Raw genomic sequence first — 288,358 nt, 5'->3', positions numbered from 1 at the left:
GCCACATCTCCACCCTGAATTCTTGCATCGCTGGGACCTGAACCTTTAAAAATTTGCCATTAACGGAAAAATGTGCCCACCATTTCTAATGTCTTTAACGATTAAAAAGGATTTTGAAAAGTTAGAGTTTTTCACAGCTATAGACATTTGCTCAGGTTAATCCTTCTTTAATTAATAAAACTCTATTTAGTTGCAAAACAATTATAAAAGAAACACTGATATCCTTGAGATGTTTTCCCAAATGTACTCTGAAGTTGTTCATGTTCAGGACTATTAAGAGAATTTCTGTTGTATATATTATACTTTTTAACACGCCAGCTCTTTATTTGCCTCTCGATATCAAGGGTGATGATGCCCAATTCTTCCTCCTATGCTAATAACGGATTGATTTGTGGCCAAGATAAATTGCAATTACTTTTGTTGATACGTTGTTACTGCTGTGCAAACTTCCCTCTTATTTATTTTTGGGTAGCGACAATTGCCTGGACAACATGGATGGGATAATATTGTTGCCACTTACCAGTATCACATAAGGTTAAAAATATGTCTTATAAAGTCAGCAGAGTAACCTCCACACAGTTTTCCAGAGTGGCTGCACCATTTCACATTCCCACCAACAGTGCAAGAGAGTTCCCTTTTCTCCGCATCCTCTCCAACATTTGTGGTTTCCTGCCTTGTTAATTTTCCCCATTCTCACTGGTGTGAGGTGGTATACAATGGAATATTACTCTGCCATTAGAAATGACAAATACCCACCATTTGCTTCAACGTGGATGGAACTGGAGGGTATTATGCTGAGTGAAATAAGTCAATCGGAGAAGGACAAACATAATATGGTCTCATTCATTTGGGGAATATAAATAATAGTGAAAGGGAATAGAAGGGAAGGGAGAAGAAATGGGTAGGAAATATCAGAAAGGGAGACAGAACATGAAGACTCCTAACTCTGGGAAAGGAACTAGGGGTGGTGGAAGGGGAGGAGGGCGGGGGGTGGGGGTGAATGGGTGACGGGCACTGAGGGGGCACTTGATGGGATGAGCACTGGGTGTTATTCTGTATGTTGGTAAATTGGACACCAATAAAAAATAAATTTATTATTAAAAAAAAGAAAACATAAAAAAATAAAGTCAGCAGAACACTGAAAATAAAAATTAAGAAGGCCTTACTGAAAAACAGAAATTCAACATTAAGTTCTTTGTGAAAAATGAAAGCTAGTCCCCAGTGAAAGTGATTAGACACGTTGGAGGCAGATCAGCAACAGCTTGTGCCCTGAGAATGTGCCCCCGGTGTTCTGTGACAGCCACGCAAATAGGCAGGGATTGAGTTGTGTGCACTCTGAAGGGTCAGACAGCTACAGAAGGAGCATAAACATACTGATATTTATGTTGAATCATTTGGCTTCTCCTCCTCTCTGCTTTGATTGCCTTGAAAGATACACATTTGTGGTGGTTCCAGGCCTCCCACCGTGGAGTTACAGAAATCCCACCTTGGGATCCAGAGATGCTTCTCAAATGTGTGCGTAGGGGAAATCACAGATAATTGAGTTCATGTTGGGTTAGCCAACACTTAGAGAACCTTGGCTTTGTGACTGCTTTGCAATATCATCGATAATTTGGAGTCCTAGCTGTCAATGGATACTGATATTCTTGCTATTTACAATTATTATTTTATTTTTATTTTATTGACATGTAACAAACACTTTGGGATAAAGGCACCTAGATCTATAATGACTATAAAATAAGCTCTTAGATTTTTAAATCAATTTTCATATTATCTTAGAGAAATATAATTTGTTTTTTAAATTTAAAAAAATTCCTTAGCTATTTAGGCCCCTACTAAGAAAAATCAATCCCAGGATTTTGTAGTACCTTTAACTTTTGTATATGTAAGTACAATTTAGTCTAAGAAATAAAGTATCATTGTTTAATTTGTTTGCCAAATACATAAAAAGAGAAAGTACAATTAGTACATTATCAGGACAAAGTAAGAACGAAGGCGATCTTTTTGATGAATATAAATAAAAGCATAAGTACCCCGCTTTTGGACAGATTCCATTTTTATAAGCAGATAAAACCCATAGGAATTTGCATGCTATCAGATGCTCCTCAAGACATCATAGTACAATTCCAGAATGCTTTAGGAAATTGGGGATTTTGATTATCAAAGCTTTTTCCTATCCAATGTTAGATAGACAGATGATGATGATGATAGATAGATAGATAGGTAGGTAGATAGATAGATAGATAGATAGATAGATAGATAGATGATAGATAGATAGAATAGATAGAAAAGGGGGGAGTGAGATGGCAGACTGCCGAAAGGAGAGAGAAGAAAGAAAAAGAAAGAAAGAAAGAAAGAAAGAAAGAAAGAAAGAAAGAAAGAAAGAAAGAAAGAAAGAAAAAAGAAAGAAAGAAAGAAAGAAAGAAAGAAAGAAAGAAAGAAAACGGGATGCTTGGGGCGGGTCAGTTGGTTAAGCATCTGCCTTTGGCTCAGGTCATGATCCTGGAGTCTTGGGATAGAGCCCCTTGCATGGGACTCCTTGCTCAGTGGGGAGCCTGCTTCTCCCTCTCCCTCTGCCTGCCACTCTCCCTGCTTGCATGCTCTCTCTCTCTCTTTCTCTCTGTCAAATAAATAAATAAAATCTTTAAAAAAAATTTTTTTTTGAAAAAGACAAAAGAAAGAGGGAGAAAGAGAGGAAGGAAGAAAGGAAGGAAGATAGATGTGCATATGTATTTGTGTGTGACATATATATGTGTATATATAATATATATTTTCTATCTCAGCAAGTTGAGAAGAGCTGCATGGAGGGGGAAAGAAATAGTTGCAAAACAATTGGCTCAATGAATATTTCGTGATTACATTTGAATGATGGCTCCTTCGAGTGATTTCCATGTATTCCAATCCACAATCCTTCCGTCCTCTTTCAGAAAGCAATCCAGTAATAAAGTAAAGAGTAAAGAGTAAAGAAAGCCTCTCTATATTTATTGTTAATACCCTTTACTCTCCTGGTTCTGGGCTTCACTATCTTCAGTAAGAAGTCAGGATCTCATGATCTCATCGATTCCAAGACGGTACATAGGTGTGAAGCCATACATGGGGAGAAGTGAAAACTTGGCTCCCATGTTTAAGCTTGCCTGTGCTTCACGTGACCCAGAATACCTTGGCCTCTCAGTGTTCAGTGCTCTGGTGGGAGGGTGAGAAGACGTGCCCTTGACACTCTCCGATGAGCTCCCAGCCTGAGATAGGTAAGGGTGGAGAGCAGTTTTCAGGCACTGGCATCTTGATATAAGACATTATGAAATATTTATTGCATTTTGATGTTGTTGTTCTGGGTCTTCAGGGAGCAACCTCCAGGAGTACACAATCCAAGGAGGGACACACATAAAATATTTAACTTTTTTTTTTTTTTTTTTTAGCAACTGAGATCTTAACTATAAAAAATTTTTTTTCAGGAAACTTTTCTCATGCCAGTCACAGGTCCTTTATTTCTTTTGGTTGATTCCAGATTACATGTACAGCTAGTGCTTCTTAAATGCCTATACCTGCAACAACCCCTCGAGGCTCCAGGGGTCTGTGAGCCAACAGGAGCCACAGATTTCTTCCTTGGAGTCAAAGGGATCTCTCCAAAGCTCCATCCTCATCAAATCATCTCCTGCTTAAGTCTTCATGGCTCCCTTCTGGCGGCAGGATAAAAATCTGAACTCTGTTATCAGCCTGGCCTAGAAGAATCTAGGTGACGGACACAAGTCACCTCTTAAAACACCATTCCCACCCTGAATTCTCTACTTTGAGCCATGAGAAGCTTTGTGGAGGTCTCCCAAACCCCAAAGTCTCTGCACTGTGTCCTGAGCCCTCCTGTCTACTAGGAGGCTTGCTTCCCCACCAATCGCCAATCTTCATAGTCTTAGGCCACACCACCCCTCACTTACAACACTCAGGAGTAGCACCTGTCACCTGACCTAACAGCCCTTTTGGTGGCCTGTCCCCTTGCACCTGGGGACTCCTAGGGGCAAGGCTTGCGGTCTCTCTGATGTACAGCTCCCCACCCCCCACGCCCCAGCATAGAATCAGCACTGGGTCTTCATTTGGCAAGTGCTTACTGAGTTGAAGCAAGGAGGTCTCACGTACTTTCCCACTTGATGGCAGATGAGCTCGTGTAGTGGTAAACGGTGCTGGGTCTGGAGTCAGGAGACCCAGGCTTGATCTTGTCCTGAGTATATGCCCGTGATTCACTCGTGTGTGTCAACCTCCCTGAGTCCCATTTGCCCCCAGACTTTAACACACGGATGGCAACAGTGAAGCGAAGAAAGAGGGAAAGCACTTTAGATCTGTAACAGAAAACAAGTGAGTTCCACAGAGACAGCCCCATCAGACCTAAGGCTGTGCTCTGCTTTCTCTTCGGGCCTGATGTACACCCAGAGGGCTGTGTTTAGAGCTGCTGGCCCCTGCTGCCTAAAACTATTAAGAAGCATGGCACACTTACCCCTCTCTGATCCCCTGTGGGATATATAAAAATAGAAGGAGAAACAGTTGTGGCTTATTTAGAAGGGGCAAGATAGCATTTGCTGTCTGGAAGACTAACACCCAGAACATCAAGTCCTACTCATCCCAACCACCACATACCTTTTAGGCCAGCAAGCTCAGAGCTCTGGAGTCAGGAGGTATTGTGAGTCTGCTCCAGCCTAGGCATTAATTATTTGGTGGATTATTTCCTTTTTCAGCCAGAAGTCATATAGGCCTAGAATAAAGATTTACAATGAAGGTTTTTGATCCCCTTATGCATTTGAATGGGACTGGAAAAACAATGAGAATGGGATCGAGAGATATCTTACCTGGAGTTCATTTTGAGGTCTAGGTTTGGGGGAGTACAGGCCAAGATGGTGGTCATGCTATAAATCCTCAGGGAGTAAAAATAAAACAGCGAATCCTCACATCCACGGAAGAGTAACAAGGAAAAGTAAGAAACCATCGAGCTTCGGGTGAAAATCGGGAGAACAGCCAGCGTCTTTCTGCTTTGAATGAGCCCATATCATAATTAGCACAATCAATGCACATTACTTTACAAGACTGGAACTGACATTTTTGGCTGCAAAGTATATCAGGCAGTTTGCGGACTAAATCTGCTCTTCGCTAAGCCAATCTGGGTCTTAGAGGAGCTTGTCTGCTTGGGTGAGTCCCAGTGGGAAAGGAGTCTTGTTAAATAGAAAGTGGTCAGGGCATCATATAACTGCATCCTCAATTCCTTGAGTACCCTGGCAGCTCATACCAAGGAAGCTGCACTGGACAGCGAGAATGCCCACGTTTGGATGGCCATGACAGTCCTGTAAATCTCCCTTGGAACAGAGCTGACTCCAGAAGCACCCATCAGCCCAGGCTTGCTGGCGGAAAACCCTACATTTCGTTTTGATCACACTTCCACTTACGCAAATCTTGGCAATCACTGTCACTCTCTCCCCTGATCTCACATCTCCCAGAGCCTCAGAATTAGTGTTTTGTATGATCAAGTCTTCACAAACTCCATGTTGCCAAATATGTTGATCTGCTTTTTTTGCAAATGGGCTATGTTTGTGAGCCCCCAGATTGTCCAATGATACCCCCTTTCTAGCCTCTTCAGGGGTGAGGTGGCCCTGGGTCCCGCAGAGGCTCAAGGCCCCAAGGCTGGTGCGGGGAGGGCCCCGCGACGGACTGCATGGTGCTCCATGACCCCATCACTGCTCCTCTGAGACAGCCCAGAGCCTCCACAGGTCCGGGGGGAAAGCCCAGAAGCTCCACTGGGAAGAGATTCCTCCCCCAGTGAAGAACTCGGTACTGTGCAGCTGGCGACAAAGCCTCCATAATCCCCAGATCTAGTCTGGGCCTGAACCCACTCAAGGCCTCTAGGATGAGGACTCTTCATCACCCCCAACCCAAAGAGGTATCATCCACGCCCGACCCCGAGGCGGAAATGAGGGCAATTGATCTGAAAGGAGTGAGAGAAAACTTTCTTTTCCTTTTAAAATTGGTCTCCCTTCTCTTTTCCTTTTTTTCTCTTCTCTTTTCCATTTCTCCTCCCTGCCTCCCCTCATGCCTTCTCACCTTCCCTTCCTCCTTTCCTTCCTTCATTTCTCTTCCTTCTCATTTTGTTCTTCCTTTAAGCAGCAGAGCTGTTGATTCAAATAAAATTGCAGTTTTCAAGTAGATATGGAAAATAATCCAACGTAACAGCTCTGATAAACACGGTGAGTGGCACCTGCTCACGTTCCTTCCCTTCTGGTGCCCCCCACTGCAGGGCACTCACCACACCTGTATGCACATGTGGGAATGCACACTTGTGCACACACCCGCACTGACACACACCGGTACGCACATGTGGGCATGCACTCATTGCACATACCTGTACATGTGCACACCTCCACGCTGACACTCACATATGCACATACTTGTATGCACGTGCACAGACCCACCTGGACACATAGCTGTACATGCACATAGACACACACACATATTCACACATACAAACGTGAACACACACCTGCACACACATGCATGAACATACACACACACACACACATTCACACTGCATTGTGGGCCTTGCAGCTTCTGAAGGCCTGTGGGTTCCTTGACGTCTACTCTGGAAGCCACTGTTTCAGTACATTTCGGAAGCACCATGCAGGGTCATACCCACTGGAGTTTTGGAATAAAAATTGTGAATGAACTTGCTGCGAGCCAGAGAACCTACCCTCCATTCATGAAATCCACTCCCCCCTTAAACTTGAAAAGCAAAACCCCCAGGCTTGGGGAATAGCTGGAGCTATAGGCCCCGCTTCCAGACTCCACAGGACGGTTGGCCCTGCACAAAAGCACACAGCCCTGTGATCACCGGCAAGGACTCACCCTTGTGTTGGTTTTCAGGAGTTACCAGTTAGACCGGGAGTGGGGGGGTGGGGGGAGGACACCTGGTGGGTTCCAGCAGCGTGCCCTTTCTCCCCCAACCCTGTCCTCTCAGACCTGCCCTTGGTGGCCCTGAGCTGGGCAAGGTGGCCGTTGCGGCAGCTCAACTCCGTACCAGGCCCAGAAGCACTGCTGCACACCTGCTGCACAGGCAAACTGAGTCTCCTTGTTGGTGTTCCAAAGCTCCATCTCTAGCCTGAGACAGTTTGTGTAGCATCAAAAATGCCGCATGCAACACACAGTGAAGCTCGGTTCCCTGGAAAAGCTTATAATGTTGCGTTTGGCTCCTTTCCTTCCTCCGCCGCAGAGAGAGCTCTGCAAGGACCATCTCTTACACTCTGGCTCAACTGCAGGCAACAGGTAGCCCGATGCCAAAAGGCAAGTTGTATCCTTGTCCAGTTGGCTGTGCTTGAAGACAATTTGCAGAATTTGCAGAAAGGTGACTTAAGGTCTTATTTTCATTTCACAAGAGTAGAGGGCTCTGGACCTGACCTAGCTGCATGAGCAACCATCATAAAGCAAAGATAAAATTTATGAGGATGACTGAGACGGAGGCAGCAGAGTGGGTCACCCCAAGGGTATCCAGCCCAACTGACATCACTAATAGCTCCCGCATGACTGTTACCTGAATCTCCACACTTCCAAAACACAGTAGCAACCACCCATCTCTTTGGCTTCCCTCACTCTCGACTATAGACTACCTATTTCCCTAGTTCACCAACAGACACATCCCTCTGCCCAACTCTGATTCCAGACCTCAGATGGCACAAGCTGGTGATAGGGAAAGTGGGTTGGAGCATGGCTGGGGGCAGACTGGAGCCAAAATGCAAGGACACTCCTGGAAGAATCTGCAGGATGTACTTGCTGATGTTTATTCCGGAGGTGAGAGAGGGCCTGGGGGAAAGATGGGCTTGGGAAGAAGGGGAGAAGGCAGAGAATAAATAGACATATACAGGTTTCTCTCTGCAAAGCCAACATTAAGATAAAGAGAATAATCGGGATATTCTGACGGGTTCTCTGCAAGCACATTTAAGAGATAAAATGTAAGAAATAATCAGGGATTATTTCTTGATCGTGGCAAGCATTTTCTGAAGGCTTGTGATGTATAGTGTGGTATACGTATATTTTTTTAAATATGCAAGAACCACGAGAGAGGTGCAGGCCAGCACTTAGAGTTGTGACTGCGCCCTGCAGGGGCTTAGGCCTTTGGCCTTGGTTTTGAAGAATGGATTCATCAGGGAAGCCAGTGAGTGGGGAGGTCTGTGCATGAAAGAACACCAGAAATCTGGGGAATGTGTTTAGGATATGCAGAGCACAGCATTCAGGGAGGAGGGTAGTGGCAGAAAATATAACTACAATGGTAAAAAAGCTTCTATAATCCTGCTGAGGAATTTGAACTCATCATGAATGAAGTAGGTCTAATGACCCAGTGTACAGTTTAGAAATATAATCCTTAATAACTACAGAGTAAACATATGAGTAGGAGCAGCCAGTGGGAAGAAGACCATGGAAGAGGCAGCTGGGGAAGGTCATGTGAGGGATGACAAGGGCACAAGTCTAAGGCAATGGCAAGGTGAAGAGGCAGGGTTGTGTCTAAAAGTATCTTGGGAGGGAGAACTGAAAGCCTGTAGGACTTGGTGAGTGGGGGGCTTATGGTGGAGGGGAAGTCAGGGGTGATGAGAAGGCATGTGACTCCTAGGCCCAAGGAAAGGGAACCTGAGGGAGCCCGGTCCCCACTCCAAGATTTTTGAAAGTGATCATGGCAGGTCGCTCCTCTTGCTCACCCTTCCAGAGAGGGAGACATAAACTCTTTCCAGAACTCTCGAGAGATTCATTATCTTATTCATCCATGATCTTATTTCTAAGTGAGAGACCAATTTAGGCTGAGGAATTAGCTTTAGTTCTATCAGATGAGGATGGCTACCTAGCAAAATATATGTTACGGGCTCAGCCTCCTTCAGCCTATCATTTCATTTATGAGATGAGGGAAATGAACCAGAATCTTTTTCTGCTTGAAATAGGTGCAAGCTCTTCTCTTGGAAAGAGCTGATCAATAAACATTTAAAGATCAAGACTTTGTTCCCATCAATGTTACACCACCGATAAAGTTGGCACTCAGAAGGGACAGGGCCCTTCCTTCTCTGGGAGGCAGGGAGACCACATTTTCCAGTAATGTAGCCCTGTGCAGTGGAATGTGTCCCTTTTTTTGTTTAATTGTATTCTTTGGCCAAGAAATCCCACATTGCTTGGTATAGTCCTGGCTCATCACCAATTACTAATGGATAGTCCTGTGGCTGGGAGCCCATCACTGGCTGGTATGACTGGTCAAATTTTTTAGAGTTGACTTGCAAATAGGTAGAGGGGGATGTTGGGACTTGGGGTATGGACCAAATCAAGCATTATGAGCTATTTCTGTAACAGCACAAATATCTTTTTGGGTGGTTTTGAAAGTCTTTAAATCATTGGTTTGTAAAAATTCTATTAGTCCCTCAACTGTTCCATTTACCACAAACTTCTACATCTAATAAAACCATCTTTCCCATTTAAAAATCACTCTATCGTCTTTCTAGTTCATTATGCAACTCTGGGCTAATAGAACAGAAACATCTGTCTTCAGTAGTTGTGCTCAGAGTTACTCCACAAGTGTAGATTTTCCATAAAAATAAGAGGAAATAGAATCTAGACCAATTTTTTCAAGTCTGTTACCTGATTTTTGTTGCACTTAGTCTGGATGTTTTTTAGTGCTGGGGGCATATTTATTTTTATCCATTGCACTGTAATTCTCAGTTATTTGGGAGGAAAAAAGAGCTTTTATATTTAAATTGATCCAGAAGTCATGGCCTGCTACAGTTTTGTGTTTCAATCAGTAAAGCATAGTTTAGATGGCCGTACATGTTTGCAAAAGTCTCTTAGATAATAAATCCTCTTCTCTTAAGAGTTCTGATGTTTTCAAAATGGAACAATCCTACCATGTACTTTTATACAGCCTACTTAGGATTGCCAGATTTAGCAAGTAAAAACAGGATGTCTTGGGCAGCCCAGGGTGGGGTTCAGTCGTTTAGCACCACCTTCAGCCCAGGGTGTGGTCCTGGAGCCCCGAGATCGAGTCCCTGCTTCTCCCTCTACCTGTGTCTGTGCCTGTGTGTGTGTGTGTGTGTGTGATGAATAAATAAATCAAATCTTTAAAATAAATTAAAAATTAAATAAATAAGTAAATAAAAACAGGATGTCCAATTAAATTTGAATTTCAGGTAAATAACATTTTTTAGTGTAACTATGTTCTATGGACTCTTTGGGATACTCTTACACTAAAAAATAACTCATTATTCATCTGATATTCTCACTGGGTGTCCCTCTTCTAATCTGGGAAGCCAAAACCTTTTATAAACTGAGAGTTAACATACAAACCGAATAACCCTGGCTTCCTTGATATTTCGTGTCTCTGCAGAAGACTATAACCACTGGAATATTTTATTTTGAACAATAGCCCCTCTCTATGTGTATTTACAGAGTGCTTTTGACAGGAAACTGTCATGCTAGATTCTTAGTAAATGAGCATATAGTCTGTCTTTAAGGGATAAAGTCTTTTTTAAAAAGGCAAAAAATGGTGAGGGAAAATAGGAATTTCTGGGGACATGTGGAAAGATGGTTCTCTCTGCATTTCACTCACAACATGTGAAACGGGATGGAGAGCCAATATTCTGGGTCAGGAGGGAGGTTAGATTTAGGTTTTTACAATCATTCAAATGTTCAGGCATTATTTCACACAATTCTGAAGTGAGGAAGATGCTAGCTGAGTCTGCACCTAGGACTGTTATATGCTCGAAATGCGGTCTTTTTGTAGCCATTTCCCTAAATTGCATTTGACAGAGACAAAGGATTCCACTTATATTCCAATGAAAATTGCTTTACTATTAGACAGACCCTCTTAAGCATGTGTCACTTCACAAGGGGAAGCTAAGGAGAGCACTTAGCATTCTTTTCATAGGTTTCCACATAGAAAAAAGCCTCCTATTTTTTCACTTCTAAATTCCTTTGGAAAGCTCCCAACCTTAATTTCCCCTTCTCTTCCAGGATGAGAAGACTAAGGAAAAACCCCACATGTGCACAAGGCCATTTAAAGATCAAGGACAGCTCAATTAATAAAGATATTATATGGCAACCATGTAAATCCAACCCTTAATTTGCTTCAAGCCCACAATACCTTCCCAGTGGCGGTGAGGATCACTTGCAGGCCTTGGAGATGGAGGACAACCCTGTGCCTTCATAGGTGAGGAAACAAAGACCCAAAGATGGACACATTTTGCCCAAAGTTACACAAATACAAGATACTATTGTATCTCACACTCATGTTTCCTGAATCTTTTCAATCTGCAGTTATTTCTATCTTATCAATTGATATGTACAGGTGAAAAATCATTCCAGTATATTATTGTTTAAAAACAAAGGCCAGTCTACCTACCTTCAGAGCAGCTTTATTCACAATAGCTAAGAGGTGGAAGCAACCCACAAACCCATAGACAGATGAACGGATAAACAAAATAGGGTCTGTACACCAACAATGGAATACTATTCAGCCTTCAAAAGGAGTGAATTTCTGGAATGCCTGGGTTCTCAGCGGTTGAGCATCTGCCTTTGGCTCAGGACGTGATCCCAGGGTCCTGAGATCGAGTCCCACATCGAGCTCCATGAACGGAGCCTACTTCCCTCTCTGCCTCTCTCTCTGTGTGTCTCTCATGAATAAATAAATAAAATCTTTTTTAAAAACTTAAAAGGAGTGAATTTCCAATACATGCTGCAACATGTAGCTAAGTGCTCGAACTAAGTGAAATGGTCAGTCAGGAAAGGACAAACACTTTATGATTCCACTTCCACAAGGAACCTCCAGGAGTGAAATCCATAGAGACAGAAAGTAGAATGAAGGTTGCCAGAGGTGGGAGGAGGGGGAACAGGAAGTTCTTGTTTAATGGGTACAGAGTTTCAGTTTTCCACCAGATGGAAAGCATTCTGGAGACTGGTTGTCAACAATGTGCATGTACTAAACAAAGAAACAAAAAAACCAATGTGCATGTCCGTACACTACTGAGCTGTGCACTTAAAATGGTTAATATGGTCAATTCTATGTTATGTATTATTTTACCACAATAAAAAAGAAGCCTCATCAAAAAAAGAAATCTGATTCTGTGAGATTCTACAGTGCTGGCTACAACTGCTTTGCCAGTAACAACTGAAAATAGACCTTAAGTATTCAACTATGTAAAGGATACACAAGTGGTAAAAACAAAACAAAACAAACAAAACAAAACAAAACAAAAAACACCTAGGTCCAGAGCAGACTTTGGTGACCTTTAGAAGGGAGGAGGCAATGCTTCTCAGGTGGCTAGAGGCGGGTAGGGTAGAAAGCTGTGGGCAAGCTCACAGAGAACACTGCCCTTCCTAGAGTACCTCCCGGCACTCTGTCATTCCACTCAGGAGATTCACCTTAAATATGCAGATAGCTCGAAAAGAGTTATATTCCAAAACCCTTAACACAACACATTGGCCTTCTCTTCTGGGCTTCCCAACCGGTGTTCACTCTCCAGTGCATTCTCTACACTGGACACCGCCCTGCTTTTGACTTTCTTAGCACCCCAAACTCTCCCCCCAAAGCACTTAGCTAAGGATATGATTTAAGTGCTCTAGGTATTTGCTTAATATCTGTTTACCCCAGCTCCCTGAAGGCAGGTGTGATTTCTCTGTTTCTCTTATGTTCATCTAGCAGAGCGTTTAGTACAAAGCAGGCTCACAATAGATAATTTTAAGTGTCTGGTCAATCAATAACCAGCCTAGGGATCCCTGGGTGGCGCAGCGGTTTGGCGCCTGCCTTTGGCCCAGGGCGCGATCCTGGAGACCTGGGATCAAATCCCATGTCGGGCTCCCAGTGCATGGAGCCTGATTCTCCCTCTGCCTGTGTCTCTGCCTCTCTCTCTCTCACTGTGTGCCTATCATAAATGAATAAAAAAATAAATAAAAAAAATCAATAACCAGCCTAGAAGACCAAGTGGCCTGTGAGGTTCACCTAAGCAGTGGCTAGGTAAGGTTGCATAAGCCATCACTGAAGCCCTCCCTTCCATCTGCTCAGCAGTTATAAAAAGGACAGTTCCACCCAGACTCCCAGTATGAAGTATAATGTGAAGGAAGCACCAAAGATGTAAAATAAACCTAAGGATTAAATTTCCAATTTTTAAGATGGAAAACGGCAAAAAAAAAAACCAACAAAAATATCTTTTAATCATTCGTTGTTCAATTCTAACTATTTGATAACGGCAATTAAAACACTGTAAATGTTTTCTCTTTGAAGCTTAGTGAGAATTAGCATTAATTACACAAAACAGAAACCAGTACACCTTTCTTTTGGTAATTTAGCTGAATCTAACCAGTATATGTACAAATATGCATATTACAAAACACTCTTTGCCAATACCCTTAGTACTTGGCCTATTAGATATTCTGTTTGCATCTCTGAGCATTAAAATGTCAAATAAAAATCCTTTGTGAAATCTCTCTCTGTGACCACTAATGTCCTGTAGATCTTCTCTGCAGAAAAGACACTGCCAGGAGGAGAGATGATGGGACTGTGTAAGATCTCAGGTCTGAGTTTTGAGATTCTGCATCAATGTTGTAAGTAATGGTATTATAGATCTGGTGAGCCACTAAAAACTGAATGTAGGCCCACATTGCAACCAAAATTTATTCACTAATGTCTTCCCCTATCCAAAAACAAAACAAGCTAATGGTTTATTGTATCACAAGTGATTTTAACAGAAACATTTTCCATTTGGTCATTTTTCTCCTATGAGAAATCAATTCTAAAGGTCTTCGTCTAAGGGCAAAGTGTTACAAAGTCATTCGAAAAGTCATTAGGTTGTTTTGGAAGTTAGAAGTTGAGATTTTTAAAATAAATATTCACCAGAAACTGAAAAATGTTTCATCCTCTACTTTCTTCTTTTCTGCAGAATAAAATATCCAAGGAGTTAACAAATATTAATACGAACCTAAAATTCCCCTGTAGGTATAGGAAACCGCTAATTCCCCTATAGGTATAGGAATACCTATAATGTAGGTCTAGGAAACCTAAAATTCCCCTGTAGGTATAGGAAACCGCTAACCGCTAATACTGCCTTTCATAGGCCATACCTTACTTCAACACTATGATGAAATTTCAGATCAATTTCTGCTTGGAAAAAATAAAATGGTGGGGTTTCATTATCAATTGGCTTCATCCCTGATGGACATTTGATATTTTCCCCAAGAATTCAAAAATACTTCCTGTCTATGGACTTTCTGTTTCTGCTCCTTCTCATTACTACATACTTCCCATTTAGGCTATATGTCACCATGAGACCCCAGGTGGTAGAGCTTCCACTTGGAATTACTCTTGAGAACAAAGTTGGCAGTGCCTTGCCTGGAATATCAAAATTTGATAGCACAATACAAAACTTTCCAGTCTGGTATTTAAGAAATGAAAGCTAACATCTGCTCTCCTTGGGGTCTAAGCTAATTACTCTTTACTCAGCAAAACTACCTTTTCATTCCTTCTCCCAGATAGCTAGTTTTTATAACTAACAAGGAATACTCATAGCAATATTTGTAAGGCAACAATTTCTTGATTGATGCTAATGATTTCCAGATGTCCTAGTGGCTCCTCTCTTCTTGATGCAGCATTTTAATATTTCCTTCAGCATATTTAGGTTTTTACAACCAAAAGTCTTCCATCGTGAAGTGACACAAAAATTAAAATTAAAATTAAGGTGGAGCTCAAGTATTGGCATCTAAGCTGGAATCTGGATGGTAGAAACGCAATATGCAATTATATAACTCATTATCAAAGTGAAAAATGGAATAAAATAACACAAAAATAACTTTTATGAAAAAAGTTTTCCCTCAAATACAGTATGGCAGTTTTCCAAAAAGTTAAAAGCGGAATTACCATATGATTCAGCAAGCCTACTTCTGGATATATACCCAAAAGAATTAAAAGCAGGGTCTTGAAGAAATATATGTACACCCATGCCCATAAAAGCATTATTCACAATAGTCAAGAGGTAAAGGCAACCTAAGTGTCCATCAACAGAAGAATGGATAAACAAAATGCAGCACATACATACAATGGAATATTATTCAGCCTTAAAAAAGGAGAGTTAGGAGAAATCCTAACACATGGTATAGCAGGGATGAGCCTTGGAGACATTATGCTAAGAGAAATGAGCCAGTCACATAAGGAAAAAATGCTGTATGACTCCACTTATACGGAGATCTAGGGTAATCAAATTCATAGACAGAAAGTAGAACAGTCATTACCAGGGGCTGGGGGAAGGGGAGGAGCAAGGAGTTTCAGTTTTGCAAAATGAAAAGAGTCTGGAGTTGGGCGGTGATGTTGCTTATGCAACAATGCGAATGCATATAATGCCACTGAACTGTATGTCGAAAAATGGTCAAGATGGTATATTGCCTTATTTTGATGGATATAATTGTACTGTTCCAAGGGAACATGACTGCAGGATGTACTGGGATGGAAGTAGAAGGATGGTAGAGGAAGATGCAGGGCTGGTTTAGGTTGGATCAGGGGAGGATATATCTGTGTGTCCTTGGCCATGGAGGTCAGCACCATCCAAATTGCAAAGTTCAAACTGGTATAGTACACTTAACATTGACACAGCTGTCAACATATAAGGGGATTGGGAGGAGAGAGTGGGACACAGTAGCAGAATTTTGAGATAACAGACAGCCTCAAAGACTGTGTAAGTACTGTGGCTCTGGGGTCTCCAGGTAGTGGCTGGGGCAGGGTTGAGCCCCTAGGAAAGGACTAGGATACAGGAGTATGATTATCAGAACCACTCCTAGCTTGCTGGCGTTGAGAGCTATAGTCCCCCAACAGGAGCTGCATGGAAATCAGGACCCACAACAGAAGTTCATGCAGTTAACATTTCAAATGTTCACTGTCTGCTTTATATTCCTTGATGTTGTACTTAGCATGTGCCATACATAGTTAATGGTTTTCCACAGACTGGCTCATTTAATACTCATATGATCTGAGAGATAAATCCTATTAATACCATTTTACAAATAAGGAACCTAAAGCATAGGATGGCCATAATTCTGTAGATAGGGAATAGGAACTATGCTTATCTGCATCACAGTTAGAGAAACTGAGTGCTGAAGAGGTTGAGTACATTGAGTACATTGCTCAGGTCACAGTGTAACAAGAAGAGTTGAGCTTTAAAGCTAGAATTCTGATTCCAGGAGCTGGATCGTAATCACTGGGTTATCCTGACTCTTGGGCAAACTCCAAGGAGACTCAGAAAATAGCCACAGCTCAATGCCCACAGAGTCACCCCAGGGATGCCCCAGCATCGTGCTGATAGCTCCAGAACAAATTCAAGACTTGCCATTGCCATCCTCCCCTCTTTACCCACCCAGTCCCCCGGTGGCTTAGAAAGAGTCCATCTGATTGTGCCAGGACTGGCTCAGCATCTGGACATACTGAGCACACCAAGTGGAGCTGGAGAGATGGAAACTCACCATCACTGCTAGCACACAGAAAGAAAGCTGTGCACCTGTTCTCAGTAGATAACAGCATTAACTAGCTGTAGCAACAACATGAACTATCAATCTTACTTTATTCTGATTCCCTTTTCCATCTAGCATTGTATTCTTTCTGGTCTAGAATGGGTTCTTATTCCAGAAAGCAGATGCCTTGAAACTGGCAGTGTTATCCACTTTACTCCATTCATAAATTTTCCAACTTTAAGCACATACCCATCCAGTTGACCTCAGAGCATGAATCAGATGATAGAATATGCTAAATCTTGCTATGAAATCATTTTTAACACTACGTCACGTCCTTCTGAGCCTTAATGAAATAAGTCTCTGCATCTGGATTTTTGGCTAATCCCATATGATGATGCCTGACTCAGATTATTGCCATAGAATGTAAGTCAATGGAAAGTGTTAATGATAAGCAGATAATGCATGGTCAATGTAGAAATGACAAGGTGTTCCTCATTTCCCTTATCTAACAACATTCTAAGGGCTATGAGATCAAATCCCTGAGAACTTGTGACCTGAGCCCCTCTAACACTGTGACTGAAATTCAGTTTAAACAGAATAAGCTCAATACAGAGAATGTTAGCCGTGTTTAACATTTAGAAGGAATATCTTCTTTTAGTGGACAACAGATAGCAGTTAAAAATATTTTGTTCTGCCTCCCTATATGTCATGAGTACTGATTTAAAATTAGAAATGCCTCACAAATATCATATTAACATTGTTAATGTCATTTTGATTATGAAGGACAATAATATCTTGTATTTTGTCATAGATGTTGTCTACAGAGGACTATTAACTATTGTGCCATTAGAATAAAACTCATGGCCTTAAAGACATTAATTCAGCTTCACAAGGTTGTATGCAGATTTTGATAGAAGTTTATATAATATCTTCCAGTATTAGTACTCTACTTCCCCTGATAACAAATTTACCAGACACTCTTAACACTGGGAAATGTAAGGTTGCTGGGGAAAAGATACAGGCTGAGAAAAAAAACATAAGGTAAGATTTTTTCTATATTATAAAATATTTGAAAGCTGTATCATTCTACACTTATGAAGTTTATGGGAATTATTTGTGTTTCTGATCTTTTCAGTAATCTTAGCTTTAGAGAATTTTCCAAATACACTACACTGAAAAGTTAATTCATCCATTTCTCAAGCACTGAATGAATATAAGAGATATTAGTCTTTGATGTCATTGGGCAAGAGCTTTGTCAGGCACGATCATTTGCATTGATGACTTTGCTATGGCACTCTATTATAATGAGAGCGACAGAAATTAAAATTTTTGAATATGAGGGCATCATTACTGCCGCCAAGAACATTACCCTTCTTTGTTCCTTGCTTTGCACTTGACTATCTACAACGGAGCCAGCAACTAAATGCACCAACTCATGTAGCTGGCTCTTATATTCAAAAAACTTCACAAAGAGTGCTATCCTACAAATGTTTAAACTAAAAATGAGATGCAGGCTCCAGACGAAGAAGATATATGGGAAATAGGTCAAGAGTTGGTGTTCATCGTCATTTTTCACAAGGATTTTTTTCTACCTCTATGACTTTTGTCTGACTGTGATTCAGTTCTTAAGAAGTCTATTTTAGAATCTACCATCATGGCAAGAGCTCTTTCAATAAGCAGAACAAGAACAGCTACAATGGTGACATGATTTCAACCAGAAACTAGATTTGCCTCCAGGGAGTGAAGGCAGCTCTGTGCATATTAAATTCTGTATGTGGTTGAAATCTGCTTCCCATTTATTGGATCTGAAAGGGAATAAAATGCATGTTTGGATTTTTAAGTCCTTTATCTGTCATTAGAAGAAAATTGTAATGCATCTTATGTAATTCTTTAAAGATGACACCAAGAATAACCCATAAAACTTATACTCTTAGATTTGCTCTATTTCATTAAATCCAGCATATAGCCTCACTGCATCTATCTTTTATGCCCTGAAATATTCCAAATTTGACTTCAGTGAAACAGTGAACATTCTTCTTTCTTTGGTTTTCTTACTTGTGAGTAACTATTTATTATTGGGTTTGTATTGGCAGACTTTTCTTTGAATCCCTGAGAGACCTCTAAAAATACAGTTGGTGCTCACATATAAATATATAGTGATATGGTCTCTATCTATCTATCATCTATCTAGTGAAATGATTTTTGACAAAGAAGCAAAGGCAAAACAATGGAGCAAAGGCAATCTTTTCAATAAATGATGCTGAAGCAATTGGACATCTACATGCAAAAAAAGAAGAAAGAAAGAAAGAAAGAAAGAAAGAAAGAAAGAAAGAAAGAAAGAAAAAGAAAAAGAAAAACAGACAAGACCAGTCTAGACAAGACCCTCCACCCTTCACAAAAATTAGCTCAAAATGGATCACAGCCATTTTGAATGTAATTCAGCATTTCTGAATGTAAAATGCAAAACTATAAAATTCTTGCAGGACAACATAGGAGAATGCCTAGATGACCTTTGCTGTGGCAATGACTTTTGACATAGAATATTAAAAGCACAGCCCATGAAAGAGAGAATTGACAAACTGAACTTAATAGAAATTTAAAAATTCTGCTCCCTCAAAGACAAAGTTAAGAGAATGAGAAAACAAATCAGCAACTGGGAGGAAATATTTGTAAAATACACAGCTGATAAAGAACCATTCCCCAAAATATACATAGAACTTTAAAATCTCAACAGTGGGACAAACAACCCAGTTTTTTAAAAGATGGGCCAAAGACCTTAATAGACACCTCACCAAAGAATATACAGAGAAGACAAACAAGCATATGAAAAGATGTGCCACATCATATGTCATGAGGGAATTGCAAATTAAAACAATAATGAGACCCCACTACACACCTATTAGAATGGCCAAGATCCAGAACATCAACACATTAATGCTGGCAAAGATGTGGAACAAGAGAAACTCTCATCTGTTGCTGGTTGGAATGTAAAATGGTATAATCCACTTTGGGTGACAGTTTGGCAGCTTCTTAAAAAAACAGACATATTCTTAGCATATGATCTAGCAACCTCTCTCCTTGGTATTTGTCCAAAAAAAATTGAAAACCATGTCCACACGTGGATGTTTCTAGCTGCTTTATTCATAATTGCCAACACTTGGGATCAACCAACATGTGCTTCAGAAGGTGAGTGGATAAATAAACCAATATATCTAGACAATGGAATAATTTTCAGTATTCAGAATAAATATTAAGCCATGAAGAAGACAAAGAAGAGCCTTAAATGTATATTATTAGGTGAAAGAAACCAAACCAAACTAAAAGGCTACATAATGTGTGATTCCAACTATAGACATTCTGGACAAGCAAAACTATGGAGACAGTCAAAAAATCAGTGGTTGCCAGATGGAGGGTGGGGTGTAGATGATAAGAATGAATAGATGGAACATAGATGATTTTTAGGGCAGTGAAAATACTCTTTATGACACCAGAATGATGGATACATGCCATTATACACTTGTTCAAATCCATAGAATGCACAACACCAAGAGTGAACCCAAATATAACTATGGACTTTGGGTGATTACAACATGTCAGTGTAGGTTCATTAATTATAACAAATGTATCATTCTGGTGGAATATGTTAACAAGGGAACAGGCTGTGCATGTGGGGGTAGGGAGTAAATGGGAAATCTCTGCACCATCCCCTCAATTTTTCTGTGAACCTAAAACCACTCTAAAAAAGTAGTCAATTTAAAAATATCTGAAAATGCATTAGAATGCAACAGATGCCCAAATCCCTCCTTGAGTTCTACAGAATCAGCATCCCTTTAAGTGGAGTTCAGGCCTGTATATTTGAAAAAGGACCCAACATAATTCTGATGAACATCTTGGTTGAAATCATTGGCATCTATAAATACCTGCTAATTAGAGTGCATTTAATAATGAGATTTTTTTTAAACCTTAATATGGGTATTAAATGATGGAGATGATGGAAAAATTATAAGATTTTATTTCACCTCTTTCACATAAACCATGCTTCTTCTGCTGGCATGTGAAAATAAACAACAATGTGAGAATTCTATTGCAATCACATATCTGCTTCCTTAAGGTTCTAGTTTGAGATGTGATGCCATTTTTAAAAGCCCAAAACTGCTTTTCAGTATGACTAAATGAACTCTTTTTCACTTGTATCTCCAATGTCTATTTTCCAATTTCTGATTCTGTTTGCAGTTTGAACATACACAATATATTCTTAAAATCTCCTTAAAAACTGTTTCCAGACTCTGAATCAGACCCTGGAGAAATGCTACAAAATGTGAATCACAAGTTCTATACAATATAGATTTTCTTTTTAATTCCATATTAGATCACTGGTTTTTGAAGCAGTTGTCTTAAAAGAAATACTTTTTCCTTCTCTCATTTCAAATAAACAATGCTTGGAAACTGTCAAAGATGCTCAGAGATCTGGGGAAAAAGGAATCATAGGAGCCTTAAGACCCCCAACAGTGTAGACTTTCTTAAAAGTAGAGTAGATAATTCAATTTTTAGAGATATTTAGGCATTGCAGATCACCCCAGTCACCTGTGCACCCCACCACACACACATAAAATAGTTAGCTTAGAGTACCACAATGAGGGTAAAAAGTATAAAGTGACCTTAACATATGTACATAATAATTGGAAATTATAAAGTATTTATTGTCTATGTCATACTAAAGGATTAGTAAACTAAGAAAATATTTGCCAGAATTCCCAGTCCTTACAGCATTAAAATGAATTGAAATGAACAATCTTTATGTAAGATAAGGAAATTCTTTATTAAATCTAGTATTTTACAGACTCTGAGTTCTAGCTTCCTTTAATGGTGAAGTAGCTTGATCAGACTTAGCTTCTCCAAGATAACAATTATAAATCAGCACAAATAGAAAAGAAAATAACTATTTGAACTATTTGAAATGACCAAAAGCAGGCAGAAACCAGAAGGGAATCTATCCTTGAGAGAGCAACTACAGTGGTGGTATTTATAAGTTTGTGATTCTTTTGCTTGAATACACTTCTCAATTTCTGTGTACTTAGGCAGCAGAAATCTGCAACGTCACTAACTTATGGTGCTAGAGAGCAGACTTAGAGGCTCACGGAGAAGCCAGCAAGTTTCCAATTCCTGGAAGAAAGGGAATCTCAGAAGGTAAGCACAAAAATTTGTGTTCAAAAATCTGATGAAATTCTTGGCAAAATTATAAATTAAACATATACGGAGGAGATCACAGGAAGGCCCAAGCAAAAAGAAGTAGAAATTGAAAGGACTGAGCAGTGGTTTCATCTTCTACCCATCAAAGGGAGGTCTTTTTGGAATTCAGATCCAGCCACGTCAATTGCCAACTAAAACATTGACACTCTTAGAAGAACGCTATAGATTCCAGAGTTTCTACAATGTCATTCATAATGTCCACAGAAGAATGGACAGAATGCCACAGAAGCTACTCTTTAGAAGAATGCCACAGAATCCAGTTTCTACAATATCATTCACAATGTCCATTATCTAATCAAAACTCATCAGTCCTCAGATATACAGGAAAATGTGACACACATTTTTAAAAAGTAATCAATAGAAACAGACACTCACTAAAGTGACCTAGAGATTTCAATTAATAGAGAAGGATGTTAGAGTAGCAAGTACAAATATGTTCTGTCTTCAAGTGGGATTTATCCCTGGGATGCAAGGATGGTTCAACACTTGTAAAGCAATCAATGTGATTGATCATATCAGCAAGAGAAAAAACAAAAAACAAGAACCATATGATCCTCTCAATAGATGCAGAGAAAGCATTTGACAAAATACAGCATCCATTCCTGATCAAAACTCTTCAGAGTTTAGGGATAGAGGGAACCTTCCTCAGCATCTTAAAAGCCACCTACAAAAAGCCCACAGCAAATATCATTCTCAATGGGGAAACACTGGGAGCCTTTCCCCTAGGATCAGGAACAAGACAGCAATATCCACTCTCACCACTGCTAACAACATAGTATTAGAAGTCCTAGCCTCAGCAATCAGGCAACAAAAAGAAATCAAAGGCATTCAAATTGGCAAAGAAGAAGTCAAACTCTCCCTCTTCACAGATGACATGATGCTGTACATAGAAAACCCAAAGACTCCACCCCAAGATTTCTAGAACTCATATAGCAATTCGGCAGTGTGGCAGGATACAAAATCAATGCCCAGAAATCAGTGGCATTTCTCTACACTATCAATGAGACTGAAGAAAGAGAAATTAAGGAGTCAATCCCATTTACAATTGCACCCAAAAGTATGAGATACCTAGGAATAAACCTAGCCAAAGAGGTAAAGGATGTATACCCTAAAAACCACAGAACACTTCTGAAAGAAATTGAGGAAGACACAAAGAGATGGAAAAATATTCCATGCTCATGGATTGGCAGAATTAATATTGTGAAAATGTCAATGTTACCCAGGGCAATTTACACATTTGATCAAAATACCATGGACTTTCTTCAAAGAGTTGGAACAAATCATCTTAAGATTTGTGTGGAATTAGGAAAGACCCCGAATAGCCAGGGGAGTATTAAAAAAGAAAACCATAGCTGGGGGCATCACAATATCAGATTTCAGGTTGTACTACAAAGCTGTGATCATCAAGACAGTGTGGTACTGGCACAAAAACAGACACATAGATCAGTGGAACAGAATAGAGAACCCAGAAATGGGCCCTCAACTCTATGGTTTACTAATATTCAACAAAGCAGGAAAGACTATCCACTGGAAAAAAGACATTCTCTTCAATAAATGGTGCTGGGAAAATTGGACATCCACATGCAGAAGAATGAAACTAGACCACTCTCTTGCACCATACACAAAGATAAACTCAAAATGGATGAAAGATCTAAATGTGAGACAAGAATCCATCAAAATCCTAGAGGAGAACACAGGCAACACCCTTTTTGAACTTGGCCATAGCAACTTCTTGCAAGATACATCCATGAAGGCAAGAGAAACAAAAGCAAAAATGAATTATTGGGACTCCATCAAAATAAAAAGCTTCTGCACAGCAAAAGAACAGTCAACAAAACTACAAGACAACCTACAGAATGGGAGAAGATATTTGCAAATGACCCATCAGATAAAGGGCTAGTATCTAAGATCTATAAAGAACTTATTAAACTCAACAGCAAAGAAACAAACAATCCAATCATGAAATGGGCAAAGACATGAGCAGAAATTTCACAGAGGAAGACACAGACATGGCCAACGAGCACATGAGAAAATGCTCTGCATCACTTGCCATCAGGGAAATACAAATCAAAACCACAATAAGATACCACCTCACACCAGTGAGAATGGGGAAAATTAACAAGGCAGGAAACCACAGATGTTGGAGAGGATGTGGAGAAAGGGGAACCCTCTTGCACTGTTGGTGGGAATGTGAACTGGTGCAGCCACTCTGGAAAACTGTGTGGAGGTTCCTCAAAGAGTTAGAAATAGATCTGCCCTATGACCCAGCAATTGCATTGCTGGGGATTTACCCCAAAGATACAGATGCAGTGAAACGCCGGGACACCTGCACCCCGATGTTTCTAGCAGCAATGTCCACAATTGCCAAACTGTGGAAGGAGCCTCGGTGTCCATCGAAAGATGAATGGATAAAGAAGATGTGGTCTATGTATACAAGGGAATATTACTCAGCCATTAGAAATGACAAATACCCACCATTTGCTTCGACATGGATGGAACTGGAGGGTATTTGCTGAGTGAAATAAGTCAATCGGAGAAGGACAAATATTTTATGGTCTCATTCATTTGGGGAATATAAAAATTAATGAAAGGGAATAAAGGGAAAGGAGAGAAAATGAGTGAAAATATCAGTGAGGGTGACAAAACATGAGAGACACCTAACTCTGGGAAACGAACAAGGGGTAGTGGAAAGGGGGGTGGGCGGGGGGTTGGGGTGAGGGGGTGATGGGCACTGAGGGGGGCACTTGGTGGGACGAGCACTGGGTGTTATGCTATATGTTGGCAAATTGAACTCCAATAAAAAAAACAAAACAAAAGAACCAAATATGTTCAGTCTTAAAGGAAGATATATGAGGGGCACCTGGGTAGCTCAGTTGATTGGATGGAGCCTGCGTAAGATTCTCTTTCTCCTTTTCCTTCTGCACCCCCCACTTGTGCACATTCTCACTCTCTCTCTAAAAAAAAAAAAAAAAGAAAGAAAGAAAAGTAGAGAAAAGAAAAGAAAAGGAAGATATGTGAATAATGAATAAACAGATGTGGAATCCTAGTAAAGAAATAGAAAGAATATAAAGGAATGAAATGGAAATTCTAGAGATGCAATTAATAACTTAGAAAATTCATTGAATGGACATAATGACAATAAAAGAGCTAATGATTTTGAAAAAGAAATATTCATCATAAGCAACAGAAAGAAAAAGGTTAAAGAATAATGAACAGAATTGCAGAGACCAGTGGGATAATCAAGCACTAGAGAAGGAGAAGACAGAGAGTGATAGTGGAAAAAAAAATGTGAGAATATAATGGCCAAAAAATATTCTAAATTTTATAACTGTGTTAAATGACAAATCTAAGAATTTCCACAAACCCTAAACAGGATAAGTACAAAGAAAACTATATTCAGCACATGATCAAACAGCTAACATTCAAACATGAGGAAAAAAACCTTGAGAGTGGGAGGAGAAAAATGACAATGAGGGAACAATGATAGAGATCATAGTGATTTACTGTCAGCAACAATGGAGGTCAGAAATGATGGAAGGAGATCTTTGAGGTATTGAAAGCAAAAAAAAAAGTAAACTCGTAATTCCATATACAGCAAAACTATCCATCAAAAATGACTATGCGGTAGATATCTTTATATAAAAACTGATAATTCATTACAGCAGACACTATTACAAAACATAGTGAAGAAACTTCTTCAGGCTAGAGAAAAATGATACCAGATGGTGATGGAGATTTAAGGAAGGAATAAGGATCATTGTAAATAATCTATATGTGGGTCATAGTAAAATACCATATCTCTGTATATCTGTAGCTAAACACACTCCTATTTTTTGTTTCTTTAAAATACATATAAATATGTGCAGCAAGATTTGTGACATGATTTGTTATTTTCTCAATTGGCTAGATCCAAAGGCTCTTTTCAGAAAGTTTTACAGCATATTAAATGGATGCCATGAAGTTTCTACCTCTAGGTGAGCATTTTGTACTTTGAAATTTGCCATTCATTTGTTGTCCATATATATAGTATAGTCTCTGAGAGCTAATTCAATTTTTAGTATAAAGAAATGAAAATAAATATTGTGGGTTCTACTTGGGAATTGTTAAAATTGTCAGAAAAATTCCTTATGTTTCCAGTCTTAATAGAGAATTGGATGTTCCACATAAATAAGTTTTAAGTAACTGAAACTTTAATTGCATGACAGCAATGTTTCTAAAATATTTTTCTCACCATCCAGATAAGAACATAATGAATACATCTTCATCTTTCCATTACTTACGTTCATCTTTAAGGACATCATGCCAACAGGTATGTATGGTTTTTGATCCCTTCAAGTAATGCCATCAGGCTCCTGTGCTTTTTAAGTTCACATATTTCATTCATTTATTCATCCCTCTAATCTACTAATTCATTCACTGAACAAAAATCATTCACTCTGCTAGTTGTTAAAGATAAAATAATGGATAAGATTTTCCTTGCCTTCGAAAAGCTCACAGTGGAATGAGGAAGATGAACAAGTGAAAACACAGTTTAACTAGACTTTGCATGATCTTCACATTTAAAAGTTGTGCTATTTTAAAATATGGTTTGTCTCTTCTTAGCTGTGTGGTCTTGTGTAAGTTACATATCCTTTCTGAATCCAAGTTTCTTCATCTTTGGAAATGGGAACAGGTAGCTCCTTGTAGAATTCTTAGGGCAAAGGTTGGAGCCTGTAACATATTAGACATTTAAAAATGTAGATATTGTTATCAAGTATGATAATAACACAGCATACTATAAGAGTACTCAGGATAAACAGAAAATTTCTTAGAGATTGTGAAATTATGTGTTTCTTTGTAACATGTCTGTCCCTCTCTTGGTCAATGGGCAATTCTTATTGCTGTCAATACACTCACCTCTAAAAGCTCATTCTGGCCCTGTCCTTAGGACACCAGTGATATGAGGTACATGAGATTATCAGCATTAACACAGGAGAAAGGAAGCTAGAATCTGTTCTTTCCACTAACACAGGGTGTCTGGTAGTGGCAGGTGTTTTCTTGGCCTGCTATAGTTCCAAGAGGCAGAAGAAGCAAAGCTCGTAAGAAATCACACCGATGGGTCATGTTTGCAGGTATCATTATCTTCATAAGACTGGAGGAGAATATATTTTCTTTTTTTTAAAAGATTTTATTTATTTATTTATGAGAGACACAGAGAGAGAGAGACAGAGGCAGAGACAGAGGCAGAGGGAGAAGCAGGCTCTGTGCAGGGAGCCCAATGTGGGACTTGATCCTGGGTCCCCAGGATCACGTCCTGGGCCAAAGGCAGGTGCTAAACTGCTGAGCCACCCAGGGATCCCCGAGGAGATATTTTCTGCATTATCTTTGGGGCTGCCTACCTCTATGAGCTTGAGATAAATACAGGCTGAATGAATATCTCATACAAACAGACACACAACCATGGCCTGGATTCCTCCCCTACACAAACCCAGGGCATATATATGGGTACATACAGTGGTTGAGGATCCTAAGAATCAACCAACCATGGAGAAGCCTCTCCATCTTTAAGTGGAAAAATTGGATTTCATGCTACAGGCAAGTTATAGACACTAGAAGTTTGTGAACAGATCAAAATAATGTTTGAGGAATATTTCTCCCATGGTGGATGATGGAACAACTTAGGAAACTATAAATTGCTGCTGTAATCTTTTAAAAAAGGAGTAGTAAAATGCTCAAGGAAGCAGTATGGCGTCACCACATTTCAAGTCAGCTCAGGTGCCAACAAGAGATGTCAACCTTTGGATGATAATACTGGTGTTAACGATAGTTAAAAGTTACTGAGTACTAAATATATCCTCACATATATTGTCAAATTATTTTCAACAAGAATGCCAAGACCATTCAAATGGGAAAGGACAATCTTTTCAAAAAATGGTGTTGAGAAAAGTAGATATCCACGCAAAAGGCTGAAGTTAAAACTTTATCTTAAAACATATACTCTAATTAACTTAAAATGGAACGAAGACCTAAATGTAAGATATATATATCTATATCTATAAAACTACTAAAACAAAACACAAGAGGAAAGCTTTATGAAATCATTTGGTAATGACTTCTTGGATATGACACCAAAAGTACAGGCACCAAAAGGAAAAATAGATAAAGGGGACTACATAAAAACTTAAAACTTCTGTGCATCAAAAGATACAGTTAATAGAGTTTAAAGTCAGCCCTTTTCATCCTGAAATGGGAGAAAATATTTGCAAATCACATATCTCACAATGTGTTAATATCCAGAATATATAAAGAACTCTTACAATTCAACCACAAAACCTCCCAAATCATGCTATTTTTAAAATGGTCAAAAAACTTGAATAGAAAATTATCCAAATAAAACATACAAATGGCCAAGAAGCATGTGAAAAGATGCTCAACATCACAAATGATTAGAGAAATGCCAATCAAAATCACAAAGAGATACCACCTCACAGCTGTTAGGATGGTTACTATAAAAAAAAGAAAGAAAGAAAGAAAAAAAAACAGAAAATAGGAAGTGTTGGTAAGGATGTGGAGAAATTAGGATCTTTGCGCATCGTTGATGGGAATATAAATGGCTCAGATGCTAAAGAAAACAGTATAGCAATTTCCAAAAAATTGAAAAATAGAATTACCATATAATTCAGCAATTCTGTGTCTGAGGTGTCAATACTACATGCCACAACATGACCTTTGGAGACATTATGCTTAGTGAAATAAACAAGTCACACACACACACACACACACACACACAAGTACTGTAAATTCCACCTATAGGAGATATTTGGAATAGTGAAACTCCTAGAGGCAGAAAGGAGGGTAGTAGCTGCCAGGGACTGAGGAAGGAAGGAATAAGGAATTATAGTTTAATCGGTATAGAGTTTCAGTTGGGGAAAATGCATAAGTTCTGGAAATTGGCTGCACAAAATGAATATATTTAACATTACTGAACTGTACACTTAAAATGGTTATGATGGTAAATTTCATATTCTGTGCATTATACCACAATTTAAAAAAAATTAAATAAAGATTAAAGATTGCATGTTTTAGCATAAGCTTGGACTTGCAAACAAAATCTCCATCGGAACACATTTTTTGTTTGACCCAAGTACATGAGTTACAGCCAGTGCCAAGGGAATCCTGTCATTAAATCTCATTACAGAGGGGTGCCTGGGTGGCTCAGATGGTTAAGTGTCTGCCTTTGGCTTAGGTCATGATCTCAGGGTCCTGGAATTGAGCCTCCCATTGGGCTCCCAGCTCAGTGGGGAGTCTGCTTCTTCTTCTCCCTCTGCTTGTGCTCGTCTCTCTCTCAAAAGAATAAATAAAAAAAATTTAAAAAATAAGTCCATCGAAAGGTGAATGGATAAAGAAGATGTGGTTTATGTATACAATGGAATATTAGCCATGAGAAATGACAAATACCCACCATTTGCTTCAACGTGGATGGAACTGGAGGGTATTGTGCTGAGTGAAATAAGTCAATCGGAGAAGGACAAACATTATATGTTCTCATTCATTTGGGGAGTATAAATAATAGTGAAAGGGAATAGAAGGGAAGGGAGAAGAAATGTGTGGGAAATATCAGAAAGGGAGACAGAACATAAAGACTCCTAACTCTGGGAAACGAACTAGGGGTGGTGGAAGGGGAGGAAGGTGGGGGGTGGGGGTGAATGGGTGACAGGCACTGAGGGGGGCACTTGACGGGATGAGCACTGGGTGTTATTCTGTATGTTGGCAAATTGAACACCAATAAAAATAAATTTATTATCAAAAAATAAAAAATAATCTCATTACAGAAACATCCAATCACCCACACTAAAGGATTTAGGAAGAGAGGGGCTGGGGGCATTTTGACTCTCTATATGGCACAGAGAAAAACTCTAAGATGAATTTCTAATGAAAGAACAAAGCTTTATTGTATCTCTCTGAAGATGCAAAATCTATATGCATTTCTGTCTTTTTTTCTTTCTTACGTGTAAGAAACAGCAGCCAAACTAAGACAAGGAAATAAAAACAATACAGCATAGTCCCATCCCCATGCCACACTACCACCACCAACTGGTCTTCAGCTGATAGAATGAGGAAGTTACTGCAGGGCCAGGGATCCAAACCTAGGGTGGACCTGGGAAGTAAACTTTGAGATTCTATTTTCTTTAAAAAGCTGTGGTTTTCAAGGAGGTGATCCAGACCAACAACATTGGCATCACCTAGGATCTGATCAGAAAATCTGAGTGGGACTCTGCAATCTATGTTTTAATAAGCTCTGCTCAAGTTCGAGACCCTGGTAAATATGAATGCCATTACGACTCATGGAATATGAGTTAATGGAGGAAGTGGGGAGAGGGGTGGAATTTTCATACAAGAAAGCAGAGTGAAAATTAAATGTTTACTTTTAGTGGCATGAAATGCTAAGTACAAATAAATCCAGGAAACAAAAAACCAGAGCAATAGAAAATTCTTATCTATATATTTTTCTTCAAAGTTCATTTTCAAAGAGCATCTAATCTAATATTTTCTTACTGTTTCAATTAAATTGAATTTTTATCAATTTTTTTAAAAAACTTGCTGCGTTCTATCTTTAGTCCTTTGCAAAAAAAAAAAAACACTAAGTACATTATCCTATTCAGGCCTCACAATAACCCACCACTATGGGGATTATAAAACCCCATTTTACAGATGAGAACACAGATTAAAGAAACGAAGGTATCTTGCCTTTGGCCACAACTAGAGTAAATAACAAAGCTTTAATATAAATTTAGTCTATCTAACCCAGAGTCAGAACTTACTCAGCATTTATTCTTCTCTGTTGGGTAGAAGGTCCTGACTAATGAATTTGAGGACAATCTCAGTCCCTCCCCCTGTGCCTCACCTTGTTCCATTTAAATACAATCTGCTTTCACTTTCTGTGGTATTTTGACTGAAAATCCCTACCCCGTGCCTCCCTCTGTTCAGCCCAGGCTTCACTCAGGCTGGCAAGTGAGCTTTCTTCAGACAGGACTTTCAACCTGTCAGAGGGCAGGTCAGAAACTCCTAAGCATCAAATCTCTTGTCTTTATGTCCTCTGCCCCTCCCGTCTCCCCCTGCAATAATGGATTTGGATGCCTACCCATGCTCACTCTGGCGACAAACTTTGGTCTGTTATTCACTCTATTCTTACGTGCATTCCCTTCTCCCTAGACAGATCAGGGTCCTTCCAGCCTCAGAAAGGATCTGTGGTCGCCCCAGCTCCATTCTTCAGCTCCTGTTGTCTTCTGGACTGGAATATTCTCTCTTCTCTCTTATACCGAATCAAGTTCCACCCTTCATCACCTCTTGGCCTGAGCCTACATTGACCCTCTCGCTCCTCCCTGTCCTCCTTCAGCTTTCACTGCCTGCTGGAGTGGTCTCTCAACCTTATAGAACAAGGTCCCTCTCAGTCAAATATCTATGCACATAGATTTATGCACTATGTAAATGTACTTCTTTATAGATATTGTAAATGTGCAGTTTAAATCTTCACAAAGGGGTGCCTGGGTGGTTCAGTCAGTTAAGCCGCTGCCTATGGCTCAGGTCATGATCCCAGAGTCCTGGGATGGAGCTCCACATCCAGCTCCCTGCTCAGTGGGGAGTCTTCTTCTCACTCTCCCTCTGCCACTCCCCTGACTCATACTCTCTGACTCTATCTCTCTGTCAAATCAATCAATCTTTAAAAAAAAGGAGAAAGCTTCACAAAAATAGAAATTAAAACATTCTGGTATTTTCTCCTCTCACTTCAAAGATCACCCTGAGGCCATAAGACACAAACCCTCCTCCACTATGAAGTCTCTGTGCCCTCACTCATGTGGCCACTTCATCTAATGCTGCCAGCTTTCCATGTCAGTTTGTTGTGTCCCTCTAATAGGTCTTCTTAAAAAAATATATTGTATGTTTTTTTAAAGGATTTTATTTATTTATTCATGAGAGACACAGAGGGAGAGGGAGAGATGTAGGGAGAGGGAGAAGCAGGATCCCTATGAGAAGCCCAATGCGGGACTCGATCCCAGGACCCCAGGGTAATGACCTGAGCCAAAGGCAGATAATCAACCACTGAGCCACCCAGGTGCTCATATTGCATATTCTTAAGGGGAACAAACTCTGCTCTCACTGACTAAAATGGAATACCACATGGTGGGTGCCCAATTCATTACTGATACAAGTTCATTGATGTTCACTGCACTCAGCTGACATGCTAAGCTTTCAAGACTGCTGGTTATTGTTGGATCATAGCTCCTGGTCATTGTGTAAAACAAGATCCTAGTGGCTTAGGTTTCTCTGACTTCAAAGGAAAGCCAAGCAGTTAATGGGTCTGGTGTCACTTGGCCAGTTCCTGTGAAACAGGAGATTTCCAAAAGAATAGTCCAACTTGCAACCCAAGAGAGAATAAAATATTTCACCAAGTCTTGGCAGGTAGACAGTGGTGTGATTTTTTTTGCTTACTTCCTATCTTCCGTGCTTTTCTTCTTTTTCGAGTCTTTTTCTCCCAGCTCTTACTGAGATATAATTGACATATAACATCATGTAAGTTTAAGATGTAATGTATGTGATACAGTATTAAAAGCTATAATCACCATGCTGTACATCAGATCCTCACGTCTTGTTAATCTTATAACTAATATTTTGTACCTTTGGACCAACATCTCCCCATTGCCTCCATCCTGCAGCTCCTGGTAACTACCACTCTACTCTGTTTCTCTGAGCTCAGCTTTTTTAGATTCCATATATATGTAATATTGTATAATAATAATTTTATCTTCTTCTGTCTGTCTTAGTTCACTTAGTATAATGCCCTCAAGATCCATCCAAGTTGTTGCAAAGGGCAGGATTTTACCCTCTCATGGCTGAATAATATTCCATTATGTATATATCACATCTTTATGCATGCATCCATCCATGGATACTTATGTTGTTTCCACGTATCGACTATTGTGACTAATGCTGCAATGAGCATGGGAATGCAATTATCTCTAGAAAACTCTGATTTCAAGTCCTTTGGATACATACTCAGGAGTAAGGTTGTTGAATGATCATATGGTAGTTTATTTTCAGGTTTTTGAGGAACCTCCATCCAGTCTTCCAATGGTGGCCACACTAACTTACATTCCCACCAGTAGTGCATAAGTGCACTTTTTCTTCCACTTCCTCACCAACACTTATCTTTTTAAAGATTTAATTTATTTATTCATGAGAGACACACACAGAGAGAGAGAGAGAGGCAGAGACACCAGCAGAGGGAGAAGCAGGTTCCATTCAGGAAGCCGGACGTGGGACTCAATCCCAGGACTCCAAGATCATGCTGTGGGCCAAAGGTGGCACTAAACCGCTGAGCCATCCAGGCATCCCCCTCACCAACTCTTATTATTTCTTCCCTGCCTTCTTTCGAATCCTGCATATATGACCCCGGGGTCCCAGGCAGCATTCCCTGAAGTACCTAGCGAAGTGAAAGGTGACATCATGCACCATGACCAACATTTAAAGAACAACGCAATGTTTTAAAATCATTCTTTCTCTCTACTAAAACTTTCCATCTATCACTATTCAGAATAAAAACCATGGTTGGGAAGGGTGGAGCATCCCATTACTAAAGTGTGTGTGTGTGTGTGTGTGTGTGTGTGTGTGTTTTAAATCTTAAACTATCTTTTTCACAACTTTAAATGTAGTCTTATGTTATTAAAAACTTCTGAAACATGTTTCATTTCTTTCTGTTTTCCCCTCATCTTTTACACCTTTGTTAATTATATGAGAGATGGAGAAAATAGCACATAAGTGAAATTTGCCAGTGCTGACAGATTAGATAGTTGCAAAGGGTTCAAAGAGAGGGAGGGCAGTTGGGTAGGACATAAAGAGTCACACCATTCTTCATAAGTAATGAGAAAATGTCTAGCCATTGCCATGAGTGATTCATCTGGAGCATTAACACTCTAACTTACACGTGCAATAATACTGGCAGGGAAGACAAAACTCACCAGCCAGACCTATTTCCCATATTCCTTAGGATAGAATGCCAGTAGAATTGCCATGTTTCACTTTCAGTGGAAGGCGTTGGATGCTTTTATTGACCTTTGATGAAAGAAATTTCCCAACCAACACTGCGATCTTGCATATGATGTTGGAAGGCAGAGTCTGGCCAGGAAAGAACCACTTGACTGGCCCCTGCAGAGGTGGTCTTGGAGCGATTCCACAGTGTGAGCCCTCCCTGATGATACTCCAGGCCGATGTCATTCTAAGCACGGAGCTCAGCTGCACTTGCAGGATCTCAGGCGGTCAAGGCCAAATTGGGAGACCTGGGTGGCAGTGAAGTTGGTGATGCTTCCCTTTCCTTAGACCTTTGGGGGTCTGTGCAGCATAGAGTGTACAATCATCCTCATTGTAGTTACGGCGATGTGGCTTTTCATTTCCTAACAATCTTCTCTGCAATCACTTATTAATCAATGAAATGTGCAGAAACTAAGGCACATCCTCATGATCACCTGGTGAAGCAGGTACTAGAAAACTATTCCCCAGATGGGGAAATACATTCAGAGAAATGAAGTCATTTGCCCAGATTCCCACAATTAGTAGTAAGTAGACATCAAGACAGCCTGGCTTCGAAACCCAGCCGTTTCCATTTCACTGGGCTATGTCTTGCCTGCATTGCAGGGTGACTACTAATTATATGCTCACTGTGTATAAACATAGGTCTATGCACACATCTCCCTACATGCTAGCCCGACCCTTCTCATTCCTAAATCACGACCTTTCCTTTCAGTTTTGTTTTTATTGCTGTGACATTTCAGTCTTTTCTGGCTCCCTGTGGCTTCCCCTTCAATCTCTAGCAGCAAGTAGCTTTGATAGCATTTTCCCGAAACACCATCAATGTTCCCCACCCCCACCCTCAATCCCCATTCCTTGCAGAATGAGCGTCCAAGGGAAATAATTTTTTTTTCCTTATTTTGACTGGATCTCAAACACAGGGCTCAAAATGCTACAAAGTCTGTCAACTGGACTTCAACACAGAGGTAGAAAGAAGCTTAGTTTTATGCATTTTTATGTATTTCTATACTACAATTCTTTAACTATAACTGAAGATTCTAGTCCTGACAGAAGACTAACTTTGCGAGATGTAGGAGGTGGGGAAAAATAGACTTAATCTAACTATGAAGAAAGTATCTTCGAGTAAAAAAAAAAAAATCTTTTTTTCCAAGCACCTTTCCCACCTACATTCCAAGTCAAGAAGAATGCTACCAAATATCTTTTCCTAAAATACACCCTTTAGATTCTGTGTAATAGTAATGTTTTAAAAAGTATGAAGATCTTCTTTAAAAAAGATTTATTCTAGGAGAAGAGTTCTCAAAGTGTGATCCTGGGAGCCCTGAGTAGTATGTGAAATCATTGCAGGGGTGCTGCAAAGTTAAAACTCTTTTCACAACAAAATTAAGACATTATGCCTTTTTTACTCTTACTCTGTCATGAGAATACAGTGGGGTTTTCCAGAGGCTATGTGGCAATGGTAATGATACCATTGCTTTGACAACTTTTATTCTGATATTTTAAAAGTCTCCCATTTTTACTTTCTAATACAATAAAGATTAATATAATCTATTTGAGCAAAAGCTCTATGAGGTCCCCAATAACTTTTAAGACCGTAAAAAAGGATCATGAAACCAAAAAGTCTGAAGGCTATTCCAAGAAATACTTGGTCCTCTGAAATTAGTATCACATGAAATATGCAGAAAGAAGGCACCACATTACCAGGATAGTGATGGAAATGGAAGAGGTAACAGGAGGAAAAGAAATGAGTTCCAGTATTCCCAAAGACTGCTCTGAGGACATCAGGCTGGGACCCACACCTGCAAGCTCTGCATGTACAGCAGCAAAACGAAGGTGTAAGAGCAATGACCTCGCTAGCCATGATCTGAGCACTCGTTCAGAATTAACACAGCAGGGGATCCCTGGGTGGCCCAGCGGTTTAGCGCCGCCTTCCGCCCAGGGCGTGATCCTGGAGTCCCGGGATCAAGTCCCACGTCGGGTTCCCTGCATGGAGCCTGCGTCTCCCTCTGCCCGCATCTCTGCCTCTGTGTGTGTGTGTGTGTGTGTGTGTGTGTGTGATGAATAAATAAATAAAATATTTAAAAAAAAAGATTTAACACAGCAAAAATGAGTGGATCTAGATGAGGAGTTCAACAGAAAAATTCAAGTCAAGATTGGTGTTCCCATGTTGGGTCAACTGCCTGGGTTCATCTGACCAAGCACAAATACATGGACAGCAATTTCAGCCGTGCTGGTCTAATCTACAGTGTCTGCCTGCACCCTTTGAGGAGTACAGAGAGGAAAGCTGAGGTAAGTGCCAGTCTGCTTAGCATGGACTCTCCTTGGATCCAAATGACAGATGCCATTTGGAGGAATGCTGGCTTTACAGAGAGCCCACCTGTTCAGTCTTGTCAAGGATGGCAGTCCCAAACAAGTGATCGGGTGCAGTCTCAAAGCTGCCTCATTGTGGGCCTTGCAAAAGCAGTCTGATTAGTTATTCTTTGTGTAATCAAACCCCACAAATGCTATGTTTTGTGGGTTTTCTCTGCACCCAAGTTTGCAATTATCTGATCACATAAGAAGAAGTAGCACTGATAGCCTTCAGAACTTTGGGAAGTTGAGAGGAATGAAGTGTCCACTTTTTGAAGGCCAAGTTCTGCGAAAGTTATGTCCTGGTTTTGATTGATGTACTTAATACTGGCAGATTTCTACAAAGCTCTATGCTTGTAAGCAATAGCTTTAAAACTCAGAATTATTCTAAACAGTCATTCAAGACAATATCAGGAAGTACTTTACGTAGAATAAAATTTCAAGTATCCACATCCCAGGTACTTCTGATTACTATATGTTCTCATCAGTCACTGCTGAACAGAGAAATGCATCCAAAGAAAAGTATAGTCCATCTTGCTGCTTAACTCAAAAGAGCTCAAGCAATGGATGTACAACAATGTGAATGTACTTAATGCCACTGAACTATATGTTTAAATACAGTTAAGACGGTCACTTTAATGTTATGTTCAGGCATACTTTGGAGATATTGTGGGTTCTGTTCCAGGCTACAGTAAAAAAGTAAATATCCCAATAAAGCGAGTCAAATGAATTGTTTGGTTTCCCACTGCATATAGAAGTTATGTTTACACTATACTGTATTCTACTAAGTATGCAATAGTATTATGTCTAAAAAATGTACATCTTAATCTAAAAAATTATGTTATTGCTAAAAAATGCTAGCCATCATCTGAACTTTGGATGAGTTGTAATCTTTCTGCTGGGGGAGGGTCTTGCTTCATGATGGCTGCTGAAGGTTGGGGTGGCTGTGGCAATTTCCTAAAAGATGACAACAATGAAGTTTGCCGCATCCATTGACTCTTCCTTTCAAGAATGATTTCCCGGTAGCATGAATGCCATCTGATAGTATTTTGTGCACAGTAGAACTTCTTTCAGTACTGGAGTCAATCCTCTCAAACCCTGCTGCTGCTTTCTCAACCACGTTTAGCTAATATTCTAAATACTTTGCTGTCATTTCAACAATCTCCATAGCATTTTCAGCTGGAGTGGTTTCCATCTCAAGAAACCACTTTGTTTGCTCATCCATAAGAAGTGACTCCTTGACTGTGAAAGTTTTATCATGAAATTGCTGTAATGAGTCACAACTTCAGCCTCCACTTGGAATTCTAGTTTTTTTGCTATTTCCACCACATCTGTAGAGACTTCTTCCGCTGAAGTCCTGAACCCCTCAAAGTCAACTGTGAGGGTGGGAATTAGCTTCTTCCAAACTCCTGTTAATGTTGATATTTTGACCTCTTCCCATGAAACATGAATGTTCCTCATGGCACTTAGAATGGCAAATTCTTTCTGGAAGATTTCCTTTTCTTTTCTTTTCTTTTCTTTAAAGATGTACTTATTCGGGGGTGCCTGGGTGGCAAGGTTGTTTAAGCCTCTGACTCCTGGTTTCTGCTCAGGTCATGATCTCAGGATCCTGAGATGGAGCCCCGCATTGGGCTCAGGGCTCAGTGCAGCATCTACTGGAGATTTTCTCCTCTCTCTTTCTCTCTCTCTCTCTGCCCCTCCTGCTCCTGCTCTCTCTCTCACTCTCTCTCTCAAATAAAATAAATGACAGAGAGAGAGAATAGAATCATCCTGAATTATCCTAGTTATATCTGTTTAACTTGTTGCATTCATTTGCTGCTTGACCTTGCACTTTAATGTCATGGAGAGGCTTTCTTTCCTTAAACCTCATGAGCCTTCACAGAGCTGAAGAGAGTTAGGGTCTTGCTCTGTATTAGGCTTTGGCTCAAGGGCATGTTGTGGCTGGTTTGATCTCATATTCAAACCACTAAACTTTCTCCATACAGCAATGGGGCTGTTTTGCTTTCTTATCATTCATGTATTCACTGGAGTAGCCCTTTTCATTTCTTTTAAGAACTTTCCCTTTGCATTCACAACCTGGCTGTTTGGTGCAAGAGGCCTAGTTTTCAGCCTCTCTTGGCTTTTGACATGCCTTCCTCGCTAAGCTTAATCATCTCTAGCTTTTGATTTAAAGTGAGAGACATGTGACTTCTCCTTTCACTTGAACACTTAGAGGCCATTGTAAGGTTATTAAATGGCCTGATTTCAATAGTGTCTCAAGAGGTAAGGAGGCCTGTGGAGAAGAGACATGAGAACAGGTGACTGCTTGGTAGATAGAACACAAAGGTTTACCCATTGAGTTTGCTGTCTCATATGAGCACAGTTTGCAGTGTCACAAAATAATTACAGTAGTAACATCCAAGATCACCGATCACAGATGACTTTAGCCGATGTAATAATGGAAACATTTCAAATGTTCTAAGAACTGCCTGGTGTGACCCAGAGACATGAAGTGAGCAAATGTGGTTGGAAATATGGCACCTATAAACTTGCTCAATGCAGAGTTGCCACAAACCTTCAATTTGTTAACACACACACACACACACACACCACACAATCTGTGAAGCACAATAAAACGAGAATGCCTGTATATAATATCACAATAAAAAAGTGGGTTTGAGAGGGTGTTCGAGCTGCTGTAAGGAAAACCACTCCAACCTTGCTCTGAGTTGTCTAAATCGAGACAATTTCCAGGGTTAGGCGGATAGAATGTGCCAAACTACATTTGATATAGCCTGATCTCAGCAAGTGGGAATCTATACTTGGGCAGTAAAATGGATATACATCTGCACTTTGGACATGAAGATTATTTTAATCGCTGCATGTGTAGGTGTTATAAAACTGATCAAATTATGAACAACAGACTTTTGCACCCTGGACTGTCCTTGGCTACTGGGGAGCTATTTGCAAAACCTAACGCTTCGCAGAACTAATACTTAGTCTCCATGTTTGACTGCAACATTTGTGCAGTTGTTTGAACTGTTTGGACTCATACCTAGATATTGATTTGCAGAGTCAGTATTTTAGCACTTGAGTCTTTGAGAAATATGACCTCAGAAACAGGGCTATGGTTTTAAAAAATAAGTAAAAATTGTACTTACTGAGTGGCAAGATTTTCACAATACTTATTAAGTGAAAAGAATCAGGCTAACAAGCAATATCTGCAATAGGATTCTATTTTTATATTTTATATATATATATATACACAAGCACAAGCTTGTTAGAAATTTAAAACAGTGGGGGTGCCTGGATGGCTCAATCTATTAAGCTTTCCCTTCGGCTTAGGTCATGATACCAGGGCTCTGGGATCTAGCCCCATATCCGGCTCTCTGCACAGCAGGGAGCCTGCTTCTCCACCTGCCTTTCCCTGCTTGTGCTCTCAATCTCTCTCTCTCTCTGTCAAAGAAATAAATAAAATCTCTTTTAAAAATTTTTAAACAGTGAATTAAATAGTAAAATAATCTATTTTTATTAGGATTTTTAATCTATTTTTATTATCTATTAGGGGGAATGGGGAATGGGAAGCTGTAGAAAGATATACAGGCTTATTTTATTTTATTTTATTTTATTTTATTTTTAAGATTTTATTTATTTGAGAGAGAGAATGAGAACACAGGTGGGGGGAGGGGCAGAGGGAGAGGGAGAAGCAGACTCCCCGATGAGTAGGGAGCCCAATGTGGGGCTTGATCCCAGGACCCTGAGATCATGACCTGAGATGAGGGCAGACATTTAACCAACTGAGCCACCCAGGTGCACCCAAGATATGCTGGCTTATTTGAAATAAGAAATGGAACTTATTGAATAGCAAAGAAACTGGCCTTTAATATAAAATGATTCTATGCATCTAAATTTAGTCTGCCAAGGATAAACCAGCCAACAACTCACGACATTAATTATGTTCCAATCTTCTAACCAAAATAGGTGTGGGTTTGATTCACTAAATTAAGGTGTAATTTTATGTACAAAAGCCTTTTTAAAACTCAGTAAAGCAGGCAACTAACTCATGCCCTGAGAGAATCTGTAAACTATTTGCATTCTAAACAAGAGGATATTTTTCTTCAATATTCAGTGCAAAGTCTACACATACTTATATATGCTTTTTATAAAACAATAAGAAGAATCTATCGAAGATATGGTATGCGATACTGGCACTTACAAAATTCTCTGTTATTTTGCCCAATTCCAAGGTAATAATTACATATCCAAATGATGGCTCAGTATATTATTAGAAAAGCCATTCTAACAAAATAGGCTACATTAGCATCAGGGTCACACTTATTTTTTTCTAAACTTTACGGAGCGCAAGATGATAAATCTGTTGTATTGAATGATGGGCTAGTATGGAAAATAATCATAAAGATGCAGTGAGCTTAGAAAGAGGCATTACAACCACAGAGAGCTAAGGTTTGAGCAGAAACAAACATTATTTTGCCACTGTTTTTTTTAAAGCTTTTATTTATTCACTCATAAGAGACACAGAGAGAAAGAGAGACAGAGAGAGAGAGAGAGAGACAGAGACACAGGCAGAAGGAGAAACAGGCTCCATGCAGGAAGCTAGACCTGGGACTCGATCCTGGGTCTCCAGGATCACACTCTGGGCTGAAGGTGGCACTAAACCGCTTAGCCACCCGGACTGCCCTGTCACTGTTCTTTCAATTCATGTAATGAGTATATTCATTTAAAGAAGAAAGGAAGACCAAACATATAGGTAGCTAATATTACTTGAGGCCAATTTTCCTGATATCGGTCAAGAAGTTGGCAACTCTTACATTTTCTCTATGGTAATATCCCTAATAAATACATCATGATTTTAGTAAAAATTACTGAAAAATAGAACAAAATATCTCATTTTTATTTATTTGTTCATGAGAGACACACACACAGAGAGGCAGAGACATGGGCGGAGGAAGAAGCAGGCTCCCTGCAATGAGCCCCATGTGAAACTCAATCCCAGGGCCTGGGAGCATGCCCTGAGCCAAAGACATGTTCAACCGCTGAGCCACCCAGGGGTCCCAAACATCTCATTTTTATTAACACAGATGTTCTGGACCTTTGTTCTATTGTTCCATCAAAAGAAGTGCCAAATTTGGTTTACTGATTTCAAACTTCATTATAAATCTATAATAATCAAAACAGCATGGTTACTCTCATAAAAACAGACAGACCAGTGGGACAAAATTGAGAACTCAGAAATAAACCCATGCATACATGGCCAACTAATATTTGACAAGAAATACAAGAATACTCAACGGAAAAAGTAGTCTCATTAATGAATGGTGGGAAAACTGGATGTCCACATGCAAGAGTGATACTATACCCCTATCTTAGATCACTTACAAAAATTAATTTGGAATAGATTAAGGATATGAATGTAAGACCTGACACCAGAAAACCTCTAGGATAAAATAAAAGAAAAAATCTTCTTGATATCAGTCTTGGCAATTATTTTTTTAGATTATTACATTAAAAGCAAAGACAACAAGCAACAATTAATAAATGAGACCACATCAAACTAAAAAGCTGCTGCAAAGGAAAAAAATCAAAAATTAGAAAGCAGACTATGGAATGAGAGAAAGTATTTGTAAAGCATACATCTGATAAGGGGTTGATATTCAAAATATATAAAGAGCTCATAAAACTCAAAAGCAAAATTAAACAACTCAGATTAAAATATGGGCAGAGGGCTTGAATTGACATTTCTCCAAAGAAGGCATATAAATGGCCAATGAGTATATGAAGAGGTGCTAAACATGACTCATCATCAGGGAAATACAAATCAAAACCACAACATTACCTCACACCTGTTAGAATGATCAAAAAGATGAAAGATGACAAATGTTGGCCAAGAATATGGAGAAAAAGGAGCCCTTGTGCACTGCTGAGGAGGATGTAAATTGGTGCAGCCACTGTGGAAAACAGTATGGAGGCTTCCTAAAAACTTTCAAATAAAACTACCATACTATCCAGCAATCTTACTTTGAGGTATGATTCAAAGGTATATATTCAAAGAAAATGAAATTATTATCTTGAAGAGATATCTGCCCTCCTGTGTTCATGGCAACATTATTCACAATAGCCAAAACATAGAAACAACCTAAGTGACCATTGGCAGATGAATGGATAAATATATAGAATATCATATATATATATCTCATAATATAAATATATATATATATTTCATTGTATTCTTATTTGTGACAACATGGACAGACTATGAAGGTATTATGCCAAGTAAGGTAAATGAGACAGAAAGATAAATACGATATGATCTCACTTATATGTGGAATCTAAAAGATTGAACTAATAGAAACAGAGACTAGAATGAGGGTTGCCAGGAGCTGAGGGGTGGGGAAATGGGGTGATGTTGATCAAAGGGTACAAACTTTCAGTTATAAGATGAATAAGTTTTGGGGATCTAAGGCACAGCATGGTGACTATAGTTAGCAATACTGTGTTGTATACTTAAAGTTGCTATGAGAGTAGAGCTTTAATGTTCTCACCATGACAACAACAAATGGTAATTTTGTGAGGTGGAGGATATGTTAACTAATCTTATTGTGGTAAATATTTCACAGCATGTACGGTATCACACCATCATATTATACACTCTAAATTTACACAATGTTATATGTCAATTATATTTTGATAAAGCTTGGGAGAGAAGAAAAAAAGTGCCAAATTTGGGATCCTGTATGAGTCATCATTATGGGCCTGGACTGTGAAGGAAAGGCAAAGAAAGTATCAAAAAATATCCATTTCAACTTATGAATATGCTTATGTTGCAGATTTGGCACTTTCAATATTGTTTGTGATAGCCTTCTTGATGAAGGGACAGTTGTCATTCTTAATTACGTCAAGCGAGATAATTTTATTTTCTCTCTATTGTTTTATATCATTTAAATCAAGGAAGAATTATTCAAAGTGAGGAGGAAATCTGTGACCAAATCTTTATGAATGAATTAATTCTATCAAAAATATTGAGTGCTTGCTAAAATAACTAACACTGTTTATCATAGAATTTTTCTAGGACTTTACACATATAAACTAAGTAAAGCCTCACAATTTCCCACAATGGTGGGGCATCTGGGTGGCTCAGTGGTGGAGAGTCTGCCCTTGGCTCAGGCCATGATCCTGGGGTCCTGGGATCAAGTCCCCCAACCAGTTCCCTGCAGGGAGCCTGCTTCTTCCTCTGCCTATGTCTCTGCCTCTCACTGTGTGTCTCTCATGAATAAATAAATCTTTAAAAAAAATTCCCACAATGGAAAAAAACCTATCAGAATTCCCATTTACAGGGAACGAAATCAATGGAGTAAGTATTTCAGTGGCTCCTTTTTGCTGACGAGGAGGTTGACAAAAAAGGCTGTCGGGTCACTTATCCCAAGTCAGAAGGACAGAACTAGAATTTACCCCAGGCAATGTGATTCCAGATCTGGGTAATAGAACCACACAGAATAGCTTCTTTCTAGGTTGTACATAGAGACAAGAAAACCCTCCCTGTCCTTTTCTCCAGGGAACTTACAATCTTAGCAGGAAAGCACATCAGATCAATCAAACCTGAATGATAAGTGCCCAGGTGGAGGGGAGAGGCAGTGTCCAGAAGGTTGTGTGGAATCTAATTTAAAAGGAAAGACACAAAGGAAGGCAAGTCTTCTCAGAGAAAGTACATCTTACATTGGAGCTTGCATGATGAATAAGCCTTAACAAGATAACGGACTGGGAACAGAGGGGTCTCTGAAGTAAAACAGCTTGTGGGGGAGGTCCAGAGAGAGAGCTTAGGCAATCCTGAATCCCAAAGCGAGCCCACCATGGGGGCAAAGCAAAGTGGGAGGCGGTGCAGTTGCTGGGTAGGCAGTGGCAATCCCAGATAAGGTTCCCTGAGGCTTTTCAAAATTTTATCTGAGGTGAATGGAAGGTCATTGAAAAATTTTAAGCAAAGGAGAGATTCTTCTGGTTGGTATGAGAGGAATGTGCTAGAAGGCAGGAGGGCTGGAAACAAAGCAGAACAGCATTTAGGAGGGCTCTGAAAGCCCAGGCAAGGGCAGATGTAGGTTTGGAAACGAGAAGTGATGGAAGAGGTGGATGCATTCAAGGTGCATCTGGAGGTAGATCTGGTCACACTTGGCAGGTGTCCAGGTGACTCAAGACCCCAGAGGACTCTTTGCCATGTGTGCATAAACATAAGTTTACAAGTTGAAACACTGGAAACAATGCCATTTTTGTACACATTTTAAATCCTGGGTTATGCTTTAAAATATGTATTGTTCTTTTTATGGGTCAGTGACATGTGAAACAAGAGAACACTACCAGGTTTGCTTAAAAACTGATGATGGAGCAATTCTCTGGAGCAAATCCTTCCCTTTGAAGTGTCACTTGTACAGTATCTCCTTAGGAACTACTCATAGCCTAGGTCCAAAGAAACCCTTCACAGGTCAGAGATGTCTGAGCCACACCTCTACCAAATCCCTTCTTGAGACATCTTGGGTCTAGCAAAGTTCTGTGTGAGCTCATACCCCAAGGCATGACCTCATGACCTAAACAACTTGAGTACTAGATCACCAAAGTGAGACCTAGGCCAGAGACAGAGACTAGCAAGGTCCTGGAGCCACATGATCAAGCTTATAGAAATTTGTACTATCAACACTGGTCAGCCATTTGCCTTGACCTGAACTGACCCCAATGGATTTCATGAGAGTATCCTAGAGATGCACTGAATGGGTACTAATTCCACTCATAGAATTTCTGCTTTTGATTTACACAAAATCTATCCAACCACAAAGCCCTTGCCTCGGCCATTCTGTTTTGCCGAGCATTTCCTCTTCTCTTCCCCAGACACAACTGGAGGCAGAGGAAGCTCCAGCTGCTGCTTTAAGATAAACTTGGGGGTCCATTAGCCAGGATGGAGTTCCTGAAGACAATCAAAGCAGAGACATGTTCATCATAACTCGCAACTCACTTCTTTTAGATTTCAGTAGGACGAGAACATACAGATACTAACCTTTCAAGCTCTGAGCAGCACAAGGTGGCCAGCAACGGCTGGGATTCCGCCAACTTCTTGCTCTGGTGCAAGATAGCTGTGTGCTTGCAGGGGTGTGTTCTCCTGGAAGGGATGTCTTTTCCTAGACTTTAAGAAAGGCAGTCTTTGGGTTAGCAGTGGTCTTGCACTCGAACCTCAAACACAATAGATGATAAGATCATTAGCCATCACCTTAACAAAAATGTAGCCCATAGACTCCAAGTTAATTGAAGAAAGTGGTCGCTTTCTTTTGAAACTGGGATTCTGTTCTTAGGGTTCAGCTAACTGAAAGACATTTAGTGATCTCTTATAGTAAAAATAAAAATTCCCTAAATCTCAGTTAATGAAAATAAATATCCCTACTCATCTCTAATATGTGCATCTTCATGGCCAAGAAGATGGCTCTGATTTTAAGAGGAAAAATAGAAATCAGATTAATATTTGTTACCAGCATTGGCTTAAGGTGATAAAGATGTTAACAGCCAGCTTTACATCAGTCTTATACTGTTTTCTGAAAGCTTCGTGCTTTGTAAGATTTGGCAAAGAATTCACTTTTCAGATAATTAACTTCTGCTTATTGCTGAATTTGCATGCTTTGCCCCAGATCAGAAAATAACCTAAACAGTTTCTTCATCTAGAATGTTCTTTTTCATGAGCTGGCACGCATCAAGCAAAGAACAAGGAAACGTCAAGCCCTAAATCTTTACGATGAGTTTATGATCTGCAGTTATGTGGAAGGTTTATTGATCAGTCATTCTTGTTTGATATTTTGCTGCAAAGGGCAGAGCTTACTCTGGAACTCTCTGCTCTCAGCAACTTCGTTAAACTTTTATTATAATTTAGAGATGTTTTTAAAAAAGAAAAAGAAAGAAAAATCATTCTGGGGTTGGTTCATGCCATGGCAAACCCTAATGAGTTCTGGAGTACAGAGGAATCACTGAAGACTCAATAATTTTAAGAATTAGAACAGGGCTTCTCTTAAGAGAAAGCTGGTTAAAATTAGAGCAGTATCTGAATGTTAAAAAAAAAGAAGAAGAAAGAAAGAAAATAAAAGAAAAGAAGGAAAGAAAAGAAAAGGACAGGCTTCACGTCAACACCATTTTTAAATTTCTGCCATCATGCCATGTAAATAGCTTGATGAAGAGAAGGATGGTGGCATTGTCATTCTGATGGATTTTTGTGGCTCTTAAAGCCCTTCTGTCAAATTATTTCATTTAATCCTACCTATTCAATGCCATTCCCAATTTATATAAGGAAATGGAGATTCAGAGAGGTTAATACTGAGATCACATAGCCAGTAAAGGAACAGCACTGAAGAGGAACTTGGAAGGCATTTCAAGAAATCATAACTTTATTTGACTTTTTGCTTAACATTTTGAAATTTCAGCAGCAGAACAGCAGCAGGAGGAAGAAAAGATTTATGATTGAGAAGAGAAGTCTCCAGGTCGTGCATCAGTAGGCATGGGATGCCAGCAATGGGTTTTGCCAGCCATTGTGTTAGCAATGATGACTCCTTTGAGAAAACATGCAAAGGTCTTCCTTTCAAAAGAAACTTAATGCATAAACCGGATAGCTATTTTTGCAGAGTCCAAAAATTCATTTTGAAGGCTACACACTAATGAGATAAATTTAAGAGAAATAACTCTCTTTCCAACTATCTCATTTTTCTTCCATTCTGGATGAGCTAAAAACTTTTAAAAGTTAGGAAACCTAACATTTCTATTAGAGTTATAGATTTCATTCAACTCACTGAGTTTTATGGAAATATCTACCTAGAAATTTGTTTTTTTTTAACTACCTAGAAATTTGGGGGAAATTTATGGAAAGTGGAAACAATTATTTCTGCAACTCCAACTATAAATCACTATATCTTATGTGCTGTCTCCAAGCTCAGTCATTAAATAATTGTAGGATGGGCCTCAGTGAAACTTGCTTTCTAAACAGTTCACAAATGTGCAGAACTGTTTCTAAAGCATGCAGAATAAGATGCATTAAAAATATGATGACCAATAGATGCTGAAAGTGTGTCCCATGTGTATGGCTTTCCATGTCATTTTACATAAACATTTTCTAAAGCTTATAAAGGACCAAGCTGGACACAGGGTTTCAATAATACAAGAAGGGGATTTATTTCCCTTGTGAGCCAAATTGCTACTGTAAAAAAAAAAAGTGCTAAATTTGAACTATTGTGGGCTCCTTTAATTAGTTCTTTTTGTTCTGAGAGGCTTCTCTTTCACAAAAAGTGTCCAAAATCATTTTTTTTAATTTTTAATTTTTTAATTATTTTTTAAAGATTTTATTTATGCATTCATCAGAGACACACAGAGAGAGGCAAAGACACAGGCAGAGGGAGAAGCAGGCTCCATACAGGAAACCTGATATGGGACTGGATCCCAGGTCTCCAGGAGCACACCCTGGGCTGAAGGCGGCGCTAAACCGCTGAGCCACCCTGGCTGCCCCCAAAATCCTTTTAATAGACTACATGATTTTAAAGAATATGTTTGGAAATATTTGCAGAACTTTTCATTTTAAGGCCTAGTGATATGTAATCTAGTCATTTGCTCAACAAATGGTCAATTGAAACCTAACAACACTTTTTTTCCAATTTGCCTACTCTACTTCATAATCATCAAACACAGAGCCTTTTCTCTGTCTTAGTTTTGATAACCCCTCGCTATACTCTGCCTTTATGCCTGTGAAACCTTTTAAGTTAAGCTATTTGGTTTCAATCTTTTCAGTTGTATTGGCAACCACTTAGCATGTGAAGATATCTGTTGTAAATGTATTTATATGTCTTCATCATTTCACCCATTCATTTAAAGAATATTTGTTGAGGGTCTATTGTATACCAGGCTCTGATAGAGGTACTGGAGATGTAGCAGTAAACAAAAGAGGCACAAATGCGCCTCTCCATGGAGCTTATAGTCAAAGGGGAGACTACATATAAATAAAGACAACACATTTATGTTGGATTGTAGTACATGCCATAGAGAAAAAACAAATAGGGAGAGACAGAAGGTGGGTGGGAAGAAGGAAGTGTGATTTTAAATATGGTATCCTAGGAAGTCTTCATGGAGGAAGACACATTTTTGCAAAGACCTAGAGGTGGTGAGACTTACAGGGATACCTGAGGAAGAGTGTTTCAGGTAGAGGGAAGAGGATGCCTGGCATGCTCCAGGTGCAGCATGGAAGCCAGTGTGCCTGGGGTGGAGGCTGAAGGTGGTGAACGGCAGGAGATGTGAAAAGGGAGATATTGAGGTCAAGGGGTCAGATCTGTTAGGATTTGGGCTTTTTATTTCAACAAGGTAGAAGCCACTGAGCAAGGAAGCAAAATACTACTTATATTTTTGAAAGTTATTATTTTGGCTGCTGGGCTGACAGTAGTCTTTAGGAAAGCCAGGACCAACACAGGAGAACCAGTTAGGGATTATTACAATAATTAAGACAGAGACCATGTTGACCTGAGCAGAGTAGTAGTGAAGAGACAGTGACAAAGAGTTAGATTTTGGACCTCATGAAGGTAGAACAAATAGAATTTACTACAGATTAGATATAGGATGTGAGAGAAAGGGTATTATTAAGGCTGACTTCAGGGTTTGACCTGAACAAGTGCAAGGAGAGAAATGTCATTGTACTGGTGAGTTATGGTCAGGAGCTGACAGCAGCACTAGACACCCAGGAGGCTGAGAGAGAAGAGGCTGCAGTGGATCTGAGGGCCCAGGAGGCCGCAAGTGCAGTGGGCAGCAGCTAGGGCAGGAGGGTGGAGGTGGCTGATGTGGTCAGAAGAATGTTACATAAGGCAAGCCGGAGCAAATAAGTGAATATGCTGAGGGTAATGGGAGTCAAGTTTCTCTCTATCAGAGAAGAGATTTATAAATATAGAAAGGACAAAGGCTATAAAGAATCCTGATGTGTTGGGTTAGAATTGGAGGTATTGGTGTGAACTCATGATATATATATAATATATATATATATATATATATATGTATAATATACAGATAAAAATACAGATATAGAGATAGAGGTATGTCTCTATATATTTAGATGGATATATATTCATAGATGGATCCATGGAGAAAAAGATGTATAGATGTACACATAGAAATAGACATAAGTGTGTGTGTGTTTGTGTGTGAACATGTATTATTTATTTCCTTGTTCTATCCACTGAGAGAGCCTAGAGGCTATGACAGGCTGGTAACAGTGAGCATGTTGGGTGCCCAGGTCTTGTTTCTAAATGTCATCATGACTCCACCAAAAGGAGCTAGGGCTCCTTGGGGAGCTGGATGATTCCAGGACTGGGGCAGGAAAAGTACAAACTGAGCCTGGAACATTTTGATGTGCCAGCAAGTAAGAAGGTACCCAAGAATAATGGAGACAGAGGGAACCTAAGAGCCAGGCTGAATTTACCCTCTGGCTAAATCTGAGACCCTTTGAGCATCAAAATAAATAATGAAAGTAGCAGAATACAACTCACTGAATAAGATAGGAATCGATGAGTCTACACTGACACAACTAAATAAATGCAGGGAAGGGAAAGATTTCTGCAGAAGAATGCCAATTCACAATTGCAAACGGAATGATGCAAATGGAAGATTATCATTGACAATCATCATAGTGGAAGTTGATTCAAGTGGGAGTCATCAATGTCTCCTCAGACAGTTCAGTGAAGATTCAACAAGGAACAGAATACAGGTGTAGCCTCAGAATATATTCCTACAAAATGCCAAGGGGATTGATTACTAAGGCGAAAATGGTGACTCAAAAAAGGAGCATTCCAGAGCCCACCAATCCAGGTGATCAAGGTTAACATCTCAATGGTGGGATGGTTTAACACCATTTGCCTTTTATCGAAAATGTAATATGAGCACGGCATCATCGTTTCGTTGATATTCCTGACAAGAATGCATGGCCTGATTTGGACTTGAAGGAACATTAGGTGGATCCAGCTTGAGATCCACGAAATCTATAGAATGAAGGTCATATGGTTTTCAAAGCTGTCAGGGGCAAGAAAGACAGGGAAAGACTGCAGAACTGTAGCAGGTTAAAGGAGAGTAAGGACACATGCCAACTAAATGTATTGTGCCATCTTGGATTGGATTCTGAACCAGAAATGAAAAAGAAACATCTTGGGAAAAGTTGGTGAACTTTGAATGGATCCTATAGATTGGTTGCACACATTGTGCTTATGTTGGGAGAGAATCTTGGTTTAGCAGGAATATATACACTGAAGTATTCAAGGATGATGGGAGTCATGTCTACACTTGCTCCTAAATGGCTTAATAAAAGAATATAGATCATGAGTATCTCTCTGTCTTTCAAATGAAGTTGAGAGAGAGGGATCAAATACAAAATGATGACAGTCGGGGAAAATAGGAGAGAAAGACATGGGAGTCCTTTGTACCATTTTCCCATATTTTTGTAGGTTTGGAATTATTTCAAGATAAATCATTAAGAAGTCACTTCACTGGTCGTTGAGTTGAATCCTATCCTAATGGAAGAAGTGAATGACAACATTATGACCCCCAAAGTTCTGAGCAAATAGTAACATCTGAAAAAAGATTTATGAGTTTTAGTTAATGGGCAACTCAGTAGGTCTCAAAAGTTAATCGCCCATTCGAAACATGTACAAAAGTGCAGGCTATACTACCAGCAGTGCATTGAAAAAAGGGTGCTGATTTTGTGGTTGTTGTTGTTGTTTTCCCCCTGGAAAGACTGGGCTGGAGAGCTGTTCTTATTTTAAAGAGGTCAGAGGCAATTCGGAGAATAAGAGGGTGAAAAATTGTGAAACCCCAGTACTGAGTGGAGAGGCAGAAGGGGAGGGACATGTTTAGCTCAGACAAAAGAAGTCACACAGGGGATCTATTCTTTGTCTTAAGCAATCTGGAGGGCTCTTGTGAAATAGATTTTAGACATTTGTATGACAACCATGGATAAAAACAGAACCAATCAGTGAAAAGAAATGTAATGTCACTCATCTCATTTTCAAACAAGGAAAATGAAATGAACTTGGTGTGAGTGAGGTTTTTATCACAGGGAATGCACAAGCAGGAGGAGTGCTTGATAGAAATATTCTATCAAGGGACACCTGGGTGCCTCAGCAAGTGAGCATCTGCCTTTGGTTTAGGGCGTAATCCTGGGGTCCTGGGATTGAGTCCCACATGGGGCTTCTCACAGGGACCCTGCTTCTCCCTCTGCCTATGTCTCTGCCTCTCTCTCTCTGTGTGTATATATCTCTCATGAATAAATAAAATCTTTTAAAAAAAAAAGAAATATTTATCAGAACCAAATATCAAAAGTGTTAGGGGATCCTTGAGGTCTTTTTAAACACCGCTTACAATAATATCTACTATTTATTGAAAGCTTAGGGAGTTGCAAAACATTGTGCCAAGCATTACAGATGCATGATCTCAGTTCATCCTCTCCAGGTCTCTATCAGGTAGGCACCTTTACCCCTGTTCATGGTCACACAGGAAGAAAATGAAGCTCAAAGCATGTGTCCCACATGCAAGTCCTGGGAGCAGGGTTCAGCCCTCTGCCTCCTGAAACCGGAAGCTACTGCAGGATCCTCAGCTTCCACACTTACTGCCTGGCAGTCTCAGCAATTCTCTGTTGTCTCCTCCTTCAGAATCTTGAGCCATTGTTATGTCCAATGGACCAGTGCCCATTGATTTCTCTCACTGTCCATAGACTCTCCAATTTTCTCTTTCAATTCTTTCTCATTCCTCTCCTCTTTCCATAATGCTTTCTCATTCACTTGAGTCATAGCTCCTTCCCTACTATTAGGAAAATGCATCTCGTCCAGTTGTTTGTGCTGTACCTGGCTGTCAACCCATCAGATGGATATCTGGGTTAAGGACCACTACCTTCCACCCCCCTCAAATCACCACCCCACCCCAATCTTGATCAGATACGCCTCCAGTTATTGAGTCAACCTGCACTCAAATCTGAGCAAGCCACGCCTCCATTCTACTCCTTGTTTCACCCAGTCCAGGTCAAAGGGCAACTCATTAAGAAAGCACTTAATCTGGAGTATTGAAATATCTCTGTGAATGCTTTGCCTCTGAACTGTGCTACTTGGCCACGGTGGTGGGGGATGGGGGGGTGGGGGGTGGTTTGCTATTAGTCTCCAAAGTGGACGCCAGATGTTTGGATCTGGACAGGTGCTATAAAGCCGCATCCCAACTTCCTTAGCAACAGTTGACAGGGAATGGCTTCTTTACTGGTCACAACTGTGCCGGATATGCCCTGTGAAAGAGCCACCTTCCGACTTCCTGTAGTAAAGCCCCTTTCCTCCTGCCTCACCCTGCTGAGGATTCTGCAGGGCACTGTTAGACATGAGATTACATCTGCGTGCTTTGTCACATTTAACGGTGCCACCCTTGCACTCACAAAACAGAGATGTTTCCCTAATGGGCTATAAAATGTGCTATTTGGGAAGCTAATTTTGAAATGTTGTCAAGCTAATAGGCACTTGGCAATGTACCCCTTTCACATAGATTCACCAGGAGTGAGACGTCACTGGTTGATTGGATGACTTTCCAGACTGGTACTTTTCATATTTTTATAGTTTTTCTCCTCTGGAAGGCTTTGCCAAATCATCTTTCCGGAAGGAGACTCTGTCTCTCATGAGTAAATAAATAAGATCTAAAAAAAAAAAAAAAAAAAAAAAAAGGCCCGAGAGTTGTTTAAAACAGTGGCTTCATATATGCCTCGGCGTGAGTTTTCATCGCGGGTCCTCGCAGCCCCAGGATCAAGCAAGCGCGTGCGGGGCACCCCGGCCCCTGGCCCCTCGGGGACTACAGGCCACAGCAGGAGCAGGTGGCTTCTCAGCTGCTGGAACCCGACGGGATTCCAGGACTTACCTTCCCACTGTAAGGCTTTGAGCGGACTTTGTGTGCCGCTTGAGCGAAACAATCCCCAAATCACTTTCTAACTCACATCCCCGCGCACGCATTGCCGCTGTGAGGTTACTGTTCTCAGAGATTGCACCAACTTCATACCAGCGAAAAAAACAAAACCAAAGACCCACATCAGAAACAAACCAGCGAGGAACCAGGTCCCCTTCAGGCACACGAAGGGCATTTCTCATCTCCGCTCTCTTTCCTGCAATCCCCAACCTACACAAAACTGTGTGTGTGTGTGTGTGTGTGTGTGTTCGAGCGTGCGACGGATTCTTCCTCGGTTTGCAAAGCCTGAGCAGCTCCCCAAAGGCGGGGGCTCTGGAGCCCAGGCAGGCCTGCGAGGAGACCCACCGGGCGGAGCGGCCGCGCGGCTGCGGGGAGCGGGCGGGGCCGAGCGGGGGCACCGCCCAGGCGCGGGGCGCAGCCAACCAGCGGGCGGGGGGGGGGCGGGCCGGCGCGGGCAGAGCGGCGCGGGCTGTCACAGGCGCCCGACGCGCGCTGCAGGTGGCAACTTGGAGGTGCCGCCGCCGCCTTCGCTGCGGGAGGAGCCCGGGTCTGGCGGCCCCCTCCAGCCTCTGACAGCCCTTTCCCGCCGCCGAACCCGGGCCCGGGCCCGGGAGAACCCGGAGGCAAAAGCCGCTGCGCGAGGACCTGCGCCGCCCTACCCGTCTTCTGCCCTTGCGCTACTTTTTTTCTTCGAGGAAGGTTGTGCCTGGGGGCTGCGGCCGGGCCCCGGAAGGGGCTGGCGAGGAAGGCTTCGGGTGACCCAGGTGAGCGCCTCTCCTTTCCTGTGCCCCGAGCCTTTTCGCAGCCGCGCGCAGGCCGGGACAGCGGCTCGCCGGGCGGGCAGGGGCCGGGGCGCGGGCGCCTGCCCTTGGCTCGAGGTCGACGGGGGAGAAAGCGAGGAAGGGGCGAGGCTGGCCCGGCCGGGGGCTGCCTTCCGCGTGCCGCCTCGAATCGGCAGGGACTCTTGGGCGGGCCCCCCGAGGCGAGGGGCAGGCGAAGAGGTGCTCTGAGATGGCCGGAGGGCTGTGCACCCCGGTTCGAGCCGGCGGGGGTCGCCCGGGCGCGCGCCGTTCGGGAGCCGCAGCGGAGCGGAGCGGGGCGCGGCGCCTCTGCGAAGCCCGGGAGAGCGCGCGTTGGGCCGGTCGAGAGCAGGAATCTTCGGTCCCCGGAGCCCAAGGCGCTGGAGGACGTCATCCCTCTCGGCCCGGCAACTCCTCCTCCGCCCCTCGCGCCTCCACCCCTCCGCGCCGGCGGCTCAGCCTCTTCGGAGATTCGGTGCCTCTGCCAACGCGCCAAGTGGCTGCTCTTGTCACTACCCTCCCTGCTCTCACTGGAGTTGGGGCGCCCCGGGGTCCGGCCGCCTACTAGTGCTCCGGGGGCGAGCGAGGCTGGCCGGCTCTCCGCGCGGAGGGCGGAGGGCGGAGGTGAGCGCGGGCTCGCTTTCCAGTGCTCCCGCTATCCACCCCCCCGCCCCCCCCCCCCCCCCCCCGCAGCTTGAACCGCTAGCTCAGGGAGCGGAATCGCAGAAAGCCAGACCTCGTTTGCTCCGGGAAATTGGGGGGTGCTGGTGGTGGCGGTGCACGGGGAGCCCCTAGGATGGTGCAGGCTTGGAGGAGGCGCGAGAGCCTCTGCCTCCATCTGGGCGTTTCAGCCCCTGCCTTAAAGTGGCCAGTGGCTCCGACCTCCGCGTCCCGGCTCGCGGGGTGAGTGTGCTGGAGGGAGAGAGAGAGAGAGAGAGAGAGAGAGAGAGAGAGAGAGAGAGAGAGAGTGTGTGTGTGTGTGTGTGTGTGCGCGCGCGCGTGCGGGTCAGCGTGTGCGATGCTCCGCGAGGCAGAGGCGCCCGAGCCCGCTCCCGCCGCGCAGCCGAGCCGCAGGGCCCTTCAGCCCCCGCACGAGCGGCGCGCAGCTGCATCCCGGCGACTCCGCGCGGCTGCCTCCTCTCCCCCCGCCCCAGAGCCCAGGCCCCTCCACCCGGGCGCGTCCCAGGGTGAAAATCATCTGGCCAGAGGCTGCGGCTGGAGGATCGAGGGGCTCCCGAGGCGGAAGAAGTGTCTTTTCAAAATCCAGGGGAGCGCCCCTTGCAGGGCGTTTCATTTTCCCGCGGCTGGGCTGCAGGACTCGGGGTGGAGGCCGGCGGAGGCTGCGCGCGCCCGAGGGAGGGCGTCGTGTCACTTGGGAAGCCGAAGTTGAGGCTGCCGAGCAGCCGAACTCCCCTGGGCTCCTCTTGCTCCGAGGAGCGGAGCTCGGCCCGCGGGCCCGGGAGGGAGGCGCGCCGCGCGGAGGTGGGGTGGCCGGGGGCCCGCTGCGGGAGGGCGCGGCGGGGCCGCGGGGCGGGGGGCAGCCGGCTGGCTCGGAAAGTTGAGGACGGGGTCCTCGCTGCGCGTGGGCAGCCCTCGCGGCCACCGCGGACTGGGGAGCCGCAGCCACGCGGCGCCTTCGGCCGCCCCCTCGGCCCGCTGCGCGGCTTTCGCTTTTCCTTCCGCCTCTGCGCGGGGAAAGCCTGGGGGCTGGTGGCGAAATCGCCTCGGGAGCGACGGGCGGTGTCCACTACTCGCGAGGAGGGGCCACGCCGCGGTCCCGCGGCCAGTGCAGAAGCTGTAGGTGGCGGCGAGCGCCCACGATGCCGAGGAAAGTCAGGACTGACCTAGTCTGGAGGTTTGCGGAGGGGCCCGGGCACTAGAGCTACTAGCGCCCCTCGGAGCCCCCGCCCCGGGCTCATGGACAACTCCTGCCTAATTCCTTCCCAAGCGCACTGGATTAAAACTAGGCCGAGAGAGGGCTGAAATCCACGAGATGAATGAAAGTAGAAATGACTGTAAATCCCAAATCTAATTCCGGTTTAAACCTAAATTCCATTTGATTGGAAACAGACTCTAATCTGGTAGAAAAGGGTCTGAGTGGAAGCCCCTATATTGCATTTCTCGAAATGACAGTTACTAAGGGGCCAAGCAAGATGTGCCCTTCCTGCCCCGAATGGTGCTGCTTGTGGAGGTGGGGGTGGGGTGGGGGTGGGGTGAAGGTGTATAGAAGTCTACACTTAGTTTATAGCAAGGAAGGGCTCACGTTCAGGTTGGTTTTGAAGTGACCTTGCAGGCCTCCTTCTTCCCCTTCCTTTATCTGCCATTGGCATTTCCTAGCTGGATCGATTACAGTAGTGAGGAGTGACATCAGAGGGTTAAAGATCCTCTCTCCTAACATTAGTTTCCAGAGAGGACTTTTACATAGGCTTCTTAGAACCAGTCTTAACCCCAGGAAAACATTCTCTGTTCTGAGTGGCACACATAAAAAGTGAAATTCTATAACTAGACTGTGACCCCTCAGTCCCAATAAAGGAGACATTCACTTCACTAGAATGGAAACTATTGAGGCAAGGCTCTGTATTTCTCATCCTTTTATCCCTAGGGTCTGGCATAAGGTAGGTGTTCAGTTAACATTTATAGACTGATACTTATAATTGAAAACAATGGCCTGAAGACATTTACTAATTTCTGGGGTCAATCATTATTAAAATTAGAATATTAAGCTAATTGTAATAGCCATTTGAAGACTGGTATGCATAATTCAGTTACATGCATTTTTAAACGGTTTGGGATTGGTTTAATCACTTTAAACAAGAATGTCCTTAAAATATTAGGACATTTAGAAATAACAGAATGACAGCTGCATGGCTGCAGTCTCTCTATAATAGTCTGGTTACGTATGTCTAGAAACAGAGGTCTCACTACTTTGACAAGTATTCTATCTATTTTAGATACATTCATTATTCAAATGTTGGGACCATAAAAGTGTACATGATATGGCCTCTGCCTACATATTCTAGTTGGTGGGCCAAAACACGATTTTGTTGCTGTTGTATAGGGAGGTGAGAAAGGTAAAAGGTGTCAGCAGAGTGAACCCCAGCTTTGAGCAGCAACAGCAAAAGATACTTCACTAAAGAGGGGTCCTATGGTTTGGATTTGAAGGAGAAGTTCTCCCCCAGGACTATATATAAACAGACTAATAGGAAGTTCCCTGAAGGACAGCCTGCCTAGCTACTCATCCCTTCCAGCTCCATCTCTTGAGTTATACAACACTCATCTCCCACATGCCCACCATTCTTCTTTAAGAAGTCTCCATGTCTCCCTGTTATTCTCGAGGCCAGGGTGGTTGGCTGAGAATGGTTCATTAAAAAGATCCAGGGAGCCGAATGAGTCACAGTCCAACCTGGGCAGCCACTTCCTCCTCTGGAAGGAGAATAATAATTTTCACCTGCCACACTGTGAGAATTCATTTATGACTTCAGAGTTATCAGAGGTACTGGGAAGGAAAGTGTGAGACCTAGCACATGGAGCATACAGAATTTTCTGATTCAGAACTAGTTAACCAAGAATTGCAAGACACACAACTAATTAGAAAGTATAACTTTCAGTGGAGAGCTAGAGGCTAGAAATGTAACAGCCGCTTTAGCATGATCTCCATAGTAAAGATGGAGAAAGATAGACAGCTGTTAGAAAGCTTATGATTTGTCTTTTTACCAGGGAATCAGAGAAATTGCAATCTAGAAATCACCAAATTGCTGAAGAGAAGAAAATTACTTTTAGTTGACTATCATGTGAGGCTTTTGGGGGGAGCATTTGGTGCCATCATGGCATGTTCCATTTAAAAAATCAGTTTTTCCAAATGTCCAGCATGTGTTCTGAAGTGCTAGGGATCACATAGCCCAAAATTTACCCAAAGGATCATACCCTGGTGGAACTGTGGACAAGACTCAAGACACGGGAGCTGAAGAGTACACTATCTTAGAATCTCTATGATGAGCGAGTTAAGTAGCTAACTAGGTTAAGTTAGTAGCTAACAAGGTTATTCCTCATCCAGTGATGGGATGTGGAATAGCACTGAATATAATTGGGACTAAGCAGGAGAGATGACAGTCAAACAGAATGAATGATCAGAAGAGGAGAATAGATATTAATGGACAAAGGAATGCATGGTAGTACTTATATGGGGAGCCCTGAAATAAAAGGAGGGAAAGAGCTATCACTTCTTAGTGTGGACATGAAACATGCTAACATGGATTCACAAGGATGTGAATCAGAGCTTGGCCACCCCACTGCTGAATCTAGCACATTATATAATGTATGAGCTACAGCATCCCTACCAGTAAAATGGGAATGGGAATGCTTCCTGGGGAGGGGTCAGGAACAGGTAAAACTCTTAGCACCTAGCCTGGCTTTTAGGTTAGCAACAAGCCTCTGTTTTCTAGAAGTGGGAGTGGAGGTTGGCTGGATGGAGTAGGACCAGATCTTAACTTTTCAGCATCCGTTAGAAATCTTGTCTTGCATTACCACCTGCCAAGTGGATATCTTTACCTAGCTGTTCCATTCAATCTGGATGTGTCTAAAATTCACTCATCAGTTTCATACTTTCCTCCCTCATCTCAGGGCAACATATCCTGAGTCAGTGGCGGGGCGGGGGGGGGGGGGCGGCGGGGGCTGGGTCATCATTCCTTGGATTTTCCTTTTCTCATGTTGCTCCTCCACAGACACACGCCACAGAAATGTTAGTGGCCATGTTGTGGTGACTCCCACTGTCACTTCCCACCCTTCTGATTGCTACCCATTCTGCCCCAGGCCCTTGTTACCTCCTGCTTGGACTGTTGTGCTAATCAGCCGAACCCTCTCTCCTCCCACCTCCCCTAACTTCTGCTTGCACTTCAGTCCCTTCATAGTACAGCTTTGATTATATCACTCCCCAGCTCCAAACCTCCTCTTTCCTATTTCCTAAAATCCTTAGGTCTGTATTCAAAACCCTACATTCTCTCTCCTCACTCTGTACGTTCAGTGTTATAGCCCACTGGCCCCAATAGGAAACCCATCACACCTGTCATCATGTCTGATGCATCTCTTTAGGCTTTATTTTTTGTGTTCTTTACTCACCCAATTCCTCCAACTAAAATGCCCCTCCTCACCCTAGACCTTGAAATCCTACCGGTTTTTCAAGGCCCAGCTCAAAGACCAACTTGCTCAGGAGGTTTTTTTTGGTCATGCTCAGGTCTTTCTCCCTCATCCTTGTTTCTGCAGCTCTTTGCTTTTTCCTCTCAATGGCAAATCCCATGTATTTATTCTTCAGTGTATTCCTATTGGTTGAGAGCTTATTCAGCTTTGTATTTGCTGCTAAGGGGTGCCCAAAGTGGGGGCTCAATGACTTTTCATTGAGTGAACCATCACATAGGGATGCCTGAGAAGGGAATAGATGTTCTAAACCCAAGTCAAGGCAGTATAAGGAGGAAGTAGCCAACCCTTGACCAGGTTGGCTGAGAGGCAAAGAGGAGAAGAGGCAGTTGTCTGGAAACTTCATGAACCACCCTCTACCTCATTTTTGTTTTATTACACAAATAATTTAAGCCTTGGCAGGTGGAAGGGTCCATGTAATTCTTAATATTCTTCATGGTAGAGATGAGAGAATGATGAGAAAAAGCAGACTTGCATGTGGAGAGCCAAGCTCATAGTAATTGGGCTGAAAGGAAAATGAGGCTTGCTGGGCAAGATGCTCATCAAGTGCTGAGGCATCCAGAAATATGTGGGAGAATTCTTAGTTCTGGGCTTATGAATTTGTCGGATCTAGAATCTCTTGTAGGAAGCTTTTCATCTGATTCCTATCATGGCTCCTTGATTCATAAAATATAATCATGCCTTGTTAATTAGCCTGGGTAGTTGTTCCAATTCTTCTGATCCAGAAGAATGAAAAGACAGGCCATTCCTCTTGTGTATACGACATGTTTGAGGACAGGTGGAGAAACAAATTATTATAAAAAGCTTGCCAGCTTCCATATTCCAGGAACAGAAATGCTTCCAAACAGTCTTTAAATATACAACCTTCAAACTTGAGGGTATAAATCCAACCTCATCAAATAGTTATAAAGTGCCCATGGCCCATGAGGAATGAACCAGGGCATGATGAGGTGCTTTGGGGTTTTGAATAGTTGGGAATTACAAACTTTATTATGATGTGTTAGGATTATATACTCAGATCTCTTCTGGAATATGAGAAATCGGATGGTTCTAAGTGAACAAGGGCTTTTGGGTCTATGTTATATAGATTTTGACACATCATGTTTAAAATGTTTACATAAACATGTTTCAAACTGGAAAAGACATTGGTCATCCACTTTGTGAAAACATTTGGCCACAAATGGCCAAATGTGATTCCTTATCAGGGTGGTGTTCCAAACCCAGCTCCTCTGACAGCTTGTTCAGCCTTTCTCAGCCATAGCTTCCTCCCTGGAAAGTGTATATAATAGAAGATAACTATCTCTACATTACACAGAGGATAAAAAAACTAAATAATATCATAAAGCGAGACACAATATTTTCATTACTTGTCTGATAGGGTTTTTTTTTAATCGGCAAATCTCTCCATCTCTTTAAACTTTTCAATATAAAAGTACATCGTGAAAGATTCATGAGAACAAATTCAAATACATTCAAATATTTAACCAGAGACTTATATCCACCTTTACCAAGAGAACTTATTCCCCTCCCTCCCCATGGCCACAAAAATTCTGCAGAGCTAAGTCATCAAGCCAGGAGTCCGTGTGGGCAAAGACCACTTGGATAAGCTAGAGGTCTGATTTAAAACAGATTAAGACACATTTGCATTCCACCTAAAATAGTTGTTTCTTTGGATGCTGGTGCCCTTTTTCATTTGCATTGTAAATAAGAAAATATCTGTACATCATGAGAATGTTTAAAAAGATGTAGCCTGCAAACCCTGAAGAGCAGAACAAACGGTGATAGGATACAATGAGCACAGTAACCTGTAATATGTTCAGTACCCATCCCAGTGTGTAAGGAGTCCAAGGGAAGTATCTTTTGGAAGAAAGAGGAAAATGTTCATATGTGGGTAGATGCAGGGGAGGGAACAAATAAAAAGGTTCCATATTTTGCCTATTTTGTTCCTCCATCTCTCCGTGTTTTGCTTTCATGCCAATTTCACAAATTCCCTTTCATCTTGGTCTTAACAATGACTTTTAACCTGGGTCCTTAAAAATTGTTGAAATATTGTCATTTTGGCAGTGCTGTCCCTGCCTTCACCTACCTTTACTCTCCTCTGAGCTAAGCTTCTGTCTCCCAGCCATACGCACACGTCAGTGTCTGTGTTGTTTTAGTCTGGATTCTCTTGGAAACAGATCCTGAGATAGGATTTGGGTGCAAGTGGGAGGCATTCAAGCTGCCACAGTCACCCAGCTGCACTCCAGTACCAGTGAGATCTAGCTGAGTGTTTGGGGACAAATCACCTAAGTTTTCTAAGTCTTAATTTCTTCTTCTGTAAAACTAGCTTAGTAATACAACCCAGCCAGGATTGTTATAAGAAGTGGAAATAACATTTATAAAATGTCTGGCACATTGTAAGTGCTCAAACAAACACACTCATTCCTTTGTGTTTTGTGATGTGTATTTTTTAACAATTCAGTGTGAAAATTTATATTTAACCAATTGACTTTTACCATTAATATTTATCTTTCAAGCTTTTGGTCCTGACTGTATTTGTTTATTTTTTTTAGGTTTAACTTATATAATAATATATAATAATAATAATTTTTAGTAATTAAAAAAATAAACCTTAATCCTGAGGGTATTTCAATGTAATTTTCTCTTAGCCACTTTTCAAGTTTTTTTTTTTTTAATAGTAACCAAAGCAAAATGCAATTAGGAAGATAAACCTGATAATCCTACTGCAAAATGTTTCTACATTTCAAAATCAAATAGAAATTATTATTTTGTTAGACTATCCCCTCTATAGCTGTATCATTCATGTTGGAAAAATAATGAGTATCATGAACATTCATTTCTGTCTACACTAAAATAATCTGTGGCGAATTCATTTAGGCTCCTTGATCTTGAAGTGATCTACACTGATCATTTAATTACCAAGATAATTAGGTAAAACTGCTACACTTCATTTTTTTCAAATGGACAGAGCTGATCTGTTTTTTTCTTTTAATTTAAAGAGCACTTTAATTAATAGTGTATACAAGAGTAACCCATGTTTCCAAGGCCAAATAGCTTAATAACTGTAGTACAACTGTATTTCTTTGACTTTGTTACCACCTGCAACAATACTAATTCTGACCATGGTCAGGTTTATCCTTACCAGCCTTTAGAAACCCTGGGGAATCCCCTGCTTGCAAAACCAAGCCTCCTCTGTGCTGCCTGAACCCTACTATTTTTACTTGCTCTCATTCTGGCCACCATACTGACATTAAAGATTCCAAAGGCACCAATGGATGCTGCTGAATTTGCTGTGGCCCGAACCTAATATGATGTCACCAGAATTACCAGCGAGTAAGTGATATGTTCCTTGGCCTTCCTGAAGTCTGGACTAGGTGCAAGTTGTGTGGGTCACTGCTCAGTGCACTGTTATCCCTTCGGCCTCATGAGGTCCAGCATTCACCCCCGCCTTAGCGACACCACCACGCAATGATGCCACTCAGTGGATTTTGTGATTGAAGAGAAGCAGCTCTTTCACCCAGGACTCAGACACAAGCATGTAGGTGCTAGGATGGAGGATGGAGTATTCCATATCACATTCCAAGTCTGCTACAGCTTCTGTGCTTTCATATAAAATGCTTGCTGCATAGTAAATGCTTGAATAAGTATACCCAACTTGTATGCATGTGAAATTTTGGAAGTTATAAGGTAGGCATTGGGGAAGCAAGGAAGGATTTTATGCAGAAATCCTTGGGGATTTAGATATACAAAGATTACCAGGGCTGCAAGTGGACAAAGTTTAATGGCACAAGAGGCAGGAAGTTAGATGAGCACCTAGAAGGCTTTTGTACTTAACCAGTACAGCCACACTGACCTTGCACCGTGGTTTGTACCTTGATTCTTTCCTCCCTTGAACTCAATCATTTCTCAGGAGACTCTACTTTTTCTCTTATGGTTAGATATTGGAAAAACAGAAGATCCTATTTTTAAAAGGTTGGATGATTTAGATACTTTTCTGTCACAAAATTTATGAATCCCGGGTAATATTATCATGTTACAACATCATCTGCATTGTATTTATAAAGGATGAGTAATTTGTGCTATTCTGAGCTATTTGAAAAACGTATTAAGATGAAAATGAATTAGGTAATGCAACAATGAGTAATGCTGTATGTGTGACCCAGTTGTCAGACCTTTTCACTAAGTAAAAAAGTAACATATTTTGTTTTGTCTTTTGTTTTATGTCCAGTATATTTAACATAAGAATATACTCTTTTTTATTGCATTTATTTTTATTTTTTTAAGATTTATTTATTTATTCATGAGAGACACAGAGAGAGGCAGAGACACAGGCAGAGGGAGAAGCAGGCTCCTCACAGGGAGCATGATGTGGGACTCGATCCGGATCCCAGGATCACACCCTGAGCCAAAGACAGATGCTCAACCACTGAGCCACCTGGGTGTCCTTGAATATACGCTTTTTTAAAAAAAAGATTTTATTTATTTGAGAGAGAGAGAGCATGGGCAGGATGGGGGGGGGGTGAAGTGCAGAAGGAGAGGGAGACTCAGACACCCCACTGAGCAAGAAGCCCAACACTGGGCTCAATCCCAAGACCCCAGGATCATGACCTGAGCCAAAGGCAGACCTTTAACCAACTGAACCACCCAGGAGCCCCCCATATGAATACACTCATATGTTTCAGGTTACTTTATGGCCTAATTTTGTCTTCATTTTATTTAATCAAATATATGCTTTTTTTAAGTAAGAGAGAGCATGCACACATTGGAGGCATAGGGAGGGGGAAAGAGAGAATCTTAAGCAGACTCAATGCTCAGCACAGAGCCCTAATGCACAGGGTTCAATGCAGGGCTTGATCTCATGACCCTGAGATCATGACCTGAGCCAAATCAAGAGTTGACTGAGCCACCCAGGTGCCCTGATGTCCTTTTTTGTCTTACAAGTAGCTTTGCTGTCCCTAAGATACAGTTAGGAGATAACCAGATGTGTTTCAGGAAAAATAAGCACTGGTGTACTTTTCCAGATTGTGGGTTGATCATCACTTAATTTCCCTGGATGACAGTTTACCCATCTTTATGATGGAGTTACAGCTGCTTCAGCTTTCAAATCTCCAACCCTAAACCATTATGATAGATTAAAAACCCTTTGTTTTTTAAACCTGATAGATAACACAGCATAAGCACCAGGAATAGTTCCTACAGGTCAGTGTTATTGAAACACAATTTGACCCAAGGGAATGAAAATAGCACTTTGCTATATAAAAATCCTAAAGAATCCTTTAACAAGAATGATTCATTATTATTAGCATCAAGTAATGTAATTTTCATTCTCTAGATAATTGATAAAGTAACCTGATGACAGTTAACCTGTTTTTCTGAACTGGCTCAGCACTTTGCCTATTTGACTGTGTTACCTAGAATTTCATTTTATTTTCCTCTTTTCCTCTTCTTTTACTTCTCCTCACAAATTTGGGTGATTTTAAAGATATTCTCAGTAGGTCTTTGTCCCACTCTGTCAGAAAAATCCCAGGGCTGGGAACATGAGGCCTCGGAGTTGTAAGGTGGCCTGGAGGGCCCAGGGGGCTATAATTTGGGTACTCAAGAGAGGGCTGTGGGGAGTAGCAGCAGCCAAGGAATCAGCCAAGAAATCAAACCCTCCTTTTGTTTTTCCCCTCTGAACGTTAGCCTCTGCCATTTGCCTGACAACATCTTTCAGATTGCTGGCTGTTAGCAGACAGAGCATGTGCAGAAGAAAGAGGTAGAGCCACTTAAGGGGAAGCACTCCAGGGCCTGGGGCTCAACTCCAGGCACAGGTGGGGAAGGACAGGTGGTTTTTAAATGAATAAATAAATGAATATTTTAAAAAATAAAGTTACTCTGAATAAACTTTATAAAGCCTAGCAAGATGCTTTATCTATGTAATTTCCATTAAAGTCTATTGATAAGATAAATATAGGCTAACAGCACATTTTTCCAAATGCTTTCTTTCTCCTGGCCTCCATTTGGCATAGGGAAAGGGAGTGTTGGTTATATCTGACTAGCTGTTAGTCTAGTGGAAGATAAAATCCTCCAGGCAGGCCTGGAATGTAGCAAGTGGCTTTCACTGTGAGCTGCTTATATGATGCTGCAGAGAACAGCTGGCCTGAACCACCAGTGGCTTTCCATGGGAATGCAGCTAACTTACTACTTTGGAAATGAGTTGATTTGAGAAAAAGTGTCTGACCCATAAAATTACTGCTCTGACCAAAAGTATAATTTCAGCACAATTGAGGAAAAGAGTTGAGAATCTAAAAACAAATGCGAAAGGGAAAAGCATCAGTTCCTCCCATGACATTTCTCGGCGCTGAGTGTAGATGAAAGTGAATGCCGTGTATCATGGGCCTAAGAGAGAGCAAGTTGCATTGTGTTCCCAGAAAATTAATCAGAGTCAAATAAATGTGCTGTTCCTCTTTTTCTACCCATTGCTTCTGAACATCATTCTAGCACCAACCCCCCAAACCCCAAGCCCTCTGAATAGCCAAGAGCTGGATTTTGTGACATAGTAGGTGTTCAGCAAATAAAAATAGTTACAGTGGCTTAGCGTTATGAACTAGGATGGAAATTAAAACACATCTGTTCGTGGGTTTTCAAACACAGTTTAAGTGTCAGCATTAATTAGAGTAATATTTTAAAGACTTCTGTTTCTATTAAACCTTTCCCTGTAACCTCCAAACAGAGTGCTGTGAGCATGTGTGTTCTAGCAGGGCTGAAAACACAGAATTCTGTTCCAAATGCACTCTCTTTATGACGGTTGGGTGGTTTTGTTGTTGTAGAGACAAGCTGAATTTGCCCATGTGGGGTTGCTTGCTTGAGATTTATGGTGTACTTCTTACCCACTTTTTGTTGACTCTTCTCCATTCACTGAATTCAGGATGTTGTTTTTAGGTATTGACCTACTAAAGTATCAGTCTGCACGTGGTCTGAAAGACAGCATCAAAGATGCGGACAGGACCAGGTCAATGACCTCTGAATACTTTGAAGCCTTTTATTTTCAACTGTATTCACATGGGGTTTTCAGGAGTATCTTGTGCCCTTTAGACACAGGTTGAGCAACACTGCTGACATAGCCTTCCTCTTTTTTGAGCCAGTCGTCTTCTTTTAAGCTTCTTACATTTGCCCCACAAGGAATGTATGCCTATCTCATCCTTTGGGAGGTTTGGGCACTCCTTTTCTGAGTTATTTTTCAAAGCAGAAGACAATGATCAAAGAGTAGTTTAATGGATGTTGTGCATTTTGTTTTTAACAGCATGGAAATGCTTCTTTTCTTTAGCCTCTGGCTTTTTCAGCCCTAGGGGTGAAAAGATGGGCGTGATAAAAGGCAGAGACCTACTTTCTGAACACAGGTATTCCCCATTTTACAGCTGAGTCATTTCTCCAAGAGTGTATTTGTCAGTAGTTGTTCAGAATTTTGAGTTCTTTCTCCTGAGAGAAAATGTTAAAAATTATGGTTAGATTTCCACACTAGCCCAGACAACTATACTTAATCTATATCATAAAAAAAAAAAATGAAACTATTAGCATCAGTTGTGAGACTTTGGTACGGAAAGCCACATAGAGAGCCTAAGGTGAAGATCTTTGGATGAGTATAAAGTGCTTTGTGATTCCCTTCCCAAATCTCTTATTTATCTTCTAGTGCCCATTTCTCTGGGCTCTAGTGTCCACATCCTGAGTCACACTTCTTTGCTTATAGTCAAGCTTTCTCCTCTCCTTTCAAATTTATTACCTTCTCAAATGAAACTATAATTTTCTTAGTTCTGCTAATTTAATAGGAAAGCAATCTGATTGAATTAATCATTTTTGTGCAAAGGATTGATAACACCGTAATCCTTCCATGCTATTTTCATTAAAAGGCAGAAAGTCTAGTAACTCAAATCAAATACAGGTTGTTGTGTTCATTTCAGTTTGGTATTCATTTATCATTTTTATAAGCATTTTTAAATAACTGATGTAGGCCATGGGAATAAACAGGTGAATAAAATATGATGGTTATAATCTTACCAAGAGATGAGTATTTAAATAGCAATAAAGATGGTATAAAGTGTGATAATGATGAGTTTCAAAAGAGAACTTTATGAAAATGCTAAATCTTATACATTGGAGGAAGTTGGGTAAGCTGATACAACAATATTGAAAAACAATTATGCATTATCTTATAAAGGTATATATTGTACTTCTACATATCATTAAGTATGATATTAATTTAATATTAAATTGATATGATATGAAATATCTCAATAAACCATGGAAAAATTGTCACACATATGCATTGTGAAATGTTTCAAAAATATCCATAATAGCAAGATTGGAAATAACATAAATGTCTATGGACAGGAGACTGGATAAATAAATCATGGCATATTCACAAAATAAGATATTATGCAGTGACAGAAATGAATAAACTACAGGTGCCAAGCAACCACATGGATGGATCTTTAACACAGTTGATTTTAAAAATGTTACAGGAGATTGAATGATATTATGCCATTTTTTTTTTATTTATTTATGATAGTCACACAGAGAGAGAGAGAGAGAGAGAGAGGCAGAGACACAGGCAGAGGGAGAAGCAGGCTCCATGCACCGGGAGCCCGATGTGGGACTCGATCCGGGGTCTCCAGGATTGCGCCCTGGGCCAAAGGCAGGCGCCAAACCGCTGCGCCACCCAGGGATCCCCTATGCCATTTTTTAAAGTCTCAAAATCATGCAAAATTTAACAGTATTCTTTAGGAAAACCTAGGCGGAGGAGCCAGGAGGACCAAATAATAGATGCAATGATATTGGTAATATTCTTGTTATGAATATAGGTGACGGGTTCACAGATATGCATTTTATTATTATGCTTCATAGCTGACCCTGTGTATAACATTATTACATGATGAAACATTTTATGCACATTTTAAAAATGACCACCCCAGTTTCGGGGAAACAGTTAATTCTGACAGGGAGGAGCCGTTAATTCTGACAAGGAGACTAGGGAGGCTTCACAGGGGAGTTTGTGTTTACCCTGGATTTGAAGGAATAGTAAGGCTTCAGGGATCAGAAAAATGTTGAGTGGTGGAAAGTGATGAGGAAGAGAGAAAGAGGGAGAGGTACGCACATACACAGTGGGCTCGAGCCAGAGCCACGTGGGTGGACTGTGTGGGCACCGCAGGTATAAAGGCTAACTTTAGGAGAAGATGGGGTGAAGAAAGGGAGATGTCACAGTATTTCTATGCAAGGCAAGCAGGTGACCATGATGCCTATCACCCTCCTCAAAAACCTACAAGATTACCCATGCCTGGAATGAAAAAAGAAGCCACAGCTAGAACAGAGGGTTGGGGAGGCTGCTGGGGGAGGGCAGGAAACCCAGGTAAAGAAAACCAGGAAGACCCCTCGAAGGAAGGTTTGAGATACTGGAGGAGAACCAGAGGGCACAGAACCAGGACATCCTGGGCAGAAGGGTTGATTCTGACCGACAGAGGGTAGGATTCCATAGCACAGAAAAGAGGTTGTCTTCTAGCAAAAAGGAAGTAAGGAAAAGCCATCAGAAGAGGAGGGTAAATGAAATCTCAGAAAGATTCTAGACAAACATGAAGATGTCTGTAGAATATATACCTATCCAGTTACCACATCCAGTATCAGACGTCAATGGAGACGGGATTCTATTTTTAATATATTCATTAACCACAGGCATCCATCTTCTCCACTATATACATTTGCTCTCTTTCTGTGTTTCTGTTTGTTAGAAAATATCTTTGTGAATACACAGACATCATTGTTATCTTGGATGCCAGCTGAGATAGAAAGAAGAAAAGGGAAGAGATGGGGAAAAAGAGCTGCCATTTACTGAGCACCTACTGTGTGCCAGGTGTTCTGCTCTAAGGGCTGGCAGTGTCTATATCAGGCTTTCACCACTCGTCTGCAGTGTGCAGTGTTAAGACAGCAAAATCCAGGTTTACGCAGGGCCAGTGACCCACCCAAACCAAAATCGATTCAAAGGAGACAGACTATCTCTGTGAAATCATAGTTTCCCTCCTTCTTCACAAACCACCCCCCCCCACCAAAAAAGAAAAGGGAAGGAAAAAAAAAAGGGAGAGAGAGAAACAAAGGAAACAAAAAAAAAAAAAGAAGCACCTTTAAAAATTTGTTTGCAATTACATACACTGCAAAGTATAATCCCACGCATTCTTTGCTCAGGTGGCTAGCATTTTTAAAGACCTGCCCCCATGTCTTGATGCTTTCCTGTCCCCCGAGTCTTGATGGAAGTCCAACACCTTATCAGCTGCTTCCTTCAAGGTACAGGCTGTCCCCTCAGTCATGCTGTTCTACCAGAAGTCCCTGGAGAATGTACTTTGACAAAATTTTTTGCTGTAACTAGCCTTGTCCCCTGGCTACATTCCACAGTCCCTCTTCACACACATCCCCTTACCTTGACATGGCTCAGATCTGTCTCTTCTCACTGATTTTACTCATATACAATTATTTTCTTGTTATTAAAAATCATAATCACGCCTTCCGTTGCTATTTATTCCTGGAAACTGCATATTAAGATAATTATTTTTATCTTGCCGACACTAAAGTTACAACTCATAAATTTTATAGTCATGGTGCGTGGATATTTAACTCCATGGCTTCCTGCCTGTAGCTTCTCAGCGAAGAGAGAAGTGAGGTTGTTTCCTAAGGGTGAATGGAATGCAGAAGGGACTTGACGATGGATAAAGTTCACAAAAACCTCTGAGGGGGGAGAAGCAAAAGATCCCTCGAGGCAGAGCAGAGAGGGTTGCAAGCAGCACAGGGGGGCCTCACCATGTTAAAAAGGCCGCCTACCCCCACCCCACAGAGCATCCCCAGAATATGAGCTCTGCCTCTGATTCTGGCTCCACTGGAATGTGGGCCACCTACCAGTATTGAGAGATAAAAGTACCTCATCTATTAGCATTTCCCACTTCTAGATGAATCATAGCCTTGGTTTTAAGTGGTTAAGTGCAGTGCAGACACTGCATCTGACCATGTAGGAAAAATAGTTATTCTTTCAGAAAGCAAACTAGAGATTTGTTATAGGGTGATGAAGTTTTCTGATGGAGCTTTATGAATTCATTTTTTTACAGAGAATCATGATAGGGTGGAAAAATAATTTGAACAATGAGTAATTCTGTACAACTATCCCAGAGAGAGAAAGGGATGTTAACCACAGCCTCCAATATGTATGGAAGAGCCTGGCATTGCCCTCAGATAAAGACCAGAATCCTGCACATCACCACTGGGCTCTGTTCCTGCTCCTTGGTCTGTTCCTACAGCCTTCTGCAGCCTGCTTCATATCATTTGCCCTCCTGCTATGTACTCCAGACACAAAGATGCTCAAATAGTTACATCTCAGCACCTCTGTAAACTCTTTAAAATGACTGAAGAATGCAAAGAACTTCTGTTTATGCATGTTATACCTACTGACATGTATTACATTAGAAATGACAGCTGCGGCACTTTTAAATACTTATTTTAATTCACCTAAAAAGAACAATAAAATTAGTCCATTCCATGTTAACATAAGCATGTTTATGAAAGTTAACTGTATTTCCCAAAACAAAAATAATTTAGAGTAAGGGGACCTGGGTGACTCAGTCAGCTAAGCATCTGACTATTAGTTTTGGCTCCAGTCATGATCTCATGGGTTGTGAGATCAAGCCCCATGTGGGGCTCAGCTGGGAGTCTGAGATTCTCTCTTCCTCTTCCCCTTCCTCTCCTCCCAAGTGTGTGTGCACACATGCATGTGCTCTCTCTCTAAAATAAATAAATCTTTTTTTAAAAAAATGAAAAAATAATTTAGGGTAAAGAGTACCACTGCAAACCTGTTTAATGTCTGGCTTAAGACAGGAAAGTAGATTCTTATGTCTGCTTCCGTATGAAAAACTGAGGCTAAAAAAAAAAAGAAAAAAAAAGAAAGAAAAACTGAGGCTGTGTGATATACGTCATGTAGCTTCTGGAAACTTCTACCATTCACTCCTGAGAGAATGAGAATGAAAAGGCCAATAATGTCTTGGTATGATTAGGAAAAAGGTTTTGACCTCATTAGCCTCCTTTAAGAGTCTTAGAGGCCTCCCAGAGATCCTGGGCTACACCTTAAGAACTACAACTCCAGACTCATGGACCTTCATTTGGTTGGAAATAAGTCAGTAGGGTGACTGCCAGATAACAGAAAATAACTGGCAGCCCGGGGGGCTCAGCGGTATAGTGCCTGCCTTCAGCCCAGGGCGTGATCCTGGAGGCCCGGGATCGAGTCCCATGTCGGGCTCCCTGCATGGAACCTGCTTCTCCCTTTGCCTGTGTCTCTGCCTCTCTCTCTCTCTCTCTTTCTCTCTGTTTCTCTCATGAATAAATAAACAAAATCTTAAAAAAAAAAAAAGGGTGAAGAATTAAGTTGAGGTGAAAGCATATCCTACCTTATTTGGACATTCCCTATCTCCTAGGAAGGAACTAAGCATTCCTGCCCCAGAAGCAGACAACAGTTAGGGACATCCCAAAATTACACACACACACACACACACACACACACACACACACACACACACACCAATTTACACAGCCTTGTATTTTTCAAAGGTCTTTTTCAAGCCCCATTTTGTTTGATCTCTACCGTAACTCTGAGGAAACAAACACAACTGCTAATCTCCTTTTCCACTCAAGTAAAGAGATGTTTAGAGGCTTTCTCAAGGTCACTCAGTTCCTTCAATGACCACTGAACTCATTCTTTGATTCCCTAAGGCCTTCCCTATGTAAGTTGTCTTCCTTCATTGTGAGGTCAACCCGTGTACACAGGGGACCAGTGATAGAAATCATGGATAGAAAGTGATTGAAAGCAAATATTTAAGCTTCCATCTATTATAGTGACTCACAGATGTACCAGTGTATTCTCTTTTCTGATTCTTTAGCAAAGAAAAATAGTTAATGTATGCAGAAGGATCAAGTAGATCCTTGGGTTGGTACTATTAAAGTGTGCATGTCTACAATGAGAAGAAAATTCACGATTCATTACCAGGACCAGTGGCAGCAGATGAAACAAATGTTATCCACAAGCCAAGTCACTAAACTTTTAAAATACCCAAAGAACATTAGGAAGACCTTGCATGGATTCTTTTCAAAGTGTTCTGGTGCTACGAAAGGGCACTGTGGATTGAGTGCTGACAGGCTGGCTTATCTCTGGTCTTTACTGGACTATCTCATGATTTCTACCATAACTGTGAGAAAACCAGCATCCTTTAAGTAGCTACTCTCATCCTACCATCTGCTAAGAGAAAGACCACATTTCTTCAGGTAAAATTGCTTCAGCAGGCTAGGCTGATTTTGTTCTATTACAGATTGCAATCTTTTTAACATTCTACACCGAGTGTTGACTTATATCCTTGTATTCATTCTTTCCTTTGAAAATTGGGCCTGTCATTAGAAACTACAAATACCCACCATTTGCTTCAACGTGGATGGAACTGGAGGGTATTATGCTGAGTGAAATAAGTCAATCGGAGAAGGACAAACATTATATGGTCTCATTCATTTGGGGAATATAAAAAATAGTGAAAGGGAATAAAGGGGAAAGGAGAAAAAATGAGTGGGAAATATCAGAAAGGGAGACAGAACATGAGAGACTCCTAACTCTGGGAAACAAACTAGGGGTGGTGGAAGGGGAGGTGGGTGGGGGGTGGGGGTGACTGGGTGGCAGGCACTGAGGTGGACACTTGACGGGATGAGCACTGGGTGTTATTCTGTATGTTGGCAAATTGAACACCAATAAAAAAATAAATTTATTAAAGAAAAAAAAAGAAGAAAAAAAAAAGAAAATTGGGCCTGCACGGTGTGGCCACGTAGTTTCAAAGAACCATTCTGACACTAGCTTTTTTGTTTTGAATTGTAGTAAAGTGCACATCACCTAAAATGTACCATCTTAACAATATTTAAGTAGGCAGTCCAGTAGTGTTGCACACATTCACATTGTGGTGCAACCAACCTCCAGAACTCTTTTCATATTCTCCCTAAACAACAACCCTTAATTTCTCCATCACCCCCAATGCCTGGCAACTACCTTTATACTTTCTGTCTCTATGAATTTCACTACTTTAAGTACCTCATATAAGTGGAATCATACAATATTTGTTATCTTGTGCCTGGTCTGGTTTTTTAGCATGATGCCCTCAAGGTTCATCTATGTTGTGGCACGTGTCAGAATTTTATTATTTTTAAAGGCTGAATAGTATTCCACTGTATGGATAGATCACATTTTGTTTATCCATTCATGCATCTGTGTACATTTGGGTTGCTTCCACTTCTTGGCTATTGTGTATAGTACTGCTATGAACATGGGGTCTACAAATAACTCTTTGAGACCTTGTTTTCAATTCTTTTGACTCAACAGTAGCTTTTGATGGAATGGATTAGTAGTGTAAGGCAGAGGCCCAGGAGGCCCCAAAATACCCAAGGATCACACAATTCCTCTAGCATGACCTTGGCACAGCCTGGTTTTCCAAGGTGACTGCTCATGTGGAAAGTCTGTGACAGATGAGCTGTTTTAAATGAAGGCTCAGTTTGGGGAGTTCCATCTACTTGAAAATATGTTCTGTGTGATTTTATACTGTGAAATTTCTTCCCAAATAAAGCAACCGTCATGGGCATATAGGATTGAAAAACATGTATGCTAGAATTTTTATGCCATGTAAAAATTTTTCCTGTGCCTTTATAGAAAGAAATAATTTATTTCCTTGTTCCTTTCTTTGAAGAATTTAAATTCTGTTCCATGGCTCCAACCTGTAACACATCTAAAATGGGTTATAATTGATATTCTTTGAGAATGTGTAATCAGAATGATTTCAGTCAAATGCTTTTTGGGATGTGTAAATAATTTTACTGGGTTTTCTGATTATGATTTTGAGTCAGCTAAGTCTTTACCTCTCAGCAATCCTCCCCATCCCCCATGCTAATTCAGACTTGCTTTAATTATTTTTGTGTCCCTATATGTTCATACAACTCTTTCTTAGTCTCTTTCTGAAAACATCTATTACATATTCAAAAGTGGCTTGCATGTGTTTTCTCTTATTTGCAACTGCTAAATGAAAATGTTAATGAGAGATCCCTTTGGCTCTCTCATGAATTATCTACCTTGTTTTTCTACAGCAACTTTCTCCTTAATCCTCAGCATCTTGGCAGCGGGGCAGTTTTAGGAAAGGAGGGAACTCTAATTATCATGCTTGGTATGGGGATAAGTTACCAGCGGTTTTTGAATTATTCCTAAACAATTTTTCTTCTTTTTCCTGCCCACCCTTCCTGTCTCACTGCCTCTCGGAACGCGGAACGTGGATCTGCCCATCCATCTGGAAAAATGTTATCTCGGCACCATGGGACATTGATGATGTGGGTGAGTCCTGAAATAATGTTTAAGTTGTTGGTTTCTCTCTTTGTGGAAGAAGAAAACTGCCAAATGAAATTATTTGATGGGGAAATACCTTCAGCATCCCACTGCCCATTTGCATGTACCCTGTGTGTGCCTTTAGTTAGAGTTAGTCTTCCTGCATTAAAGAGGGAGAAAACATGATGTGTATTATGAGGAGCACCCAAATTCAAATGAAACAAGGATGAATCATATTCAATGACAAAAGTTGATATTTACATTTTTGCTGTTGCTATTCTTTTTGGAGGGGGTTAATATAATCTTGAAAAATAGCTCTTTATAACAAAGCAATTCAAAAATATCATACATGGTTTGAAGTGGAGTTTTCTAAGGCTCCTGCCCAGTTGTCTCTATGAATCACACACCTCAAGTATTCATTGGTACCAATTGTGTCAGATACAAACATATTTATTTTTGTGGTGCTGACATTTCTAATATAAACGCATTGGAAAACAACCCAGTGGAAATTGTTCATTGTTGATGTATTTACATTAAATGATTGATGAATCTTGATGTGAAAACTTCCCACTTCAGTTGGTCCTTAGTAGACGGACAAAAACAAGGTAGAAAAACTGTTAAATATCGAACTCGTTCTAAAACTGGATGGTAAGGATATAACAGGCACTCAGCTATGCTGTATGCAGGACCAGGGTTGAGAGAGAGGGTTTAAGTCTGTTGGTGGATTTCTTGCTATGGAATGGAGAGTAAAAAGCAGGCAGATTTTAAATACAAAAATTGGATTTTTAAATACTTTTTTTTTCTAGTTCTCAAGCACGTGGGAAGCTGGATTCCGAGAAGAGTCTTTAATTAGCATGATATTATAGAAGTGGCTGGCCCAATAGCTTCTATATATTTCTTAAAGTACTTAGCATGGCTGATTCTTGGGAAAAATAAATTAGTTGAGGTTCACCTTCATTGGAAAATCATTGTCTTGGTTATCAATTCCACTTTCATACTGAGTCTCCCACTAAGCAGATTTCAAACTGCCATGTCATTGTCGTAGTCAGTTGAAGTAGCAGGATTTCACTTGCTGGGAGCAAACACATTTGTTGTTGCAATCTGTTATTTCTGAAATTTCTAAAATTATATTGAGTGTTAGCATGAAATTTGGCATCCAGGTTTGTAAGATTTTCTATTCTGGTGTAAGTAATTTCTGAATCTTTATCTTAGATGATTTACTTGCCCATAAATATCCTTAGGAATATGTGTCATTTGAGTTTAATCTGTGAGCTGTGAGTAGTTGATTTGACACAATTACCACCTAATCATCTGTTTTGCCTATTGGGTTATGTTATGATTCTTTGCTCCATATTAAAACCTCCTTCCAGGGATGGCTCCTGGGTGGCTCAGTTGGTTAAGCATCCAACTCTTGGTTTTGGTTCAGGTCATGATCTCATAGGTCATAAGATCAAGCCCCACATGAGGCTCTGTGCTCAGCAGGGAGTCTGCTTGATATTCTTTACCTCTGCCCCTTCTCTCTCTCTCTCTCTCTCTCTCAAATACATTAAAAAAAAAAAACTCCTTCCAGAATTCACATTGTATGTTTTCCTCTTTGTATCTCTCTAGGTTTTTTGTCTCCCTCCTTCTCAGAAACAATAACCAGATAGACCATCATCCTTAAAATCTCATTTTCCCTTCCAGTAGTGAATGATCAGTAGCCAGAACCTACTTATTTTAAATTTATCATGGGATAAATCTTGTGAAATCTTTTGTCTGGGACCTTGAAAGCCTTCTGAAGATAAGGCTTTATTTGTGAGAGGCTCTGAAAATCTTCAGAAATCTTTGATCCTAAAAGTAGCGAAGTGCAAACAAGGCTGTTTTACTATAATTTTTCACCTGACTCTAGCAGTACACGTGTGTTCTTCACACCAGCCTCTCCCTCTCCTTGTTCTAAGGCCTCCTTCTACTGAGGGACTCTTGACTTGGGGGTCATTCGGATTTTTTGTTGTTGTTGTTGTTCAACTTGGAGGGAGGGAGGGAGATAAGCTGGCTCTGCAGCATAAAGAGTTACTGGTTTGATTAATTAAGGACCATTTTCTAAAAAAAAACAAAACAAAACAAAAACGCATACAAAATAGCTGGCAGCCTTGCACACTGACAGTTCACTCTCCGTGATATGCACAATTACACAATCATCATCTTCTTCATATTAAGCAGCACATTCTGACTTCCTTGTCCCCAAGAACTGGTTTATGGACTTTACATGGGTCCCATTTAACTCTCCAAACAGCCTTATGATACAGGAACAATCTGTCATCTAATTTTATGGGTTGAGCAGACTGAGGTAAAATTTAACCTGCCAAAAGCCACCAAGGTCATCGATTCATAAAATGTTTTCTCTGGACACCTTGTCTCTTACTCAGTTTAATATACTTTTTGACTCTTCTGTGCCCCCAAAGATGGAATTTTGGTGCATCTCAGACAATAATTTGTCATGTACAACTAAATATGTCTTTTATCTGGCAGTTATATAAAGCTCTTTCATGAGTCAAAAATGACAATTCTGTGGTGGCAGGATCCTGGGGGCAAGAGTGATTATAGTAAAAGACATCTTAGTGGGGTGATTTGCCCTGTGGAAGTGATTTCCGTTTCTAGAGAAGTTGATATCTCTGACAGTATAATCGTATTTTAATAGAACTAAAAGTAGTTTTGAAGGAAAATAAGAGGCTACCTTTTTTCCAAATTCACATAAACCTTGTACCTGCAAACTCCATTTGGATTTCCAACTCTTGTTTTCGAGTGTTATTGAACACCTTAATCTAATCATGAGTACATCTCTAATAGCTAATTTTCTGCTTTATTAGTCGGGGTAATAAGGCCTTCTCAAAATCAGAGAGACATGAAATGCAAAACATTATCTTGGTCAGCTAATTCACCTTGCTTGAATCTTTCAAGGTACTCCGTTGACAATATGGGAGTTAATGGAGCCAAGTATGGAAGGGTTTGGCCAGAATGCTGATGTTTCCAGTTGCTGAAGGTGTGCAGATCCCCATCCTATTGTATTGGAGTTGTGCAACTGCTTGCTAAGCTCTTTTCATCTTTATTCTATCCTCCATCTGGCTTCTGAGAGACATATCCAAACTACAAATCCCTTGCTTGAAGCACCCTGTGGTTCCATATTGCTTCTCATGGTGTTTTTCCATAGGATTGCCGCACCCTGCTGAATATTGATCACTTGTGTGGGTGACACAGTTAGGGTGTTACTCATAAATCAAGTACTAAAGTTTAAAAGGTATGTTTTCAAGATTTAATTTAAATTCCAGTTAGTTAATGTATAGTGTATTATTAGTTTCAGGGGTAGAATTCAGTGACTCAGTGCTTGCATGCAACACCCAGTGCTCATTACAAGTACCCTCCTTAATGCCCATTCCCCTTTTAGTCCATCTGCCACCCATATCCCCTCCAGCTACTCCCTGTTTGTTCCTTAGAGTTAAGAGCCTCTTATGATTTGCCTCCCTCTCTGTTTTTATTTTATTTTCCTTTCCCTTTGTTCATCTGTTTTTTTCTTAAATTCCGCATATGAGTGAGATCATATGATAATCATCTTTCTCTGATTGACATATTTCCTTTAGCATAATACCCTCTAGCTCCATCCACATCATTCCAAGTGGCAAAATTTCATTCTTTTTGTTGGTTGAGTAATATTCCAGTGTGTGTGTGTGTGTGTGTGTGTGTGTGTGTGTGTGTGTGTACATCTGTTTTATCCATTCATCAGTTGATGGACATCTGGTCTCTTTCCATATTTTGACTATTGTAGATATTGCTGCTATAAATATTGGGGTGCAGGTGCCCCCAAAATTACTGTTTGCATTCTTTTGATAAATATCTAGTAGTGCAATTTCTAGATCATAGGGTAGTTCTATTTATAACTTTTTGAAGAACCACCATACTGTTTTCCAGAGTGGCTGCACCAGTGTGCATTCCTACTAGCAGAGTAGGAGGGTTCCCATGTTTCCACATGCTCTCCAACATCTGTTGTTTCCTCACTTGTTAATTTTAGTCATTCTGCCTGGTGTGAGGTGGTATCTCATCATGATTTTGACTTGTATTTCCCTGATGATGAGTGATGTTGAGCATTTTTTCACGTGTCTGTTGGTCATTTGTATGCCTTCTTTGGATAAATGTCTGTTCATGTCTTCTGCGTATATCTTAAATGAATATTTTGTGTCTGGGGTGTTGAGTCTGATTAGTTCTTTATAGACTTTAGATACCAGTCCTTTATCTGAGAAGACATTTGCAAATATCTTCTCTCATTCTGCCAGTTGTCTTTTGGTTTTTGACTCTTTCCTCTGCTGAGCAGAAGCTTTTTATCTTGATGAAGTTCCAATGGTTCATTTCTGCTTTTGTTTCCCTTGCCTCCAGAGATGTGTCTAGTGAGAAGCTCATGCAGCAAGGATCAAAGAGGTTGCTACCTGTGTTCTCCTCTAGGGTTTTGATGGATTCCTGTCTCACATTTAGGTCTTTTTATCTATTTTGAGTTTGTGTATGGTGTAAGAAAATAGACCAGTTTCATTCTCCTACATTGGCTGTCCAATTTCCCCAACACCATTTCCTGAAGAGAATGTCTTTTTTCCAGAGAATATTCGTTCCTGCTTTGTCGAAGATTAGATGCCCATAGAGTTGAGGGTCCATTTGGGGGTTTTCTATTCTGTTTTTGTGCCAATACCATACTGTCTTGATGATTACAGCTTTGTAATACAGCTTAAAGTTTGGAATTGTGATGCCTCCAGCTTTGGTTTTCTATTTCAACATTACTTTGACTATTCAGTCTTTTCTGGTTCCACACAAATTTTAGAATTGTGTGTTTTAGCTCTGTGAAAAATGCTGGTGCTATTTTGATAGGGATTACATTGAGTGTGTAGATTACTTTGGATAATGTAGACATTTTAACAATATTTGTTCTCCCAATCCATGAGCATGGGATGTTTTTCCATTTCTTTGTGTCATCTCCAATTTCTTTCATAAGTATTCTATAGCTTTCAGAGTAGAGATCATTTGGTTAGGTTTATTCCTAGTTATTTTATGGTTTGTGCATCATAAATGAGATAGATTCCTTGATTTCTCCTTCTGCTGCTTCATTATTGGTGTATAGAAATGCACAAAAGGTATATATTTTTAAAAGTAAAATAGACTGGTTTCAGGTTTACCTCTAAGGCAACATTGTTTTCACCTGCTCTTATTCTGTATTATTTTTTGTGGGTAGGAGCAGGGTGAGGAGGAAGGATGCCATGGCTGATTAGGTACTGGTGGTTGTGTAAAATCATCAGCCTTGCTTATCGAGTCCATCACCTAACAGTTCCTGGTGTACAGCTAATAATTCTGTTTATCAAGAGTTTCTGTAGCACTTGTGAGTTGTGATTTGTAATTATTAACTTTGTCTATGTAATTTTACTTATGGATAAGTTCTAGGTAAGACAGAAGACAAGGATAGATGAAGAAAGCTCCAACACTTGTATTATATGTAATGATATTGTGAATATCCTTTCCCATAATGACAATAGTTTATGATTACAAAATAAACAGCAAAATGATGATAAATGTAAAACTTGCAATAGGATAAGTCATATAAATAAAAGGTTAAAATATGTATAGTTCATTTGTTTCAATAACAATAAATAACATTTATTCTTCAATAGTCCATATTTATTTGCCTTTTTAATATTACCCATATAATGAAGGTCTGGAAAAAAGCCTTTTTCAAAATAAAGCAAAATATTTTGAAACATTTTATGTGTTGAAGATTTTTCTTATGCAATGACTGATGTAGTGTATAATAGATAATGTCATTACTTTTGGCATGACATAAAGTGTTACCAGTATTGTGCTTGTTCTCCCAAAATGTCTGTGCTGCTCTTTGCTTTAGATCCTCAACAATTTTGGTAGAGGTGAGGAGTTGGAAAAATCTACAAGTGTAGCTTGCATGGAAAAGTCATCTGTCTTATCTCTCAGTCTGAAGAGGAAACTTCAAAACTGAAGTTATGATTATGATCATATTGCGATTATGATCGCAAATTCTTCCCGGATCTGATTACTACTGCATTTGCTATTTCACTTGTGACGCCATCCTTGTCACTCCTGCTGTGTTCACTGGTGTGGCCTGCCTTCAGCATCCCAGAAACTCTCATGCATCTGTGATTTTTCTATCTTCTTTCTGACTCCAACTTCTTACCTCATTTTTTATCTAGCACCTCCTGCTTCTCTTTTACACACAGCTCTACAAGAAATCTATCCTGATAACTTACCTCTCCCCTTACCCTGCTGGATGTAAGAACCCTTCAGACTTGTACCGTGCCCTTCATGTGTCTCCCTCACATCTTTGTTTATTGTGAAGGAGTGATGTGATGGATATGGATTTACCTGCATATCTCTCCTAATGTTTTCTAAAACCAGAAAGAGCTGGGACTTCATTCTCAACAATTTCTTTATGCCTAACACCTAAATTTTGTAGGCCGTCACAGGTTGTATTTCTTGAGAAGTAGACTGTGAAATAGTTGCCCAACGTGCTTATTCACAAGTACTCCTGAGACCAACTCCAAGCAAAAAAGCAGGACTGGGCAGAGGGAGAAGTTGGGCTTGCCTGTGATCCCCACAGAGGCATCAGCCTACCCTATGGGGAGCTCTGGAATGGGGGTAAACTTCAGGTTGTTTTTAGTTAGAGCAAGAAGACACGAGCATTTTTATCCCCACATAGACCGGACATTTGGGACTTTGGCTGCTCCTGGTAGAAGGGGTGACATGAGCAAGGCAATTGTCTTCAGTAGAGACAGTCCCCAAAGAGAACTAAAAGCTGAGGGCTGTCCTCTGGCAGTACTTTGAGTGGCTAGAGGATTATTGATTCTTCTCCCTGGAAGGGGATCTAGGCAGCTTACCATAGTGTCCACCATATGATAAAAATTTATCCTAATATTAGATCCTAAGAATAGGACGCCATGACTATTTTTGTGAAATTAACCGAAGAGCAGAATGCCTGTGAATTAGGGGAACTGGGGATGAGAGAAGGAAATTAAACAGTGGACAACTTCTATCTGCTCTATTAATAGAAATGGTTTTAATAAAATGGATTTCTCTCTGGACTGTAGCTAATAACAATGTATCATCATTGGTTCATTAATTATAATGATCTACATAATAATATGAGATGGTATTAAGATTGGAAAATGATCTGGTTTACTTGTGAAATCCTATATCATCTTTGCAAATTTTCTAAAAATCTGAAACTATTTCAAAATAAAAATATATGAAACCACACTTTTTTTATTTATTACTATTGAGTTCCCTGCCACCTAGTTCCATTTATTTCTTTTGTGAAGATAGGATTTATGACACAGAGATGTAAATAACCCAGGATAATACATAATTTCCAATAACACCTATTTTATATATTTCATATAAAATTAATGCACACATATTTATTTATTATATATTATATCATTTGAGTGTATTTTTTAGTTGTTGTCATTTTATTGATATGGCTATGACCTGGGTTCATTTTCTAAAAACCTCATTACTGTAGATATAGGTCAAGATTTAGACCTTAGTGAGTCTAATATTTCATCTTATGGGTAAATATATTCAAAAGATGGGTTTGTAAAAAAAATAATTAAAAGACTACTGATTTTTAAAAATGGACTTCTTTCTGAATAAGGAGATATGATTTTTAAAGACCCCTTAAACTTTATGCCTTCCAACCTTAAAGCAGCAAATGCATTGTTTGTGACTATTCCAAGTATTTCAACTTCTGCTACTCTTTCTGTAAACACTTATTGCCTCTCCAAAGGGCACATAGCACTGTGGTAGTTGGTGTGGGACCAGAAACAATTTTTAAAAGTCAGATATCAAGATTTCAAACCATTGGTAGATGAGGACATTAAGACAATTGATCATAATACAAAGTAGAAGAAAACTTTGGAATGAAATGTCATATGAGCTGAGCTTTGAAACCTCTGGAGACTTGAGTCCAACTCATCCAGGAAATGTTAGCTTTTACTTTTCTGCCTGAAATAATATCTCATTCAACTTTTATAGCTCTGCAACCACTGACCTTTATGTAGTGGAAGGAGGAGCACTTTTATCCAAACCTACCATAGCCACTGAAATCAGAATTAGGGCTGTTTCTTTCAGTTTCACTCCTAAAATCCAAATAAAATGATCCCCATGTCTTTTAGGTTTGGTTTCTGTAGGGGAACAATGTCCCCAAACATGGGATGGTATTTCAGTTCCAGGGTTGGGCTCAGAGCCTCTCATAGATCTTGCCTTCTGACATCATGTAATCACTTCCCCAGGCTCACTACAGGCCTCTGTCTTCCATGTGATTCTGAGCCCTGTGCAGGTCGGAGGTGCTCATTTCCACTGAATCTGTAAGAAAGCACCTTTGTTCACTTCTCTCTCTCTCTCTCTCTCTCAAGGAGGGCTCCTCCTTCCTTTTAGTGGCTTCTGCATATATGGAGTTCCTTTGTTTTCTCTACCTTATCTTTAATTGCCAGGATGATGTCAGCACTGATGAATAAGACATTCTGTCTCTCTCAAGGGTTTAGTAAAAAGCGGGGGGGGGGGGGGGGGGGATGAAGCATACTGAATTACAATAGCAAAGTTCTAAATTATGCTTATGAGGCAATGTTGTTGATAAGGAAGTGGTTAAACATTACTTTGCTTAGAGAGAAATTGTTCTCAGGACCAATACTGAGTGTCAGCAAAATGAAAAACAATTGATTCATCAAGTTCTTTTCTCCCTGCCATACAGAGAATGAGATTATTAGCTAAACAAAGTTATTCTAAAAATCTATTTTAGTCTGTAGTTTTCTTTATCAACCATTTTTTTCCTATCAGTCCCAAGGTACGATTTTTAAAAATTTTAAAACATTACTTACCCATTCTCCTCTTCTGACTCTTCTGAAGTCATTAACTCTGGAGATAAAGAGGGGAGGGCAGAAGGACTGTGAATTTCATGGATCTGTACCAAACCTTCCCTCTAGATTTGACATCCCCTCTCTTGCATCACTCCAGCAGCAGTAGATATGTGGTACCTGGCTCCTCTTTATCTTTTAGACAACAATTTGAATATAAGCTTTACTTTGGAAGACTCTATTACCACATTATCGATGCTGGCTACAAGGGTGGCAGGAGAGATGGAGAAAGTACAGTACTGAGGGGAAAGTGTATAAGTGCATATATTCTATGCTGCAGGACAGGGGCCAGCCCCAACCACACTCCCCCACCCCATTTGAAAAACTAATTGGAAAACTCCTATATTGCAGCAGAAGGGCAACTGCTTTACCATCAATATGAGAAGCTGGTATGAAAATATGTCAAGTTTAATGACTAATTTTACATGAAAACTTCTATCAGTTTTAAAGGTATTGACCAAGGCTATCCTGTCCAATATAATTTGTCCAATTCGCTTAGTCCTTATTTCAGCCAAATGGCTTGAGAACCCAAAGCTCCATTTCTTTTCTTTTTAAAAATTTACCCCTGTCATCAAAAAAGATTATCCACTCCGAAGTATTATTCTTCTTTACCTCCCCCCCAATTTTGTTCCTAGAAACCATTTATGGCAGCAGACCAGTAATTTGAATCTAATGCAAAGCTCAAAAAGGGAAAAACAAATCAGCTTGCTAATGGAATATATGAGGCAAACATCAGAGAATATTTGTTTTTCATAATTGTTTTGGTTAAACAGGTGTAAATCCTACTATGTTAGCACTGGATTCCTGTGATATAGCGTTAACTGCCTTCATGCCTATGTGACCCTGATTCAGCCAGTTTCTTGGACTTTCTGGGGAAGAATTTATGTGAGGTCAATGATTTGTACTTGTTCAAAGGTTACTCTGCCACATAATTCAGCTGTCAGCAGAACTATGTCTTGCCTGGTCCAAGATTTTGTATAAATCTGAAGGGGAAAAAAACAAAAAGAGTCCACAAATTTATTGCCCAGGAAACCAACAGATCCCTGTCAGCTATGTCAGCACAAGTATTTGGGAATTAGGCAAGGGTTCTCCTTGCTGCTGATCTGAACTTTGCATTTGAAGCATTTTTGGATTGGAAGGACAACCCTGAGATAGCACAGAGAGAGCCAAACTAGCAACAGTGGAGGGAGATAGTTGTAGGGAGATAGTGGTGTGTTTATCTGCAGCAAAGAGTGATCACTGAGTTTGGCGGGTTATTTCACAAGGCTTATCTCCTGTAGCTCGAGTCCACTGTGAGGCTCAAGAGTACAGTTAGAGACTATTTTTAACTGCAAGTCCTATGAACCCATAATTAAACATGTGGTTTGTTCAGTTCAGAAGCCCCTCCCTCTGCAGACACCCTGAAATATCTGATTAGGGCTTCCTGTATTTCTGCATCATGGAAAACTTTAAGGTTTGAATGTATTTTGGATGTTTTGTCTTTTGCTAGAGTTCTGGTGCTTTTAAGTCTTTTGTTTGCTTTTTAATAAGTGTATCTCTAATTGGAATGTCATGAAGTATTTCAGACACAGGAGGACATTAACCTTGTTAAAATATCTTTACAAGTATCCAGAAAAGATTTGATTCTTTGGGGCACTGGGTAGCTCAGTGGTTGAGTGTCTGCCTTCTGCTCAGGGCATGATCCCAGTGGCCTGGGATCGAGTCCTACATTGGACTTTGTGCAGGGAGCCTGCTTCTCTCTCTATGTCTCTGCTTCTCTCTCTCTCTCTCTCATGAATAAATAATGTATTTTTTTTAAAAAAAGAAACAAATATTTGATTCTTCATACTCACTATACCTTCTTTCCAAATGAAATTACTATTTGCATTGAATTCAGAAACTTATGGCTGTTGACTCTGTAGCAGCAGCAGCATTGCAACTAGTGCTTCTCTGTAGCAAATGTTAATGGTCCTATCCATTGTCAAGGTTTTAATTATTAGAAAGAAAAATTCTTTTCTAGTGGTACTGTAGATTTTGAGGATACATTTTAAAAATGAAAGAAGGGGGGGATCCCTGGGTGGCTCAGCGGTTTAGCACCTGCATTCAGCCCAGGGCGTGATCCTGGGGACCCGGGATCCAGTCCCACATCAGGCTCCCTGCATGGGGCCTGCTTCTCCCTCTGCCTGTGTCTCTGCCTCTCTCTCTCTCTCTCTCTCTCTCTGTGTGTGTCTGTCATGAATAAATAAATAAAATCTTTAAAAAATAAATAAATAAAAATAAAAGAAGGGATGCTTGGGTGACTTAGTTAAGCATTGGACTCTTGATTCAGCTCAGGTCATGATCTCAGGATCATCAGATTGAGCCTAGCGTCAGGCTCTGAGCTCAGCACAGAGTCTGCTTGCAATTCTCTGTCTCTGCCTCTCACCCTGCTCACGCACTTGCTCTATCTCTCAAATAAATAAAATCTTTTTAAAAAAATGAAAGGATGAAAATGCCTTTTTGGTTTTGCTTTCAATTGGTAATTTTTTCCTTTCCTTTTTCAAAAATCACTCCAAACCTTGGACAAGGGGCTCCACCTAGTGTAAGTTTTAGGTTAAAAAAAATAGGAGAGAGCTAAAGAAAGGGCAAAAAGCTCCTCCTTTTAAAAAGAATATACTCCTTTATGATAAGAATGCAAGACAAAAGAGTGATATTTCATAAAACACTTTTGTGGTTCAGATGCTTCATGTAACTTAGGTAAATAGAGACATTCTTTCTCATTCCCTCATTGTCCACAAGTTCTTGCTTTTATACCTATTTTTAAAAGGCAAAATTACATTACAGATGTGTGTAAATACAGTTTTAGATCACAAACATTTTCTCAGCCTATGGTAAATGGATTTAGATCCAATTATCTGGTGGTGTAACAAAATAAGAATCTTAAATGAAATAGTTGGGGATATCTTCACAGTTAGTAAACCTAGAGCTACTGCTTGAAATTATACACTCTTTTTGTTTCTTTTGCCTTTTTGCTTTGCTAAACAGGGGCTTCAGTTTTAGATTGACATTTTTATCTAATACTAGTCACATTTTTTAACGTGTTTGTATTGCATCCAACTTTAAGGTTCAGATTTTCTACTCAGCAACCACTAAGTGGAGTTGTGCTACTGTTGATAATGTAATTGTTTACAACTTTGAAAATATGACTGTGGTGTGATTGATATTCAGTTTATTTTTTTTCCTCATAGAAGGGTATTTCCAGTGCTTATATCTCTTGCCAGTGAGTTCTAAGAACAGAATGTATGTGTATCTCTAAAGGACTAAATGCTAGACTGAAGTGACACATACAGGAAAATGAGCAAACTGAATGATGAACGTTAGTAGCCAGAAGATACAGAGAGTTGAGAAATTCACTTGAGAAAAGTGTCCCCTCAAGCATTTGGATTTGGGGATGTGTAGCCTTTGCCCTGGAACCGACCCATCATCCAGCTGGGGTAATATTTCTTGTGTGTCTTGTTACTGAGTAACAACAGTTGTACATACATGATATATTTACTCCTCTTAACACCCTGTGAGCTAGGGACTCTGAGATAAGAAAACAGGCTCATAGAAATCCAGTAGCTTATCAGAATTGTGTCTGGATTTGAACTGAATCTGTTTCCCCACCGTACGTGCTTTTTTCCCCTCTGCATCATATTACTAACCTACATATAAGGTCCTCAAATAAACACTTATGAAGCCAATGTAATGTCAGGGATAAAATGCTGCTCTTCTATTGGTCTTGGATGGTGTGAAGGCCAGAGTCAGAAAATGAAGTCACATCCAACTTGAGGGTGTCTAGGAGTCAAACTGTTAAGGCAGGAGTCATCTCCTTCCTAGGTTATATGGCTTCCATCAGGTGTTCCATCCTTCTCATCCAGAATGAAGCTGATTTGCAGGGTTTGTACCACCTTCTTCGATTGTGATTATACTGCACTAGAGAACCAACTATGGTAGTTATTATTGGAAGACATGTGATAGATATGGGGTTTTATAGTTTATATTTATATTTAATATGAAATTTGTTGTTTGAAGTATAATTAACAGTGGCAATCTTTCATTAAGAAAAAGTAGAAAATTATTTCCATATTGGAAAAAAGTAAAAAAACACAAATTCTGGGAAGTCTTTATAAATGCTTTTAAGTAGTTTAATGCACTGTGATGTTGAGTAAAGGACATGTTATTTATAACATGTGTTGTGCTCACCTTTCCTTTTTTTAAAGATTTTTTATTTATTCATTTGAAAGAGGGGGGAGAACAAGCAGGGGGAACAGGGGCAGAAGGAAATGGAGAAGCAGACTCCCCTCTGAGCAGGGAGCCCCATGCAGGTCTCTATTAATCCCAGGACCCGGGGATCATGACCTGAGCCAAAGGCAGACTCTAAACCATCTGAGCCACCCAAGTGCTCCCTGTGCTCACCTTTTCTGTAACACTTTGGTAAGTGTTATGTCAGTCTGACATGTGACACGAAAGGGTTGTCGTCAGGATGAAGTACAGAGCCAAGTCATAATTACAGGGTGATGAATTTTCATATTCTGAGTCAGAAAGGAGGTTATGAGACAGGTCTAGAATATGGGTCAGAGATCTGCGGAGAGTTTGATGCTGTTGGAGGAGAGATCGGGAACAGACCACAGACAGGAGACTGAAGCTAGACCCCTAGCCATCTGGGATGGGGCCAGGCAAGAGTATGAAAGGCTTTGGTGGAGGCCAAATCTTGCAGACCATGCTTTTCTCTAGGGTCTTGCTTACTTGTAGAGCTAGCTGGGAGAGAGATTCCAAAAATGCTAGAAAATACACTCTTTCAAAATAAGATTTAAAAACGTATTCAAAATGTTTATGAAAAAAACTCTGTCATTATTAGAACACTGTGGACATGACCCAATGAAAAGAATCTTATTGCATTGTCAGAAGGATGACATAATGTTTTTGTTTCAAAAGAACATTTTAGCCACAACAATAAAATTGCCACAAGAGATTTATCATTTAGACAAAGGAGAAAGGAAAAAAACAAAAACAAAAACGTCTTTCTCAACTCTGCTTGGGATGAGCAGAATGAGTGATTCCTTTCTCTCATTATCAGGTATCAGGTAAAACCAGTATTGCCAAGTAGTTTGAATGTCACCAGCTGAGACACATTTTGGGGTCTGTGGTGGTCCTCTACACATTTCAGAGACACAAATGTGACCCGTTGGAGAGGATCCTGCTGATCAGAGTGTAGTTAGAACCCAGGGCTCTAACTCAGCTGTGTTACTTTGGGTAGGCCTCACCCAGGCTTCTGAAGTCTCAGTCTACTCATTTATTACATGAGGAAATAATATCAGAGCAGTGGTTCTCAAAGTGTAGTCCATGGACTAGCAACATCAATGTGGAATTGCTTAGGAATATGTACCTGGGCCTCATCCCAGACATACTGAAGCATGAACGGTAGGAGTGGAACCCCGCAGTGGGTGTCCTGCTATGACCTCCACGTGATTCTGAGAGCCACTGGACTAGATGATCTCTGATCACCTTCTGGTTTAAATGCTTTCATATTCTAAGAGTCATGTGGCTCATTCTGGCTCTCAGGCAAGTCTAGAGCAGTCAGAACGAGAATTGCTGTTCTTTTGTAAATATCTAGAGGATAGAGACTGCCTTAGGTGGCTCATTTCATTGTTTAACCATTTCAAGAAGTTCTTATGCCTTATTGTTTGTACAAAAATATATTCAAAGCAATGACTTTTTCAAATTGAGTTTTAGATTATAGTTACCGTAAAGACTTGAAAAGAGCTATAAAGATTCTCCAGGGTCTATAGTTGGCGGGGGTGGGGGGGGTGGGCAGGGACATAGTTTAAATGTATATACTATTTTAAGAGGTTCATAGATTTTGTAATGGTCCTCATGGACTTGGTTAAGAAGAACTAAGAAATTTGTTAGTAAATTGTTGAAGAATGTAAGTAAGCACATTTCCAGGGGTTCTAAAGCATCCTATACATTTTTCCCGGTTTCCATTTGTTCACCACTCACTGTTGGGGAAGGTGCTCTTTTAGGTCCCAGGGTGGGCTATATCCTACTTTCTGTCAGCTTTCACACAATTATTTGTGAAAGTGGAAGACTAAGTACCAAATGATTCAGAAGATTTCTTTTGCCAGAAAATATTTTGGGGAAAATTCTCAAGTTGGTCTTTTGGGGATCAGCTAGGGGAGCATTTGTAAGCTAAGAGGATGGTGTGAAGCAAGGCTGGAAGTGAAAAGCTGCTCAGGAGGCCCAAGTGATGGAGTTGCCGCCCATCAGGAACCTGTATCTTCCTCCAGGCTTTCTTCAAGAGCCACACAGAAGCCTTTAGAAGGATGTGAGGTGGATTCCTTTCTTCCCACACTTATGCTAACATGCAAAGTTCTCAGATGCCTGCTTTATCTCTGAGGATTCTCTTGGAAAGGAAAAATTTCTTCCAACTAAGGGTATTTAATCTTAAACAATTAGGCTGTTCTTACAGAACAAGTCATAACTTTTTGCCCACAAGAAGTTTCCTAGTGTTCAACTCTACAGAATCCAAAGATCAGTCATTTTAGAGAGCTAGTAATGAGGTTTCTTGCTCTCAATGTGCCTAGTGTGAATTGATTAATTCTGTAGTCTTAATAGGTGATCACAAGACATTGTCTTTTAGTGTTTTAACAAGATTTTAATTAATTCTTATAAGAGATAATTTTCTACTTATTTTCTAGACCTTTCCAATTATAATTACAATAGTTCTGTCTTTACTTCATGTAGCCTGACATTTTTCCTTGGTTATTTAATTTCAGAAGAAAGAAACCTGTGTAACAGCGTTTTCTGATCCAATAGAATCTTTTCCTTGTATTCATCACTAGACTGTATCTGGACGTCACTACCGACAGAGGCTGCTTCCATTCACTGTTAGGGGAACCAGCAATTCACAAGCTGCTTTTTGAGGCTAACTTCTAAAAAAGTTGGGTGAAGGCAAATGAGGCTATTGCTGAGTCTGAAGGTAGAAGATACACAATCCATGATCAGAATTCAGGATGACGTAATTAAGAGTTAAATAGCCCACGTTAAAATCACCTAGTAAGGGCAGCCCAGGTGGCTCAGCAGTTTAGCGCCGCCTTCAGCCCAGGGCCTGATCCTGGAGGCCCGGGATGGAGTCCTGCGTTGGGCTCCCTGCATGGAGCCTGCTTCTCCCTCTGCCTGTGTCTCTGCCTCTCTCTCTCTCTCTCTCTCTCTCTCTCTCTCTCTCCATCTCTCATGAATAAATAAATAAAATCTTTTTAAAAGAATCACCTAGTAAGTGAACTTTTATGAAAAACACAAATTATACATTTTTGTACATTTTATGACAGTATAAAGCCTTAAGGGAAAGTGTTTTCCTCTCGGCTTGATAGTACTGGTTCAGAAGAACCACGCAGGAAGTCTAATCTTATTTTGTGTGCATTGAAAGTCATCAAAAGGCCTTCCCTAGTGAAGAATTAGCACCAGCTAGGAGAAGTAGGTAACAGATGTTTAAAATGCAACGGGGGTAAATTACGCATTGAAACCGCATCTATACAATGCTGAAATGTCAGCAAAACAGTAGAAGGTCTGTGGTGTTGTCAGTGTTTCCTATCATTGATAGTCACCAGGAGAATTAGAAATATTGCTGCTGGACCCCCTCAATGAAGTCCATATCTCCGGAGAATGGGCCCTAGCTAGCGCTGGTTTTTGAAGGCTCCCAGGTGATTCTCAAGTGTGATTAGAATTGAGGTGTCCTGGCCTCCACGACACCTGCATCGTGATGACATTTGGCAGTGACGTGATTAATGAAAAGATGCCAACAGATACAGCTTGAAGATATAGATGTATATCTTTCCAGAGACATGACTTTCAAGGCCCTGAAAGTCCCCCATGGTGATTTACAGCCGTGGTTGATTAAGCCTGTGTGGAGGGAGGATCTCCTGGGGGCAGGGGACATCACTGGCCTCTAACTCTGTCTGTGCTCCTGCCTCCTCCCTCTGCCTGTGTTCCAGGGAGCCTCATTACTTACTTGTTTGCCACTCAGAGGGTGCAAGTAGCCTGTGTGACTCCCCACCACCACCACCACCCCCACAACATTCCAGAGTATGTACTGAAGGATTGAGGGAGGAACTCCTGGAGGCATCCCTCAGCCAGTCCAGGCAGGATCTCCAACCTTCTAAGGACTATTCCTACAAAGGCCAATTAGCAGTTTCTCTAACTTCTATTTTAAGGATTGGGATAATTTTTCTAATTAGTTTTTTTGTGGCATAAGTTTTTAGCTAAGTTATTTATCATAATCATTGATCAGCTCATTGTTTTTTCCTGTTTTTCAAAGATGAGAGATGCTAAGAAAATTCACCATTGTCTAAAGCATTTTTGTCTAGGTCCAGAGTATGCTTAGCTTAGTGTTATTTCATAGGAAGGAAATCTAGAGTGGCCTTCAAACAGCAGTGGGTCTGGCAGTTACTTGACAACTGTTTTCTCTTTCTGGGAAGGGTGTGGCTGTAAAGGGTTACATCACACATCTATTCCATGATAGTCTCACTTTCCTGAATACCGTATATTGAAATCTTTGAAAGTTTTTTATCTCTCTTATCATTCACTCCTGACATTTCTTTCTCACCCTATACTTAGGGGTCAGAATAAAGGTGAGTTCCCACACAAGTTTTACAAAAGAAAAATGACACACCTAAAATTTTAGCCATCATTGCAATGCTGTTGGAAATTTTATTTTCCTAATATTTCTTTTCTCTTCCCCCACTGCCCCCCCCCCGCAAATGATATTTTCCCCTCCCAAGCCTGAAAAGTAAGATATTAGAATGTAGAGATTCCATGAATGTTTATGGAATGGAAAGGAGAGGGAAAATGATGGGTGGATATTGTTTTCATTTTTTATTTTTTTTAATTGATTCCAGGCTTGGGTTCTCATTCTCTCTCTCTCTCTCTCTCTCTCTCTCTCTCTTCCTCTATCTCTCTCTGTCTTTAAAGCTCCTTTTATTTTTTATTTTACTTTTTAAATTATCATACAATACATTTGAATTTTTACATGTACTCTTTGAGTATGTATAGATTCATGTAACCAACCGCCACAACCAGGATATGTAATGGTTCCATCACCATAAAAAACTCCCTTGTGCTTTCCCTTTGTAGTCACATTCTTCTCACACCCATAGCCCTGGCAACCTCTGATCTTTTCTCCATCACTATATTTTCATGTTTTCTAGAATGTCATATAAATGGAGACATTTATATGACATCATACATAACCATATGTGAGTGGCTCCTTTCACTTAGCATAATGTCCTTGAAATTCATCCAAGTTGTGGGATGTTGTTGGATGTTGTTTTTTGTTGCTGAGTATTGTTTCAGTGTATGGATACAATTCATACAATACAATTTCATTTTGTGTTTATCCATTTTTCCCTGGAAGGATATTTAAATTGTTTCTAGCTTTTGGTAATTATGAATAGAGCTGCTATAAATATTCCTGTATAATTTTTTGTGTGTGTGAACATAAATTTTCACTTCTGAGGGTAAATGCCCAGGAGTATAAGATTGCTGGGTCAGGGCAGCCCTGGTGCCTTAGCGGTTTAGTGCCGCCTTCAGCCCAGGGGGTGATCCTGGAGACCTGGGATCGAGTCCCGCGTCGGGCTCCCTGCGTGGACCCTGCTTCTCCCTCTGCCTCTCTCTCTCTCTCTCTCTCTCTCTGTCTAATAAATAAATAAAATCTAAAAAAAAATTTTTTTTAAATAGGATTGCCGGGTCATATGGTAAGAACCCCATAAGAAACTGTCAAACTTCCAGAGAGGGTCTATTATGTTGCTTCTCCACCAGCAATGTATGAGAGTTTCAGTTGCTCCACATCTTTGTCAGCCTTGGTATGGTCAGGCACTTTTGATTTAGCCATTGCAATAGACATGAGGTGGCCCAGCTGAGGGTCTTATGGGAGGAAAGGAGTGGGCCCTTGGTACTACCTGGGCTCTGCATCACTCTGCAGAGTCAGAGATGAATTGGGGCCTCAAATAATGTCCTCGGAGACTGCTCTCCCTCCATCAAGGATGCCTACCCTCACCTCTCCCTGGCCAAGCTTTGCAATCCCAAGAAGAATTAGGAAGAGAACAGGAGGGATATTGTGAGAAGCAGCTTCAAAGGGATGGAGCAGTTTGTATTAGGCCTCCTCCTCTATACTTCCGTGCCTTCTTTCTGCTACTCCCCCACCTCCTTTCTCCACAGTGGAAAATAAATGGGTCTTGCAAGTTGCTCCTTTTAATTCAAATTGATGCCCACCCTGAGGAAAACAAAACACATTTTACTTCAGTGAAGAGTGATGGAAGAAAAAAATTCTAGCAAAAATAAGTTGAAATAATCAAAGGATCTCTGTATTTTTATCCAGATCACTGTGCCATCAGCTGTGAATCTGATTAATGTCCTTGAAACATCAAAGAGTCACTCACCTGGCAGGAATCCTCATTTAGAATAGCAGCAGGCCACCCCCCACCTCCCCCATCCCCCCACCCCATCCCACCCCAAGCCCCCAACCAAGCAAAGTGTACATAGACTTGAGAGCTATACTTATATTGGAAAACTTTTTTTTTCCAAAACATTGGAAGAGGGTGCCTTGGTGGTTGAGCATCTGCCTTCAGCTCAGGTCATGATCCTGGGGTCCTGGGATCCAGCCCAGCCTGGCTTCTTCTGGCTCCCTGCTCAGCGGGGAGCCTGCTTCTCCCTCTCCCCCTCCCCTGCCGCTTGTGCTCTCTCGTTCTTACTCTCAAATAAATAAATAAATAAATAAATAAATAAATAAATAAATATTCTTTCTTCCCTTTTTTTTTTTTTAAAAAAAGGCCAAAACATTGACAAAAAACATTGGCAAAATTTAGGATTTGGGAAACTGATCATTAAAACACGGAGAAAACTGGGGAATATACTAACTATAGAAAGGTCTTTGTTGCTGCTGTTCAAATACATTTTCTTTTTATAACAACTTCAGATGAGACTACACAGAGCCAAAGAGTTATCTAAGCATAATAAAATGTGTCTAATGGAGCTCCAAAGCTTTATATATTTTAGAACCACATGATCAAAAAAGATGTATTACATTGCTTGCTGTATAGCTATATTTTATATTGTCAAGTCATGATTACCTTGAATAAGAGATAAATAACATTATTATAAACCAAACATCATCCTTATTAGTCTTCTACAAGAGACTCAAGTATGTTTATAGTGAGTATTTTTATGGGTGGGGTAGACTGAGAGGGTTTGGCAGGGAAGGAAGTCTGATATGAATTGCTGAATGTTTTAATGGTTTCCTAGAATCATTAGCATTTATAAGAGTACACTGTAATGAGTTGACACTATAAAGACAGCTTTGAATTCTCCTCAGTGGATAAAGGAAATTATGATCCATTCTTTTTATGTCTTTATCTACAGTAAATGCATAGAATCAGCTGTCTACTCATTTAATTATTTATGGGAACATAGTGTGCCTATGTCCCTCTAAGTGCGATACAGCACAGGTATTTAAATACCCATCACTTAAATTAAATACACTTTCTTACTCTGTAGTAATACATATTTTATTGAATGAAGCAGCCATAAATACTTGGGTGTCTAGAAGTGCATCTTGTGATGACTTTCCTACTCTTCATTTTCGTTCAAAAAGTAAAGTCACATTTGTTAATGAATTCTACTTTGCAAGTCTCAAGGTTTTATTTGGGCAAATTGATTTTTTTCCAACTCATCACAAAGCCCCTGGAAATAGGAACCTATTGCTTTAATTCTAGCAGAGACAATATTTTGATGTTAGAGGCTTAATATCAGTAACAGACGCCTGACATTTGCTCACCAGTAAAACCTTTGTGACCTTGGCCAATGTCCTTATCTTGGAAATGTTCATGACAAAGGAACATGGGATGAGTACTTACATCTCGGGGATGTGAGAAAGTACTTAGCAATGTAACAGCCACTTATTGAATAAGTGAATAGATCTATTTTATTTCTACTTTTTTCACTCAAGACTGCTTTATAGATAACTTTTCCAGCATGTGCATACTTTGTGTGTTTCAAATGTCAAAGTATTTTATTTGATCATAATACCATATCATTTTTAGCTTACTCATTTATAACTGGAAAAAGGACATTTCCACATTATTGAAGGCATGTTAAGCAACATACGTACAATTTGCATATCCAACTTCCTTTTCCTTTTGAGTTGCATCTAAGGGTGCCTATTCTAAAGTTGGAATTCTTACGTGCCAGGCTATGATCAGTGTTTTGTGTCTTGCTGACTGTTGTGTGGTTGTTCTTCACATTCATTGCATTCATTTACAGGAATTTGTATGAACCCTGGTAACTCCTGCCAACATTAGATTTATTATTTTCATTTGTGTTTCCTAGGTCAGTGAGTGCAAGATGGTACTTTATATTTATTTAAATGTGTGTTCCATTCATTGTAGAGCTGAGTATTGTTTCAAAGTGTGTCATTTCAGTGCTCGTTTGTGGCAACTGCATTTTACTCTTGGCGGGTAGAAGGGGCTGTTTTCTTATGGTATTTCTTATAGGCAGGTATTTCTAATAGGCTTTTTTGCATTTAGAATATGAGGGAAATTATTGTGATAATTGTAGCTGTTTTTATTTTCAGCCTTGTTCTCATTTTCGTGTTATATGGAAGTTTATTTCAGAGATTTATTTCATTACATTAAGGGGATTAATAGATTATAAGCACCGAAAAAACTCTAGGTCTCTCCAGAATTAAAATTCCTCTCTCATTTCCCCTCTCTCGCTCATCCTTTGAAGCTTTTTTTGGTTGCCTTTACATCATATGGAAATTTCTGTGGATGTCATAAGGAAGCAGAAGCAGGAAGGGAAAGGAATAGAATACTGTGGCTGTTCCAGTTCCATGTTACCAGTGTTTTTTGTCCAGGATGGCCTTTTTCCAATTATAAGGCCCAGGTTTGTGCAATTAATTTCTACCCTTCCCTGCTTCTTCCTGGTCACTGCTATTTCCTCAAAGTTGCATGAAATTATTCTCCTTACTAATTAATTTCTGACAGGGATCATGACTTCAATGGGTTAATTTCATTCCAAGGTATATATCGAAACCTCTTTTAATGAATTTTTTAAGTGTCCTAAACCAAAATATGTAATATACTCATATCCACTCAAGATATTTTAATGAATCAAGGTCTTACTGCTGCTTCTTATGCAGGTAAAGAACAAAATAATTATAAGGGTTCTGGATAGATTACAAAATGATGGCTATAACTACCTGTGACACCAACAATTCGAATATCAGCTCTGTTTTTCTAACACCTGCCTGTAAACGTGTCATGTTGTCAGGCTCCGTGGAGCACGCTGAATAACCAATGTGCCAAATCATTATCTTTGGAAATAACTTAAATTACCGTATACAACTTCCTGTTTATCTGAAACAGTACCATACGTAGAAAAACAATGCAATAAAATTCACTGATATTTTTTAAAAATGTAGATGACTTACCCACACTATATGATCCCCTTCAATCTTTCCACTTCTCTCTCTAGTGTGGCTTGGTCAAATAAATGGATTTAAAAAAAAAACAGCATATGCTAAAATACAAAATTTTGCTATCACTGAATTACTGGAAGTGAGGAACAAATTTTGGTATTTATTAGCTTATTTGTGGACCTATCAATCAGGATCATCCCAGGAAGCAGGAGGCATGTTCAGCTGTGAGTTTTGGAAAATGTAAGGCAAGAAATTTTACAGAAGCCAACAAGGAATGTTGAGTCACTTGGACCAGAATAGCAGGAAGACATTACCACCCCCAGGCTGAGATGTTAAGGGGAGGAAACTGTTAACAGAGCCCACTGTGAACTAAAATAGTAGGAGGGAGACCATCCAACAAGAATTGTCCTGGAGATAGATGCGGCCACTGGCAGACAGTAAAGTAGGGAGGAAGCCTGGGGAATATCTCTGCCTCCCTCTTTCCTCTACTGCTACCTTCCTGATGGCCAAAGCCAACCCAAGTAAGATGGTCAGGCAGCCTGAATGATGCAGTCCATAGGGGTAGACCCTCCCGTCCAACTCCATAGTACCGAGCAGAGCAAAGCAAAGTGGAAAATGGATCTGGGTTCCATTGGACGAGAGTTAGCTTAATAGATAGCATAATAGAATCTTGAGGTTCCCTTTGAGGATAAACAGAAGAGAGTGCACAACCCATTTATATTTTAAATAGATCAGTATGTGCGTTACTTGTTTCAAAGACACATACTCAATCTTCCTGTATTCAATCTTTCTGTATAATTTCAGTGGCAGGAACAAGGAGAGAGATGATCACACGGTGGCAATACTTGTTCACCACAACCAACAGACAGATTCTATTTTCTGTAACTGACAACCACAGGCACCAATCAGGCGAAATTATTAAGAACCTAAAAAGAAAGAGCCTAAAAACCTAAAATGTAACTGCCGCATCTAGCATATGTATTTATTTTCTGCTTTTAATTTCCGTTGTTGAGTCTTGTTTCTTGAGAAGTTATACACAATTCCTGAAGGCATGAAAGGGTCATTCTATTAATTTGGGGAAATCTCACCCTTCCCTACACAAGGCAACCATTGACTGGTACAGTAAGAGTCACTCTGTAGTGGAGTCCAGTTTTCTGAGTCATCGTCTCATGCTGGACCCAGCATTATATTCATTTTTTTTCCATTCAAGTCAGCCTTCTCTTTAAAGCTATGCACCTTTTGTTTCAACTCGCTACAGATTTTCACTTCAGCTTTTGAAGCAGATTAAATACTTTGGTATTTTGAAGTGTCTCACCATTGGTGGTTGCAAGTTATTTTCATATATTTATTGATTAGAATGGTGAGATTCTCCTTTTTATGATAGGAAGAAGCATAAAATATTACTCAGGGAAGGTAACTAACATTTATTGAATTTATTGAACATCTATTACATGCCACAATATTTTTACTTTTCATTTTATTTCACAAAGAAGTTTGGAATAATTTTTATTAAGAGGCAACAGTCTTTATAGTAGCTATATGTTGTTGGTGCTATTAACTCCTCCTTATAGATGAGGAAACGAAGATCCAGAGAGCTTAATTTTGTAAAACTGTGAAATGAACTGTGAAATATTTAAGTTAAACATTGATGTCTCCCTAGTGAAGATTAGATTATCTACTAGTCTTAAACTCAGTGCCATGACGACAATGTATGCCTTGCACCCCATATTGGATGCCTTGGATTGCACCTGTATCAAATGCAATGACATTCTGTTGCGGCCGAGCCATTCAAGGAAATTTGAATCTGCCACAGATAGGCCCAAGATGATCCTTAGTGACCGAATCGAGGAAATAAAGATCCCAGATATTCACCACCTTTTGCTGTATGTATACTTTTGTTTCCAGTTGTATTGTAGAGAAGGCATGGTTCAGGTCAGAAATGTGGTAGGTAAGCATTTAAGAATTACTTTCTAGGATCACACCTCTTACAATGGTTCATCTGAGATTTTCAAAGGCATTTATCCCCTAAAAATAAGTAAGATAGCTCTTCGATTCTCAGATGCTGTACAGCTACTCCACCAACTTAATAATAGCTTTTCAGGGGGAGAAAACACGATCACATTGAATATAGGAATCAGTTCCACATCCCGATTCCAGAAATGTTGAAATGTTCAGAGAAAAGCATGGGTGAGAAATGAGGAAACAGGAGTTACTTGGGACATAATTTTCTTGAAATAACCTTTATCTCCTATGTCAGCTGTATCCAGATGATATTCTGAAAACAAGGAGGAAGGAAAATGCCTGTTGATTTTGAATTATGCTATTCTGGATGACCCATTTAGATGGTGATTTGGGAAAATGGGTCATGATGGGGGCAGTGACTCTCCTGGGGTGGCTCCCAAGTTAGTAGACCCGGAATAAAACTATAACTCTGACACAGATATCAGAACTTCTTCAGGTTTCTCTAATGCAGTGGGTAGATGAAGGCCTATCAGGTGAAGCTGGAGAAAGTTGCGAAGAGCTAGCATATGCCGGCTGCCTGGCTCAGTGTTGGGCATGTAGTCAGGACTATTGCCAGGTGTTTGCCACAATGGTTTTATGACCTGTTGTCCCAGCCATCCTGCCTGGGAGTTAAACCATGTGCTAAAAATAGAAAATACTACTTCCCTGACTCTTCTCTCTGGCTGAATCCCAAGAATTCCAGAATTCTTTCAGGTTCTCCTCCATTCACTCTTTGTCTCTGGAGTACGCCAGGGGCATCGCATTGGCGTAGTGTTCTTCGTTACCTTATGGTGTCTGCACCTTCATTTCTGCTGCTCTAATTCCCTGCCAGGATGTCCACAGTGGTCCCCATTTCTGGGAGAGGCCAGCGACTTCCCCAGGCAGCCCTTTACTTGCCCTGCTAAAATTCCAGCATCAGTGCTACCCAGGCTCATGTACCTCAGAGATCCCCTGGAAATGCTTTTAGTTCACACTTAGACTTTCTTAAAGGCTCCTGGAATTCCATGGGAGATTGAAGTTTTTATGAGGTTAACATAGCTAAAGTGAAAATCACCATTTAGGTCCTGCTTCCAGCTCAGTTGCAGACTATTTATGTTGAATCAATAAGTCACTTAACTGTCTGGGACTCAGTTTCTTCCTTCCTAAAAAGGAGGGCTACAGGATATTATCTCTTTGGTCCTTTCAGGCACTAATATTCTCTGTTAGAACCATTTTGGCCATTGTAAAAACAAAACAAAACAAAAAAAAAAAACAAAAACAAGTTGCATTTGTTGTATTTATAAAATGTTAGTTTTAGAATATATTTAAATACACACTGTTCAGCATCTAAAAAGTAAGCATCTGTTCAGCATTGGGAGAAATTAAATGGTGGGCTCCAGATGCGATTCAGTTCTCTGTGGAAATATATATCTGAATCATAGATCTAATAGCTGCCTTGAGGCAGCTGCCAAGACTCCTGTCCTCCCCACCTGTTTCTCTCTACCTGCTTTCTACTCTTTGTGGGATGAAGATTTGTGAAGTTGTTCTAGCTCTGTTGGCTTCTCTGTCTCTTTTGTGTTTAGCACTTTTTCTAGCCTGGTATCACATTACAGCCTCCCACTGCCATTTCCTCTCTGATGTATGAGCAAAATCGAGTGACTCTGGAGCCCCACTGCCTTGGGATTCAATATGAGAGCCAACTCTGATGGCCCTTGGATTTGAAATCACAGTGGGAGGCGGGGTTTTTTTCCACCGAGACACCAAAAAGCAGATTTTTCTATTTTGACTTAAAACTTCAGTATTCTAAATTTTTATTCTGTTTTTCTTTTCCTTTACTCATTTTTATCCGAAAGGTATAGGTAAAACCACAATGTCTTAGTCTCTTAAAAATTGAGCTTTTTTGTGCTTGGAGGACCTGAGTGGTGTTTGATGAAATGTGGCAGAAATAAACCATGGAGTGTGTGTCTGAGTGGGGGCATGGGGGAGTGGGTCCTGTTCACGTTTCCCCTAGTAATAAATATACCTAGGTCCCATGTATTTTAGGGGTTCAGTAGGTTCTGCATCCCACTTCCAACTCTTATACCCATCCCGCTTATTTATATCAACAGAACATGCTGAAAATTACAGCCTATTTACTGTTTCATCATTCTCCAGGGTCCCTAGCCTCTTAAAATCCAATTTGAGAGAGTGTTCTTGTAACAGAACCTAAACTCACTGGAGAACTTCATATTTAGACACCAAAAAGCCCCAGAATTAAGATAACGAAAGCCAAATTTAGGAAAACTTGAATCTTTGTAAGTAACGATAGTGAGTCTTACTTTTTATAATAGAAATTGCTACCATTCATCAAACACTGGTTACGCCCCATACTCCATCCACTATATATCAGTCTAAATAAAACTAGATTTTGGTTCATCGGGTTGTGTCACACCAAGAAGGCTTGATGGATTTTTCTAAATTTAGAGAGATCTGACTATAAATATTGACAAGTTAGCCCCTACCTAGTTTACTCTGTGAGGCCAGTCTCTGATGTGGGCGTTTTTCTCCAGAGCGGCAGGAAGGGAGGTCCGCCTAGAGGCTCCTGTGCCTGCTAATGTGGAGGGACAGGCCACGCTGGGAAGCATATGCTGAAAAAGCGAACGATGGCTATACCTAGGAGACCCTGGATGAACGTCACGGGGCAAGGTCTCCAGGGGCAATACATCTGTTTTAGGTCGAGTTGCTTCTCACACGCAACTGTTTGGGATGGGTGCTGGAGGGAGAAGGAACAGGAAGTTTTTAACAATAGTTCCTGAATCTCTCAAGCAGTGCTGGAAAAGCCAGGCAATATTTGCTGTGGGTGTGTTTGGATGTGTGTGTGTGTGTGTGTATCTATATATTATGTGTCCATCCATATGTGTATCTGTATCTGTGTGTTGGAGTATGTATATCTGTATGGAGATGTCTGTGTGTCTATACTTACATGTAATGAATATGTGTATGCCTACATGCATAAATGTACTATATACATGTATGTCTATACAAATGTCTATAAACCTAAGCATATTTATTCATGTGCACATTTTGTGTTCATAGATATGTGGTGTCTATATGTATGTGTATGTGTGTGTATCTTAGCTGATAAGAGCTTGGGTGACTAAGCAGGAAGAGCTGCATTCAGTACTCACCTATCCCAGTTTGACAACCCTGGAGAAGTTTTTGTTGTTGTTGTTAATTGAGATATAATATAATATATCTCAATATAATTGAGATACAATATAATATATCTCAATATAATTGAGATACAATATGAGAGATATATATATATATAAAGAAGTTTCTTAACTTCTTTTTCTTTCAATCACTTCATCTTTAAGCTGGGAATAATAACAATTCATGCTTTATAGTCTATAGTAAAGTTCATGTTAAATGATGTTGGTAAAACTACAGCTTATAAGTAACTAAAAGTATCAGTTCCTATGATTGTCACCTTTGCTGTCATCCCCAGTCTTCATACGCTGAGGACTCTGAGGCCAAGAGGATGGAACACTTTCCTCCAGACACAGTGGCATTATTATAGAGTAGGTCCAGGGGTCCAGCCTAGGTCAGTTGGTGTATTGCCCAGAAGAATCTTTGAGGTGGGTAATATCTTTCTTGTCTTTCCACACTATCTGGAAGAAATAATTTGATCAGTTCTTGTTATAACCCTTCGACAACCTCATTCCATCACTGTGGGCAAACAGGAGAAACTCACTCTTGTTTTTGTGCCTCCAGTTGGGAAAGAAAGAGTAGCCCCTTCCCTGGTGGCAGCACAGGCTTTGGAGTCTGGCAGACCTGAATTGGAACCTTTAATGCACCACTAATGATCTGGGCCTGGTTTGAGTTTATTTGTTGTTGTTTTTCTTAGTTCTGTGGGTGCTTTCAGGAAGTCGGGTGTATAAAGCTGGACTACGGATCCTTAGATAAGGAGATACTCTCATTGGTCTTTCTTGCTTGTTTGCTTGTTTGCTTTCTTTCTTTTGTCATTAGTCTGACATTTTAAGTAATGCAGTAAGCACCTATGAGACCACCTCCCAAACAAAAGCTAGTATTTTGACATGTAACCATTTACCATTTGCCCCCCCCCACCACCACCATTTTGTCCCATCTCCACCTACAATGACCTCATCACCTCATCTGAGTCTCATGTTTGTTATTCCTTTACTTTTCTCTATATGTAACCTTATTCCATTATTTAATATTATGAAAAGGAAACTTTTGATTATAGTGGTTTTTAACTTTCTAAAATAACCTAATATTGTGTGTAATCCTTTGAGACTGTTTATTGAGAAGATTCATCTATGTTGAGATATTCTGTACTACATCTCTTCTGTTCTATTTAATATTCTATTGTGTAAAATATTCTATATTTACATCCTATCTTTCTGATGGGCATTTGGGTGTTTTCAGGATTTTACTGTTGTGAAAAGAGCTGTTCAGCATTATTGAACATAACTCTTCACGCACATGTGCAAGAATCTCTCTTGAGTAGGAGTTGAATTTGTGGATCATAGGGTGTATCAATGTTCAATATTAGGAGATAGTTGCAAATTGTTCTCCAAAGTTGGGTGCCCCAATTTTAACTCTCATTGGAATGTGGATCCACCATCTTTCAACTCTTGGAACTGTTAGATATTTCATGTTTCCTAGTTGAATGTGTGTAACATGATTATTTCATTGGGGTTTTAATTTACCTCGTTCTGACTACTAATGATGCTGAATGCCAGTTCTCATGCTTATTGGCACATGCGTTTGTTCAGCCATGAAATGTGTATTCATATCTTTTGATCGCTTTTATGTTAGGTTGCTTGTGATTTGCTTATTTGTTTGCAGAAGATGTCAAGCAAATTACATGATCATTTTGGGACCATTCTTGCATCTGTAAAGTGGGGATGATAATACAGCATTCATAGTGTTGATTTTAGGATTGAATTAATGTTTATGTATGGTACTGTGAATATTGGCACATAACATAATAGATAGTAAAAAAAATGTTAGTTCTTACTCCCTACTCAGCCTCGCTTGCTCTGAAGCTATCATTTGGTGGAGTAGTTTGTCAGATTTTGCCCCATTTACTTAGTGGAGAATCATTGCTTATTGGTATGACCAGTGTGGTCCTGCTAATGTTGTACCTTAGGGAATAAAGCTAGTTAGATGAACTCATACTGTTCGGGAGGAAACATAGAAAAAGAACATGAAAAGGAAGAGCTTCAGTGGGGGTGCTTGGCAAAATGAAGGGAAAAATATCAGTATAATTATTATGTTGGTCTCAACAGCTGTCTGTAGATATTTGAACTGTGTATTAGTATGGCAATCAGGAAAACTAAGGATTAATGAAATATCCATATCCATCATGAAACTGAAAATTCTAGCAAGCCGAAGATTCTCTGATGATGCTTGGGAGCCAGTGGTCAAGAAGCCCTATGCCACTTTAGGCTTTCTGCCTGCCTGCTGCTGGAAGCTACTTCCACAGCACTTTTGAGACTGCTGTGCAGTCACGCGGAAAAGCTACACTGGGGACCAGGGAAAATATTAGAGGAAGAATCTGAAGGGCACCACTAGAGGCCATGCAGTTACTGCTTCCTGTTCCTGCCTTGTCTTTTTGAGTGTTGAATTCAAGGAGAGAACCTGGATATGATAGTAAAAACAATCGCCTCTACCACTCTGGATCTTTGTGTGTCTCACTGAGAATATTCCTGGAGGAATGGAAGCCGGAATGTCAGTGCTCCAGTACTTCTGAAATTGCTGCACTGCAGCATGCCATCTTTCATCTGTCTCTATCTGTGTTCAAAGTCCCTCTTAGGATTTGGAGGTAACGTTTTTGTATTCCTACCATTAAGTATACCTATGACAAGTGACCATTTTTAGTGATGATAACTCTGAATTTGATAAATACTGAAGCAATAGTTTGTGTAAATTCAACCAGGGAAATGTGGAAATAATTCTTTGTGCAGGATGCTTCTTAAAATGTTTGTTCATTCAATGCTATGCTAATGGTTCTTTGGGTTTTTGTTTGTTTTTGTTTTTTTCTGGTTTGAATGCTCTCCTTTGCAGTTTTTAGGAGGATGATGTGGAATTAAGAACAGATGCAGGTTAGCTACAATGTCATCTCAGCTTTCCCTCTGTCCTTAGTACACAACAGTCTGACAGACGATTCGTCTGAAATTCTTTGCTCTAAGGACACATGCTTAAGAGTTTGGAAACACCTTTTAGCTGTGATGGCAGCTTCAATTTAAGGAAGTGGTTAAGAGAAAAGTCTGAATGCTCTCCAAAGACAAGAATGCCCTGCACTTATGCTTAGCCTTTGCAATTCACAAATGATCATGTGTTTTCTTTTGTGCCAAGAATTACACAGAAGAATAGTGAAACATAACTGGAATATATTTTGTAAGCAATTGTAAAAACAGCTTCATGAAAACATGAATATGGATGAGAGTGACTGGAGCTGCCCATCAGTCAACCTGGGACCCTATTTCAGGCTCAAGATTCTTAAGCATGGCTCCCCCAGTGGCTTTGGTAGGCCTTTTGTTGATCATTGGGAAATGAATTTCAATCATTGGAAGTGAGTAATGAGCAAAGTGTGTATACAGACACAGCAGTAAATTCAGAGAGATTTTTCAGTGGGCTTTGAAACTTTCTGATCATGATGTTGTTTTACAAAGGGAGTCCCTTGATGTTTGAGAAGGGGCTATTACCTATCTATGTCAGCTGTCTCATTATGAGGGACATGGGGCCCTGGCTGAACAGAAATTCAGCCCCTTTCCAGCCAACTCCTGGGTTGTTAATTTCTCTTCATTCTTTTCTTTTCTGACAGCAACTTTCAAAAATAATACCATTACCCAGGCGATTTTGGTGTGATAGTTTGAGCATTATTCCTATTTTTGTAGTATATTTTCCTTTAAATCTCTAATTCTGAAACATTTCTCACATATTTTCCCCAGTGAATCCAGAAATTTTTGCAAAAAAAAAATAGTGCAAAAATTTTTCACTATACAAAAAGAACTTTTCATAGTGGACGGTACAGAGAAAATAAGGATGCCTTAAAAGAGCAGTTTTGCATTACAATGAACCTTGATACAATGTACCTTTTAGTTGCAAATTGGTAAGAAATTATTTGTACAGAAAGCCAAAATCTTGCGCCGGGATATTGCGTTATCTGTAGTTTTATTCACATTTTATGTGTAAGGACGTTAAAACCTAGAGAGGTTGTGGATTGCTCTAAATTAAATAGGGAATGGCAGATCTAAGAACAGAAACCAGGTGTCTTCACACCAGGCCAAGAGCTTCCCCTACAAACTGCCATCGCTCCTGTGCCGGCAGTGATCTGTCAGAATCAGTGGGTCCACTTTGGAATCCAGTGGAAGCGCCTAGAGAAGTAATGGTAAAGGCAGGTTCTGAAGTGCTTTTACAAGGTGGACCGAGGAGGATAGAAATGATGTAACAGGCCATACGAGTTGTGTCACCGGTGCTAGATTTGGTGGTTTGCTAAGAGGACTCATGGGATTCCGCATATAGTTGTGCTCCCAGCTAAGATGTATTGCAGTGAAATGACACAAGGCAAACTCAGTAACGGGAGAAGGTGAATGGGGCAATGTCCTGGAAACCCAGCAGGAGCTTCCAAGAGTCTTTTCCCAGGGTAGTCACATAGGATATGCTTCATTCCAACAGCAACAGACTGTGACAACACATGTAAAATGCTCTCTACCTTGGCAGCTTGTTACAGACTCTGCCCAGGATGTTTACTGGGGGCTGGTCAGAGATAGCCTCTACCTCGCACCTAGAAAAACTCCAGGCTTCCAGAAGAAAAGCACATGTGTGGCATGGACCATATTGTTTTGTAGTAAGAGTTTGGGTACAGTGAGCTGCCCTCCTCAGTTGAGAAGCATGGGACTCTGCCCCAATCCAGGTTTCCAGACACCAGCCAAGGGTCAACCTTGCAAGGAGGACTTTCTGAGGACACCATCTCAGGACTGCTACAGTAACTCTGTTGCACAGGAGCTAGGGTCATTATGGAACAGCTACAGCAACACTGAAAACAGTTGTTTCAAAGATGGTATCAGATTCCAACAGAGAGAACTCACAGCAAGAATAAACAGGTGGGGGATCCCTGGGTGGCGCAGCAGTTTGGCGCCTGCCTTTGGCCCAGGGCGCGATCCTGGAGACCCGAATCCCACGTCGGGCTCCCGGTGCATGGAGCCTGCTTCTCCCTCTGCCTGTGTCTCTGCCTCTCTCTCTCTCTCTCTCTCTCTATCATAAATAAATAACAATTTAAAAAATTTTTTTAAAAAAGAATAAACAGATGGGAGGTAAGGAATGAGGGAATAGGAAGATAATTTCAAGTCTGGGAGATGAAATACATGGGACAGGTGTGTGTGTGTGTGTGTGTGTGTGTGTGTGTGTGTGTTTCTCCACCCTCCCCCCGCCCAAAAGTTTGATTTAGGACTGTGAATGCAGATAGAATCCAAAAAGTCCAATGCAAACTAAATAGATTTTGGGAGGAAAAGCATTAAAAAACAATTGGCAGATAGCCCACTGAGAAAGCTTATTTAGAGGAGCAAACCCCTTTGGGAAGAAAGGTATAAGAAGTAATAGGAGAAAGTTATGGGGAATCACTGCTACCTACTGCAGAAACACACTGGAAGACAAACATGGTCCAAAGAAAAAACCCTACTAAAAAAAAATGTCAAAAGTGGATTGTAATACTAGTGCCCCATCCTAAGGTTTATTTAGGATTATTTAGGAAGAGTGGCTGGATAGGAAGGGGAAACATTCTACATTCTGGGTATATTAAATATGAGATGACAAAGGAATCGAGTTAGAATTTTCTTTTTACCACAAATGAAATACATTCAAAATACTGGTAGATTGCATTAAAAAACCTGATTCTAATATGACATTCACATCTGTGGTACATTCTTTGGTCATGCTTATGGAATTAGAGCAAATCACATAATTAAAGAATTAGTGTTAACAGGGAATTTTGACTTTGTATTAGCTGTGAAGGACACGCTGTTAAAAGACATAATTTTAACATGAAAATACTATTAATGTTATTAAAAAGTATATACATTAGCAATTTTTTCAAAGGACCTGAACTAGTTTCTACTTACTACTCATTGAAATTAAGTGATTCGTTTTTTTTTTTTAAGATTCTATTTATCTATTCATGAGAGACACACAGAGAGAGACAGAGACATAAAGGAAGAAGCAGGCTCCCTCCAGGGAGGCCGATGTGGGACTCGATCCCAGGATCCCAGGATGACGCCCTGAGCCAAAGGCAGATGCTCAGCCACTGAGCCACCCAGGTGACCAAAATTGAGTAATTCTTCACCCAGTTGTCTAATCTAGTCTTGATTAAAAAAAAACACAAAAAAATAAGTAACTAATTTTTCCTTATTTGTTTTGTAAGAATTACGTGAATAATAAGAATTATAGTAAGAATTCCCTAGAGTTCCCTCCCCCTATAGGAGAAAGGTCCTGATGGGTATAGATTAAGCACAAGAACATTGGAAATGATGTCTTTGAGGGTAATGTGAAATGCTGTGGAGGCTGTTAGTCTTTGCACCAAACCAGTGAAACAATGTGTATGTGAGCTTCTAAACATTCTAACATAAAACCTCTTTCTCACTGATTATCTTTTTTTTTAAGATTTATTCATGAGAGAGAGAGAGAGAGAGAGGCAGAGACACAGGCAGAGGAAGAAGCAGGCTCCATGCAGGGAGCCCGACGTGGGACTTGATCCCGGGACCCCAGGATCATGCCCTGGGCCGAAGGCAGGTGTTAAACCACTGAGCCACCCAGGCGTCCCTCTCACTGATTACCCACATAATCTGGGCAAATTTCAGCCATGTAGGAATATCCGTGACATATCACTAGCCCCACAGTGGCTTCTGAGAATCCACAGTTATATTTCCTTCCTGTAGTTATTAAATTAATTATTCAAATGCTGATTTTTGCTTTTGATCAGAACTGGGACCATTTTATTTAGCCAAAGCAACTTCTCTATGTTTCTCATGTGTGTGTGTTTTTTAAAAAGAAGCTTCTCTCTTTGTGGGGGTAGACAATCAAGTAACAGGTTTGGGGTAATTTTTTTTTTAAGTGGGCTCCACACAAGATGGAGCCCAACACAGGGCTTGAACTCATGTGTCTGAGATCAAGACCTGAGCTGAGATCAGGAGTCGGACGCCTAACTGACTGAGCACCCAGGCACTCCTGGGTCAATTTTTAAAATTGCATTATGTGTGTGGGACAAATGGTTGTACAGAAATACGAACACAACTACTTCATAAATATGTATTGTGGAGATTACATTCTTGTCACACAAATTGGATGCATCAGGATTTTAAATGTCACCTTTGGATTTAATGCAAGTTCCTGACTGGCATTTCCCTGATCTTCCTTAGAAGGCCTGTAGCCACAGAAACTTGCTTGCAGTCCCTTGCTATCAGAGAGTGAGGTTTCTCTCCTGCCCTCATCTGTGCCCTCCAGCTCCCGCCTGCTCCCTTGAGCTCGTGCTATCCCCTCTAGATGCCAGGACTCACAGCTGCAACAAGTGGGGGAATGGCACGGGGGAACCCTTCATTCCATGTAGAGTCACAAAATGGAAAATCAAAAATCAAGGACATGGTAAGAGGATTATCTTCTTTATCTTCCATTGCCTCTCTTGTTTGTTGTTGATTTTTAAAACTCAGATCCTAGGGCTCCTGGGTGGCTCAGTGGTGTCACTCAGCTGAGTGTCTGCCTTTGGCTCAGGTCATAATCCCAGGGTCCTGGGATCAAGTCCCACATGGGGCTCCCTGCAGGGAGCCTTATTCTCCCTCTGCCTGTGTCTCTGCCTCTCTCTCAATGTCTCTCATGAATAAATAAGTAAAATCTTTAAAAAAATAAAAATAAATAAAAATCATATCCTGCATTGCTGTAAAGCACACTTGAGGTAGGCATCCCAGTTATTAAAATAGAATAAATAGTGGAGAAAGTCAGGCCAATACGGGAGAGAAAAATAAAGCCAGGATAAGCTGAGTGGGACAAATGAAGACGTCAGGGCCCTGTGCAGTGAAGAGAGGTAGGCTGCAGATTTGGCTCTTCGGTTCCTAGCAATGAAAGTGAAGAGGGAAGCATGGTTGGTGACAGATTTGAAACACCTGTAAGATAAAAACCCAAGTTTTTCTAATATTAAAACCTAAGAGGAGTGCCTTCCCTGGATGCTCTTACAGTGTAATGTAAAGGACAATGATCTCACCAGCTCCCTACAACAAAGGTAGTGAGACTCCCATGGCTATGTTAATGACCTCATCAATACGTACTTATTTACATACCGCACAAGCCTAATTGAGGAGCTGCAGTTCTAAAATACAGTGATTCCGGGATCCCTGGGTGGCGCAGCGGTTTGGCGCCTGTTTGGCCCAGGGCGCGATCCTGGAGACCCTGGATCGAATCCCACATCGGGCTCCCGGTGCATGGAGCCTGCTTCTCCCTCTGCCTATGTCTCTGCCTCTCTCTCTCTCTCTCTGTGACTATCATAAATAAATAAAAATTAAAAAAAAATACAGTGATTCCAAATACACAGCTCTGTCCAAAGGAAATTTAGAAGACTAGGCAATCCCCATATCCTTCAGGCAATTATATGCATGGATGTATATCTCCCCACGGGGCTTTTCATAAGAATTATTCAACATAGACCTTTGGTTTGTAATCTCTGACTAAAACAGAGAGTGCAGTGTGGACAAAGTATTTGGGACTCCATCAAGGAAGGAGTTCATTTTCTCTAATGAAATTCAGGATGCATCCCTGAATGGATGGCCACCGTGGCTTTGCTCAGAGATGAGGGACGACCCACTGGCAGGGATAAAGATCTTCCTCCAGAAATAATTCTGGATCCACTTCAAACCAACATAGACTGTGATTCTAATTCAGGTTACCTTACCTGTATAACAGTAATTTGGGGAAATTAAAAATTGGGGTTAGGAGTCATGGAACAACTACATTGCCTAGAAATGAAATATCATTAAAGGCATATGTGTTATGCCCACTGGAAAAGAAATCTTAAAATGCATCAGGCTGAAATGTAATTAACTATCCATGAGCTACGAATCCTTAGGGGGCCGAGCATTTGGTACACAACTGACTGAAAGAAATAAATCCCAGAGATGCTTAAATTTTGATCACGTTCCTTCTCATTTCAGAATAGAGACAAACAAACCTATAGAACACTTTGCATTCTTTTCTCTAAAGAGTAATTTTTTTTTAATAAGCAGGCTAGTTGAAAACGGAATTTTATTCAACATTAACTAGTGGTTCAAAGTCAGGAAGTGTAGAGCCAATGTGTATTTCTGATACATCTTGGAATGCTTCCAAACATGTCCATGAGCACTTTCTGCCCAGTACATGACTTCAGAATGCCAGAAAATCTTCACTTTAACCTTTAGGGTGAGCTAGCGTGATAGAGAAGCCCATTATAAAGCAGTGTACATATTAAAATTCTCCCTGGTACTGGACTTATATTCAGAAAGAAGAGTCTCTAAAAAACTTGCATTTGATAAGAAACAAAATACAGACTATTCAATACAATGAAACCTATTTTATTTCAAGGATTACAAAGTTAGATGGAAAATGCTGATAAGGCTCGCTTTCCATAATAACTCTAGTCTGCTCCTTAACCTCTGACATCTCTCGCCACATCTCTGTTGCCAGGCAACAGTGGAGCAATAAAACCTGTGTGAGTGAAAAAAGTTCCCAACATAAGAATGAGCTGTATTCTAGAAACTGGTGAGCCACTTATTTAGATTTTAAATACATTTGTTCATGTTAAAAATATTATAAATGGTAGTTCCATACCCACACTGGCCACTGTAAACCTACTCGTAATGCTCTTGAAGTACTGAAAGGCGGCACCTTTGCTATCCAGATCACTTCATGGTTCTCTTCTCCAAAATGCCAGATTCCAGAATATGAGAAAAGGCCACTGAATGGTCAAAATAGATGTTGCAGAGTCCTTGTATGAGAGCGTATTCTTAGAGGAACAGTAAAATGAATCTACAGCCACATACAAGAATACCATGTACTCTTTTTTTAAAAATATAATTTTAAAAGATCTTGCTATTTGGTTTGAAGAGTGAGAAAGGATGATTGATATAAGGAGGAACAGGGACAAAATTCAGAAGCGATTGCTGACAACCTGAATGCAGAGGTAGATACAGAAAACTTGAGACAGCTCAAAATACAACAACGTACTAAGCTCCATCTACCATTAGACGTCTTGCACTGTTTTCTACCTTCTTATAAGAATTATGATAACCATCCTATAACAACTAACCTGTGCATTTTAGAAAGTTTGAATTGTAAATAACATTTGGAAGAAAACAGCACTGACTGTAAGTTTTGAAGGGGTACATCTTCAGCTCTAAACGAAGCTCGTGTAAAGTTAACAAAAACCTGAGATTTCTGTGTAGCTCACTTTTTTATAGAAATGTAGCAATTTGGGGGCACTTGAGTAGCTCAGTCGGTTAAGTGCCTGCCTTTGGCTTAGGTCTTAATCCAGGGGTCCTGGGATCAAACCCTGCATCCGGCTCCTTGCAGGGTGCCTGCTTCGCCCTCTTCCTCTGGTGCTTGCTCTTTCTTTCTCAAATAAACAAATAAAATCTTTTTTTTTAAAGAGAAATGAAGCAATTTAATTAGACATATGATTTATGAGATGTTGCCATGGGGAAATGTATTAGGAATTTCAACTAGGGACACCAGTTAAACATCCCCCACTCAGAGGCATTGAAATTTAGCAATCTGCTCTTGGGAAACATACAGAAAAGAGAAGAAATGTTTCCACCTTTATGTAAGAGAAATACACGTCTCTAAGTTAATCACCAAGGTGTGAATTGTCTAGAAAACCCATTTGCCCCTAAAGAGGCCAAAAGCATGCTTCCCTTCTTCTCACCCTTAAGGTGGGCTGCTCATTCACAATGGGACTATCCCCAATCTGAGGACTAATTTATATATTACACTTCAGCAACATTTTAATCTAATTGTTCACGAGCCCTGCTGATTCTTAATTGCTGTTTTGGTCATGCACACAGCAGTGACAGTAATTCCAAATTAAAAGGTGAGTGATTGGTATTAAGTGTTGGGTTAACTTTACTCGGTAATTGCCAATACTTGCTAAAAATATCTGGAGGCAGCCACCACCTCTTTAAGATGCAACCATCTAACTAAACATGTTCTGCTTACCCTAACTGAGCCTGCTGTCACTGTTCCGTGGCATTATTTCTTCCTCTGGCGTGCTTCTATATCCGCAGGACGCGTTTTGAGTATTCCCATCCCAGATTACTGAAAATTGTTCCAAAATGCTATGCAGTCTTTTTGAAAGGAAATGTTGCCCAATCAAATCTACAGATTATAATCAAGATACATTTTGTAAAACTGTATTTATGGAAATGTGCCTTAGGAGATTCCATAAGCCAGCACTGAACTTAATCTTCTACACAGTTCCTCAAGTCTTAATAACTGGAAATTTTGATATCCTTTCCTAATTTTTCAGTTTGAGTTTCTTAGAGAATTCCTTAAGTCCAAAGCCTGTTGGGGCTAATGCCACGGCTCTTGGAAGAATCTGATAAGATGTGGTTAGCACGCAACATATTCAGTAACAACTTCTTAATTTGGGATTCAGGGGTGAAAATATGGACTTTAAGAGCGAAATGTTTAATGATTATTTATTTGTGAGAGACAGCATGAGCACAGAGGGAGAGGGAGAAGCAGACTCCCTGATGAGCAGAGAGCCCAACTCAGGGCTCGATCCCCGATCCCTGGACCCTGGGATTATGACCTGAGCCAAAGGCAGACGCATAACCGACTCAGCCACCCAGGTGCCCCAAGAATAAAATATTTAACATGTTTCTCCCATTGTGGAGCGTGGGAACGATTTGAATATATACTGCTGGAAGATGCCTTGGGGAAAGTTTGCAACTTCGTTAGTCTCTCCTGTTGACAAACAATCTGTATCACCCACAGATGTTGTGCATTTAATCAAGGCTTGAGTATGGGGGCAGCTAGCAAATGTGGCTTTACTCCTGGGAAATCTGGATCCATATTTCACGTTTAATGTTTCGAAACCTTCTTTGATATGTCAACAAAGCTTTTCTTTCCTCGTACCTGATTTTTTAAAAAACTATTCAGAGGACTTGGTAGAAGCCAGAGTGGAGAGAAAAGGGAAGCTCTTGGGTTTGGATGGGATGGTACTCCATTAAGGACCAATGGTCCTTGAGCTTTTTGCTTCTGTACCATTTCTTAAAAAGTTTGAGAACTATGTAAACTAATGTATCCCTTACACATTTTCAAGCTCACATCTAAAATATTTAACTTGAATTTAAATGGTTTCAGATATAATTTCAGATATCATGCATATATTGTGCTTTTTTATAATCAAATAAATACATCACTTTTTTATATGTTCCTTTTAAATACCACAGCAATTGGGTGTCCATCATCATCTATTTCACAAGTACAGGAACAAACTTTTCTTTTACAGATATTTTGCATCATTTCTTTTCCTCCTTAAACTTTTATTTCCATTCTACTTCCTACACAGAATCCTACCCTAATGTATTATTTTCATGCTTTGAAATATTTTATTGATTACCTATCAAAATTCTCTGCAATAAAATGGGTGCGTAAATTGAAATTTGAGCTTCATTTTTCATTTTATGTGGCCATAATGTTCTAAGTCTCACAACTATTTTTTGGACTAGGTGATCAGTATAATTATTACCAGTAAACACAAGTGTAAACAACACATTTTACAAACTATGATAAATACTAAACATAAAAAGTAATCTGTTACTGGAAATTAACCTCTTAGTAAGACAAAGAGAGCATTTTTTCCCACTAGTTCTTGAATTTGTGGGTAAATATTATGTATTGCTAAAATGAGACATGACTCAGTAACATCCTCCTTCCTTCCTCCCCATCTTCCTTCCTCCCTCCAACTTCTTTCTTTCTTTTCTTTTCTTTTCTTTTCTTTTCTTTTCTTTTCTTTTCTTTTCTTTCTTTCTATCTAATTTCTTAGATAATCACAGGCAAAATTATTTAGGTACAGAAGTGGATGCAAATGGAAGAAGTTCCGTACTATGGCAAATATCCCCCAATTGTTGGAACTAATGTAATAGCTACTTCATTCTGTCTTCAACAATTTGGTTGAAAGGAAAAAATTAGAATTTACCTGAGTTGCAGAATAGTTGTTAATCAGTTACCAAAGCAATTCCAATCACTGAAGAAATTTCCTTTGTGCATCTTTTAGTATTCCCCCTTTTTTTCCTCTGCAAAGGATTGCTATCCTGGGAAAATGCACTGTGGAGATGGTTTGCCTTTGCACTGTCTAATGGGAGGAAGGGGTTGCTAAATGAGAAGTAAGAAAGGAGAATCTCAGATGGCTGTTGCTTTCTCGGGCAGATCAGTTTTAGGATCTAGAAGTTGCAAATTGAGTCCCTTAAAACTAATGCCAGCATATATACCTTAAGAAAAATTGCGTGCTCCCAGAGGTATCCATATTCTAGTTTAAAGACCATTATTGCAGAAAATGAATATTTTGCTATGTGATTGTTTGTTTGAGGGAAAAGTTCAGATTATCACAGTTGCCCTATAGATGTCACCATTATTTGGGGGGAAAAAGCCCCATTAGGTAGAGTTCTGATGTTTGTGTCCCACCCCACACTGTCTGATCTCTCCCCTCTTCCCTTATTACACAAGCCTTGATAGAGGCTGTGGGTGGCTGCAGGGGGTTGAGGTGCCACCGGTGGCAGGAAATTCAGTAGGGGTAAAGCAGCTGGGGAAAGGAGGAGAATTTTTATTTCCTTGGGAACTTAGATGCAAAACTGAGGTGATAAAAGTGAGCTATCTCCACTTTCTGACGCATTATATATATCAAACAAAAAAAAATATATATATATATATAACAAACCCATTACTTCCAAACTTATTGTTATATTTTATATATATATATATATATATATCAGAGGAAGAGAGAGAATCTTAAACAGGTTTCATGCCCAGCATGGAGCCCACTCGGGGCTGGATCTCACAAACCTGAGATCATGACCTGAGCTGAAATGAAGAGTTGACTGAGAAACCCAGGTGCCCTCAAACTGATTTGTAACTAAACTCATCTTCCTGTCCTTCCTTCTCATTTCTGAACATGAGGTCCTTCATAGTTCACTGGTGTTCACAATCCCACCCTTCCAGAACTTTGCCCAGAGACCCACCATCTGTTCCACATTCCAACCTCCCCTTTCGTATGACTTTTTCCTCTTTAAGTATGATCATAATCAAGCCTATTTCTTCCTTTGTTAGCAAAAGCTTTTCCCTTATCCATTTCTTGCTAGCATTTTGTCTCTCTCCTTCCCTCATCTATTCCCTCATCTCTAAAATGGCAGTAATAATAGTAGCTACATTACAGAGTTCCTGAGAGAAGTAGATGAATTAATACGTGCAAGATACAGGGACGCCTCGGTGGCTCAGTGGTTGAGCATCTGCCTTCGGCTCAGGGCATGATCCTGGGGTCCCGGATAGAGTCCCACATGGGGCTTCTTTTGGGGAGCCTGCTTCTCCCTCTGCCTGTGTCTCTGCCTCTCTCTCTCTCTCTCTGGCTCTCATGAATACATAAATAAAATCTCTTTCAAAAAATACATGCAAGATACAGAGCCCTATTTCCCCCTGCAAGATGGCAATAAGTTAGTTATTATTATCATTGGCTATGTTTATTGATATCTCAATGTCTCCATTTTTTTTTTACCTCTCTTCAATTAATTGACTTGTTTATCCCCCAAACTCAACTGAAATTGCTCTGGCAAGGCCAATTGTGATGGTTATATTCTCAGTCTAGCAGACTCTTCTCAGTCTTGTTTTCTGGATGATTTGGCTAGCTCTACCCAGGCTTTCTCCCTGACAATTCCTTTCTGATTTTCCTCTTGGCAACCATCTCTGTACCCAACCCTAACCAACGGCTCCATCTTTGGTCCAAGTCCTTATTTTTATCCATGTTGCCTCTGGATGGGGATTTTCTACAGACTGTGGTCTTAACTTCTCTATAATTCCAGTCTCCCCTGAGCTTCAAGCAAATATTCAAGCAAATATAAAAAAAAAAACTAATTCTTAGAAATATGAACTAAATTGCCCCCTACACCAAAGTCCACATGTACACAACAGAATCTATCATTTCTCTATCACTCTTTCTTGTTTTCCCTCACAACATATTTCTTTGCCCCCTGTCTCCTTGATAGGCACCACTACTCAGTTACCTAAGCTAGACATCTAGATCCATTACAGACCCTTCCTTTCATAGCGAGTCAACTCAGTCAAACTTTGTGCATTGAGTGGGAAATGTGTCAGGAAATGGGATATTAGGTTCTGCCAGGGTTTTTTCTGTATATTTCTAAATCCCTCTCATTTTTTTCAGCCCCACTATTAGTGCCCTGCTAATAATTTCAGAATAATAATTGACTTATTTGTATCAGTAGTTATTGTTTCTTGTTTAAAGGATAGCAAAACTCTTCCATTTGGCGGCCCTGACATAATCTACCCTCTATCTCTTTAATCCTTTCTCCCAAATGTCATCAGAACAATCGCTCTAAAATACAAATCTAACCATCTTGCTCCCCTCACTACAAACCATCACCCACAGGTTAAAATTCAAGGACTTACCTTGATATACATAGTCATTAATGACTTACGCCTTACTTGCCTCTGTTCAATTTTTTCCCATCTTCTCTTTTAGCACAGTTCCCCATACTCCTGGCTATTTCAAGGATCCTTTGCCTTTTCTAATTCAATTGTTCCTTCTGCCTGTAATCCTTATCTCATTCTTCCCCAACCCTCCCTTCCCCATCCTCATCTCATCCTTCTTTGCTGTGTAAACTCCCGTTCATCCAGAAACACTCAGCTCAGGCTGTGTTAGGTGGTCTTGTAGTATTACCTTGGCCTATCTCCAGCAGAACATTCCCTGTATTAAGTGAATTGATTTATTCATGTCTGTTCTCCCATTAGACAAGCAACAGTCTATTTTTCCTTCCAAAGCCAGAGGCCAGATCTCTTTTATCTGTTTTTGCTACCCTAATGAAAGTACTGAGTCATATAGTGAGTGCTCAATAAACCTTTGAACAGAACTGGGTAGGAACAGGGCCAGGAAGGTATCTGGAGGTCTCTGAAAGAATCCAGATTGGTGGTACGTAGGCCAGAGCTTTGATGATTTCTGTGGGCTTATGGAGGAAAAAGATTTGTGCAAGTGGCCAGTGTGTTCATCATCATCATTTCTAGTGTTGTTTCCATCATCACTGTCAGTACGGTTAACACTGGCTGGGTTCATATAATATGCCAGGCGTGTTACTCTCCTCCTATGTTTTATTTCACTTAGTCATTCCCTCTAACTCCATGAGGTAGGTATCCTGCCTTGTCCCTTACTTACTGATAAAGAAACTGAGCTTTAGAGAAACTGAGTAACTTGCCCAAGGTCACACAGCTCATGATTGGTTGAGTGAGAAATGGAACCAGGTTATACGATTCATCCTTCTTCTGTCTAAATTGGTGTTGTTCCTCATTTTTGTTACTGAATCCTAAATTCAACTGCCTGTCACTGGAAAGTCCAATATTCAAGAGATGCCTATTGACTGGAAAGGAATATGAGCTCTATTCAGGAGCCTGGCCACCTGGGGGCAAGGCTGACTCTTATCCGAAAGGCAACTCTCTGGTTCTGCCTTGCCAAGAGGGCTTTAAAGGGTCAGGGAGTCATTGAGCAGTAAAGGGGCACAGTGGCCTCTAAAATTTCCTGATTCTCTATTGATTTAGTGATGCCTCTTTTCATCTTTCAGTGCTTGAGGGTTGTGCAAGCAGTCTAATTCCTGCTCTGTGAGGTGCAGGCCTTTCTATTCTCCTCCTAGAAAGGAATGTAAGATTTCTAGACACACAAGGAGGATTAGCAAGTCAATGAACTTAAGAACACCTATTACAGATCACCAAGCTGGTTAGGAAGTGAAGGCGGCCTCATTTTCATCATTTAACTTCTGTTCGTCCTTCTAGATACAACTCAGTTTGGATACAGATCAAGCAGCTAAACAATTTTTCAGTCACTTATTTAGTTTTTTTTTTTATTTGAGATGCTTTACGACTGAACAGAGGATTTGTAATAATGGAGAGTATAGCCCCCACCCAGCTACTACTCCTCACATTAACAACTTACATAGACATAAGACAATGATCAAAACTGAAGAAATTGACAGTGGCACAATCCTATAAACTACAGACTTAGTTTATATTCAGCAATTTTTCCACCAATGTCCTTTTTTTGTTCTAAGATCCATTCTGAGATCCCCCTTGCATGTTAGTTGATTTGCTGGGATCTCCTTAGTGTCTTCTAATTTTGTGTTCATGGCGCTGACAATTTTAAAAAGTAATGTGTCAGGTGTTGTGTAGAATGTCCTCTGATTTGGGCTGGTCCCCTGTTTCCCTATTATTGGATTGAGGTTATTTGTTTTGGGGGAGGATCCGTGTAGGTTATGTGCCCTCTCCAAGCGTGCTCACAGCTATGTGACTTGTTATTGATGATGTTAACTTTCTTCACTTGGTTAAGGTGGTTTCTGCTGGGTTTCTCTGCTGGAGGCTTAACTTTTACTTTTTTTTTTTGTAATTAAGAAACATTTGGGGGGAGATATTTTGAAACTATGCTACTTCAACTTTCACCCACTAACTTGAACATTCTCCAGGACTCTTGGCTGTAGCAGCTATTCCTGTGGTTTTGTAATGGTGAGTTTTCTCTTTCCTCCATTCATCATCATTAGTTGGAATTCCTCTGTAAAGCACAGTTGTTCCTTTTCCTCCTTTTATTTATTTATCCAGTCATTTATTTATAGCAATACGGTTCCATGGATATTTACTTTATTCTTTCGGTTATAATCCAATACAATCCTTATTTAATTTTTTGCCCAAATTGTTTCAGCCGTGGCCATTGGAAGCTCTTTCAGATTGGCTCCTGTGATCTTTCTACATGCCCCTCCCTTCTCTTTCGTGCTTTCTTGATTTATGGCACTACAGGATGCTCCAGCCTAGCCAAATGAAACAAGTTTTTTTTTAAAGTTATTTACAACTAAGTATCATATTTGAAAGACAAAACTTCTCATTGCACATCTCATTCAGTCTACCACTGACCTTTCAGAAGCCTAGCCCTTCTTATGAAGGATTTGCCTGCTATGGCCATAAGAAAACCACAGAAGATAGTAAGAGCTTTGTTTTCTTTCCCCCCAATATAGTCTTGGGAATTACTATGTAAAGTATGGAATGTAACATTCAAGTCACATAACAACGCCTGCCATTTAATTTCCTTTCAGTAAATGTGCAAATGTTCCTTTTCCTGATCAGTGTACCCGAACAAATGTAGATTTTTGGAATGGTGCAGCAGGGCATCCTGCAGTGTTCTCTAAAACTTTTAGGATCTGTGTGCTTAATTCCTCCATTTAGATGAACCTGTACTTTACCTGAGGCTTTGAGTTAGTTTAGTAACTGGCTGTCTCTTCCTCCAGAGTGAATTAAGTTTGAAAAAGTTAAAATTACGGAGTTACTCTTATCAGGTAGATCATGCTGCCAGAATTGTTTAGTCTTTCTCAATGTTTCCTGGGGGAGCTTTTTCTGAAAAATTTAATTTTAAGGTAGGGATGAGAATTCTTCACTCTCAGAGCTCTGGAATCTAGATTAGTGTGAATTGGGATGTTCTCAACCTATCACTCATCACTGTTGCTATGCCATTAATCAAGGGAACCCATCTAATTTTAAACTTAGCTTTAATCAGCTCTTGTGCTATTTCCATTTTTATATCACCCATTTATACAAACACCTTAGATTACTTTCAGCATCTCTGTAACTCAGAGTTCCAGAGAAACCTAAACCAGTGCACAGATTCTGGGAGGATTTGTAGAGAGGAGCATTTTGGGGAAGGTCAATGGAAGTACATACATTTTCACATTGGGATGGTATCATAGTGTTTGAGCTAAAGATTAAAATAAGAGGAAAAGAAAAATTGATGTAAAGTTAGGCTAAATAACATATTTATGCTTTAAAGTGCATAAAAGCAAAATTATATATATAATAACCATTGTCATAATGTAGGTGTGGTGTAATGAATTTTCTTCGGTCTAACTAGAAAAGCTGTCAGTTGTGTGGTAGATGAAAAATATTTTATTTAGTCACATCTAAAGAATCTGAGATAGGAATAAAACCGTCAGTAATTCTATTTAGTCTTCATAGGTTTTCCGGAGAGGTAACCAAGTAAATGTTGCATGATTGGCATGAACTGCAAGGTTTCAAGTTAAACCAAATAACCATGAATTTATAAACAGTTACATCCATAAGTTCCTTTCCAGATTGATTATTTGGAACTCAGCAGGCATCTTCCCACGGAAAGACAACTTTAGTGGTTGTCTTCCCAGGTAATTGGACAAAAGCCTATTTCATCCACAATACATTTAATGTCTGGATAAACTGTAGTATGTTAATTATACCAAATTGCCTTTTTTTTTTTTTTTTTTTTGCATTGGTGCTATGAAGTTCTGCCTTCGGGGTCCTACCTCTGGTGGCTGTTGAGTTAGCTCAGGATTTACAAAAAGTCCCAATGTAACATTCTCTGACTTAATTCTCATTTTAAGATAGGGGCAAAGGCAGGACTCTGGGGGCCAAAGCAGAGGCTTCCTATTGTTGGTACATACTCCAGGGTACCCATAAATTTGTCTCTCTCGTTTTGCGTAAAATCAGCATCCTAAATTAGGAAACCAGGGAAAATTTCCCTCTCCATAGTTTATAAATAGGGCTGTTAATAAGTCCAGATTTAATGATATGAGAACATTCCATGGTAGAAAACATTGTCATCTCTTCTGTTGAACTGTGAATTTAGACTGTGGCTGCCTCAGCATCATAAAAATAAAACTGTAGGCAAATATTTTGAAGATCACAAAGTTCTCTACAGGAAAAAAAAGTGTTTATTCATCTTCATAAGGAGTATATGCCAAATTATTCTTTTTTTGAGGGATTATACAGAAATGATCCTGGAAACTTTCCACTTTAGCAACTATCATTTAATTAATGTTGGCAAGGAAAATCCTCTTAAAGCTCCAAAAACTCCTACCTGATGTAGTCTAATTGAATTAAAGCACCACTGTCAAAGACTAAGTAACACTTGTAGAATACAAATGTTTGTCCTGTTGTGCACTCTCCCACATAATGATCCTTAGAAAATTAATGTATTTTTACATACATATTAATAGTAAGAGCTAACATTTATAATGTGCCTACTATATGCTGGGCACAACTAGAATAGCTTAACATATTTATTTGATTCTTGTGTGATCCCACGAAGAGGGTGATATGATTATCCCCACTCTGCAACCAAGAAACTGAGGCCCTGAATGATAACGTACTACACAGCCTGCAATTCCAGAACCAGGTTTTAACTGAGCTCTTAAACACCTATGCTGGGCAGTTTTTATAGAATTAAATATAATGCATAATTGTTTTATGTATCACCACCTTAAGTTCTCTACATAAGCATAATGGTATCCGGATATGAATGCCATTATCTGTTGCTCATTTCCAGGTTCTTATTAGACTCATTTCTGCTTCCTATTTGAAAGGGTCTCATAATGATTCCCTTGGGCATTGGGAATTTTTGTACATTTGCAAAACCCTGTTCCTAGTGGTGTAGGCCCCAGGTTGCCGTATCTGTTGCAGTGTTCTGTTTTCGTGTCGATTAAAAGAAGCTTGAGTATTATATGATAAATTTTTTAAAAATCCAAATATATCAGAGTGTATTCAAAGGAAGGCTGACTTTTTGGTGAGGAGAGATATTCAAGTAAAATCCTCTCTGTAGATGAGTACAGTTCTGTTGTTCACCTGGTTATGACCAAGGGCAGTTACCTAACCTCTCATCTGTGACATGGGTATAATAGACTTAAGCGTGTTTTGAATCTAGAATGATAGAATGTGTGTCAAGTACTGAAGAAAGCCTGGCAGATAGTAAGCACTCAATAAATGATAGTTATTTTTGTGGGTGGAGATGGTTCTGTTGCTCAAGATCTATTTGGAAGTCTTTTTTGAATTTCCTTCCAAATTAGCACATGAAACTATTCTAAGAATTCTGTTGAGTGTGTTTATAGTTAAAACTCAGGGAACCGTTTTGGTTTGTTTTGGTTTGTTTTTGACATCCGATGACTCTGACTCCAGTAGACCCCCCTCTTCATTAGCCTGTGCCGAATCATTTTGTTTCCTTCAAAAATACCCAATACATCCTCAACAACATGAGTACTTGCAGTTTTTGAAGTGATTCCCAAATAATGAAGCATATGCTCTTCAAAGAACTTCTCATATAAGTGCCTTAAAATTGCTTCTAGCAATGGCTACAAGATTGGAAAGAAAAAACAACATACGAGGACTAGGCCACATGGTCATATAGAAGTTTTTTTATTTAAAAATATGAGGTCGGGATGCCTGGATGGCTCAATGGTTGAGCATCTGTCTTTGGCTCAGGTCATGATCCTGGGGTCCTGGGATCAAGTCCCGCATCTGGCTCCCTGCAGGGAGCCTGCTCCTTCCTCTGCCTGTGTCTCTGCCTCTATGTATTTCTCATGAATAAATCAATAAAATCTTTAAAAAAAAACAATTTTTGAGGTCTGTTACCTTGGAGCAGATGCAATTTCTTGCACTTGCCCCCTCTCCAGCGAGCAGGGTAACCAAGTCAGCAGCTCCAGCAGATTAGCTCTTATGGGCTCCTGGCTGTTTCTTTCCCAGCTCATCTGTGAAGCATGTTTGGAAGTTCACCCCGCACCCACCCTCCCACCTCCTTCACTTTGGCGAACCGGCTGGCTCTCCAAGGGCACCCCTGCTCAGCTTAGGCATCCTGGAGTCCCCTGAGGTGAGATGGAAGGAGGAGGCCTCAGGGCCCTGCTGCAGCTGCCAGTATTATTGGTGAGCTGCTCTCATAACTGCAACAGCCTCCTATGACACTTATGCTCACTAAGTGCTTTTTAAATCAATTATTTCGTTTAATCCTCTCAATAGTCCTTGAAGCAGTCATTCAGTTTAGGGATGAGAAAGCAGATAAATGGAGATGAAGCCACGTGGCCCAAGCCAAGGTGACGGTGCTGGCGTACCAAGAGCCAGCAGGCTGACTCCAGACCTATGTTCTGTCCCCCATGTGGGGCTATGGGCCAACAAAGAGACTCCCAGTCAGGCCTGGCTTTCCCTCGGCCCCACCCTGATCTCTGATGTCTAAATGTCTCATATTTCTGCCCTTCGATTTCTCTAACAAGATTTATCACTGTCATCCAGAGAGCAAATGGGACTCAGTAGTGAAGTACAGATGCTGATGCTCTGGTCCGAGAGACAGCTGGGTCATTCCCCCTCCTCTGCTGGCAGCACTTCTGCTGTCAGATATTCCTGCTCTAGCCACACCGCTAGAAAAATGACAAGGTTTTTGTTTTTCCTGAGTCCCCGTTCACAAATGATCCAGATCGATATTTGGATGCCTCTGTGAACCTTACTTAAGTGTCCAAGATCAGAAAAACCTTGTTGATTTGGGGTCAATGCATTACTTTTTCCTTTGTGTCCAGCAGAAGTAGAGAGCCCCTCACTACCATGTGTACGAGCAGACACCTAAGAGTTATGGATCATACTATTTCCTATAATGACAGTCCACAGATGTTTATTTTTCACAGATGTTCACTGAGTGTCCCCTACGTGCCAGTCAGTGTGCTATCTGGGGACACACTGGTGAGCAGAAGCAACCCTTGTCCTCAATCTCATGAAGGGAGTCAGGGGTTCATCCACTAAGCACATAGGCACAGTATGGAGTGGCAGTGGTGGTGCTGCTGGGAAACGGAGGCCCTATTGAGGACAGGGGACCTAGTTAGGGAATGGAAAGGAGACCAGTCTGCCCAATGCAGGGGGAAGGGGTATGGTTTAGGATCTTGGAGAGAACTTGGGGACCTTGAAGCTGCATTAGAAGGTGGTGTCCTTGCCCTGGGAACAGTGAGAAGGGAATGTGCTAAGTAGGGGGCCACAGCATTTTACATCTCTGAGAGTTTACACAGGTCCTGAGTCCAGGGCAGGAGGAGAGAGGTGGGGCAGGGGAAGCTGGATAAGAGTTCTGATAGGAGCGATGCCTGGGTGGCTCAGTGGTTTAGCACCACCTTCAGCCCAGGGCCTGATCCTGGAGTCCCACATCGGGCTCCCTGCACGGAGCCTTCTTCTCCCTCTGCCTGTCTCTCTCTCTCTCTCTCTCTCTCTCTCTCTCATAATTAATAAGTAAGTAAGAGATCTGATAGGAGTTTGTTATAGAATGGAGGGAAAGGAGGGAGCCGTGTGGACAGATCCAGGAAATTAATGTAAGATGAAGGAGTTGGTAATAGATCTAATAAAGGGGTTGAAGGAGAGGAAGGTACCCCAGGAAGAGACCAGGGTTCCTAACTTCTATGACTGAGGATTGGTGGTGTCATTCACTAAGTTCTCTAGTACCTAGTACTAGGAAGTTTTACTTTTTTTCTTTTCTCTCTCTCTTTTTTTTTTTTTTTTTTTTTTAAGGATTAATGTGCCATGCTACTCATTCTGGAACATTAAAATACGAGTAAGAGATACTCGCTGCCCTCATAGAGCTTGCAATCTAGCAGTGGGGGGTGGAGGGGATGGTTAAGATATTCCATCTCCTAAAATTTGTTTAAATTACGGCCATTGCATAAAGTTGGCAACAGTAATACAGAGATATTCCTTCTAGGGGATGGAAAGGGTTTAGTACTTGGGTGCTCTGGCAGAGGAAGAGGCTGGGGATGAGGAGACATTTTTGGCAGATGAGGGAATGGCCTAGTGACCTTGGAAAGGCACCATGAATCACAGAATAAAACCTTAAGGCAGACCAAATGGAAAAATACAGTACTGGCTTCATGCTTGAAATTACAGAATCAAAAACTCATCTTTCATGGGTATGCCAAGTGTAATCAAAAGAAGTGAGCCATTTATTGAGCACAAGTGGGATGAGCGTGATTTGTGAAGACAGAGGGTACGTTGCAACTTCTTTTCCTCCAGGCGCCTCTTAAAAGTATTCACTTCCTGATTGTTGCTAAATCTTTATAAGTATCACCACGGCAACCATTGATATGAAAAATATTAGCTTGGACACTTCTGCTTCGGTTGATCTGACATTTTCTGCCACAGTGGTCAATTTCATTGTTTGTGCAGATGAATAAAGAGGGTCCTGCTTGGATCCTGTCATATTTTCTTTGGTCGTGAGAAGATGAGTGCTGGTTAAATCCACCCTGATGTTAAGAAATGACCCAGTGGCATTTTGGGAGGGGTGGCTTTACCATTTTTTCATCTTTGAGGATGTGGTGGGAGATGCACCCAGCTGGCTTCATCTGTGTTGGTTCAGGGGTGAGGATGGGGAGTCCTTTCAGGTGGTTGGGGGATTTTGCCCAAATCAGTTCCACCAGTGGGTGTGGAGGAGGTATACTGCATAGAACAGTGTACAGCATCGTTGTGTATCATCGGCCCACCGTTCTTATAATGTCTTCCTTCCAAATCTCTTCCTTCTGGTGTCTCATCCCAATCCTGGGCACCTAACTCCTCAATTCTGTATTTTTGATTCCTCTAATCTCTCTCCTCCCTCAGAGTCTCACATTTTATAAACCCTGCTGTTTTCTTCATTCTTTCATCCAGCAAATGTACAATGAGTGCCTTCCCTCTGCCAGGCACTATTCTAGGTAGCTGGGTCACCAGTGAATAGGAGCCCAGAACCCCTGTCTTTGTGGGACCTAAGCTGAAAGGCAGAAGACAGACCATAAACATGATAAATAAAGAATTAACAGGTATAGTAGGTGAAAAAGGGGAAACAAGTGACAGGGGTAGGAGTTCTGGGGTAGCCCGGTCACAGGTTTAATCAGGTTATCAAGGTAGGCCCCTTTGAGAAGGTGACACGTAAGCAGATATGAAGGGGATGAGGATGTTAGCATGAGAGAAGCCTGGCTTATCTGAGGACCTGCAAGCCCAGAGTGAGTGACTCAGGGAGTATGGCTGGGAAATGTGCCCGAATGGTGAGGTCATATGGCATGAGGCCTGATGATGCAGGTCCGGAGGCCTTTGGGGGCTTTGAACATATTTGACTGATGTGATCTGGCCAGTTCTACTAGGATCACAATACCTGTTTGGAGAATGACTAGAAAGGACCCATGGTGGCAGAAGAGAGAAATGTGATGAAGCTGTTGTGGGAACCAGGTGGGGGATGGTGATGGCTTACACCAGAGTGCTAGAGGCGGTTGTGAAGAGAACTGGTCAGATTGTGGATATATTTTGAAAGTAGGGCACGTAGGATTTACCAACAGATTGGAGCATTCCCCTTTGGTCTTCTTCTCAAACTGTAAATAGTAGTGGAATGCTTTTCATAGTAAAATAGATACATATTTATATAAGGATTCCACTCATGCTACCACTTTTTAAACGTGATATTTCCTTTCCTGTAGAGGAAATTCCAACTGAACATCTGGAATTCTGTAGGAACAACCTAGCACCATGGTTAAAAGCACAGGTTGCAGAGTAAAATTGACTGGTCCCAGGTATGTGACCAGGGACTAGTTACTGGCTGCTCAGTGGCCTCAGTTTTATCCTAAGATACAGATCATGAGTTCCTGCCTCATAAGATGTGAGGAAAAAGAGAAAATACATACATGAAGCACTTAAAAATTTGTGGCACATAGTGTATTAAATAAAAATTAATAATAATGATCATTTGATTAGCATTTGCCTTAAGTTCTTTTAGGAGCTTCTTAAACTATTAATGACCTTAGTATTTTTCTTTAGTATTCTTTTTTTAAAGATTTTTATTTATTTGAGAGAGAGAGAGAGAGAGAGAGCGAGCACATGCGCACAAGCAGAGAGAGTACCAGAGGGAGAAGGAGAAGTAGGCTCTCCACTGAGCCGGAGCTCTAGCCCAGGACCTTGGGATCGTGACTTGAGCTGAAGGCAGAGGCTTAACTGACTGAGCCACCCAGGTGTCCCTCTATATTAGTATTCTTAGAGATGTTTTAGTTCTCTAAAATGCCCATTGTAGTAGAAAGTCATTTCCTAACTCAGGGCCTCTGCATTCATAGCTGATGAAATGTTTCCTCATTGGTGTGCACTATTGTACTGTAAAATTACCATTCTTGAAAGCCAAAAAAACAACTGAATACTGGCGATTTCATGAAATTTAACCAAATACATATGTGTGTGTATTTGGCTCTCTAGTGAGAGACCTTCCATGTCCAGCTGAGGAGTCACATCACCCCAGACCATCCTGGCTCTACCAGCCATCATGTCACTTGGACACATTGGTGAACCTGCTTCTGCCTCATTTCCCCATTCTGTAAAATAGTGATGATCATAGATAGAATCTATCTCACGAAGTTCTTGTGATGGTGAAATGAGGTAGCCTCATAGAACAAAAGCTCATAAAACAGCTCCTCAAACAAAGCAAATGATCGATACATTTTGACTCTGAGTATAAATAATGACCCCTGGGCTGGGCCCCATGATAGAGTATCCCAATGCCTGAACACCCCTATGGAAAATCGCTGGCTCCTATTCATAAAGCATTAAGATTATATTTTTTAGATGTGATTCCCTATAGACCTCTCCAATGTTTTCAAGTATGTTTATCTGTTTCATCAAAAAGTACATGCAGGAACCTTCTACTACTTATCACCGGAGAGAAACATGCATGCTTATGTGTATTTTCTCTATTTCACACAAGAACTTGGAATAAAACCATGATGATATTTTTTTCTTTGGAGTGTTTGAAGAGTTGTTGAAAACCTAGTCATGATATTTAGTGTGTTATGAGTTCTTTATGCCTGTTGTTAAATATGCCATCACTTTATTGACACATTACCAGGAAGTGGGCATCCAGCTACACTAATAGGTTCCCCCTAAAGTGTGTGAGTACCAACAAATCTGATGGTGGGTACTGCCCAGGAAACCAAACGTGTGTTCAAACACCAGCTAGCTTTATAAAGGATAGAGGGTATGTGCATGTTGAATCCAATGGCTGATATCAAATACTTGAGGTAATTTTTTTAAGGATATAGCTAGGTAGTCAAAATCTATTAATTAGTTAATTTTTATTAAGAATTTATATTCATGCTATTAACATTTACGTTTTGGCGTCTTGCTTTTAAGGAATTATTAATGTTCAGTTTTGTGATTTGTACTCCTGTTCTTCCACTCTACCTACACATAAAAACCACTTGGAAAAGGTTATAAAATACTGATACCTGGGCCTCACTTTCTAAAGGTTGTGATCTAATTGGGTTGGGGTAGATCTCAAGGATCAATATTTTAAAATTATATTTTGATGTAAAATGTCAAATGTACACAGAGTAAAAAAAATTATAATAATAAGCCCATATATATCTATCACCCAGGCATGATACTCCCCTTAAGTTTTGTCTTTCAAGTGTTCCCTTAAGTAATGCCATGGTTGAGAACAATCACATTATTCTAAAATAAAAAAGCCATTAAAACAGAAAATGGAAGGAATCTCTCAATAGATATTGATAACAAGAAAGGCTGAAGTTTGCCCAAGGCCACATAAAGATTTTAAGGTATCATCTAGTACTCTGTTCGTTGAGCCCTAATGGCATTCATGAGCATATATGTAATACGGTAGGTATATGCCTGCTTGTTTTTGTTGAATAGTGGAATAATTTGGGAATGGGCACTGGAACACCTGGAAAAAAATTAGGAAAAGGCTTAAAAATAGAGTGGTTATACCTTGACTCAACACCTCAGCCACCTAAGGCCACTCAGTAAAACCTGGCTCAGAGATAAGAAAGGTCTGATGAGTAAGGGTCGGACGAGTAGATTTGATTGATAGTCCAGGGAAAACACGTGGGAGGGGAACAGGTGGTAGATATTGTCATCATATTTTATGGAGAAAAAGCACTAAGCCAGTGACAAATCAATCTCAATCTGTAATGAAGAAATTTTGTAGGCTATAACATAACATGTAAATATACATCTATCACTGTATCTTAATGAAGTCAATGTTTGAGTTTCTACCTCAACAGTGAAGAATTGTGGACAATTCCTGGTTCCTGAGTAGCAAACCCTTGGAAAGCAATTTGATCTCAGAGTTGGATGCAACTTTAAATATGATGTTGCATAAGTGCCCACCTGAATCCAATGGGACCATACTGGCATTATGGTATCTCTTTAAGCATTCTAGGTAGAGAGCCTACTGCCCATAAAACAACCTGGTCCATATTACAATATCAGTCCTTTTATTGAGCTGAAATCACATTCTTTAACATTCTTTTAACAAAAGAAAATATTTCTGATGCCCCCAAGTTGTCTTGCTACTTATAAATATATGTAGACCTAATGCTAGAATAACATTCTTCGTGCTAATAGATCTCATCAATTATAAAATTAAAAGAACCTTACAAATCCATATGAAAAATATAAGACCTTATAATAAAATTATCATTAATTGAATGGGATTAATGGTACCCTTTTTCTGAAACAAAATTCCTCATATTGTGTCTAAGTGTAGAAAGATACAGCCTCTGGTCAATTCTTTATTTAATTTTGTTCATTAGTTTTCACTAATCAGTGCAAGGGGTGTCTCTTTGCATATGTATGTTTTACCAAAAGATATTAATAATTAAAGTCTCTCTATGTGCAGGGTTTGAGATCGTCAAATCTCACACTTAACCAAAACTGCCAGCAATTAGTTCTCCATTTCCTGTTTTAATGAGACATCCCTTGGCAACTCTGTAAAGATGTTTTGTGCACTTGGAAATTAAGGTCAGAGTCGTAGTTTTACTACAATCTTCAGTAAATGGGCATCTAATCCAATTATTGCTGGAATTGGGTACAGAACAATCTTTCATTGTTATTTATTACTATACTTACTGCTAATGAACTGCTGTTGCAAATTGATGCATACGACAGGATCCAAGCAATAACTCTTCTTGCATAATGTGGGCTGACTTGTAGTGTCGACTCCCTATAGTTCTGCTCACCTATATGGCCGAATGAGGCTAACCTCCCACCGCTTGTCTCTGTTCCAACTTCTAGGAAACATCTGAGTACAACATTAACTCTGTCACCTGTAGGATTATTGTATACTGGTCTCCTAGGTCCTGGGGACCTTGTTAAAAGTGCCTGCTCCCTGGACCCCAGGGGTTCTGATTTGCTTAGTCTAGGGCTGGACCAAGAATGGGTTGTATTAACAAGCACTCTGAGTGATTCTGATATAATTGCTGTGAATACTTTTATCATTTTCCAAGATTATTATTGACATGTAAGTATAAAATTTAAGCTTTTTTGCAAACAACCTGGATTGAGAAACTGTGGCATCCTTCTCAGATTTGTATCATCTGTAAATAAGCCCACCTTGCATGTTCTAAGTTCCTGATAAACATCTTGGACAGGAAAGAGTCAATAAAGGAAGCTTTTTAAAAAATGGCTTTGACTTATTAATTGCCAGATTCATTTCAAGAGACAGATATTCTAGATGATATTTTCATTGATTCCCAGAACATTCTGGAAGCTCCAAGCTAGAGTGGAATCACATTTGCCGGTTGTACTGTTGAAAGATGCAAGTATAGTGATGTAATTGGAAAGAGGGAAAAGAAACTGCTGGAAAGCAGAAATCAGATTAAGAAGCAAAGCTGACTTTTTTTTGGGGGGGAGTGTAGTTACAGCTGTACATTTCTTAGTTCATAAAGTTAACTATGGCATGTTTGCTTGAAGAGGGGAACAAAAACCGGGAGACAGAGTTAAAAAGTTAATAAACCAGGCATCTGAATGTGTCTGATTACCTGGTTTTTACTTCTTCAGCTAATTCTTTTTTTTCCCCTTCAGCTAATTCTTGTTGATTGCTGTTAGAACAAAATATAATAGCTGGTTAGGATTATTTACAATTTTATAGGAGACTTGAGAGGCTTGCTGGCGTTTTTTTTATATCTTTTGGGGGAAAGTGATTGAAATGTTAAGTGTCCCAGTATAACCCAATACTGATCATGTTTGAGATATCACTGTGGTCTCAGATGGTGAATAGTTTGGGAGTTGAATTTGGTAATTTTATAGATTACCGACTTCCATTCTTTGTATTTTGCCATTATAAATAAACTGACCAAATATAAAAGTCTTAATGGATTTTGATTTTTACTCAGGGGAAGAAGAGAATAGAACATTTAAATTTTATAAAGAACTGATTGGAATGACTTTTGTTGTTGTTGTTGTTGTCAAAACTATTCTGTTTAAGAGTGCTGAGATTTCTGGGTGCCTGGGTGGCTCAGTAGGTTAAGCGTCTGCCTTTAGCTCAGGTCACGATCCCAGAGTCCTGGGATCCAGTGCCGCATCAGGCTTCCTGCTTTGGGGGGTGGGTGGGCTAGGGGCATCTACTTCTCCCTCTACCCTTCCCCCCCCCCACTCGTGATCCCTCTCTCTCTCTCTGTCAATATCTCTCAAATAAATAAAATCTTTTAAAAAATAAAAGTGCTGAGATTTCTAAAAATTTACTTGAAATGGAAAAAGTTAAAAAACCCATTAAGTGTATATTTGAATACAGTGAAATTTATACAATATGTATTGGCCCCACATTTATGACCAGTATTTTTACAAGAGCTTAACAGAGAGAGAAAGGAAGCAAGTATGAAGTTCTGATGGATAGGAATGATTTTATTAAATGAATGTAGGAATGTCTAAACTTGCTGCCTCTCATGTGTACATATTTTTGTACATTTTATGCTGCATTTATAATTATTGGTGGTTTTTTACTTCGTTTTGCATCTGTGTTCTGCATGTGTACAGACCCCTGAAATGATGTATACAAACCCTGAATGAAGAGAGCATCTGGAAGCCTTAATGAGCTATAAAGTTGACAGTATTCTCAAACCCTAGAAACTCTTAAACATTTTTATCTCATAAGAATAAGCTTGTTGCTTTTGAATTAGGCATTCATCACCATATTTCTCTTATTTATGGTCCCTGGTAACGATTTCCTGATTTCAAGGACTTGATATGCAATTGAGGTGCCTGACATTATCCTGAGCATACAATATGCCTCGACTAGTTAACTGCAACTGATGTTAACATCTCACTAAGGCATCTTAGGCTGAAAAACAGTCAACTTAAAGTACTGGAGAATATGGAAATGTTTAAAATATCACAATGCTTTCCGTGACAGTAGTCTGAGATTGCCAAAGAGGGCAGACAAGTGCTGCAGGCCTTTTAGGGTTTGGATAGACTTCCATATTCTTCCAGTCTTCATGCTGGAGGGCAAGTTTCTGATGTATTCATTGGACGGATACTCTACCATTTCTTTCTGGAGCTTGGCGATGAAGCTGACAATATGGTGATACAATCTGCAAATTCTGCTTTTGCCTTGGCTATCAGGTTGGAGTTACACCGCTCTAAGATAACAGAGTACCAGTATCAGTGAGTCAGTGTGCTGTGGACCCTTGGGGTTAGGTGGAGGTTTGGGGGACAATCCTGTCTCTATGGTTTGGGATGAAGTTCCACACACGCATTATCTTACCGGAAGTTAGCTATGCCTCTTTTCTCTGTACTATGGCTAGAATTCTAGATGGCTTGTTGGCCTTCAGTAATATATTTTGTATACAACAGAATATTTCAGGAAGCCCATAAATAAGATTAGTATTGTAGCGTAAGCCTTAGTACCATGGTTGAAACCAGAATGGACATCCTGAGACTTAGGCTGGAGTCATGGAATCCTTCCCCATATTTCATGGATTATTTCAGTATTTGCCATGTAGATATAGTAAACTAGAAATCTGATGAACTGAGTTCTCAGCACAAATCTCACTAACTGGGCAGCCCGGGTGGCTCAGCGGTTTAGCGCCGGCCTTCAGCCCAGGGCGTGATCCTGGAGACCCGGGATCGAGTCCCACATCGGGCTCCCTGCATCCCTGCATGAAGCCTGCTTCTCCCTCTGCCTGTGTCTCTCATGAATAAATAAATAAGATCTTAAAAGAAAACAACAACAACAAACAAATCTCACTAACTCTGGTACTGTGTGAAAAGCATTCCCCCGAACCAAGGATTACTTTTCTGTAACTTACTGAAAAAAGCACCAGAAGGGATTTCATACTGGTAAGAATAAAGAATTCTCTGGGGCCTTAGGTGGCTTCATTTTTGGTAGTGAGGGGAATGCAGGGAGAAGTCAGCCTTTATGAAAGAAAGCAAATCTAACTATAATGGGATCATCATCTTGCCTTGTACTTAATTTTGTTACTTTCCTTCTCTTTTCCATGTAGAAAAGCTCATGACTTAATTTCCTGATAAGAGTTAAAAGGATTTTTCATTATTGCTTTTACTCAGTAGGTATTGAGATGTGATAATATCTTTTTATTTTATAGACCCCTAGCATATTTGAAGCATAAGGAATTTTGGAAATAATCTCTTATTTTATACAGGAGGAAACTCAACTCTCAAATATAGTGACAAACTTAATTAGTTGACATTCATTCATTTATTTAGCAAAAAATGTTCAGTGCTTGGCTTGCAGTGTACTCAGTGAGGCACTGTGGGGAGACAGAGAGGACTCTGAGGTGCTCCTGCATGGTATTAATCAAGTAGAATGAAAAGGATTTATTACAGAGATGCGGGCAGGTTACTGGTAGAGCTCTGTGCTGCTTCTGAGTTTTTGTTTGGCATTTCTTTTTCTCCATATCTGTGCTAGGAAAATCAAAAAAGAAGAGCTGAGAGCTTTGGTTAAGCCCAAAGATTTTCATAGTGACTGCTCCCCAGATTTACTATTAAACTACGAAGCAAAAAACAAAACAAAACTATGAAGCAGTTTGGTTTTTACTACTTCAAATTTTGAATTCATGGAATATTCAGATAATTAGTGAGGTACTTCTAAAAAAATAATATTTAGTATTCTAACATTTTCTCACAAGAAAATAGACATCTGTACATTTTTAATTTTTTTCCGTCACCAGAAAGATTAAGATTCGTGAATCAGGGAGAAAAGAGTTTGCTTTCAATTAAAAAAAATAGCAAAAATATGGCAACAAAATGAATGAAAATATGAAGCCATCTGTGTCTGAAATGATAATGCCAACTTCATGTTTGTTGTAAACAAGATAAATTTTTCAAGTTCACTTTTAAAGGAGAGTGTTTAAGTGTGCACACAAACAAGGAAAAAAACCACTTTCTTCATTCACAGATCTTGTACACCTCCCACATAGCCATATAAATACAAAAGTGACGTGCGTAGATATGTCTGTAATACTCCTGTGGCCCTCATAGAAAATACAGGCAATGCCCAAATTTTTCTTCTAGTATTTGAACTATCACCATTATCTGTCACATGACAGCTTAGGTCCTTGTTACCTGTAGTACTTGGAACAATGCTAAGATCTCTTGCTATCTGCTCCTCTATTTGCCCATCCATTCCCCCACGTCACCAGATTCCCCCCCCCCAACAAAACTTAAACCACATTTTCTTGCTTAAAATTTCCCAAAGATGCACATCTTCTACAGAATACAGGTTCATAAATTCCAAAGCACCACAGTAACCATGATTTTCCTATCTTCTCTCCCACGCAACCAGAAAAATGCCCCTCCCGTTTTCTACTGCCTATGCCCTGTCCTAAAAGCAGGCCAGGTCTCCCCAGCCAGGGCCTTTACTGGCAGTCCCAACCTACTCATCTGTGCCACAGGCTTTTATTCTGCACCACATCTTTGGCACCCAATAGAAAATGCAGTATTTTTTTTTAAAGATTTTATTTATTTATTCATGAGAGAGAGAGAGAGAGGTGCAGAGACACAGGCAGAGGGAGAAGCAGGCTCCACGCAGGGGGCCTGATGGAGGAATCTATCCCCGGTTTCCAGGATCACCCCCCGCCCCCCGCCCCGGGGCCAAAGGCAGGTGCTAAACCCCTCGGCCAAGCAGGGATCCCCCAAATGCAGTATTTCTGTGAATCTGCCAGCACACCTTAAGTGAGTGGGTGAGCTCCTGAAAGGGTGACCCTGAATATTTAAAGCGGGCCTTAAACATTTTAACAAATATGACTTGGTTACTTGATTATAGAGTTAGGTTGTGAGAGGACCTGGAATAATTTCTTTCACCTGTCCATCAGAGCGTGAGCCCCCCCCCCCCATTTCAGCCGAAAGCCTGATCAATAATGAAGGACTTACTTCCTGATACACCGGGAAGCTTGGGAGACCACCTGTAACTTGGGATCTTTATGGTGGGAAGGGGGGGCTGCCGAAGGACAGGAAAGCGCGCCCTTCAACCTTTAACTCAGGTGTTCCCCATTAGTATTTCTTGGGCACCCACCCTGTGCAAGACGCCAATGTGAAATGGCTTCTTTCAAAAAGATTTAAAAAACAAAAAAAAAAACAAAAAAAAAAAAAAAGCAAGGACACACTGCAGTCCCTGAGCGCGTACATTATGCACCTGAGGGCCAGGGGCCCCCTCCCCCCGTTGCAGGGGGTGTCGGGAGGCCTGAGGACGGGGATCGGAAAGCCCGGGCTGTCACCCCGAGTGGAGACCGCAGGCTGACGCTCTCGGCCGCCGTCTCCAGGCGGTGTCCCCAAGCCTGACCCCGCGCCAGGACGGAGACGCCGGTCACAACCCAAGTGTCCCGAAGTGCCGCGGCCCCCCGCCCCCCACCCCCCCCACCCCCCCCCCCGCGGCCGCAGGACGGGCTCGGCTGCCTCTGCGCCGGCTCGGGGCGTGGGCCCCGCCGCAGCTCCGCGGAGCCTCCGAGCCGCCTGCGGGGGGGCGGGGGGCGGGGGGCGGGGAGCGGCGGCGAGCAGCCCGCGTCGGCGAGCAGCCCGCGGCGCCGGCTCCCTCCCCACGCCCGAGCCTCCTGCGCAGCGCCCGAGGACGCCGGCCCAGCCCCGGCCCCACGCCGCGGCGCGCGGGCTGCCCGCCCGGCCGAGGTAACTTTCCGGGCAGCCGGGGCGGGGGGATCCGAGGGGGGCCCCAGGGGGTCTCCGGGGGGCGAGGCGCGGGCGGTGCGCGGCTGACGCGTGGCCCCGGCGCCGCCCGAGCCCGAGCCCGAGCCCGGAGCCCGCCGCCCGCCGCCCTCCCGCACGCCCGCCGGGACCCCCGCGGGCCCGCACCGCGCCGCGCCGCGCCGGGGACGAGTCCGCCCGGGGACGAGTCCGCCCGCCGCGCTGCCGCATCGGCGGGGCCGGCGCGCGGAGGCTGAGCGCCGGCCTCCGGCCTGGGGGCCTCCCCCGGCGCCGTCCCCGCCTGCCTTCCCTGCCAATTCGCCCCAATCAATCCCCCGTTCGGGGCGCCATGTTTTAAGTTGCCCCGGGGCCGGGGGCGAGGGCGAGGCGGGCTGCGCGGGGGCGGGCGGGGGACCGGGGCGACACCGCGGCGCCGCCCGGGGCGGGGGGCGGGGGGGGCGGGCGCGCCGCGGGGCGCCCCCGGGGGCTCGGCACAAAGCATCCCAGCCCGGGCGCGGGCCGGCCGCTTTATGTAACTTGTCTCCTTCCCGGGACGGCGGCGGGGGCTGCAGCCCGGCGGCGCGGGGGGGGGGACGAGGAGGGGGACGAGCGGGGGAGGAGGGGGAGGGCGCGTCCCGCAGCCGGCGCTCGCGGCCCGGCACCTGCGGCGCCCCTGGGCCCCCCCTGCGACCCCGCGGCCGCGGCGCTGCTCACCTGGCGCCGCCTCGGGAGGGGGCGGGGGCCGGGGCCGGGGCTGCGGCGGCGGGGCTCGTCCTCGGCCCCCCCCGCGTCTCGCCCCGCTTCTTCCCCGCCCCCGCCCGCCCCCGCCAAGTTCGCGGCTTCTGCAATGCGGTGGGTGTGGTTACCTCGTAAATCGTAACGGGTCCCGCGCCGTGGGAGCAGCCTTGCCTTTGGGGTTTTCGATCCACGGACCCAAAGTTTTCTAGGGTTTTCCCCTCCAGCTGCAGGCAGGGTTAAAGCTGGAAAGAGATTGCCGGAGCACACACAGAATGATACAGAAAACATGTGGCCTTAATTAGGTGTGGAGGCTGGGCTGGGCTGGGCTGGGCTGGGCAATCCTGGGCAATCCTGGCCGGGCCGGCAGTCCTGCCCGTGCAGTGCTTCCACTACGCGGTCAAGGTGCCGTTGCCGTGTTTTCACATTAGCCTCGCAGCCCTGCGCAACTGCTTCCGCAGAGATCCTGCTCGACCCTTTTGGGGGCCCTTTCTGGGCTCCCTGAGGCGCCCAGGTGTACCGGAGTTTCGCTGGGCGGCACGAACGTCCCTAGTAGAAGAGTCCTCACTCTGAGTGCTACACACATTCTTTTTTGGGTTTTACTCTGATGCTAAAGCCTCAAGGAATCCGAAATTATAAAATTCGACTTCTGTCTGGGAGCCCTGAACCCAGCACCAAAGACTGCAAATTAAGCAGAGAAGCCCCATTAAGAAAGGGGAACAACACATCAAGCCTGAGTAAACTCTGGGGAGTGGGAGGTGATTTAGATCTGGGCCCTGCAGGGTTTTTTGAAAACGCATCTTAATTTTGGTTTCAAACTTTTCGAACTTTAGTTCGGGTAACCCAAGTTGTGAGAGGAAAGGAATTCTAGGTTGAGAAACAGGGACTTTAACTTGTTAATTTCTCGAGGCACCGATGAAAAGAAAAATCTCTGAATACTGCCTGATTTGCATTATAATTTCCTGGTGATTTAGACAAGCAAAATATATCAGATGCGCAAGGTACTGAATAAAAGTGCATCTAGTGAATCCACTTCAGGCAAAAAAAATTTTTTTTTTTTTTTTTTTTTGCAAAAAGAACATGTTTTGTGAGTGATTTATCAGTAATGAAGAGGGTAGCTACATTATTTAATTCATAAACCCCTTTTAGGTGAAGGATTGAGAAGATACAGGTCAAAGGTCAGGGTCTGCAAAATATTTACATTGAATTTTCAAGTCATTTCTTTTGCATGAAAGTGATTTTTGGTTAAAGGCAGTTTTGTCAGCTTTTGTACTGGGCGTGGACTTTGGCCAACTTTGAATTGTGTTGAAATAGGAGACCAGGGATTTTTTTTTTTTTTTTTTTTTGATCAGAAGCTATTTTACATATACGTTAGTTTTTTAAGAAACTGGTCAGATGCATTAAGGGGCTGCCCAGATGGAAGACAGGCAACCCTTCATGCATTGGGAAATGTGATAGCGTCATCCTCTGGGGAATCTTTTTTTTTTTTTTTTTTTTTTTTTTTTTTTTTTTAATTTTTATTTATTTATGATAGGCACACAGTGAGAGAGAGAGAGGCAGAGACACAGGCAGAGGGAGAAGCAGGCTCCATGCACCGGGAGCCTGACGTGGGATTCGATCCCGGGTCTCCAGGATCGCGCCCTGGGCCAAAGGCAGGCGCCAAACCGCTGCGCCACCCAGGGATCCCCCTCTGGGGAATCTTTTTTGGATTCACTCTATGTTAGATTAAACATGGCAGGAACTTTTAGTCCAGGGTAGAGTCTTACATACTATAATATACATATTCATCTTTTAAGTCAGTGCGTTAAAAAAAAAAAAAAGTCTTAAAATTCACAAATATGATTCACGTCCTCTCCGGTGAAGTAGAACTTAAGGAGAAAGCTGAAAAATATCCATTTCTCTGCTGTGAGAATTTGGCTGTAATGAAGAGAGAGATTTCTTATTTACTTGACTGCCCTGGCCATATTTGGTTCCCATATTGTCTTCCAAATATCCAGCCGCAGTCCCCCCCCCCCCCCCCCCCCCGCCACCCCCACCTGAGTGTCAGCTTTATTATGGGATATAGACTTACTATTGAAAACCATGAATCAAATTAATCTTTAGCACCACTTCTTCATTAAGAGAGATCTTTAGCGATGCAATTGCTGCATCTATTTCTTCCCAAAGGCTTGCTCACAGCTAATTTGTTGGGAATCCGTCAGACACTCTTGGAGGGTTCTGTTGTCATTTGATTTGCCTTGACAGCTAAGAATTATGTGCTCAGAAGCAAGGACCAGTGGACTGGACCAGTGAAGTCATTGCCCTGCCTGGTGTTGTGACATCACTATGGTTCAGAGGAAACAAGGGTGGGGCAGGCAAAACCAGCCGGTCTGAAGCATCTTGCTGCCTTTAACTTTGCCTGATAAATGAATGAGACTCTCCTTTCTCAAGTTGAACGGCACCATAAGGTATTGTTTGGAGAATGGGAAGGTGGAGGTGAATTCAAGGCTGCGTAGGAAAATGTGTTTCATAGATCATAGGTTTTTTGTGAAATGGTAGAAATCATTGAATTTTCCTTTTATTGGGGAAAATACTGTATCTTTAAAAAGGACCGTTTTAAAAATCATCCAGAGCACAAGAATAATGAGTCTATATTTTTACTTATGCACAGAGCCAGTATGTTTTTTTTAACTATTCTTTGTTCTAAAATAGCATTCTTGCTACTAGATAATTAGTATTGTCTTTTAAAAGTATGTGTTGTCTGTAAAAATAGTGCATTTTCTGGATAGGCAGTATTCTTTCTGATTTATTTTTGAGTGATGTGATTGCAATTTGGCAATTGGCAACGATGAAAAAAGCTAGAGATCTCACAAGTTTACAAGATATCTTCAGTGATTTGGAGTAATTGATTACCATTTAAATTTTTGTTTAACAAATTATTTTGTGATTTAACATTTTAACCCTAACTTAGATTTCTACTGCAGAGATGATCATAGACATGTTTCACCCAAATTAGTACTGAACAAATTACAAAAGGAAGTCTGAACTTCTGAAATGGTAAAGTACATTTCATGTTTTGATTTCTGCATATAATGTGATATGAGCATGAAAAAGTAAAGACCCATAGAATAGCTGCAGATCTTCATTGTCTTTTGTATACCTCCTTGGTTAAGATGACTGTCAGTTTTTTCATGTGAGTATATTATGCATGTAGAGGCACTGGGCAGTTCTTAACTGTGTAGTAATTCCAGAACAATTTCCAAAGCAAGGGGGAAAAATGGGAAGAATGACACAAGTAGAGAAGTTGAAATTAGATACCAGCATTGCAGATCACTTGGTGGAAATGTCTTCAGGATTACATTTTTAGACCTTGCGGTGATTGGTTAAATTGCACGCTTTAGAATTATAAGCTTCCATTAGCACCAAACCTCTAATTCTTTTGTAATTTGCAGTATAGAGAAAAAGCTGACAACTTAATTTTTAGATGGGTGACGTTTTGATACATTGTTCTTATAGCCCTTCCTTACAAACTTAGAAGGAAAAAAAAAAAGCAGAAAGATCTGTACTGGACCTAGGAAACAAAATGTAGTATTTAACCTGCTTCAAATGTTCAGTTTTCTCTCCAATTTTACTGAGTGAGTGCATGAAGTGAGTAGGAACTTATTTTTCTTGGAGTTTCAACCCCAAACGAAGTACAGGTCTAAACACTTATAGCATTGAGTAAATATTTATGGACTTGAATGAAAAATGAGGCCATTTGTGACTTATGCTTCACTACCAAAAATTTGAAAAGGCTTCAGAAGCACTGCTGCTGCTTCATTTAAAAATGAGAATTACGGGATCCCTGGGTGGCGCAGTGGTTTGGCGCCTGCCTTTGGCCCAGGGCGCGATCCTGGAGACCCGGGATCGAATCCCACGTCAGGCTCCCGGTGCATGGAGCCTGCTTCTCCCTCTGCCTGTGTCTCTGCCTCTCTCTCTCTCTCTATGACTATCGTAAATAAATTAAAAAAAAATAAAAATAAAATAAAAATGAGAATTACTGGACCCATGTCTGCAGTCATTATTTTTCATGATGTGATCCTCTTCATAACAAGCTTGCTGTTCTGCCCATAGCATGAAGGAGGTAGGTAGGTTCTGGAGGTTTTGCCGAATCAGAGAAGAGAATACTGCAGGTACCTAGAGAAACAAGAATGGCTCCTTTAAGGGAAGATCGGCAGGTGGCCTGCTTCCTTTCCTGCAGCTCTAATTGGTGTCCTGGAGGCCATCAGGAGAGAGGGAATTCTCTGAAGACTGCAGAGAGGGATGGGACTGGTGTGTGACCAGAGCTGAAAATGTAGTTTAGGGCTGGGCGATGATATTGATCCTGACATTGGACTCAAAAGAGAAAAATTACTTTCTGTTGTGGATCTCTCCTCCCTGGTCATTTTTGTACCGAAGGTTTACATTCTCCCAACAGTGAGCATCTGTATATTTGTGCAGGCCCCAAATTTCATCACTTCTATGACAAACTTCTGTTTGCACATTTTAACATGTCTGAAGTTGGGATAATGACTTATAGTTGCTCTCAGCCACGTGGCAGAGAGAAAGCAGGCAACTGATGTCACCAATTGGAACACACATCCCGAATTGGGGATTGGATGTCAGCTGATAGGGAGAAAACCTAGGAGTAGTAACGGGCGCTGGTAAGAAGTGCGCCTCACCAATAAAGATGCGTAGGGGATGGCACTGTGGGAAGGTGTGGACACCAATAACTGAGTCCTCCTGCAATTCAGAGTCCGAGCCTGACTGAGTAAAGAAGTTTTAGGAATTCCTTGGCCAAATTATTTTGTTTCTGTATTATTTATGCATAGACTACCTAAATAAATCTAAGAGTTCTGTAAATAACTAGAGAAGAAAAAAAAATAACTAGAGAAGAAAAATTCTGATGGATAAGTCATAGCTTGATTGGCAGAGTGCTGTGTACCGCTTACAATGAATGGTGTCATGAATTTTATGAAAGAGAATTTGTCACTTGGCTATGCAAACTGTTTTTTAGAAAAATGCTTTATAATGATGTCTGGTGCTTATTTATATGGCCCATTCTGTGTCTTGGTAATTATCTTTTTTTTTAAGATTTTAAAAATTTATTTAAAGAGTGCACATGCCTGGGGAGAACAGAGAGGCAGGATGTCAAGCAGACTCCCCGCTGAGTACGGGGCTTGATCTCATGACCCCAAGATCACGACCTGAGGTGAAACCAAGATTCAGACATTAAACCAACTTGCGCCACCCAGGCGCCCCAGTAATTATGTTTCTTGTGTGCTTTACTTTATACGAGACATCTACTGAATAGTCTTCATATTCTATTTTGGTCCTTGGAAGATGGCTGGACTTTGAGGTTGGTCCTGATAGGATACTCCAGAGGTCAGTAGGCCTAAATTTAGCTGGAATGTAGCCTTTACAGTGGGGAGCAGTAGGAGGAAGTGTGGCGCCTGCTTGTGGAAGATTTTTGGATATGAGACTAAAGGATATTTTGGATTTTACTAGATAGTAGGGAGCCAGTGAAGGTAATTGAATAGAAAAGAAGAGTGTCTATCCAGTGATAAATGTAGGATATATTGTAAGAATATATGTCTGGAGATAGACGATCTTTTGTTAATGGCCTAATCCAGAATTCTTCAGAAATTGGTTGTAATGATTTCTGCTCTCAGTGATTGATATTTTGGCAACTCCTTTTTTTTTTTTTTTTTTTTTTTTTTTGCGGTCACATTTAGTTGGAGTTAATTGTTACTTTTGGACTGGTTAGGGTGGAAAATTAGATACATGGAAGATGGGAAGATTTTCATGCTGTTTACTTATCCTTCCAATTAAAAGATCTTTGTTATTTTAAATAAAATAAAAATATGGCATGCTTACTTTAAAATATGTTCTAGGGGTGCCTGGGTGGCTCAGTCAGTTAAGCATCTAACTGCTCATTTCAGCTCACATCATTATCTCAGGGTTATGAGATTGAGCCCTCCATTGGGCTCCCCACTGGGCATGGAGCCTACTTAAGATTCTCTCTTTCCCCTCTCCTTCTGCCCCACTACTCTAAAAAAATAATAAAACATATTCTAAAATAGTGAAAAACAAAAAGAAGAAATTTCTTGCTCTAGAGACAGCTGCTGTTAATATTTTTGGCAAACATCTTTCCAAAGCTGTCTCTTGGAACGTCTAGCATACTGTAGTGGGTCCCGGAATCAGACAGACTTGGAGTGGGCTGCCTGGGTCAGTTTTCAATTCCTTGACTCTGTTTGCGAATTTTTAAAATGGCCATAATGCTTACATCTCAAGGCTATGAGGATTCAGTGATACAGTACATGCAAAGCACTGAATGTGAACATAATACCCGGTATATCATTAGAACCTGGTAAATAGCAGTAGCTTTATTTTGTGTGTGTAGAGACTCAACTAGATAATATTTTACAAGAACAGATTTCTAGCTTAGGCATTACCCACTACTGTAACTATTTTCTTTTTGATGTAACATGTAACGGTATGCCCTGGGAAGCATTCTCATGTATACAAATCTATACATCATTGTTTTTAATGGGAAATAAATATTTTCTTTGGGTCCTATACAATACTGGTGAAGGACCATTACCTCAACGATGGTGATTATTTGAAGTCTTGTCATCCAGCCCCTCCTCCTCCTGCTACTTGCTGCCTGTACTTTTCATCACTGTCTTGTAGCACACATATCGGGCCGGATGAAAAAGGACATCAAGCAAAATTAAAATAATGAATGGCAGTTGTGTACATCTCAGGGTCATGTGTGCATATTTAGCCCTAATAAACTGAAAGAAACAGCCTTTAGTCATATAGTTTTTGATTTCTTAATTCATACCATGACCAGAGTCTGTAGAGTCTGTTTATAGACAGATGGCCTCCCCCCATACAGCCTAACCTTGAGATCCCAGGGACCCACCGTCTCCCCACATGCATCCCAGCATCCCCCAATAGGCAGCAGACACCTATAACTGACCCAGACTCTGAGTTCAGAGTTGAGACACTTCAGAGTCTTGGATAGTTTAGGAGGTGTGAAGGCATGAGGCTTCCAGGGATAGGAAAAAAATAATAATAAGGTGCCCTGCTTGTTCTGATTTCTGAACCTTGCCCTTGTCTTCAGCAGCAGAGGGTTAGCAAATGTCAGACTCCGTTCCCAGATTTCAGTGCAGCTTCTCCAGGGATGTGGGCCACTCTGTTATGTTAGAGACGTGCCCATCATTTTGACTGTTAGGTTTACTTGAAATCCATGTTGTTTTCCTATATTTATGTGGCTGAGGAAAATAGCTGTATGATCCCAAGATGCACTGACTGGCCTAGTGGACCTAGACTTCTGCTAGGCTGCCATGATGGAACCTGAACCTAAGAATGGGCCTGGGAGTTGCTTGCTTTTATGTCATTTGTATCTAGAGTTACACACATTGTGGAGATACAGTGTTTGGTAATTTCATTTGAGAGAATTCTTTATTTTTGTGTGCTTTATGCCGTTATTTTGTGCTATAGGTGGTGGCTTTTATTAACTTGAGCTTAATACTGTTAGTGGACGAGGTATGGGGTTGGAAAAAGTATGGGAGTTGACTACTTTGATCAAGACATTTGGAAAGGTCTTCCCCTTAAATCCTGAAATCTAGATGGTAGTAATTCATGAGGAGGAGCTATGTTGTAGAATAAAGAGAATACAGAGTAGATATGGGTAGAAACATCTGCTTACCTTCAGCTGGGTAGCTTGGGATAGGTTGCTCTATTTCTCTGGGCCAGGTCCTCCAGCTGTGAAATGGCATTGATGGTGCCAACCGGAAGTTTGAAGTGAGACCTGTATCTCCAAAGACCTCTAGAGCCCTGTGTGATGAGAGTAGGCACACAGTAAATGTTTTCCCAATTAAGCTACTTTGTCGTTTGCCTGCTTTGCTTGTTCCCAGAGACCTCTTAGGAATTTTGAGATTACAAAGCTAAAGCCCTAAGAGAGTATGGAATTTTGGGATGTTCCACCACAAACTCCATAATCCAAAAGGTGACCTACAATGAGAATATAGAATTGTGTCAACTTGAAACTCCAAATGACAGTAGTAGTAGAGGTTTGCAAGGAATTAGTCACAGTGGTGTTCACATTTTCTTATGTAACATTATTACCTGGGGAATTGTTAAAAAGCAGTTTCTAGAGACTCATCCCGAGTTTTCACTTAATAGGTCTGGAGCTGGGTCCAGGCATCTGTATATCCAACAGATATCTGATTCTGTGGTCCCGGGCCACTTTTTGAGATAGCCCTCTTAAAGAATCTTATCTCAACAACTTTGCAGTATGTTGGCTATTGTCTGGTAAATATGTAATATGGAAAGATAGGGACGCCTGGGTGGCTCAGAGGTTGGGTGCCTGCCGTCGGCCCAGGACATGATCCCGGAGTACCAGGATCGAGTCCCACATCAGGGTCCCTGCATGGAGCCTGCTTCTCTCTCTGTCTGTGTCTCTCATGAAGAAATAAATCTTTAAAAAAATAACATGGAAAGATACTACTCTGTCAATAAATAGTACTGTGGTTTAAGAGAATGCTCAGCATAGAGAGCCCTGCCTGGTTTCACTATGGCTGGTCCATCACTTAATCCCTTTTGTGGTCCTTCTAGGAAATTAAGTAAAATTTAAAAGATTAAGGAAGTAGGATTAAAGGTTAATTTTCTTATCTGTTAAATAGGGATGATAATAATTATGAGCATAATGGTCAGGAGTATTAAATTAATAAATGTGAGGGGTGGCTGGGTGGCTCAGTCCATTGAGCATCAGACTATTGATTGGTTTTGGCTCGGGGTAGTGGGATTGGGCTTGGGAGTCTCCCTCTCCCTCTGCCCCTCCCCTTGTGCACGCTCTAAATGAATGAATAAATGAATCTTTAAATAAAATTAGAAAGTGAAAAATATGTGGCTCAGTGTTCATTTCGGGGGGTTAGTTTTCTCTATAATAATACAAAAATGGAGTTTAGTCAGTAAAGAAGAAATGCCTCTGAGTACAGTTGATTCTGCTGATCAAAATCATACTGAGCTATTTGTGTTTTACAGATACTCTTAAGTTGTCGGGAAGTTCTTACATATGTGAAAATTAAATTGATTAAAACCTTTGTTTTCTTTGCAGATGTTAGTATTCTTAGTGATATTATATACACAGGAAATGGCCAGACGACATTATGATGTATGCTAATTAGCTCAATTTTCTCGACACTTCTATCCAAAAGGGACACACTCCTCACTTTTCTATGTAGAGAGGCAAAAAAAACAAAAGTCACTTGTATTTCGAACTTGAATTACATCAATTTCTTAGGCTCTAAAGATGAATTCCAGAGGCAGCTTCCAGACCTCAGAGCTACAGCTGTAGTGCAGCTTTGTGGGTCTGAAGCAGCTTTCCTGACAGCATGGCTCTTAGTACAGAGAGACCACGAGTGAAATGAGTTACTTAGCCATCTTCAGACACTGACTATACTCCCTCTCACTGCAGTGTCTCCAGGTGTCTCAGACTTGCATATTGGAACCACTTGTAAGAGTACCTTAACATTAAAATAATATATGTAAAGGGTAAAGGATGGAATATACAAGTATTAGTAAATTAAATTTCATAATCCTTTTTTCTACATGATTTCCAGTGAAATGTTCCTCTGAAGCATTTACTAGTTTTACTGGTTTATCATCATACCTGTTATTTCTACATACTCCTATTTTAAATTTTAAATTCAATTAATTAACATATAATGTATTATTAGTGTCAGAGGTAGACTGGTTAATCAGTTGTATACAACACCCAATGCTCATTATGTGATGCGTCCTCCTTAATGTCCAGTTATTCCATCCCCAGCCCCCTCCCCTCCAATGACCCTCAATTTCCTGTAGTTAAGAGTTATGGTTTGTCTCCCTCTCTGATTTCATCTTACTTCCTTTTTCCCCTCCCTTCCCCTATGATCCTCTGTTTTTTTCCTTAAATTCCATATATGAGTGAAATCGTATGATAATTGTTGATTTATAATCTGATTGACTTATTTCACTCAGCATACTACCCTCTAGTTCCATCCACATCGTTGTAAATGGTAAGATTTCTTTTTCTTTTTTTTTTCTTTTTGATGACTGAGTAATAGCCCATTGTATACATATCCCATATCTTTATCCATTCTTCAGTCAGTGGACATGTGGGGTCTTTCCATAGTTTGGCTATGTGGACATTGCTACTACAAACATTGGGGGTATAGGTGCCACTTTGGATCACTATGTTTGTATTCTTTGGATAAATACCCAGCAGTGCAGTTGCTGAGTCATAGGGTAGCTCTGTTTTTAACTTTTTGAGGAACCTCCATACTCTTTCCCAGAGCAGCTATATTCCCACCAACAGTGTAAGAAGGTTCCCCTTTTCTCTGCATCCTCACCAACATCTGTTGTTTCCTGTCTTGTTTTAGCCAGTCTCACTGGTATGAGGTGGTATCTCATTGTGGTTTTGATTTGTATTTCCCTGATGCCTAGCGATGTGGAGCATTTTTCACGTGTCTATTGGCCGTTTATATGTCTTCTTTGGAGAGATGTCTGTTCATGTCTTCTGCCCATTTCTTGATTGGATTATTCTTCAGGTGTTGAGTTTGATAAGTTCTTTATAGATCTTAGATCCTAGCCCTTTATCTTTTAAGACATTTGCAAATATCTTCTCCCATTCCGTAGGTTGTCTCTTAGTTTTATCAACTGTTTCCTTTGCTGGGCAAAAGCTTTTTATCTTGATGAAGTCCCAATAGTTCATTTTTGCCTTTGTTTTCCTTGCCTTTGGAGATGTGTCTAGCAAGAAGTTGCTGCGGCTGCAGTCGGAGAGGTGGTTGCCTCTGTTTCCTAGGATTTTAATGGATTCCTGTGTCACATTTAGGCATTTCATCCATTTTGAATCTATTTTTGCTCCATGCTCTTATCTAAGAGTTGGATTTCAACCTGGTGATCTCCTTGCCTGCAACTTCTGGCTAGAATTATAAAGCTCCCTTAAGTGGTCTTCCTAGTGTACTGCAGAGCCCGTTGTGTTGCCAAAGCGAGGATAGCCCCTGGAACAAGCCTCTACACCCCTGCCCCTGGTTGGTTTCCACCCACACTGTCACAGTGAACGTTTTATTGTCCCCCCCCCTCCAACAGTGAATCCAGGTCTTCTGCACCCCAGCCAGCAGCTGTCCCACCTATGCCTTCTCCAAACGACTCTGGCTCAAGTGTCCGTCAGCTAAAGAAAGAAGTGAAATAAACCAGCCCTGTCTTTTGATTCCACTTCCTCTTCACGTTTTTTGCTGGTGTTTCTTGACTGCTTGGCCACAAGCCAGACTTCTTTGAAATTATGATTTGTCCAGGCAGGATGCTCATTTGGCAACAGTGATAGTTAATTTTAAAAGACTCACTAACATATACCAAAATACATATTTAGACTCCAAAGACCGATGACTCGTGCCAAAGCTTGGCACCTTGAGACTATGTAAGTTTTGTTCCTTTGTTCATTCCTTTACTTGTTTGTTTGTTTGTTTGTTTGTTTATTCCACAAATACCTCTCTGGAAGGCTCCTCATGAACTTGGTACCTCGCGTGGTGCTAGGATGACAGCGGTGAGCAGGACAGACCAGACCTCTGTGTTCCTGCTCACCCTGTAGTTTAATCAAGGCAATACACAAATGAATCTGATTTCAGAGAGGGATGAATGTCCTGAAGCAGGACCAGCTGACCATGACCATGGGTGTAGAGGGCTACTTTAGGTACTGCCGTTAGGGAACTTTTAACATGTTATTAAGTCCTTGTTTGCGCCCCTTCTCTTCAGGTATGATACTAATTCTGGATTGTGAGTCATCTGGGGCAGTGACTACATCTGTAATCACTGTGTGTCTTTGGGCCTGGTACAGTGCCTTACGTGGCCCCTTGTCACTGCTGAATAGCTTTTATTCCTGTCGCCCCTCTCCTGTGATATTATTTTGACTTCAAATACACACCCTCTTCTTTCTCATGTAAGTTTGATTTCTTCTGTCCCACTCAGATGTGGACTGTGAAACTAATGACATGTGTTACCTAAGTCTGAATTTGTGATTTTATAATCCTTTTCTTAGGGGGAATGTTCCCCAAACTGTAAAAAGCTTTAGTGCTTCCCAAACCTACCTCTCTGCTTCTGAGGCTAACCCACTTTCAGCTGCCCCTTGTCTGAGGTCCAACTGCAGCTCTTGTTAACCAGAATCCAGAACCTTGACCGTGTCCCAACTCATTCATGTTCTTCTGAAGTATCTTGCAGGCGTATGCAACATGTCCGACACCTTGTGTTTCTTTGTGACGCAACTAAAAAAAGTCACCGAGCCACACTGAGCAAGAGTCTCAATTTGCAGAGCAGCTCCTTTCTTCTTCTTATAGAATAATTGTGATGACCCAGTGTGTAATTGGTGGGCAGGCACTTTTCGAGCTGTAAAGATGCACATGATGATAATCTGCATCTTGGTAGCGCAGTAGGTAGATGGCAGACGTTAGGGGAAGGATCATGTTTGACTTCTTTCCTGCGCTGCTGCCACACTTCTGTGCCTTCCCTTGCTCCTCACAGTGAAACGTATCCTGAGTACTTACAAAGTGCCAGCAGTATGTGGGGACTGTCAGTAGAGTGGCAAACCAAATGAACAGTGGTGCCCACTCTCCCAGGGCTCGTTGTCACCTGGGCCACAGAGATAAGTGATTGCCTGCTTAGTAGTTAGAGTCCACTGTGGCCAGTGCCATAATAGGGGGTTTGGGGGCCCTGAATCAGACAAAGGAAACTCCCCTTTGTCTCCGCTTTGTCAGGCTTGGGTATGCAGTCCTGGGAGGAGAGGGTAGGATGTCAGACCACATGCCTAAGCAGTGGCCCAGCATTGGCATAGGAATAGGGGACGGCCCGACAGGGTCTGGGGTCGGCTCCAGAGGTCTGGATGGCATGTACAAAGGCCAAGAGGAAAGAGGGACCTGAGTCACTTCGGGGAGTGGAAGGAAACTACATCTGGCTGGGGAGCAAGCTGAGACGGTGGGGAGAAGGTGAGATGAGCCTTGAAGCCGCTGGGGTCAGAGCTCAGGGCCCCATAAACCGTGTCTCCTGGAGGGTGATGCGGAGGCAGCGAGGAGTTTTGCCCTGCTGGAGCCTGGGATCAAATGTGATTTTTCAGAAAAATTACTTTGGCTCGTGGAGTAATCTAGGGAATTTCCTTTGTAAGAGACACTTTCTCAATTATAGTTAAAAAGTACTGTTTTTGAGTCATTTGAGTGAATGAATCTGTAAACTTATTAATAAGTCTTGACGCCAGAGCAGTCTAGATTTATAACTTTGGGAAATACTTAGCCTTAAAATTTTCACTTCCTTTTTCTATAAACTAAAAATAATAACCCTTCACAATAAATCAGTCCTCCCGGCAACCCTGTGTCTAAGTCCTTTGTGCATAGTAAGTCCTCACCAGTAGCAATATTACTGTCCATGGAAGAATTCAGGGCAGTTTGAAATAATGAAGTGGTGGTAGAGATGGAGGGGAATGAATCATTTGGAAAATGTTGAAGTGGAATGGCAAGGCTTGGTGATATGTCAGATTTTGGGGGTCAGAGAGAGGGGAGCAGCCCCCCTTACTACCCTTGGGCTTACAACCACCAGGGGAAGCCTTGGGTCGATGATGAGCGTGGTGATGGGGACATCAACGTCAGGAGTTGGTCCTGAGGGTCCTGCGAGACATCCAAGAAGCTTTACACAGGTTTCTGCCAGCTAGAGAGGTCTGGCTTCAGGGTCGACACCGAGTCATCAGAATAGGAAGGTCATTAAAGCTGGGGAAGATGAGATCCTAGAGAGAGGACTTTATTACAATACAGTATCCAGGGCTCCTGAGTACCCAGGAGATACTCCTCCTGAAACAACTTTCCATTTAGCTGCCTTCGGGTTGACCAGCTCTCTGTAAGGAGCTCAGAGAGGTGCTCATTTCCCCGCTCACCTTCCCACTTCCCGACTCTCCTTTCTCTCCCAGGCCCAGGGCATCCTGAGGGTGGAGTAGGTTGCAGTGGGTTAAGGAGAAGAAAGGAAGTAGTGCACACATGTGCATGGCTGGGATCCCTGGACGCTCCTTGAAAGACTAGAGGCATGGTACGAAATGCAATCTGAGTTTCTATCCACAGTATTTTATTTTATTTTTTTAAGAAGCGTATTGAGAAGCAAAGGTGACATTGCTAAAAATACTCACCTCCTATGTAGAGAAGGGGCTGTATTTAAAATGGAGACAGGCAGCTTAGTTTAAAGCACTAAGCATAGATTTGCTGTGTTTCCTTTCACGCAGCCCTTTCCCGTAGACTGTAGAAGGCTCTAATGTGTACTTACATTGTGACCGGAACATGACGACAGCTTTATCTATTCCCTAAATTTGCTCCCTTGTGATAATGAATGATTTGGCCAGGGATGAAATATTCTTGATCATGGCTGAACAGAAATACTGGTGCCGTCTTGTCTATCACTCAAAGGCGAATGTCAGGATGACCCACGGATGACTAAGAAAGAGGAGGATGCTGAGATAGGTGTGAGGATTCTTTTCTAAAAATAGCATATATATTTCTAATACACAAAAAGGTTGAGTAATAGTTTAGTGACCACCTGTAGACCCAACATCCAGCATAAGAAAATAAAACATTAGTTGAAAGTGCTGTATGTCCCCATGGTGCCTCCCTCTCTCCTCTGAGCAGCTGCTCTTCTGGATTTGTGTTTATCATGATGACCATAGTTCTTCATTATTTTCCATGTTACTGTTTATTGTATCACTAAATTATTTGTGGTGTTGTCTTCAGTGTTTAAAAAAAAAACAATTAAATGGTGTGCTGTGTATATATACCCTTCTGCAGCTTGGGTTTTTCATTCAGCATTATGTTTGTGCTCATGTCTGTTGACATCTGTAGTATTCCATGGTGTCTTTCTTATTAGGAAAAGGGTGGTGGCTTCCTCACTCATCCTTGAACAGGTTCATGCTTCCAACCCAGAGATACAGTCCTTGCTGTCTCCTCAGCCTAGAACATTCTCCACCAGCATATTACACAGCTTGTTTCATGCACCTAAACCCCCACCACTTCTCACCCCTTCGACACTACCCATTCCCCTTTCCTGCTTACATGTCTTCATATTAAACATATTTTACTTATGTATGTTTGTTGCCATCTGCCCCACCCAGAGAATATCAGCTTTGTGAGGACTGGACTTACATTTATTTTGTTCACTGTCATAGAACCCCAGCTCTTAGAACACTGCTAAGCACACGATATGTGCCCAAGAACTATTTAAATGAAGGAGTTGTTTATAATGTGAGACAATCCCTTGAATTTATGAAGGAAAAATCTAAGTCAATTTTTAACATTTAGTGGATCTGGTTTTGTTAAAAGTGATTTAGCTTTAAGTTGTAAATATAACCTTAAAAAGTGAAGACTCCTGGATGGGAAAGCTTGCCTGTAGAGCTAGCAGGCTTTTCTTGGGATGTGAAAGAATTGGTATGTGTGCCAAGTCAAGACATACGTCACTGAGCCATGTCATGCTTCCAGACTGACAGTTGGGTTCCAGTCATTTTCAATTAATTTGGACTTGGGATTCTTGATGCTTGTTAGAATATAGTAATTTACCCCCTCTCCAAGAATTAACACTTCCACGTTGTCAGTATCTTCCCAGACATACCATCTGGCCTGCCCCCTTTTTTTTCCCTTCCAATTTCAGCACAGTCTAAGGTAAACAGGGTTTCTTTTCTTACCAGTGAATATTCCATTGTCTTGTAATTTAGAAAATAACTTGTACATTTTTTCATTTTCATTCTTTGTGCTGGGAAAATCAAGGAGTGCTTGGTTTTTAATTCTGAGCTCTTCAGTGAAATATCAAGTAGATAAGTGAGGTTTTGATTAGGCATGCATTCTAATTAAAGAAAACTGAATGATAATTTTTCATTTGGAATACAGTAGGAAATTGTGAGGTATAAAGATAGATATTTTTATTCTTATATATGGCAAAATCATCTATAACTTAATTTTTTTATTTTTTTTTAAATTTATTTATTTATGATAGTCACAGAGAGAGAGAAGCAGAGACACAGGCAGAGGGAGAAGCAGGCTCCATGCACCGGAAGCCCGACGTGGGATTCGATCCCGGGTCTCCAGGATCGCGCCCTGGGCCAAAGGCAGGCGCCAAACCGCTGCGCCACCCAGGGATCCCTAATTTTTTTTTTTTTTTATTGACTCATAGAGACAGAGAGAGAGAGGCAGAGACACAGGCAGAGGGAGAAGCAGGCTCCATGCAGAGAGCCTGACGTGGGACTCGATCCAGGGTCTCTAGGATCACGCCCTGGGCTGCAGGCGGCGCTAAACCGCTGCGCCACTGGGGCTACCCCTATAACTTAGTTTTAAAGAATTTCTTATCCAAAAGAAAGTTTTCAATATTTCCTTATTTCTATTTCTTTATAGGAAATTAAATTTCTCTCTAAATCTAAGGATCATGTCTAGACTTCAGGAGAGTAGAAATCCAGAATTTCTCCCTATCTAGCTCCAGGTACTCAGCATTGGTGAAGTTGAATGGTCCCTTCTTTATTCTTAAATTTGTTTCCAATTACAAGTGACCTTTGAACAACACAGGTCTGAACTGTCCACTTAATGAGGATTTTTTTCTAATAAAGTACAGTACTACAAATGTATTTTCTCTTCTGGTTTTCTTTTTTTTTTTTTAAGATTTTATTTATTTGATAGAGAGAGAGAGAGAGAGAGAGAGAGAACAATAGGGAATGTGACAGGCAGAGGGAGAAGCAGGCTCCATGCAGGGATCCTGACGTGGGACTCGATCCTGGGTCTCCAGGATCAGGCCCTAGGCTGAAGGCGGCACTAAACCGCTGAGCCACCCAAGCTGCCCACTTGCTTCTGATTTTCTTAACATTTTCTTTTCTCTAGTTTTATTATAAGAATGCAGTATATTGTACGTATTACAAAATAAGTGTTAAATGACTCCTTATGTTACTGGCAAAGCTTCCAGTCAACAGCAGACTGTTATTTAAGTTTTAGGAGAGTCAAAAGTTAATATACAGGTATTTGACTATAGAGAGTGGTTGGTGCCCACAATCCCTACGTTGTTCAAGTTTAAACTGTATATTCCTTTTCTATTGATGCCAACAGTGACTTATTCTACGAGGCTCTAAGATCAGTGTAAGCTGAGGAAGTCTGGTTGATAAAGAGGAGTTGACTGATAAGATACCAGATTAGATTCTCTAATAACTGAAGAACTGGGAGACCCACATCTTCCATAATCATTCTTCATGAAGTTCATGGCCCATGGAACACATTTGCTCAAGACATACAGATGCTCCACCTCCTAGGACCTAGAACCCATCTGTAGTTGTCTTCACAGATTCTAGGATATCTGATAGCAACCACGACTCCTTTTGAAGCTGTTATTCTTTAGCATGAGTAGTTGGGATTCTGTCTCAGGCCCAGATTAGCAAATCCGATGTTTTGCAGCTCTCTAAAGAGATTTTGATGACATAGACAATTATTTTTTATGGCCTTCTAGTGAAATGGAATTGCCTGATGGAACAGTCTTATTTCTTAGTGAAGTTTTATCTGATACTGAAAAGAGGGTGAAGTTGAAAACATGTTAGTGGAAATCCCAGCTTCATTATCCTCCTCATAAGCATGAAGTACACATTGGCTGTTTTTCCTATAGAAAGTATCTTTTTGGAAGAGGTATTAAGGACACTGCAATGATCTGAATGCATCTGCCTGATAATCATTCATCATTCTTGTCACGCCTTTAAGTTCTGTGAAGATAGATGAAATATTCATGTTTTGTGTTGTATGTGTAAAGCTATATAATAATCATGTATAAGTATTGTGATTATACTATATACATAATGTTTATATGTGTCATAATCATTGTGGGAGTTTTGGATCAGGTTTGTGACAGGCAGTTAGTTGTCCTTATATGTTATGAAGTCTGTATGTTTAATCCCAGCTCAGGCACTTTTTCCTAATAGTGCAGTCGTGGGCAAGTTCTTTAGAGCTTCTTCACCACAGTTTATCTGCAAAGTGGGGATGGTAATACTGGCCTTGGGTTTATTTGACATTTATGCACATGCTGAGTGCATATCCAAAATGGGAATTGTGGTAAAGCTAACCTCATTGTGTTGCTATAGAGGTTACCAATATTACTAATACTTCATAGAGTTGGATTCAGAATGCCAGTCCATGGAACAGTGCTGATCCACGTGAAAGTGAAAGCTTTTGTACAACATGTGGTTGCCCTTGGACAAACCTTCTATTGCTTTGATTGTCTGGGCTTTTATGCTGATCATTCAGGCCCCTGGGCTGTCCAGTCTTGCTCCTCTTGGACCCAGCCAGGAGCAAATGTTGAAAGGGCACAGAAGAAAGGGAACTTCAGTTACCTGGCTGCTCTCACTTTTGCATATCACTTTGAACAGAATGAAATGAAGTGTGGCATATCTGTGCTAAAACTGGGTTTTCTGCAATGCATGATTAAAAGTGAACAATTGAAATCAGTTAGACAAGTGATCCCACAGTGTTAATGTTTGTTGTGTGCATCTTTCATTCTGACCAGCACCTGCTCCCCATTGCTTCGGAGAACTGGTCCTAACTCCTTTCTTGTGATTATTTGGGGCTGCCAGTACTGGCTGCTTGTTCCCTGGCTGCAGTGGAAGGCTGGGTACCCGGCCCTTGTCGTGCATGCTCCTGCATCCCAGCCGTGTGTGGTCCAGGCCAGCTTGGCAGATCTTCCCTGGGACTCATCCAAAGAGAAGGTGAAGAGGCCTTCACTTTCTGAACAGTTGAGATAGAAGAATGTGGCCTCCTTGCTTAGCCCATAGAGCTTGATGTCAAAAGGAGAGATAAGATTATATTTGAGCAGCAGAGAATCCCTGATTTGCCCTGTTCCCTGAAAATGATCAATGGAAATATTTTGTTTATATTTGTTAATTAGGGATAGTAGGAAAGTAGGTGTTAGCAGTGTAATGTGGTTAAGAGCCCTGCCAATTACTGATCAGAGGAAAGTTAAATAACCTCTGCGTGCTTCAATTTCTTCAACAGGAAATAGTAATAGTACCCACTTTATAGGTTTGTTGTTAGAATTAAGTAGGTTAATGTTTTACACACATTAATATTTTTATGTGCACGTATATCCACATAAATCATATTTTAAATATCTATAGAGCATTATAAAGCTGTATACATATTTTTTAAATCTTTTTTTTTAAATATTTTTAAAGCCAAAACACCTAATGAGGACATGAAATTGGACAGTCTTTCTCAAAGAAGTCAAGTTTATAACTTAACAGGTATTAAAAATTGTTCTAAGTTTCATATATTTTGAAAATTTAAATGGAGAAGACGTACATTTCATTTTGCAAAAAGTTTGTACCTAATCTTTTTAGATATAAATTTATTTCTATCAGCTTGATAGTATCAACCTGTTTCTGATTTGGAGTGTTGGTTTATTGTTTCAGTTGACAGAAAACCTGATTAAAATAGTTTGAGGAAGGAAAAAGAGAATTCATCAGGAGGAGGTTGTGGTAGTCTAGAATGAGAGGAAGACGGGGCAACACAAGAACTTGGAGAGATACACTCTGAATACCTTCTATTCAGAAACCATTGTGGATCATGTTTGGTTCAGTAGCCACATCTAACACCATTTCATGTTCAGTAATATCAGCTTACCAGTAGAAGTGTGAAAACCACTGTTTTCACTGTAATTGTGGCGCTTGTATAATGTACACAGTATATATGTCTGTTCTCATGGAAATTTTAATGGGAATTACTCCTTTTGTATATACCATGATGTTTTTGATACTGGGTCCTTGATAATTTCTTCTCTTCCAGTCTTGAAATACAGTCAGTATAGCGACTATATTTGGTGCATGGTAGTGGAATGGAAAACGTCTGTTATTTTCCATTGTTGCTTTGGTTTTTTATGTTTCATTGTTTACGATTTGGCTCCAACTAAGTTGACTTTTAGGAGCAGTGTTAGTTGTTTATTGTTTTAGCTCATTGGATGTAGACCTAGGTCAAAAACCCAGGGAAGAGATGTATTCTAAAGGCTTTGAACTCTAATGACATTTTATGATAAGCAGGCTAATGAATGAATGCACTTGTGTGTTTTTTTAAGTAGAACATAAAATGATGAAACATAGTCTCTAACACATAGTCTATAGAGCATGCCTTGCATGACAAATACCTTCTCTTATACTTCTCTTATAAAGATCACCATTTATGTCTACAGAAATACATGGGTTATATTATTATACTGTAACTGTAAACTTCTATTTGGCATTGAAAGGAGTAAATGTTTCTGTTCGACAAAGATAATAACCCTTTTACTTGTGATAAACTCCTGATATGCATTGTCTGATAATGTTTAATTATGTTCTTGCTACGTGTTAAACTTTTAATTGTTAATATTATATATTATGATTAAGGCTTTTAGGGGTCTGTATTTCAACATTTTAGGACTAAGTTAATCCAAGAATGTTTTGAATGCCAACTAAATTAGTTATTTATATTCACTCACTTATTCACCAAATTTTTCTTCAGAACCTATTATATGCCAGACACTTTACTGCATAGCATAAGCAGAAACCAAAAAATTCTGCCCACATGGAGCTTACGTTCTAGTCTCATCTTCTGCTATTTCATCTTCTGCCGTATCTTTGTTGGGTGGGTATTATGTCCAGTCTGAAAGTTCTTAGTGCAAGTTTGAGCTTGATACTCTTTGAACTTGGGAGGATGGGGGTGGGACGGGGGTGGGACAGTACATGGTGATGTTAAGAGAAGAGAAATAAAACAAAAGTTAATTCGTGTTGCATTTTCTAATTTTGTTCCCTAAGAGTGTTATGCTGCATGACGTAAGTGGAGAGAAACTAAAGTGTTACTACCTGTTTTACTATTAATTAGGTTTCACATGCTAGTTTTTAGATATTTAAGTAGAATTTTAACCATGGAAACATTGCATTTAAATTCTTGGAAAATATTGTAAGTGGTGGACAAGATTATAATTTATCTTTATTTCTTACTTGATTGGCAGCGGCCTTAGCAACAAAATAACATTCATGCCGAAGATAGACTGTTGTTCTCTGGCCTTTTCCCACCAGAACATTTTAACACATGGGGAGGTGCTTAACCACCCTGACCTGGCTCCCTTTCTTTCTAATATGAGGCAGGCAGTTTAATTGTCTCTCTTAGATTAATACTCTGTGACTCAGAAACACACCCAACTTACACAACTCAGGAATAAATCTGTCCTGGTTTATTTGGCCTTGATTATTTTCTCCATGACTTGAAGTATATCTCTTTTGGGGGCACATCTGTTTTGATACTTTTGACATGTTGTTAATTACCGTAATTGCTGTTAGTTATTATATCATGGGGCCCAACAATGAAGGCGGAGATGCAGCCATATATCATGGACAAGATCTTTGACTTCCTCTGAGGACAGAATAATCTCACTGCTGAGCAGCATTTGCTGCTTTGATCCACGCAGGTGTTTTGGATTTTGGTTGTCCTGGCCAGCATTTGTATAGTGCTATAGATAATGATAGTAGTCATTCAGGTGGTTTCCATGAAAACGGACCAAAGTGAAGTTGTGGAATAATCAACTGAGGGTAAGATATAATAATTACTCAGCTAAATGTACCTCAAAGACAGGGAGAGGGATGGTGAAGGCTTTCTATGCAAAAAACAAATCCTGTCTGTGTGGTGGATAGATAGACCTTAGAGTTAGAAGTAAGATGATCCTTCTGTCACCTCTGGTGAGAAGTTCTACAGTAATTTTTTTTTTAGAGATTTATTTATTTATCCATGAAAGACACAAAGAGAGGCAGAGACAGAGGCAGAGGGAGAAGCAGGCTCCTTGCAGGGAGCCTGATGCGGGACTCAATCTCAGATCCTGGGATCACACCCTGAACTGAAGGCAGGCACCCAACCGCTGAGCCACCCAGGTGACCCTTTCTACAGTGATTCAGTGAGGATACACTGCAAAGATGTCCTCAGCATTGCTCTGCAGAGCCCCCTTCTCGATTCCAGGAGTGCAGGAGTTAGGGCCACAGAGCCGGTGGCTTCACCATTTTTTTTTTTTTTTTTTTGAGAAAGGCATTCACCAGTTCCATAGGAGCCAACCTTTGCTCGTAAAACCTAGTAGGCACTTGATTTGTTGAGCTATAGCAATTCTTGGGTACAACAGACAGCAAGGTGACTATTTCCCTGAGAATTTTGGAAAAGGAGAAAAATGAGAAACGAGATGAACACATCAGAAGTAACTGGGACATAGGCTGGATAGAAAAATGCAAGAGGGATCCCTGGGTGGCTCAGCGGTTTGGCACCTGCCTTAGGCCCAGGGCGTGATCCTAGAGTCCCAGGATTGAGCCCCACATCAGGCTCTCTGCATGGAGCCTGCTTCTCCCTCTGCCTGTGTCTCTGCCTCTCTGTCTGTGTCTCTCAGGAATAATTAAAATCTATTAAAATAGATCTATTTTAAATAGATATATTAAAATCTAATAAAATCTATTTTAAAAATGCAAGAGTTTCATCATAATTGATCTCGCCTTACTGGCAGCATCACTGAGCTGTTTTGTAGCCTTCAAGGACATCCTCGTGCATTTCTGCATCTGGACTGCGCTGCTAAGCAGGGCCACGTGCCGCCCTGCATCCCATGGCCGGTCTTTGCTGGGAACGTGATGTGTACTTTCCCCAAAAAACAACTGTTGGGGATTTGTTGTTGTTTCAGTCTTGTTTTCCTCTCCTCAAAGCTTAGCGTGAGCCGTTTTCCCTGCAATTTTTCTCTCTTATCAACCCTGTAATTTTATTGTAATAATTCACTGTGGGATGTCACTTGACACACATCTGAACCAACGTCTTTGCTGAGCAAACAGATTGCCTGCTAATTTGCCAAATAAACAGGTTCAGGCACTTTTTCATGAGCTTCTGCTTATTCTTTTTAACTTCTGAGATCCTCATACCAAAAGAAAAAGCTCAGATCTTTCCATTTGAATACTCCTTTTCATCTTCACATATGTGTCCACATTGAAGGGTATTTGTTGCAATCCTCCTCCTTTAGTGAAAGCACAGGGAAACCCTAAATGTCCATCAGAAGGAAACTGGTTGTGTGTTTATAGCCCTACCATGACAGTTGGTCAGTGTTAAATGTAAGGAGAACATTTTGTCCATCTAATAAGGAAACTGTTAGAAATAGTATTCAAAAAATGCTGCTCATTCATTAGTTCATTCAACAAATACTGAGTGCCTGCTGTTTGACTGCCAGGCATTATCCTAGGAACTAAAGATTGAGCAGTGAACAAGCCAGTACAAATCCTTGCTGTCCTGGAAATTATATTCTAGAAGTGAGAAACAGAATAAGCAGTAAATTCATATAGAATATGGGAGGCCCAATAAGTGCTATGGAGCGAATAAAGCAGGGAAGAGGAATGGGAAGGACAATTTGAAATTTTGGAGAGCATAGGTAAGGCCAACTTTAGGGAGGGAGCTGCATAAGAGCAGAGCCCTGAAAGGGGGTGCAAGCGAGGCCATGGGAGTCTGCAGGAGGCCTACAGTGGATGTGGTGATGGGCTTGGCAGCCTTAGTTGCTGCAGGGATGCAAGGACGCAAATGTGGCCAGAGTGGAGAGAGGGAGAGCAGTGAGAGGTGAATGGGAAGCAGTGGGAACACACATGGCACAGCTTTGGCTTCCCCGAGTATCATGGGAAGTGATTGGGAGTTTCTGAGCAGAGCAGTCCCCTGACCTGATTTTATATTATATTTTACGAGATGAACTCTAGATGTTTAAAGAATAGAGTGTGGGGAGGAGAGGGAAGGCCAGAGAGGACTGTCAGGGGCTCAGTACAGTGATCCAGGGGAGGGGTGATAATGACAGTGTCTAGAGCCATGAAGCTGGTTTAGCCTGTCAAGACCGAGTGTAGGTAGAGAAGAGCAGAGCTCCCAGGCTTGTGCCGTGTTGTACTCTGGTGTCTACAGACCCAAGAACAGTGAGGGTGGGGGAAAGCCAGGAGCCTGGTGTCAAGACTCCTAAAGGATAAAGTGTTTGAAGCAGGGGAGGGGGTGCCTGTGCCCTGTGTTGCTGATAGAAAAAGCAGGATGTGAAACCATGTGTATTACATGTTCCCCTTTTGTTTAAAATGGAGTTTTTATGCACATGTGTACTTGACTATGCCCAGAACATTTCTGGGGGAATGTTCAAGCACCTTGACCTTGCATCCTCTGTAGAGGCACAGTGGGGCTTCAGTAAGGTGAGAGGGAGACTTTTGTAACTTAAAAATCACAGTTAATTGTTAAGTGCATATAAGCTATTTCTGGTATAAGAACATTTGAGAGGAACCACTACCTGCCCCCTTCTTTTTTCTTCCCTTGGAGCTTTGAGTAGTTCTTCATGTGAGATCATGTCAGACTCATCAATTGGTACATTGCTTCTATCCACTCACAGATAGTGAGTGCTTAATTGTGCCAAGGATTGCTTGACATTTTTGGTGACAGAGCCATGAACCAACTAGACAACATGATATTGCTTGTCTTTGAGTGATACCCAGCCCTCCTCCCCCACAGCTAATCCTGGCTGGGTTTAAGGAGTCACATACATCTTAAAGGATTCTACTAAAATATTGTTCACATGCGTCTGGCTTAGGTACTCCTTGAAGCCTAACAATAATTTATGACGCTGTTTTGGAAATAATTGGCAGTTGAAAACTTCTCATACTCTAGTTTTAACTATTCTGATAAGATTTTGTATAATAATCAACTCTTGATGATCTCTGCTAATAGGTAGCAAATACATACATTTTTTTGACTGCTGAATTAAAAAAAAAAAAACCTCAAATTTTTCTCCCTAATAGTTTTGCTTAGGCCAATCTTAAAATGAGTTTACATTCCTCGAATGATACTAACTGACACCCAGGACGATAACCTAGCCACTTGTAGTGAAATGGAAACATTGGAAGTTCACAAGTGTTGAGCATTTCTGGTTTAAGGAGTCCTGGGAGTGAAAGAAACAGTGATATTTCCATCAGAAGTGGGTTTTTCTTTTTTCTTTCTTTCTTTTTTTTTTAAAGAGAGAATGAGTGGAGGGGAGGGGCAGAAAGAGAATCTCAAGCAGACTTCGTACTGAGCCTTATGCGAGGCTTAATCACACGACCCTAGATCATGACTTGAGGAATCAAGAGGTGGACACTTAACTGGCTGAGCCACCCAGGCACCCCTCCATCAGAGATGGTTTTAAAACCCCTTTTTGGTACTGGAAGAAATAAACTAGTTTATTGAAAAATTCACATGGGAAACAACTGATGATGTCAGGAACTAGCATGGACATGCCGGTTTCCTATTGACCATGTAATATCTGCTTGAGAAATTTTCTCCCTCATCAATAGAATGAGTAAGAGGAACAAGCATTCCCAGATGTTTGCTTCATATAACAGAAGTGGCGAGGAGTCCTAGGTTGGGAAAGCTGGTCTTCACATCCATTCCTTAAATATTTCCTTAAATTATCCTCTTAATTTTATCTTCATTTTGGCATTTCAGAATCCACGAAATAGATGAGCCATTGGTCTCAGTTGTTACTATGTTCTTTCGAGTAGAAGAGCTTGTTCCCAGATGTGGCCAGGTGTCAGTTGCCTGGGAGGAGCATATCCATAGATTGTGTGAACACCCACCCCAGACTGAGGCTCTGAGTGTGATCCACAGACCAAAGGCATCTATTGCTCCTGGAATATTTATTAGTGAAAACCACCTTACCATCTTGAGAGGCCTGTACCATTTATTAGTTCTTGGGGTATCTCACTTTTTATGGTCACTTGAGGTCTAGTTTATTACAATGGTCATTTTCTGAATCAGAGAAATGATTTCCCAAGGTTGAGCATGACCTCCCACTGCAACTGCAGCAGGTCCTTCCCTATGGAGAAAACCTGCTTCTGTACATTTGTGCCTTGTGAATATTGGGACCAGAATCAGAGGGGTGGTGGATGGTGCTCTGTGTTTTGAAAATGTTTTCATTTTCTTAAAAATCAGACTTCTTTTTGTTTTAAAGACTTAACTCCATTTCAGGGGTGCCTGGGTGGCTCAGTCGGTTAAGCATGGGACTCTTGGTTTTGGCTCAGGTCATGATCTCAGGGTCATGAGGTCAAGCCCTGTGTTGGGTTCTGTGCTCAGCTGGGAGTCTGCTTCAGATTCTCTCCCTCTCCCTGCTGCTCATTCTTTCTCCCTCTCAAAATAATATAAATAAAATATTTAAGAAAAAAAAATAGTCCAATTTAAAGCTTGCTTCCTCTTTTACTGTTTTGCTTGCTACTGTCTTGGACTTGCATGATGTTTCCGGGTACTATCAGCCGTGAGTAAGGATTTTGAAAGGGTGAGATTTTTCTTGCTCCTAGTTCCTTGATGAGGCTTCATTTTGGTTAATCTTGCTGATGGTGCCTGGAAAGGAGAATTACATAAAAGGATAGCAGAGTAGTTGTTTAATACTGACGTTCTCTGTAGCTTTGAATTAGGAAGTTTCCAGTATCGTTTTGAACTTCCCCATTTTTTTATTCTTAGTCTCAATTTCCCACTCAAGTAGTTGGCTCAAGAGTTCATTTTAAAACCAACCTCGCTTATAAAATGAACATATTCATAGCAAATGGTTGAAGAACTCCTTTTGCTCTTCAAGCTGAGCTCCGATCAATGTTATTCTAACAGTACCATCTTGAAGAGAACTTTTCAGAGAGTGCCATAAAGCCAAAAACTCTCAGTTCCACCCAGCAGTGTTCACTGTGGCAGCTGGAAAATCTAATTATAGACTGGGAAGCCCCTTAGGAATTACATAAAGTGTTAGCAGAAGGACTGAATGTACATGACAGCTGTTTGCCTTGGGCACCAGGGAGCCAAAGTGCATATAGAATAAAAATAAAGTGTCCTGTCCAGCATATGTTGGTTTTAGATACTTGTGAAAATCACCCTTCCCAGTGTTAGCAGTAATAAATTGATGGCCAATCACCCTAATAGTGTTGGTTTAAAAAAGCCCTGTGAGGAAGAGAACACATACATTCCTTCTGTAGATCAGAATTGTGTGTTTGAAAAATTGGACTATTCGGTGCATGTTGACTTAAAGATGACACAGAAATTAAATGTTACGTACCTGTAATTTGGAATATCAGGATATTCTGGGTGCAGCTGTGCTCTCTCTGTCCTAATGGATTGTAGGACCAAGGAAATCCCACCGCCTTGTCAGAAACATATGGCATGAGAAATATTCCGTCTGTTTTTAAAAAACAACCCTCAATTACCAAAGTAATACCAAGAAAGTGCTAATGATTCCTCTGAATATACTTCTCAGATTGCATTCTTTCATAAGTTCATTTGAAAGTATATTGTTTCTTTGTAACTTTCATTAATATTTTGACGTTTCTTGATAAAAATAAAATACATTAGTAACATTTTATTGCTATACACATGAAGAGTATTCAGTGCAAATAAAGCTAGGTTTGTGTGCTTGACTTTGAAAGAGGAGGAAATGACTTTCAAAATAAAAAATAATTATTTACAGATGGACTATAATGCTTTTGTATAAATGGAGGAAGAAAATGTATTTCCGGAGTAATCGTATAACCTAGATTATCACCACTCATAATGTGATGTCTTATTTTGGTTTTATTTTCAAATTACTCTTCTAAAGAATGCAAAAACATTATGCCATTGTGATTGCCATCAGATATAAACTGTATAACAACTTTTTTTGTTGCTTTATCCTGTAAAGGGAAAATGGACCTCACACCATAATCAGTGGTGAGGATTATACTATATTAACAGCTGTTCTGGTATTCTGTTTCAGTTAGGTTGGGGCCGGAAGGAAGAAGTGCTCCATACTGAAATAATCATTGCATAAGGGTTGATGTCAGCTATGTTGCTGTTGAGAGTTGTAATTTAATACATAAAACATACTGAGGAAAATGCTCATTTTCTTCTACTTTTGTAACCTTATAATTATGCTTTTTGCCTCTGTATTAAACAAACGAAAGTCGTTATTATTCTTTTTAATTGAAGTGAATTTCAAGTTTGAAATGCAACTTGAAATTTGCTATATTATTCTTATCAGATTTTTGTTAGGAAAATATGTGAAGATCATCATGATTTTCTAGTTTGGATAAGCTGTTATTACTATAAGTTGTTATATCCTATACACATTGGGTCTAGGAATCTGAATATATGTGAAAAATGGCTAATGTTTGAATACTTAATATGTATTCATATGTGCCAGACTATATATGGATTATCATATTTAATCTTCCTGGTGAGAAGACTCAGAGAGGTTAAGTGACTTACCCAAAGTTACACAGCTGATTAATTATGACCCCTTGAACCCAAACTGATTCCTTTGTCAGTTTATTCGCTGATGCTCTCTGTTGGACTGTGTCTCTAATAGGAGGAGACTGATGAATGGTGTGAACAGTTTCCTGACATAGTCTCAGAAGAGATACTCCATAAGTATTTAAATGAGAGAAAAGTCTGACATTTTCTAGGTTGCCACCTCCAGTTTAATCTGGCCATCCTCCCCTTATCTTTTTTCTAGCTCCTTCAAACATAGCCCAAACACACCAGGCTTTCTCTTCTCTCGTTACACTAGACGTGGCTACCTCCAGTTCAGTCAATTAGGGTCAATAGATTATGCTGCCATAAACCCCAAATCTCTGTGGCTTCACAGCAAAGATTCACTTCTTGCTTGATCTCTGTGTGCTCTGTGGTTTGACAGGTGGTCTTTACTCATAGTAATAACTGAGGGACCCAGACTAACAAGGACATGTGAACCTACTGAGTGCCTAGGACAAGGAGAACCAGAAATACTTGGGAGAGACCACTGTTAACTACCTCAATCACTAGACATGTTCCCCGAACAGGAGAACTTCCTACAGCACCTGAGTGGCTCAGCACCCTTTCACTTGACCCACTGCCTTCGGTGGGTCCCCTCTTTGTGGAGCGCAGTCTTGTCCCTTTGCTGGTGGCTCCAGCATTTTTATTTAGGTGGGGCTTAGGTAGGCTCTTTGGGAATGTGGAGAATTAGGAGACCTGTCTGGCACCTGCACTTGCATAGCCAGCCATTTTTAACTCAATTATTTTTTGGCCTAGGGAGAGGTGGTTTATGGTGGAAGTTGTAACTGAAGGAGATAGTGGAGGAGAGCTACAGTTCCCCATTCTCCCTTTCAACCCCAGGTCTACTCCTTAACTCATTCTCTCCTCTCAAGCCACTGCAGTATGTCTAAAATACTTACTACTCCAAGTCTTAAAACCTCTAAATTGTTCTCTAGTACTGCTGATATGTATTGAGATCCCTTTGTGATTAGACCCTTGCCTGCCCCATTAGCCTCCTCTGTCTTACCATCCCCAACCCCCATACCCAGACTCAGACATTCTTTTCTCCACCTTGCTATATCTTCTTTGGGCCTCAGATTTTTCTTTCTCTTGAAGGGAACTCCTGGTCTGCCCAGTCAAGGCTGAGTGCCCCTTCTCTACATCTCCTAGCATCCAGGACTTCCCCACCTTTTTGCATTTCTCAGCTCTATTTCATAACTGTTTGCTTATCTGTGGCCTCTCTAGACCATAAGATCTCTGAGGGTGGGAATTTATATCCATGACTTTTTGTATGTCATTATGTCCCTAGCATTAATGTACTGTGCTGTGTCAGTTGAAGGAGCAACCAGCAAGGCAATAGAATCCATGCTCTATTTTTCAGCCCTATCCCTGGTGCACATTTCTTCTTCATCTTTCTTCTTCCTTCTTCTTTCTTCTTTTTCTTCTTCTTCTTCATCTTCATCTTCATCTTCTTCATCTTCTTCTTCTCCTTTTCTTCTTTTCCTTTTCTTCTTCTTCTCCCTCTCCCTCCTCCTCCCTCCTCCCCCCCCCTTTTTTTTTTAGATTTTATCATTCATTTGAGAGAGAGAGAGAGAGAGAGAGAGAGAGAGAATGACAGAGATACCAAGAAAGAGCAGGGAGCCTGATTCAGGGCTCAGTCCCAGGACCCTGGGATCATACCTGAGCCGAAGGGAGAAGTTTAACTGACTGAGCCATTCAGGTGCCCCCTTGGTATACATTTCTATCCAAGAGGTGTTCTGTGTTCTGGTAAATGTAGAAAAGTAACCCCCCAAAAGCTTCAGTCTAGTATCATAAAGTAGAGATTACATATTTGACCAAAAATTATCTTGTTTGAATCACTACTGAAAAAAAAAAAAACAAAAAACACATTAATCTGGGCCAAAGCCAAGTCTCCTCTCTTCAGAGATGGGAAAACCCAAAATTGGAGCCTTTGATTACCTTTGAAAGTAAGGGAACATTGGGTATACAGACAAAAGCCACAGCTATTAAAAGCAAAAATGAACTATTGGGACTTCATCAAGATAAGAAGCTTTTGCACAGCAAAGGATACAGTCCACAAAACTAAAAGACAACCTACAGAATGGGAGAAGATATTTGCAAAAGATGTATCAGATAAAGGGCTAGTTTCCAAGATCTATAAAGAACTTATTAAACTCAACAGCAAAGAAACAAACAATCCAATCATGAAATGGGCAAAGACATGAGCAGAAATTTCACAGAGGAAGACACAGACATGGCCAACATGCACATGAGAAAATGCTCTGCATCACTTGCCATCAGGGAAATACAAATCAAAACCACAGTGAGATCCCACCTCACACCAGTGAGAATGGGGAAAATTAACAAGGCAGGAAACCACAAATGTTTGGAGAGGATGTGGAGGAAAGGGAACCCTCTTACACTGTTGGTGGGAATGTGAACTGGTGCAGCCACTCTGGAAAACCGTGTGGAGGTTCCTCAAAGAGTTAAAAATAGACCTGCCCTACGACCCAGCAATTTCACTGCTGGGGATTTACCCCAAAGATGCAGATGCAATGAAAGCTGGGACACCTGCACCCCGATGTTTCTAGCAGCAATGTCCACAATAGCCAAACTGTGGAAGGAGCCTCGGTGTCCATCGAAAGATGAATGGATAAAGAAGCTGTGGTTTATTGTATACAATGGAATATTACTCAGCCATTAGAAACGACAAATACCCACCATTTGCTTTGACATGGATGGAACTGGAGGGTATTATGCTGAGTGAAGTAAGTCAATCGGAGAAGGACAAACATTATATGGTCTCATTCATTTGGGGAATATGAATAATAGTGAAAGGGAATAGAAGCGAAGGGAGAAGAAATGTGTGGGAAATATCAGAAAGGGAGACAGAACATGAAGACTCCTAACTCTGGGAAAGGAACTAGGGTGGTGGAAGGGGAGGAGGGCAGGGGGTGGGGGTGAATGGGTGATGAGCACTGAGGGGGGCACTTGACGGGATGAGCACTGGGTGTTACTCAGTATGTTGGCAAATTGAACACCAATAAAAAATAAATTTATTATTAAAAAAAGTGGGATTAAAATCCTTTAACCACATCTTAGTATTAATTCAGCTCCGTTTTTCTACGGAGCTTTGGCAGGAGGTCAAATTAATTCACTTGAATGTCACATGCTATCTGTTTTTCCTTCCCTTATAATGGAATTCCTAATGTATATTAAAATCAGCAAAAAGTTCATAGCAGTCAAGAAGTGGGAGGCACATGGATGATAATCCACTGATTGCCTTTGGATTTATTGGGAATTAAGGTGTTTGATCAACACAAATGATTCCATTCTTTGTACTTTCATCGCATAACCAGTATCCCAAAATTTCTGAAATGCTGACTGGTTTTACTTGCAAAAAGGTACAACACTCAAGTATGGTTGGACAACATACAAGTATCTCTCTTTTGGGGAGATTGATGGCTCCAATAAGTTTTTTATTCCTCTCCTAAATGAATAGGCAAATGGGACTAGCACTTAAGTAAAAAAAAAATACTGTTATAAATTTAATAATTTTTATCAGACAAAATTTGAAGGTAATGGGGCATACTTTAAAATACAACTACTAGATTGATTTATTCAGTATACCTTTGCTGAACAAATATGTGATCTATGTGCTAGGCACTGGAATAAAAAGCTAAAAACTGATTGGTCCCTGCTGAACCCTGAAGGAGAACCCATGGTCAGTTTGGGTGAGTAACAGCTAAGCAGTGTTGCTCGTGTCTAAGCATGCAAGCAATGCCCCTGAGAATTGGTCTTGGTTTTGTGTAAGAGGTAAGGCTCCATGTGGGTCCTTAAAGGAAGAGAATTGAAACCTCTGGGCCCTCTTATCATCAAGATGAGGCACAGTGTATCAGACCATACCCCCTTGGACTACATGATATGGGGGCCCATTCATAGATACCCTACAGATGGTAGAAGTTCTCTAGGTCCACAATCCTAGTTCCATAACAAAATTATTCAGTACATGTGTGGTCATATCACATTAATGGCTTTCCAGATGTGCAAAAGAGTTTTCAGAAGTACAAGCCATCAGGTATTATTTTAAAACTGATATTGTAATACTTGTTTTCCCTGGTTTCCATATTGAAATATTTCATCTACAAGATTGGGGGGGGGGGGACACGTGTTCTAGAAGTACAAGTACCTCCTGACCTGGATCTAGATTGATGTGAGCTATAGGCATTCATTTGTACGTATTTAGCTATGTTAATAATTATAGTGTACAACACGTTGTTCGGTGGTAAAAATAAAAGTAGGCCAAATCAAAAGTGAGATATGAGAGTCTCACATCCTTAGGACTCAGCATATAACATACAGACGTTATTGAATGATGGATTAAATGGATGATTATGAATCAAGGGTGATTATAAAGAGAACCACCAAAATAATTATCTTACATACCAAAACAAAGCAGAATAATGGCAAACAACAAAAATCCTATAAGAGAAATTTACAGTGATTTGGGGAAAAAAGGCAAAACAGAACAATTTGAGAAAGATTCCAGTTTCTTTGTGTGAGCTGGTACCTTTGGTTTAAGCACATCTGGTTAGAGGCCTGTGGACTTAACTTTTTGATCTCCTTCAATTTAACCTTTTAGATTAGTGTGATTCTAAGGTAGCAAACCATGAAATAGGAAAATTAATGTCTTCACTCTGGTTTCAATTTCCAACCGTTTCTTTCTTCCTACCACATTTAACTATCTTCCCTCGGATCCCTGTTGTCCTGAGCAGCTGCCACTGACTCGAATCGCCAGGAATGGATTGGGCCCATTCATCTCCTCAGCTCAATGAGATAAATGCTCACCAGGGGAGGGCATGAGGGGGCTGGTTTGGGCCAGAGGAGGAACTGAGCCCACTAGCCTCCTTAGAGGCTACTCCTTAATCCCCTAGGGTTTATTTTCTCATCCCAGAATTAAAGCATCCTCTCAGGCAAATGCAAAACCAGTTTACATGTTGGTGAAGAATTTCCCAGCATTATATGGTGCCCAATTATGGAAACTGTTGCTTCTGTTACTTTCAAGTATGTGTGCCTGACTGACCCTGAAGTCCAACCTCTCCTAGGTTGGTCTTTGTGACCCTAACAGGAGAGACTGCTCAGCGCTCCAAGACTGATGGCTTTGAGTAGAAATCTCTGAATGTCATCTTTATTCTCACGATTAAACACAGTATACTTGGGGCGCCTGGGTGGCTCAGTTGGTTGAATGTCTGACTCTTGGTTTCGGCTCAGGTTGTGATCTTGGTGATGGAGCCCTTTGTGGGACTCCCTGCTCAGCAGAGAGTTGGCTTCCTCTCTCCTTCTCCTTCTGCCCCTCCCCCTGCACACACACACACAAACTCTCTCTCTCTCTCTCAAATAGATCTTGAAAAACAACAACAAAAAAAAAACACTGTGCTTTTCTATGTTTATGTGTAATCTTTGCTTAACTGCTCTAGGTGTTGGCATCAGACTTAAGTAATAAGCAGATCAAATAGATGTGATTCTGATTAGATGCTGTTATGTATAAGAAGAAGATACATGGTGATGGGGAATTAAGAGGATATGTGGAGAAAATAGAAAAATGGAAACAGGAATGAATACTTTCCAAAAGTTTTAGAATAAATGGAATTCCAGTGGCAGATAGATCTTCTGTATTGGATAATCTTAAAATATAGAAATCTTACTGTAGTGAATAGTTGTCTTTTTCCCCATCACCAGGGGAAAGAACTAGTTTGGAAAATGGAGTATGTTTGTTTTATCATGCCTTTTGGAAGCTAAATGAAGAAGACAGTATTTATAGGATCAGATAAGGATTAGGGTATAGTTATTACGATTTTATTCTTGTGGTTTCTTGATACCCAGAAAATTTATTTTCGTCATCTTCCTGGTTAACCAAGGGCATCATTGTTCCATGTAACCTTTGTCAGAACTCTTTCCTTATCTCCCTCCTGAGAAAGCCCTGGAATAAGATAATTATCTCACTCGCTCTTTCAGCAGAGTTCACATAAGCACATTGCTTGAAATGGCAAGTCCGTGGACATGGTACCTGCTGCTGTGAGTTTTCTGACAGAGTGGCAAGGAGTGAGTTCAACCTGCCCCTTGATTTGGTTTATTAACTATGATTATATCCACACTGGCAATCCTTAAGGCCTATAAAGTTCTAAAAGAGGAGATAGTATTTCATAAGCTTTAGGAACTTTGCCCATCATCGTTAGATTTTAACATAATGTTCATTTCCCCCCCTCACTAATATTGGAATAAATTCTAGCCAGGAGATAGTAAAGAAAGGGATTGCTCCACTGGTTTAAAAATAGTCATTGTCCATTTCTTGAATGACTCCTGTGTGTGTTGTGCTCCATTAAATGCTACCCTATGTGCATTATTTTATTTAATTCTCAACTATCATAAGAGGTATTTTAACCACATTTTACAACTGGTAGACATTTATTTTCAGGGAGTTTGAGTAACTTCAATTCACAGCGCTGGCAAGTGACAGCTAAAGTTTAAGACTTTGTCGGAGATCAGTGACTGATACCAACTGGCAAAAGTGATTAATGGCTCTTATTAATGTCTCCCACGATATCTTTACAAATAATGATCTTTTGGCTTTTATTGTCAATCCCCTTTTGAAAGAGACGAGTCTCATGCCAAAATGTGAGACTGCTATATGCTAAATATAAGCTAACGAGGTTATCTTAGGCCCTCTTGGATCTTATGCTGATGTTTTCCATGTCCTTTGGTCACTGTGTTATTTGACAAGCCTGGACATGCTGTAGCAGAGCCTCATCATCAGGGAGACACCACAGGGTCAGGAGAGGGGATGGATGGGTCATTCTTTGAAGTGCTTTTCTGGGTAATAGACACTTTTGCCTTTTTGATTTGACACCTAACGAAGTGCTCCTCTTTTAGGTAAATGTGGAGAAGGTGCTTTCTTCATGGCATAGGGGATAAGGTATTAATGTATAAGTACTTTTAATTCTGGCCCCACTCCCAGGGTGTGCTTGTGGCCTGGCTTTATTCAACCCCAGTATCCAAACTGCCCTGCGGGTTCTGTGAACTTGAGTGTGGTTTGCAGTAGTTCTTAGGGCCCGGAATATAGAGACCCTTATGCTCTCAGCTCAGTTCTGGAGAGGCCCTAAAGGAATCCATCCCAGTCGAGGGAACATCTGTGACTAAGTGTGTCTGGAGGCTCAGGCACTAATGCCCTGATTTCTAAGGTTATCAGCACTAGAGATAACAGTGACTGCTTTTTCTAATCAAGGACCTGGATGTTCCTTTCTCCAATAGTGGACCAAACCCTTTAGACCTTTGTCCTATCTCCTGTTCTCTCAAAGAATAGCCCAATTGGATGGTTTCTCAAAAATATTCTGAGAAATTAATAAGGAAAGCACCGATAATAATAATCATCACAGTAATAGGAAAGCTATAGTTTATTGGGGATCTGTTACATGCCAGATGTTTTATATGTGTCATCTCCAGCCTTCAAAAGAGCCTTCTGGGGTAGATGTTAGCTCATTTAAAGATGAAAAACCCGAGATTGGTAAGGTCACACTGTTCAGTTAATAGGTCATAGAGCTAGAATTTTAGCCCGCTCCTGTCTGACATTGACGCCTAAGCTCTGTTCACCAGATCGCACGTTTTTTTTGTGAGAAATGATTCTAGGAATTTCAATAAACATGTTGATCGTAGTGCCATTTTGCCTAGAATGACTGTAACAGCACAATTTCAAATAGCATTTCAGGAATTTAGCAGGTGGGTGTCCTAATTCAGCAAGCATAATCTAACAAGTGCCTGTTAAGTGCCTGACACTCACTGCTCAAGGGCCTGGACACCCAAAGTGGAGTCCATACATTCAACAAATATTCATCGAGCACCTGCTGTGTGCCAGACACTTCTAGACAATGGAGTTACTGGGGCTTGGAGCTTCCAGTGGGAGGAAGAGATAAAGAGCCACATAAATCAGTGAAATATTTCTTATATTAATGTAGTGATCATTGTTATGGAGAAGAACAGAGCAAGAAAGAAGGAGAGGTAGTGGAGGGGATTAATAGGGAAGGCCTCACGGAAGTGGTGAATTTGAGCAAAGACTTTAATGAGATGGGGGATTGAGCCAGGGAAGAACATTCTAGGCCGAATAGCAGGCCCTGGAGGGGAGTGTCCCGCTATTTCAGAGGAATGATGGAGAAGTCAGCCAGGTCAGCCAGAGCAGGTAAGTGGGAGAGAAGTAGAAGACGAGGGAGCATTTGTGGATATTTTCTTATTTTCTAGGTGGAATATGACTGCAGTTTACTCTTCGTGATGTGAGGAGTCATTGGAGGAGTTTGAGTGGAGAGGTGACATGATTTGCTTTATATTCTAAAAGGATCAACCTGGCTATTAATAGGCAAGTACAGAGGTAGGGAGACCAGTTAGGACAGTCGAGTAACTAACAAGCAAAGATGATGGGCTGGAGTGCTAGTGCTTGCTGTAGGTGAAGGTGTGGCAATAGTGGTGGATGGTTGGAGTGGCCATGAAGGTAGAGCCACAGGATTTACTGGAAAGTCTTAATGTGGACATTTCTGTTAGTTTTCGTGATTATATTTTCTTTGGCAAGAGACTTCCTGAAAGATGGCTTGGCCAGTGGGTAAGACTCAGGGACAATGTGGTTTAGGGGAGAAAACTCAGGAGTTCACTTCTAGTCACCTTAGATTTGAGATAGACTTCTAGCACAGACTGAGAGCAAAGAGCATCCCTTGCCTTTACGAATCGTGTGTCTGGTAGCAGTGACACTCCGAAGCAGGTGTTTCTACAGATACAGTGAGATACATACAATGGTAGGAATGTGCACAGGCATAGTGGTCACTCAGCTGAGACTGTTTCTGGGAAGGTGAAAACAGCATCCAAGTGGAGGTGGGGTCAGATCCAAGTGTTGAAGCATAAGGTTCAGCAGTGCTCAGGGAAAGTGGGTGGAGTGGAAGCTTATAGCGGCAGCACACCCTGGAGCCCTTGAAGCACATCCACACATCCTGGAGCTCTTGAAGAACGACAAGCCATTCAGTAGGTCATGATTGCCAAAGCTCCTGTTGTGAGGATAAAAGTGAGGCTTGAGAGTCAGGAAGGCTCAGGATGTGGCTGCCCTTCTTGTTGAGTCAGGGAGAAGAAAGGGATGGGGAGCTATGGAAAATACTTTAAAGCATAGAGAGAAATAGCCTCTCATTCCAAACTTGTCAAGAATCCAGCTAGGGACAAATACCAGTAGAAAACAATAGCAAGTAGGTTATAATCTGTGGCCTTATTTTGTTACTATTTTATACTCTTTTCATAAGCAATGTTTCTCAAGCTATAAAAATGCTATGTTCCTGATTCTCAGCTGGAATAGTAGATCACGGACTGAATTTGGTGAAAAGGCACTTGAAATCTCTTGGCTTGAAATCTCTGTTGTTGGCTCCACTCTTGTCCTTCTCAGGGGGAAAGTTCAGAAGGGCTGCCAGGATGAAAAGAATATGGTCAAGATGTTATCAAAAAAGGATATGACAGTCTGCTTGACCTCCAGAATTGGGTAAATAAGACATTTGGCCATGAGGGGCTTTTTTAAAAAAAATAAGACTTTGGTGTATCTTTGGTGTATCTGGTACCTTTTTTGTTGATGACCAGGACTCTGACTCACGGGCAAGTTCTCAGCAGTTTTTGTGTAATTGAACTGAAAGTGTTGGGTGAGAGCTAGTTGGGTGTCCAGGTTGGAGTTGCCACAAAGGCAGAAACTGAAGGTGGCCTGTGAATTATAGTTAGGGTTTTATTTTCCCTCCTTTCTTCCTCTCTTGCACTATTCTTCTTCTCCCTCCCAATCGTCCTCTCCTCAGTGGAAACCCATTTTATTTTAAAAGAGGTACTCCCACTTTGGCATGATAGAAAATTAAAAATCTGAATTAAAATAAAAGAGGTACTTCCTTGGAAAGAAGAGAAAATACAGGTTTTTGATTTTTTTTTTCAACTTTGAGGAAATATGGTGTTCTCAACTTTACTTCAGTATATAATCATCACTGATAGAGGTAGATAATACTGTTTCTACCAGTTACTAAATATTCTGTTGGGGGAAAAATTGAGCATGATGGAGACAGAATAGTAGATCTATTTTGAACTATAGCTTATAATGAGTATTACATATTATTAAAGTGCAAAACATAGAGTCTGCATACATCTTTTGCATAAACCAGCAAAACCCCAAAATGTATGTATATACATGAAATGCAAAAACCAGCAGAACCGTGGACTTGATTTGGTGGCAGTAACCAAAATAGGCAGGAATAGATAGAGTCATGACCAGTGTCAGTGATTTGTTGTCATTTTTGTCTCCAAATGCAGTCAATTCGTAGCTTTGGGACTGACTTTTAATTTCCTCAAAGAGCAGTAGTTAGCAAACTTTAGTGTAAGAATCCCTGGGTACTCATTAAAGTGCAGAAATGCTGTTCCACCATTCTCAATCCAGCCTGCATTTTAGAATCCCAGAGTAGCTTTTAACAAATAACCTATGCCTGTAACCAGCCACCAAGGGATTCTGGATGAATTGGTGGGGGAGGAGTCCAGGCATCTGTAGGCCAGAGGTTCTCAGCACCTGCAGCTAGGTCTGGGGAATATGCAGTTTTACCAGAGCCCCAGGTGATTCAGATCCAAGTGGCCTGAGTCTCATTTTCTACCTTAAACCTTCATTGGTTTGTTCCATCCACTGAATGGTGGCACCAAGTTATATTAGTGGAATATAAATAGGTATTTCAGAAGTGTAATGTTAGAATTCTTTTTTCTGTAAACAGTTTAAGTCAAAACATGGTCACCCAGCTAAAAGAGTATTTTTTATTTTTTTTTAAAAAGATTTTATTTATTAGCATGGGCGGGGGGCGGGGGGGCAGAGAGAGAAGCAGACTTGCCACTGAGCAGGGAGCCTGATGCAGAGCTCCATCCCAGGACTCTGAAATCATGACCTGAGCCAACCAACTGAGCCACCCAGGCATCCCTGAAAGAGTATTTTATTTTTAAAAAGGGATAAATATGTCTTTCCGAAGAGATATTTTGTTGATTTGTTTTCTTCTGCTTATAAGACATACTTTTGCAGAAAATCTGAAAAAGAGAGTCAACCATCCAAAAATGATCACTCTTAATATTTTGGTTTATCACTTAAATTTTGTCTTGTCATCATGAGTCTAGACGGTGAATCCACAGCCTTTCCAGAGTTTGTAGTTAGCTGCTCCCCTCTCCAATTGTATGGCCCCTGCTGACAGTCTCTCATCGCTTCCATCAGGAAGAATGGCCTCCCCGCTCTCAGGGAATAGTCTAGTCTGTCCTCATCTGTCCTCCTCCAGATCAGAAATACCAATGAGTGTCCGGGAAACGATCTGCCCTGAATCTTTGTGACTCTTTCCAGGAAGGATGGAGTTTCACTGGTAAACGTGTCAGAACCAACATCATCCTCTTATGGGTCCCAGGTTTGCTTTGTAACTTGTTCTCATCTTCTCTACCTGACTCTGCCCAAGTCCACTTTGGGGGAGCAGATGCTCCTTTCCCTGTCTGTTTGAGGACCCCTCTGAGCAGAAGAGTTTGAAAGCAAGGAATTAGCGTGGCTTCTTTACAGATAAAGCTTTCACGTGGACAGTTAGTTTACCCCCACTGTAAATGGACAGGTTAAAGGACTTCCTATGAATTTCATTGTGAAAAGCTTAGTAATTAAAAAAAATTAACATAGGAAGTAAAGCAGGAATTGCTAGTTAAACCTTAAAAAAAAAAGAACCTGTAAAGATTTTCTTGAGATGAACTGCATTTCAGCCTTTCACTTGTTCTTCAAATTTGTTTTTGTCTGTAGGGTTTTAAGGTAATCGCCACTGAACTGGAAATGTGTGTATTTAAAAATTGAAAGAGCTGTTTATTGGCTTAGTTGCCCATTAGAGAAAAAGAATATAAATGGAATATCACACCTGTAGCCATTCAGTCATTTTTAGTACAGTGTGTGGGAAATTCAACCCGGTAATCAGAATATCCGAAGGCACCTCCAACCAGGGCTGTGTTTTCATCTACTGAGTCACCTCGGAGGCAGGAGACAGGATGGTGGCCGGGCTGAGCCCAAAAACTTTCATTATGAAGACTTTGAGTGGCAAACAGGGGATGCTTTCAGCTCTTCAGGCACCCAGTGAACAGCCCTGGAATAAGGAATCCTCGTTATCAGCACCTTCAGAAAATGTGATGAGGCACAGTTCTCAAGCAGCTCATTTGTGTGCCAGTGAGATCTTTTAAGAACATTCTTTGTAGTCTTCATCCATTACCAGCCTAGAGATAAAAGCTGATGCATTACAGTAAAGGCAGGATAATTAAAAGCTTGGCCTTGCATTTGTATTGACGGATGAAAAAAATCAGTCTGTCAAAACCCCAAAGTATAGGAGGATCCAGACTGCCAGAGGAGCTCCCATTTCTTCTCTTTATAGGACTTGTGATAAGAGTCTGTGAATGCTTAGTTAATTAATTGTGGGGTGGCAGAGATGCCGTGCTAACTTCAGGAAACACCAAATTCTATTAATTTGGTTTTGGAGTACAGAAATGTCCTAGAACAGGTCAAGATTAAAATGGGAAACTGATCAAATTTAGCATCTTCTGTGTGGAGAAGCTGAGAGCTATTAACATATATTCATTTCTGTTCAGTGCGATAGTTACGGTACTGCAAAACTGTCAAAGGCTTTAGGAAACAGGCTGAATTGGGTTTGATTTTCCAAGACCACATTTGTAGATGTGTGACTCGGCACACTTGGGTGAAATGAGGCTAATGTTTGCAACCCCTTCATTCATTTATACTTTTAATGACCACTAGGATGCCAATAATGGTTACTTTGTATGATTTCATAAGTGCTAAATGGCAGCAATAATGGAGGGCCTAGAATTTTCCCATATATTTGATTTGAATCATTTTTCTTAGAAATAGAAATGCCTTTTTCCACCCCATATTTCTATCTTGATTTAATCAACTGTGATTCCTGTTGTGTGAGTCTTCAGGACTCATCTGAAGATTTGTATTTGTAAAGATAGAAATATTTCCAGGCAGCCTACCTTTCTGGGTTTTGAAAGGTCCCTTTCCTCCCTTGTTTTCTTCCTCTCACACTTACCTCCTGTCCTCCTGGGGCCTGGTTTTGGGTGCCTGCATGAAGCCTGCTGTAAGGAGTGAGCCACAGGGATAAAAGCCGTGAGGCCTGCATGCAGTTACAGAAAGCGGACAGGCCAGATCCATGTCCTGCCGTTCATCTGAATTTACAGGGCTCCCAGATAGAAGTGAGACACGCCTGTCTGTCTTGTATGTATGAAACTCAGAAACGCAAACTGATCATTCACGATCTGTCTGCCGTCCATTTGTATGCACCATTTCTCTGGACAGACCCTGAAGGACAGGTTATTTGTTCTTTGGTCATTTTGAGACAGCCATTCTTCCTGCTTTGGCTGTCCTCAACCCTCTGCTATTGACACCCGTAAAGAGAAACCTGGAGTGTGGATTCTTGGCCAATAGTCCCAGATGTCAGAGGCTGTCTTGCCCCTCACTAGGGTGCTGAGGTTGGAAGTCTTTGCCATGACCTTTCCCTTATTTTTAAAATAAATGGTTCTGTGGGAGAGAGACCATTTCAGAAAGTCGGAGAGTTGTTTGCTGGTAGATGACTGTATGGAATCTGACTCTGTTTTAATTTATTCACTGTCTCTATGGTTCACACCTCATTTCTCACAGATGCAGAGTCAGATGTTGGGTAATAGAAAAATATGCTCCCGCATTAAGGTGCCAAAGATATCTTTTTGCTAATACGTTCTTTCCAGAGATAGAATTGGCCAACAGTGCAGAAGAAATACACTATCTCCTTTTCTCTCTTTTGATTTTAGCTGTGAAATTCTTGAAAAATTTTAAACAGTGGCGTTGGACGTTTATACACTTGAAACGTATGTTACTGGATTCTTGTCAACTTGAGGCCTTCCACCAACAATGCTTGCGAAGTTGAAACTGCTTAAAACCCAAGGCTTGTCCATTTGAGACTTAAATTTAGCCACTATCAATAGAAAGTTATAGTTAGACATCTTAGAAGCAGAGTCAGTACTATTCACATTTTCTCTAGAAGTGACAATCATTAATTTTTGGTTTTCCAGAAATAAAATAGCAACCTGGGACAGAATCCTAAAGGCTCATACTAGATTACAAACCTCTCTTTATTAAGGGAGAAACAAGTACTGTCATTTATATATATATAAAAAATAAAGTAGTAGGAAAACTAGTCTTTAAGACAAAATATAATTTTGTAATTTATTATTTGACTTATGTTCAGTAGAAGTAAAAGCACATTAGCAATATGGAATTATAGATGATCATATAAAATAATAACCTGCAAAAGTTGTTCAGTTCTGGAATAAGAAGTTAAGGGCAGATTTTATTGGTGTATACAATAAACTTGTGTGGAAGAAAGAGCTTTTGCTCTTAGAGGCAGAAACTCAGATTGAACACTTGTCTCTGTGTTTATTATGATGTGACTTTGGGCAAGGTAGGCATGAGTCTCGCTGTACCCACCTGTCCTGTGGGCCTAACATCCGCTTCAGGGAGCTTAGTACCATGCACCTGTGGTGACCTGCAAACAACTTGCCTTACTTTCTCAAGCACCATACTCTGTTAATTTAAAAAAGTGAATGAAAGCACAAAAGGTTTATGAGAAATTATTTCAGTGTCAAACTCATGAAGATCCTATGCATTTTGGAAAATTACCTTTCCTTTTTGGAAGCCACATAAGGCAATATTTTATAATATTTGTGAAGGCTTAAGTGAAATGCTATGTTTGAATTATGATATACGTGTTTAGGACATAATGACAGGTTCTTCCTAAAAAAGTGATTTATGTTTAACAGAAAGTGGAGCTAATAGTTGCTATGGTTAGTTTATTCCCTCACAGTTTCTAGGATTCAGTTTGCCATAAGGGCTAAACACTCTGCTCTTTCCTTTGTATTTCATTGATGGTCTGAAATTTCCGTTTTGATTTAATTTTTTGCTTAAAACCTCAAGAATACTATGGGAATACCTTTGGCTAGGGGAAATGAAGTCATAATCCATTCTGAACTTAGTTTGGTGATAGGGAACACTAATGAATGGCTATAAGCATAGCTATTAGGAAACAATTCAAGTATTCGTGTTAACTCCTGAAAATTAATAGATATTTGGCAATTTCCTATCCCAGGAACAGCTCTGTAGAGTCTTTTCAGTGGATATCAAGTAATACATTAAAATGCTTGTCAAGAGGTGCCTGGGTGGCTCAGTGTGTTAAGCATCTGCCTTTGCCTCAGGTCCTGGGATTGAGCCCCATGTCTGGCTCCCTGCTCAGCAAGGAGTCTACTTCTCTCTCACCCTCTGCCTCCCCACTGACCACTTCTTGTGCTCTCTTTCTCTCTCAAAATCTTAAAAAAAATAAAATGTCAAGGTGACAAACATGTAAATACATAGTGGGGAAACAGTGCCCTGTGTTTTGTAAGGTGGCTTGCTTCTACATCCATCCCAGAGCAAGATAGAATTCATGTACGGACAATTAGAAATTTAAATAAAATGCTTTAATAGCATCAGCGGGATTCTTGTGTAAAGCCTGTAAAACCTCTACTGGCACCTCTTCAGATTCCTGATAACAACAGCATCTCAGTGGTGATCATGTTAAAGTTTCATGGAGACTAAAATTTTCTGCCAGGTTATGTGTGAAATGAGCATATAGGTACAAATGCCATTTGGCCATTAGCTAGGTTCTCAGATCAAGTCTAGAATTCTTGTACCCAAAAGGCCAAAGCTCTTCCTCTTAATGTTTGTTTTTTTTTTTTTTTTGAAACTGGAGCTGTCACTTAGACCACCAGAACACATTCAATTGTAAGTAAAGCCAGGCATTGCTTCTCACCTGAATGAGATGTTTTTAAAAAATGATTGCTGATGGTGTAGGATTCACAGATGATTTCCCTTGTTGAAGGTGATGGAACACTGCCTGGAGGAATCATGATGGAAAACTGATGTGGTGTTGGCGGGCTCCCTCCCTCTTGGGGAATGCATTCTTTGCAATCTTTTAACTTACTTAAGGGATTCTCCTGTTTCTAAGAGACCTAATGCCTAACTGCCTGCACAATCCACTTCCCTTCTCTTCTCAAAGCTCCAGTCGGAGCTTCAGCTGGCACTAGAAGTGTGCTCCTCCTCTCCGTCTCCTCTCCTGCTCCAGCTTCTCATGCCCGACTGTTGCCATAGCCACTAACTGCTCTTACTCCTTCGGTCAGAGGCCAGAATGGTCTTTTAAGAGCATCAATAAGACCTGACCATTCCTCACCTTGAAATCCTCCATTGCATTTAAAATAAAATCCAAAAAAATAAATAGAAAAATAAAATAAATAAAATAAAATAAAATGAAATAAAATAAAATAAAATAAAATAAAATAAAATCCAGCTGCGTAAACTGACTTTACCAAGACCCTCACCGTCTGGCCATACTCATATTTTCTACTACATCATGTGCTATTCTCCCTTGTACCTGCTGGGTCCCAGCTACCTCTACCTACTTTTCATTTCTTGACCACACCACGCTTATTCTGTTCTTTGGGCCTGGACACTAGTCTTTCTGGAAGGTGTTATCCCAACCCCTGTATCTTCACAGCAGATGCTTCTCGATGTCAGAATGTTGGCTTAAATATCCCCACCTTAGAGAAGCCCTCCCCACCACCCAATGGAGGCAGCCACCTATCTACTTTGGGTTGGATTATCTAATAACATCTATCTGTAACTGGCAATTTCTTTTTTCCCCTTCGGTTAGAACATAGGCTCCACTGGAGCAGAGACCCATTTGTCTTTATCTGATGTATCCCCAGGCCTCAAACAGCTATTCAGGAAATGTTTGTTGAAGAATGTATGAAGAAATGATGTAGCCAGTATTTCTAACCTTAACTGTAAATTTCCAAGCATAAGTAAAAAAAAAAAAAAGTTGGTGAGTGCATGCAGCCTGTGCCATTGCTGTGAATGTACACTTTGCTTTAAGATAGTGTGCATTCAGTGTGTACAATAGAGTAAAACAGACTCTCAGACCCATAGGCTCTCTGCCCTAGCCTCTGGAGTTTGGGAAGCCCAGTTTGGAAACTTAACCTCTTTAATCAGAGTGATCATAATGCAGACGTCCTAGAACAGACCTGAACTGGGTCTTCGGCCACCCTCTCTTATTGATTTAATTTGCAGGTGGCTTGTCCCCTCAGGAACCTACGTCTCCTACAATTAGTGCTGCCACTGATCTCTTTTCTTTACTAATACAAGCCCCCATATATAGAGTAGTCAGCTGATTCCTTGGTCTATTGAAAAGTATTTAAGGGGCTTGTGGGAACAATCAGATATTCTTGGCATATCAAAGATACGTGGATTTTATGCCCTGGCCTTTGGCTCCAGTTGGATCAGGAAATATGAATACATATTGATAAGGTGGGCATCATCATCATCATCTCTGTCTATATTCTAAACTGCATGTTAAGTTTTCTGCTTACACGTAGCTGTAAACAGTTTGGAGCTCGAAAAGCCAAAGGCTTACCAAAAATAAAACCAGGTTTTTCCAATGGATTGTGTAAACTAAGCGTGTTTCCTTAAGCTTTTTCGGATGACCTGGGTGAAGTACTGCTAAAGTGTAATTGGCTCGATTAAGGAAGCCTTCCGCAGACGTGGGGTGGTGGGGAGGCCAGCTTTCTCACTAACATACTCAGGACTGCCTGCCCTGATTGCATTATGCCCTTGGAGCCCAGTCCTTCAGATCAGTATCCGTCTTCTTTTATCTTAAAGGACAGAATTTCCGTAGATTTCATGCTGTTAATACAACAGTATCTCTGGCCCTCAGGAATCCTAGAACTTCAGAATTTTAGAACAGAAGAGAAGACAGATTCCATTGAGGTCACGGAGCGTGTGGCCTGCTTGATGCTGGTCTGTGCCCTTCTGCCCCAGCAGGGTGCCTCTCCTGTACTTTGACTTATCCCTCATTTCCTTTTATCTTCCTGAAGTAGCCTGTGATTTTTTTTCCCATGCACTCAAAGCTTAAAAGTAGTCATTTCACTTGAGACAGAAGGTTAGTGATTATTTCTCCATCTGAGAAGGGTTATTTCCCGTGGAAGCTCTCTCCGCCCCTGCAGACGTGTGGAAAGCCCTCTTCTCTGGCCTTGCTTCTCACGTCCAGGGCTCTGTGGTTGCTTTGCTTCTCTGAGTCATCTGTCAGAATGTACACCCCTTGAAGCAGGGAACTGTAGCATTTTGTTTTGTTTTGTTTTTGGTCTTGTTTTTGAAATTCCCGTCTCTGAATTGTAGATGTCCAGTGCTGACATGAGATCTTTGTCTCAATAATGATGGATCTTGGTAATCCTCAGAAGGTTTACAGTTGTCATTGTGAAAGTAATTTTTGAATGGTCATGTCATCTTCATAGAAATTCCAGCTTTCTGCTTCTGTAAGCCTAAAGGCAGCCAACAGGATGACTCTTATTGGCTTATAAGAGTTGAAGTCAGTATGGCCAAAAAGCTTATTTAAAAACAAAACTATCCATCGTCCCTGCTGCTATTTAGAAACACTTAGCATCTCAACTCTCTATTGTCAATTTTTCGAAGATACTTGGTAATGACCGGGCCTGAATTCCACTGTTTTGTGCTTTGAGGAGTAACTGGTCCACTGCTGCCCCATCAAGGCCTCCTTGCTTTTTCATATTAGTCTAATTTTAAGCTGAGACCATGAAGAAGTCCAGCTGACCCCTCCTGATGTTAGTCATCCTTGTGGCCATTAGGGTGGTGGTCTCTGTAATGCCACAGAGGCTCCTTAGCCTGATCACACAGCCTCGTAGGACCTGACTCTGCTTGGCTCATCTCCTCACCCCTTGTCCCTCCCCACACGCCCCTTATATTTCAGCCACAGCAGATTGCATGCTCCCTCACAAGTAAGTGTACCTGATTTTTCACACTGCTCTGCCCTTGTCTGATTGGTAACCTCAGTGGAGAGCTCTCCGCTGTCTTCCTTCTTTGCGCACAACTCAAGAGGTGCAGTAGACTGGCATGACACAGACTGACTTGGGAGTAAGGAGAGGGGTGCTGTTCCAGTCCCTGGCATGAGGATCTGAACAGATGCAAGCCTCCCACAGAAGTGGGGAAGACTGGCGGGCAGGGGGGACAGAGCATGGGGGCATCGAGGGTATGGATGGAGAAGCGTTCAGTCCAAGTGCCTCTGAGTAATCCAGTTAAGCGAGGTGGGGAGTTGAATTATATATATGGATCTGCAGCTCAGAGAGGTTCCAAATCCAGGAACTTCTATTTTGGAGTTGTCATTATATTTGAAATGAAGTGGAGGAGCTCTCCAAGAAAAGAGAGTTTGAAGAGTGTGATGGACTCCTAGAGAGCTATCAAATTTTGAAAGAGAAGAATGAGAAACAGGCCATGAAGAGGCAAAGGGAGATTAGAAAGAGTAGCTGGAATAGATAGAAGGAAAATCAAGAGTGACCAAAGCAGAGAATTCAAAGATGAGAAAGGATGTCACCTGGGATTGATTGGCTCGTAGAGAGTCATTGGTAACCTTCGTAAGGTGTTCTAGAATAACGGGGGGCACTCTCAAGAGTGAGTGGGGACAACATGAGGAGACCATTCCTTCCCTAGTGAAGAGGCAGGACCATACCTCTACTGGAGGATGGGATGAAAGGCATAAGAGTGGAATGTGAGTGAGCCCAAGAATAGGCTGCTTGTTTCCTGTGATGTGATTTTGGTTTTGGTTTTTTAAGATGGATGATAGTAAGGCTTTTCTTCTTCTAATGCAAATAGTCAGAATCTGATAGAAGGACCACGGGATATTACCATCTTGTAGTTTGCTCACAATTGGTGGTGGATATTATTCCACAGTCACAAGTATTGATGTATATATAGGTTTACTAGCCTCTTTTCTCCTATGAGTTTATACTTGAAATATAAGTGGAAAAAAATTGCTTTTTTTAAATCTGTCCATTTTAGCCTAACATTCCTGAAGGCAGGTAAATGGCATAAAGGGTTGTTTTTGTTTGTTTGTTTGTTTAAAACAAAATGCTTGGTTATTCAGTAGGAATCCTGTTTTATGCATAAATGATAGAGATTTACATTGAGCATTTTCCTGCACTAAGTCCTTGCTAGGTTGGTGTCTTTTAATATGACTGAATTTTAATATCAGCAAGAGAGGGGAGTAAATCTGAATAGAGAAGCTAATTAAGCAGTCATTTAGTTAGGAGACAGAGATTTTAAAATGCTACTTTTAAAAGTGGAAAAGATGAGGATGAAGTGACTTTTTTCGTCTATGGAATAGAAAATCAGAGCTTGAAAAGGAGGCATGACCAATTTTTGTAAGTGAAAGCGGTCTGGCAATTGGGACTATGACTTCATTTATACCTGCACAGGGCCTCTGTGAGAGCTCATCGCCATTCCTTTTGCTAGTCATTTACTAAATCTATCCCTGGGAGAGGCATAATGAATACAGTTCCTGTTTCTTGAAAAGATGGAGGATTCCTCCTGCCATCCCACAGGAATACTCAAAGTCCTTACCCCAACTTTTATGATTCAGAGTTTCTGGCAGTCCAAGGCATGCATGCATTCATTCATTCATTCATTCATTTATAGCTTAAGCAGACCACGGCTGATACTGTAAATTTAGTTTGAAAAGAAAAGGCACAGTTTAAGTCAAAGCATTTTGTGTTGCTTTCTATTTGGAATTGCAAGTGACAATGTTCACTTCCAGTAACAGAAATCATCGATAGCTATGTTTAGTCCCAAGTGAGTATATCAGAAGAGGGGGCATTGGAAAATAGTAGTCTTTAGTGAGCTGGAAGGGGAAATATGCAACTTTAAGTGGCAAGGGTGATCCAGCAAAGGAAGGAGTGAGCATAAGAAAAAAGAAAAACCAAAGCAATGCAAATATCCTACAGATCCATTTTAAGAAAATGTTCTGGCATTTGGGTACAAGACTGCAAATGCACACTGTAAAATTAGGAAAATAATGAGTTAAAGTTAGAAGTACTATATTTATGCTTTTCATTGTTTGCCATTTAAAAATCAATTTATCACTTGCTTGTACTGGCATGTGGGTAGGGGGAGGAAGACTTTAAGAGTCTTGAAACTGAATTTACTAATATAGGCTGTCGATGCTGTTTTCTCATAGGCACACTCTGAACTTATGCCCTTTTAGGTATGTGGAATTATTGATTCTAGTGAGATTCTAGAGTTTAAAAGCATTACGTTTTTAAGGTTTATTACTATACTATCCCTCAGCAGCAATGAAAGTTTTATTACAATTAGTCAAGAAACAGCGATGATTTTCATTCATTATATTATGCATGTGCTGGGGAATGTAATATACTTAAATATTTGACAAGTGCATAGGAGTTTATTCAGGGTTTGAGGTTCTGTGATTTATGTGATCTATGACAGGTAAGAGATTATATGGTATATCTGTAGGTAGAAATAATGGTAGGTTATTTTATTATTTAAATAGTTGATAGGTGGTTGCTGGGTTCTATTTTGCAATTTTATTCGGCTTTTGTAGAGCTGACTCTGCCTTAGGGACAAGTCATGAAATCAAAGAGAAAAGCAGGTAGCAAAATGGTTTCATGACCAGAATAATAACACTGAAACTCAAAATTAGGATGTCCTTGTATTAATTTTTCTCTTTTATTTAGTTCATGTTTAGAAAGAGGCTAAGGTCATGTGTTTAGAAAGATTCCTATTTTAACACATATTGGACAACTTTTTAAAGTTTAGAGTGCATTGATGTGTCCACACAATATTACAACTACATTTGTGTAAAAACTCTTTATGTTTACAAAAAATGATGAAAGAGATGACAGACTTCTGGCTTAAACTGTCAAAAGATGTGCAGTTTAGTATCTTTCACTCCCTTCCCCACATGCATATCACTCAGTCATCACTAATTCCTAGGCTGAACCCCTTGTTTCATGGAAGAGGAAGCAGGAGACAAATCAAGTCCATTATCCAGGCTCACATGACACATGACACATGACAACTTATTTGCTACTAATTATTTTCATGTATTAGGTCTATAAAGAATTATACATAGATATTAAAGTGAAAAGAACTAAAATGTTTAAATTTTGAGATACAATTCTGGTTCTGCTTCTCTAACCATTTTGACAGTAATTATTACATTAGAGCTATTATTTGAAACACACATAATAGACAATCTTAAATATGATATTCATAGAAAATAAATACTAAAGATATCCAGCATTTTAAAAATATGATTTATATGTAAGAACTGCCCTATCTGAGAAGAAAATTAAGCATCTTTTTAAAATGTACTTTTTCTAGTAGTCGTTTGCATTTTCTTTTTTGATTTTATGATCTAGTGACTCTTTAGTTACTCTTATAGATTCTCTAAACCACTTAAACATTTTCTGAGTTTTTGGAAAACACTTTGGCCTACTGGTAAAAGCATTAGCATGTGATCAGACCAATAGCATCGATTACCTTGTAGGGAGATTTCAGCTCTGAAAGTTGTAACTGAGTTCTGTTTTCCATTAAACATAGAAATGCCTACTTTTTGCTCACTTGAGAGATTTTACAATGGTTAAAGACTATAAGGAAGAGTTATTCCACATTCACATAGATATGATAATGGGTTGATTTTATTATTCTTCAAATAATTATTCAAATACCTACTATGGTCTAGGTACTATTTTGGTATTAGTACCACACATAGAATGTAAAAAGGGACTGCCTCTCAAGCTGACACTTGAGGAATGGGGAGTTGGCCACTTGAAGAGCAGAGGAAAAAATGTTCTCACAGAGAACAGCCTCTAAAAACCCTGGAGGCAGAAAACCTTGCTGGGCTTTGCAAACCAAAAGGAGATCACCTGGCCTGATTGTAGTGGGAGAGAAGGGTAAGCAGTGCCCCTGTGCATGGGTAGGTTGTTGAGGCCTAGGCATGTGCTTGATGGCCTTGGCAATCAAGAGCTTGGATTTTTCTTTAAGCACTTCAGAAAGCTATTAACATGAGTGCTATGGCTAGATTTATGAAGATCAGAATAGAGGTGGGCAGGAATAGACAGAGAAGAGGAGGTTTATTAGGGAGTTCAGGAAAGAAATGATAGCTTGCATAATGGCAGGGGACTAATTAGAGATCTGTTTTGGAAATATATGTTTTTATAGAAGTATGTATGTGTAAAATTATATATTTTACAAAATATATTTTGCAAAACTTTTTGTCCTGTAATAGAGAAAGTAAGGAAAAGTAAATGTCAGGGCTCATTTCTGGAATTCTGGCATTGTCATTTATTGGGATGAGGAAGAGGAGGGTGGGGAGGAACAGACTTGGGAGAGAAATATCTAGAGATACTTATGAGCTACCAGTGAGGAATGTCAAGTGGGCAGTTCAGTTTTAAACCTCAGAACAGAGGTTCAGACCAAAGATTTAAGCAGTTGGCTTCTGGAAAGTATTTAAAGCCCTGAGAAAGTATAGCATTAGATAGAAAATGTCAAGTGAGAAGAGGAGAGATCCTGAACCGAGTTTTCCAGGAGATTCTCACATACAGAGGTTGGATAAGAAGCAGCCTGTGAAAGAGAATGAGGTGTAGCCTGAGAGAGAACAGAGAAGCAGGAGGGTGGAATCCCCGGGGAAGGCAACGGGCTGTCAAGGAAAGCCTTATCACGTGGGCTGGGGCTGCTAAGAGGTGACATGAGATGAGGACAGACAAGAGTGGGTAGTCCATGGCATTGTCCTCCCTCAATATGAGAGTCCTTGCAGGGAGAGGAGAGGGGAGGAAGTAGAAGACAGTAAAAGTCAACAGATTTTTGGGGGGAAGTTAGGAGTAGAAAGAGAAGAAATATGGTCATAGCTGATGCAGGATGTGAGATCCAGGGAGGGCTACTTTGTTTTACTGAGATGAAAACTGCTAGAGCATGACTATATTTTGGTAGAATTTTAGTCTGAAGAATATGTATTAGATTGGCCCCGAGCTAGTAGTGATGTTCAAAGAAGACAGAAACGGATTTCTGCCTCATGGAACAATCCAGAGTAGCTGAGCTGTGCTCCATGAGTTCATCCAGGGGCCCAGGTTGAAAAGGGTGGCGCTGGCATCCTCCTGAATTTGGGGCCTCCATTACTGAGTCTGTGGTGACCATGTCAATCATTTTTTCCCAGCCAATGAGAAAAGGAGGCTTAGGGCGAAGGCCCTTGCCTTTATGAAGATGACCTTAACACTGGATACATATTCTCTCCAGACCTCATCACATGGCCTTAACTCATTGTGGTCTCAAGCTGGGTGGAGGAGTATCAGTTAAAACAAAATTTAATTACTAAAAGGAAGATGGAGAAAATGGATTCTGAGAAAAGCCCATTTCTTCCACTCCTTGGGGTGAGAAAGGGCATTACAATATATTTATTTCTGTTTCTAAACCACGGGCAGTGCTTGACTTGTATTTGGTACTTAACTGAGAGTTCAGCAAGTTGAATTGACTATTAAAATTAACCCTCTTCCTTCTAAAAAGTCAAATTTGATTATAGGCTCTGAATTACACAATACTGCCACCTTTCCTCCTCTCCTCTGCCTTTTCTGTGGACCTAACACTTTCTAGTAAAAGCATACAGACAGGAATATAGTATTTACTTTCAAGATTTGCTTAAAAATCTAAAATGTAAGAGGAAAAAAAATTTGCTAGTTTTGTTTGGATCACTGTCTTGTTCAATGTTTGGTCTTGATGTTTACATATGCTTTGGGCAACTGAGCATATACCAAGTTGATATGTCTTTTATTCAATAGAAAGAATAGCTGGTGATTGTAAATAGTAACCCTCAATAGAAAATGTGGATGTAGCATTTAGTTTATAACATGGATTGGTATTTGTATGTTCCCCCTTCTTTCAAGTTATCAACCATATTCTGGTATGTATTGTAAAGATAGGAACTAAATGGTGATTTTACTGTGGAGTAGTATTTTGCATAACTTTGTATTATACTAATGGGTGTATCATTTGCTTAAAGTATTACACTAGTTCTTTGTTCCTGATATTTTTACCATAAAATTAGAATTAGGAGGGGAAATCATATGACAGTCTGGGATATTTGTTTTTGAGATATTTACCCTAACTTGAGAAAAGAAATTACTTGAAATGACACAGTAGCTCCTGGCATAGCTCCTGTCTTGTTGTTTCGAGCAAAAAAAAACAGCTTTAAGCATTAGTAAGGGGAGGAAGTAGTCCCCAGAAAATAAGTTCTTTGGATATGGTCAAGTTCACTTCCCTTGTTTGACAAATGTAGAAACTAAGGCACAAAATACCTAAGTGTCTTGACTTAAGCAAACCATTACAAGATGGTGGTTATGTTTTAGAAGGTGTTTTTTGGGTGTAAGAGAAGATTATTAAGATCTGTTGTTTGAGTCCCTTATGAGCTGAGTCCCTTGAACTGCCAGGGGGAAACAGGAGGAAGCCAGGAAGCAGCTGTGAATTTTCACTGGTAAAGGAAGGAAAGCTAAGGCTCCCAGCCCTCCCTCCAGCCCCCCACCCCCACTCCATGGCTTGTCCGTTTGGGGACAGGTTCCACCTCATGGTCAAAGCCTCCACCTTAGTTGTCACTATTCATTCAAAAGGATCTCACAGGGTTCTGAGAAACCAGAAGAAGGGTACCACCTGCCCATGGAAGAAAGAATAGATCCAGGTGTTCTTAAGGCAGAGCAGGGGCCCTTTGTAGAGATAGGGAAGGAGAAAGGATATCCACTTCCATTATTAGATCATCCTTCCCAGAGATTAAAATATAGATCCAGCTGATGAAGCAGATTCATTTTTTCTGAAATTAAATGTCTAAGTTATGTAATTATTATGACGTTACTTTAATGTCATTTTATGGCCATCTGTGGCGAAATCTAATAGGAATAAAACCTGTGATCCTTACAAATAAATTTTGACTTCTAGTTAAATGTTAACTTTGAACCATCTTTGTGGTCAGTGTAAGTTGTCTATTGGATGGGTGCCCTAGGATTGTGTTTTGATTGCATGCCTGTTTCCCTTTTTTTAAACTGTGGTCTTGTGCAGCCTTTCACAGTAGCATCCTAGTTTTTGTGCCCAGGGAAGGTAATTACACCAAGTGATGGGACCTTGCCATTTTCTGTTTGCAGAACAATCAACCATGACGACCGAATCTGGCTCAGACTCGGAATCCAAGCCGGAGCAGGAGGCCGAGCCCCAGGAGGCAGCCGGGGCGCAGGGGCCTGTGGGGGCACCACAGGGGCCAGGGCCCGAGCCTAGTGGGGAGGAGCATCACCAGGTCCTGGAACAGTTCGAGGCCGCGGCACACAGCACCCCAGTGAGGAAGGAGGTGAGCCCTGGGACCCTGGCCACCACCACCACTCCCTACTCCCTGCACCTGCTAGCATCACCCAGAAAACCAATGAAGGAATGTTTACTGATCTTTTCCAGGGTCTGAGTCAGCCTTGGTCTCTCAGCGCTAGAGGGAACTATGAGGGTTCATGAGTTTCCCCTTTCTGGTCCCAGGCAGATGGAAATTTATGCAATTTTAAGACTTTCAATGAATGACATTCCACAACCTTGCTTGGTAACTCCTTCATTTGATTAAAGCACTTAAACCCACACTGAAATCTGGACTGTGGGTTATTGGTTTTATCTGGGTTTACAGGAGGGCTAGACACCACATCACTGACTTTAATTAGGCTCCTGATTGTTATTCAGGCCTCCGGGTTAGAGCTATTTTGATTCTTCCCCAGAGTCACTCTGATCCTCCTGTTGCCAGCAACTTTTACTGAATGTTCAGGTGATCTCTTTCCCTCTCTTATTTGTGTATATGTTCAACTCTAGACATATTTAAGTTGTCACAAGTAATGTAATGTGACAGTTTAAATATTTCTTTTAAAACTCTTCATACAAACTATAAAGCATGGTTTATACTTGGGCTTTAAATGAATCCATCTTTAAATTAGTTTTAAATTAGTTTTAAAACTTCAAACCTGAAATCACCATGTGTTGGGGTACTAGCTCACATAGGAAGCAAATCTGGGAGTCCTTGCAAACCATTGACCTTTACTTGGTTAAAGGTATATGTGTCAAGCTAGAATTTTAGAAGAGGTTGAGAGACGAGACAGGAAATCAGCATGTTAGGGAAATTCTTTGGAAGGCACAACACATTATTAAAACATTAAACTATATTTACAACCTGATTATTTCTTTTCCCATGGTATTTATATTCTGCTTTTAAGCAGTATTAAAAATAACATTTATTTTTATGCTCTGTAAATGGATGCTGTGTCTGATCTAAAATGTTTCGTGATGGGGAGCTGGGGGTTATCCTTCCAACTTGTTAAATAAAATCTAAGGAGCCGTTCTTGTCATCATGGTTTTCCTTGATGGTTTCTTTTTTTGGAGATCTGAGGATGGTGGTGTTTTGATTGTTTTTAAACCTGCAGAAATGTAAAATTAGTAGACTGGATTTTTTTCCAGTTATTTCCTCTTAACTAAAATGAAATAAATGTGCAAGTGGGAGATAATTGTACAGAAGAAAGAGTTTCTGTGCTGAGACATGATACATGTACTTTATCATCTGGAAGTCAGATATCTGAAACAAAATGAGAGAAAGGATACTAAAGCCCTTTGAGAGAAAAGTAACTGGCTGCAGAGTCAGGAGAACTAGTTAATCCCACCTCTTCCCTAGTTATTTTAGGGATCTCTGAGAACTTGTTCAGGCTCTGAGCCTCAGCTTCCTCGTTTACAAGATGAAACGATCAGAAAAGGTTGTTTTATCAGGTCCTTCTGCTCTTGGCTTCATTGATTCATACTAGGGGCCCAGTTATGTTGGAGATGAAATCAAGTACATTTTGGTCGCCAGTAATGATTAAAATACGGCCTTGGCCGGATTTGAATTCCAGGTTACTAGTTTTCTCACCTGGAGGAAATTTGTGGAGATTGTGCCCTGTGCCCCTTTCTCTCTCCTGTGTGTAAATGAGGCTAAGGAGACCTAGATGCCTACCTCCTAGGTATATCATGAGGATTAAGTGAAATAGAGGGTTTGCCTAAAGGGATAATACTGATATTTTTAAATTGTAATGAGTTATATGTGAGTACAATGGACATTTCATTTGAGGTCCTTGGTCTGCTCTTTTGAACTTGTTGAAAAAATGGACATGAGAGGCTCAATGATGGGTTTGTGCTTTAAGTATTTTGGAAACAACACCTCCCTTTGAACACTGGTGGTTTCAGGGGTGTCTGGAGTTGACCTGTAAGTAGCCCAGAAAGCTTATTTAGGGAGCTGGGGGTATACAGATAATTTTTATTAGAGGAAAAATGAAATTTTATCTTCCCTAATACAGAGAAAATGTTGATTCCAGGTAGTAAGATTTAAATGAAAACATAGCTTCTGTTGACTTTTCCTGTGATGAGATAAAAATGTGAATTAAAAGTGCAAAAGTCTTGGGGTACCTGGGTGGCACACTCAGTTAAGCATCCAACTCGTGGTTTTGGCTTCAGGTCATAATCATAAGGTCCTAAGATTGAGCCCCATAGGCTCAGGGCTTGAGATTCTCTCTCTCCTTCTTCCTCTGTCTTTCCCCCCTCTCATGCTCGCTCTCTCACACACACTCTCTCTCTCTCTCTAAATAAAATTTTTAAAAAGTGCTAAAATGTTATTTAAGTTATAAAGCACTTAGCAAATATATGATATAAAATCCCAAGGTTACCAGGGCACCTGGGTGGCTCAAGTCAGTTAAGCATCCCACAACATATTTCAGCCCAGACCATGATCTCAGGATCATGAGATGGAGACCCACATCTGGTTCTGTGTTCAACGGGGAGCCTACTTGAGATTCTGTCTCTCTGCCTCTGCCCCTTTCCCCATGCTTGTTTGCTCACTCTCTCTCTCTCTCAGTAAAATAAAGAAATCTTAAAAAAAAAAAAAACCTCTAAGGTTACCAAACTTCTTTGGCTAACTTAAGGCCAAAATTAATGCTTGACTTTTTTTGGCAGCCCATCTTTATATGTTTGACTTTTTTGCAGTACTATTTTAATACTTTGATATGAAAGACTAACAGTCAAAAAAAAAAAAAAAGTTGATTCAAGTTGCCAGAACAGGTTTTCTTTTATTTACTTGTTTTAGCTACCTCTAGCCTTCTCAACTATTCTGGCCTTTGAAGTTGATTTTTCCATTTTTTTCTTGGTCTCTTCGCTCAGCAATTTGGACTTTTTATTCTGAAGAACTTCTCACAACTTTGCCCTGAATTCCTGTGCAAGGTAGTGGAAGAAAGGACTGTGTAATCTGGGTGGAAAACCAGATAGAAAATGACATTACAAAAACAGAAATCCAGGGATCCCTGGGTGGCGCAGCGGTTTGGCGCCTGCCTTTGGCCCAGGACGCGATCCTGGAGACCCGGGATCGAATCCCACGTCGGGCTCCCGGTACATGGAGCCTGCTTCTCCCTCTGCCTGTGTCTTTGCCCCTCTTTCTCTCTCTCTGTGACTCTCATAAAAAATAAAAAAATAAAAAAAAAAATAAAAAAAAAAAAACAGAAATCCATACCTAAAATCCAAAATAAATCATACCAGAAGATAACTTGTGATTAGAGTATCATAAAATTGTAGCCACTAATAAGAAAGAAAAGTTGAAATGATAAACTGCAATCAACTTTTATTGTCAAGTTCATGTGCTTTTGGGATGATAGTATGTTCATGAGATAAGCAATTTCATGCTCACTCAAGGAGCCTAGACTGAATTTCTGCAACATGTATATCTTCGGTCTGTCAGTGTGCATTTGTGGAGTAGTGGAAATGATAGTCTCGCCCATGAGTTGAATTAACACTAACACTTTTGGTGATCATTTAATAGAAAAGGGCATTGTACGGGACAGATGCTAGCTACATTGTGTGGCGAGTACAGCAATAAAGCATAGAGTTGTTTATCACACGTTGTCCATGTGAAACTGTTGTAACATTGAATCAACTGTATTTCAATAAAATAAATGTCTATAAACACACATATATGAAGATGGAGGATGTAAAGAAAATAATTGCACAGAGAGATTTTCAAGGATATTTATTGATTCAAGGGAGAATCTAACTGTTCCATAGGACGTCCTCTGCAGTTTTGAGCCTAGCCTGGACTACACTGTTGTGCTTTGAAAGCATATTAAAGCTTTTGGACAGATTTGATCTGCTCTTACACTGGCTCATTACAGTGTGAGGGGAGAACAGACCAAAGGGGATTACTTTGTGATGAATTTCAGTGCTGCTGGCTTTATTGAATTGATTTAGAGCTGAATTAAATATTTTAACAGTTGTAAAATTACTGTGAAGATTAATACTTGAAGCTCTCTAGGCCTTAAAGTTTATAAGATACTTTATATGTATATGGCGCATTGGAGGTCATGGAGTATAGAAGGAGCTGATGAATGAAGAAAATAGAGTACAGTAGATAAAATCTAAATGGCTTAAAGACCTGTACCATCAATGCCTTTTTAAGAAATCAGGAGTTCATTTGTATCCTCCTTTGCTTAGCGAAGTCTTGATGGCATTTGCTGACTCTGTGCTTCTAAATTAAATCCTGAGTCAAACTGAAATGAAGCCCTGTTAGTACATTTAAGTGGCAAAAGTTATTTAAGTGAAACCATTCGCATTGTAAATATCCATATATGTATACATGTCCATTCACGATCTCTTGATCCAGACATCTCTCCTGCTCTGGGAAATAGGAAAACCTATGTCTAAAGGGCTCTGCTCTTGCCTGAGCAATGCAATATTTATTTCCTGTCTTGCAGTGAAAACTGTTCATTGTCTGCTCTTCACAGGTCACTGACAAGGAACTGGAGTTCGCTGCTGGGGCTGCAAAACAGCTCGAATATCAGCAATTGGAAGACGATAAACTTTCTCAGAAATCATCTAGCAGCAAACTATCTCGATCTCCATTAAAGATTGTCAAAAAGCCTAAAAGCATGCAGTGCAAAGTGATACTTCTGGATGGATCAGAATATACCTGTGATGTGGAGGTGAGTGCATATTTTAAAACTTTTTTTTTTTTTTTTTTTGTCCCAGATACAGAGAATTGGAGAATGTTGGTTTAAAACATACAAGACACTTTCTTGTTTTCAGAACTCTGGAAAGTTATTCAGACCCAGCTTCTAAATACAAAATTCTTTTCCAAAGTCTCTAGCAGGATCAAATTACTGAAAATACTTAAAATGTCTCCAAAATGTTATAATCAAAAGAAAAATGTGACCTTCATTAAAAACAAAATCTCCAAAACACTTTTCCATGGTAGGAAAAAAAATGGCAGCCTTAAAAATCAAGTTTTCTTTAATATCTTATGAGCTATCATTTAGATGAATTTGCTTTTTCTATTTGATTAGTTTTTCTATTTGAATAATTTTACTTTTTCTATTTTCAATTATTTGATGATATTTTTTTGTATTTGAGTAATTGCAACTTTTAATTGGTATAAACTTGATAAAGTTGTTAATTTCAGTACATGGTATTGACTAGGATAATTTGAACTGTGTGCTCCTCTCAGAGTAATTTTTTAAATGTACATCATGGTGGGCATTGCAGCTTGAGTATAAAGGGGTATACTATTCTTTGTTCTTTCTGTAAAGAAAACTAAAATCCCTCTCAGAGAAGGAGCAGTTGAATGACTTTTGTCAGAGAGGCTCAGGCAAGGCTAAGTTCTCAGATGAGAACAACACAGCCTGTCCATAGCAGTGGAGATGAGTGGATTTTCATGTGTTCACAGAGCACACGCACAAGCGTGAACTGAAACCATAGGAGCAGGTCTGCGTGTGCATTGGCCACAGCACCTTTTCCCTGCAGCTAGGAGGGAGCAACTTGCTCTTTCCGCAAGGTGATTCGGTTTCACATTGAACATTTTCACTCCAAGAGATTGTTCCTCCCGCCTCAGCCCCCTGCCTTTGGTCATACAGGGACGGCACACATCCCTGTCCACCATCCCCTCTCACTACATGTTTACACAGTGCACCTCTTCTGCTCTGTGTGCTGCATGTCTCTCCTGGGCACTACCAGCAGTGTATGTCTATGCGTTTCTAGTCCTCCGAAGACACTGCCAGCACCGAGCCCACCTGATACCCACATTCCTCATTCATTCATCTCTGCTTTCTCTGTCTGTAACCCCACCTCATTCCTATTATATTCTGCATAATGCAGTCCTGCACTCAATCCTTTTCTTGGATCATAAGATTTTCAAGTCCGTTTCATGTTGATAAAGTCATTTATGGTGGGGATGTGGTTGGTTTACTCATTTTAGATTTGCAGGAACATAGAGGAAAAAAAGTGTTTTTTGAAAATAAATTCTTAGATCAAAAGTTACTTTATCACACATTAATTGATAGAATTTTGATCACCCTGTAACCTGACAAATCCTGATGGGCTGCTACAGGGAGTGCGGTGCATGTTCCAAGGGTCCTACCTAAGGCACAGATTCATCTTTTACATTTTTCTGGCTTTGATTTTTGACTAATTTCTTAGCTTAACGTGTCTAATTACTGGTTTAGAGATTTATTCTGGAAACTGGGAGATCCAATAGTATATTCCTACCTGAGCTTTACGCTGAAGCTTAAAAGACTTGTAACCATGAAAGAGATTGTATTTTGCCAGTGTGAATCCAACTTTCTGGAAAAATTTATCTAAGTGAAGCTTTTTTCTTAATTTTGAGGAATCTCTTTCTGTTGATTGTCTCATTAATGGAATAAATAGGGTTACCTGGCAGTTGTCTAGTTATGGCTACCAGAGCTTTCCAAAGAAAAATCTAGAAGAAAGTTTATAGTGTTTTTTTTTTTGGGGGGGGGGATAAATGCCTCAAGGCTCTAAGTTTGCTTAATTTATATCCCGTCCTTCAGATGTGTCATAGACATAATCTATGTTTTTGAATTCAGAATTTTTATGTTGTAATTAACTTTGGTTACGATTCAGCGTTACTTTTAATGCATTGTGAACATTTTGAGTGACAAGGCAAAATTAGTTATTTTCTTACAATAATTTTTTTATAAAGTTGACAGATTTTTTTTTAAGATTTTATTTATTCGTGAGAGACATAGAGAGGCAGAGACTTAGGCAGAGGGAGAAGCAGGTTCCCCACAGGAAACCTGATGCGGGGCTCCATCCCAGCACCCTGGGATCATGACCTGAGCCAAAGGCAGACGCTTAACCGCTGAGCCTCCCAGGCATCCCTAAAGTTGACAGATTCTTAAGAATTACAAATAACTTTTTTTTTTTTCTGGGACACAAAATCCTTGGCTAGGATCTTCTCAGTTTTACAGCAGCCATTAGTAGTGGGAGAAAATGTGGTCACCACTGACTGATACACTGTTGAGAAAACAGAAATGAGGGCATGGTAAAGTGAAATGGATTTATTTGTAGCTGACTGATTGAATAAAAGAAATGGATTGTGAATCACTGGCAAGGTTCTCAAGGCAGCAACAAGATTGAGCTGAAAACACATATTCAGAGTGACTCTTACCTTGAGATACAAGCTGTGGAACAACAAGCTTGGCTGGCGAGGCACATGGAGTTTAGTAAACAGTGGTTGAAAAACACTGCCCTAGGGAAGGTGTCCTTCAGTGTTCTCCTCTACACTGAGTTTTTATCAGTGTCTTGGATGAAGGCACACACACAACAAACACCTAAACAATTTTTTTAAGTGCTACAGTCCATGTGTCAGAATCTAGGTTTCTCATGAAGTGGACAGTGTGTGACACTGAACTAAAGTAGCAAGATAATGTTTAGCAGGAACGAAGTCCAACCTTCACTCTGTTTTTAAGGATCAGATGCAAATTAGAAATGTATTGGGGGAAGGGTGGTCAGGCTTAAAAACAGTTTGGGTGAAACTAACCTTTGGGTTTAAGTTGATTACAAACTCCACGTTAACCAGCAGTGTCAGAAACAGCACGCGGTCACAGTTGCTTCTGCGGAAGTGCAGCGTGTGGTTTACTGAACATGGCCAGCAGCCCTGAGCCAGAGAGATCCCATCTGCGACATCTTCTTCATTAGTTCATGCAGGATAACACTCTTTGAAGCCACCAAACCGGGTATGAAAACAGATTTATCCACTTACAACCTGTGTGATTTCAAGCAACTTTAGCTTTCTGAACCTCAGTTTCCTTACCAGAAAAATGAGGGTGAAAATACTTGCCCCAAAAAGCCATTACTGAGAATACTAAAGGAGATATTTAATTTGAATGCTTTCTGCAACATAGCATATTCTTGATAAATGATGGCTATTTAAAAATGAGAATAACAGTGAATTCTGACTTGAGTGTTTTCACCAGAGAGTTATAGGATGGTGAGTGGTCTGGAAACCTCTTATGAAGAATGATTACAGAAATAGAATGTGTTGAATGAAGAAAACATTTCTATGTGTCCCATCTAGATTTTGAGGAGAAAGGATAGCTACTTTCAGTTACTTGGAAAAGTTGACATTGAATGTCTGTCATTAACATATGTATTTTTTTAAGGTATCGAAAGTAAAACTAAGTAGAAGTTATAGAAAGTCCAATTTTTAAGTAAATAGAAAACAAATGCTTTAAAGTATTGCTGTCAATCTTGTGATATGCATTCTGCAGTAGGATTCCAGCAGAAACTAGGTGCATTTATGGAAACCATCAGCCCCTCAGATGCAGTCTCAGACCAGACGACTTCCAGTGCCCCTTCCTACTCTAAAACGGATGGAGAGAAGAGACACACAGAAATCTGAATTAAAGAAGCAGAATTGCCTACCTAATTCCTATCCCCAACACATTACAGTTGTAGGTAAATTAAAAACAAAATGCAGGTGACAGTAACAAGCGTAATTTTTTTTTTGCATTTAATTTTTTTTAAAAGCATCAAAAAGAACTTTAATGAAATTTCTATGCCCAAGTGTTTTGCCTCCCATGGCTGGCTGGCTGGCTTATTTATTTACTTAAATTTATTTATTATTTATTTATTTGTCTGTTTATTTATTTATTTATGATTTTATTTATTTACTCACAAAACACACAGAGAGAGGCAGAGACATAGGCAGAGGGAGAAGCAGGCTCCCTGCAGGGAGCCCAATGTGTGACTAGATCCCAGGACCTCAGGATCATGACCTGAGCCAAAGGCAGATGCTCAACCACTGAGCCACCCAGGTGCCCCTATTTATTTACTTGAGAGAGAGCACAAGTTGGGGGTGGGGGGGGGAGGAAGGGGAGAGGGAGAAGTAGGCTCCCTGCAGAGCATGGAACCTGATGCAGGACTCTGTTCCAGGACCCTGGGATCCTGACATGAGCTGAAGGCAGATGCTTAACCTACTGAGCCACCCAAGCACCGCTCCCTTCCGCCCATGGCTTATTTAATGCCTTCATTACTTCACCATCAAATTCAACATGGCTTACCTCTGCCATGACTTCATCCTGAGAATTTCTAGTCACACATAAAGGACCCTCCCTGTCAACACAGACCCATGCACGCAGGCACACATGTATGCACACACATACACATTCCCACCTTGCACTAGCACAGCTCAGGTCTCTTTTCTTTTTTTTTTTTTTAAGATTTTATTTATTCATGAGAGATGAGAGAGAGAGAGAAAGGCAGAGAGAGGCAGAGGGAGAAGCAGGCTTCATACAGGGAGCCTGACGCGGGACTCCATCCTGGTTCCCCAGGATCATGCCATGGGCTGAATGTGGCACTAAACCGCTGAGCCACCCAGGCTGCCCCCCAGGTCTTTTTCTTTTGAAACCACATGGTAGCATTTCCTCTTGCCCCACAGTGCTGGGGTGAGACAGAGCCAGTGATGTGAAAAAGCAAGATATGAGGCTTGGTTGTTCTGTGAGCACAATGACTGAACACTTAAGTCTTCAATTCCTGCCTCCTCATGTTCAGATGGAAGCCTTTTCCAATTGTGTTGGTTTTTTCATACTTCTCTCAAGCAGGAGGCTTAGATCATTGTAGCATTCACTGGCTCTCCACCTGAAAAATTACTTCCTCAGTAATTTTTTAAAACTCTTCAATCTTGAATATCTAAAATATAACAAAATTATTATTAGTAAAATATAAGAAAAGATCTTATAGTAGAAGGCCATCTTTTAAGCATCTTGATATATACATTTGGCAAATGTTTACACGCTACCCTATTTTCATGTATGCCAGCAGAATTTCTAATACTGCCATTCCCTTCTTATTTTATTGGACCATTAGAACACCTGCAACTTCCTATAGCCAGTTTACTATCATTGTTGCTGTGTATTTCTCGGACATAAATTTTGAAAATGAAAATAAAGAAAACTGTCCCAGTCCCATGCAATGAAGGAAATAATCCTCACCGTATTTTGTTCCCATTGCTTCTGTGTTCTGTGGACTCATCTGAGTCTGACTGATTAGCACACAATGTGTTTCCTAATGACCATCCAATTAGAAATGTTTTCTCTTGTTGGGGCACCATTCTAATATAGTCTGGTTTGGTTTTAGGAAAATAAGACATGATCTGAAATTTGAGCCTGTATTTCATAATACAAGTTTGCTGCTGCATATGTAAAATGTTTAAGCCATTTTATGACGTAGTTTGGTTGGTTCTCCCCAAGAAACCCAGTTGGAGGAGGAGTCTGGTGCATCACTGGAACAGCCATAGAGGGTTTACCTTGCAGGTGTGACTTACAAGGACCCTGCTGTGTTTCTCTATGCATTTGAAACGTCACCATCCTCCACTTAGCCCCTAAATACTGCTGACCCAGCGGTGAGAGAGACTTAGTGCTCCTGGACCCAGTTAAACCCACACAGGACTCGTACCTCCAGAGAAGATGGCAGTGAATTGGCCACCCTGGCAAGAGATTTCTTTCCAGATTAAGGCAAATCAAATGGAGCCACTTAGGTGCAACAGCAAAACCATTAAAGCCTGTCCCCCTGGTTTGGCCATATCCAGAGGTCCACTGGTTGAATGGGCTCCATGACTGAGTATCATTCAGGTCATTCCAGGGTGGTTCAGATTCCCAAACAAGCACAGAAATGGGGCAAGTTAGCTCCAACAAGCTTTCTTGATATGCTTCTAGAGATGCTTTTAAGGAGGCAGAGAAGGTGAGAAAATTGATGGCACCATGTCCTAAATGTGCTTTTTGCTACCCTCTAACTATTGGTCAGGAAGGGACTGTTTAAAAAAATTCCAGTTTTTGTGTCTTGCCCATGATTTGATTAATTGTCCAATTCATTTTTTTTATTTTGTATTTCTACTTATATGGGATTTGGTTGGGAAAACAAATTCATGGTCTGAATTTTCCAATTTGTATAGGTTATTTTAAAATACCTGACAGGTGCTTTGGAAGTCCTAGACCAGACAGCAAGTAGAATTGCCATAGTCCAAAAAAAGTTGATTTAAAGCACCTCTTGGTTTTCACAGATTGTAAGAAATCATAATTAAAAGAAGTAGAAAATTAAGATTTTTTTCCAAACTGGTACAAACATCATTCACTCAATGCTATATAAGTCACAGAGTTTTTGAGTGTATGTAACTATGTCAATTCCACTTTAACCTCTCAGTGGGTTTCTGCTCAACTGAATGCCTTACCATACATACCATCTGTCATGTGCTGTAGCTGAGGGCCCGGGCCAGCAGCAGCAGCAGCTTTCCTGCTTGAAGATCGATGCCCCTGGGGACTCCTGAGGATGGAAGGACTGTAATTAACTCTGTTTCCTTGTGTGATGACTCTTTGGTGCAGCTATAGGAACACTTACATACAAGGACTGTTAACACACACCTTCTTACTTCCCTACAAAGCCAGTACCAAGTATTTCCGCAGTGTTCAGACTTGCCCTCATTAAAGGCTGGGCTAAGGAAAAGGAACACTTTTTACTAAAGTTGTTAAATCTTTTCTCCTGGTTTTCATTTTTAAAAAGTCATGAACTCTCATAGTGCATCATGAGTGTAGACATGGTCTGTTGAACACACTAAAAACGCTGTATCAAGGATAAAAATCACTGAGGAATTCTTTTTGCTTTTACTGCCAGTTGTCACGTGGAGTCAAGGCCCAAGGGGAGATTTATTTTGTGGGTGTCAGTAGTCTGCTGTTGTGATGCTGAAATGCTGGGTTTGCTTTTCAAGGGCACTATTCCTTCACTCTTTACATTTCCCCTGTGCTTTCTGACCTCCTTGTGGTGCTGATTTGGTGAAATGAACTTGCCTGCTCTGAGTGCAGGCAGGTGGGAGTCAAGAGCAAACCTGCTCTGGAGAGTGGTCTTGTATATCATCTGCTGCTGACCACACAGAGGTTGACTTTCACGAGGATGTTCATTACCTGTTTGTTTAATGAAGGGAACGATCTTTCAGGTTGAAAAATAATCCTGGTTTTCTACCTCTCACTGTCCTGGGATTAAGATTTCAGGATGTATTTCATGTTTTTGTATCCAGTTTACTTGTTTAAATGTCACCTCCTTCAGAATCTTCCCCAGTTTTATCTCTGAGAGTTGTCATGTGTGCCCTGGACAGAGCCTCATAAAAGCCTTTTAAAAGCTCTGTTTGTGGCCTTATTGCCACAGACCCTTGAGAGATGGCAGATCGGCCACTGAGCTCAGTGTAAGGTTTGTTCTCCTGGCTACTTCTCCAGAAATAATCCCATTTAGCATACTGGATTAGGGTTAACTTGAGGTTTAGGAGAAGACTATGTAAAAGAAAGAACACTTGTTACTCTAAGCACCATTCTTGGGTGTGACAGACTGACAAGCATGCCACCTAGCACCCATCCTGCTTCCACATGCTGAGTGTCAGCTTACACCCCCTATAACTCAATCTAGCCCCAAAAGCCAGGGAATTGCCTCCCTGCATTAGACAAGACATTCCTCATTGCCCTCCTCAGGAGGAGTCTCCCAACATGGCAGACGATCGGTCCCATGTGTGGTGATTACAGCCTCCCATCCACACAGATTGAGCTGGCCCCACGGCGCTAATTCAGGACCACCTGCTACCAGCCAGCTGCTCCAAGCTCCTTCCTAGCAGTGGACCTATATTACAGCTTCAAAATATCACTTAGTCACCTCATTAAAATCCATGTATTTTCCAGAATACATTGATCAGTTTGTACAGAGCAGGCACTAAGTCATTTTTTTTTAACAAGAAACTGAATCATTTGCGTTTTAATTATTATTTGCCTTAATGCAATTTTTTTTTCTGTTTGTAACAATTTCAATCCATAGAACTAACATCACCCATGTACAAAATCCCTCATGGAGTTTTATTAATTTTGCAGAGGCTTTCATATAAAGTATTTCCCGAGGGCCTGTTATGTCCCAGGGACTGAAATCAAGTGAGCCAGGCTTCAGGCTTCCTCAGAGGCAATTGTCTTACTCAGAGTCACACAATCTTAAATCTGAAAGGGATACTGGGAATGACTTTGTCTTCTCCCTCATTTCACTGATGGGGAAACAGGCCCAGAGCAGTTAATGGTGTATCTGTGGACACACAGTCTGGCACGGGTAGAGAAGGGCTAGGTCCCAGACCTCTTGTCCTCTGGGCCAGTGGTCTCTTTACTACAGCTTCAGAAACATTGCAAGTCTATATCTATAGCTGCAGAAGGAACAAACCAAAACATAGTATTTACCTCTAGCTTGGGCTTGTGAAATGGTGGGATGAAAAGAGAAAAAGAAGGAGAAAGATCTGCTTTTCAAATTCTTGAATAATGGATTATTGAATATCTCTTTTATTTGTAATTCTCCAAGCTTTTGACATCAAAGTCGATTGGTTTTTCTAAATCTTGCAGTTTATGTAGTTTTTAGGCAAGTAAGGAAGCAAGACTACCAAAGTGTCTCCTCTGTTGACTTTCTTGTCTCCTTTCCTTCTCTTTTTCCTTCCCTCTCTCTTCTGTGGCTGGAAGGCTTTGACACCTCCTTCCAGCACATCCTCAATAGACACTCTCATAGGTGTCTCCTTTTAATAAACAGGCAGCTCAACTCTAAGCCTGGAATGGATTGATTAGGCCTCCCTGGGTGTTACGACTGTGAGCAGATCCTGTCCTGAGAGAGACCCATCAAGTCAATGGAAAGAATGTCATTCTCTCAAAACTTCTTAAACCTAATTTCTAAAAGTGATTGCGGAGCCTTTGCTTCTGGTGATACTATCATGAGATAAGATAAAGATACTATGTGAAGAGTAGGCCTTAGAAGCAACATTGTTTCATTTTAAAGAAGAGAAAAAGAGCTGGAGATCTAATACAAAGACCCTTCAAATGGGTGTATGGAACAAAGTTCACGTTGGGCTCGCTCTTTACCTTAATATAGAATAATTTTAGGCAATTCTATGGTTTCCATGGTCCAGCTCAAAGTGAAAAGGCCAGAGGAAACTGAAGACCCTGACCATCCCTTCTGGAGAGAAGCACGTTTCATTTTACTATGATTTTTCTTTCAATTTTCCTGATCAATTGCCAGTTCGTTTTATAATTATAGCATTTCCCCATGAAAGACAGGTTATAATTTTCAAGATTATAGCTCATCTCCCCTTAGTTAGCATTTAAATTGATGCCTTTCTTTTCATGGAAATAGTCTTGGCCCTAAAGGAAGTTGAGGAGGGAGACTGTTATCAGCCACAAGGTTAGAAAATCTTTTCATAGATGAGGAATAACCTGGGACCTTTTCTCCACCGCGCGGTAGTCTCTTGAATTTGATCTCACTTTTTTGGATAACCTTCAATTTCAGAGGCAGGTGTCTTTGACCTTGTCTTCAAGGTCAGAGGCCTAAGAGCAGCACCTGTGACCTCCTTTTGAATCCAGAATTGAAGTCCAGTAGAATCCCAGGTTCTTAGAGTAGGAGGAGAACATGAACTCTGGTTCCATCCCCACAAAATGTGTGTGCACGTGTGTGTACCCATGCACGTTTCCAACAAAATGTGGAAGTAGGTTCAGGGATGTCTGGAGTACAGTATGATAATGAAGGGACAGGGTAAAATATTTACAAAGAACTAGGTTTCACATGACTACTGGCGTATACACATTGAGTGATCTAGTCGATAAGTGAAGCACATGGTCCGGCAGTACTTGGTTCAGGGTTTGACGGCTACCTATGTGTTATGGTCCAATTTCTGATCAGCATGTAAAGGGAGGTCATTGTGGTGCCATGTTACTCTGAAGAATATTTTTCACTCAAGAGGAGATAATTTGTTGTATTTATGAATAAGTACCTTTTTGTGGTTTTACCGTTGCTATGATCTTGTTACTTTTTATAGCAGAGGGTGAAGGGAAAATCTCATAGTATTTCAGCTCACTCACGTTTGCTGTTTGGGTATGGCAATTAAATAATTTAGCAGGAGATGGGAAAAATAGGAGAGAAAGCTCTCCTAAGATGTTTCATAGTGATACTGCATTACATGCCTTATTATTTTTTTGTTAGTAACATACGCTGTGGCTAATATTTATTGCAGCCACAATTAATGAATTACAGCAGCCAGTTTTGACACTTATTTCAAGGCTAATAGCGCATTTAGCTTTGAATGTAAGCCCCATTTGGAGCTATCAGTAACATGAAAAACAAATTGTTCGTCATTTTCACCAAGGTTTTATATTTTTCTCACATTTATGCATTCTCTCAAGTTTTCCGTATTAGACAAATATATGCAGGGTATCCAGTACAAGTTACACCAATAAATAGAGGGCCAGTTAAAAATTCTTACGTGAATTGAAAAATTAGATTGGCTTTGACAAATTTTAACTTGCTTCAATAGCCGGGCACTTTTGCTGAGAAACTTGCCCCGTCGGTTTTTATGCTGTGCTACTTAAAACTTTAGGGTTCATTAAAGATAGAATAGTAGAAATGTTGAACTGTAATTTAACTTTGAATCCATTCACTGAGTAGTGGAAGCAGCAGATCAATTTAAAGGATCACTTTCATGCAGCTTTTAAGTGTGTTTATGGAACGCATAATGTGGAGATGCCCTACATATTGAACATATGAATATCTATGGAAGTATCATGCCTCAAATCAGACTGCAGGATTATGGTACAGTAGAATTCGCTTTCGCAATTGACTATATAAAGAATTGAATTTGGAGCCTAAGGGTATTAAACGGTGGGAAGCACCATATCATAGTAGCAGTAGGCTCTGACATCTTGGCTTTGCCATTTGTTTGTAAGTTACTCATCCCCTGAAGTCCTTAGTTTTCTCATTTGCAAACCAGAACTCACAGGGTGGTTGGGAGTGGTATCGAGACAATATTAACTGCTTGCAAGTTTCAGGGACCCTGTTGGGCCTACAGTGGCTGGCAGATTCGCAAGCTTCCCTAACTTTATGGAATTTCCATTCCCTAAACCATAAGTATATCCTTCTAGGCCTTGTCTATAGCATACATAAAAATACTCTGTAGAGCAGTGGTTTCTTAATATAAAAATAGTATCCTATCCTCCATACTATTTAGGGACTTGCTTTTGGCCTTCGGTAGGTGAATGGATAAACAAACTGTGTTGTAGTCCAGACAATGGAAATAAGCTATCAAGCCATGAAAAGACATGGAGGAACCTTAAATGCATTTTGCTAAGTGAAAGGAGCCAGTCGGAAGAGCTGCATACGCTATGATTCTGATTATATGAGATTCTAGAAAAGGCAAAATTATGAGAGAGTTGAAAGATGACTTGTCAGAGAATAAGGGGGAGGGGGAGGAGCACATAGAAGGATGAATAGGCAGAGGGGGTTTAAGGCATTGAAAGTCCCCCTCATGATACTAAAATGATGATACACGTCAGTCTACATTTGTCTAAACCCAAAGGAGGTACAACATGGAGAGTGAACTCCAGTGGAAGCTATGGACTGGGTGATGATAATAACTCAGTGGAGGCTCATTGATTGTAACCAGCCAGCCAATATTGATAGTGGAGGAGGCAGGGAGGTGGGGCAGGGAGTATGCAGGGAATCATTGTACTTTCCCTTCAGTTTTGCTATGAGCCTAAAACTGCTCTAAGAAAAAAGTTCAATTATAAATAGCAACAAGAACAACTAAACCAGTTACCTAGAAACTCATTAGGATTGAAAAACGACCTGGAAAACAAAATTTGCTTTTTTTCCCACTGCCCGGCTTGAACCTGCTGAGAATAGAAGACACAGCTAAGGTGCTATTTACTGTGGTGTCAGAAATCAGTAGGTGTTTAACAAGCCTGAAGATGTTCTGAAAATAATTATACACACTCCATTTCTGGCTTTCAGTGCTAGTCTCTTATCCTGGAACTGACTCACATTTTATGGCGAGCAAGGAGGGTAGTATTCCTTGGCTTCAGTAGTGAACTCCCTCAAATTATACAGGAAGGTCTGGCAACATCATCATCACCCTGTCCCTCCTTCATCTCTGGTCCCTTTGGAAGTTGGTGCAGAATGTTCTTTCTACTTCTACTAAGCCTTGACTCACTGTATTTTCTGATTTCTTACCTAGCGACTCTGAGTGATGTATTTCAAGAGCATTCTTTATTGTTCAGTTTTATTTTAAGTGTCTTTTCAAAATTCAGGTCATCCTTTCTATGCCCTTCTGTAGCATGTATAGGATGTGGGAGTGGGTTTTTTTTTTCTTTATTTGTTTGCCTCTTATCATATTAGGAATTCTCTGGTATGCTGGTTTTCAATTAAATAGCTGGGGACATGTAGAAGTAGCCAGAAAGGAGGAAAGAGATGGGAGCCTACCCAACTCAACTTCCTTTTCATATTGGGACAGATCCTTTACTGCTGTAGGGAACTTCTCTCTTGCTTGAAGAAATTGGGAGTGGCTGTTTGAGGCCTATTTCCTGGACTCTTCTTTCTCTCTTAGGAACTGGGTTTTGCACTGAGGGGGGCACTTGATGGGATGAGCACTGGGTGTTATTCTGTATGTTGGTAAATTGAACACCAATAAAATGAATTTATTATTTAAAAAAAAGGAACTGGGTTTTGAGGCAGGGCTAATGATAAAAAGCAAAACTGCAGATCTTCAGCTGGTTGTAAATACCTCCTTAGGAGTAAAGTTTTCTCAACCCTGGTTCATATTGTTAAAAATGATAAGCACGGCCATTACTATTTGGCAGGTAGATACTAATTATTAGAGAACGTTGGCAGACTGTCCCTGTGGTGGTATGTAAGGCAACCTAAAGACCAGTGGCATTCATATATTTTATTTTATTTATTTTGGAATTTCCAGAATAATTCTAATTATGCTCAGGGTACTTACGTAATTCCATTTAGAGCTTGAGCAGGTAAGGAAATGTGAAGAGCCAGCATGGAATATATTTGAAACATCAGGGGCACATGGGACAGATGATGCTGGAAAGGAAGGCCAGCGACCCATCAGTGTTTGATGTGCTACCAAGGTTGGGTGTTGTTTAGATATTTTGATTTTCTATTGCTGAGTAATAGATTACCATAAACTTAGCAACTTAAAACACCACCTATCTATCATCTCACATTTTTTCGGCTGGTCCTCTGCCCTTGGTCTCATAAAGCAGAAATCAAGTTATTCACTGATTACATCTTCCTCTGGAGGCTGAATGGAGGAAGCCCCACCTTTGTGCTCTTTAAGCTCTTGGCAGGATTCATTTTCTCCTGGTTTGTAGGCCTGAGGTCTCCACTGTCTTACTGGCTGTCAGTTGGGGACCACTCTTGGCTACAGAGTCTGTCTTGGGTCCTTGCTATGAGGTCTCCTCTGTCTCAGCAACAGAGGACCTCCTTCATTTTGAATCTCTGGACCTTCAGATCTGTCTGCCTCTCTTTGTTTGTTACCAGCCTGAGAAAACTCCGCCTTGAAGCGCTTATACAATGAGATCAAGCCCACCCGAATCATGTCCCTTCTTAAGGTCAGCTGTGTCGTATAGCATAACCTAATCATGGGAGTCAGATCCACTCTGTTCACAGTTCCAGGGTTTGTGCCAGGTGTATACACCAGAGAGACAGGGAATCTTGGGGCCATCTTAGAATTCTGCCTCTGACAAGAGGTAATGGGGTTTCCGGGGCTTTACAGTGGAGACCCATTGGGCCATTTGTGTTTTTTAAAACATATTTCTATGAAATAGTAATCAAAAAGGAACAGACTTGAAATGGGGACATTAATTAGTCAGCTCTTCTAACATACCAGGCAAGAGATGCTAAGGACCAGAATCAAGGCTGTGGCAGTGCGATAGAGCGCAGAGAATGCATTATAAAGAACTAGCCTGAAAATGAGCAGTTGATTAACTGGATGTAGGTTGGGGATATAGGTAGTGATAAGAGACAGCAAGTTATAATGACTTCTGAATTTCTGCATTGAGTGACTGCATAGACAGATGTAGAACATAAGGAGAAAAGTTTTAGGGGAAGATAATGAATTTAATTCAGAAATATTGAATTTAAAGTGCCTGGAATATGAAAGTAGCAATCTACTATTACAATTGGATATATCGTTCAGCATTTGGAAGAGCAGGCAGACTGGTAGGCTTTGAGATAACCATTATCTTTCATATTAATTCAGATATGGGAATAAATGAGATCGAGTGGATAGTCCATGAATAAATAAGAAGAGCATCCATAGCCAAGCCCTGGGGAGTACAGGGGAACATTTAAAGCTGGGAGTGGGAGAGCTTTGTCAAATCTCCTTACACCCAGTCCTGACCCCTGTGTTCCATACCCTTCACTGATGCACTGGGTGTGCCTGAGCCTGTGGGGGGGCCTTAAGTGTTGATTATAATTGGCTGAGTAGCCCTCAAATAGTCCAAAGAGAAAGTCTGTGTAGGAAAGCATATCCTTTCTAAATGCCATTCAGGCATTGGTTGCACTATTGAATGTAGAAAACAGGAAGCTGGATATTGTCTAAGGTACATTGAGGAACAAAGTAAGCATTGTCATTCCTTTGTGATGGATTCTTGTGTCTCTGTCCAGTTTGTTGTTGATTTTCCTTTTATTTCTTTAATTTGGCCTTTGCTGTCTTTTATACTTTGGACTCTCCTCCATTACACAAAGTGGTAAGAATCATATGCATTTCTTATAAGGAATGACTGATCCCAGATTTCTTTTAACAACTTAACAACTACTAGGAGTAGTTTTACATTGGTATACTGTATAGTTATGATTTTCTAAGGTATCATGACTATACTATGAACTATGAAGCAGTGGTGCTGTTCAGAAAGCGCTCTTAAAATTTTTATCTCAAATTAGAAAAAATAAACCCCTTATTCATAGCCTCCAGGAGTTGTCCAGTTGGGGACTACGGTGATGCCCTGCTCCTCACTCAGATATTACTCCCTACCCCGCACCAACCCCCATCTTTCCTCCCTCCTGGTCCAGGATAGAAAGGCATCTAGTGCCGAACTCAGGGTTTGCTTCCCTCTCTCTACAGCAGAGAAGCAAAGGATTCTTTTCCTCTCCAACCTCTGGGTTGTGTTGACCAGCAAATGCACTTTAAGGTTTTTATTTGTTCTTCTGGACAGGGTCATGAATTCCAAGTTGTGAGAGCTTTTTGTTGGAACACATAACATTTCCATCAATAAAGTTAAATTCCTATAGCTTGTTGGTATGATTTCCCTTATGCGATGACTATTATGGATTATTTTATTTCTAGATAAATGAAATTTAGGTCTCTCTCTCACTTCTCCTGCCAAGGCTGCTCTGTTTTGTTAGTGTTGCCTGGTGACTGTTTCCTGAAATCTTGGTACAGGATATCTCTACGAGTGGCAAATTAAAATGGCCAGATTAGATATTAATTCACGAAATGCTTTGATCAGTGGAGATTTCTTCTTTTCAACAAATAAGATATCCTTGCTGTGTGGGAATATATTTTTTCAATGTAACAGATAGCTGTGTTTAACTGGTATGTACATTTATAGTCATTTTCTAATAAGAGTGAAAGAAAATCCTATCTCTAAGTCCTGTTGCCACTTAGGAATGCACCTCATTTTCCCTGCTGCCGCTTATAGAAATGAGTGATGGTGTGCAGATGTACAGCCAGCACAAGGAATTAGTTCTTATTATGGTGTTTGGAAAACTGGGAAGAATAAAGAGACTTGTTATTTCTTATGGAATGCCATGGTGACAGCAAATAAAGTTACTAAAGAACCACCACATTCTTTAGGGAAATGCCATTAGACTGAGCGTGTCGAGCTTATGAATGGTCTTAAATGATTACCCCAAGCAAAATGCTTCGGTTAATGTGCCTAGTTATTCCTTTAGGGGAAAAAACTGTCCAGAATGTCATGATCTGCAGACCTTCTTTAATAGTACAATGGCAAAGAATTCATTATAAGGGGAAAAAAAAACCCGCCAAAATTGGAAATGTATTTTTTTTTTCAAAAATACATTCTACTTGGGGCTTTTATTATTTGTCCCCTGCCATTTTCTAACAAGTATTCAAGGTGTTTTATGTAAGTGCACAGAATGTAACAAGAAGAAAATAAATTCAAAGAAAGAAGGACCAAGAGAAAATGGAAGAAGCCAGGAAGGAGGTCAGTCCAGAAACACATGTTCTGAGCTTTCTTACAGGCCCTGGGGAGGAAACCTGGACTCTTGGTGTCTGCGCAATAAAAACACTCCAGTTTCAAAGGTCTCCAAAGAAACGTTTTTTTCTGAGTCCGCTTGTTTGAGAGAAAAGCTCTCCTGCAGTTCTCTGCTAGCTTTTTCCAGGAGAAGATCATGAATAGCCATCAGGAAAGCCTCAATGATTGTTGCTTCTCTCAATCTGACCTTCAATAAGTAATGATTTGTCAGTTTGAGATTATGCTCCTCGCTAATTATCTGAGATTCAGTGCTTTTTATGTTTTCAGTTTATTGCAGAGCTGTATTTTTAATAGCCGAACTAGGGATGATATTGACATCTGCCAGGAGAGGTGAGAGTTTCTAAATATGTTCACAAAGAGAACATCACTCTCCTTTGGCAAGGACATAGGCCATGGAAGTACTGGAAGTTAAGGAAATATTTGAGGTTAATAATGGATCCAGGCCATTGCAGAGACAAAAAGATGCTACAGGCCCCAACACTATACTTTATAGAGCATGACTTCAGTGATTCCAGCTTAGAAAAACTTTAAAGCTTCGGGAATTTCTTGTGCACTCTTCAAGATAACCCCAAAGCAAACTGTGTGCCCAGATATGTAAATATTAATCATCTACTTTATTGGGTCATTAACTATAAGCCCATTAAATATTGTGATTCCTACAAAAATACTGATTTCACTTTTAGAAAAGTTTTTAGGTAGCAGGACCAATTGCACACTTGAGTTAACTCTCCAGTCTGCTATTTACGCTTATCTTTCTACTCTCCTCTAGTTAGATGAGGGAGAAGAGATTATCCTTCTGACTTTTCCAGGAATTTAAAATAAAATTTTAAAAAGGGATCAGAACACATCCCAGGACGTGGATCCCAGTGCATGTATTGCTGTCGACATTCATTGCCAAGACTGCACCTACTGTGCGTTTGGTGTGATGTTCAGGACTGTTGATGCCTGGAAGGTCAGGCTGATTAAGTACAGTGGAGTCAAGGGAGGTCCCTAGAAAGCATGATCCACCTTATGTTTTTCTGTTTCAGAGTGATGGGTAAAGTGTGTATCAAATGAACGTAATGGAGCGGAACCACAGCTCCTTGAGGGAAAACCTGAGAAATTTATTAGCAGGTTAACCTGCAGCATTTGAAGGAGATTTTAAAAACTAATAGGTTTTTCATTTGTGGGAATAAAGTACTGCCTTCATGCAAAAATAGGAGGAAAAAAATCTAGCACTCTAGATCTGGCCAGAGCAGATTATACCCACGGGGTAGAAAAATATAAATAATTTGGTCATGAACAAATTTCAAAGATCAGGGCAGTTTTAGAAGAATTTGAAACAAGGAATCAACCTCGGATGCTTTTATTTAGCTTGCTTTTCTTTGCGATTAAGAAAAAATAATTCTATGCGAGTCGTTGTGATACATGTGGAGAATCCAGTCCTGAGTTAAAGCTGCTTGCCTGAGAGAGTAACATTAACACTATTCAAATCGTGTAGAAACCAGTGTAAAACTGCCACCCTGACCACTGACCAGTGCAGTGCAGGTGCTGTATAAGCATATCTTCTGGGATTTGAGCTAGTCCTGGAGGTCAGGGATGGAGTCCTGGAGAAGAGAACTAAAAGACAGGTGGGTAGAACATGCCAGGGCCCAAAGATGCTTGTGCAGACTTCGTTTGGGAGAAGGGGCTGAGGGAAGGCCATATGAAGGAGTGTGGAGGTAAAGGGGTGCTTTGTAGGGGGGAAGCTGAAGAGGTAGGGCCTTCTAAGTTGCATTGGAGTCTTGCCATCTTCACACTTGAGCTGGCTGTGTTCCAGAGCATCTCTCACTACTGAATCTGATAGTCAGACACTGCTCTTACCACATGAACTCATTCTCCATGAGATTTTTATTTTTATTTTTTTTTATTTTATTTTTTTTTAATTTACGATAGTCATACAGAGAGAGAGAGAGGCAGAGACACAGGCAGAGGGAGAAGCAGGCTCCATGCACCGGGAGCCCGATGTGGGATTCGATCCCGGGTCTCCAGGATCGCGCCCTGGGCCAAAGGCAGGCGCCAAACCGCTGCGCCACCCAGGGTTCCCTCCACGAGATTTTTAAATGTAAATACAGAAGTTAAAATAAATGTGATAACGTCTCAGGGGTGACCCCTTGGGATTTGACTTCACATCATGGACCCCAGGCATTTTGCTGCCCATCTTATCCTTGTTAAACCAGCTGAGAGTGGGTGGGGCAGCTTTCTAGTACCAACAGTAAAGGAAGGGGGAACAGCATCACATGAGCCCCTGAGAACATCTCTAAGTCGCTCAGGCCCAGACTTCCCAGTTCAACCCTAAGTGCAGGGGAGCTCCAGGAAAGATAGTTACTTTCTTGTGAGTGTAAGAAAAAGCAGAAAAATTGGAATGAGTGCATAGGATTTTCCTCTTTGCTTGAACAGAATGTTTTCCATTTTCCTGCCAAATATGTTACAGTTGTTTCTTAGAGCAAAAGCCTGTACCGACTCGAAAAGTAAATTTTCTTTTTTTCTTTTTTTTAAAGATTTTATTTATTTATTCATGAGAATACACAGAGAGGAGAGAGAGAAGCAGAGACACAGACAGAGGGAGAAGCAGGCTCCATGCAGGGAGCCTGATGTGGGACTCGATCCCGGGTCTCCAGGATCACACCCTGGGCTACAGGCAGTGCTAAACCGCTGAGCCACCAGGGCTGCCCGAAAAGTAATTTTTCTTGATTCATTTTGCTGGGTTGTTTCAGTTTTTATGTGATTGTACTTAGTACCACTTTCTAATGCTTTCTTTTTTAAACCACAAAACTTAAATAATGATCTTAGATTCAGTTAACAGCACTAACATTCTTTTGAGGTTAAGTGAGTACCTAGAACTGCTGCAAGGAGAGCAGCCTCCTGCCCTCCTAAGTTTCTCAAACTCTGCACGCATGTTTCTGCAGACCTGTCTGCAGAGGTGGGGCCTGTCTGGTCCCGTTTAGAATTAGAACCAGGCCTCTCCTAGCTGGTTTGAGCAATCTCCTCCCCACCCCCTTTCACAGGAGTGAGGACTGACAGGCAAGGAGGATTAGTGCTGGCTTTTCAGGATTGGGAACTCAGGCAGTATTAAGCCATGATGCCCCAATAGAGTGGTGTCAGAATACAGTAGCAGTCTTTGGCACATAGATCCAGCCGTATCCCTTAGTGATTCATATGAGGTATTACACGTGTCAGAAAAAGTTGAAGAAAATGTATAAAAAAATCAAGATATTTAATGATCGAAAGGGTCTTTTCCCCCCTCTATCTGCTGGATTTTAAATACTAATCCAAATTACATGTTCACATAAAGACTGGACTGGGGACGCGTGGGTGGCTCAGCAGTTGAGCATCTGCCTTTGGCTCAGGGCGTGAACCTGGAGTCCAGGGATCGAGTCCCACATCGGGCTCCCTGCATGGAGCCTGCTTCTTCCTCTGCCTATATCTCTGCCTCGTGCTCTCTCTCTCTGTGTCTCTCATGAATAAATAAATAAAACTTAAAAAAAAAAAAAGGACTGGACTGCTTTCAGTATCACTTAGAATGAGATCATCTATTTCTTCCAGAGGCTTATTCATATTTCATTATAGGTCTTTCATACATTGTAAGATCATTGTAATTTATAAACTATTTAACTGGTAAAATGATATGATTACATTTTAAAATTATGTGAGTAGTTTATATAATAACCCTCATATCCTTTCTCCTCCTGCTTTTACAGCCTTGCCCTAGTAATAGGCTAAAGCTGTTGATGGAAAGGACGCAGGTTCACTTATTACCTATTTGTTTAAAGCAACAACAGTATTATTCTTACATTGTTTTGATCATTGATGCCTCCTAGATTTGAAAAGTTAATGACTGTGGTGCCACTTTTTACTCATGAAATTGATATTATTAAAACTCTTTTTTTCATTGTCAACATTTGCATTTCCTATGGCTGTTTATTAATGAGTTATAAATCATGATTTGGGTTTTCTATTCATTCATTCGTTTGAGAATTATCTTAGGAAAGAGATGAAGGACTTCCTCTCACAGGAAGGAATTCTCAAAGTTCCACATCATTCAGAATTAGACCCTATGGTTATTTTACATGATTCAAATTTGTTTCTCTTTCAGACATTCCTGTCTCTTAGGCCTCCTTTTCTGCTTTCATTTTGCGCACGTTGGCTTTAGTGACCTGAATCCTTAGCAGATTAACAGCAGGAAATGTTGTCTGATAGTTCACTGCCAACATCTCATATGTGTGAAGTGAAACTCTTTGTTAAAAACGGAGCCCGATGTTTTTGCTGGCCAAGAAGAAGCATGCTTCACTGGAAAGCTATTATCTACCACAGTGCATGTCTCTGAGCACAAAAGTCTGATTTCAAATAGAGGCTGAAATTGCTTCAACAAATGAAGGCAGAAACAGATTGTGGCTGAGTAAAAAAGGCCTCTTTTTTAAAAAGTAGAGAGTCTTCCCGTTCAGGAAGGGACTCTTGTCACCAATGTGCTAAAAGTATCTATGTACTGAATCTCAGTCAAAACATAGGGCAGCTCTATTGCATTTGAACAATTCATTCTGGTTTTGCCAGGACTATAGGCCATATGTGTGATTATATATAACTATCTTATGGTTTGGCCTACGATGTGCCAAAATATGCCAGTATACTCAATATATATTAACCATTTAGCGTGTGTTTGTAAATGATGATTGAATGTACACTCAGTTTATGGATAATAATAGTATTTTTTAACAATTTCTCAGTTTTATACAACGAGATTTGTTTTTTATGAGAGAAATGGGATGATTTCACTGCATAAGGAATAGGCTTTAAACAGTATCTCAGTATCTATACCAGATTTCAGCATTAGAAATCCCAATGTATTGGGCTCCCTATCAAAAGAGCCTATTCAAGCTAACCAGCATTGGCTCTTGCTTTCCATGAGCTAGGCAATATGCTTTCCTGTCTAACCCCACAGAGCCAGCCTCTATAGAACCAGGGTATAGCTTCAGGGCTGACATATTTCTCACTTAGAACAGAACAGCAAGAAAAGAAACTTGAATAGGTAGGGATGCCCATTTTAAAGATGTTTCAAGGGAAGCCTGGATGGGTCAGCAGTTCAGCGTCTGCCTTCAGCTCAGGTCCTGATCCCAGGCTCCTTGTGGGGAGCCTGCTTCTCCCTCTGTCTCTGCCTCTCACCCTCTCTGTGTCTCTCACGAATAAACAAAATCTTAAAAAAAAAAAAAAAAGATGTTTCAATAATACTAGATAAATTCTAATCTCTGGATAACCAAGCCAGGGAAGGAAATCACTGTTTGTTTTTTTTTTTAAAGTTATCAAGACCAGGAAAGAGTTTCATACTCCTATTTTAACAGAACACTCCAGATCATCATTGCTAACTTAGCGAGAATGTGGCAGAGATGAGGTGATGTGATACAGTCATTGAGAAATGTTGGTTTGAATGAGGTGTAACTGTTATGGCTTACTGAAAATGACTGTGTATTTAGAGAAGGAGCTGTCCATATATGCAACATCTTGACCGAAGAAATTTTGTGCCCACCTCTCTTGTCAGCCTTCTTTGAGTATACTGCCTGGATAACATGTGGGATCAGCACAAAGGCTGTTAACATCCCATTAAATCCTGCCCCTGTGGGAATAGATGCTGGCAGTGGCAATATGGGTAATACTGTACTAACTACTAAACTGAGCATTAAATGTACATATAAGCCAGGAAGCCTGAAAAGGAAGTACTAGATGCACACGAGGCAGCTGGTACCATATCTTGCTACTTAGACCTTCCCAGCCGCAGATCTCTCGAAAGACTCTATGGGCTATTTTCACCAACCAGACACCGTAATCTTTTAGTCCTCGGTTGACCACAACCTCTTGGTATTTTCCAGGCTAGAGTTTTTTCTACCAAGAGTCCAAAAGAGAAAAAGGAAAACCTAACTTACATAGAGTCCAGGTGTCTGATTGGGGCTCAGGATCTGGCCCTTGTTTGCCAAGCATTTCGGATGTTCCTGAACTATGGATAAGTTGTGATGCAATCAGTTAGGAATAAAGAGAATTCTAATTGACCTTTGGAAGAAAGGAAAATAGAAAAGTACTCAGTGGGGAAAAATGCAATTAGGGAAGGAAGCATGAAAAAAAAATGAGGCATTTTGCTTTAAGATTAATCCAATATAATGTGAGGGAAAATTCTTCAAATTCCTGCCATTGGCACTTGTTAGGCACATATGTTGAATGCCTGCTATATCTGGGAACACTGTATCAGGAGCATTAAAAAGATGGGCAGTTTGCGGTCTTTGGGGAGCAGAAGTACAGGTTCACAGCATAGAACAATACATGGAAAATTTTAATTCCCAAAAGAAAATGAATGGTCTATTTGAGGAAGATAAATGGTAGAAAGAATAAAGTACTTCTAGCATTGACACATCGTCAGATGTCAAATCAACTAAAATAAGGTACAAAAGTATCTGTTTTCTTAAACGTTGTCAGTATCATAAATTTTCCTTTATATTAACACAAGTGGTTTTAAGCCTAAGGCAGTATATGACAAGAGGGTTTTGGGAGTCTCCCCCTCCCATTTTTCATTATGGTAGTTTAAAGAAAGGCATATGTAAATTCTGAGCAGACTTAAAATACAGGCAAGTCCTGGTGCCAGTTTGGTCCCCGTCCCCTCCTGAGAAATAGGGACTGATGATGAGCTCCTGTTCTCAGAGCGACTTGCTCTGCCTCATTTTCTTTGTGATTGTGCAGCTTCAGATAGATAATAACTATAACTATCTTCCTGAGCCAGGAGATTATATTTGACTTCACAAATTTCTCTAATTTCAGCATTTAGCCTTTGCTGGAGGAGAGCTTCATAGCTTTGTGAGACTAAAGCAAAAAAAAAAAAAAATTGCTTTAGAGTCCTCATGTTTAAGAATTTCAGGTCATAAACATAATTTAACTTAAAGTGAACATTTCGACTGTGCCTGCATGAATCCCGTGGGACTCTGGAAAATGTGAAAATACCATGGGCCCACTTCAGAAATTCTGGTTTGATGAGATGGGTTTCTGGGCATTGGCATTTTTTAAATCCTGCCAGAATCCGCAGTTGAAAACCATAAGTTTAAAATATTGCTTCTACAACATTGGTTATGATATGCTGGTAAGAAAAATTTTTCATGAAAAAGAAGTTGCCTTTTTAATCTCTTAATGGTATTTGACCAAAATGAAACTCCATAAAATAAATACAGGAGGCATGATGCCACAGGGAATGTCTTTATATATAGTCAGTAAGGGTGTAAGGTACATGCACAGAGAGACAGCTGTGATATAAGACAGAATAGGGAAAGCGCCCTCTTCATTGCTATATAACGCCATAATGTCCAAAGGGGGGAGAGAGAGAAAAAAAGAAAGAATCACCTGTGGCTGGGAAGATAGGAAATGCTTGAAAGAAGTGGCACTGGGAAAGCCTCTTGAAGATGAGAGAGACTTGACAGGCAGAAGGCAAGGTGTAGAACATCTGGGGACATTTAGAGCATCAATATGGGTAGGGGCTGAAATGGATTGAAACACATCAAACCTGTTTGAATCATGAGTTCATAGTGATCATCTAAAACAAAAGTTCTAATTGGTGGCTGTGGATGATGCTAGAGAGGACCTCATTATCTTGAAATTGGATGAAGAAGAAAAAGAGTGAGCATTGATCCTGACTTTTGTCATCAAACTGTGTTTATGCAACAAATAATACTGACAAAGAGAAGTATCTCCTCATAGACCTACTCCAGCTAATAAATGCAGGAGGCATGATTAGGATTCAGATATGCTTATCTTGCGACCTCAAATTAATGGATCTGGGGCAATGATCATCAGTGACTGCTAATACAACAAAAAAAGACAAGAGTCATTTGATGCCTCCTGATTGAAATTGCACAGCATCACTCAATGGAAAACAGTCTAACCAGAATCAGATCAAGGTTCTAGATTTAAATGCCAGGTTTCAGGAAGTACAGGAGACAGAGGAACACATTAAATTATACCATGATGCAAACAGTAAGGTCTAGACTGAGAGGGTACTACAGACAAATGACCTGTTCTCTTAAATTAATTTCAAGGATAAAACCAAGATAAATGGTGAACTTGCAGACCAAGGCTAAAAAGTTGCATCAGGCAATTATAGTGTATGAACTTTTCAAACTTAAAAAGAAACAAAAATCTTTGAAACGACTGGGAAAATTAAAGTACTGACAGAATCTGACTTACAGTGTTTAACTTAGAATTTTTTGACTTCTTGATGGTGTAGAAGTGACACGTGTTCAGTAGAAACTGTACTTCAGATTTTGAGTTTGCATCTTCTCTATGTGGTAGATACTCTCCCCTGAGGCTAGGCACGGGGAGCAGCTACAGCTCCCAGACAGCCATGCCACCACCAGGGTAAATAGTTGATACTCAAAGCCATTCCAAGTCCATGCAGCCATTCTGATTGTTACTTTGGGCACCTATTCACTGAACTACCTGAGATGTGCAATACTTTATTATAGAATAGGCTTTGTGTTAGGTGGTTTTGCCCAACTCTAGGCTGATGGTAAATGTTTTGAGCATTAGGCTGAGCTGTAATGTTTGATAGGTTAGGAACATTAAAAAATGCATTTTCAACTAGGATATTTTTTTTTAACTCAGGATTTCTCTTTTTCTTTTTTAAACTTAGGATATTTTCAACTTACAATCAGTTTATGGAGTGCAACCCCACTGTAAACTGAGGAAAGTTTGTAATGACTAGATATTTGATGATATCAAATACTGATTGCTGATGAGTAGATATTTGATGATATTAAAGACCCACTTTGTTGAGATGGGATAAAGGTATTGAGATTATGGGTTTTTTTTTAAGTTTTTATTTATTTGAGAGAGAAAAAGAGTATGGAGGAGCAGAGGTGGAGGGTGGGGGACAAGCAGACTCCATGCTGAGCATGGAGCCCAACATCGGGCTTGATCCCAGGACCCTGAGATCATGAACTAAGCTGAAACCAAAGAGTTGGATGCTTAGCTGAGCCACCCAGGTGCCCTGAGATTACATTTTAAAAAGAGTAGAGTTACAAATTAAGACATAAAGGGGTAATTATTTGCTGAAATACTTCAGGATAATCAGGGGAAGAATGAATTGAATAGAACTCTAGATGACCCGAGGTGGTGGTCCTCCAAAAACATTTTTTGACACTGGGTGACAGGTTTGCAAGGCCTCATTATAGTGTCCCCTTTACTTATGTATATATTTGAAATTCCCCATACTAAAGCACTTGAAATTAATTTTTTAAAATTATTCTTCTAATGGGCAAATAAAAATAACAAATTTTACTACAGACTAGCCAGATGATGCTGGTTGGTACATTGAAAACCAACGTTTTACAAACAGTATTGTTAAAGATATTGAATGACCTTTGACTTGTGGGAAGTTTCACTGATGCTACAGAAAGGCTTATCCATTTGCTGTATTTGAGGGGTGATGGTGGATGTATCCTCTTGAATTTAGTGCCCAGAGAAAGCAAAGCCTTTGAATCCTTAGCTAATCCATCTTATCTTGTTCATAGTTTGGATTCCCTAATTGTGTGATGTAGATCTTGAGCAGTCACTTCCATCTGACACCCAGCCTCTGTTTGTTACTAGATATGTTGGGTTTGCATGCAGGCATTTCAGACTTGGGATTCCTATGTGTGTATACATAGCATGAGAAGCATGGCAGCTTTTCCTAGAATGATTTTACTTTTACCTTTAGTATGTGTTGTAACTATAAAGTTTTTGATTTCTCTAAAATGTTTAAGCTCAATAAAAATTGAGACATAGTGTACATCAGGGTTCACTCTCTGTGGTACTTTCCATGGGTTTGGACAAATGTATAAGGACATGTATCCGCCATTATAGAACCATTCAGGGTGGTTTCACTACCTTAACAATTCTTTATGCTCCATCTGTTCACTCCTCCCTCCTCCCTAACCTCTGGCAACCGCTGATCTTTTTACTGTCTTCATAGTTTTGCCTTTTTCAAAATGTCGTATAGCTGGAATCATACATACAGCCTTTTCAGAGTGGCTTCTTTCACTTAGTAATAGTTATTTGAGGTTTCTCCATGTCGTTTCATGGCTTGATAGTTCATTTATTTTTAGTTCCGAATAACATTCCATTGTTTGGGTTGTTACACAGATTATTTATCCATTCACCCACTGAGGGGCATTTTGGTTGTTTCTAAGTTTTGGCAATGTCGAATAAAGCTGCTAGAAGTATTTACACACAGGTTTTGGTATATATCAAATTTGTGTAAGTATCTTGGAATATGATGGCTGGGTCATATATTAAAAGTGTGTTTAGTTTTGTAAAAAAACTGCTAGACTGTCTTCCAAAATGGCAGAGCCATTTCTACTAGCAGGGAATAAGAGTTCCTGTTGTTTCACATCTTTGCCATCATTTAGTGTTGTGTTTAGAATTTTAGCCATTCTAATCAATGTGTAGTGGTTGTCTTCTTTTAATTTGCAGTTCTCTAATAGTATATGATGAACATCTCTCCATATGCTTTTTCGACATCTGTATGTCTTTGGTGAAGTATCTGCTCAGATCTTTTGCACAGTTGTTAATTTGATTGTTTTCTTATTGAATTTAAGAGTTCTCTGTGTAGTTTGGATGCCAGTCCTTTACCAAATATGTCTCTGCAAATATTTTATCCCATTCTGTGGCTTATCTCTCCATTCTCTTAAAGTTTTTCTCTTTTGACACACTTCTGCTAACATTCAACACTTTCATGAGTCAATTTGGAACATTTTTAAATTAAAATAGTTAAGAAGGAAAGTTGTTCATATTGTTGGGGATTTACCCTTCTTTAGATATTCAGAGTCTTTGTTGGGCTGTTATATTCCCATTTACTTTATCAGAAACAGAAACCTAATGTTTTAGTGAAGAAAAGAGAGCAGAAAGAAGGCAGTCCATCATTAGTATATTACTCTAGGACAGCAAAATCAACTTTTCTGGATGTTCAAGGGTTAATAGTGAATGATAATCATGAACTGTTAACCACCCTGAGTCAGAGACATAACTTGACTCACACAAAATAGCAGACAAGACTAAAAACTATTATCTTCTCTGGTTAGGTAAATTATCTGTTAATTTATAAAAACCTCTGTCAACATTGTTTACTCAATTCTTGACTCATTATGGCTATATATAAACACACCCAATGAAGTAAAGAAACTAGATTTGATAATTTAATGAATATCATGTCTTCAGCCACCAAATATTTAAATTCTTTAAAAGTTTCAGTCTGATTTTAGTCAAATATGTTAGATGTTATTACCTAAAGACATACACTACCTTGTAAAGTTGGACAGTATGCAAAAAATGATAATAATAATCTGAGTTAGAAGAATCCAGAATTTGGGAGAGTTGGGAGTGATCCTATCTAGGGCTGAAAGATAGATCCAACTCTATCCGCTGGCTGTCTTATCACATGTTGCAGAAGGGTGCTGAAGTCTAATCCAGGCTCCATGCGAAAGAGCCTTGTAATCATTAGTAATGTTTGCCATGACACAGGGGACCCAACCTGAAGCCCATGACAGCCTTGCTCCATAGAATCATATATCATCACTCCAGGGTGAGAAAATTCATTTAAAAGGCTTTTCCAGTGTCATCCAGCTAGCTGTGGTGATATTTAGCAGATAGGAATTCTACTGTTTACATATGACCATCTATAGTAGAGCCTAGACTACTGATCTTGGTTCTTAGGGGGGAAAAAAACAAACTTCAGTGTGAAGAAGATCTGTTTGTAGTGTTCAAAATATGTTTAAAATATTCAGTAAAAAAAATACCTCATCTATTTAAGAGAGAGCCATGAATCATTAATAGAAATCAAATTGTGAGAAGCCAGAAAAGTAAGATCTAGTTAGTATAGTGGTCTGTGCCTGAGCTAATCCATACCACCTGTTAGACAAAAGGAAGAACACAGCAGCCAGAAGACAGCTAATTAAAACAATGCCCAAGGCAGCCTGCTGCGTATTCAGAAATAATTCCACAATTGAGGGGCTGCTGGTTCAGAGAATATATAAGGCTCTGTAGAGAAGAGTTTATTTATTTGTATTTGTTTTGTTTTGTTTACTTTTACTCATTGAGAAAGTACTTGGGCCAGACACTGGTATGTGTTTGGGTGTGTGTATGTGGGGGTGGGGGGGTGTAGGTGTGTGTAAGTATTGTGGTCTAGCTAAAAGCACTTAGGTAGTAAGCAGGTAATTAATTTCTAAAGAAAGAGCAGGATACGTTAATCCTGAACTGCTTATTGGCTCCACAAGACAATATAAATGTGCTCCGACAACAAAAACGCATACATACCAAGTGCTATATTACAGATCCTTCTACTTGTTGGTCACTTGGGCTATGATCACTAATGATTATGGAAAGCTTGATATGTGCCATTACTGGACCAAGTTTGAATACTTTATTGTCAACCATCCCAAAGAAGAAGGTGGTATCATATACCCATTTTACAGAGGAAAAAACAGGTTCACATAGCTGCAAAGAACATAATGAAGATTCAAACCCAGATTGATTTGCTAAAGCCACTACTCCTCCATTACATAATATTGCCTCTCTCACTGGACTGAACCTCTGGGTTCTTATCTGTAAACTGAATACCAGTAGAAGCATTGGAAGTACCAATTTTTTAATGAAAACTTTATAATCTGTTAAACATTATTCAGACTTGATAAGCTGTTACTTAAAAATAAAAGATTTAAACCAATGAGCAGCATTTTATTGTCCTACCACTTATTCATATCCATTGAACAATGTTATTATGTAGTTTTGCCAATATGTAATTTATTTTCATGCATTATTAAACTTTTTTCAAACACATCATTGATTATTTAGCCGGCTACAATTTAGGCTTTACTTTTCTATCATAGATTTATCTTTTTTTCCTAAACAGTCATGCTTCACGGAGCTGAGCAGCTAACTTCCAATATAATTACAGTTGTGTAATAATACATAGCATTTACAGGTTTCTGAAAACTTATTATTTTGGCATGCGTACTGTCTATCAGTTTTTACACCTCTCATTGTTACTACATCAAATCTTAAAGGCAAATATGCTTAATGTATTAGGAATGAAATGTCGGTACTATGCAAAAAAACGTGGTTTAGTTTAATTGTTGCCAGGTCATCCATCTCAATCCCCAAGGCCAGGTTGAAAGACCTTTGAAGGATTCCATGGAAATGTGATACTGGGTATCATGGTAAATTAAGCCAATAGATTTTTTTCTTCTCAGATGACTACCTTTTTACTTTCTGCCGATGACTGCATTATGGTAAAAAAAAAAAATGTAGCATATATGTCTGTATCTTATATTTATAAATAACTAAAATCTTTAAACTTAATGAATATTTTATGTTGAATAGAAAGGATTTCTTGAAATTAAGAGAAAGTTGAACACTGTGATCAAAACTGAAATTTATAACAAAAAAACACAAAAATAAACTAACGAAGTTAACAGTCTTTAGAAAGCAATCCATAGCTAGAATTTCTAAGTAAGGGTTGGAATACAAAGTCTTAAGGGGGAGTTTGCCTAAGATGAGGAGTAGGGTTGATTCTTCCCAGACTGCAAATCTGGTTGTGTGGGGACCAAGTTAGGGCATTCTGAAACACGGTTTTTGTTGGTCCTTTGTGTTCTTTCACTTTGTATATTTCACAAGATATTTAAGACTTCCAAGCCCCACATCATTTCCCCAGATACTTCTGTTTAGAAACCATCTGCAGGTTGCCTGTACTTACTCAGTGGCACAGGTGAGTTTTGGTTTTGTTTGTTGGTTGTAGGGACAGGCTTTTGTAGGTGTGGGCCCACTTTATTGAACCTTTTCACTAGTTACAGAGGAGATGGCAGAATGATCACATTGGGCGTCACATACTGAACACTTGCAGCAAGCAGTATGTTAAGTTTTACCCATTTTTATCTGTGGCAATTGAGAGAACTTTATATGTTTTGACTTGTTTTTCTATTTTGTTTCCCATAGAAACGCTCCAGAGGCCAGGTGCTGTTTGATAAAGTATGTGAACATCTGAACTTACTAGAAAAGGACTATTTTGGGCTTACGTATCGAGATGCTGAAAACCAGAAGGTGAGTGATTAAAAGCAATACAAAGCGTATGTCTTGAACTACTCATTACTGTGAGAAAGGGAATGAAAACTGAATAGGTAAATAATTTTCTCTGCTTCCACTCCTGTATTTACTCCTTTGAGTCCCTAAATGCTGTTAATGACCTAATTTCTTTATGAAAGCTATTGACAACTTCCTTTAATCTTGAATATTCTGGAAAGAGTAAGTCAGCTTTTCACCTGTAAGTTATTAATGGTTCTAGGAAAGCATTTTATATGGTTCTTTCCCTGGATGATACATTTCAGTGGATTTGAAAATCAAATAAATGATTTTGAAAATCAAATGCATTGATAGTTACATAGAAAATATGTTCCCTGACTGCTGTCTATTCTTAATTCATCTTAGTTTGCTTTCATATTCTTGGAGAATCAGAATATGACATGGGTATTTGCTGGGTATTGCCCTTGTCTAATGTATTCAGCAGGTATTTAATGTTTAATGTAATAATCTCTATAGACTCTTACACCCGAGTAATACAGTCTGTTTGGGGCTTTGCCTCACTAATTCCCACGACTACCTGAAAAATAAAGAAGAAACTGTTTCCACTGTGTCCATGCTAGGAACTAAGTCACAGAAATTTTGCTCAAAGATGTTATTTGTTTTGATGTTGTGCAGTGAATCATACTTAATACCTACCCAATTCACTGAACAATGTCTAACTTCATTATTAAACATCTGAGTTTTCTGGTGAGGAAAATAATAAATATCAAGCAGGTGTTCATTTGTTAGCAAAGTGCCTAAGAATTTATAATCACAGAAATCACTTTGTGGGACTGAATGGCAAGGGCATTGGTGGACATCATGTATCTTTAATTTGTTCATAACTTCTATGAACATAGAATCCACTATTTTTTTTCCTCCCGTTTCTGTGCTGGCTTGAATCTTTGAAGGTTGTGTTTAAAAGGAAGAGTTTTGTCACGCATGAATTGTGCACACATACACATTTTCTCATTAGACTAGTGCAGGGCCTGGGGATGGGCAAGCAGATGTAGGAGAAGGACCCAGCTTGAGGGGCTGCCAGCAACCATTCCCTTTCAGATACACTCAGTGCACAATCATCATCAGGTTATTCTTATTCTTCTCTGGTTCAAATTCAAACTGTCATTTCCTTTTCAGAATTGGCTGGACCCTGCTAAGGAAATAAAAAAACAAATTCGAAGTAAGTTCTTTTGGATTATTTCACATGATAATGTGAAGATTTTCAGAGAGCACGGTGGTCTGAATCCATGGCCCATACCCACATGGCTCATGTGAAAATTGCTTGTTTGTTTGTTTGTTTGTTTGTTTTAAAGATTTTATTTACTTATTCATGAGAAACAGAGAGAGAGAGGCAGAGACACAGGCAGAGGGAGAAGCAGGCTCCCTGCAAGGAGCATGATGTGGGACTCAACCCCAGGATCTCAGGATCATGCCCTGAGTCAAAGGCAGATGCTCAACCACTGAGCCACCCAGGTATCCCAAAAACAGTTTTTTAAAAGCCAGATTAAGATATCAAGTTTTATCTTTGACAGGTTGGTTTAGCTTAAATACCCATTTTTAATCATTACAGCTCAGGAATAAAATGACTGTGACATTTGACTTATTCCCCTGCTTGCACACACAGTGTGCAAGATGATTAATCAGGTGATGCTCCAATTGGCATTGGAGCCATTAAATTAACCATTTGAAAGTTCCAGACTTCATTATTAATGTTAAATTAAGCCTGTCACAAAGTATAAAAGTTACGCTAAAGATAATAGTTACTAAATGGTTTAGAAATGGAATAACATCAGACTGAAGTTTACTATTGGGAACAACCTCTTTCCTTGGTCCCTAATGCAAGTTAAGAAATCCATCTTTCCTAACAATTACAAGAGCAACCCACAAAACTGAAATACAGGTAGCTAGTAAGTACGAGACAAGTTGCTAAATCTCACTAAAAATTAAATGCAAATTAAAAATGACATCATTTTTCACTTATTTAGGTTAACAGAGACTTAGAAGTTTACTAATGCACTGTACTGGCAACTATGTACACAACTGGTACAAGTATAAATTGGTACAATCTCTGAAGAGAGTACTCTGTCAGCATTTATTAAAATTTAAAATGTGCTTATTCCTTAACCCCTAATTTTACTTATACAAATTGATCCAGCATATGTGTAAGAGAAGAAAATGTGCAAATATGTACATGTATAAAGTCTGTTTTAATACTATTTGCAACAGCAGAAAACTAGGAACAATGAAAATATCCATTTATAAAGAACTAACTAAATCAATCATGGAATAACCGTACTTTGAAATACTAAGCAACTCTTAATAGAATGAGGTAGAATGTGTCTTAGTTCTCATTAGTGAGACAAGTCTTTTTTGTTTCAAAGAAGTTATGCATGTACATATATGTGCATGTGTGTGCGTGTGTATTCCATATATATTCTACACATATTCCATATGTATATATGAAATAAATTTTGGAAGAGCACAAAAGCTGTCGATAGTAAATACTTTCAGAAGTGGCATCACAGTTTAAGGGGTTGAGAAAGGAATTCTTTTTCTTTTTAACCTTTTTCTATAGCTCTTTTACCATAGACATAAATAATCTTTATAAATACTAGTTAATTTTTTTAAGCAATTTATTTTTTGTCAAGAAAATTGATAAATTTTTTCAAACAACTGATTTTAGCTGAAGAATGAATTTAAGAGCAGTTCATTAATAAGAATACCATGCCCATGGAAGTTTTCAATAACTTCCTGTTCAAAAAAAGCAAGTATTTCCAGTGCCTTTGAATGTGCTCAGATAATTGAAACACATCAAGTACTAATAAAAAGTATAGTAGTGAGCTGTTTGAAATGGTTTGATACAAGATAATATCTTAACTTTTAGATCTTTACAGAGGCTGATGATATATACAACTAAACATCTTTACCATATTTTTGAGAGAAATTTGATAATCAAATTTGATAGAAATAAATTGGAATTGAAACTAGGGACAGCTCCAGTTGTGAAAACACTCCTTTTTGTTCCAAGAGTCCTAATAAAAAGTGTAAGATGATGACTATGTTCTAAGAATTCTTCTGTGGAGTTACTAAAAACAGATGTGTTGAATATATATCCTAATGTGTGCATAAAGTCCTCTATATTCATCTAAATAATGAAATTCCGTTTCCTACTTGGGTGATTTATAATTGCAAAGCCCTTTGAAAATATATTAAATATTCAGGATAAGTCACAATATTGGCAGAAGAAGAGCTACATAAATGTCCATTTTCTTATCTGCTGTTGATGGAATCCTTTTTTCTCCCCCCGCCTTAACTTCCCATTTATCCTATCTTGTACCTTCTGCAAGCTTGATCTCATGACCCTGAGATCATGACCAGAGCCAAACCAAGAGTTGGATGCTTAACCAACTGAGCCACCTAGGCACCCCTCCTAACTTCCTTTCTAAGAGAAGAAAGAGGACAATCAGAACATAAGATTTAAAGGATATTTTCATCATGCGGATCAGGCACTATTTGTGACTGCAACGTAAAGAAAACTAAGTGACAATCCTGCAGATAAAGGAGGAAACAAGGACAATTGGAATTGTTTAATTGAACTTGATATTTTTATCTGTATTCCTTATCATTTCCTGTGCACCAAAATGCCCTTTCCGCAAAATTTACATTCTATCAAGGCAGAGAACTATTATCATATGCAATGGAATTATTGTACCATTACCTCCTTTCCCTAAATATAAATAACAGGGAAATGCAGATCAAAGCCACAATGAGATACTGCCTTAACCCTGTCAGAAAAGCTAATATCAAAAAGACAACAGGAGCGCCTGGTGGCTCAGTCTGTTAAGTGTCCAACTCTTGATTTCAGCTCAGGTCACAATCTCAGAGTCGTGAGATAGAGCCGTGTATTGGACTCTGCACTAGACATGGAGGCTGCTTAAGATTCTCTCTCTCCTTCTCCCTCTGCTTCTACCCTCCCTCACCAACAAACAAGGGTTGGTGAGGATGTGGAGAAAAGGAACCCTTGTGCACTGTTGGTGGGAATGTAAGTTGGTGTACTCACTTGGAAAACAGTATGGAGAGCCCTCAAAAAATTAAAAATCGAAATACCATATTTTCCAGTAATTCCACGACTGGGTATTTACCCAAAGAAAACCAAAATACTAATTAAAAAAGATGTACGCTCCCCTGTGTTCTTTGTAGCATTATTTGCAATAATCAAGATGTGGAAATAACTCATATATATGTGATTATACATAATGGAATATTACTCAACCATAAAAAAGAATGAGATCTTGCTGTTTGCTATAGCATGGATGGACCTAGAGTGTACTATGCTAAGTATATAAGTCAGAGAAAGACAAATATTATATGATTTCACATGTGTGTGGAATCTGAAAAACAAACAAAAAAAGTAAAAACAGATCCACAAATACAGAGAACAAGCTCTCTGGCTGCCAGGGATGGGGAGACGGGTGGGCAGAGATGGGTGAAGGGGAGTGGGAGATACAAGACTTCCAGTTATAGAATGAATAAGCTACAGAGATGAAAGATACCACATAAAAGGGACATAGTCAATGGTATTATAATAGGTGAATAGTGACAGATGGTAGCTGCACTTGTGAACATAGCATGTCTATGAGTTGTCAAATGTCTGGAGTTGTCAAATCACTATATTGTATGTCTGAAACTAACATTGAGTGTTAACTATAGTTCGATTAATATATATATATACACACACACACACACATACATATATGTGTATATATCAATGATTAAAGGATGTTTCCATTCTTTTCTTGCTATAGGTACATAGTATGTTCCTAGAATGAGATCTTCAAGAAAATGGCAGTCAACCTGATAAAGCTTTTAAGTTACAAGTTGACGAGAAATAGAAAATTCTGAAACTGAAGAGTTTGTTCTTATGAAAAAAATAAAATTCTAGCTATTTTTGTGGAGACCCAGATGTTTAAATATCTAAGTTGCTGTATTTTGTGATATAAATATACTATATTTATGATATAATGATTTCATAATATAGAGTATATGATCTGTATAGTATATATAGTAATTTATAGTAATTTTATGCTGTGAATGCAGCATTCTCAAAATTTTTAAGATTTGGCAGCCATATAATACTAAAATTAGAATTTTTTATAAAAATGAACTTTCTTCAGTTTCATAGTTTTCCATCATGAATTTGTGATTTGAAATTCCATATCAAGGGTAACCGAGTGGGGAAAAAGGGAGAGAAACCATGAGAGACTCCTAACTCTGGGAAACAAAGGTTGCGGAAGAGGAGATGGGTGAGGGCATGAGGTAACTGGGAGATGGGCACTAAGGAGGGCACGTGATGGAATGGGCACTGGGTGTTCTATATACTGGCAAATTGTAAATAAATTTTTTAAAAAATTTTAATGAAATTCTATATCAGCGTTATAGGATAGGAATATCACTTTAATGCGTTCAAGTGGTTTCATTTCCTGTGTTTAACCATGATCATCATCTGAGCAGATTCAGGCTTGCAAGACCATTCGTTACATAATCTCGGCTTCCCACTCAATTTGTTTCTATCAGATTCTTTATGGGGATATATATTTGAGCTTTAATCTGCTTCTTGTTAATTTTGAATCTTATGCCTCATTTAACTAGTTTTTTTTTCCCCTTGATTGGGGCAAGTTTTCTTAAACTTCCCACTCTTTAAAAATAATACCCCACAAAACCTTGTCCTTATTTGAGTTACAACCTCATTAAAGTGGATTTTTTGGGATTAGCAATTTTCAATATATGGTCCCCAACCCCACCTGTACTCAAACCACACGGGGGCTTATTAAAACCACAAATTCCTAAGGCCATTTTCCAAATCTCTGGAATAAAAATCTCTGGATGGAGCCTAGGAATTGACATTTTTAGCAAGCACCTCAGATACTTCCTTAAGTTACCTATAGATTGAAATTCATTTTCCTGCCATGAGGATTTTTGCTTTGAAATATCTTTCTTTAAAAAATTTTAAAGATTTTATTTATTTTTGAGACAGAGTATGCACGGGCAAATGAGTGGAGGAGCAGAGGGGGAGGGAGAAAGAATCTGAAGCAGACTCCACCCTGAGCACAGAGCCCCACGTGGGGCTCAGTCCCTTAATCAGGTGATCATGACCTGAGCCAAAACCAAAAGTCTGACATTTATTTGACTGAGCTACTCAGGTGCCCCTCTTTCTTATACTTTTATTATGTCTAAGTTTATCTTGAATTTATTATGAGATTGTTTAATTACATTGATAAACTACTTACTGGGTTCAAAGCATAGTTTGAAATGGATAAAAAATGATAAAAGAGCAATAAATCCATTTCCCATAACCTGTTAGTTTTCATTCCAGTTGCTTGAGGGAAAGCCAGCTCTCATTCATGAACCTCACCATTGGCAAGCAGTAAAGGGATCCATTTTAGCAAAAAGTGAATAGGAAAGTAAAACCAAATCCGACCATTTTTTGAATAACAAGAGGATTTGGAAAAATAATCACTAGAAATATATTGGATTGAGAGATAGCTTATAGTTCTTACAGCGCATGTTTCAGTAATATTTTCAGAGTGATTTAAAAAGGATATTAAGGGACGCCTGGGTGGCTCAGCGGTTTAACGCTTGCCTTCGGCCCAGGGCGTGATCCTGGAGTCCCAGGATCAAGGCCCACATCGGGCTCCCTGCATGGAGCCTGCTTCTCCCTCTGCCTGTGTCTCTGCCTCTCTCTCTCTCTCTCTCTCTCTCTCTCTCTCTCTCTCTGTGTGTGTGTGTGTCTCTCACAAATAAATAAATAAAATCTTTTTAAAAAATTAAAAAAATAAAAAGGATATTAAGCAGCCAGTGATACTTGGCTTATGCCAGTTCCCTATAAGGCACTTCAGTTGGTGATCCTACCATGTGGAATTTTAAGTATATTATAATAATGTTGAATAGTGACAGATTATACCACTATAAATGGTAGTGTTGAGAATAAATTAGAACTAATAAATGTACCTGTACCGTTTATGACAGAAATATAGATAATCTATGCAGCTAAGTATTTGCCTCATACTCGAGAGAATAACCCAAAGAAAGAAGCTGGCACTTAAAATACTACCCCTTTCTTCTGAATGTTTGCAAAGGACTGGTGGAGAAAATGGAGTTTCCAGAAGTCATTTAATGGGGGAGGCGGGTGTGTTTGGGTACCTGAGAGGGACATTTGAAGCAGAAGGGCTGGACTGTGAGGTCACAGAATCAGTGAAAGGAAGTGGCTACGGCTTGGGGTGTGGATAAAAGGCTTCCAGTATAGAAGCCAAGGAGACTGGGAGGTATTTTTCAGTAGTGCATTCAGAATACAAGTAGGGTCTACGCTGTGGCATTTTGTGGTTATTGCATGAAGAGAACAAATGTCCAGTGAAGGAACACCCAGACTTTTTATAAGTTACTGCATTAAAAGGCCAGAAGGAAAGGATGAAGTGAATATGAGTTAAAGGAGTGATCAGGTAAAGAGAGAGAGAGTAAATGGAGAAGAGAAGAAAATGTTTTTCCATGTTTATAATGATAAACTATACACAAGTAGAGACAGTATGGATAAAATGGAGAGCTTAGGAAGGCTCTACAATGTTTCAGGTGTAAGCATGGACTGTACACAGAGTAGGTGACTATAAGCTGCCATCTGGATGATTCTTTTCATTGCTGAAGAGGAGGCCATAAGGAGATGCCATAGCATAAAGAATGGCAGTGTGTAACTAGCACTCATCCAAGTCGTGGGCTCACAAGGAGATGTAGAATTTTGTAAAGCACGTTAATATATTCGAGCGTCTCTTGAATCAGAAATTTTCCCAAGTAAGAAAAGAATTTTCAGCCTAGAGAGTAGCTCACTTAAATAGTCACCACGAGAAACCCTTCCATAAAATAAAAATATCTTGAAAATTTCCTTGACATGTATTATAATGGGATTTGACCTGTAATAACAAAGGAGAAAGGACAAAGGAAATGGGATTATGTCTCTACTGTTGGTATGTGAACTATCCAGAATTTAATAGTAGTAGATCCAGTCAATTCCAGACTTGTCTGATTGAGGATTATCCATATCATTTACACTTTTTTCCCTCTTGCAAAGGCTTACCTTTGTCCAAAAGAGAGGAAGTTTAGTCAATTTCGAAGCTAGTTAGAAGCACCAGTAACGGATTTGGGGAAAAGATTAAAAACTAGATGAAGTTTTCAGATGTATCTGGATTTCATTTCACTTGAGACTTTGCTGTTTTCCACCGAGGAGCAAATGTTGCCTGGGTGTTAGTACTTGGAATTATGGTAGCTCTAATCAGAATAATAAGTATAAAGGTATTTTTCTGAGGTTTCATTCTAATTTTTCTCTTATCTCTGCAGGTGGTGCTTGGCACTTTTCATTTAATGTGAAATTTTACCCACCAGACCCTGCCCAGCTATCTGAAGACATCACCAGGTATTTGAAAGTTGGCTATGAAAAAGGCAGGCATAGCAGGAGCTTCTCTTTATTCTCTGAGGAAGAGCATGCTCACATCTGGTAACCTTTCCGTTATCCATGCCAGAAATGGCAAACCAAAGGCAACTGAGTGAGAGCAAACATCTGATGAAATGATTTGCCAAATCCTATCTGTTCACAGTTGAATCTATGGTGCTAAGCTGATACTTCCGTCTGCCTGACCCTCGCGGGAAAACATGCGGAATTGAGATGCTGTCATCCACCCACCTCAGTCAAATTGGATGGGATTCAGCCTTAAATGATATAGCAATTCCTAGTGTTCCTGCTCTAAAACTCAGAGTAAAAATGTGTCTTTGGATGCTTGTGCCTTTTATATAACCAATCTGATACACGACAGCTATTAAAAAAAAATCGTACACATGTGCACACAAATACACATAAACATGTATACATTTCAGAGTTTACTTTCTCTATGCTGTCTGTACAGAGAAAATGATTCATTCATGTTGGGAAAGGAAGACATTTTAAGAAAGGAAACTAATGTAAAAATATTCTGGTGCCGTGACTGAGCTTTGGGTGTGAGAGGAGATCCCTTTATGAGGCTATCCTGGGTTTGCCATGTGTTCCTCTAGGCTTCTCCAAATCCTGCTTTGGAACCTTCCAGCTGACTTTCTCACCCTGTTTGGTAGTAAGTTTACAGCCAATCAGAGTGACATTGTGCAGTGTGTGCTGAATTTTCTGTGTAAGCCTCACATGCTTCTTGGAGGGCTTTTCAGAAAAGAGGAATTACTCAAAAAAACTCCAGTCACTGGCTATGAGTAAAAATAAATTCACCAGACATATTAGGAGAAGAGTAAAAAATAGTTAGAAAAGATGTATTTTATATTTGTATTAAATCAAGGGAAATTGATGATTTCTTATTTAAAGATGCTTTTTAATAATATTAAAGAACCTCTTAATTGTCACTACTTTATTGGTGATAGAGCCAAATATACCTGGATTTTAAATGTTAGTGCATGGTTCCTTTCTATTTGTGCAATATTTATAGAGCCTGTGGAATGCGTAGAAACTTTTGTATCTGTATTATGTGGAGTTTACTTACATCATCAGCTTAAAATCACATTTAGAGGGGACCTTAAGACTTTAATCGTTGTCTTCATCTTCAACAGATTAACAATTTATTTCTTATATGAAAGGTGCAAGTGTATTTTATTATTATATCTATGTGCTTGGTCCAGGAAGGGTTTTATTAAAAGTCATCAATGTTAACACTTACCTTGGAGTCCTCTGCAGTTAGTATTATATCGTAAATCTTAAAAAGCAAAAAGCAGAGAAGATAAGTCAGCTATCAGTGGATGGAAATATCTGTGTGATATTTTGATCATATTATAAGAAAATGTTTTCTACTCCTTGAGTATAAAGCTGTTTACTTGTTGTGATGAGGTTCTCAGATTTTAAAGCAGTAATTCTTCAGTTAGTCTTCATATCAGTTGGATTCCAAGAAATTCTCTTAAAAAAAAAAAAAGAAGACGACGACGACGACTTGAAATGGGAACAGTTGTTATCATAAAGAGACCACTGCATCAGGAATGCAGGAACTTGAGAGCAGTTTATGATGTGCAGTTGTTGAGTTACCTGCAATCTGTTGTGGTCATATGGCAGGACCTTTAACTGAGACATCAAAATGACACTTCCTTAAGGCTGGTAGAGACCTAATAATTGCACTTAGCAGCACCATTTTTGTATTATAATCCCCCCAACCAGAGATTTTAGGGAGTGTGTTGGGGTAATCAATGATTTGAGTTTAAATGTTAGTTATTTTAAAAGTTGTTAAAGAAATATGTCTTGAGATATCTTTTACTCTGTGCTCTATTAATAAAATCTTGTTTTTTTTTTAATTTTTATTTATTTATGATAGTCACAGAGACAGAGAGGCAGAGAGGCAGAGACACAGGCAGAGGGAGAAGCGGGTTCCATGCACCGGGAGCCCGACATGGGATTCGATCCCGGGTCTCCAGGATCGCGCCCTGGGCCAACAGCAGGCGCCAAACCGCTGCGCCACCCAGGGATCCCTAAAATCTTGTTTTATTTGGAACATTGATTTGCCTCTAGATGCCCTTAAATATTATTTTATAGCCATGTATTTTCTCCTTACATCTAAAGCAAAATATAGATGCTAGAAGATTTGTCCTGGTAATATTATGCGGCAGGAAGAAATTGTTTCCAGCACAATTTGTACCAAGTGGCCTGTTTTTCACATGTCCTAATGCTGGCTTTTGTCTTTGTCTTTTGGCTCCCCGAAGGTACTACCTCTGCCTACAACTGCGAGATGACATCGTGTCTGGAAGGCTGCCCTGCTCCTTTGTCACCCTGGCCCTGTTGGGCTCCTACACTGTCCAGTCCGAACTTGGAGACTATGATCCAGATGAATGTGGGAATGATTACATTAGTGAGTTCCGCTTTGCACCAAACCACACTAAAGAACTGGAAGATAAAGTGATCGAGCTGCACAAGAGCCACAGGTGAGTGGCAGAAACCCTGAAAACGTCTGTTTTACTTGTACCTAATGGGTGAACATCACTTGTACTACCTGCTTTTCCCAGGATGGACTTCAGTGGCATTAAGGCCAAGACTGTAGCAGAGTGAGGTTCTGTACTTGGTACAGTTCTGGTATAGTTACACTCTCACTCAGGTGTTCTTTTGGTAGTTGTTGCTGTTGTGGTTTTTGAGAGAGAAAGAGCTCGACGTGGGAGGACGGGGAGGGGCAGAGGAGGAGAGAGAGAGAGACACACACACACACACACACACACACACACACAATCTTAAGCAGGCACCATGCTCAGTGCGGAGCCTGACTCAGAGCTCAGTCTCAGGACCCTGAGATCATGACCTGAGCGAAAATCCAGAGCCAGATGCTCAACTGAGCCACCCAGGCGCCCCGCTCAGGGGCCCCACTCAAAAAAACCATTTTTCTTGTTATCCTCCCCTACCCCTATCAGAGCACAAATCTGCTGGTGCCTCTTTGGGGCTTGCTTATGAGGTAGCAAGGGGCTAAGTGGGAAATGTTACAGCCCTGCCAGGGGAAGGAAAAGCAGCATTGTAACACACTTTTTTTTTTTTTTTTTTTTTTTTGTCTTATCAGAGGAATGACGCCAGCAGAAGCAGAGATGCATTTCTTGGAAAATGCCAAAAAACTGTCCATGTATGGGGTTGATTTACATCATGCCAAGGTATGCATTTTTTTAAACCCCAAACTTCCTATTTAATTTTATTTAATCCAGTGTTGTTATTTCTATTAGCGAGTGATTTTTACTTTAGTTATTGTAAACCCAAACTTTGGGGATTCAGATCTGTGTTTGCTTTTAAGGCCTACTCAGTGGCAAAGCAAATTCACTACTCTGATATTTTAGCAAAGGGTTTGGTCTGCATGTCTCAAAGTCCCCTTGCTCCTGGCCTCAGCTACTGAAAGCCCAGACTAGGCAAAGCCTCAGATTGCCCGTTGATTCAGTTAGAAATTTGTTTTCGTACAATAAGCTCCTAACTCAGCCCCCTTCCCTGTCACAGTTTTATCTTCTATTGTGCTAGCATGTGCCCTTTGCTTCTGCCAAATCCTGTCTCTGCCTTTTCTCTGAATATGCCTGTCTTTGTTTGGGCTGTCCTCCCTTCTGTCTACCTGTCCGACTTTGGCCAGTTGTCCAAGACCCAATTGTCACATCTCTTATGTGCCAAGGACTGTTGATGCCTCTGTTCTGGGTGCTTACCAGGCACTCAGAAATTCATGTTAGATTTAAATAACTCTCTCTAGAGCTTAGATTCTCTGACAAATAATCAGTGCTTTGAAATAAGATTGTAATTTTGAAGTTGAACTAAAATTAATCCCCAAAGCTAATGATTGCCTAGTTGATTGGTGAAATGTTAAAGCTGTATCTTGGCCACAGTCTTTCCAAGAGGAAGTTGGAATTGGACTGTCGGAGGATTGAGGTGGTCAGGATGCATAAAACATTTGACCCCAGGTCACACTTTTCCCAAAATCTCTGTATTTTTCTTCAGTGAGAGAGTGAATGAGCTGTTAGTCTGTTATTTGAGCAGCTGTGAATAAAAGTACTATAGAAGCACATGCAAGCTTTATGAAAACTTCCATCCAAAGCCTGTGAATTTTGTTGGTATCTTACAGATGGATTCTGGGACTTCGGTAACATGAAAAAGATCAATGTTGGATGTTTAAGGGTTGTTCCTCTGATTTTAGCTGTCAAGAGATTATCACTTCTATATAGAAATGTGCCTTTACTACTGATAGACTGCATAAGTCACCAATTTCATGTTTTGGGACCCAAAGAAACACGCAGTTAACCAGCTCCGAGGCATGCAAGTATCTTAAATAGTCAAGGTTGGAGCCAGGAGATGAAGAGAGCTTCAACTGGCTCTGTGCCAGCAAATAACTTGATAACCCAGAGGACACATCAGAGGGAAATCTGTGGTCTATAGACTCTGTTGACGCTGTACGTGAGGCCACTCCCTGGTTGGCTTTTGGGGACCAGACTGATCCACACTTGGTTAGGCAAGAAAATGGTGGCCATCAAACAAATACAGGTTTGACTAGTATGTGAATCATTTTGTACATCACACAGGATGAGCACTTCCAAGGCCTGAAGGCCTGTACACTAGCAAAATCTCAGGGACTTGGCTGGGGCATCCTAGGGATGCTCTGGTACACTGGATGCCAAGCTCTTTGACATTTGTGTGTAATTACAATGGCAGGTGTAGCTCTATTTACTTGCCAGTTCAATATCATATTTTTTCACTTATTTTTCACTCAGATAAGAAAGTGTTTTGTATTTTATGCTGTATAATGTAGGGTAAGGATTTGAAAAAGAAAACAAAGACACACACTAAGATTGTTTTTTTCTTAGAGTCTTTCCCTGGGTGGCTAACAGATAAGGAAACAAGAAGGAAATGAAGGTAGCCTGAAAATTTGAGGAAATTGAAAGCTATTTTTGAGTTATATTACACACAATTATTCACTTACCATCCAGGAAAAATAAGTAAATAAAGGATTAGGGCATACATTGGGGAAGTGCAACTGAGGATTTATCAGTGTTCCTATCAGTACAAATAAAATCACTTAACATTGCTGTAGCTACTAAATTAAAATAGATCACTGGTTTTTCATTCACTAATATGATTTGAAATCATGCCAATTAAAAACAAGGAATTAAGGAAGCACAAATGCAGCCTATTATAGGATTTCATCTGAATATTAAGTATAACAAATGTTTGGTGTGGACTCCCATTTTCTCATGCAGCCATACTCCATCATTTCAAGAAGGAAATTTACTGAATTAGATTAGAGCGAATTTCCGGTTGTGAGATGATTCTCTTCTGTCGATGGTATCAAAGGCCCTAACTTGACCTGTGGGGCCTATTTAGAAATTCTGGATTGTGATCTTGGACTCCATGGCTCTGTATAGAGAATAAATAACATATTATTAGAGGAAGGTCCCTTGTTTTAGAAAACCTATCCTAAATGGTTTTTTTTTTCCTTAGGGAGACTGTCTCTGCTTGTTTGTTATTTAATGTCAACCTGAGTAGGCACTATCAGAGTCATTTATTTCATGTAAGATTCTGAAATGTATATTTAAATCCCTACCGGATATCCCATGGACCAAGTGATAAATGAAGGAAGGTGAAGTCTGAACAGTGATTTTTAAATTAAAAGGAATAGTACACTCATTTATTTTAATTATGATAGACTGAGAATATCGAGATCTTCCTCCAGTGCTCCCCCCTAAAGGGAGCATTAAGTGTGTTTATTGATAGGAAACACACATGTCCCCAAGACAGACCGCTGTTACAGCTTTCAGTATAAAAGATTTATCAAGCTAGCGGCAGGACTGTGGACTCTGGCAGAAGACTTAATACCCAAAGTATTTTTTTGTTGATGCTGTAGATTAATGAAGTGGAAATATTTATTCAGTTTAAAACCCCACATATTCCTGACATTTTCTCCATTTGCTCTTTCTTAATAAGCATGTATGGCTTAATGCATGCTAGGCAGATGCTGTGCTGAGCAAGCAGTTAAAAGATAAAACAGAACTGCTCTCAAGCAGCATCTAGTCTTGAAGAGGAGGAGTGGGTGTTCATTGCAACAGCGCTTGCTTGGGGTGTGCTGGCAATCACAGGGCAATATGGGGACACAGAGATGTGTGTGGTGGAGGCAAGCAGGAGAAGAGGAGGGGTCAGAGGAGGCTTTCTGATCTTCCCCATGAAGGATCTGTCTTCTCATTATCCAAAGACACTAATGGATGATCTTAAGACAGATAATATTGAAAGAGGTTTTAAAATGTCCTTTTCTTCTGTAGGTCAAAGGCCTATTTTTCCTAAACTGTACTATTTATCAAATAGAAAGTGAATCAAGGAGCTTTTACTCAAATAGTCCTCCCTCATGTCTGCATTTCTGCTCAAGGTGCAAGGGGGTCACCTCTGAACAGCCCTGTGAGCAGATTGACTGGTACTAAAGGATCAATAGTGCCAACTACTTGTCAGCATCAAGCTATAGCTCTTCCAATTACTCTTGCAGATTAAAGCTCTTGATAAATGGTGGGCAGTCTCTGGTCTTTGAATTCTCCTCAAATTTAATTATGTTGTAATATCCTGCCATCAAGTATTTCTACTTCTATAGAGCAATTTCATATCCAATGGATCGATCCATTTCCAAAGTAAAATATTTCATTTTAATCCAGTTAAGTTGTATTTGTGGACTTAGATTTCCCAGAGATGGACCAAAATATTTATTTTTGATTCTGGAAATGTTCATTTTATGTCTTGCACTGAAAAGATTTAGGAAGTCAGTTCCCACAATATGAATGAGTCAGAATCTCCTGTCTGGATTCATCCATTTCTACAGCACCCCCCACCTCCAAACACTGCCACAGAGTGACTCAGTGCCAGGGACAGTCCTGCCAATTAATGTCACAAAAGACCTCAGCTTTGCCTCCTAGGTGCCCCCTGCTTCCAACATCCAGTAAGACAAGGGGATGAGGATGGAGACTCACACACAGTCCTGCCTTCTGTCCTTTGTTTATCCTCAGGGTTACCACACATGTTCATTTTACTCCAGTTTCACCCAAATACGGAATTTAGGGGGTATAGGCTGTTACGTGACATGTCTCCTGGGCTTTGGATGACCTCTCAAATGACCTCTGAGACTTCTCATCACACATCCTTAGGAAATGACCTGAGGAGTAGCAAAACAAGCATGTTATAAACAGAGCACTCTCCCCACTTAAAGAAGAAAACTATCTACATATAGAAAATATGTCTGCATTTATGTATGTGACTCAGTTGTCCAAGGCAACTGTGACTGGGCAGTGTGTGTATTACAGACAGTGGGCAAGTACACTCAGACTTTAAAAACCTATTTTATATTTAAATTTTACTCTGACACAAATGGTGTATAAAAAAGATCGAGGCTCTTTTTTAATGGAACATACTCCAAACTACTCATTGGAAAGGACAGGGCCTCTGTGTTAGTATACAGATTAGCTAAAAGCTCTGCCTCTGGAACCAGGCTGCCCATATTCAACCAGGGTAGATACGTAACCTCTCCATGCTTTTAAAGTTTCCTCGTCTGTAAACTAGGAATAGTCATAGCAGCTGTCTCAGAATATCATAATGAAGATTAAGAGAGTTAACATGACATATGTGAACCAGCAAGAGCCATGCCCAGAGCACAATCCTAACTAAGCCCTGTATCTATCATTTGCACTGTCATCAGCACATCGTCTGGTTCTTCTTCTCTGTGCACCACATTTACATTGCAGGACATCCAGGTGAGCCAGTTCTACTCTGACAAATCTCCATAGTGATAAATACCTTCATTAAAAGTTGATTATTTAGTGGCAACATTTAAAAACAATGACTGCAGTATTTTTCTGATCGAAATTAGAGCCATCAGCAGTCCGTCATGGGTTCCTGCGTGGAATGCTGTGGTGCATTAAATACCACACTCAGCTGTGAGTGGAAATAAGTGAAATACTGACCGTTTGTTTCTCGATGCTATTTTCCAGGATTCTGAAGGAGTAGAAATTATGTTAGGAGTTTGTGCAAGTGGTCTGTTGATATATCGTGACCGTCTGAGAATCAACAGATTTGCCTGGCCTAAGGTTCTCAAAATTTCATACAAACGGAACAACTTTTACATTAAGATCCGGCCAGGAGAGGTAAGTAGCCCTCCAGTTTTTGCACATACATTGGGAAGGAAGGTACCTGATAGCCAACAAAAATGTAAATTGCCAGGTCCCAGATCCTAAACATCATAGGACATGGCAAGTTATGTCTCCCTGCCTGAGAGAGTTTAGTGTAGATTTGTCTGATAAACAGCAATAAGTAAGATGCTCTCTTCTTTTTAATGGTTTGGTTCTGATTGATTGAATGATTTTGTCCCAATGCATAGATGGAATAGCTTTTATTTTTGCAGGGTTTTTGTTTTTTTTTTTTTAAAGATTTTATGTATTTATTCATGAGAGACAGAGACATAGGCAGAAGGAGAAGCAGGCTTTCTGCGGGGAGCCCAGTGCGGCACTTTGATCCCAGGGCCCTGGGATCACCATCTGAGCTGAAGGTAGCTGCTCAACCACCGAGCCATTCAGATGCCCTTATTTTTGCAGATTTTAATGCAAAATCAAGATACATGAATAATGTTACGTTTCAAAAACAAAGAAACTCTGAGGTGCCAAACCTTTTGTGAATGAAAAATAGATTTCTGTCTGTCCCTGTTTTATGTGCTTATGCCCTTTCTGTACTCCAAATCTGCTGGCACCGTAACACGAATCGCTTTGAGATAATGTGATCAAAGTACAAGAAAGATTAGAGCAAGAGACAAGGGTAAATTATTGAAATGTCTCATAGCCTAGTACATGTCTGCCTTTTTCTTTTAATCAGAAAGACTGATTAGAAAACTCAAAATTCTTAACTAATCCTTGTTCCCTGGGCAAAACCATGCAAATTTACTTATGTCCTCCATGGTGGTTGACACCTAATAGGTGGTAAATATCTCCTATTATCTGTGTAACAGATGATGAATACATATATCCAGTTATTTATATCATATATATATATATATATATATATATCCAGTTTCTAATGCACATGGTTAATCTAATGGAGGGAGTCAGAGCTCTAAGATTGCAGCTCATCTGTGTCTCTGAACATTTTCTGATACAATACAGAATTATCTCCTGTCTTCAAAATCAGCCTCTCCATTGGTATAAAATGTAATTTAAAAACCAGGTTATATGGGATGTAATGTACAGCATGGTGACTATAGTTATAATACTGTATTGTATGTCTGAAAGTTGCTAAGACAGTAGATCTTAAAAGTTGTCATCACAAGAAAGAAAGTCTGTGTGGGGTGATGAATGTTACTTAGACTTATTGTGATCATTTCAAATGTATATAAACATTAAATCATGTCATACACTTGAAACTAATGCTCTATGTCTGTTACACCTCAATTTTTTAAAAACTTAAAAAAATCAGACTATAAGACAAGGAATCATGTTTAAAGTAAATATAAAGCCCAGCTTGTCCATGAAGGCTGAAATAATCTGTAAGCTTTTCATGTAAATACCTGAACCCAATTTTTTTATTTCCTTAAAATTGCATATCAAACTTACAACCAATTTACATCGATTCATCATTTACAAGTGAGCATTTATTTATTGTCAGGCACCATTAGATAAATATGACCTCGTTCCTGTCCCTAAGGAACTTTCTGTTGAGCAAAGAAATAGTGTCATGGACTTTGAATTGTGTTGTGAAGATCTACTTATTGCACGTATGATAATATTCCACAGACATGGGGCCAGCATGCTGTAGTGAGGTCCCAGATCGGAGAGTTGGAGAAATGCATCAGGAAACAACAGTGAGACATGGGAGGTTTTAAAGAGGATGTGATAGACTAGATGAATAATTTGGAATGAAACTCAGCAGCTCAGCAAGGAGATGTGGTGATACCTAAACTAGGGCAGAGGCCATGGGGATAGAACAGAAGGAGCAAATGTGAGCGAGGTTCCAGAAACTGAGCCTCCTGTTAAGTGTTGGACACAGAACGGAGTCCAGGAGAATCAGAGGTCTTCCGTCGGCACAAGTGAAGCTGCTGGACATGGTATTATTAGACAACGGGAGAAAACAGGGAAAATTAAAAAAAAAAAAAAGATTAAATTTCTTTGAGACATATTTGCAGGGAGTGATTCTTGCATAGAAGGAAATAGAAGTCTGAAGGAGTCCTCAGCTGCATCTGTAGAATCCAGTGCTGTGGGCATGAAATAAATTACCCGAAAAATAAGGCAAGTTAGAGAAGGAGAGAGACCCTAAAGCAGAATTTTTGGGTAACGTCACTTCTTGAGGAGGATGAACAAAAGCAGCCAGAGAAAGAAAAGGGGTAAGAACAGCCACAAATGACAAGGAGACGGGATTCTGAGCACGTGGCTAACCAGCAGGGCCAGATGCCACAGAGCCCATGTGGGCAAGGACTGAGACAAGTGCGTTGTACTTGACAGATCCCAGGTAACAGTGGAGAGTTCCAGCAGGTGGTAGGAGCACCTGCAGGGGTGCAGTGAGGTGGGGAGTGAAGGGGCCAAGGCTGCTCCTTCCTTTGATTTGTCTAGGAGCAAGATGGGGTTGTGGTGCAGGCAGAAGCAGGTTCAAGGACAGTTGGATTCCCCCCTCCTTTTCTGCAATCATATATATAACTATAACTGTAACTATATATATATATATATATATATATATATATATATATGGACTTGAGAAGAACAAATGAGAAAAAATTATTGGTGGCACAGAAGGCTCTGAAGAGGTTGACGTTGGTACAAAGCATGGAGAGAGAGAGAAATATTCAAAAAGTGCAGGAGCCTCTCTCATCTTTGGTCTAGGGAGGATTGCAGCAAGAAAAATCTTCCCAGCTTTTCACAGCAGAGGGCAGGATGATTGTTTTCTAAAACCCCTGGCCTGGGGACACCTGGGTGGCTCAGTAGTTGAGCATCTGCCTTTGGCTCAGGTCGTGATCCCGGGGAATTGAGTCCCACATCAGGCTCCCTACAGGGAGCCTGCTTCTGTGTCTCTGCCTCTCTCTGTCTCTCATGAATAAATAAATAAAATCTTTAAAAAAGAAAAAAACTGGCCTTAGTGTCGTGTGTGGTACACATTAGATGCAGGATGAATAAACGGAGCACGGGTTAGTCAGGATCCATAATACTCGGGCTCGTCGATTGACTGAGGCTCTTGGCCAATAGCAATTGTTATGAGTGCCACTACATGTGAACATCCAGAGTAAGAACAAAATTGGGAAAGACAGTCATAGTTGGAATAGCTTGTGATGTATTTCCCATTCTCCCTCCACTGCCACCCAGCTTAGTCCCACTCAATAAGAAGTAGAAGTAAGCATCACTGTATCTCATATGCCATACACAGCTCCTCCCCTGGGTTCTTTGCTACATAAATCACTTTTTTTCTATTGACGGTATCAGTAGTCTGGTTATTTTAATGCTCTTTTAGAAAACATTTACTGTTTAAAATGATTGCCCTCTGGTGGCCTGATGCATACTGTCTTCAGAAAATTTTAAAAATCCCAAACATTTGCAACAATAATAATAATAAAATATATTACTCAATAAGTCAGATGTTTCACCCTGAGAAAGTAAATGGCTAATAGATCATCATATGAGCTCTCCATGCTGAAAGATATGAAATTGTGTTCTCCCAAACTATGATCATACATGTAATATCAACAGATGTTAGTGTTTACTATGATAATCCAGATGAAAAAAATAATAATAAAAATCCAGATGAGAATGCCAAAACAAAATCAGCAATATCTGATACCATGTCATCAAATACCTAGGAGACACACACATTTTTCTGACCAGATCCTGGGAGAAAACATCATCCTGAGAATGCTACAGACAATAAACATTTTATTCATGCCCTTACATTCCAGTTGAAGTCATGATGTCACAGAGACGACATGAAAATAAGGCTTAAAAATGAGATCGGGACAAATTGGTCTCTGGAAGGGATCCAGATATCCTCTTTTTTTGCATTTAGTTTTCATGAAATCCATACTTGTCCATAAAACCTCTACTGCATGCATAATGTGATTATCCATGCCTGCAGCATTTTAAGGAGAATAGGTACAAGGTTGTTTTTTAATGAATGTGTAGGGCATGACTTCTGCATATAGCGTTTGATTTCATAAGGAAAGGAAAATTTTGTGGGTGGCATGATCTGTGATTTACTTGCTTTCATGTTATTTATAATTCCAAACTTTACTCTTCATTATGTTTTGTTTTGTTTTTTTTTTTAATTTAGTTTGAACAATTTGAAAGCACCATTGGCTTTAAACTGCCAAACCATCGAGCTGCCAAGCGTTTATGGAAAGTATGTGTTGAACATCATACATTTTTCAGGTATGTAAAGCTGATGTTCTTTAAGGAAGAATTAGAATGATTGGGATCACTTCTACTGCCAAAGTCTGTTGGGAAAAAGAATGTGGACGCATATCCTTTTTTGCCTTCAAATTCACTGTCACAAGATTTCTTGACAGGAAATCCTAAAAACTTCTGACTGAAGGATCTTCCTTAATTTGTTTTAGGCTTATCTGACCTATCTCTCCTTTATTATCTTTAGTGTCCTTTCATTGTTTTTACAGGACGTCCACTTCAAGGATTCAATCCATACCTTACTATTTCAATCATTTCTCAGTTCTTTGGCCCCCTTTGCTTATATACAGTACTCAGACTATCAGATTTTTGTCTGTAAAATAACAAATTATCATTGTTCTTCTTCACCTATACTTATTGAAGCTCTTTGGGTTTCTAGAACCATAGGCTTCTGAGTTGTGTGAGATGTTAAAATTCATGTCTCTGGGCAGCCTGGGTGGCTCAGCGGTTTAACGCATTCTTCGGCCTAGGGTGTGATCCTGGAGACCCAGGATCGAGTCCCACGTCAGGCTCCCTGCATGGAGCCTGCTTCTCCCTCTGCCTGTGTTTCTGCCTCTCCCTGTCTCTGTGTCTCTCATGAATAAATAAATAAAATCTTTTAAAAAAAAATTCATGTAGCCCAAACCAACCTGCATTGTATTTATATTATAGCCTCTCTACAACACTCTGGGAGTTTGTACTATGGGAATTATAAAGTCACATTCCTTTGGCATGTGATGTGTTAAATCTTTAGCACAAAAAGCATTTTACTTTTGGCTAAAAAAGCTAAGATAGCGTTCTTAATAATTGACTTAATAGTGTTTCTGATATTTTTTCCTTAATATCTTTAGACTGTTGTTACCAGAAGCACCTCCAAAGAAATTCCTTACCTTGGGCTCCAAGTTTCGATATAGTGGCAGGACACAAGCCCAAACAAGAAGAGCCAGTGCATTGATAGATCGTCCCGCCCCCTACTTCGAACGCTCGTCCAGCAAACGCTATACCATGTCTCGCAGCTTGGATGGAGGTAGGCATTATTCACTAACCCTTAGTAATGATAATCATGAATGGCTCCCCAGAAATAGTGTGAAATCATCACAAACTTTCCATAAACATAGATCTTCTTGAATAGTATGAAACAAAAAGCACTCGTTGGTCTGCGGCTAAGTGACAAGTTTCTAACCCCCTCCCTCAAAAACAAAAACAAAAAAACAGTGCTTTTGTGAGTCTAATGTCTGTTATTGGTAGATTCATAAAAAATTCCATAAAAGAATAGCACTTTGGGAATGAAGAGCATAGCTTTCAGAAGCCAGCACCCCGATTTGGGGGAAAGATGCTCTCATTCTAAATACACTTATCACATACTCTGTAAGTAATTTGGTTCACTTGCTGGCAGATCTGAAGTGATTACCGTATTGTTTCAGTCCATTTGTTTCAGAAGGAGGACTGTAAGTTAAATTTATCTGTTTCTACAAAATTTTTACAGATAAAATATGACTGTTGGTCAGTCAGTGCATGATAGCTGATAGAAAGGATGATATTCAAATTATAGACCTGAAGGCTCCAAGTTAAATCCTCCTGGTTAATATTAATGACTACACCAGATGGACTGGGAAAGCACTGCCATGTAAATGTTCTCCACTGTTAAGACAAATGTGTAAGTTAAACAAGGAGAGAATCACTGAAATAACATTTCTGAGGAATGACATAATAATTTCTTGTGGGTTTTTGTCTTATGTGACAGTTTCGTGTTGCTGTCTATAGTAACACACAGATGTGCTTCCCACTACAACACATGGCAGCTGTAGTAATACTTAGAAAGTGAGCCATGGCCAAGTCTCCGTTTTCTAATTCAAAGCACCTGGAGATTAGTTGTGTTATAGAAGATCTATCCTACGTGTATAAAAAGAGAAGTTTCTAGCATGTGTGTGCAATTGTTATAATAAGCAAAAACATAAAAATAATTTTAAAAAAGTAAAAACGCAAACTTACAAAAATGTGGGATCACCTTCATCCTTACCTGTTGTGCCACCACTTACCATAGTCCCAGGTCTCTCTTCCCTTTCACCAGACCCCAGCGTGACTGGTAGGATGGTGTAACTCCCTGAATCCCCTGATTTAGAAGGTTGTATTTCTCTAATGGAATACTTGCTAAACAGTTTGTAGGAAAAGTCAGAATTGTATCCTAAGTGCTGAATCACATACATTACTCGTGAAGTAAAAAAACCCTCTGCTAGTAGGTAGATCCAGACTGAGGTCCATTTGCGTAGCGACTGGCGAATGATTTAAACTTCCCAGCTCTGGGTTTTCATCATTATCTGTAAAATGGGAATAAGGCCATATGCAAAGAGTGAATGAGACAGGTGTGACAGCCCTCTTGTTATAGGTGTGATAATAATTCTATTCAAGATTATTCTATGTTTTTGTGAGCTGCCTAGGAAGTCAGTTACCATTCTCTATCTTCCAATGGTTGCCTCTTTCAGGAATACCTAACTGGGAGCCGAACTTTTGGAATAAAATGTTTATTAGGACCGTTTGGGGTTAAATTAAGATACTGAACTATTCACTTTAATTTTGAAGCTTTTCTTACTACTTTGTTCCATTTATTCTTCTTTCTCCTTGAGAGAATCTCTGTAAACTGTGTATTCTATAAGTCCGTGTTGGAGGAACTTTTTTGGAACCACCCCTATTTTCCCTGAGCATCATCCACTTTGTTCAGTGATGTGTACCCAAGGGAACACATGTGTTGTAACTGTTGTTTTCCTTATGGCCTTTTATGTGATAATAATTATTGACAAGACAGAAGACAATTGTGAAATAAATGTACTAATACCATACTGTCTCTTCCTCCCTGCCCAAAAGTGATGTTAGTATGTGTTGTCTCTCACTCTTTGGGGTCCTGCCAATTCTAGTATGTTTTCTGTGCTATTGAGCTGGGTGCCATGGCTGCATGTTGGAACACAAAATGCTTTTTGCAAGGTTGCATCTTATGTAGAACACCCTAACTAGCCCATTGGGAAATCGCATCTCATATGAGCTTTTTCATCAAAACGAGGAAACATAAAATATCTTAGTGAAGATATTTTAGTGAAACAGTTTAGCTATTATAAAAGGATTTCAGAATATTTTCTTACATTTACATTTTAAACTTCCTAAACTATGAAGCTGATTATATTTTGCCTGTGATTAGCTACTGTGTATTTGAAAAGTATCATTTATAAGTTCTAAATAAGTTGTATATATCTAAAACCGAAAATAATCAGTATCAGACTTTAAAAATGTAACTGAATTAAGCATCTTTCACTAAGACATTTTAGTTGGGATGAAAGGCTGTGTCTCATATCTTTTATGTTTGCATGCTTTGCACTTGCATGAATTTCATTAGCAACATTTGTCTTATCGTCCCAAAATATCAGAGATGAATGAGTCTGTGCATATCAGGGTAGTCTGTTTAAAGTGCAGTAGAGATTAAAACATCTCTGCACTCCAGCTGAACAGTCACCACCCAAATTGTACAATCTTCCCAAATTTTATGATCCCATCAAGATGCTTCATTTTCATTATTACGCATGGGACTTTTTACATTGCAGGAGTGATGGACTTTCTAGCCATTATTAATAACAGTAATTGAAAACCCCAATTCAGTGCTCCTTGGTGAATGGAACTTCCAAAGATATGCTCAAAGTCAAGTGTAGGCATGCAGTTGTCCACTGCAAATACCGCTATTAACTCTGGGACTTGGCGCCAGCGCCTGGCACCGCTGCCCAGCCCATTACTCTGTCGGGTACCAGGCTTATAGCAGCCCAGCATACTACCCCTCCACTGCATCTGCTTGTGCATCCTCCTCCCCAGAAAGCCTGAGAGTTATTCTGGTGGCTTCAAGAGATGAGCCTTTAAATCATTTTAAAACACTGGGATAGCAGAAGCTCTAGAAAGATGAGTCTCTGATAGTGCCAGGGTGCAGGTACCTGCAGCACTGCCTTGTCTTTGCAGACAGACGGGGGTAGGGGTACCTTTTTTCATAATGGGACAGTTGGTGGTGGTGGTCTACCCTCTACCTTAACTATTTCAGACTTTTTTTTCTTCAATTGTATTTGCTTTTAGCATCAGTGAATGAAAACCATGAAATATACATGAAGGATTCTGTGTCTGCTGCAGAGGTTGGTACTGGCCAGTACGCCACAACAAAGGGTATCTCTCAGACCAACTTGATCACCACTGTGACTCCGGAGAAAAAGGCCGAGGAGGAGCGGGACGAGGAAGAGGACAGACGGAAAAAGGCGGAAGAAGCCACGCCGGTCGCGGCAGCACGGCACGAGGGAAAGGTACATCTCCCAGGCTCCCTCTTAGGGCTTGCCTAGACCTTGAAGAACTACTTAATAATTTTGAGGCTATAAACCAGGAAAGTGCTAAGACTTAGGGTAACTCGGGGCGCCTGGGTGGCTCAGTCAGTTAAGCGGCCAACTTGACCTCAGCTTGGGTCTTGATCTCAGGGTTGTGAGTTTGGACCCCGCGTTGGGCTCCACTCTGAGTGCAGAGCCTACTTTAAAAATAAATAAAATAAAATAAAAAGACTTAGGGTAATTCATATTTCAGCGTTAGTCACATCCATATTATCAGTTTCTAAATTCTGATTTCCTCTGTTGACATTTTTCTTCTGAAGGATTCCTTCTTGAAAATTTTTATTTTAACTGATGTGCTATGTAAGACTTTCAACAGCTGTCCTGTCTATATATCTTAAAAATACGTTTAGTGCCATATGACACTTTTCTGTTTGGGCTCACATTTCAGAACTATCACTAAAACTATTTTCTTTGTTTCTGGCCCCATTCTCCTATGCAAGTACTGTATATTTTTCTAGATATACAGTAATCACATTGCCATTCTGCTGACTGTAAGTAACTGAGTGACCATGGCCTGTGTATTTAACACTGCTCTCTGAGTTTTAGGATTATAATCTAATCATCAAATTAGCAAGCAGACATGTTTTGAAAACAGAGATTAAAGCAGACCATTGCAAAGGAAGATGGAAAGTGAATTTGGCAGCAATTTCTCCAAGGTGTTTGATTCATTAAATTTTTAAACTTCATTTCACCCCAACATTTTTTTTTTGCAGTATGTTTATTTTTTGGTAATCTGGCACCCTAAAGCAACTTTGCAGAAAAATGGAAGTCAGAAAACACATAGACAGCCTACTTCTGGTTCAGGGTTTTATAGGTAGCAGAGCAGCTCCCTAAAAGTAAAACAGAAAACAAAACAAACAAACAAAAAACTATATTGGGAGTTTTATATGTGATGATAATGGGAAAACAGAGTAGCTCCTGGAATGTACAGGTAAAAAGAACTAGCAGGATAAAAATGTTGTATAACTCGTAAGTTATGCTAAAACTTGCCCAGGTTTGACTCAAAAGAGTTCTCTTGAACATGTGCTCTTCAAATATAGATTTATGCAGCAGGGACTCACCTGGGGCTCAAAACAAAATTGCTTCTTTTGATAAGAGTTACACAGTGAAGGATAGACCCACAACATATTGTAGGTATGTGAGAATATTCCACCTAAAACCCTATCTGTCATTTTGTTAGGATAAGATCATTTCTTTGCCAAACACAAAAATAAAGAACAAGATAGGAAATGACAGCAACTATATTGGATCATTTTTGCTGTTAAAACGTGCTTTGTTCTGAATTTTGTTTTTACACTCTAGTTTTTCCAATTAAATCAAGGCAGCTTTTGAGTAGGACATAAGAAAAAGGTAGTATGCCTGAAAAGCAAATGATTTCCCTGACTTCCTGAAATCACCCATTCCATCCTACAATTCTCATAGATTGTGAGTGTGATTAAAGCAACACATGAAAGGAAATGACTTTTTGCTTGAAAAATAGACCCTTGCAGTCTCTATTTAATTTGAAAAGTTCACCATGTATATAAAATATAGCACTAAGGATGCCTGGGTGGCTCAGCGGTTGAGCGTCTGCCTTTGGCTCAGGGCATGATCCCAGAGTCCCGAGATCGAGTCCTGCATCGGGTTCCCTGCGTGGAACCTGCTTCTCCCTCTGCCTGTGTCTCTGCCTCTCTCTCTCTGTGTCTCTCATGAATAAGTTTTTAAAAATCTTAATAAAATAAAGCACTAGACCATCATCATTTTTTCCACTTAATGGCATGGGAAAACAAAAAGACTAAAAACTATGATTTTCATTGTCTGAATCTCTGAGAAGCCAGTACTTTGACCCAAATGCCTTCAGCAAGGCTGTGGCCCAGGCCTAGTGCTTAGGTAGGGAGATGGTTGTCTTCATTTTCCACAGTGCAAAGCTATCTTTTAAAAACCACTTGAATAAGCAGCATGGAAAATTAAACCTTCATTTTATTCTTCTCCATCTTCAAAAAGTAACAAAGAGGGTACTCATTTTTTAACCCAAATGAAAGTGTATTACTGAAAATAGTTCTTAAAAGACTGGTCCCCTAGATTCCTTTGAGAGGAGGCATGTTTCCCAGGCTAATGATCACCCCAGGTGACTGGGCAGCTGCATGCAGAAGTCAGCTTGTAGCTTTTAGATTATTCTGAGTTGAATGGGATTTGTGCAGGGCCATGTTTAAAACCCAGTGCTTAATGTCAAATGCCAGTATTGAGAAAAGACATCCTTGCCTAAGACCGGAAAAGAGTCTTCTAAATTCTAGAATATCCATGATGTAGTTTCATCTATGCATGTTCTTACCTTCTGTCTTTATATTTACCAGGTCAGGATTGGGATTTACAGAGCAGGATGGGTAATTTCTACACTACCAGGTCTCTAGGCTAACCACACATGTATGCATGTGTGTGCGTACACACACACACACACCCAGAGTGTCACGGAGAGCGATGGAAGTCTATCTGCAGGCTCTGTGTGACCTTGAATTGAACTCCTGGGGCTGCCACAGCTCCTGAGTCATGCCAGGTCCTGTTTGGAGCTTGCTTGCTTCCCTCTTTCCCCTCCTGCCCAGCAGCCCTCCACCAACTGCAGAGGAAACTGGCTGTGGTCACAGCTGCCAAGGCCAGAGAGAATGCACAGAGCTTCCCCTTCCTCACAGAAGCCTGAACTCACCAGGAGCACCTTTGTGGGGGTGCCTGCCTTTGTCATTCTGCTAAGGATTCGAACCAGGGGAGTTAAATATAGGGACAACTTTTAAAAAAAACAGAAGGCAGGGAAATTGTACCTTTCTGTTATTTATGGATCACAACTAATGCAAAGTAAATGCTTACGGGCCATATCACAAGAAAGCACATTCTTTTTGCTAGTGAGCTTGTTGAAACCCTTATTTGAGTTTAAGTCTGTTTACATCATGGAGAAAGGAGCCAAAGTAGAAGTTTTCAAAGGAACCTCAATTCTTTGGGGAGCATGAGTTCCTAAAATACTAATTGCTGACTTCCCTGAGTGGCACTGCATCTCAGATAGGAGTGGGGCCAGAAACCTCTTGATTTGGAAACCCACCTGTTTTGAATATAATTGACTAAGCAAGGAAAGATAATGCTAAACACATGTTTTTTAATAATCAAAATTTGGATTCATTTTTGTTTTTTAATCCAACCAAACTCTAGTAACAGATCTGTTAGCTGGAGATCAAGAGACGTTATTGAAAGTCTTGATTAGAAGTTGTCGGAGAGTTATGTTTGCTCTCGGAACCCTAAAACTTTCTAGAGTTGTTTGGTCTAAACAAATTTTTTTGGATGGTGTGAAACATGTAGACTTTGAGATTGCCCACCAGTATCTTCTATTCTGACTTTAAAAATAAACAAACAAACAAACAAATAGCCCACCCTGTATTTGACAGTCTAATGGGAAAACAGTAGCCATTCATGGCAGTGTTGGCATGCAGCTTGAATAATTTAAGTACGTGAACAGCCCTAGTGCTAAAAAAATTCTTGTTTTACAATTTTATATTGATACCCATAAGAAAATTAACTAATTGCAGTTTTCTTTTTGTCCTTTTGCACCTCTGTTTGCTGCTTTCTCTCTCTGTCTCTTTCACATCAGTCACCTGGGCTTGGCACTGACTCATGTCCCCCGTCCCCTCCATCAGCCCATCGTCCCCCTGCATCCTCCCCCGAGCTCCGTAGGAGGTGTAAGGAGAATGACTGTCACCCCCTGGGTTTGGAACCAGCCAAAGGCACCGTGCGTGTGCATGGAGAGCCCGCCTTGGACTCTGACCACAAAGGGAAGCCATCCCTAGGGGACCAAGATGTGGCTTTTAGCTACAAGCCACAGCCTGGCAAAGGGACCACCCTGTTTTCCTTCTCCTTGCAGCTCCCGGAGTCCTTCCCTTCTCTTCTAGATGATGATGGGTACCTCTCTTTCCCCAACCTGTCGGAAACCAACCTCCTCCCCCAGAGCCTGCAGCATTATCTCCCGATTCGCTCACCCTCCCTTGTGCCCTGTTTCCTCTTCATCTTTTTCTTTCTGCTCTCCGCCTCCTTCTCAGTGCCATATGCCCTCACTCTCTCCTTCCCTCTGGCTATGTGCCTCTGCTACCTGGAGCCCAAGGCGGCCTCCTTGAGTGCCTCACTAGACAATGACCCGAGTGACAGTTCAGAGGAAGAGGTGTGTACCTCGGCATAGAACACACTTCCCTGTCGTGGTCGGGGCTTCGGTCCGAAACAGTTGTTAGGTGCCTACTGCAATAGTGGTCCTACTTTCAGAGCCTCATTTATTGTCTGTGCCGACATGTGAGAGGTTTTTGTGTGTCGGGGAGTACAACCCGGCCCCAGGGTTAGGCACAACACCATGTGGATGGAGCAGTCTGCGCCCAGCCCAGAATCCTTCTGCTACCCACAGATTCTACAAGTGATGAATGTACGACTCAGAAGTCAGTTTTAAATAACCCATTAGCTATGTTAAAATTGGGGTTAGGTTAAATGGTTCTGGTCAGTTACTGTTTCATAAAGGAAGGGACACATAAGACCGAGAAATAAGTTTGACCCAGATTTATGGGGTGTTCCCAAAAGGCATCCTGGCATAACGGTACATGGTGGTGATACCAGTAGGTAAATGATCCTCAAGGCGAGGTGGGAATGAACATCTGTAGGAGGTGTGTCGTCATCATTTGGGTAGCTTCCCCCAACTATAAACACCTGTCCCCCCCAGAAATTCCAAAATGTCCCCCACTGTGCTCTTCTGTTGTCATGGCCAGACTGTCTCTGTTACTCACAAAGGTGAGCCAGATCCCAATGGTGTGTTGGGTCAGAAAATGCTCAAGTAGTTTAAAAGGCCTGTGTGACCTTAGTTGTCAGAAGGGCCACAAAGAAGACCAAAGTAGCTGCAGTTTTCCCACACGATTGAGAAAAGACTCCTTGAAGATGTCTGCATGCTGTAAAAGTAGGCTGGAAGTCCATCAGTCCTAACTGTGCCAACACATATACTAGATGGCAGTGATTCTTTCAACTCCAGCCTGAGCCAGAAAACACACACACACACACATGCATGCACACACGCACGCACACATGGACAATCTGGGAAGGTCAGGGAAGCCAGACAGGCCCCTGTGGCTCTCAGCCAGGCATGCGCCCAGTGGGGAAGGGATGGGCTTGTGTCTGAGAAAGACATGCTTGCTACCTATCCATCTCCTGTCCCTCATCTGAGCCAGTGAGTGAGTTGACATGGTAGCCAGTAGCTTTTCCTCCTAACGGCCCTGCCCTCCCATCACTCCACAGCTCTGTGAACAGCCTGGCAGTTCCCTTCAGAGTGCAGGGGAAGAGAACAGAAGCTGCCAACAGAGGGCCTGGCTGTCACCCCCTCTCCTGCCCACACCCTCCCCAGGCCCTTCCAGCTCTTCTGTTCTCACAAAGCAAGATGTTTTGTGGCAGGAGACAGGCCCAGTAATCCCAACATTTAGAAAAAAAAAAGTCACAAAGTCACAGCAATGCAAAAAAAAAAAAAGAAAAAGTCTATTCAATTTTCAGCTCAGCCAGAACTCATAATTTGAGCTGCACCTGTCAGTATATAGAATTGTGAGGGTGTGTAAGTATCTATATTTAGTGATATTATGACCATTTCTCAGTAGCAGGACAAAAATGGGAATGGTCTCCTAGATGTTTTAAATAAAAGTTTGCCCTTTTCCATTTGATATTGCATAAGAGCCCTTTCAAATCAAGGTTCCTGGGTCGTATGACTTAGCTCCAGCTATATATGCATATATGTGTATTTGATGTAAAAATATTTTCATACACGTTAAGTATTTTGAGAGAATGACTCCTAGGCTTCAATATCACTATTTCTCACAGTGGCAATATTGCCAAATAACATAGGACTAGAACATACAACATTAAGAACACAAGATTATCGACAGAGACTGTAATATTAGCTGGTTTCCAGCCTGGACACCTATTTTCCCTTTAGCAGTGGAGTTGTCCAGCTAACGTAAAGCAAAAAGATTGCCATTCTATGCTTTTCTGAATTCTAAAATAACGGAACTTTTCTATAGCAAACCACACAGATCTTGTGCCTAATCCAGGGTATACATCTTGTTGTAATCAATGCATGAAAATTAATGTCAAACTTGGGCATGTCTGCATTACATCAGCAAAACAAATCACAGCAGTTCCCCGATGCAAGCCAGTGACACGTGACTGGAGCCTCCCAGCAGATCACTCTCGCTGTTACTGCAAACCTCTGAGCCAGCTCGGGCCTCTGGGGTCTTAGCCCTGCTCTCCAGCCCGGAGCACCTACGACAGCTCTCCCGACACAAGACTTCACGTGTGGCCATCTGTTCTATGTCGTCTCTTAACCCAAGTGTTAAGAGCTATTGTCTCTAGTTCAGGCCAAGCTGGAGCACTCCTATGTAGGTCATTCCATTTAAAAAAAAAAAAAAAAGCCATTTGTTTACATGGCCTGTTTTATTCTCTGGGCCTCAAGCACTTTGGCAGCTACACGGAGTGACTTCGTGTAACATACGGTTCAGCTCTGTCACATTCATTTTGCAAAACCACTAATGAATGTAATTCTTTTCAAATATTTTATCAATGTTTACATTTCTCACGTGTTGGAGTAGCTTAATTAGCTCCAGCCTTTCTCAAGAGTGAAACCCAACGTAGAAAGACATAATCATTTCAAACTAGAAAGCTGTTGACCACTCTTTTTTTTTTCCTTTGTACCTTCAAGAATGGTCACATAAGGGGCACAGAATGTTAAATCATTTATCAAGAAACATAAGCTGAATTTAGCTCCCCATACCATAGAATGTATTTGTGTGTCAGCTCGTAAGGAATTTTTTTGTGATACAAAAAAGATTCGAATTTGGAGGGAAAAAAATGAATCAACCAATTTTTAACATTTTAAGTTGTGAAAATATAGACTCATATGATAGTCTGTGACATGTTAGACATTTCATAGTTTTGTTTACTTGTAGTATATAAAGAACAGTTGCTATAAAAGCTACTTTATTCAGCCTTTCTTCATTTATCAACGATTTATTGATCATGCACTATATTTGTTAAATAACTACATGCTCAGTAAGAATTTAAGGGAGTTAAGATATGGCCTAAGCTATTTTTTCATGTAGCAAAAAAAAATAATTATGTAATATTATAATGTGATACTAATATATATTAATGTAACATATTACAGTTATAGGCACTTTCAGGTCTGCATGCATCAGGCCTTATAGAAAGCACTTAGTGTCCCATTACCTGATACCGTTAGGGCTGTTGCTTTTTCTCCATTTTACTGAAAGGAAATGAGGATTAAAGCATGAAACATGCCCAGTGTGTCAGAAACTTCAATAGCAAGGATTTGAGCTCATGTTAGTCTGAGATCAGAGCTCTCACTCTCAACCACGACTGTGATCTAAAGCCAGAATGCTTTAATAGTTTTTAAAACCATACGGGTGATTATGTAGGAGGAGAAATACTTTCAAGCACCTTGGAAGTTTTTCACAAAACTAGTTAGTATGCCAAGCACTGATCATTCCTATTTATTCTTGAAAGCATAAGGTTTCTTTGGGTTATCATATACCTTAACAATAACTTGTCTCTCTCCCCCTATGTCAAATTGGCCTTTCCCTAGGCTACTAGTTGGGAAAGCCATGCTAACACCCTCATAAGAAAATGAAATAGTCACCCCTCCCCCCGACCAGGTGTATTGCCAAGGCTGTCAGGTCATGAAAATGTGTCAGGACGCATTCTTTACCAAACCATTGAAAATAGCTGGCCACCTCAGGCACACATGCCAAACGTGAATTTTAATGTATTCTCTTTTAGGAATATATAAAATGGAAATTTGGAATAGCACCAAGAAATCAGCCCAGCCAGAGTTAGGTTGATATGAACCAGTTGTCCTTCTTGACATTCCTTGTTAGGATTGAAAGATTATTTGAAGAGGCAGGTTCACATGCTTACAGCCCCCAGTTTTTATTTTTGTTTTCAAAATACTTATCGCGTGCCTTTGCTCAAGGGAATTTTAGTAATGATTAGTTGACATTTGTGAAGGGAAAGTCAGTTAATATTACATTATGGCATTCAAATGTCCCACTTTCAATGGCAATGGTTCTGTTGTACTCCAAAGAAAATAGTTTGTTTTAAACCATAAACCTCGATGAAACAGCTTAAAAACCAGTCCTGAAATTACTATTATAATTCTCCCTTAAAAACTTAGGCTCTGTCAAATGCTGTGCTTTGTTTTATTTGTTTACAAGTAGATGTCTCTCTTTCTCTATTTTTTTATTATTATAATTTGCTTCATTTGGTTGTTTTGGAAAGAGATGTTTAAATACTTCCTTTATAAACTTCTTTATATTGGAGGGTGGGGCAAAATAAATACAACAGTTAGTCTATAACAAATCTAGTTAACGTTGCTACTTGAAAACTGAGTTATATTTTTCACATGTAAAACATATGCCTGTGAGTCACTGGCATGTGCTTTTTATAATCAATAGGTAATGCAGACAGCCTGATGGTCATACATGAGTGTAAATTATCAACATGATATAAATGAGGGGCTGAAAGTCCAGTGACTGTTATAGTAGCTTTTTATTTAAATTTACATTTTAATTTAAATTTAATTTATTTAAATTTACCTTTCAAATGTGACTTATTAGTAGAAAAACAGATATAAACATCAATTTTATTTGCATTAAACATTTTTAAGAGACCATTCTCGGGGTTTTAGTTAAAAGTGGGGGGAAAGAATGACAATTTGGTTTTCCTGAGACGTGAAATCAGACAAGTCAGCTTGGCTAATGCAGTTCCTGCGGTTCCTGCAGGCTGCATGCCTCTGGTCTTCCTCCGAGTGGCTCTGCTGATGAAACCTAGCTCTGGCCTTTCTTTTGCTTTTGCTTGAACCTGGCATTCATGTGGGAAGGTAGTAGGATACAGATCACAAAGAGAGTGAGCTGTTTGACCTGTGCCATGCCCTATTTGACCGAATGGGTTTGTTTTTTATTCCTGCCTTCCTCCTGGACCCTGGTCACTCCTGTGATCAATAGACCGACAGTGAGCGCACGGACACCGCGGCCGACGGGGAAACCACTGCTACTGAGGTTGGTACCATCACTGCGGGCGGCTAGTCGCCAGCCCAGCGCAAGCACCTCATGAGCATGGCTCTGCATTCAGGGCCTTTGAAGATTAGCTTCGATAGAGTAGAGATCAATTCTAACTCTGAAAGGAGGCAAGAAATATATTCTATTGCCTAGGCCAGGGGTTCTCAAATTCTGGCGTACCTCAGAATCCTCTGCAGAGTCCCTTCCTCCTATTTCTCCTGCAAAAGAAGGTCTGGGATGGGACTCCAGAATGTGCATTTCTAGCAAGTTCCCAGGGATGTTAGGATCACATCTTGAGAACCTTTGGCTAAACCAATAATACTTAAAAATACATACATATTCCCCTTTCCCAAATGAGAAGCTGTTTATGTATAATAGCCGTGATAAGTGAAGAGGAGGGTCACAATTTAATTAGCTTATTTACTAGATATATTTTAGATCCCAAATAATAATTAAAATAATAATACATCTTTTAACTCCTGTTTGTAGACTGGATGAACATAACCTAGGTCACTCAAAAGAAATGAATTCTCTAAGGAAGAAAAAATTAGCAAATTAGTACTCTATTTAAAAAAAAATGCTATCACATTGAACAGTGATAGGAAAAATACTATGCTATCATTTATCCTTAATAAGGATAAATAAACGTGTGCGCCTATGTTGTTTTTCAAATATTCTCTACCGATAGCTAAAATTTCAGTAAAAACTGTATCTATGGTAATGGAAGTCAAGACATTCCTAAAGTCCTCACAGAATTTGTTTTTTACTTTGTGATAGTATTTACTCTAAGTTGTTTTTTACATCATCCAGTTAGAACAGTCTTCTAGTAAGACATTCAGAACTAAAAATGTAAATAGTATCTGTATAATACTTAATTGAAAATATCTCCAGAAATACTTTTTAAAATGGAATTTTATTGAATTTCATCCTTGGGAAATACCAGAGTACAATTCAAAGTCTGGAAATCACAATTTTTCATTGAAAAAATATATATGTTAGTCGTAATAATATTGTAGGGGCACCTGGCTGGCTCAGTCAGTAGAACATGCCACTCTGACTCCTGATCTTGGGGTTGTGAGTTCAAGCCTTGCATTGGGCATAGAAAGTACTTAAAAAGAAATTCTAAAAAATAATATCATAAAACAACTATCCAGATTCTTTTAAGCAATTACATATAAATTTATTACAAGTTAATAATTTTCTGTGCCAGATTATAACAAAATTACATCTTGATTTTTTTTAAATCAAGTTTAATTTTTTTTTTATTTTTTTATTTTATGATAGTCACAGAGAGAGAGAGAGAGGCAGAGACACAGGCAGAGGGAGAAGCAGGCTCCATGCACCGGGAGCCCGATATGGGATTCGATCCTGGGTCTCCAGGATCGCGCCCTGGGCCAAAGGCAGGCGCCAAACCGCTGCGCCACCCAGGGATCCCACATCTTGATTTTATAACAATTAATAGTTACATGTAGCTACACGTTAATTCAGTAAGCTTCATCAGAATCTTAATGTGTGCTGTAAATGCAGAATATTTTAATAATACTCTAAATTTCTATACCAGTTTTAAAGGACGCTATATAATGTTTGAAGCATGCAAACGTGTACATGCAACATAGGTAATTATGAAGCTTAAAAATAAAAGAGCTGTGAGCGCACCACACACTTAAGAATTAGTGTGTTGCCAGAGTTAGAGTTACCTGTGCACTCTCACACTTTTTAAATACTTGCCCTTCTCTCCTCTCGGGAGCCAGGACCATAGTAGTGCCAGGTGAAATGTGCTGGGGCCAAGAAAGACTAATTGGTTGCAGGCCACCTGCTCAGGTGTCTCCCTCTTCTCACCTGTAATTACACTGTGATCCTCCTCTGTGGACCTGGGTCCGAGTACCCCTGGCAAGACATGCAGCTTTACTACTGCCTGCAAATGAGGCTTGGCCTAGTTACCTAGTTGGTGGTACTCAGATACCAGTCCAAGGGCTAAACAGATCCTTGAAATTAGAAAAACAAATATAATGAAGTGGCTTTTAGATAAATCTGTTGTATTTTTTAAAAACTCAACAGTGATCCTGTCTACATTTTAAAGAAATGCTGGTAATGTTGATGGTAGTTGATCCTTTTTTTTTTTTTTTTAACTTTCTTAACTTATATCAACCTCCTCCCTTCCCAAATTTATTTCTAAGTCTATAGGTTCTAATTCAAGGTTCCAAGAAATTCTTAAATGTGGGACCCTCTATGTTAAATTCTTTGAGCCTCGGTTCTCTGACCTATAAATTGGGGATAATAGCTATAACCTCATAGGGTTATAAAGACTTACAGATCCTAAGGGAGCCCTCATTATTGGGTAATCATAACCACTCTTGTGGATTGTAGTTTGGGTGTGGCTCCCCACACTTCCTGAACCATTTCTAGTGTTCATTAAGGCCGGCCTGCCAAGTGCTGGCTGTCCCCTCCCACGTATGTGTGTGTGCTCATCGGCACTTAGAAGTCTCCAGGTTAAAGTGTCAGAGACTCACCGAGCAGGGAATCTTTTACCCCTGTCTTCTTCATAAGCATCGTAATTTATGTGTGAGAATGTGGTGGCTTGCATATAGGAAAGAAATGACATCCATATTCAAACAAGAGCAAACTAGTGCAAGTTTCTATAGAGCATAGTTCTTCGATCATAGAGTCAATTACATGGTAAGACTTTATTTCCCACTCTTTCTTGATGCTGGCAGTCGGACCAGGAGGAAGATGCAGAGCTCAAGGCACAGGTAGAAAATTAAAAATAAAACAAAAACCAAAACCAGTGTGTGATAAGTCATTGTTCGTCTACGGTGTCCCAGCCTTCCAGCATGCTCCGTAGGCGGTTACCCGTGTTGTCGGTGCAGTGTGGAGGATGGCATTTGTTCCCGTGACTACTGTGTCCCTTACCTTTCCCTTTCTTCTCCACTTTTTTCAGAATAGTCTGATTAAGCGAATAAAGGGTGAAAATGTGTATGTCAAACATAGTAATCTTATGTTAGAGGTTGGTATTGGTATATACCAGTGCATGTTTGTGTGTGTTGGCATTTCTGTTAGTGGCATACCTGTGGGCTCATACGATGGTGCATGAACTGTGTGCTCTCACCTGTGAATAAGTGGGGATACCTTCTTAGCCTACTTTGATTCCTTTCTGATTCCTTCCTTCTCCTAGATATAGATCCTTTTTCCTGTATTTGTTTTAATTTCTTGTTACATGTGAATTACACTCTATAGTTTGCCTTTAAAAACTCTTTTGATTTTTCTGCTTGTGTGAACTAGATTTTTTTTCTTCTCTCTTCCTTAGAAATATCACATTTTCACCAAAGTGCTTGTAGTAGTGTCATGAGCCCTGATCAGATTCCTTTTATTTTGAGTACTAATGAGATTGACATTACTTTAGAAAAAAAAAAAAAAAAACGCAGATAGGAAGGCAAATGTAAAACATTGACTGTTGGATTCTTTATGTTCTGAATATAGGAGCTAGATAAAACTCAAGATGACCTGATGAAACACCAAACCAATATTAGTGAGCTGAAAAGAACCTTTTTAGAAACCTCCACAGACACTGCCATCACGAATGAATGGGAAAAGAGGCTTTCTACTTCCCCAGTGCGACTAGCCGCCAGGCAGGAGGACGCGCCCATGATCGAACCACTTGTACCTGAAGAGGTCGGTATTCGGGCATTGGGTTGCCATCATCTTCTGTTCACTAGCATCACTCCTCTACAAGGCCTGCCCCTGGGGAACGCAGTTGGCAAGCTTCTGAGTAGACCGTCTTGCCGCCTGTCTGCGTATAACCTGAACTCACATACTTAGGCCTCCAAAGCAAAGCTGCAGAGTAAAATGATGTGGCGGGTGAGGGATGAGCAGACACATCACAGGGTGCTGGGAGTGAACAAGGAGGCCCAGGGAAACTACAGTGCATGCAAATTGGTTTATTCTAACCACAAACCTAGATTTCACAGCTGGGAGAAATGGAGATATTGTCTTAATGAACTGACACTTTTTCTGAAAACGGTTTTTCTGCCGCATTCAGAAATGCCCTGAAAACCCACGAATGTTTCTCATCAGTTGCAAGATGAGGCGTAGAGAGATTGTCTAATGTTTGACTAAACACTGATCTGAAGTTGACAGAATTTCAGGTTATGTTTCACTCTGAGAAACCAGTGTTTTTTACTGGTAGAACTAGCGTTTGATTTGATTTTGATTTTTAACTGATTTTTTAAAATAGAAGCAACTGGTTATTTTAACCGATTTATAATCAGTTTTTGATTTTTAATAAAGTAGAGGCCGGAATGTCTCTTCAAGTAAGACTGTTCCATATTGAAAAGCTCTCTTGAAATGTACAGCCAGACAGTGAGGATTCAGCTGATACTATTTCAGGGCTCCCACTGTGGGACCCACAAATGGCAGTGGTGCCCATCTGTCAACTATTCAACATCCTCTTGCTTTATCTGTCTTTCAAAAGAACTAGTTTTTTAATAAACGGATCTTTCTAGCATTATACTGATTAACTTCTTTATTATCAAGTTCCCTTTATTGTAACATCGTTGTCCAGAAAGCTGAGACAGAAGAAAATAAAAACTTCAGCCTCTATGGGAGAAAAATCCGTTAAGTGGTCGTCTACATGCAATGCTTAGGTCCTTGTAGTGAAAAAAAAAAAAATCTACTTACACTCATTTTGATCATTTTCTAAACTTCCCTTAAAAGCTATCCATCAAAAGTGACAAGGTGTATATCCATTTGAATTACTTTGAAAGGGGCCCTTTTATGCAGAATAAATGAAAAGTACTGTTGCCAAAATATTCCTGTACTGATGCACATCAGTTTCATTCAGATTACTTGAGTAATCTACAGTAGCTGGTAGTGGTGATTATATTCTAAAAATACTATGTATGTTTACTATAAAGTGTGAATTTTATTGCCAGTGGTTTCAACTTTCAAATAGTGATTTAATAGCACATAAGTTGCAAGGATGCCCCAAAACATCTCCTCATTAACTTTGGAGCATAGACAAATCCACATACAGGGCAGGGCCCACCAAACAGGAAGGATAGATGTGTGGTACGTGAAGGGCTCCGCGTATGTCTCCACAAATATTTCCCACAACAGGCTTTTACGATCCACCTAGGCTTATTAGTCCATGTTAGAAGTACATTCCCTCCTGGTCACTTGAATAGGTAAAGTTTCCAAATCCCAACCAAAATGAAATACCCACTAGCACTTGTACAGTGTCAGTATCATCCTCTTTTTTAACATAGGTGGTAGTTTTACAGTACATAAGCTTAGCACAGCTGATCTTCTTCCATCACAGATTCCATATTTGCACATTCATCTACTCGCTGAAATTCACTGTAACCCTAAACTCAGTATTAATGGCACTTTCACAGTTGTCCACAGACAGACACAGAGTGGGGAAAACTTTGAGTCTCAACCGTGCACGTTCCCAGCTTTGGTTGAACAAGGCAGTGCTCTGCCTTCCTGTTGAGTCCCCGTACTATGAACACATGTGCTTTTTGTGCCTATTTAGTGCTATGGTTTTGTGTGTCCATGGGTGATTCTGCTGTTTCAAATAACCCACACACAGAGTGCCGAAGTGCTAGCTAGTGTTGCTCAGCGCAAGAGCACTGTGATATGCTTTTTGGGAAGATATGTTAGAGAAGTCTCATCAGGAATAAGTCATAGTGCTGCTGGCCATGAGTTCAATGTTAACGGATAAGTAATATGTATTAAATAAGGAGTCTTTAAACAAAAACACATACAGAACAAGGGTAGGTATTGAACAGTTGATGACAATACCATGACCAGAGGCTCACAGAGGCCTTAACCATATGTTTCCCATAAAATCAATGGTTCATTATTCACAAACTCATGTTCATGGTGATTCTATTGAACATAATTACCATGAATATCTGGAATCAACTCTATTTGTGCATTTGTATGCTTTCTAGTCCAGCTCTACTCTTGATAGGCAGATCTTGCCTGGGCCTCGAATTAGGGGGGAAAAAAACATTCACCATGATCATCTCTTTCTGGATAGGGAGAGTTCTCTTCATTCTCCGAATCTGACTTCTGTGACTTTCCATCCAAGCCTTGGGGTGCGACTCTAGGTGCATACTAAAATTATCTACCAGAAGTTTAAAAATACTGATGCCTGGGATCTATTAATCAGAGACTGATTTAATTAGTCTGATCTGCAGCCCCACAGAGTACTGTTATTTAAAAGCTCTCCACGTAATTCTAATGCACAGTGCAGCTTGAGAACCCCTGGCCCAAGGAGAAACAAGGGCCATGGCTCTGCACAAATCCCTGCTCCTCTGAGAGAGAGTAATACCTCTGTACATTTGCAGGTCAGTAAGGGCCTTGTTTCCTAATTATGACATAGCAATGAATGTTTAAGTCACTAAAAGTGTTTAGGGGTATACAGCTGACTCTGTTCTAACCTGCAACAAAAGTAAACATACCGATTATCAGCTTTTCTTTAGTTATCAGCATCTCATCACTTATCTTTAGCTAAACTAACTGCACTGAGGTTGACTATAGGATTTTAAGCTCTATCCCTTATGTGACCCTTTTCTCGCACTGGACATACACAGTTCGGAATACAAACAGTGTTGGTACTTTCATTATAGACAAAGACAATTTTGAAATTACTTGATGTCAGATAACAGGATATGCAAAAAAAAAACAAAAACAAAAAACACTTTTCCTGCTATTGGTTTGTTTTTTTGTTTTTTGTTTTTGTTTTTGTTTTTTTTAGACTTTCATCCTAGGAATAATCTTTAGCTCAGTGATTATAATTAGAGGCCTACCAGTGGTATTCTGAAAAGTACCTACAATTTTGACCTTTCCTTCCTGTTTCTTATTCCTCTGTGACAAAAAGGCCACATTTGAGAGTAAAACAAAACAAAACAAAAATCCATATTTAATGATCCCACATGGTACATTTTGTCTTTCCAACACCTTGCTCCAAAATGGGACAGGACAGGGTTGTTGCTTTTTACCCTTCAGAAATATCTTTCTTGTTCCTAACTGAAAAAGGGGGATAGGAGATTGATGTTATCAAAATTTGCCAGTAAGACCTTCAGGGGGAATATTCTAGATGTCCCCTTACAAACTCTTATAGGTAGACTATTAGAGGTCGTCCTGATTGATTTGTACACACATAGGAATAGTAAATAACTCTCAGTAAATTACATTGTTTACAATAGAACTTATTTTAAAAGCTCTGTTCTAGAAACTTTGAGCTTTCTTTTTTTTTTTTTTAAACTTTGAGCTATTAGGATTTTTTAGATGAAATAACCCTTTCTGTCATTACTCTATGGAGCTATACTCTCGGCACAGGGATCGGCTTAGTGGCTAGTATATGGCCCCTTGAATTATTCCTATTTAATACTAAAGGAAATAATAAAAAGATAAAAGGAAGAAGCTAGTTGCTAATGTGTCATATTTATTTACTTCAACGTTTCTTAATGGTACATGTTAAGGCATGATTTGAAGCACTTAATTTTTCACTAAGATATTTTGAAATTGACTTTTTTAAAGTTATTTGCCATCTTAATAAAAGTTCAAATAAAGCTATAAATTTTGAATATACCTTGTGGAATAATAAAGGAATCAATCAAGGTCCAACTGAGTTTACTCAAACCAGTAGCTGATGCAATGGCCCTTGTGCATCTCCTTGCCCGGGATTAAGCCAGCGCTTCAGCAGGGAATGCAATCAACTATTTGTCAAATGTAGGAGTGAGGATCTTTTTCTCACTTAATTTTTTTTAATCTTAACAACTTCTTTTACTACTCACTTCTCCAGTTTTGCAGATGACTAGCCTAGACACTGTGCTAATGTCAGGGAGCTCTTTCTATTGCTCTTGCATGTTTTCTGTTGGTAGAAGTGGCAAAGGTGTGAGTCAAACACTGGAGCTTCAGGAAATAATCTGTTACTTTGGGGAAATGATTAAACGTTGAGAAAGTTTCGGACCATTTTTCAAATTCATAAACAATCATTTACTTCTTCAGAAAAAGATGAATGACTATTATATGTAAGACACAGTAAAAGAACTGTCTTCCTAACTTGCCTTTTCTGGAAACTGTCTGCTTCCTCCTCTCCAACCCAACCCCCTTTATTCAAACAGACCAATGAAGAAAGAGAAATTTCTGAAAAAGTTATATTTTTGCAGCAAGGAAGCTCTCCATTCCTTGAGTCTCAGGTAAAAAACAAACATAAAGGAATTTCCCAGAAGGGAATCGCTCTTCAGATTTCAGTGTCATGAAAATGTCTTTAGTTTTTATTTTCTTTTGTAATTTTATCTTGCTTCCGAATAAGGTAGGTATTTCATTTTTGCTTAGATTCTGGGGAGGGGAAGAGGGAGCTTTATTACTATTTTAGTTACCAGTTAGCCATCATTCCTTTATGGCTCTTGCTCCTTGGTGATTATATCTGTGTATGGTCATTGAACCACGATGATTATGCTTTCTAACAATATTATTGGACTCTTTACTCTCTGCTTTCCCTATAGAGTGGTACTAATTTAGATGACCTTGACTGATTGTGAAAGTTCTGAACTTTTATTGGTTTTCCTACTAGCCGAGTCTGATAAAGAAAATGCAGGAAGGAGATTCTGCGGCCTCTGTGGTTACCTCTCATCAAATCATTTTCCAGAAAACTGTCCCATCGACCTTAGAGGTTATTTTTCAGTTCATTTCATTTAATCCAGCACCAGCGTGTAGACTGCTCTCTAACGTTTGTTCTTAAGGCGCACATGTTTCTAGATTCAAATGCTTAGACCAAGATAAATATGAAAGTAGAAAAACACTGTAGTTTAAAATGTAAATCAAGGTGCTCATCTGCCCCTGGTTTTGATTTGTCTTCCCTCCGTGATCTGTTAGACTAGTCCGCTGCCTGGTCTCAGCCTTTTAGCCTTCTCAAATAGAACTTTCTTAACTTTGATTTCTTCTGCTATATTGGAAGTAAGACTAAGGAAAGTGGCAAAAAAAAACTGCTCAGACAATGAACTTCACTTATAAGATTGGAACACGATACAGACCACCATGACCTATTTCTAAGAGTCTCCAACAATGCCCCAGCCGTAGGAGGCACTTCCCTGCAGGGCCTGGATTATAGGCACACTCACTGTTTATTGGATAGTAAGTGCTGTAGTGCATTTGATCATCCTATTTAAGGAAGTCTGATTTACAAACATGAAAAATGGTATTTATTCACAGAAACTTAATGGGATGGATGCTGGCAAGTTCTTTGTGAAAACAGCAGATAAGAAGTGAAGTGTGGTATTACAGTTACCCAGGAACCGTCTTTTTGTGTCAATACAAGCTACATGACTTGTACAACAACTTCAGTCACGTCATTTAATCTTGAAATCTAAAATGATCAGAGAGTTTAGCATAAGGTCAAATATATTCTTGCAAAACTTTACCACCAAGGTAGGGTCCTGTTTCAAGAAATCTGAAATGGCAGCTCCACGTGCAGACTGTATGCCAAGTAGAATGTCAGAGTTTATAAATTACAGACAGGAAGAGATTTGCAAGCATAATTCTTAGATATTAACACCAGCCCCGTGCAGTCACATCACAGTGTAGCTTTTGCCCTGGTTTTCTTAGATGATTCTTATTTTAGAAATGAGACCATCAGAATGTCTAATTTAGCTTTTATATTTCAAATATAGGGCACAGAGGATTGGGTTATTGTAGACAAAGTACCCACTGAGGTAGTTGATGGTGATTCGAAAAAGATTGTGACTTACAAGGTCGTGACGGTGAGCAGTAGAACCGGTGACATCCCCGCCGATCTGTTAAGATCCGGTGCCATTGAAATGCAGAGCTTCGATGACTGGGCCCGGGAAATGCAGTTGAAAGGAGAAAGCAAACAGAAAATATACACTCTAGGAAAGTCCTACGACACCGTATCGGGAAAGATCGTTACCATGACTGGGAAAGCCAAGGAGGGGGAGAAGGGGATGCCGCCCTGCAGTCCAGAAGCCTTCCAGAAAACAGAGAGAGGCTTGGCGGAGCCCATGAAAGGCTTTCCACCCACGGCCGATTTCGAGGTCCTGGACGCCGCCCCTGATGAGAAGCCCAAAAGAGCACCCGAGGTCCACACCCCCAAACGGAAACTGTCCGAATCCCTGGCTCCCATCAGGGAAGCCGAGTCCCGGCGGCCCAGCCCTGAGGAAGAAGATGTGCAGAAAGCCCCAGGGTCGGGCCGGGCCACGGGGCCCCTCGCGGGCCTGGACAGCACGCGTCTCGCCAGGATGGAGCCAGCGGAGGGCGAGGTCTTGAAAGTGGGGCTCTTTGGTCCCAGGAGGAAGAGCCTGTCTGAGTGGAGATACTCCCAGGAACCGGCTGTCACCGTGGCCACTGCTCATTACGTTACCGAGTCGGCCACGTCCCGAGTTGTGGTAACCAGTGCCTTTCGTTTGGGCCACCGTGTCAGAGTCCAGCATGACCTTTTTTTGAGGCAGTGCCCTTCCACCCTAAACTTTTCTGTTCCTCTCGCTATTTGGCTTTATGTTGAGAGCCACCAACCCTAGCTTTTTCATTTTTTTTCATGGTTAGATGGATAGCGCAGTCCAGTGTAAGCATTAAAAACACTTTCCGTTTTATTTCCAGCTCCCCGATCCCGAGATGTGGTAGTGCTGCCTGGGGCTTGCAATGAAGGGGAAATGACCTGCTTATGCCGGCACCACCCACATCCTAATAACTCTCTCTGCTTTACCAAACCAGAGCTCATGGTCACCTCAAGTTGCTATTTTATTTCCCATTCTTTTCTGTTTCCAAAATCTGTATGGTAGATTCCCTCCTGCCTCCTCCCGCCTTCCTCCCATACAGTTTTGTCTAAGCAGCTGTGAATGTGACTATACCCGTCTGTTCCTGTCTCTGTGTTTGACTGTCCGTTTCTTTGTTCACTCAGACTAAACAGTCGTCTTCTGAAAAGCTCATGGATGGCTCTGAAATCTTCAGTTTGTTAGAGTCTGCAAGGAAACCAACAGAATTCATAGGAGGGGTTACTTCTACTTCTCAAAGCTGGGTTCAGGTGGCCAATTGCTCCCTCTTTGGTGTTCCTGACTCTGCCTATTTGCCTTTCTTTATGCCTCTTTGGTGTGTGTGCACGTGTGTGTGCATGCATGTTTTGCATCCAAGTGGCTTTAAGGCCTTAAACACCTGAGAGGTATCTTCAGGTGTTTTCCTTTGTGCCTGCTTGGCATAGCTGTGATATGCCTTTATTTGCATCACTAGAACATACTTCAGATATTCAAAAAGCAGTCATGTTGAAAAATCTTAATAGCATTTAATTTTTTAAGCATCTTATGTCATCCATTAGGTCTCAGAAAGCTGCCAGAATCTGGGAAAATGCTACAGTGCTTTCATTTTGTTTTGTTTTCTTTGCGTTTTATGCCGCATCCTGTTTCATCTGCAGATATCCCGACATAGCAGCACAGGCTTGTGTGTGTGTGTGTGTGTGTGTGTGTGTGTGTGTGTGTGTGTGTGTGTGTGTTGGGGCAGAGGACGCGCCTCCGAGATTCTGGTGGGAGGAATGAAAGCTAATTTATATTTTCTGTAAGCGTTTCTGATTATAAGCACTTGACACTGGCTTTAGGTGTCCTGGTGAGTGGCTGCTTTTGTTTTTATTTTGGCTTTGTGACCTTTGGTGTATGGAAAGCCACACTGACACCCCAATCCTCTCCCATGCAGAAAACAGAAACCAAGACGGAGTCCAGCAAGACGGAGACAGAAACAAGCCACTTAGCACCGAGCCCCCAGCCACTTAGCACCGAGAAGGTTGTGCAGGAAACCGTGCTGGTGGAGGAAAGACATGTGATGAATGTGCATGCGAGTGGGGATGCTTCTTACGTGGCTGGAGATGACATGGATGCTGCGACACAGGCAGCATCTGCTGATGCTTCTGGCTTGAAAGGGAAGGAGGGCTCTGCTCTGCCGGAGGGGGCTAAGGAGGAGAAGGGGCAGGTGGCCGATAAAGCTGTCCTCGAACAGGAAGAGACAGCTACTGCTTCCCACGAGCCAGAGGAGGAGCAGAGTACAACAATCCACGTTCCTGAAACTCGGGAACAGAAACCTCATTTTGAGGTAACTAGTAGTTGACGTTACTTTCAGCACCAACATAAAACTGACATATGACTCCCCAAAATCTCGTTAAGCGTAAAGGTGGAACTAAGTTTAATTTTCTACCTTTTCCAAGTGCAATTTGTTTCTCCTCTTATTCCCCCTCTTGCACGGCGACAGGGCCTCCATGCTGGTTTCCATCTTTGGGTTCACATGCAAATGTATTTAATGATTATTAATTATGTGTGGTTCCAGGAAATGGTTTCTACCTTCACTGTAATTATTGGCAGTAAACCTGGGGAATGTGTGGCCAGCCAAGATAGTAGAAAATTAGATAAATTTATTTTTGATCAGGATACTTATCCAGAAGGCCCAAAAACCATGCTCGCCCAGGTACCAAATGCCAGAACTTTGTTCTTTATCTCTTTTACTGAGATTCCTAAAGTATATGGAGTGAGGGGTGGCTAATGTCTTAAAATCTGTTCCTTCTTTCTAAGAAGTTATTAAATAAAAGGCGAATTGATTATTTTTGATCTATTAGGCAAGACAGAAAAGGCAACATAAAAAATAGTTTTTTAAACATTTCCTTCAAAATGCTTTCCTTTACCTGGAACATCCCATGTGAAAAACTCTCTGGAATTCTGAAAGACATTCCTCAACTAACCCTCCCCACGTTACACCTAACCATTTACTACATACTAACCTGTACTCATACATACCCACCAAGAGGGGAGGAAAAAGCCAAAATCATGTCTTTGTGCAAACTATTAAATAGCCACTCTACCTGCTTCCCATTGGTACAGTCATCAACCGTGAAGACAGAGAGCCTCAGTTTTGGCAGTGTTTCACCAGGAGGAGTAAAGCTAGAAATTTCTACCAAGGAAGTGCCGGTAGTTCACACAGAAACAAAAACGATAACGTATGAATCGTCACAGGTAAGACTGTGCATGAAGGTCAAAGCCCTGGCACTTTGCCCCTCTCTGTGGCTCACTGCATTAAAGTTTGACCCCATGACATTTAATTCGTGAGACTCAGAGGACACAGCAGCCAAACTGTGTCTGTCAAGAGTGATAATGGTAATAATTATAACTTTATTACTGCTGACGAAGCATCAGGTGACTTACACTGGTCTTCGTATATCTCAAGAGGTAGAACGAGGCTCAGGGACCTATTTCCCCAGCCATAGATGAGGAAGCCTCGTCTATGAGGCTATGAGGTAGCTCGAGCAGACACTACTCCTATTTCGCAAGGCCCAGTTTTTAAAGATGATTAACCTTGGCTGTGTTTGGGCGAGCCTGTCCCCAAGGCCATGGCTCCCATGTGCTGATTGGACAACGCGGCTATGGGGGTAGGTAACTGAATCATCGTGATGCCCTGACCTAAGTGACGTAGGGATCTGAGTGCAGTGTCTGTTCCCTGCTTTCATAGGTTGACGCTGGTGCAGATTTGGAACCAGGCGTGCTAATGAGCGCGCAGACGATCACGTCTGAAACCACCAGTACCACGACCACCACCCACATCACCAAAGTAAGTGGACTGGGAAGAGACCATCCCAGTTGGGCCGCACAGACGAAGAGTTTAGTGAATATCAGGACGCCCAGATAGGCGCCTTGGAGCTTTCAGGCCCACTCTGCTTACGGGGTGTGTGCTCTTACACGCTCCTTTCTGTTTAGGGGTATGCATCCTGACACCCTTTGCTTGCCTAACACGGAACTCCAGTCCTCAGCATGTGGTAGGAGTTCCAGAAACACGGGCCAGCCACGCCCGAAGGACTCTATTCTAGCTTCGCTTCTGGAATTAATGATTTTGAGTAATTGCCAAAGAAGTGTTTCAACGAATTCATTTCTTATCGAATGCTGTCAGTTAAAGCTCTGCTAGCATTTTCTGCCATTTCCCCCACTGAATGATGATTGTTCCTCCAAGCGGGTCAGTTTGTAACACTTGTCTGTCCCTTGCAGACTGTGAAAGGAGGCATCTCCGAGACGAGAATTGAGAAGCGGATAGTCATCACAGGAGATGCGGACATCGACCATGACCAGGTAGTGTGCATGAGGCCGTAAATACCCTGGCAGAGGAACAGACATACACTGGTCAGCCCTACTCTTCCCAGTGTTGTTCTTCTAGTCCATCATGCGGTCTGAACAGTTTTCTGAATTGAATTTTCAATATGCAATGTACAACTCCTTTTGCGGTCCTTGTACCTCATTTGTAAATTACATATATAAATCTAGCTCATAAGTCTCCACCTTGCTACTGATCATGCATGTTCCACCTCCTTTTTGTCTTTGCCCTTCTGTGATTTCCTGGGGATAGGCGCTGGCTCAGGCAATTAAAGAGGCCAAAGAGCAGCACCCTGACATGTCAGTGACCAAAGTAGTGGTCCATAAAGAGACAGAGATCACACCGGAAGATGGAGAGGATTGACCCCAGGTAAGAGGCGACACTGATTCTCTAGGCTTGGCCTTGGCTGGCATGTAGCATGGGGCACTTCCCTCTGTCCTTCCCCTGCCACCTCCTCTTCCTTCTTCTCTCACTGGCATCAGCAGGGCTGCTCAGCAAGGGGACAGAAAATTGCTTTGTGGGTGCTGGTTTGTTTCAGATCTGGGGGTTCCATACTGTGGATTTTGGCATATTCACCAGTTAAAGGCTCAAGAAAGAAGCAGTCTTTGCTTGCATGGTCTCGCTGATGTTTCCTTTTCACTCATGCCCTGTACCCTTCATTATCCAAATTCAGAGGGTCAGATTTGATTTCACTTGCCATGTGCCCTAATCAGAACTAAGGCCATTTTGTCCTAAAAGGCACAATTCGTGTATGCCAAGTACTGGGGAAATAAAGTGTGCCCATTTGTCCTTTTGACGACAGCATTATCCCATTCATTGTAAGCTTCCTTTGCGACTGTATTTGGTTATGCTTCTGATTACACTCTCATTTTGCTTTGTTTCCAAACCTGGACACTCACTTTCATTTTGGTTGTCTTATATTTTCTGTATTCTTTGGGATGATTTTTTTTTCCTCTTTGTATAGCGTCTTGTCTCAGGAGGAGGCAAAAATGCAGTCTTGTATTACAGCTTTTCTCTGGAAAGTGTGTGCATGCCTTTTCAAGGGCTGTTTGGCTGGCATCATGAGCATCTTCTGTAGTGCGCACAGACTTGTTTTGCACACTCCCCTGCCGTGCGAGAACTCACAGCCACCCAGCATCCCCAGAGGGCTTTGAATGCTGAATGCAACAGTTGAGCTACTTGCACATGTGATTATGTGATTAAAGTCTCATAAAAGCTTTACACATATAAATGAAATAAGGAAGTTCTCTAACATTGATTTAGGGAATATAGATTGAATAGTGGACTCTAAAAAATACAAAAGTCACTAATTATGCTCAACTTAATAATATAATTTGGAAGATAGCAATAAAAGGTTTCTTCGGTGAGCTTCAGCTGCTTGGCTAATGTAGTTACGTAAGAATGCATATCAGTGACTTATGCTGGTATTTTACAGTATCTTGTCAAAAAGTTCATTTGATAACCTGCAAGATACTTTTTTTGTGTGGCCTTAGTCTGAGGAAAACTCTCAGGTGTTTTCCACTGAGTAACCAATCAAATCTCTTTTCTACAGGAATAATTTAGCCTGCACATGAATCCAGTCATGCAAACCATTAGGAAAACCAGAGCCTATATGGAGTTCCCTCTTCTAACCCAACTGACTTGTATCTATCTGCCCATGGAAAATTTCAATCCAGAAGAACTGACCTTGACCATTAATAAAGACACTGGCAGAAAGATCTTCCCATAATAAAACAATCCGAATCAGCATCACGAAACTGATATTGCATGAAGCAACGATAAAATTACAAAAGAGTAGCATTTTTAATTTCCACCAAGTGTCTAAGTTTTCAGCTATATCTGCACGTTCATAACCAACAATATAAACCGTGATCTCATGTAACACATAAACAATTCATGCCTTTCATAGTTTATTATTAAAGTCTAAACAAAACCACAATTTCTTAGGTGACAGATCTTTTGTTTACAGACAAATGAAGATTACCCTAAAATGCTAGAAGCTGTCTAGGTCCGATGTGTCAGGTTTATCCCAGATTAGATGTGCCAATAACCCAAGTTTATTCAGTAAACAACTTGAATCTTGTACTTGTTTCACCTGGTTTTATTACTCTCACTCGTAAACAGCAACGACTCTCGATTTCTCTGGAAATATTTAATGCTTACAATCCTGCTTTGTGTATCTGATTTAATTCGTTATAAGGTAGTACTGATTTTAGCATATTAATGTGATTTCTTCCTTGTTCGCTTTGGTCTGCGTCCAACCTGGAAAGCTTCCAAGAGTTCCCTAACAAGTCCTAAATATGTAAATTGTCATTATTTGGGGGAAGAAACCTGTTTTTGTTGGCTTACAATATTATGAAATTTCACTCCAGAAAAATCTGTTGGGCTTCTGTTGCTTTGTTTTCTTTCTTCTTTTCTTTTTCCTTGTGTTTTTAAGTTGATTTTTCTTCTTTTACTTGAAAAAAAAAGTGTTTTATTTTTAATCTGGTCCATATTTACAATCTAGTTAAGAGCCAAGCCTTAAATTGTACAGAATTTCCACTGTAATTAAACTATTTAGTGTTTAGTTATAAATAGCCTTCAAAAAGATATATTCTCCATTACACTGTCAACTGCATCACACAGCCCATGGTGAATGTATGTTTCTGCATAGCGAAATAAAAATGGTAAATGCATTTAAAACTCTAATTCTCTATGTGTAATAATTTCAGTATTGTATGTGTTTAGCCAAGAGGTAGCATTGTCAAGACATCAAAGACTTCATTATCTGCATTGGATAGAGCTTGTCTTTTTACAGGACAAAAATGTGTCTATGGTGACAGAGTGTATGGACCCTTCAAGGTATCAGAGATGGGAAACAATACATACACATAAATGTTTGGTTCCCTAGGAAGACCTTAAAAATTACAACTGGTTACCACAGAATCTCACTTTCAAAGTTAGGATTTTTTATTAAGAAAAGTTCTATAAACCCAGTGTTTCTGGGTGCTTTTAATCTTCCAGAGAGACACCTCTCTCTCTCACATCAGCTCCGTAGCTGAACAGATTAGCCGGTGCATTCTACAAGGACCCATGCAGTGTGTTCCCACCGCTCATCGACATCAAACTCCTTCAGGCCAATCTGACACCTAAATGCACTTGCTGGCATTCACCATGTCACACTTTACCTAACTTGTGATTTTTTTTTAACTCTTAATTTTAAAAACAAATTTTTTTCCAGAGAATTATTAGATTTCACCATACATCTTGGTCTCAGTAGGGGGAACAAATTCTTATCATTTATCTGTGAAGAAGATATCTGCTGTTCTATCAGTACTATATATTCATTTTAGGTACTGAAGAATCATTTTGTGTTTGAAGCCAATCAAAAAAAAAATGTGTTGAGACCATGAACAAAAATAAACTCAAAATGGATTAAAGACCTAAATGTGGGAAACCATAAAAACCCAAAAGAGAGCACAGGCAGTAATCTCTCTGATATCGGCTGTAGCAACATTTTTCTAGATGTCTCCTAAGGCAAGAGAAACAAAAAAGCAAAAATAACTATTGGGACTACGTCAAAATAAAAAGCTGCATAGGGAAAGAAACCATCGATAAAACCAAAACACAGCCTACTCATGGGGAGAAAATATTTTAAATGACATAACTGAAAAAGGCCTAGTATTTGAAATATGTAAAGAAATGATACAAATCAACACCAAAAAAAACCCCAAAAGTCCAATTTGAAAATGGGCAGAAGATACAAACAGACACTTCTCTAAAGACTTACAGATGAGGGGATCCCTGGGTGGCTCAGCGGTTTAGCACCTGCCTTCGCCCCAGGGTGCGATCCTGGAGTCCCGGGATCGAGTCCCACATCGGGCTCCTGGCATGAAGCCTGCTTCTCCCTCTGCCTGTGTCTCTGCCTCTCTCTCTCTCTCTCTCTCTCTCTCTCTCTCTCTCTCTTTCTCTCTCTCATCATCATCATCATAAATAAATAAATAAGTAAATAAATAAATAAATAAAATCTAAAAAAAAGAAAAACAGATGGCCAACAGACACATGAAAAGATGTTCAACATCATGCATCATTAGGGAAATGCAAATCAAAACTACAATGAGATATTACCGCACACCTGTCAGAATGGCTGAAACAACACAAGAAACAACAGGTATTGGCAAGAATATGGAGAAAAAGGAGCCCTCATGCACTTGGTGGGAATGCAAACTGGGGCAGCCACTGTGGAAAACAGTATGGAGTGTCCTCAAAAAAAATTAGAACTACCCTATGACTCAGTAATCACATTACTGGATATTTACCCAAAAATACAAAAACACTAATTTGAAAGTATATATGCACCTCTATGATTATTGCAGGATTACTTGTAATAGCCAAATTATGGAATCAGCCCAAGTATCCATTGATAGATGAATGGATAAATATGTGGTATGTGTGCATATGTATATATTGAATATATTGGAATTATATGTAATGGAATATAACATATATAATAAAACAATACTCAGCCATAAAAAAAAGAATGAATTCTTGCCATTTGCAGCAACATAGATGGAGTTAGAGAGTAGAATGCTAAGTGAAATAAATCAGAGAAAAATACCGTATGATTTCATGCATGTTTGGAATTTAAGAAATTAACAAAGAAAAAAAGAAACCAAAAAAAAACCAGACTCTTAACTATTGAGAACAAACTAAACTGGTAAACTGGTGGTTACCGGAACGGAGATGGGTGAGGGGATGGGTGAAATAGGTGAAGTGGATTAAGAGTTCACGTAACATGATGAGCACTGAGTAATGTATAGAATTGTGGAATCACTATATTGTACAGCTGAAACTAACACTGTATGTTAACTATACTGGAATTAAATATTTTTAATTTGAGAATTTTTTTAAATGGAGAAAAATTAACACTTTTTTGACATGAAAATGGTCAGGAGCCTCCCAAGGTTGACTGTACCCAATCTGTTTAGTTTATATCCATCAAGTTGTACCCGTGTGTACTTTTTTTTTATTGAAGTATAAATGACATATAACATGTTGGTTTCAGGTATACAGCCTAATGCTTCAGTGTTTATATATATTGTGAAATGTAAGTAGTTAACATCCATCACTGTACATAGTGACAGAATTTTTTTCTTGTGATGTGAACTTTTAAGATTTTACTGTTGTAGCAACTGTCAAATATGCAATATTGTGTTAACTATAGTCACTGTGCTGTCCATATTCAGTTTTTTTTCATATTCACAGTTTTTTTAAAATTTTTACTTATTTTATGATAGTCACACACAGAGAGAGAGAGAGAGAGAGGCAGAGACACAGGCAGAGGGAGAAGCAGGCTCCATGCACCGGGAGCCCAACGTGGGACTCGATCCGGGGTCTCCAGAATCGCGCCCTGGGCCAAAGGCAGGCGCCAAACCGCTGCGCCACTCAGGGATCCCCATATTCACAGTTTTAATCTAAACCTAGTGTCTTCATGTTTCTCTCTCCCCAGCATTAAGTGCTTATTCATTTTTATAAAATTATATATTATCAGAGAAGTTATACATTTTCAGCTTTCTTTTCCTTCTGTTATACTCATAATTTTTCCAGCCTGCACCTGTTACGTGGGGGTTCCAAAACCACTCCCACATACTTGGGTATTTATGACAGCAGTGCTGCACATCTAGTACCAAAATCAGTATTTTCTTTTATTGCTGCATAACAAATTACCACACAATTAGAAGCTTAAAACAACATGCATTTATTATATCCCAGTTTCTGTGGGTCAAGAGTCTGGGCATGGTCTTACTGGTTTCTCCAAAAGGCTGCAAAGTGTCAGCCAGGGCTGGGGTCTCATCTGCTAGCTTGACTGGGGAAGGATCCACCTCCAACTCTCTATAGTTGTTTGCAGAATTCATTTTCTTATGATTGTGGGAGCCTTGGAAGCTTGCTTTTTCGAAACCAGAAATGAAGGAAGAGACCCTAGAGTATGTCTGCTAGCAAGACAGCCTTCTATAATGTAACATAATGAAAGAGGTGACTTCCCATTACTTTGCCATATTCTGTTAATTAGAAGCAAGTCATGGGGTTCTGTTGACAGCACCAACAAATTTAAATTTTAGATTGGGAAACTATTAATCACTAACATTCCCTAACTCGGCAATTTTAAAGCTAGATTCTACAAATGTATAAAATTGGCTTATGCTCACACTAAGCTCTCAGGTAATCTCAGGACATTTTTTAGCCTTTAACTACTAATACAGAAAAATGTAGCATTGCATTAAGTGTGAAAAAGATCCTGGAGATTACATTTTCAGAGACTGAAGAATTCCACTTAGTTCTTTGAAAAAGAAAAGAAACACTTTCTTTGAAAAGAAACACATGCCTCTCAATTTGTTCTGAGATTGAGGTTGTAAGAAAACAAGAATCCATGGTTCTCTCAAATGAGCAGAAAAACAGCTTGCAAACCTAAAGGCAATATGGTGCAGCCATTGGTAACCAGCATTTTCATGTTGATCACCCAAGGATCTGAAGAAACATTATTGATGGAGTTACCAAGCTTAGAACAATCTGTAGGATACTTTCTCTGGAGTCATAGAGTGAATTTCTAGGTCCAGAGAATAGCCTTCCTTTAGGTAGAATGCTCCCTGCTTTCCAATGGAGCTCAGCCTGGGTGGTGAGTCTCCTCAGCTTGTGTGAACACCTTGCTCCTTCCTTAGTGTTGACATTGATGGATTGACCTGCATTGCTGGTGACATGTCCACCGCCCCAGCAAGAAAGCTGAAGGCAATGCCAACAATGTGGGGATTTCATGCAGTTTCACCCCCCCAGAAGATTTTTCCAACCCCTTCTTAATATACTTTTCAGATTTTACAGAGCCCCCATGTCCCTTCTGCTTGGGCACAGTGAGTTAGATCACATACCTTGTAAGATAACTCAGCACCCCCCCTTTATTTATTTTACAATTGCAATAACCCATTTCAATTTTGCTTCTTTCTAGCACATCTACTAGGCTATTAATATCAACCCTAGCAATTTTTAGGAAATTAACATAGACTCTGGAACACGGATCCAAAATTACTCCTGCATTGTAAATGAGCGTTATATGTACCTTCCATTAAATGCTTTTCTATCTTTTGCACTACAGTGAATTAACCAGTGGTTAGAAGTGTCTGTCTGGGATTGCTATAGAGGTGGTCTCATGTTTTAATGAGCATTTACTCATTAAGTGAAGTTGGATTACTCATTTTTAAAAACTACATTTTGTGGCAGGCCATTGGTGCATGTACAGTTGTATTCTCAAAAATGACATTTTATTTTGACCAATAGTTTCTTATCAGAGCTGATGAACTCTGAAGAAGGGTTAAGGAAAGGAGCTAATGCTCCCTGACGAGTGTGGTTACTAACACACGCACAAGCACACACAATAGTCTGTCATGTTACCTTGAGATAAATGTAATCTTTTACGAGATTGGCCAGGTTCTTGTATTGCAAGCTTAAGGAAGAAGTTATCAGCCAAGATAGTATATAGAGCACCCGATGCTACCAGGGGGAGCTAGAATATCTTTGGCTGAATTTCAGGCTTATTCCCCTTGAATACTACTGAAGTCAGAATGGTCACTGAAAATAAGCAATGAAAGAAGTTCACATTTTAACACAGTATAATTTTCCAACAATCAGTTGGCCAAGGCATCATTTTAATTCTAGGCTTGGTGAGGATGCAAAGCAAAAGCCACTTCTGGTGGGAGTGTACGTTGGTAATTGTCTGGAGTAGGATCAATAAAACCTATTCCTAAATTTTTTACAAAGCTTTTGACCCAGCAAATCCACTTTTGGGGATTTTTCCTAAATAAGACAGTTGTACAGGAACTGATATGCAGGGATGTTAAACTCAGTGTTGCTCATTAAAAAAAATGAAAATGTTTAGTAAATACTAGCAGTGGGAAATTTGTGAGTAAATAATGGAAATGACATAAGATGAAGTACCGTGTGACCAGATGAAATTGTAAAATATGAACCTCAGAGAGGAGATAATCCTAATATGTTAAGTGTAAAAGTGGATAAAACAGTGTATAGATTATAGTGTTAAGTAAGTAAGAATATTTACACCCAGAAAATGCATACCAAAATGGTAGCAGTGACTTTCTGTCTCTGAAGGCAGAGCATAGAGTGATTTTTCTTTTTTCCTTGTGCTGTTCTTTTTCCAGTCTCATGGAGTATCTGTCACCATTATTACATATTTTTAAAACAGTTTGTGAAACAATATCAATCATTTTATTTAGACCCTGAGAAAAATGGGGAGTGAAAGATACATAAATGAGAAGAAATTTGGAAAAGTGACTTTTCACTGGAACTTCAAAGCCATTATTACAATCACCAAATGTTACAAATGCCTTTGTTAAATACTGACTTAAGTCACATTGTAATTAGAATGGTGACAAATGAGTTTCTATTACAGATAATGAGGTTATTTATAGTAACATTTGATGCTGGATCTTTCCAAATGAATAAACTTTGCCTTGGATGCGCATTAGCAGTGTAGGCAGCATATTTGCTTTTTAAGGGCAGTAGTTTAGTAATTTTCAGTGCTTCCAAGTATAATTGAAAGATAATGCTTCCCTCTGCATAAAGCTGGCCGTCACTAGCCCCATCTTTAAGCATGGCCTAAAAATTAAAAATCAATAAAAAAAAAGACCCTGGCCTCAGCAATCCCATGCCTTGCTCACTTTTATCACCATAAGTGACTTAGACACTGTGAGCCTCAGTTTAATCTTGGTTATAAAGGGAACAATAGCCAGCAATGAAGGTTGTAGGTGAAAACTCTGTAGTTCCACGAGAAGGTATATGACCAAATAGGAATGTATGAGAAAGTTCTTTGTAAAATATGAAATGAACTCCGTTTGAAGTGACTTACTTTTCCCCTGTCTTTTTCTCCCCTCAATGCTGTGCACCACTTATTCTGTACATGAGAATCCAAACTGGTTTACCTCAGAAATAGCTAATTGCCTCTGTTTGAGGTAAAAAAAAAAAAAAAAAAAAAAAAAGTCCCTCAGCTTGGGGAAAGGGCCTGCAAAATCCTTTTGTTGTTATGATTCAAGTGATGTGAGTGACCACAGCTAGGATCCTTTCCTGTATCAGAGCCAATTTTCACTGAGAATTGAAGGGGGCACAAACCGAACACCTATATACAATTACCTCATGTAGGTGGTTTATGCTTTTCTACGGGGAGGATTTAGCTAATATTGTCAATGAAACCGTGAATATGAAGCAGCTAGCACAATGCCTAGCAATATTAAGCATATAGTAAGTGTGCATTGAGTCTAAAACCTAAACATGCAAGTTCCTATGAATATTACACTGCTTGTTTGATAAAGTATGCATCTCTATAGGCATGCGTGTATTTGTGGATTAGCTGTATTAATTTTCTATTTCCTGGGTTTTAGATCTACTGGATAGTTTTTGTCTGAACACAGAGTAAGAGGTCACAGCATTCCACAATTCAAACGGACACTTGTGTCTTGACTAGGTTCGTGTCATACCTCTCCTGGGGATGCTTCTTGAGGAGTACGAAAGAATTCATAGGCAACAGAGACTCTGCATCATCCAGAGCCATGGGTCTTAAGTCTAGTAGCACATTATACTCCCTTGGGATTTTTTTTTTTAAATGATACTGAAGTCTGAGCCTCTGAAGATTCTGAGCTAATTGGTCTGGAAGCAGGGCCTCAGCATTACTTTTTTTTAAAACTCATCACTATAAAAAAAATAATAAATAAATAAAATAAAACTCATCACTAACCTAACATACAGCCAGTGTGGAGACTCACTGCCCTCAGGAAGCAGCTCTCAAACCTAAGCGTGCATCAGAATACATGGAGAACACATCGAAACCCTGGGCCCCACTGCCAGTGTTTCTGATTCCACAGGTCTGGAGCAGATTCTGAGAATTAGCATTACTAGCAAGTTCTCAGGTGCTGCTGATGCCACTGGTCTGGAGTACACACTTTGAGAACTGCTGGTCTGGAGGAAAGAGCAATGACAGGACCACGAATTGCTGGGCAGCAAGCCTCTTAACCTACTGTGATTCATTGTTGATAAAAGGAAATTAACTCCATACAAATTACCATGGAGATTTATGGAGACCACATTCTGAAAGTCACCCATGGGATGCTTCTAGTGCTCAAGAAGCGCAGGGCAATATAGTTCTCTCCCTCATTTTGGGAGGCTGAGAGAAAGTGGAGGGATTCCTGGGAACACTGAGAGACCAAGGACAGCAATATGACAAAAGCAACAACTGGCAGTGCCACTAGTTAGGATGGAAATAACGGCACTGGGAAAAGGAGTTGTATCTGAAAGGCATGGGAGGAATGGCCTTGTAAACATCGATCAGAATAACCCAAGTGACAGTCGAAAGTTTCCAAGGATGCACCAATAATAATGAATACTGTAGTGAGGCTCCCAAAAGTGCTTCAGCATTTGTTTGTTGCCATCACCCAAGACAGGCCTTACATGCCCGCTCTTCCAAAAGCCTTGAAATGAGCAGGGCTGGAGAAGAACCAATCACAACCTTGCAAAGCCATTCATAGAGATGCATGCAGGCAGACCAACCAATATGCAACAGCATGTGAGGGGAGATGAGTGGTGTGGGGAAATGAGGAACCCAGAAGAGAGAGTCCCCTGGGTGGGATATAGGAGGCGAGGCCGGAATCAATTCCTACAGGAGGTGTAGTGTCCACCAGACACCGGACAAAGGAGGTGGTGGCGGGGGGAGGAGCAGGACTCTCAGAAAACAGAAACCTCTCCCCCAGGAAGGCACGCCTTGACTCCAAACAGCCGCCACCTGCCGGCAACCTCCCCTGCTCTGGTAACTGCAGGAGCATGAACCTCACTGACAATTTAGGGAGACAAGCAGAATTATAAGGGAAAGATCCCGGGAGAAGCAGGCCAGCGGATGACTGAGGGTCACCACGCCACCTGCAGCCTCGATCGCAGACCCTGCTACTAGAGGAACCGGGTCTGAAGTTGGATGACAGGACACCAGACAGGACCACAGTGGGGAGGGCGGGGCGAGGGAAGGGCTGTGAGGACCTGGAGCAGGTGCTGCAGGTGCCGGGAGCCTCCCCTCCCCAGATGGTGAAGGGAAGACAAGACGGAGAGCAAATGTCAGCTTTGCTGATGGTCTCCTGCAAGCCGTTTGGCAATGGGTTGGGTTTCTCATCAAGGTGCTCTTCCTGTTGTGTAATTCCAGATTTGTATCATCTAAGTGACATGTGAGGAAAGTTCAAAAGCGGAAGAGCAGATTCTTCAAGTGTGAGGAGAATAATCTGGGCTGTTGGAAAAGGCAGAAGGAGGAATTCAGTGGAATTTTTTGGTTTTTTTTGGATTAAACCTCTCAATTATCAGAAATTGCTGGGAAGTAGTCAGATTAGTAGAGTTCATACGTGACCTAACCATGTGTAAAGACTGATGCTGGTGATACTATGAACAGCTCCTACTTTGATGATTCAAAACACCCTTTCCAGATTTTCCCACGTCTCAGAGTCTTCGTATAATATTTCTTGTCCCCGTACAGGAGTTGAAGGAAACGGACACGACCTCAGAGTCTGAAAGTTGCTTTTGGGAAGAAATTCCTTGTAACAGCCTGTCTGGTATGTGACTTTCTCATAAAAATGTAATGCAAAACTCCCTTCAGGTGAATCTGAATTTTTAAAAGCTTGTATTTAAGGTGAAGAGGAGTTTCCTGTGAATGGAAACGGGGATGATCCACCAGAAGCATGCAGCATGACACCACCTCTTGCATTTAATGTTTGGAGAGCACCGGATTATCGGGGGCACTTGTGCAAAGCTGGCCAGCTTTGGGTGTTTTCAGTATTGATTGGGGTGTTCTGAGATTCTAAAATAGAAGGAACTCTCTTTAAGATTGAAGACATCCTTGCACAGTCTGGCTTCCTTCCATAGAAATCATTTCTCATGTTTCTTCTAGTCATTTCTGAGAAAGGACAAGTTGCCCACAGGTCCGTGTCACCAGACAGGAGTCGGTGGAGGAAAGGGGCACACCGGGATCCCAGGGCCACCAGGAACGGGGGGGACCAGCCTGGACTTCCTGGCGGGCTGGTGGGACCAGAGTTAAGGGACAGTCACAGGTCAGATCACGTGAAGCTGCAGGTCAGAACAGCAGCGGAGGTTGGCAACAGACAGGTCAGAAGACAGGACTGGCAGAGGAGTCGGGCCTGACTGGCAGAGGCCGGGAACTCTG

General features: G+C 40.4%; 1 protein-coding gene across 18 annotated transcripts; it reads left to right on the top strand.

Annotated features, from left to right (window-relative positions):
• Window positions 1-136,735: 136,735 nt before the first annotated feature.
• EPB41L3 (erythrocyte membrane protein band 4.1 like 3) lies at window positions 136,736-278,212 on the top strand. 18 transcript variants are annotated; one of them, XM_055324033.1, is made up of 23 exons: window positions 136,736-136,860; window positions 192,126-192,325; window positions 196,794-196,991; window positions 227,427-227,531; window positions 228,687-228,729; window positions 235,932-236,007; window positions 238,311-238,529; window positions 239,150-239,237; window positions 244,074-244,226; window positions 248,377-248,474; window positions 249,338-249,513; window positions 252,591-252,811; window positions 256,500-257,063; window positions 261,940-261,993; window positions 264,708-264,743; window positions 265,471-265,662; window positions 272,918-273,040; window positions 273,700-274,092; window positions 274,872-275,003; window positions 275,497-275,595; window positions 276,027-276,107; window positions 276,382-276,498; window positions 277,682-278,212. In XM_055324033.1, exons 2-22 carry the CDS (start codon window positions 192,137-192,139, stop codon window positions 276,490-276,492), a joined length of 3,351 nt encoding a protein of 1,116 aa, XP_055180008.1. In that variant the 5' UTR covers window positions 136,736-136,860; window positions 192,126-192,136; the 3' UTR covers window positions 276,493-276,498; window positions 277,682-278,212. The 18 variants fall into 18 exon arrangements, with proteins under 18 accessions (XP_055180008.1, XP_055179991.1, XP_055179993.1 ...); XM_055324016.1 differs by lacking the exons at window positions 256,500-257,063; window positions 264,708-264,743 and adding an exon at window positions 264,932-264,997 and having other exon boundaries at window positions 252,645-252,811; XM_055324018.1 differs by lacking the exon at window positions 256,500-257,063 and having other exon boundaries at window positions 252,645-252,811.
• The last annotated feature ends 10,146 nt before the right edge of the window (window positions 278,213-288,358 follow it).

This window comes from Nyctereutes procyonoides, unplaced genomic scaffold (genome assembly GCF_905146905.1).
Source record: "Nyctereutes procyonoides isolate TBG_1078 unplaced genomic scaffold, NYPRO_anot_genome, whole genome shotgun sequence".
Lineage (NCBI taxonomy): Eukaryota > Metazoa > Chordata > Mammalia > Carnivora > Canidae > Nyctereutes > Nyctereutes procyonoides.
This window is presented reverse-complemented; position numbering and strand designations above follow the sequence as displayed.

Bases quoted from the DNA above. Each gene is read 5' to 3' on its own strand.
- EPB41L3 (XM_055324033.1), top strand. From the start codon at position 192,137: ATGACGACCGAATCTGGCTCAGACTCGGAATCCAAGCCGGAGCAGGAG. The intron at 252,812-256,499 runs GTACATCTCCCA...CTTTCACATCAG, and splicing joins CAGCACGGCACGAGGGAAAG to TCACCTGGGCTTGGCACTGA. The intron at 276,108-276,381 runs GTAGTGTGCATG...TCCTGGGGATAG, and splicing joins CGGACATCGACCATGACCAG to GCGCTGGCTCAGGCAATTAA.